The sequence below is a fragment of the Oryctolagus cuniculus genome, chromosome 8 (assembly GCF_051225735.1).
Source record: "Oryctolagus cuniculus isolate XC-2025 breed Fujian yellow rabbit chromosome 8, ASM5122573v1, whole genome shotgun sequence".
Lineage (NCBI taxonomy): Eukaryota > Metazoa > Chordata > Mammalia > Lagomorpha > Leporidae > Oryctolagus > Oryctolagus cuniculus.
In genome coordinates, this window is record NC_142874.1 from 41,079,466 (window position 1) to 41,367,823 (window position 288,358).

A 288,358-nucleotide genomic window follows, 5' to 3' on the forward strand; every position below is an offset into this window, starting at 1 on the left:
TGGTGCAAGGGCCCAAGCACTTGGGGCCATCTTCTACTGTTTTCCCAGGCCATAGCAGAGAGCTGGATCAGAAGAGGAGCAGCCAGGACTCGAACCAGGGCCCATATGGAATGCCAGTCCCGCAGGTGGAGGATTAACTACTGAGCCATAGCACCGCCCTCCTCCAGCCCCCATACAATTCCTCAGGCTATATGTATTTTAACACACACAGACAGCAGCATGAACCCTGATGAGTGGATGGGGAAGGGAGGCATCTTGGCGGGGCTTCTCACCCTGCCAGCAGCTGGGAGGAGGGACAGGCTGGCTGCACAGCCTGGCAGGCTCCAGCTGGCGCCACCACGCGCCTCCCCGAACAACACAGTGACCCCAGAAAACACATGAAATCCTCAACCGACGCAGACTTGGTGGGGCTCGATGCTGATGCACGCATGATGCTTCTAATTGCCGAGGCTTCACAGTCTGCATGACGCAGGTGCTCCGAGGAGACAGCACGGGGTGGGAGAAACCACCTCTAACCTGTGAGAGCCGGTGCCAGGGCGGGGAGCGCAGGGGCCTCCCACCCGGCCGCTGACCCCCTGCGCAGCCTCGTCTTCCTCTGCCCCCAAGGACTGCTCTTGGAAGGGACTTTGGGGTCTGAGCCCACTGCCCCCATGTTCAAGATTTGGCAATGACCAGCTGGTGGCCAGGAAAGCACTCTGGCCCACAGTTTGCTTATCTCACCATGGTGAGAAGGTGGAGAGGGGAGGAGAAAGGGAAAGAGGAGGCGGTGGGCCAAGGCCTGGCCACACCAGTCTGAGGGTGAGTGCAGGGCGGATCCCGGCAGGGACCTGCAGACCCCCAGCCCTGCTGCCAGATGGCGAAGCTGGCCCAGTGCATCCCATCCCCTGACAAGAAAACAGCTTGATGCTTAAGACATGCTGCCCTGTCACTGCTCTCAGAGGGGAGACTGTAGGTGGTTCACAGCAGTGCTGAGACAGCGAGAGCCGCGACGGGCTGGCGGGCCACCCTGTGCGGCTGGGGACCCCCAGGGTGCCTCTGTGGCCCATTAACCACACCCAGTGACTGGGGTCCACACACACACCCAGGCTCACTACACCTTACCTCTGGGCCTAGCTCCTGCCTCAGCTCAATCTAGAAACTCACCGCCATCACTTTGCCCAGGTGCTCTGGTGTCACCCGCCAGCTATGCCGGCCCCTGGCACAGCCCCGGGGTGCAGGCAGCTAGGTGTGGGCCCCTGGCTCCCAGCCTGCAGGCCTGGGGCTGACCAAGCCCTGCTTGGGACACTCACTCCCGCTGTTTTAGTGTGCACTCTCCGTACAACGTGAATTTTGTTTGCCGCAGCTGGCATTGTGAGCGGCTCAAGTGTCCAAAGGGAAAACAAACAGAACCGCTGGCATTTTTTCCTACCGTCACATTTTCCCTCTCAAGTCTTGGGGAGCACGGCGCGAGCAGCTTTTGCAGAGGTGGTGACATCCTTAAGGAAACCACCGCCCTGGGCTCGCCTGTGCACTGCCCAGGGAGCTGTTGATCCCGTGAGAGTCACACCCACCTGCTCCACGGCACCCCGCGGTTGTGGGGTCCAGGAGAAGGCCCTTCCCAACAGCAGGCCCACACCCCAGCTGCTCCGAGCAGGCCCAGGTGGGGAACGCTCCCTGCAGCCGGGACCGATGTTCTCTCCGCCCAGGTGTGGGAGGCTCAGGTGCAAAAACAATGCGGTCATTCAGCAGAGGCAGGTGGTTTCATTGCAACACAGAGCGAGAGGAGCTGAGCCAGATGGCGGCGAGAGGCTGGGCCAGCCGTGGACGGAAATGTGTTTCCAGAGGGAAGGAGCCGGCCAAGTGCTGTGCATGCTCCCAGCCTGGGAGCCGGCGGGTGCAATCCAGCACCGCCAAAGACTTGCGGCCGCACCCAGCCTGCCCATGTTGCCAGCCCCCAGGGGCTCCCTTTGCAGAGTGCCCCTCAAACCCAGCCCCTGAGGGCTCTGTCAGGGCCCTCCAGGAAGGTGCTGGCTGCTGATGGGTTGGGGCAGGCATTTTTTTTTTTTTTTTTTTTTGACAGGCAGAGTGGATAGTGAGAGAGACAGAGAGAAAGGTCTTCCTTTTGCCGTTGGTTCACCCTCCAATGGCCGCCACAGCTGGCGCGCCACGGCCGCCGCACTGCGCTGATCTGAAGGCAGGAGCCAGGTGCTTCTCCTGGTCTCCCATGGGGTGCAGGGCCCAAGCACCTGGGCCATCCTCCACTGCACTCCCAGGCCACAGCAGAGAGCTGGCCTGGAAGAGGGGCAACCGGGACAGAATCCGGCGCCCTGACCAGGACTAGAACCCGGGGTGCCGGCGCCGCAAGGCGGAGGATTAGCCTAGTGAGCCGCGGCACCGGCCAGGCAATTTTTTTTTTTAAATATTGATTTAGGGACTGTTGCTGTGGCAGTGGGTTAAGGCCCTGGGCTGAAGCATCAGCTTCCCATATGGGCACTACTTTGAGTCCTGACTGCTCCATTTCTGATCCAGCTCTTTGCTAATGGCCTGGGAAAGCAAGAGAAGATGGCCCAAGTGCTCTCTCTCTCTCTCTCTGCTTCTCCTCTCTCTGTGTAACTCTGACTTTCAAATAAATAAATAAATATAAATCTTTAAAAAAATTGATTTATTTGAAAGAGTGACAAAGAGAGAGAGGGAGAGACATAGAGAGATCTTCCATCCACAGGTTCACCCTCCAAATGACTGCCAATGGTCAGGGCTGGAATTGGTGGAAGCCAGGAACCAGAAACTCCAAACAGGACTCCCACATGGGTGCAGGGACCCAAGTAGTTACGCCATCTGCTGCTTTCCCATGTGCATTAGCAGAGAGCTTGATCGGAAGTGGAGCAGCCGGGACTTGAACCGGTGCACCTATGGGATGCTGGCACTGCAGGCAGGGGCTTAACCTTCTCTGCCACAGTTCTGGCCCCTGTATGAAGTGTAGGTGGGGAGGTTATCTGTATTCAGGTCTGTCTCCAGTTTCATTCAGTGAACCCTTGCCAGGGCCCAGGTACCATCTGCCAAGGGGTCCCCAGCATGTAGCACGGTGTGTGTGTGTGTGCATGTGCGTGGCTTGAATCAGAACAGGCCTGGAAGTGGGGAGGCAGGATGAGAAAGCAGTCCCACTGAGACGAGGCGGGGGAGTGGGGGTGGGGAGGAGGAGCAGGCGTGTCCTCGCGTGCACACGCATGTGCTCTGTGTGTGTGTGTGTGTGCGTGCTCATGGCGGTGCTGAGCAGGCATTTCTGCCACTTCTGCTGTCCTAAATGCACAGAATGGAGATCGGTGTGGGTGGAGGGGAGGAAGCCACCAGGCAGGCAGGGCGGCTGGAATAAGAGCGGCCCGCCCGGAACGCAGCAGGCCTCTCCCAGGGCTCTGGCTCGAGGCACCTGCAGCTCCTGGGCTCTGCTCACACCAGGCTGCCTGTCGGGGATTTGAGCCCCTGGCTGCCTGAGGCTCTGAAGCAGGGAGACTCTGCGTGGTTGTCCTCGAGGGCCTTGGCTGGAGGAGCCCCCAAGGAAGTGCAGCCTCTGCAGGGACAAAGGATGAAACCGCCCGTGCTGGCGTCTCTTCCTGCTGCTCTAGCGGCACCGCCCACGGGAGCAGGAATGTGGCAGACACGCAGGTAGGGCCGCTCTGCCCGGCGCTGGTGGCCGGGGGAGCACAGGCAGGGGCAGACTTGATCGGCAGCAGGTCTAGGTTTGCTGGGACTTTTGTACGATGGATGGTGGGGAGCCCCCTTGAAGATGAAGAATACGAGACTGCAAATGCAAAAAGTGGCCCCGGGCCTGGGACGGCATCTGCATCTTGGACTTCAAGGGCTTCCCAGTCAGCCAACCTCTGGTGCACCCTACACGGAAGCAGGAGGCGAGCATAAACACAGATCCTTCAAAATGCCATGGTCAAATGAAAAGAGACACTTGTTTTGGTGCAAGATGTTTGAAATCCACAAGTTTGTGGAAATGCATATTATAAAAAAAGCATGGATTTTACAAAGATTATTTTTTTACACCAAAATGAATGCATCCTTTAATTATTTGACCATGAACTTTCTGAGGTACTGTTGTTATTAGCTTCCTGTGGCTGCTGTAACCAAATCTCACACACCAGGTGGAATAAAACAATCGGAATTTTTTTTTAAAGATTTATTTATTTATTTGAAAAGCAGAGTTACAGAGAGGCAGAGAGAGAGAGAGAGAGGTCTTCTATCTGCTGGTTCACTCCCCAGATGGCGGCAATGGCCACAGCTGAGATGATTTGAAGCCAGGAGCCAGGTGTAGAGACCCAAGGACCTGGGCCATCTTCTACTCTTTTCCCAGGCAGTGAAAGACAGCTGGATCGGAAGTGGAGCTGCCGGGACTCAAACCGGCGCCCATATGGGATGCCGGCACTGCAGGTGGCAGCTTTACCTGCTATGCCACAGCGTCAGCCCCCAACAATGGGAATTGAATTGATTGACTCACAGTTCCAGAGCCCAGGAGCCTGGCATGGAGGCATCAGCAGGGCTGCGCTACCTCTGACACTCGCACAGGGCTTGCAACTCTCTCTGGTCTCTGCCTTTTGCTCTCACGGGGTGTTCTCCCTGTGTGCCTGTACCTTCACATGGCCACCTCCTTTTTCTCGTTTAAATTTCTACCCACTTATTCAAAAGGCAGAAAGAGAGAGAAGGAGAGGGGAGGGAAGGAGGGAGGGAGGGAGGGAGAAAGAGAGAGAGAGAGAGACTTCTCATCCACTGGTTCACTTCTCAAATGCCCACAATAGCTAGGGCTGGGCCAGGTGGAAGCCAGGAGCTAAGAACTCAATCCAGGACTCACAGGCAGGGCAGGGCCCTAAGCACTTGAGCCATCACCTGCTGCCCTCAGCTAGCGCCTCAGCAGGAGACTGGAACCAGGAGGGGAGGAAGGACTTAACCCAGGTTCCCCTGTATGGGGTGCAGGCTTCCCAAGGGGAGTCCTAGTGGCCGAGTCAAATGCGCACCCCCCCAGCATGGCTGTCCTCTCATGAGGACACAGTCACATTGGACTGAGGGCCCACTCTTCTCAGTGTGACTTCTCAGTAAGTAATTACGGCTGCAGTGACTCCCTTTCCCACCAAGGTCACATTTTGAGGTTGAGGACGTCAACAGGTCTTTTTTTCAGGGCGTGGTGTGGGCACAATGCAACCCACAACAGGCGGTCGGAGGGAAGGGGGCGGTTAGTGGTAGAAGCAGCGGGAGCCTCTGGAACCTTCAGATGGGAGGATCACCAGTTGCTGGCTAGATGAGCGCTGGGTGGACCTGGCTGGGGGTCTGGCGGCTCCGTCTGTGCTGTTGGTGTCTTTACTCCCGTGGGCCCGTAGCATCACATTGCTGGTCCCAAAGAGCCCTGTAGTTCCCTCAGAAAGAGCCGCCATGCTGCCCTGTGAGTGGGGAGGAGCGAGGTCCACAGAACAAACCCAGCGCTGAGACGCGGTGGTCCCCTGTGGCTGAGAGTCCCCAGGCTGGTGCAATGCAGTGGCCGGGTATGTGCCCTCAAAACAACGCAGGCATACCCAGAGCCCTAGAACCGTGAAGCACCACTCCCAGATGCCCACCAAAGGCTGCACACAGCCGGGTAAAGCTGCGGATGACTTGGGCTGCACTGTGTCACTGTTTATGGTTGCCTTCCTCCAACAGGTTTTTCCCTACGATGACGTTTTGCTCACTCTCCCAGTCAAATCGCTATTTCCCGAGCACACGGCAGCATGAAGGGCAGGAGCAGGCTCGGAGCATCTGGGTGGCAGGAAGAAGCCAGGCTGGGATGAAAAACAGACAAATCCCCCCAACATGTGCACCGTGCGTCCACTCAGGGAACCCGAGCCTGCTCGGCCAAGGTCAACCCACGGCTGGCCTGCTTGGGCTAGCATTCTAAGGAACGGAATGCTAGAGCTGCTGGGCCACTCGCCCCACGTCATGTTCCAGGGAGATGCACTCAGCGTTCAAATGCCCCCAGCACGGTCCATGTGTGCTGAGTGAGTTGGCCCTCGCCATCCAGCTGTGCCCAAGGCTGTCGTGTGCAGTGGCAGCCACAGGTGGAGGTGGTGCCCCGCTGGTGAGCCGTGCGGGGGACAGGCCACGTCTTGCTGGCCCTGTGACACGAGGGAGGAGCGGGCACACGAGTCAAGGAGAGGAAGGGGTTCTGGTTCTATCGGTTCTGTGGTTGTTTGGATTTGAGACCAGGTGGCAAAGTCAAAATGGCCGTTTGGGGCAGGTGTTTGGCCACAGGGGTGAAGACACTCCGGGGAGCTGGATTCAGAAGCTAGAGCCAGGATTCAGACCCAGCTACTATGATACGGGACATGAGCATTTACGCCACTAGGTTAAACATCCACTCCCTAAAGAAAGAGTTTTTAGTTGACTGAGCAAGCGAGTAGAGAAATAAATGATGTATCAAAATGAGAGGCATGAAAACAGGAACAGACAGAACCCAGGTCAACCAAAGCCATCCGGGAAGGCTCCCTGGGGGAGGGAGACCGGGGCCAGGCAGCCGAGACCAAGGACTGCTTTTTCTGCCAATGATCTGGGGAGAGAAAGCCTCCTGCTGCTGGAGATGCCGGGGGCTCAATCCGTGAACGCCGTCAGCCCGGAGACTCTCAGTGACGGTTTTCACAGGGGACCAAGCCAGAGCCTCACGCAAAGGCTCTGGGGGTTTGAGAGGGTGCAGGTGGAGGCCGTGCGGAGCGGGTTTGGGCAATGCTGTGCACTCATGTCCGACTCAGGCAGTGGGGCGCCCAGTGGGTGTGCTCAGGCCCTGATGGGTTTTCACCAGGCCTCTTGATTTCCCCTTTGAAACACCTACTCCCAGGGTCCCGTCTTGACTCCCTTTCAGACTCATCCAGGCCACACGGGCAGATCAAACTCTCACCGCATGCTGAGCACTCTCCCTGCAACAGTGCACGGCAAGACAGGTCTGGTCCCGGCATCCCGCAGCAAGGGAGACGCACAACACACAAGCAGATACGTCGGCTGCTGGTGTGAAAGCCACGAGGGACAGTCACCAGGGCAACCTGATGGAGGGGCGGGGAGGTGGTCAATCAGAGAAACCTATAGGTCAACGCATGTCCAAAGCCAACCAGCAAAGGACAGGGAATAAAGTATTAGAATTTTATCAATTGAAAACTGAGAAGAACTGCTACCAGCAAGAACTAACGTGGTTTCACTGGGTGAGGGGTTCTCTCACTTAAGTACAAGGATAGGCAGCCTAACAGCCCATCAGGGGCCTAGCTCTTTCTTTGTAGTATCTGCTTCTAGCTTTATAGTTGCATCATGGGTCAAGATGGCTGCTAGAGCTCTAGCCATCATATTTGTGTTCCAGGCAGGAAGAAGAGAACGGGAAAGGGGCAATGAGGGGAAAGCCCAGTTACCTGCTTCCTTTTGTGGGAACTTTCCTGGAAATTCCACCCAGTGAATTCTCACGCATATCTTGAACCAGAACTTGATCTGACAGCCACAAGATATAAGGGTGGCAGAGAGATGTAGCCTTCGGGCTGGGGCTCTGTCATGAAGTTACTGAGTAGCTAACTGGTCACCTCTGCCTGCCAGAGACCAAAGGATGCTTCTACACCTTGCATTAAGGTCAAGGGCACCTGCTCCTCTCTTCCCCGAGGAATAAGGAGGGAACCTGTTTTTTTCTTCAAAGTACTGACAGTCGGTTCAAGATACAGCGTCCTTATTCCTGTGCCGAGTGCATGTTACCTTATTTGGAGAAAGCTTCCTGCAGATGAGAGTCCCCTGGCAAATCCCAATAGGCCCTCAGTGCCATCGCAAGTGTCCTCGCGCGAGAGAAGCAACGGGATTCTTGAGAGACACAGAAAAGCAGAGGAGGCGTTGTGACCGGGGCGGCAGAGACAGGCGTGATGTATGTGGCCACCAGCCAAGAGCGCGTGGAGCCACCAGGAGCTGGGAGAGGCGCGGAGCCATGGCCCTGCCAACTCCTCCATCTCAGGCGCTGACTTCCGGGACTGGGGGAGGACAGGTCCTGTTGTTGGAGCCACCCAGGCTGTGGAACTTGTTCCATTGGCCTTAGCAGCAGAGCACAGGCGTGTCCCAGCCCAGGAATGCCAGTGGGGGCACATCCTATTCTACCAGCAGATGGAAGAGCTGGGAAACAAACCAACAAAAAAAGTTAAGAAATCAAATCTCAACAAAACCAGCAGCAAATGGAACAAAGATCAGAAATGAGACAATCATGCTGCCCTGATTTGAAGAAGTAAATCTCAAAGGAGAAAAATCTACAAACTTAGGCATATAAAAATTGCAAAATTTCTATAATAAAAATGAAGAAACAAAAGTACTTAAAAATTTATGTGACTAGGGCTGGCATAGTATTGCAATGTGTAAAGCTGCCTCCTGCAGTGCCGGCATCCCATATGGGCCCTGGTTCAAGTCCTGGCTGCTCCACTTCCGATCCAGCTCTCTGCTAATGGCCTGGGAAAAGCAGTGGAGGATGGCCCAAGACCTTGGGCCCTTGAACCCACAAGGGAGACCTGGAAGAAGCTCCTGGCTCCTGGCTCCTGCCTGTTGTGGCCATCTGGGGAGTGAACCAGGAGATGGAAGCGCTCTCTCTCTCTTGCTCTCTCTAGCTCTCTCTCTTGCTCTCACTCTCTGTAACTCTGACTTCCAAATAAAAAAAAATCTTTTTTTAAAGATAATACATGCAGGCCGGCGCCGCGGCTCACTAGGCTAATCCTCCGCCTAGCGGCGCCGGCACACCGGGTTCTAGTCCCGGTCGGGGCGCCGGATTCTGTCCCGGTTGCCCCTCTTCCAGGCCAGCTCTCTGCTGTGGCCAGGGAGTGCAGTGGAGGATGGCCCAGGTGCTTGGGCCCTGCACCCCATGGGAGACCAGGAAAAGCACCTGGCTCCTGGCTCCTGCCATCGGATCAGCGCGGTGCGCCGGCTGCAGTGCGCCGGCCGCGGCAGCCATTGGAGGGTAAACCAACAGCAAAGGAAGACCTTTCTCTCTGTCTCTCTCTCTCACTGTCCACTCTGCCTGTCAAAAAAAAAAAAAAAAAAAAAAAAAGATAATACATGCAGGCCGGTGCCGCTGCTCACTAGGCTAATCCTCCACCTTGCGGCACTGACACACCGGGTTCTAGTGCCGGTCGGGGCGCCGGATTCTGTCCCAGTTGCCCCTCTTCCAGGCCAGCTCTCCGCTGTGGCCCGGGAGTGCAGCGGAGGATGGCCCAAGTACTTGGGCCCTGCACCCCATGGGAGACCAGGACAAGTACCTGGCTCCTGCCATCGGATCAGTGCAGTGCGCCGGCCACAGCGCACCGGCCGCGGCAGCCATTGGAGGGTAAACCAACAGCAAAGGAAGACCTTTCTCTCTGTCTATCTCTCTCACTGTCCACTCTGCCTGTCAAAAAAAAAAAAAAAAATCCAAAAAGATAATATATGCAAAGGACTAAAAAACTAGAGAAAGAATTGGTTCAAATTTTTTAGAAAAACAGCTAGACCCTAACATAAAAACAGAGGAAGGACAAGTGTATGAGGGCATTTCATAAACCTCATAGAGGGAGCAGATGTTTGGCTGAGTGGTTAAGACACCCACATCCCACGTCAGAGTGCTGGGGTTCGATTCCTCACGATGCAGGCCCTGGTGGCAGCTGTGATGCCGCGGGAAGCCTGGGTTCCGTTCCTGGCTGCTAACTTCAGTCCCAGCCCTGGCTCAGGCCCCAGCTGCACTGTGCACTTGGGGGAATGAAACATAGCATGGAAGCTCTGTCTCTCTGCCTTTGAAATAAATAAAGAAATTTTCGGCAGTTCATGGAAAATGGGAGATCTTCAGAGTTCATAGGGAATAGCTACTAAGAAAAACTATGCATGGATCTCAATATTTTTTTTTTTTTTGCACCACAAGTATCTCATTTTTTAATTCCATTTTCCCATGGACTTTAGAAACAGTTCTCACACAGGGAGTTCAGTTCATGAACATCCTTACTTTGCATTGCTTCAGGCTCTCTGTTACTCTCTAGAGAAACGCCGTCTCAGATCCCGGCACAGATCCTGCAAGAGAGATGTTATACGTCCATTTTATAGGTGAGTAAGCTGAGGCCCATGGGTACAGACAAAGCTTCGGGAGATGGAATTTGAACCTAAGTTGAGAGAAGAATTATCAATGCCGGTCATCAGCCAGCCATTCCTGACCTACTGCTACTCTTCGGGAGTGTACTCCAGGCTACACATGGGGACATAAAGGTACACTTCACTGCTTCCTTCTGCTAGGAGAACCGGAAACTAAGGGGGCAGGGCCGGCGGGAGCAGGAGTGAAGAACCCAAGCAGGTGCATACCGGATTCACCCACCTGCACGCAGCACTTAACATCCCAAGGCAGCAGCAGGTCGCGGTGTCCATTTGTTCATCTGCCTGTTTTAATATTTATTTAAAAGGCAGGACAACAGAGAGAGAGAGGAGAGAGGTCTCCCATCAGCCAGTCCACTCCCCAAGTGGCCTCAGGAGCCAGAACTTGGCCAGGAGCCAAGAACTCCATCCGGGTCTCCCACATGGGTCATCTTCCACTGCCTTCCCAGGTGCATTAGCAGGAAGCTGGATAGGAAACCGAGCAGCCAGGACTCAGCTGACACTCTGACCCGGGGACAGTGACATCACAGGTGGCGGCTTAGCCCACTGCGCTGGAGCATGGGCCCCTGTACTGTCCACTTCGGACTGCAACTCTCCAATTGCAGCAGAAGCCAAAGAGATGTCCATGTCCCTCCTGTAGGAGCGCGCTCCTGGAATGCGCCTTAATCAAAGACCCCCAAAGGAGACAACAGAACCATAATACTCCTGAAAGAAGAGGAAACTGGAGGGAGGCGAGAAGCATTTTGGGGCAAGCTGGGACAAAAGCACCAGCCATGGGGACTGACCTATCAGCAGGGCCACAGATACAGTTCAGCAGGTCTGATCAGCTATTTGTGGTTGAAGCCAGGTTCCGCATGCACCCGCCCATTCCCTGCCTCTGACTCACCGGCCCAGCCCATCCTGGTCCAGCAGATGTCTTTGTGGCCAGGTTGGTTTGTGGCCCCATCGGTGCGCAGCCAAGACAGCCTGCGGGAGGGGAACATGTGGTCATGGGCCGGGGTACATAAGCATGAGGTGTGCATCAGCCACTAAAAACATGCTCAGGAAGGCTCTGTGGAAAATGTGTCCCAGATGTCCACGAGCCGAAAGATTTAATGCACGAGGCAGCACAACTCCATGGAACATCGCAGTAGCTGTTCAAAAGGTGACTTTGAAAACCACATAGCGACATGGAAAAACAGGAGATAGTGCGATAAGCAACACTAGCCAAATACAGAATCACGTGTGAACAAGCTACAGAGGGGTGTCTCTGTTTCTCACATGTTCTAGGATGTTGTATAATTTATCATGATAGAAATGGCATGTATAGGGGCCGGTGCTGTGGTGCAGTGGGTTAAAGCCCCAGCCTGAAGTGCCGGCATCCCATATGGGCGCTGGTTCAAGACCCGGCTGCTCCACTTCCGATCCAGTTCTCCGCTATGGCCTGGGAAAGTAGTAGAAGATGGCCCAAGTGCTTGAGCCCCTGGACCCACGTGGGAGACCCAGAAGAAACTCCTGGCTCCTGGTTTTGGATCAGTGCAGCTCTGGCCCTTGCAGCCATTTGGGGAGTGAACCAACCTCTCTCTCTCTGTGTCTCTACCTCTCTCTGTAACTCTGCCTTTCAAATAAATAAAAATAAATCTTTCAAAAATAGCATGCGTAGAAACAGGAAGCAATTTAAAAAATTATATTGGCATAAGTAATGGAAACCTTGATTTTTCATTCATGTAACTCTAGCGTTTCCCACCCTACCCTACTTGGGGTACGAGCCAAGCTTTGAGAAAACAAATCCATTTCAAAGTTAAGAGAACATTTCAAAACCAGTAGAGAAGTAAACGCTTCTTGAATGGCTCCAAAAAACGTAGCTCGTGGTGCTGGTGGTGATGGGTGGAGAAGCAGGCATGGCGCCCCCTCTCATGCCTCTGTGTTGGCCGCGTGGATGGCTGCCCGTGACTGCCCCCACTTCCATACACGCTCCTCCTCCAGAGAGGTGGAGACTGCTTTGACCTCCCTTCGATGCTGGCTGGCCTTGTGGCTTGTTTGGGGCCTGGGCTGTGGGCAGCTGCTGTGCAAACAAATCTGCCTGCCTTGAGAGAGAGCGAGAGCGAGAGCGAGAGCGAGAGAGAGAGAGACACCACGTGAGGAAGGGCTGCTGCAAAGAAGGGGATTCAGCTCAGCCAGTCCCCTGCTGTTCCAGTCACCCCACCCAGCTGTCTGGCATCCTGCAGCTCCAGTTGGAACCACCCCAGTGAAGACTGGAATTGAGCCGTCTACACTGAACCCGGCTCCAGCAGCAGAACCATAACAGCTCCACATGGGCTGCTGTCGTAACTACGTTTGGGGCTGTTTTGTTGGGTGGCGATCGCTAACTGCCACAACTGTGATCTTCAATGCACTGAGGGGCTTTGCATTCCCCTCCCACCAGCACAGCCAGGCCCTTTATAACACAGAAGGAATGGATTCAGCTGAGAGCAAGCAGAGGCGAGAACAGGCACGGCCAGAGCCGAGGCGCACAGGGGCACACGGTCAGTCCTTTCTGTGTGCTGATTCAGCTCATTCTCACCACGGCCCAGAGAAACCATGGACTCGTTCAAGGTCACAAACAGTGAAAAGAGTTGGGGTTGAAAGCCAGGCCATCTGCAGCTCAAACACACTACTATTTTTTGTTATGGAACACGAGAAAATTAAGGAGGCTAAATGCTGGCTCTTGAAGGCGTTAGTATAGAGAGCACCAATGATGGACAGTTATCAGGGGAGGGCCTGGGCTGGCTCTCTTGCCGGCATGAGAGAGCCCAGGCCCAGCTCCACGGGGTGCTTCTGTCTACACAGCCCCCAGGGTGCACCTGTAGCCTCCAGACTCCTGGAATGGGGCACTTCCCTGGCCTCACCCTCAAAGATGGGTGTAGAGGGAGTCAGGTAGCCCAGATCCCTCACATCCACTTCTGTACTCATGGGTTGTACCAGAGAGATGCTGAACCCTCGCAGGCCTGGACCAGCCCTGGGAGGCCGGCACGATGCAGCCCAGGAGCCCAAGTTTTTCTGACACTTCTATGACCTGTGGGCTAAGGACATTTTCTACTTTAAAAAAAAAAAAGAAAGAAAGAAAGAAATGCAATTTTAAAAAGATTGATTGATTTGAAAGGCAAGGAGAGAGAGAGAGATTGATTCCATCTGCTGATTCACTCCCCAGCATCCGATGGAAGATAAGGGCAGTAGCTAACCTTGCTTCAGATTTTAGCTAAAATTTTTTTTATTGAGAAGATCTGCATTGAGGGAGTATTCTGACTGTGCAAACATGGAAACTGAGGCACCAGGAGACCCAGAAGGCCATGGTTCTGAGTAGCTTCCTCTTCTCTTTCGGGGAGGCGGGTTTGGTGAGCCTGGACCAGACACGTAAGGGGAAATCGGAACAGGTCCCCAGGAAATGTTCCGACAAGTTCCGATCTGCTCCTCCAGCTGCTGACTGAAAAGGCGTGAGTTCTGTGGTGTGACCAGCACCCACCTCACACATGGGGGAGCTCTCTGGTCTCAGGGAAGTCCCTCCTGCCCTTTCCCGGCCAAGCCCTCACCCACGGGGCCAGTCACCATTCTGATTCCACCTCTTTTGTTGAGTTTGGCCTGGTATTGAACTTCGTATACGTGGATCACACAGGAAGCTCTCACGTGTGCCCAGCTCTGCTCGCGTGTCTACTACCAGCCAGGGTAGCTGGTTTCCTTCTTCATTGCCAAGCAGTATTCCCCACCAACAGCCATCTGGTTGATCCGTCCTCCCGTTGCTTGGGATTTGGGGTTATGCCCAGGGTGGGGTGCTGAGAGTGGAGCTCCCATAGGAGAAGCCTTCTCCACTGCTAGTCTAGGGCGCTGGCCTTCTGTCATGATGACCGTCTCGTGCACTCTCAGTGAGGCACCTGGGAGCCTCCTGTCTGGGTGACCCCTGGCTCCCCAGGTCCAGTCGCCATCCCTGGGAGCCCTGTTTGGATGTGTCACTCACTTGTCCCCAGAAAGACACTGTGATTCGTCCACACCTGCTCTGCCCTAGTCAGTCGGAACTGTGGCTTCTTCCCCTAATGCCTGAGGCCTTCCATTGGGGCTGTGGGGGTGTAGGGGTGTGGGGGGGCAGGGCTGGTGTTAACCTGAGGTTCCTGCACCCATCTCATGGGCACAGGAGCTGCCAGGCCCTGCTGCCACCCTCTCCTCCCGCTCCGGGTGTGAGCTGCTATAAATCGGACTCACAACTGGCATGAGATCAACCCTGGGCGGAGGGGTGGGGAGTAGGGGGTGGGGGGTGGAGGAGAGCTGTGCAGCTGGGTGCTTTTGGAGGTGGAGTCTGTGCCACCTAACAATGGGTGTCCCTCACCCGGTGGCCTCATCTCCTGCTCCTCCCACTTATCTCCCAGATCCACCCTGAGGGAGGAATTAGGAAGTGACACTCCCTCCCGGCTCTGTGTTTTATTTTCAGCTCCCCGGCCCCTTCGCAGAGGTCAGCCTGGCCAGGGTTCCTGTCTGGAAGCTGGGACCGTCTGCATCAAGAGAGCGCAGGTGCAGAGCGCCAGCAGCCGTGACTGAGGCCAGCCCACACTTTAGCCCACAGGATCCTAGGGATCTGTCTTCTGGGACCTGCAGCCTCCGCTGTCCCCACGGCCTCTCAGAAGGGGCCTGGCTCATGCTGTGTCATTGGATTCAAGCCAGACGGGGCCAGATCTGTTTCTCTTCACCCTGCATGGTCCAGGCTCCGTGAAGAGTGCCACTCCAGAAAACAGAATCAGGAAGTGCCTGGGCACATGCAGAGCACCTGTGTCGCACAATGCCCTGGCCAGGTTCTCAGCAGTCATCCACTCCAGCGGCACACGCATGTAGAGACGGAGGCACAGAGAAGTCAAGGACATAGATGGGGGCAGCATTGTGGCACAGCAGGTTAAATTGCCACCTGTGACTGCCAGCATCCCACGCCACTCTGCTTTCAATCCAGCTCCCTGCTAAGGCGCCTGGGAAATCAGTGGTTGATGGCCCAAGTGCTTGGGCCCCTGCACCCATGTGGGAGACTCAGATGGAGCTCCAGGCTCCTCCTGGCTTCAGCACCAGCAGATGGAAGACCCCCACACCCCATAATTGCCTTTCAAATAAATGATAGATTAGATAGATGGATGAATGGGTAGATGGATGGATGGATGGATAGATAGATAGATAGATAGATATGGGTGCTGGGACCCAATGGCGCATGTCTCACTGTCAGACTAGGCAGCCTGACCCTAGAACGGCTACTTCCTGCAGTTGGTTCCATAAACACCATCCCTGCCGGATGCCCAGTGGAACAAAAGTGTCCTAGGATCAAACGTGGCCATCGCACACGGCTTCAGTTTGTAGGAAAGGCTCTGAGCAGTTCTGAAGTCGAGAGCAGGTGCACTAACTCGCCAGGGCCGTCATCCCAAACTGCCACGAATGCTGTGGTGTCAGCAGTGAACTGTGCTGTCTCCCAGCTCTGGGGGCTGCAGTCTGAGATGGGGGCGGCGGCAGGGGCCATGGGAGCCTGGGTGTCCGGCCTCCCCTCCGGCCACTGCACATCTGAAGGCATCTTCAGAGTTCTGTGGCTCAAGTGAGCTTCCCTCCCTCTCTGCCTCCCTCGTCACAGGGCCTTGTCCCTGTGTGTGGCCCTGTGTCCACATTTCCCATTTTGATAATGACCTCAGCGCTATCGGAATAGGGCCCCGCCCTGTTCCAGCGTGACCTGATCCTAAGGTGAGTCATTGCATCTGCCCTGACCCCATTTCCAAAAAGGATCATGCTCCGAGGTGCTGGAGTGTAAGGACTTCAACATAGGAATTGGAAGGTGGGGTGGGGGTGGGGGTGGGGGTGGGGACACAGCTCAAACCCCCGCACCAGAATTGCAAACTTTGACTTCAACTTGTCGGGATGCAAAAGAACTTGGAGCAAGCCCAACACACACTCCCAGCCCAAAAGGACAGCCACACTCTGCCAACCTCCCCCAAAACTGTTCACCAGGTGTCCCTGGAGAAGCGGGTCATGGGTCTGGGACGTGGGTCAGACACCGCACACCAGGTGTGACAGGTGGAAGTCATGGGGCAGTGTGTGGGCCTGCTGAGCGCCCACTGCGCACACCCCTCACTCCACACCCTCTGGACAAGGGCCCAAGGCTTTCTAGGAGGAGAATGGCCCTGGCAAGGCCCTCCTGCTGATCCCAAGGACGGAAGTGGAGGGGACAGGAAGAGGAGACCCTTAGAACCATGTGCCCAGCTGCCCCTCAACAAATCAGTGCATTTGACGCCAGCATCTTATTAACCAGAGCCTCACTCCAGGACCCCAGTAGGATGCCTGGCCTAGGATATTATTGGCACAAAGATCGTATTGAGGAGGACTAGAAGGGCAGTGTTTCGCCCGGAGAATCAGCTGGGCTAGACAAGAAGGGGGCCGGGGGGCTCTCACATCTGGGAGATGAGGGTTGAAACGAAAGGACGTGTTGCACTTTCCCCTCCTCCCTTTCCTCCTCCTCCGCCCCCTCCCCACTTCCTCCCTTGGTCCCTAACCAGACCCTTCTCTACTCCTTGCAATACAAATGGCAAAGCACATAAGCTGCACAGGGCAACTATGAAACAGATAAGAGGAAAGTTCCCCAAGACTTCAAAGAGCCCCCCACTTTTCTGCCAGCCACCTCCTACTCCGTCCCCTGGGTAGTGGCAAAGTCTCTCCTTAACTGGATAAAAATCTGAGTTCTAAACATGCCCGGCGCGCAGTCCCTTCACAAGAATAGACTGTCACGGACCTCTATGCTTCCAATAAAGCATCCTGTCTCTGTTGAGGTCAGTCTCCGTCTCCTTTTGGCGTCTCTCCTGTCAGAGGGTACGAAAGGCCAGAACCCCGAGCTATTGCAGACCTAATAGAAATAAGAGTAAGTTTGAACTTTAACATATCCTGCACGTCTCAGAGAAGGAGAACACACTGGCAAGGGTGAACTGACAAGTCTTTCCTGGACACCTGGGAAAAGCAATTGTGGGACCAAGAAAAATGACTGCAACTTACTTCGGGGCAGGTGGCAAGCCAGCAAGGAAGTAGCCCAGGATAGAATGCAGGTGGACGCTGTCTATACAGGTGTGGAGAGTTTTAGCCGCTAGCAGACGGATGGCCCAACCACGGGGCACAAAGGTAGCTACATGAGGGACAGCTGGGCTCCACGATGTTCTGTGGGAGCTGCTCTAAAATGGCGCCAGCTGGCTGGTAGCCCAGAGCTCACAGCAAATCTGTGATGTTCACACACATGTGATGTTCCAACACACATGGATGTCTCTGCCGTTCCCTCTCCCACTCTGGAAACTTCTGTTTTCTTCTTCTTCTTCCTCTTCTTCTTCTTCTTCTTCTTCTTCTTCTTTTTTTTTACAGGCAGAGTTAGAGAGACAGACAGAGAGACAAAGGTCTTCCTTCTGTTGGTTCACCCTCAAGCCGAAGCCAGGAGCCAGGTGCCTCCCCCTGGTCTCCCATGCGGGTGCAGGGCCCAAGCACTTGGGCCATCCTCTACTGCACTCCCTGGCCACAGCAGAGAGCTGGACTGGAAGAGGGACAACCGGGACTAGAATCCGTGGTGCCGGCGCCGCAGGCAGAGGATTAGCCTAGTGAGCCGTGACGCTGGCCCATGTTTTCTTCATTAGTCTAGCAAACACAGAGTGCCTAGCAAAGGGAAGAAAGGGCCACTGGCTTAAGAGTTGGGAGTGGGACTAGCGCTTGTGGTGTAGCAGGTAAAATCACCACCTGCCCTGCTGGCATCCCATATGGGCGCTGATTCGAGTCCTGGCTGCTCCACTTTCCATCCAGCTCTCTGCTATGGCCTGGGAAAGCAGTGGAAGATGGCTCAAGTCCTTGGGCCCCTGCACCCACAAGAAAGACACAGAAGAAGCTCCTGGCTCCTGGCTTCGGATCGGCGCAGCTTTCACTGCTACAGCCATTTGGGGAGTGAACCAGTAGATGAAAGACCTCTCTTTCTCTCTCTCTCTCTCTCTGCACCTTTTAAATAAATAAATAAATCTTTAAAAAAAATAAAAGAGAGCTGGAAGTTTGGTTTCAAGTTTGGTTTTACCTGATCGTGGTGTGACTTCAGCTGTTCATTAAGGAGAAGAATCAAAGTGGAGGCTTGGGCATCAGGGGGATCCATTATGTGAAACGCCTGGCACACAGTAGATGCTCAATAAAATGAGCTCCCGTTGGAAGACGTCCTTCCCTGTGAGGACTCGGCATGGATATCAGCTGCTTGTGAGCTGCCTCGAAGTGCAGAGCCTGGCCAGACAGCGGCAGACATAGGGCAGCAGCATGGAGTCCTGTTCTCTTCCTGCCACTTCTCCCCCTGCATCGGTGCGGCCACCTCGGGAGCTGAAAGGGAGGCTGCCCCTTCTCAGGTGTCTTAGCTGCTGGGACAAAGCCCCGCCCTGGCAAGCCACGTTTAAGGCAGGACGAGGGTGCGACCACCGGAGGAGTGGTGCCTTTCCCAGTCCTGTGTGCACACACGCTCACCCCTACGCCCCCAAAGGAGCTGGGTGGGGTCCCCTAACCCTCTGCTTCCCCAGCCCTGTGTGCACACACAGCTCACTCCACAACCCCCAAAGGAGCTGGGTGGGGTCCCCTAACCCTCTGCTTCCCCAGCCCTGTGTGCACACACAGCTCACCCCCACGCCCTTAAAGGAGCTGGGTGGAGGGCCGGCGCTGTGGCTCAATAGGCTAATCCTCCACCTTGCGGCGCCGGCACACCGGGTTCTAGTCCCGGTCGGGGCGCCGGATTCTGTCCCGGTTGCCCCTCTTCCAGGCCAGCTCTCTGCTATGGCCAGGGAGTGCAGTGGAGGATGGCCCAGGTGCTTGGGCCCTGCACCCCATGGGAGACCAGGAAAAGCACCTGGCTCCTGGCTCCTGCCATCGGATCAGCGCGGTGCGCCGGCTGCAGCGGCGGCCATTGGAGGGTGAACCAACGGCAAAGGAAGACCTTTCTCTCTGTCTCTCTCTCTCACTGTCCACTCTGCCTGTCAAAAATAAAAAAAAAAAAAGGAGCTGGGTGGGGTCCCCTAACCCTCTGCTTCCCCGACGCTTCAACCTAGGAGAGTGAACTTCCTTCAGCCGAACCTGCTCCCCCCACCCCCGCCTGCTTCGCCCAGTGCCTTCCCCTGTGAAGCATTGAAAACCCCTGTCTTGGGAACCCATTCGTCCCCCGTCACCCCAAACTTCCCAGCCTTGGCGTCTCCCAGCAGCTCCCCTGCACCCACAGGGTCTCCCGGCCCTGCACACTGGGCTCACCTTTGCAGAAAGAGCTTCACATCCACGCTCATGCACCCCTGCCGTGGTGCCCGTGCCCATTCAGGGCTTGTGGAGGCAGAAGGTGGTGGCAGGCAGGCCACTGGATAGTTGGCAAACAAGGGCTCAGAGTGAGACCCCCAGCCAGTCTCAGTCTCCCCGGGGCTCTCACAGCATCTAGCTTTCCTCCCTGGAAAGCTACAACAGAGAGTGGAGGTGCACGGATGCCTTCCCCTGTCCCATCGGCCCACAGAAGCCCTGGATCTTCAACACAGCAGGGCCCAAGAAAGGCAGCCTGCAATTTATTTGTCTTAATCTAGTCTGTGCTGCAGGAGCAGACAAGGTGATTTCTACTGAGCGAGCAACCGATGAAGAGCAGAGGAGGATTTTCTATAGCTCTGGAGTCTGGGGGGCCAGGATCTAGGAGCAAGGGCTTTCTTGCTTTGTCATCCCATGGCTGAAGGCGGAAGGGCAAGACAGCCTGTGAGAGACACCGAGGGTCTGCACTCGCCCTCTCGTCAGGAACCCGCTCCTGGGATCACGGCATGCAGCTGCCATCGGGGCTTGAGTCCAGTGAGGAGGCCAGAGCCTGATGCTCTGCCCTCCCAGCCCCATGCCCTGGGCGTCGGCGTCCAGCACAGGAAGTCTGGGGCGCGTGGGAACTTCCAGATGTGGCTGGCTCTCAGGAAGCGTCTCCAGCTCCCTTGGATCTGCCACAGCTCCGGTCAGTTCACAAACCTCTCTGCCAGGAGGGACGAGGCCGGCGGCTGGCCACAGCGGTCTGGAACCGGCCCAGCCACGCCATGTTGCACAGAGAGCTTTCCTCCAGGGCAGCTTGGAAATAAACCACGCCCCGAGGCCCCCAAGAAACCCCACTGAGCCTTTAAGAGTCAGAGTGAAGGCCTCGGGGCCCCCAGCTGCATAATTTTTTGTCTCACATCAGTGCTGGGACTGCCTTCGAGACTTTTTGGAGAACCTGGCACATACTTGCATCAGTAAAGGCTTAGGCTGTAGCCAGATGATTCTGGACCCCTAGTCAACCCCTAAGCCCCTGTCTTAATCTCTGTTAGCCACACATCAAATACACATCTTTCACATTGCATTATTTCTCGGAGTGGAACAGTGGAGAAACTCCTAGTCCTTTCTAGAATTTCAAGGAAGGTTCTCCATGGGCTCCATCAGCCCCCCCCCCCGCCCTGAGGCCTCGGGCCTGGAACGGGCGTTGGCTGAGCACGGGGCACTGCACAGAGCGCTGGCCACAGCCTGCCCATTGTGCTCCTGAGGTCCCTCCGCACTGGTCGCTTGTCTGCTGTCACGCTGAGTCCCTCTGGCCGTCACAGTGCCCGTCCCAGGACTCACAGTCAGAGCGCACTGTGCCCTGCACTTGGCACCAGTTCACTTCCCTCTCATCAGAAGCCTGCAGTGGGCGTCTCCCCAGGCTGCCTCTGCCTCTCGCCCGTCACAGGGCTCAGAGCGCCGGCCCGGGCGTCCCAGCAGCAGTGATAAATGAGTCGGTCAGACCGGCTTGCTTTCTTGCAGTAAGATTATTCACGCCTCCCTGGCCTGCTGCCTGATGGAGGCTCATGAATCAGATGAGCGAGAGGGGCCCTTGGGAGTCTTCCCACCCCCCCACCCCCAAGTAAAAGCACCAAGGCCTCCGTGTCCTCTGATGCGTGTCCCACCTGCCGCGCGGAGACAGGGAAAACCTAGGCACTGATGGAGCTCCACCGTGCTACACCTGTTGGGGGCCAAAAAACCCCAGGGCCCAGGGCCCAGGGCCCCCAGCCAGGGTCCACTTTCTGAGTGACACATGAGCCTAGGGATCAGAAGTCAGGGAGGGTGGGCCGACAGGCAGCTGGGGGTTCTCTCCACTCCTCCCTCCCGCGCTGGCTTTCAAAGGCGACACTAATCATCTTGGCAAAGCAGGATTTTCCTGGTGGTGCCTGAACTCCGGTCTCCCTTCCGGTTGGCTCCCGAGAGCCTTCAGCAAACCCGATCTGCTCGCCCTGCTGGTGGCAGAGCCATGCCCACAGGGACTGACTTGGTGGAGCTGGGGATGTGACAAGGGAGCTGCGGTTGCCCTCTGCCCCAGAGCCACTTCCTGTCTGCTGCCCGCCCAGGTGCCTGGGTGCTCTCAATTGTGTCCGTGCTTCCTCCTCCGGACCTGAACTCCCGGCACCGGCCCACAGGGCACGGAGCCGCGTGGAACTCGCAGCGAATGTGCTGGTGCCGAGGCTGGGTCCTCCTCCCACTTGTGCATTCTCTCGAGCGCCCACCACTATTTGATGGAGGATTTGAACATAGCGGCTGCAACCCAGCAAAGAGATCCTGGGAGCAAAGAGTCGGAGAGCATCGTGTCTGCTTCCACGGAGAGGAGGAGCCCCAAGGTGACCAGCAGGGGAAAGAGAGGGCAGGGGCGGGGAACATCTCGCTCCAGCTCACACAGTCTCCAGAGCCGGCCCCCACCCCAGTGCCTGCTGGTTCCCAGTCACTCCTTCAAGGTATCATCCGCTCTGAGGTTGTGCTAAATCCAGAGCAGTGAGCAGTGTCTGAAACTACTTGGAAATCGACACGAGTGCCCCTGTCTGCTGCCCACACACCCACCAGCAGGGGAGCTCCTTGGGGCGTGGTGGGTTCTCTCATGCCCACCACTTCCCTACGCCTGGACATGGCTGACACATAGTAGGACCTCAACAAATAGTCGCTGATGGATTGATAGACCCGGCCAGTGCCCCTTCTAAGACTCTGACCGGCCTCCAGTGGTGCCACGAGCCGAGGGTTTATGAAGAAGCCCCAGAGACTCTCCTGGGGACGACTCCTGGAGTCTCCTCCTGAGACTCTTGATGAGTGGACCTGACTGGTCCCCAGCTGGACAAATGAGGCTTGGCACACACAGTGGTGACCTCACCCACCGCGAGGCAGGAAGGACTGAGGGATTGCTCACTGCTGGCCAGTGTGGCACCGCTGGGAGTGCCTTCTGCGTGGCCTCGCAGTGGTGCTGAGAAACCAAAGGCAGCGGCAGAACCGCGTGGGGTGCAGGGGTGCGTGGTGCACGCTGGTGCACGTGTGCAGGTGCAGAGAAGAGGGGCCTGGGGAAACCCGCGTGTTGCAGGGAGCACCACGAACTGGGGGACTGGTTTGGGGTGTGGTGGTCAGGGAGGGAGATGCTTACTTTGTCCAGTGTGGATTTTTTTTATCATGCAAGTGTTTGAAATGAAAACTACCGTGCCTAGACTTTAAAAAATAAAATCCTCTCCTCCGCTCACTGAAGAATCCAAAATAGGTATCCCATCCCCACCTGCACCGCCTTCTCACTTCCTCCTCCACCTTTCTTCCTGTTCTGCCTACACAGACCTAGCAACTCCAAACTACGGCTCAACCCGTGGCACAGTGGACAGATCCAAAGATACAGAGGGAGGCCCTGACTCCAAGTCTTTAGTCGGCCCCCTAAGGCATGAGGTCAAAGGTGTCATTGGCAAAATAGCAGCACTGGGCTCCATGCACACAAATTGCCCCCTCCAAGCCCAGACAATCCCTGGCTGTTTTACAACCTGCTGTCTCGGCTTTCACTCTTTTGGAAAGTGAACATCCGGGTCTCCACAACAGGCCCCTCCCACAGCAAACCTGCAAGGCCCTGACTGCACTAACCTGCCCGCTGCTGGAAGCTGGGGGCTCCCAGACTTTGGGTTGTGTCCGACTCCCCCTCGAGAGCTTTTCTCTCATTTCCACCCCACCGGGAGCCCTTGGGGTCTACCTCAGCCCAGGGAGGGCACCGGGTGAGAGGGTAACAGAGGAGCTGGAGAAGGAAGTGAACGCCTTAAAAAAACCAACTGAATTTATCGTGTCTGTATTTTATTATTATTTTTAAAAGGTTTATGTGTTTATCTGAAAGGTGGAGTGACAGAGACATACAGAGAACCTTCCATCCACTGGGTCACTCCCCAGATGGCCTCATCAGCCAGGCTGTGCCAGGCCAAAGCCAGGAGCTTCATCCCAGTCTCCCGCATGGGTGCAGGGGCCCAAGCGCTTGGACCCTCTTCCACGGCTTTCCCAGGCCATAGCAGGGAGCCGGGTTGGAAGGGCACTCCTATATGGGATGCCAGTGTCACAGGCAGGGGCTCACACCACTGAGCCACAATGCTGGCCCCTGCGTCTTTATTCTAGGTCATGAGCTGCCCAGGGACTCAGACACCCCTGCTACGCAAAGATCCACAGCTGGTGTCACTGTAACCAGGCTGGGCTGAACAACTCCCCAAATCCTGCTTCCATGGGCTGTTACGACCCTAGGGCCTCCTTCTGGAAGGGCCTGGGGCAGGGGGTACTGGGGGGTAGGGGTGGGCTACAAGACAGACATGCAAGTCACCAGCACCAAGACAACACCAGAAGTCAGTTTTTGGCACCGTCTCTAAGTGCCAGGAAGCCGGCCGGAGCCTGGGCTGTGTGGACAGCAGGTTTCATGGTTTCATGGCCCTGTGGCTGCTGGGAGTGGAAGGGCTGAGGGGAGGAGGGGAGCAGAGGCTGCTGCTGGCAATGGCTCTGAGGCCCGGCACACAGGACAGATTCAAACAAACTGACTTGAAGTACTGGAAACCCCCACACACTTTCCCAGAGAGTCGCCCAGCCTGCAAGTCCAGTTTGGTGCATGGGCGGAGAGAAGAGAGTCCTCTTCCACAGAGCTGGGCTGCAGAGGAAGCAGAGTGAGGAGTGAGGCATCCCCAGGATGGCACGGGCAGCCCGTCCCTGCCGCTCAAGCCCAAGCCCGCGTGTTAGGGGGTCATTCCAGGAGAGGCGAGGAGCAGGCTCCCCACCGTGCCCGGGGAGCCCCTGCAGGGGCCAGGTGTCTGTGAGAGCTGCCCCTCCCTGGGACAGTGCCCACAGCCCCACAGCCCTTCAGCCCCGCCAGCCCTGGCCTCTCTGCCCCCAGCATGGAGAGGGGCAGTCAGAGGGCTGGCTTTGGTGACTTCCCTGTGTCTAGGTGGGGCCTGACATGTCCTCCATCCCAGGCAAGGCTGACCAGCTGCCCTGTGGCCTTCTCTTCTGTCTGGACTATGCCTCGCCTGGGGGGTGTTTGTTGTATGAGCCTGGGGTCCCTTCTCTGGGGAAGACCCCTCTTGGCCTTGGAGGTACTTTCTTCCTCTCCACCAAGGGGAAACCCTAGTCCCAGCTACTTGGCAACACAGGGCTTCCCTGGACATCCAAGGCACACATTTCACACCCAGACACCCAGGGCCCACAGTTCACACCCGGACACTCAGGGCCACACAATTCACACCCGGACACCCAGGACCACACAATTCACACTTGGACACTAGGACCACAGAATTCGCACCTGGGCACTCAGGTCACCACCCCTCCCCCTGCTCCTCCTGCCTCAGTCAGAGCCTCACCCCCACCACCCCTGCCCAGGGCACAGCCTCCCACCACTGTCCGCCCCCAGACTTTGTGCTCACCCCACACCTCCAGTCTCCCGAAATACCCCACCACTGCCCAGCGTGCGTTCTGTGCTGAGTGGCTGCCCCCTCATGCAGAGTCCACAGGGTCCCTCAGACACCCCCAGTCCCCCCTCCCCCTACAGCCTCACATCTCTGCTCCCTGCCCAACCACCCAGGCCACCACCTGCCTCCTGGCCTTGACCCACACGGATGCTCCAGAAACACAGACCTCTCGCAGGCCCCTGGCCGCCCTGCGCTGGCCCCATGCAGCTTCTCTGGTCGGACAAAACTCAGACACAAGCATCACCTCCCGATGCTGCCCGGGTGAGCCCCTCTTCTCTGCCTCCCAGGTGAAGACACGCCCCTCTTTCTTCTCCACTGCGTGATGCTGCTTGATTGTCAGCTGCCAGCACACACACACACACACACACACACACACACACACTAACACTGGGCAGTGGCTTCCTGAGTGTTTCTCTAGCGCAGGTCCTAGCCTATCGCTGGCACTTGGCTGACCCTCGGTGAAGGGGACAGGAAGACAAGGAAGAGGGAGGGGCCAGGTCAGATGCTAAATGACGCCCAAAGCTTTTCTAAGACAGAAGCTCTGCCCGAGGCTCAGGGGGACAGCAAGGGGGGCCCCCGATTTCAGGCCCCACGTGGACAGGCAGGCACCCGGGAGCAAGCCCTCCTTAGATGTATGCCCTTGTCTCTTCCTCCCCTCCCTCTGGTGCTGAGGCTTCCTGCACAGCGCCCACTGCTCAAGTTCAAGTTTGCCCCCTGACTGACAGCTAGCTTCAGGGGCTATGTGCTGGCTGCGGTGTCCGCCATGCCTCGGGCACTGGGCACAGCACCACCATGCCTGTCCTCAGAGAGCCTGCAGTCTAGGAGGAGAAGCAGACGATCCGTGTAATATGATGTAAGTCAAGCCCACTTACCATGGGGCGGGCTGTCAGGAAGGGGAGGTGTGGCTCCTCACAGAGGCGCCGGTCCCCAGAGCCTGCACCAAGCGCCTCAGCCAAGCGGTGGCCCCTGCCCCGCCCCCAGCACAACGTGGCTGCACCCAGTGACACAGACTGCACAGCCGCTCTGAGGGGAGCCATCCTCAGGAAACGTTCCTGCCCGTCCTCAAGGGGCTGAGCGTGGCAGTGGTCACCGCACAGCTGTGTGCAGTGCAGGGCGTGTGAGTAACCTAGGTGTCCAGCGGCAGGGGAGTGGAACAGTGTGGCGGCCACGCGCTCACGTGCCCTATGCATCACAGCTGAGCAGCCAGATGCACATGGAGTAACACAGAGATCACAAAGGCAGGGTGAAGCCTGGAGGAAAAGATTCATAGCACGCGCCCCTTCATGTAAATCACCAGCACCTCTACACACACACACACACACACACACACACCAATCGGTGATGTATTGTTATGGGGATGTAATTATATATAGAAACATGGAGTTACGGGTAGACACACGCCCCACGTGTACACAAAGTGTAACACTCGGGGTACCTGCTGGGAGAAGAGATGAGGAGTGCAGATGAGAGCGGAATGGGTGAGATACCTTTTTTTAAAAAAAAAATTTATTTATTTGAAAGGCAGTAACGGGGGAGAGGGGATCTTTCACTCACTATCTCACAAATGCCCACAACAGCTGGGGCTGGGCCAGACCTAAGCCAAGAGCCAAGAACTCCATCCTGGTCTGTAGCAGGGGCCCCAAGTACCAGAACCAACTTCCACTACTCCCCCAGGGGCATTAGCAGGGAGCCGGATTAGAAGCAGAGCAGCTGGGACTCCAACTGTCCCCCGTACAGGATACTGGCATCACAGGCGGCCGCTTAACCTGCTGGCTTTGCCCGAGCAGATGGTGACTATGTACTAGGAAGTGGGATTGTGGCAGCTTCATTCTCTGCTCTTGGGGTCCAGCACAAAACAAGAAACTGGAAACCATCATACCTAGTGAAATAAGCCGGTCCCCAAAGGACAAATACCATACGTTCTCCCTGACCTGAGATAACCAACAGAGCCCCTAAAAGGTAATCTACAGACGTGAAATGAACACTTCGAGATGCAATGACTTTGAACAGCCTGTGTCTCGACTGATGAGGAACAGTTCTCTTTTTTTCCATACCCTTTGTTGAACTCTTGGCTTAGTATAGACTTGATCATATGTGTATAACGTTAATTGAAAATAGATCTTATTCAAAAATAAGAATGGGAATAGGAGAGTGAGGAGGAAGAAGGGTGGGAGTGAGGGTGGGAGGATGCGTATGGTGGGAAGATCATTATGTTCCTAAAGTTGTACTTATGAAATGCAAAAAAAAAAAAAAAAAAAAAAAAAGAGAGAGAGAGAGAGAGAGAAAGAAAAGAAACCTGCACAGGTCCTGACTTCATGGGGCCTCAATGATTTTATCCCATTTTTCTTTTTCAGTGACCTCATGAATTGTTCCAGCTCAACTCTTCACTTTAGGGTTAAGGAGCCCAGGCCCAGAGAGGGCATGTGAGTTGTCCTGATCACACAGCTCCTCCGTGGTGAGCAGAGGGGGTTCTAGCGGGCTCCAGCCGCCAGCTGGCACCCTTCCTGTGCCAGGTTCTGTTTCCGGAGGCTCAATCCAACACTGCCGCCGTTTGTCTAAAGGGTGTGGCTGTGTTTACCTGAGCACAGGCGCCCCCAGTCTGAAGCAATGCGCCGGGGCCCTTCCTGTGTGGAGTTCAAGGTGAAGACCTCATAGGGAGTGGGGCGGCCCGGGCACTGCTTTCTCTTTGTGGTTGAATGTATTCTCCTTCCAGGACGACTGCCCCAAAGCTCTGATGAGCTCACTGACTCACCTGGGCAGGTAGGCGCAGAACCTGGCTGGGGCTGTAACCGAGCCTGAAGCCAGGTGGGAGGGGATGATGTCACCGTGGTGCGGAGGGCAGGAAGAGTGATCGCACAGTTCCTGGTTTTCCCACAGCCTGTTCACCATCGGCCTTGGCCATGACCTGCAGAGAAGCCCTTGTCCTGCGTGGGGATGACGTCTTCCTACCAAGGGCTTTGCAGCAAACCCACAGACCCACAAGAGTTGGTCAAGTTTTCAGACAGTGATTTTCCTGGAGAGAGAGAGAGAGAGAGAGAGAGAGCGCAGTAATGCCAGGGCGCCTCTGCTAAGAGTGGCTTCCCAGGGAGCTTCTGTCTCCGCTGCACCCAAAGACACATGACTCAGGTATTTTTATTGTTAAAGGCCAGTATATACCCACTTCTCATAAGGTAGATTTTCTTTCATTCTTTTGAAAGATTTGTTTGAAAGTCAGTTACAAAGAGAGAGAGAGACACACACACACAGAGATGCAGAGAGAGAGAGAGAGAGATCTTTTAACTGTTGGTTCATGCCCAAATGACTACAATAGCTGGGGCTGGGCCAGGCTGAAGCCAGGAGCCAGGAACTTCTATCTGGATTTCATCCATGGGTGCAGGAGCACAAGCACTCCGGCCATCCTTTGCTGCTTTCTCAGACAAATTAGCAGGGAGCTGGATCTGAAGCAGAGCAGCCAGGACTTGAACCGATGCCCATATGGGATGCCGGTGTTGCAGGTGGCGGCTTAACCACTACGTCACAGCACTGGCTCCAGTGAGAATGGATTTTCAGCCCTGCACAAGCCCATATTGCCAGCACCCTGATCATGAGCCAGGCATTCCCAAACCACATAAGATTCCTCATCACGCCCACCCCCTGCGCACCACTGGGCAGCCACTGTCCTGACTCTTCCCTGCACAGACGAGTTTCGTGTCCCCAGTTTCAACAGCGGCCAGGGAAACCTATGCCTGTTGGCTTAGCTCGACATTTGGGCTCCCAACTGACTTGGGATGTGAAGCTTTGGGCAACGTCTCCCTGCCATGGCTGGGCCACGCCGCCGGGTCCATCTGTTTCCACACTGAGATGCAATCGAGTGTCTGGAAAATCTCCCAAGTTAGTGATCGAGCTGGTGACCAGCAGAATGAAAAAGGAAAAAAAAATAAAGGACGTTTTTTCCCTGGAGGTTGTGTTTGCATTCAGGTTGGATCCATGGCAAAATGCCAACCAGAGTGGAAGGAATCCTCAAGTGATGTCACCATCATCAGCCAGTTCTAGTCAAACTCTTTTCAAAGGAGTGCTGTGGCGTAGCAGGTAACGCTGCCACTTGCAGTGCTGGCATCCCATATGGTGCTGGTTCGAGTCCCAGCTGCTCCACTTCCAATCCAGCTCCCTACTAATGTGCCTGGGAAAGCAGTGGAAGTGGCCCAAGTGCATGGGCCCCTGTTACCTGCATATTAGACCCGGATGAAGCTCCTGGCTCCTGGCTTCAGATCGGCTGTTAAGACCATTTGGGGAGTGAACCAGTGGATGGAAGACTTTCCCCCCTCCCCCACTGTGGTGTTGTGGGTAAAACCACCACCTGCAGTGCTGGCATCACATATTGGCACCAGTTCGAGACCTGGCTGCTCCACTTCTGATCCAGCTCTCTGCTATGGCCTGGGAAAGCAGTAGAAGATGGCCCAAGTCCTTGGGCCCCTGCATGCACGTGGAAGAAGCTCCTGGTTCCTGGCTTCAGATCGGCGCAGCTCAGGGCATTGTGGCCAACTGGGAAGTGAACCAGCAGATGGAAGACCTCTCTCTCTCTCTCTCTCTCTCTCTCTCTTACAAATAAATAAATAAAAATCTTTTTTTTTAAAGAGTTTTACCTATTTATTTGAAAGGCAGAGTGACAGAGAGGCAGAGGCAGAGAGAGAGAAAGAGAGAAAGAAAGGTCTTCCATCCACTGGTTCATTTCCCAAATGGCCATAATGGCCAATCTGAAGCTAGGAGCCAGGAGCTTCTTCCAGGTCTCCCATGCGGGTGCAGGGGCCCAAGAACTTGGGCCATCTTTCTCTGCTTTCCCAGGCCATAGCAGAGAGCTGGATCAGAAATGGACCGGCCGGGATTCAAACTGGGACCCATACAGGATGGCAGCACTGCAGGTGGTGGCTTTACCCGCTATGCCACAGAGTCAGCCCCTCAACAATAAACCTTTTTTAAAAAAGCACACAGAGGAGCTCTCTTGATCCTGTGGTGGTCCAGTCAAGTGGGCAGGTCATTGGCCAGGTTCCCCCACCCAGGGGCAGCTGAGCAAAGGGAACATTGCACACTTACTTTTTGTCTCTAAGTCCCACAGGGAGTCACCCAGGAACCCAGGCTGGCTCCCAGCATGCCCTGCACCACCTGCCATGCAGGGTGGCATCCAACGGCTATAGCGCTTGCTGAGCCTCATGGGCCATGCTGGGATGACCTCAGATGTGGGGGCCTGGGATGAGTTCCTGGCAATTTCCTCCAGGAACCTCAGTGGTGAGAAGCCTCAGAGTGCCGCAGACCTGTGAGGTCGCTGGGACCATCCCTGCATCGGAGCTGCACGTGAGAAGTGGTGGTCTGGTTCAAGTTGCTCTTCGGACTTCTCTTTGGGAGCCAGTGATAAGAAAATAGATCTTTGGGCTTAAGTTTGCAATGCATCTGTGATGAGAGAGGGGCTCAAGCTTGTTGGACCACCCCATACCAAGCCCCCAGTTTTCTCACATGCATTCCCATCAGAGCCCAGAGCCCCACCAATCACTCCACCAGGACTAATCACCGAGCAGCCTTGCTTAACAGCACAGGTGCCATTTACTCAGCACCCTCTGTGTACCGGGATGCAGCCTCCATTTGAGTAACCACTCTGAAAGGTAGGCGCAGTTCTGCCCATTTTACAGATGAGAAACTGAGACTGCCCGAGGTAACTCAGGCCATACATAGCAGAGCTGGGATTTGAAGTGGGTCTACCTGGCTCCAAAGTCCATGCTCCCCCATCAGTCACCAGGGGGCCTCTGAAAGGCCCTGTAGGGGCAGCCACAAAGACCAGGGATGGGTGGGCTCTTTGCAGACCCTTCCAGGAGATAGGGAGAGGTTACTGGGGTAGGTTGTGAGTACCTGGGGCAGGCGTTTGATCTAGCAGTTAAGACGTCCATGTTCTACACTGGAGTGCCTGGGTTTGATACCCACCTCTGGCTCCTAACAACAGTTTCCCCTGCCAGTGTGGACCCTGGGGTGGGGGGCAGTGGTGAAGGCTCAGGTTATTGGGTTCCCACCTCTCATGTGGGAGATCTGATTGAGTTCCTGGCTCCTGGCCCAGCCTCTGTTGTAGGCCTCTGGGGAGTGAACCAGTAGTGACAGTGTTCTCTCACTCTCTTTGCCTCTCAAATAAATATAACGTCTGACGGGCTGTCGAGTGGGCCCCATGTCCCTAACACTCATCCTGAGAACTGGACTGTGAGACCCCCAAGTATTGCAGCCTGGGTGGGAACTGGGACATCACCGAGCCCCACCTTCCTGGGGGGGAATGAGGGAAGCGATGTTTGGAGAGGGAGTGGAACTCGCCCAGGTCAGCCCAGGTCCGGGCGAGGAGGGCCTGTGCAGTCCAGGTCTCTGCCTCTCCCGAGCAGCCTGCAGCCCCTGGGGCCCCTGATGTCGCTCCCCTGGTCTGTACTGCCTCCTTTGTAGCTGGGCTGGCAGGTGTGAGGTGGGTGGAGGCCACACCAGCTCAGGAGGCCACAGGGAAGCAGGTGGCCCAGGTCGAGCCTGTGGGGAGTGAGCAGGGCCCTGAGACAGAGCCGCCCGTTTCTCATGCTCCTGCTGGGCCTTGTTGAGTTTGAGAAGGAGCTTTGGGTACAGTCTGTTCCCTGGGCTGTTCCCTGAGCAGACAGAGCGCCGGCTGCTAGGGAGAGGTCACCCGCCTCCTGGTACATCTTGGGCAAATATATCCAGGAGGAAGGGAGGCCTGGGTGGGAAGGAACCCACCGAGACATTGACCTCGAGGGTGAGATCATGAACTCTGCAAGCAAATGCCTTTTATAGATCCAATAAATGGAACAACTGGCTATTATGCACTGTCAGGTGGCACCGGATCCTGCTTCGCTTACTCTGCTGGAGGAGGAAGCAGAATTAGAGGTACAGCTGCTCAAGGCCACCTGCCGGCGAGGGAAGCTGTCAAGGTGAGGGCCCAGGGCCCTGAGTCATCGGGCAGCTGTGGAGCTGGTGGCCTCCCTGCCCGACACAGGAACACAGGGTCTCTGAGGCCTTGTCCCTCCACAGGCAGAGCCCTGTGGGCCAGCCTGAGTCACCTGGCCTCGCGGTGCTGGTGCTAGGCAGTCGCCACGTCTGGCCCTGACCTAGAAGAGTAGCAGTGGCAAGCATTCAGTGTGCTCACACCCAGGGGCTCACCCCTTTCCACCACGCTGCAGCTACATGCGGCTCTGGTTCCCAGCAGAGATGCTCCGTGATTTTGCTCAGGTCACACAGCTAACAAGTGGCAGAGCTGGCGGGAGCCCAGCTTCTGAGGGCACCTGGCCAGTGTGCCTGAGAATGCGCTGGGGCCCTTGGACCCCACCAGGGTTGTGGGGGTGAGGGCATGTGTGACATGCCCTAGGGCTGTGTCTCCCTGCTCTCGGTGCCTGGGGTGTGACTTAGGGGTATCCAGGGCAGGTGCAGGGGCCTGTGGCCAGCCCAGAGCTGCCTCACAGCAAGGCTGAGGGTTACAGGAAAGCCATGAGGTTCTTGCTCCTCTTTGCTATGTACAGTATGGGCCACAGGCCTGGGCATTCCACGCTGGCTTCAGCTTTGCTCTTGCCCCTCTTCTGGCCTCTGTGTAACTTTTGCTCCCTCCACGCCTGGGGCTGCCACCTTGACCTACTTGGGCCAAGCCCAGGCAGAGGCAGAGACCTGAGAGTGAGGGAGGGGACATGAGCCTTGTGTCCTTGATTGGTGGTTTCCCTGGGGCCTAGGGATCCCCAGATCCTCCCTGCATTCATACAGTTCCGTCAGCCCACATGTGCTGAGCACCCATGTGTAGCCGGCTCTCACTAGGTCCTGGAGGCCTCCACAGATGAAGAAACAGCCTTGCCCTCATCCAACACACATGCACAATACACCCTCACTCAACACACACTCACCCTCACCCAACACAAACACACACCATCATCCAACACACACACCCAACATCCCCTCACTCAACACACACACCCAACACACCTTCACTCAACACACACACTCACCCTCACCCAATACACATATACAATACACCCCTGCCCTCATCCAACACACACACCCAACACACACACATCCCCTCACCCAACACAAACATACATCATCTAACACACACCCAATACACCCTCACCCAACACACACAACATACTCACCCAACACACACACCCAATACACCCTCACTCAACACACACACTCACCCTCACCCAACACAAACACACACCATCACCAAACACACACACACCATTATCCAACACACACACCCAACACACCCTTACACAACATACACACACTTTCACCCAACATACATATACAACATACCCTCACCCAAAACAAACACACACACCATCATTCAACACACACACCCAACACACCCTCACCCAACACACACACCATCATCCAGTACACACACTTACCATTACCCTCACCCAATACATAAGCACACACCATCACCCAACACATACACCCAACACACCCTCACACAACACACACACATCACCCAAAACACATATACACACCCTTACCAATCGTCATACACATATGCTTACCCAATACATATACCCAACATATATACACTCTCACCCAGCACACACACTCACCCTCACCCAACACACATGCACAACACACCCTCACTCAACAAACCCACACCATCACCCAACACAAACACCAAACACACATAACACAGTCACCCAACACACTCACGCACCACACCCTCATCCAACACACACACACACACACATACACCTTTACCCAACACACATATTCACACCCTGTGGTGCTCACAGCCCAGGTCACAAGTCAAACAAACAAATGTTGGACACATAGGTTGGGGTCCTTGTGGGGACCCCACACATTCTGAGAGCTCAGGGGACAGAAGGATCAAAGCTGGGGCCTGTTGGAAGTGGATGGGCGTCGAGGGCAGTGGGGGTTCTCAGGAGCCATTGGACAAGACAGGCCGGAGCATCCCATTTCAGAATCCCTGCCAAGCAGAGCTCCCTAGAATTCCAAGCTTTCCTGAACTCGCCAAGGACCCATCACAAGGGGACAAATGCCAGAGGAATACACAGGTGCTGGCCAAGGCCGCCATCGGCCCTCCAGCCAGGGGCAGCTCAGCAGGTGCGTTGAGGTGTGACGGTGCCATGAGACTTCATCTCGTGGTGTGGTGTGGTGTGGTGAGGTGAGGCTGGCCCTCCCAGAACGTGACCCCTGCAAGGGAGAAGTGGCCTCCGGGGGCCGCTTCATGAGAGCAGCTCCAGAATCTTGCAGGGGAGGGGCCGCGAAGCCTCCAGCCTGGGAGGAAGCCGCATCGCTTTGGCACGAGTTCCCCCTGTCCAGAGTCCTCTATTGGGAGCCATCGTGGTGGCCTCAGCTGTGCATCCTTGGTCCCGGCTGCCCACACCCTGGGTTGTCCGGGTCCTTCCCCTCTGTGCGCTCCAGCTGAGAGGTGGGTGACAGGGCTGAACACAGCATCCAGACGGGGACAGGCAAGCAGGGCCTCCAGCTCCAAGTTGCGCCCTGAGTGTGGCCAGAGATGGTGCCTGTGGTAGCTACGAGATCCCTGGCTCCCCCGACCCCCTCCCCCAGGGTGAATTCCCCCACTGACAAGCAGGAGTGACCTTGCATGCGGGCACAGCACGGGAGTATGGGGAGTACCTGGCTGCAAAGCCATGAACGGCCCAGGAGACAAGCTCCAGGCGGAGCGCCAGTCCTGTAGAGGAGCAGGGCCTTGGGAAAGGGCTCTGAGTGGTTAAGCACCGAGCGCAGCTGCTTGCCTCGTGACTCTTCCTGCTATTGCATTGGAGTCAGTGTTGAACCTGGGAGCGGGAGGCCCCATGGCCTCTCTGCAGTGGCCGCAGAGCCTGCCCCGCGGGCAGCCCACCTGCCTCCTCCTCCTCCTCCCCCGGGGATGAATCAGCTGATGGGAAGCTCTGGTGCCTTGGGAAAGAGGGGAGGGAGCTGAACGGAGGCACTGTTCTTCCTGCTGCGGCAACTCACGAGGAGGAACCACCACTTTCTCCAAAATATATCACAAACCCCTCTCCTGCGCATGCCCGCTCTGGCAAAACAGTCATCCTGGAAAACAGCAAGAACGGCCGGATTCTTTCACCACCTTCTCAGTCTGTTGGGGAGCCACACGGGGCGCAGAAGCAATGCCTTGGAAATTATTCTACACTGACAGCTTTGGCAGGATCCAGGCCCAGTGCTCCTTCCAAGGAGCACTTCCACACCCCATAATGCGCTGGGGTGGGCGGGGGTGGGGGTCCGCCTGCCTGTGAGAGCACGCAGGGCCCCAGGCTGCACTGAGTCAGCACCCTGGAGAGCTGCACCCCACCCACTTCCTGACCGCTGAGGTCAGCACAGACACTGGCCAGCCGGCCCAGCATGCAGTGATGGGCCAAAGCATCCGAGGACCGAGGGGAAGCCAACTCCTGAGAGCAGGGGAAAGTCCCAGGACCTAAGAGGACCAGCGGCCAGGGTTCCAGAGGGCCGCTCCAGCAGTGTGCGCGCGCAGCACGGCTCGGCACTTGGGCCCATGGCTTCGCATGGTTACAAGCTTTCTGAAGGGGGGTCGTTGCTGCGCCGGAGCCGCTGTGACCGAAGCTCGCGCGCTGCTTCACGGAGCGCTGCGGACCCCAGGAACTGCCAAGCCTCAAAGGCGCTTCTTAGAATGCAAAGCAGACCAGCATCCACGCAGCCCTCCAAACCCCACCGCGCACAGAAACGCACCTACGTGGCCCTGACACAGGCTCTGAGGGGCACAGCCCAGAATGCAGCTCCCCTACCCCACGCCTGCCCCGGGAATTCTCCACAGTCGGTTGCCTGGCCTTTCTCCAGCCCATTGGTTCTCCACAGCAGGCTGAAAGATGACCCCGTGCAAGGTTGTGGGCAGTGCCCCACGTGGGGTCCCTCTGAATAGCCTGGCTTGGCTGGGCTTGGTGGATGTTGAGGGTGGGACCCGGGATCACCAGCTCTGGGAGGCACCTGCAGCGGGTGACCCGGCTCTCACTAGGGGCCCATTTGTGTGGCACCACTGGGACGCAGGAGGCCAGGGCCCTGGCCACTCAGCTGATCTCCCCACAATCCTTGGGGGTCCAAGAGGGCCAGGGGGTGAAGCCAGACTCCATTGTGGAAAATGGACGGCAGAGGGTGTACAACGTTCCGCTGGAATAGACCAGAGGTAGCCCCCCAGGGAGGGGGCGTTGGATGTAGGAACCCTGGGGTCAGCCTCTGCCTAAAGCCAGAGGGACCCACTAACAGCGCGAAGAGGCCATCTGTTATGCAGCAGTGGACGGTGGAGCCCTGGTGTCGCCTCTACATGGTGTCAGGAAGCAAGGGAGAGGTGCCGCAGGCACCCCCCCACCCCACCTGGTGTTTCTCCTAGCAGCCCTGCTGTGTGTGAGGGGCTCTTCTAAAGGGACGTGGGTGCCCATGCAGCTACCCACAGGTGCTGTCCTCGTCCGTCTGGGCTGCTGTAACACGATACCATCAAAGGAGCAGCTGGCACACAGCAGACAGGTGTCTACTTCTCCCAGGTCTGGGTGCTGGCGAGATCAAGGCACCAGCAGGCCGGAAGTCTGGGAACTGGTTCCAACCCATGCATTTGTGGGGACAAACACTGGGGCCATGGCCGATGGGTCAGGCAGGTTTCTGCTGTGCTGCCCCGGAGAGCCACCCATGATGCCTGCAGCACAGTCGCTCCTGGAAGGTGCATTCTGAACCCCTTCAGATCTACCTGCGCACTGCGGGGACGCCACCTGCTTTCGGGTCAGGGACAGCCTCTGGGACTCAGCCCTGAAATGTTCCTCAGAAGGCCAGGAGCCATGAGTGCGGCCATCCACGGGCCACCAAGCAGGCAGGGCCGCCTGTTCAGCTGCCTTAACTCCACGGGCTGGTGGCTGGGACGTGTCCGCTGCTTGGGGCCGTGACCCCCATGGCAAGGGGAGTCCAGTTGTTCGAGCCACCCACCAAGAAGCCAAAACCCCACTGCACAGCTCTGGTCCAGAGGACAGAAAAGCCATTTTCTTCAACCGCAGGAGTGGTGCTCTTATCTTCCCTCGGGTGGCCTGGTGAGCCACGGGCGCTTTAACTGGACGGTGTCTGCAGACGACAAAGTCCCCCAGGAAGGGGGCTCCAGGTTCTGTGTTCAGCCCTGTCGCGGATTTAGTCTGAGCTACGTGTTGTTGCCCACAGCTGCTGGGCAGACCCATGCTGGCCCACTGTGATCGTGCTCCTGGCCCAAAGCATCGTAAGCCCTTACAGAGTGACCAAATGTCCAGTTGCAACGTTGCTCCTTCAAATTTCGTTTCTCTCTTTGATACTTCGTTTGGGGACCCATTTTCCCCAGAACCTCTTCCATTTTCCCAGAAACACTTTATTCATTTATTTGAGAGCTGGAAGGACAGAGAGAAAGACAGAGGGAGACAGTGCCCACCTACGGGTTCACTCCCCCAGGTGCCTGGATCGGCTGAGGCTGCATCAGACCAGAGTCGGGAGCCAGGGACGCAACCCAGGTCTCTCACATGGGTGCAGGCACTCACCCACTCGGGCTGTCACCTGCTGCCTCCCAGGGTGTATATTAGCAAGAAGCTGGAATCGGGAGTGGAACCTGGACTTGAAGCCAAGTGCTCCAGTATGGGATGTGGGTGTTCCACGTGGGGTCTTAATCATGCCAAATATACACCCCTCTTCTATCTGGGGGGCAGGGTTGGCACATGAAAAAAATTAATGAAGAATTAAGTATAAAGCTTAATTGGGGCTGGTGCTGTGGTGTAGCGGGTAAAGCCGCCACCTGTGGTGCTGGCATCCCATATGGGTGCTGGTTCAAGTCCCAGCTGTTCCACTTCTGATCCAGCTCTCTGCTATGGCCTGGGAAAGCAGTGGAGGATGGTCCAAGTGCTTGGGCTCCTGCACCCTTGTGAGAGACCTGGAAAAGGTTCCTGGCTCCTGGCTTCAGATCGGTATAGCTCCAGCAGTTGCGGCCATTTGGGGAGTGAACCAGTGGATGGAAGACCTCTTTCTCTCTACCCCCCGCTTCTCTCTCTCTCTCTCCCTGCTTCTTCCTCTCTGTAACTCTGCCTTTCAAATCAATAAATAAATCTTTTTTAAAAGGTGAATTATTCATTTTCCCAAGGCCTTTCATGCAGCTACACAGGCTCTTGAGTGAACACTTAGGACTCTGTGACCTCTTTAATTCAACAAACATGTTGAGAAGGACAGAAACACAGGTGCCTGGTGAATGCCAGAGAGTAAGGGGGTAAAATTACTCAAGCCCCCTAAGAAGAAAAAAAACACTTTGTGTTTTGGTTTGCCTATAGTCCCCCTATAGCAGGGAGGCGGCTGGTGTCCCAAGGTGCTTTGAACACAGCCCAAACCAGGCTGCCAACCTGCCGAGGCCCAGCAGCAGCCACAACAACACCGTGTACTCTCCCATCTGCTGAGGTCTGACCCGCGGACAGGCCTCAAGCTCACACCCACCTGCAGATAAAGCAGAGAGTGTCTAGGACCAGCACTGATGGAAAGCCCAAGAGACGAGGCGCATCATACACACAATCTTCATCGCCCTTCCAATAAAGCAGCGTCTCCCTCCCCCCGCTCTGCTCACGCCTCAGCCAGCCACAGAGGGCCGTGACTTCCCAGTGGTGTCCTGCCTGAGCCAACACACGGGGCACACAGAAGCTGATCTAGACTCGTGGCCCCACGGAGATGACGCCAAGCCCGGCCCTGCATGGAGTGACATGAGCGTTCCTGCACCAGTCGTCCCGTGCACCTGCCTCCCCGCCGACCTGGCACAAGACCCAGGCCTGAGTCCTCCGTAGGTGCAGGTTGTGCCCCATGGGGAGGACACCTTGCTCACAGCTCCACTTCAGCTCCCTCGCCCCTGTGTGTGCCTCCTCTCCCCATGGGGCCTCAGGCACTCACTCTCCCAGCAGGCTCACCCAGACCCATCAACAGAAGCACCTGAGATAGGACACAGCTCCCATAAACAGGAACTTTTATTAAACTACTTGTTACGTAAAAGAGCATATAAATGGACCTTTAAATACATTCAGTTCATCTTAAACACATTTATATAGAAACGTATGTACATTTCTCCATTGTAGACTTAAATTATCTTTCCAAGCTTACTACCGATAAAAGGTAATAGAATGATCACCTGCTCACACAGATGCGCACAGAGGCTGCCCGCAGGGCGCGCGACACCCTGCTTCCCAGATCTGACAGCAGCAACTCGTCTTGGGTGGGGGGGTTTTAGGGGTGCTAGGGATGGGTTTCATGAAGCTGGGCCCGGGGCAGAGCAGGTCTCACATCCTTCGAGATGGTCATCGAGGCCCTGCCCCTACGTCCTTGGGCTGGAAAGCAGAGGCTTGGGAAGGTAACCAGTCCTCCCAGCGGCCGGAAGAGAGTAGGCATTGGGACCTCAGTTCCCAGGGGCCTTCCAAGGCATCCCGACCCCATCACTATCCGCAAGCCCACAAACTCACAACAGTTTCCAGCCACTTCCCATCTACCCAAGGACCTTGACTGGCAAGCGCTTGCCCACCTGGCTAAGTATGTGGCTCCTCAGGCTTCTGCAGATGGCGAAAGCAGCTCTGGATTCCCACAAGCATCTTCGTGAGCCCTGGAAATACTCCCTCGGGACCCACTTTTGCAAAAGGTCTGAGGTCAAGTGCTCACCTTACACCTGTCTCTCCACCCCAGCTGACTGGCGGAAGCTCAGAGCTTCCAATCGATCCCGATAAAAAGGAACCATTCTTGGACTCCCCACACCTGCCTCCCAGGGGCCTACCCCCATCTGCCTTCCAGGGCCAGATCTAAAACAAGTGATCCCAGGTGGGAAGGTGTGAGACAACTTTTAAAAACCCAAAGCTTAAATTAGTCCCCCCACTTCTCAGTCTCAGAGAGGAGCAGTGGAAAGGGCGTTGGGTAGAAATAGCTTAATGCTTTCTTCCAGACGTTTCCTTAAGATATAAAGTCTTCTGAAAGCGATTTCATTCTGGGAGGCTGCTTTTAACAACTTGACTGGTTTTTCCCAAGACTTAAAAACTGCTGCACCAAAGAAGATAAGTTAACATTTCAAAGTACCCTAGAAAGAGACAGAGACAGAGACACAGAGAAAAGGAGAGAGACAGAGAGAGAGAGAGAGAGGCGTGCAAGAGAATAAGGCAGAGCAAGAGCCAGTCAGGGCTTCCTGCCTCACCAAAAAAGGACGGACTGGGATGGACTGCGTGCAGGCAAAGGGGGCAGAAAGGCTGGGAGGGAGCAGGGTTGGTTCCTCCCTGTGATCAGAGAGAACACCTGTCATAGCTGCCATCACTCTGTTTTCTGACAGATACACACATAGGGAGACACAGAATAGGACAGGAACGTGGTGCTCAGCCAAACAGCCCTGGACCCCTTTCCACGAAAACATGGCACTTCCAAATGTTGGAAAACCCAGCATCCTACCCCAGGGCGCCGGCACCTGCAGGGGAACTGGACACCCCCCACCTCCACGCCTGCACTGAAGACACAGGAGCATCTGATCAGCGCCCCCCTGAGTCTGCTACTCCCACCTGTTCACACGCAAGCCCTCCCTGAGTCACTCATAGAGGACGGCGCGGGCCGGACTTTCCCAGGACACCCAGGGGCTCCAGGAAGGTCTGGGGGTCCAGCGACGGACGGTGTGCGGGCAGGTGGGACCCTGAGGCCAGAGGACACAGGCAGGTACAAGCGTCTCCATTATTCAGGCGTTGGGTTCCCTGGGAGGCATTTCACTTTGCAAAAGTCAACTAAAACCCTTTATTTGCATAATATTAAAAAATAAGTCTTTGATATATAAAAACTGGCCAGTAAAAGAATTACGTGTAAGAATGTCATCTTACGCAGCCGTCCGTCTTCCATGGGACCTTTGTCTGGGGGGGCAGGGCTACGCACTGGCCTCCCCGCAGTCACCCGGGCGCCACCATGGCGCCATCCCGCAGGTGCCGCCTGCACAGAATAAACGCACATTGTGTCGGCCTCTTCCGGTCCTCACCCCTCCGCACTCCTCACTTCCACAGCGGGTCGAGGATTTTCCCCAGTGTGGTCCGACTGGCGTCTCTCAGCCTGAAGGAGGCCCTTTCCCCCAGCGCTCTGCCCTTGGGAAGGGTCTCCCTGCTGGCGCCGGGGGCCTCGGCACAGTCTGCACCCTTCCGGGGGCTCCGGGCGCTGCCGGCCCGCCTCAGGGTGCCGCTGTCCTTGGAGGCCTCCTCCTCGGGGGTCCCCTTCACCCTGAGCTGCCGCTGCGAGACCGCCCGAGTGAGGCCGGGGGCTCTGGACGCGGCCGGGGGATCGGTTCTCATGCACCGAGAGGAGGAGGCCACGGTGTTGCGGGCAAAGCTGGGCACGGGGGCTGGGGCGCGGGGGGCGCTGGGGGCCGGCGGGCTCCTGGGCTCGTCGTCGGCGCCCTCCGAGGTGGAGCTCGAGCGGCACACCTTATTTTCCTCGGGCTTCTGCCTGGGGAGGTTCCTGAGGGGTTTGGCGGTGGGCTTCTTCAGGGAGCCCCTGGAGGGCACCGGGGCCTCCCTCCACGGCCGGGTGCTGCTCCGCGGCGGCCTCGGCTCCTCCACGGCCACCACCGCCTCAGCGCCCGTGGAGGGCCTGCGCGGCGACGTGTCCGAGGTGCCGAGCGCCGAGCCGCGGCGAGACAGCCGCGCGTCCACGCTGCCGGGCGAGTCCCGCGGGGACGCCCGCGACGGCGGCGGCTCGGGCCGCTTCCAGCCCGCAGGGCCCCGGCTCGCCTTGGAGATGGGCACGACCTTGCGCATGCTCTCGCTCTCCGAAGCGTTCAAGGTGCGCACGGGCTTGGGCGCGGCGCCCTGGCCCCGCCGCACGCTCGCCGGCCTGCAGGTGCTGGGAGCCGCCTCTCTCGGCGGGTTTCTCTTCGGCGTGGCCACTTCCTTCCCTTTGGCAGATCTGACCCTGGGAAGGCCCCCGTTGGCGCTGGGCTCACTCTTCACGGCCACGGCAGGTGCCTCCCCCGCGGGGCTGGATGCGGGGTTCGAGGAGGAGATCTGGCTGCCAGGCGTCGTCCCAGCCCCCGAGGACTCGGAGGCGCCCTCGTCCCCTGCCTCCTCCGGCTGCATCATGCTCGGCCGGGAGTCGGTTCCCTCCGAGCAGTCGAGGGTCAGGGAGCAGTCGGTGGCATCCGAGATGTACAATATAGGCGCGGGGTCTTTATTCTCGGGGTCGCTGCTCCCCGCAGACACCAGGGCTGCACCGCTGGGCTCCTCAGGCGCAGCGCCGCCATTTTCCACGGCCGGGCTGGGCGCCCTGGGGGACCTTCTGCCCTCGGAGCTGAGGGGCTGCGGAGGGCTCCTGTCCCCTGGGGACTCCTGTCCCTCAGGGCTGGAGTCACTCGGGGTCAGCCTGGACGGCTCCTCCAGGCCCTTGTGGCCCTGGAGGCTGAACTGGGCCAGCCCGGTCACCAGCTCGTGCTCCTTGATGCCCAGGGCCAGGGGCGAGAGTGGAGGGGACCAGGCCGGGCCCAGGCACACAGGTTCACTGTTCCTTTTCCTGAGGACGCTGGCCCCGCTGCGCCGAGCCCGCGGGAAGGCCGAGGCAGGCTCCTGGTGCCCCGGGGGAGCCGGAGGCTGGCTCTGCCCGTCGGAGCAGGGGTTGGGAGCTCTCTCCTGGCTCTCTGAGGCCTCGGCTCTGGGTGCAATGTTGGAGTCGTGGCGCCTGGGCGCTCCTGGCTCCGTCCAGGCCGGCGTGGGCCGGGCCTGCCGGGGGCTGCTCCGGGGCAAGCTGTTGAACTTGTTGGATTCCTCGGAGCTGCCCGAGGAGCTCTCCAGGAAGGTCAGCAGCTCCCGATCGGCAGACAGGCCCAGGGAGTGGCGGGACCGGCGGCTGCTGGGGGGCCGGTAGGAGGGGCTGCTGGGTCTGGGGTGCAGGAAGGGGGGCAGGTCCTCCGAGCCCTTCTGAGTCAGCAGCTCCACGTCATTCTCACTGCTGCTCCGGCCGAAGCCCCCAAGGTCTCCAGCCGTCCACGACCGTCGCTTCTGTTCCAAATCTTTCAGCCGCTGCTGCTTCCGCAGCTCCTGGACCTCCCTGTCGTGATTGTCCTGCATGAGGGGTACAGAGAAGCATGAGACAGGGGACCCACCTGTGCAGCTCCAGTGTTCTCTCCCTGAGACCCTGCATGCAGAGCCCGGTCACAGCCAGTGTTCAGGAGGAGACTGTGTGCCCGCACGTGTGCCTGTGTGCAGGTGTTGGGGGGGGGGGCTCTCCCAAGGCCTGGCCCCAACCATCCGGCCACACCAATCAGCATGCATCTGATCCCTGGGCCCCACTTCCTCAGTGCAGGCGAGATGTCACCCATGCCGGCGACTCCAAATGCTCCCAACAGCCAGGGCTGGGCCAGGCAGAAGCCAGGAGCCGGGAGCTCCATCCAGGTCTCCCACACGAGTGGCAGGGGCCCAAGGACCTGGGCTGTCTTCCACTACCTTCCCAGGTGTATTAGTGGAGAGCTGGACCAGAAGCAGAACAGCTGGGACCCAAACTGCCACTCTGATGTGGGATGCCAGCAAGCTAAGTGGCCGCTTATCGCAGGACTCCACAACACCGGCCCCCCAGACTTGGTTTCCAAGCAGGGAAAAGCTGAGAGGATTCCAGGACCGTGCTGTTTAGGCAACGGCGAGAGAAAAATGCCCCAGGTGCTGTATGAGTGAGCCTACAATTGGGCCTCTGTGTGCTGCATGGATGTTATCTGGGCACACATTCAAGTGCAGCCCATTCTACCTGGAGGACCCACAGCTGCACCTGTTGTAGCAGGCAGAGCAAGGGACGCCTTTCAGCTCTGTTCTCTGCTGTGAGAGCTCTGCCCAGCGTGCCGGGCCTGTGCGCAGAGACGAGAAGGAGCAACAGTTTTGCTTTACAAACCTCAACCCTTCCACCCTGCTCCAAAGCACACAGAGCCCTCCGTGACGAAACCACAGCACGCTTCGCCTGGCCACAGGTTTCAGCAGACAGATGCCCTTCGCTGTCCACGCGGAACTGGTCCCAGGACGCCCCCTGGGATGCCACAGTAGGTCGACGAGGCCCTTTTATAAGATGGGGCACTTTTTGCATAAAAGCCGCCCTCTATCCTCACGTATACTGTAGATCACCTCTGGCTTACTTACACTGCCCAATGCAATGTAAGTACTACGTGAACAGCCGTTCCTCCATTATCATTCAGGGAATAAACAATAAAAAAAAAAAGCAGTACATGTTGAGCACAGATGTAATTCCCCCAGAAATATTTTCAGCGCACTGTCGGTTGAATCCATGGGTTTGTGGCCCGTGGGTGTGGGGGCGTGGCTGTTGTTAGTGTCCCTTAATGACGTGGCCTTCCCAGCCCCAATCTACTCCCGTTAGCAGCTTTGACTTAAATATCGATTTCCTCCAGTGGTTGGACTTTCCAAGTTTCTGTGAGGCTCCAGCCGGGGACTCTTGGCTCCTCCTGTAGCTTTGGCCTCAGCCTCCCGCAAGGTCCCCAAGTCTCCCAGGCTGTCTCCCCTCAAGGCGGTGGGGAGTGGGGGAGGGGGGCCAGGCTGGGCCGCTCAGAGCATCACACAGGTGTGGCTCATGGGCGTGGAGCCCTCACGGGGAGCCCGTTTGGCCTCCAGCACCCACCACAGCCCCCCACAGCTGAGCTCATGGCTTGGCCCAGGGAGCGTGAACGTGGCTACAGCCTGGGCCCCCCGCTTTCACAGGACAGAGAAAGGAGTGGCCAAGAATGCAAAGTGATTTGGGGCTTGAGGGGAGCGTGACCGGTCCCTCTGAGAAACACGGCTGTGGACAGATCTGCAGTTTCAACATGGGGGAACACGTGACTCACACGCATTTGGGAGCGCATCCCCACCCGGGACGAAGGCCTGGGGCTGCTGTTTGGTTCTTCACTGACAGATAAAGTTTCAGCTGCAAACATCCCACAGAGTTTTCTGGCTCCTGCCCCGAACTCGGAGGTCATGGGCTGGGCGGCCAAAGGAGGACAACCCTATCCTACGTGGATGTGAATCCCACAGCTGCTCTGGCCAAGGACACCATGGTTCCCATGGCAACATGAGTCTCCCTGGAAGGGGACAGTCTCCTCCAAGGAGGGGACGAGAACTACTGCTGTCATAAAGAACCAGATGCTGGATGCAAGCCTGGGTCAGAGAAACACAGGATGGGAGGCGGCCATGCGCCAGTCTCCCGATGACTCCCGGAGCCAAGAGCCTGGTCACGCCGCCTGGGCCACAAGTCCCTGAAACCCTGGAGATGCTGAACTGTGCTGTGGGCAGAGGATGGGGCCAGCAGCGGGGTGGAGAAAAACCCAAACAACTCGGGCAACACGGAGGTGCCCCCAGCCGTACCTGAACTGCTTTGTTGAACTTGACGCAGAAGTCTCTGAATATCTGCAAGCATTCGTCCAGTTTCATGGTTTCTTTGTCTTCGCAAAAGAAGTCTATGAGGGTGTGGGCCTCGTCCTGCAGCTCTTGTTTCCAGTGCTCCAGTTCTGTCAGCTTTTCCACGGCAAACTGCGGAACACAAGCGGGCGCAGGCGGAGGTCAGCAGCAGGCCGGGCGCTGGGCGTCCCCTCAGGGCCCAGGACGTGCCCGCTCCTATGTTCTGGCTCAGGTCCCGGGACCCGCAGGCTTCCTGTGAGGCCGATGCACCCAAGGGCAATGCCAAGGGCAAATAATGCAACCCAAGCACAACCTCGGGCAAGCGGGCAGATGCCTTTGAGAACCTGCCATGGACACAGATGTCACCTTTATGTCGCTGAGGAAACTCACGGGCCTACAGTCGATCTGATGAAGAAATCTCCCCCTGCACCTCTCCTTCCTTCTTAGAAAGCTGTCTTACACTGGCCTAGAGTCTACTATAGGGTGCCTGAAGTCACTTGCTGGATTGATGACTTGTCAGCTTAGCCCTGTTGACAGAAAGTTCACACTTAACCCCTGACTTGGGCCACAGGACTGAAGCCGGGATTCTTGGCCAAGGCAGCCAGACGCCCCAGGCAGCAGCCCCTGCTGACACCCCCTATCATGCAACTTAATGGGTTTGTGGGAGCTCTGCTTTCATGTTTTATTAGCCCCCCTCCCCCCAACAGGAGACTCTGATGGCTCCTTGTGGTTAGAAGTTACTGCCCTGCGGCCAGCACTGTGGTATAGCCGGTAAAACCGCTGCCTGCGGTGCTGACATCCCATATGGGCACTGGTTCAAGTCCTGGCTGCTCCACTTCCAATCCAGCTCTCGGCTATGGCCTGGGAAAGCAGCAGCAGATGGCCCAAGTCCTTGGGCCCCTGTACCCACATGGGAAACCCGGAAGAAGCTCTTGGCTCCTGGCTTCAGATCAGCTCAGCTCTGTCCATTGCAGCCATTTGGGGAGTGAACCAGCGGGTAGAAGACCCTTTCTCCCTCTCTCTCTAGCTCTGACTTTCAAATAAAATGTCTTTTTTTTTTTTTTAAGAAGTTACTTTCCCTACAAGCCCACTCTCTTCTCTATTTTGCCCTACTTCTTCTAGGTCGAATACATCCGTGAGCTCCTACAGAAGCTGGTACTGCCTCAACAAGGTGTGGGAATGAAGGAAGTTCTCTCTCCTGTCCTGCAGTGAGTCCACACGCCTTTCCAGATGGAGTCTTCCACCTCCGAGGGTCCCACACACCACGGCACGGGAGGGACAGGGACTCCGGGGCAGCCACAGCCCCACAGGAGACCGAGGGCTGGGGTCCACACTCAAGTCCCGTCCGGCCTTCCGGTCCCATGGGCAAGTGGTCTGTTTGAAGATGGCGTGTGCGAGGTATGCTATGCCATGAGACCACATGGCTCGGGTTTCGGAAGAGCGTCTCTGAGACAGAGGGCCCAGCCCCTGGGAGTCGCGTCCCCGGCCCCTTTCCCCCTTGAAGGCCCTTCCCTCATACCAAACACACGTGAGAGGTAGCAGGAAACCAAAAGTATTTAGGAAAGCAAATAGCAGAGAAAGCGACCCTGGGAGTCAGGGCCCCCAGGCAGCCCGCGAGCCCGCTGCGTGTCTCTTGGCGGGCAGGAGGAATTATCCAAAGAATAAATCTCCGCCTGTCACTCCTCTACGGGGGCGGGAGGGGGCATGGATGGCAGCCAAGGGCCCCTGAGCTGTGCAAAGAGGCCCCTTGACAAGAATCTCCACGGGAACCGTGCCCCACCTCCCAGGGCCCGTGGGGACAGACGGACAGATGGGCAGAGGGAAAAACGGAAACGCAGCGAAGCCACCTTAGGACCTCAGAAAACCTAACCAAGCTCGCGCGCTCTGTGACACACTCCATTCCATGCCACGTCTCCGGCTTGCCTGAGAGGGGCCCCAGGCCCACACAGGTAACTCGGCAGTTCTCACCGGAAGGGTCTGCCGAACAGGCCTCCTGCCGCCTCCCGCCCAGAGCCATGCTGCGAGGTCTGGTCGGAGTTCAGCGCTGTGCCCAGGGCCTGACCCTAGCTCATCTCACCTGCTCCACAGGCAGCTGTACCCTGAGCCTGGCTGTGTCGGCATTTAGTCTGGGGGGCCTAATCGTTACTCGGGGGAAGGCAACGTCCAGAAGTAGAATTAGGACAGGTCAGGTGGTATTTCTGCAACCCTGTGTACCGGTGGTGGGGACTTGGGCACCAAGCAAGGCCCACTGCTGTTCTGGTGGCACACGTGAGCAAAGGCCTCTGCTGGCACAAGCCTTGGGGACCTGCTGTTCCTCTCTAGCACCCAGTGCCCCCTCGCACGCCGAGCACCCCCGGCACCTGGGGTGGCTCCTGTCTCACTGAGGGCTGAAAGCACGGCCGGTGTCACTTCCTTCTTCAGTAAGGGAGAGACAAGTGTGTCAGCCTAAGTGATGAGTGAGTCACGCCGCACACAGGTCCGCTCCGCCGTGCTTGGGCGAAGCCCTTCCAGGCAGCTCCCGACAGGCCCCGGGGGCCTGATGGGCGTGGCCTCTGCAGCTGCCCTGGGAAAGCACGCTAGGCACATGCAAGTGGCGAGGACACCCCGAGCTCTAAGGCTGTCTTGATGTCTGTGGGGCTTTGTTTGGGTGTGCAGAGACAAAACCCAAGTTGCCAGGGCGAGTCCAGGGTAAGCAAGCCCGGTAAGCCACCGGCGGCCAGCCACTGAGCACAGCGCCATGGTGCAGCCTCCCAAGGAAGACCAGAGGCCCGGTCCCCAGACTCAGCCACGGCCTCTGTCAAATACGGACGGGGGACTACGCGGCTCTGCTTCCTGACCCGGCAGTGGAGGAGCCTGCAGCAGCCACGGAAGCCCCTGCCGACGGCTGGAGTCGCCTACAGACCTGAAGGAAGTCTTCCATCTGCTGGCCCAGCTCCGCGTCCCGCTGCATGTTTTCCTGGAGCGACCGCGTCCTGACGAACAGGGAGCGCAGCTCTGCCTCGGTGCTGTCCAGGGATAATCTGAAAGGAGACAGGGGCGAGCGGGCAGTGGGCACGAGGGAGCCGCGTGGCACGTCACACGGGAATGACCGTTTGGCCAGCTCTGGGAACAGAAGGGATGGCGCCTGCGGGACGCCCCCTCCCCATCCCTGTACCGAGGGCTCCCGCGTTCCCTTTTGTTGTGTTAAGAGGTGATCCCTTCCTGCAGACTGGTGCGGATTCCTAGAGGACAGGCAGTAACTTCGTTTCTGCCGGGGAGATGGTCAGAGTCCTGGGACCTGAGGGCTTTCATAACTAGTTTCTGGACGGCTGCACGCAGAAAGCACTACACACCAAGAGCCGAGGGCCGGCAGCTGAGCGCCAGGTTAGATTCTCCCAGCTCGAGCTTCCTGGGTGGGGGGCAGCGGCCAGGCTCCAGTACTCGGGGTTACCGGGCTGGCCTCCTCTCCCCACAGCCAGCCAGGGCAGGCTCCACATATTTGATGGAGAACTGAAACACAGCTCCCTCTTGAGCAAATAAATACTTGGATTCATGGCAATGCTTCTGTTACAGACATCCAGTCCAGACTGGAAAGAACAGGAATGAAGGTTTCATCACCTTGGAAAGTGGGGAGATAAACATCTAAAATCCAGGTGAGATTCATAAATTAAGATGCACTAACACTTCCACTGTGGATTCCAAAAGTCTTTCTTTGGATAGTAAAGCAGTCCACCTTCGAAGGTCCCCTGCCCCCATCTGTGATCTGTCTGTACTTTAGAAGCTTACTGTACCTCCCATGTCCAACCAACCAACCAACCTGACCAAACAGAGCGCTTCTCAGATAGTATCTAGCCAAACTTCTCAGCCAGCCCTGACCAGAAATGCCAGTTCAAAAAAAATCAGAATGGCAGTTTCTCTCTATCTCTACTAGTTATATTTCCATACTAGTTAAGAGGAAAACTGTTCCCATGTAAACTTTGTTCATTCAAAACAAAAACAGTTCCTGGCCCGTAAGCCACCCACTCTTTCGGGCGGGCACTTTGGCCATCTGTAAACATGAATTATGAATGGGTGACACCTCTGAGCTGACAGTCCCACTCTGGGAAAGATGTATAATCTGTGGGCAGATTTCGCAGTCGATCGCATCGAGATACCCATCAATGACAGGGCTGCGAGCTAGGGTTCGTTTGTTTACATCACACGGCTCATAGCTGTCATAGCTGGACAGAGCCTCTCAAATTATAAGTGTGTGGCATGAACTGAGTCAACCCCCACAAGTGTGCTGAGCCAACTCCTCGGGGCCGATGGGGGGGGGGGGGTCTCTCCCAGCTCTGCATTCAGTAATGCCACCTCGGCAGCTGACTGAAAACCGACCATGGAAGTCGGCAGGGGCTAGGAAGCAGCTGGTTGGTTACTGGACATTTGCCTCAGGGTGCATGGAGATACATATTATATGCCATCAAACCCAGAACTCAGAATAGTAGGCACACAGAGATTATAACTACATTAAAACACATATCTGTATTAGGATCAGAAGCAAATTGGAGTGATGTAATAATCAGAGCTTTATGTTTGGTGGATACTTTCTCTGTGAAGCAGAGTGACTAATTCAAAATAAATCCTTTCCCAGCACTTGGTACGGTTCCAATCCCTTTTAGTGCAATGGAAAATAAATGTACCATGTTAGCTTCTACGAGGAAGCAGTGACGGATGGCCTGCAAGTCTGACAGGCCAGAGTACTGAGCTCTAGCTCTTGGGTGTGGAGGGATTTGAAGTTCTTAATCCATATATTTTGTTAATACTAATGATATTCATTGGAGGACGCTGAAATGTTTGAAAGTCAAGATTGATTATTAAAAAAACCCAAATTCCAAAGGTGCACACACATCCACGCCTCTGCTGAGTCCATGAGTAAGTAGAGGGCCTGAGAAGCTCAACAAGACAAAACTTTTCAGAGTTCGAACCTGACTCCAAATCTGCAAGAAGGCCTGCGTTTTCCTAGGAAGGCAGAGTTGGAACACGCTGAGCCTCAGGACTTGCCTTCCAGCGCCCCAGCTTACCTAGCAGCCTCCTGAACGTGCTGCAGTTTTGCTGAAAACTGGAGAAGAACCGCATCTTTCTTTTGGGCTTCCTGGAACAAAACCAGAATTTTTTCTCACGGGATGGCTACAACTGGGAGCCAATCATTTTCTGGGGACTTAGGAACATTCAAATTGCTGCTCCTGTTTCTCAGCTTGTTGCATTCGAAGCGACTGCTGGGACACGAACCCTGACAGTAAGATTCAGCAGAAATTCCTGACCCTCAAGATCCAGTTAGCTTGCTGGGCAATTGATGGGGACGGGAAGCCCAACCTGTGTGCGGGTGACCCTGGTGGAGGGAGGTGCCAGCTCCGCAGAGCCCGCTGTTGCTGGGGGAACCCGATCCTCCTGTTGAATGCCGCCCACACCCGGGAGCCTGCCTCTGAATGGCCGAGATGCCTTCGGCTGCTAAACCAGTCTGCAAGCTGAGTGTAACCAGAAGGTGCACAAGCGTGGGGGTGTCTGGATTCTTCACCTGTTCAGAGGGTGAGAGGGAGTGGGGGGAGGGGAGCCACGACGGACTGGGGAGATGTCCCAGCACAGGCAGGGACCAGGTCACACAGAGTGACTGGACGCATGGGTCGGTAACAGCCCTGCTGTTATGCCCTGGAAGCTGACTTTCCAATCAGGCGGGGAGCTGGACACGGCCCGCTGCCTTCCGCGGACACAGCGATGCAGGTGCGTGTGGTTGAGGCGGGCTTGCTGCGCACCACACTCGCTCTGAGCCCTTCCCAACCCTGTCTCAGTCACCTGATTCTGAGGGAAGCTACCACCACCCCCTGCACTCGGTGAAAAACTGGAGGGGCTGAAGGCCTGAGCCGCTTGTCCAGGAAGTCCAGGCGACGCAGGACGCTGAGACCCTTCCCGTTCTGAAGCTCCCGCCCAGCACAAGCAGGCGGCGTGGCTTCCTGCTTGGGTGAGGGCTCGGTGCGTGTCACCAGTGTCACACGAGGGGAGCCAGCGGAGGAGAGGCAGTCAGTGTAACCAGGGGGTGACTCCGCAGAGACAGCGGCTCGGCTGCTCTGTCACCCTGCACCCAGCTGTCCTGGGCTCGCAAAGACCCCCTTGAAAAAAAGCAAGCCACAGCCTCCAGGCCTGCAAAGCACAGTTCACAGACAAGTTTTCTCTGCAGAAAACAAATCAATTCCACATCCTCTCCTCTCTGCCCTTGAGCCCCCACCACAAGCTGAGACGTACCCCCAGCCTTATTTTTCCAAAAACAAAACACCTGGCCACGCCATCATGTGGCGCACACAGTTCTGTGGGCTCCCGGTGGCTCCAGCATAAGATCCACCCCAGCCCCCCACCCCTGCCTTTGACAGCTGAGTGTGGTGACAGCGGCGCCCCCGCCCCACCTCCCCGCAGCCCCAGGCACAGCTCCACACAGGTATCCCTGGTGGTGCTCCTGCAGACAGGGCCTCCTCGGAGCTCTGCCACGCCCTTTTCCGGCTCTGTCTGATGCCACCTCACGCCTGGGAAAAACTGTCCCGTGCCCGAGGGGCTTCCTACACATTCTGTCTCTGCGCGCACCGCTTCCCACACACCTGAGCGACGAAGTGCAGGAGACTCATGCCAGGCTTGTTTGATTTTGTGTCTGCCAGTTTGAGCAAAGATGACAGTTTAAATCCCACCGCATTGCCAGCATACCCTCCCTGCAGAAGACAAAGCAAAGGGAAGAAATATTTATGGGTATGTGCAGCCATGGACCAAGCTGAAGACACAACATTTTAGTTGCTTTAGATCTTACTTACTGCGTTCATGATATTTCCGGCCTGGAGCACCAGGTGCAGTATCGAGTGCAGCTCCTCACATGACATCAGCTCTATCGAAAAGAACACACACAGGCCCTGAGAGAAGCCTTCCGCTGCCCAAGGCGCAAGAGCTACCCGAGCCAAGCTCGAGGGTTCCTGAAGTGGGCGCTGACCTTAAACTGGGGACAGAAGTTTTGTAAAGTCCATGCATAGGAGGGGTGCTCAAAAAGTTCATGGAAAATGCATATACATGGACTTCAAAATTTTTTTGTACCAAAATAAACATGGTTTCATTCTGCGAACTTTTCAAAGAACGCTTGTAACCTAACGTATTATGTGCCACTGGCAATCTGTGTCATAGTGTTTGGGAATCAAATGTATATATATACAACAGTCTATTGCCACAAAAATCATTCAATAATGAAAATTTTCAAGTGGCGAAAAATATAAAAGGCTATTGAGAGGCAGTATATTGTGCTACAACACTTTGATTTTTTTTCTCTAGGCCCATGAGTCTTTGGGAACGTGTTTATGGAATATGAAAACTAACAGCAAGCAAGTTTTGCTTAGCCAGTAAGTTACGAGGAGATAAAAAAGAAACAGACTGAGTGAATAAGGTAAATAACTTGCAAAGCACCCAGATCTCAGGGCCCAGGAGCTAAGAGGAAAAGCTACACATTTCACTTGGCTTGGCTGAAGAACTTAAAAACGACCTTACTGTAATATATTGGTCAACTAGTTCTTTATTTATTACCAAGTCCTTTGTACATCTACGCAAAGAAACAAATTTTAGAATTTTAAAAATATATTTGAAAAGCTGAGAGGAAAACAATCATTAAAATTAGGGTATATACACATAAAATGTGTCCTGTGGCATTTTCAAGTGATATCCTCCATGAAGTCAGTATTATTGAAAAAAAAACTCCACCTTACTCTTGGATCACTGCCTGCGTTTTGTTATCTAAGCAGGCCAGTTTGGGAAGGGTAACCAGATAAGAAATGTTTCCACCAGGCCCATAAATTTGCATTGCTGAATAAGAAAACATATCCCCCCACCTCTCTCTGAGCAGAAAGAGCTACACTTACAGAGTTGCTGCAATATGCTCTTGCTATGGGAAAAATGTGAAAAGGTCTCTCATCACAAGCAGAAAACTTTCTGAGCCTAGTCTCTCAATGAAGAAAAGATGGCGGGTCAGAGAGAGAAACTTCATCTCAACCCAGGGCAGAGCACGCATCAAGACACCACCTAGGAACACACAGCTCTGTGACGATAACGGGGAGTCCCAGAACCGGAAGACGACCGAGAGAAGCCAGGCTGGCTCTGAGTGTGGGGGCGGGGAAGGTGTGCTGACGCGCCGGGAGCCCACCAGAAGTGGGCAGATGCCAGACACCAACGCCCCCTCCCCATGGAGTGAGACAGTGACAGGACCCTCAGTGTCTGTCCAGGCCGGCAGGGCCCCAGCCACCAAGGAAGGCTGCAGCAGGGAGGAGAGAAACAGCTGGCCTGCAGCTGATCATGCACACACACACACACACACAACACAGACATATGCACACACAAAGAAACACACACTGTACCACAGCACACAGGCAGCACACACCTGTACCACCTATACACTCACACTCACACACACACACACACATATACAGAGAAATACACACTGTACCACAGTACACAGGCAGCACACAACTGCACCACACACACACACAGAAACACACACCACACAGGCAGCACACACCTGTACAACATACACAGACACATCACACCACACACAGAGATACTGTATATTTGTACCACACAACATAGACACAGACACAGAGACACACACAAATACACAGACACATCATACCACATATACTATACACCCATACCACACACACATACACACACAGAGACAGACACATCACATAGCACACAGACACTATCCACCCATAGTACACATATAGAGACAGAGACACACACACAGACACAGAGACCACAGAGACACATACACAGACACGTCACATCACACCACATGTGCTATACACCCATACCACACATATAGAGACACATACACACACACGCAGACACACACATATACAGACACACACACATACACAGACACTACACAACCATACCACACACACAGAGACACAGAGACCACAGACGCATCACATCACACCACATATGCTATACACCCATACCACACATACAGAGACAGACACACATAGACACAGACACACACACACACACACACACACCCATACACAGACACATCACATAGCACACAGACACTACACACCCATACCACACACACAGACACACAGAGACCACAGAGACACATCACATCACACCACTATGCTATACAGCCATACCACACATACAGAGACAGACACACACACATGAACACATACACAGACACAGACACACAGAGACACACACGCACACACAGAGACTCACACACACACACGGACACTATATGGACACAAACAGAAAGCTAACCTAGGAGAGGAACACAGAGAGCTACCACCAGCCAGGTTTACCCCAAAGCCTGAGATCAAAGAAACTTTCTTTCATGGAAGAACATAAAAATTAATACTCACTATGGGGAATAAAAGCACCAATAGATATAACTCCAGGTCATCCACAGTAATGCCTCATTTCCCTTTTAGGGTACCTCAGAAATGGGACTTTCTATTTCTGATTTCATTTGAATTTTTCACAAATAAACTGCTATCACAACAAATAACAACACATAGTAGGAAGAGCGTGCATTTGCTGACCTTTCATAGCAGCTTTTAAAATCGTTGCATCCGTGTACAGAGAAGAACAAGAAGGCAGAAACTCCTTCTTTAGCACCATGGCTTCAATCCGAAGTGAATAGCTGAAAGAGACAGAGCACACTGTACAATGGAAGGTCATTTCTTTAAAAAAAAAAAAAAACTTCCCTCTGCCAACAATAATGATCGGCGGCTTTGTCCTTACTTTGGCACCTGAATTAAGTGGTACAGGAAGGAGTCTGCCAGGGACAGCTTGGACACATCCCCACTAAATGCTTTCAACTTCTTCACCTACGAGACAAATGGAGAAGGGAGCAGAGAAAGAAAAATCAGTTGCAATTAAAATCTGAGATTTCTCATGTCATCTTAGAATTCTACTAAAATGTGACTTTCAGTATGGAATAAAAATGTAGACCTCAGGGAAGACAGGAAAGGGGATCACACTGAGGTGGCGGCATCGCATGGTGGGTCCAGCCGCCACCTGCAGCACCAGCATCCCAGGTTGGAGCGCCGGTTCAAGTCCCGGCTGCTCCACTTCCAATCCAGCTCCCTGCTAGTACACCTGGGAAAGCAGTGCAAGATGGCTTGGGTCTCTGCCACTCACATGGGAGAGTGGGATGGAGCTCCTGGCTCTTAGCTTTGGCCTGGCCCAGCCCTGGCTGTTAAGGCCCTTTGGGGAGTGAACCAGCAGATGGAAGATCTCTCTCTCTCTTTCTCTCTGTCTCTCCCTTTCTCTCAGTCTGCCTTTCAAGTAAATAAAATAAAGCTTTTTAAAAAGCCACAAAAAAAGGACATTACACCTACTACTTTTTTAGAAGAAAAAAAACTACAAATTTGAAGGAGAGAGGCTAGTGCCACTTAGGTAGCTTTAGCTATGAGGATACTTCAAAAAGCTTGTGAAAAACAGAATTACAAGATAAGCTTATTTTTGTGCAAAAATTCTTGAATCTGTCTATATGAGGAATCTAAAAGTTCATAGAAAAAGCTCCTGAGAAAAAAGTATGCATGGATTTCACATTTTTTTTGCACAAAAATAATTTTAACATTAAAAAAAAGTATGTACTGGGGCCGGCGCTGTGGCGCAGCGGGTTGACGCCCTGGCCTGAGGTGCCGGCATCCCATATGCGCGCCAGTGCTAGTCCTGGCTGCTTCTCTTCCAACCCGGCTCTCTGCTGTGGCCTGGGAAAGCAGTGGAGGATGGCCCAGGTCCTCGGGCCCCTGCGCCCGCGTGGGAGACCTGGAGGAAGCTCCTGGCTCCTGGCTTCGGATCGGCGCAGCTCCGGCTGTTGCAGCCATTTGGGGAGTGAACCATCGGACGGAAGTCCTCTCTCTCTCTCTCTCTCTCTCTCTCTGCCTCTCCTCTCTCTGTATAACTCTGACTTTCAAATAAGTAAATAAATATTTTTTAAAAATTATGTATCATAATTAGAAATTTTTTTAGATTTACTTTATTCATTTGAGAGACAGAGACATTGAACAAGCTCTCAGGCACTGGTTCGGTTCACTACCCAGATGCCTACAACAGCCAGGGCTGAGCTGGGCAAAGCCAGGAGCTGGGAACTCCACCCAGGTCTCCCCTGTGGGTGGCTGAGATCCAACTACCTGAGCCCTCACTGCTGCCTCCCAGGGTCTGCATTAGCAGGAGGCTGGAATCCCGGGCGGAGCTGGGACTCGAACCCAGGCACTCGGACATGGTGAGCCTCCCAGGCAGTGAATCAACCACGAGGTCAAACAGCCACCCCAAAAGTTACCTTTTACTTCCATTTTCCTGCGAACTTTTTAAAGATTTGGTTATTTGAAAGGCAGAGTTACAGAGAAAGAAAAGGGGAGGGGGGGATCTTCCATCCTCAAATGTTTGGTTCACTCCCCAAACGGCCAGGGCTGGTTCAGGCCGAAGTCAGGAGCCCAGAACTCCATCCTGATCTACCAAGTGGGTGGCAGGGGCCTAAGGACTAGGGCCAGCATCTGCTGCCTCCAAGGTACATTAGCAGGAGCTGGACTGGAAGTGGAGCAGCCGGGACTCGAACAAGTGCTTTGGTCGGGGAAGCTGGCGTCTCAGGCAGGGCTTCCTCTGTTGTACCATGGTGCCAGCCTCTTCCGTGCACTTTCTAAGGTGTCCTTATATTTTCCTCTGCTGCTCATTTGTGCTTTCCACAACATCTACAATGAACCTGTATTATACTCATATAAACTAAAGCACACGAATATCCCTTCCATTATAAGAAAAGGAAAACAAGAAGAGCTAGGCTACAGGTATAGAGCCACAGCTGGCAGGTGGGGGTACACGCAGAGAAAGTTCTGGAACGGGGTGGGAGGGAAACCTGGACCAAGCTGATGGCAAAACCACTTTGAAGGCCACTGTGCATCACTGTTCATCAGTCTTGTGACGAGCACTTCCTGTTAGGTGGCAGCTGAATACCCCAGTGACACAAGTCACCTGCTTGACATCTGACTGCCACTACTGAGTGCTTACTGCTTGCTGCTCTTCTTTATAAAGCTCACTCTCTTCCACCCCTACATTATTAATAATATGATTTCAAGTCCCTTGAAAAATAGGAAAAAAAATCACAGTTCAAGGACATAAAGAAAGAAGTGTTTGCCAAGAGCTACAAATTGAAATACCTATCTCTATTTGAAAATATTAGTGCCGGCTGCTCCACTTCCGATCCAGCTCTCTGTTATGGCCTGGGAAAGCAGTGAAAGATGGCCCAAGTCCTTGGGCCCCTGCACCCACGTGGGAGACCTGGAAGAAGCTCCTGGTTCCTGGCTTCTGATTGGCTCAGCTCCAGCCATTGCAGCCATTTGGGGAGTGAACCAGTAGATGAAAGACCTCTCTCTCTCTGCCTCTCCTTCTCTCTCTATGTAACTCTGATTTTCAAATAAAATAAATAATAATTCTAAAAACATAAAATATTTTAAAAAATGAAACAGCGCAATTTATATACTGGTAATAGACGTTTCTTAGGACAAAAAAAGAGTATTTTTAGGACAGAATACAGCCATGTTCAGAGTTGTGTTTCCCTTACTTTACAGCCTGTAAATGAACTGAGCACAATTGGTCTTATTAAATATGAAGGCACGGGGCACTTCCATTTTAGCTAAAACGAATCTGAGCTGAGATACTGGTTGGGGGGAGGGGTCCTGTTCCCTTCAGCAACTCCCACCGTGCAGCCGGGGCCCAGGCACGAAGCTCCCGCAGAGCTGCTGGAAGGGACGGCGTGGTGCTGGGTGCAGAGCGCAGGGACAGGTCACGCTAAGTAAACCTGGTGCCTCCTGCTATTAAACATGCACTAAGCTGTAACCAAGCAGTGATTAATCTCCCTCACTTATGTAAGAGCCTGGAAATGTTTATAGATTTCAAGAGAATGGTGATGAAAGACAGTATTTAATGTAAACACCACGGACATGGTTCTTCGTTCTCTTTCAAAACGAGAGTTCTGTTCATTAAGAGGGATTACCGGGCCTTCCCAGTGGTAGGGAAGTAAAAAGGAGAGGTGAAGGCACCCTATAATTACTACGCATCCTCATCATCACCAAAAAGCATTTATTAAACCTCATTAAGGCGTAATTTTCGTTATGCCCGGCTGTGCCAGGTTTCCATCCTATGATAGCAAGAGCACACCCTGCAGTCCCAGGGGGCAGGGCACCTTCATGCCTCGGAGGGCCTGCAGACGGCAGGACTCCCCACAAACACAGCCCCCAACGGCAGACCCCTGGCACTTTCCCTCCAGACAGGGATGCCGTAACACCAGGAGGCACCTCGCCTGCTTCCAGAGTCGCAAGACTCTCCAAGCCCTGGGCCCAAGGTCAGGCACCGGGCAAGGAGCAGGGGCTGGTGGGGCTGGGTGGGGGAGGGGTACTCCCTGGCTCCTCTCACTGCTGCCCTCCGGCACGGAGACACTTTGCTGGTCAAGAAGCCCCTCCCCGCATTTCATTTCTGGGTGTACAGTCTTCCTCGGCAAGTGTCAACCGCCCTTCAGAGGAAAGACAAAATCAGACAGAGGGTTTCGGCACAGACAAGGTAACCTTGGCTTCGGCTGGCTTGTCGGCAGAGAAGGCAGGAGTGAAAAGGGCTGCTTCCGTTCGTACTTTTCATCGCGTTAATAAGATTAGAGAATCACTCTGGTGACACTCCCCGCGATATGCGGTGACAGCAGAAGTGATGAAAAGGTGGGCGGGCCAGCTCCGCCGTGTGGGGCAGAGTTTTGACAACCTTTGCCCTTCCTGCCTCTAGGGGAGCTGGCAGAAGGGAGCAGGATCGCTCCAGGGCCGGAGGGATCAGAGTTCAAGTCCACCTAGCCATCGTGTGACACCAGGCACGCAGACAGGTTCTATCTAACCTCTGTGAGCCTCGCTTTCTTATTTGTAAAGTGAGTAACGTTTTATAACCTCGCCGTAAAAGTTAAATGAAAAAATGCACACAGACACACACACACAATTCATCACTCTGGCCTGCTGCCTCGCTAGGAGCCAGGCACTGGGGAGCGCTTTAAACACCTGACCTCATCTCGTAGCATTCATGGTGACACCAGGCAGGTGTCTGGTCCTTTCCTTATGCCACAGGCGAGACCATACGTGGGGACACGCACTCTTATGAATTTCCCAGTGTTTGGCTGTCACGTTCTAAACCCTCTTTTCCTTGGCCCTGTAGCGTCCCTGGCCTCATCCCCAGCCTCCAACCCTCCATCTGGAGCCCTGAAGATTCCAGAGCCAGCCGTGGGTCCTGGGGGTACCCAGAGACCACCAAGCAGAGCCAGCAAAGCCACCGTGTCCCTGCAGCAGGCAAGCTGTGGTGGCTGTGGCTTTTCCTGGGCCCCGGCAGCCAGCACGGATCCCCAGTGTGTCATGGAGGGACTGTCAGGGTGCTCCTGCTGGAGGAAGCTCCCAGCTGAGCCTGGAGGGTGTGGTGAGGCAGTGAAATAAACAGGAGTGACCAAGCTTGTGAGACACGCAGGCTGGGGGTGACCCTGCAGCAAGGGGCTGAGGTGGCCAAATCGCACACCAGGGCTTCATCCCCGCAGGACGCTGGGTCTGGGGCCAACAGCTGCAGGGCCCAGGGGCAGGCCCTGGGTGGGTTTCTATCACCTTGCCCTTAACATTCTTCCTGTAGGATCACATCCCACAGAGTTCTTTAACACCTGCGACATTTGACAGCTCATCTGCCTTTCTGAAAAACGCCTCTGCATTTTCCAATCAGCTCTGCGTTGTAAATGAGAGAGGACGATATTAAGAAGATCACATTCCCACCTCCTCGTGGCACGAAGCTGGCAGCTTCCACTCTTGCCTAACTTGCACTAAGTCAGAAAGTGAGAGCTTTTTCAAGGCGCCGGCCCACGCGCCAGCACGATGGCTCCTCACCGAGGAAAGCCACGTATAGACTGTGAGCGCAAATGAATCTTTTAAAAATTCAAGTTCATTAAGCCCCAACCCTCCCCACAGGGGTTCTGGAACTCCCATTCCTTACATCAAACAACGATTAAGGACTGTCCAGTAGGGAGGATCCAGAGAAGATTAGGATTGAAGGTACCTCTCCTTTAAGACTTTAAGTCCCTTCACCAACATCGACAGATGCCACTGATTAATCTAGGCTTAGGAAAATTACACACAACGTGCAAACAAAACCCCAGGTCGGCAGGGAACTTCAGCTCTGCAGAATCACCTGGACATACCTGGGGCCTGGCTCCCGGGGAACACCCTGATTTGGCATTGTGAATTTAACACTGGTCAACATCACAGGGCACAATTATCTCACTCTTGCTATTCAATGTCAGTAAAAGTCAAGTTCAGAAGTCGTGTGTCTGGAAAGCACAGTGGGATGGGATGGGACGAGGAGCCCATCATCTAGGTAAAAAGGCTGACGGACACCAAAAGCCACTCTTAAACTGAGCTCACCCCAAACTCGTCCTTTAATGAGGGGTCTTCACAAATCTCACGGGAAACGCGTATTATGAAAAAATGATGCACAGATTTTAAAAAAAAATGCCTGCACTACAACAAACATCTTTAACTCCATTTTCCATGAACTGGTTGAAGTATCATTGTACTTACAAAGTAAAAAAAAAATTAAGACTATAATAATTAATGTTCACTACTTCTCAAATTATTTTAGAAATAAACAACGTCACCATTTGGGAAGCTTTCATACAACTGTTATTCTGTTGGTTCCCTTCTGGCTTGTAGCCATTCGACAATTCAGTTAATTCAGTCTAAACAAGTTAAAGAACTTGATGGGAAGGAGCCGTATTGCTGCCCCAGCAGTTTCTTTCAATTATGCAGAAGGCATCTGTTAGAAGTTTACCAATCTCTGCAAGGTTTTAGAGCATCTTTATGCAGCAGTGGTCCTCCTCTTTTTCTTTTCTTTTCTTTTCTTTTTTTTTTTTTTTAAGTGTATGTATTAGCCGTAGCCGCTGCTCACTATGCTAATCCGGCACACCGGCTCCGGCACACCGGGTTCTAGTCCCGGTTGGGGCACCGGATTCTGTCCCGGTTGCCCCTCTTCCAGGCCAGCTCTCTGCTGTGGCCAGGGAGTGCAGTGGAGGATGGCTCAAGTGCTTGGGCCCTGCACCCCATGGGAGACCAGGAGAAGCACCTGGCTCCTGCCTTCGGATCAGTGCGGTGCGCCGGGCGCAGCACGCAGGCCACGGCAGCCATTGGAGGGTGAACCAACGGCAAAGGAAGATCTTTCTCTCTGTCTCTCTCTCTCACTGTCCACTCTGCCTGTCAAAATAAATAAATAAATAAATAAATAAATAAATAAATAAATAAATAAAATAAAGTGTATGTATTATGAGACAACCTCAGTCACCCTGGGCAAAGTTCACTCTGAGATGACGGAAAAGAAAATGAACACTCAGTGCACGCCCGTGTGCCCAGCACCAGGTCACATGCACAAGCAGGGTTTAGTCATCCTGACAAGCCCACAAGGCCAGGGCCATTGTCCTCACCTCACAGGAGTTCAGAGCCGTGCCCAGGTTTCTGCAGGTGCGACCTGCCTTTGAACCCTGCCGCCACCGCCCCGGCTCACGTCTTACTTTCACGGGGAGGGGGAACCTCCGGCTCTGGGTCTCTGGGCCTGCCCACTCCCACGCAAGCTCCCGCAGCTCGCGCGCACACGAAGCTTGAGCACCGCGCCCGACTTCTTCGACACACACGCCACGCGTCTCTTACCTCCTCTGACTCGGGCAGAAGCTTAAGGAACTCTCGCAGCGTCTCTGAGCCGTAGTGCTCGCTCTTTCCTTGATGGATGTCTTGCACGATGGACCGGGGAGACCTGGGAGAGAGACTTGGTCACGTCCCCTCCTGCGCTGTGCCAAAGACCCAAGCCCATGGAGACTGGACAATCCTCCTCCACCCTTTCCACCTGGCCTTCTTCCCCACGGATGGGCGCTTGGTGGCAACGCTCAAAACACCCCTGTCGGAGGAAATGGGGACCCTGCCCCCCGACGCCCAGCCTCGGGCATCCCAGAGAGGCTCGGAGTCACCACCGGGAGTCTTCTGGGGGGCAAGAGAGGCGACCCCCTTTGGGGTCCGGAGTCCTCACAGAGCCGCCCCCTCCTCCTCCGTGTAAATCCAGCCTCCAAGGGTCGCAGCAACCACCGGTCCCTGAAGGGGCGTCCCTGAGGAGGAACCCCTAAGTCCCTCCAGGCTGATTTCTCCCTGTGGGGGCCAAACCACTAGATGATGTTTCTATGGGGGAGAACAGTAGGAAGTGACAGACACCAGCCAGTGCACTTGGGACCAACTGGGACTCCTAGGAGAATCGGGATGTCAGCTGGCTTGTGCCTACAGACAGCATGGGGGTGACTAAGGTTTCAGGTATGCGGGAAAAATCTTACTTCTTAAATTGCTTAAGGAATATTCCAATGTTCATGCTCCGCTTTGCATCCAAGAGGGTAATCTGGGGGAAAAGAACCAGTCACATCAAGATTGTTAAAGTGTAAGTAAAAATAGAGAAGTAAGCCCCATCAGAGCACAATACTAATTTTTTTTTTATTTGATAGGTAGAATTATAGACAGTGACAGAGAGACAGAGAGAAAGGTCTTCCTTCCATTGGTTCACCCCCGAAATGGCTGCTACGGCCAGTGCTGCATCAATCCGAAGCCAGGAGCCAGGTGCTTCCTCCTGGTCTCCCATGCAGGTGCAGGGCCCAAGCACTTGGGCCATCTTCCACTGCCTTCCCGGGCCACAGCAAAGAGCTGGACTGGAAGAGAAGCAAATGGGACCAGAACCAGCACCCATATGGGATGCCAGCGCCACAGGCGGAGGATTAACCTAGTGCACCACGGTGCCAGCCCCAGTAGTATGCAATTTTTAAAAAAGTCTTATTTAGTTATTTGAAAGGCAGAGAGACAGAGAGAGAAGGAGAGAGATCTTCCATCTGCTGGTTCTCTCCTCCAATGCCTGTAACAGCCGGGACTGGGCCAGGCTGAGACCAGGAGCCAAGAGATCCATTCGTGTCTCCCCCGTGGGCAGCAGGAGCACAAGTACTTAGAAGGTCACCTGCTGCTTCCAGAAACATCAGCAGGAAGCTGGATAGGAAGTGGAGGTGGGGCTTGATCCCAGGCACTCCAAGGAGATGCGGGCCTCCCAAGTGGCGCCCTCACCTGCTGTGCCACATGCCTGCCTTGGCCTCAGTGTTATGCAATTGTAAAGATATATTTTAAAAGTCTGTTATTCTCATCTACTTGAAGGCACGCACGAGAGAGAGAGAAAGAGAGAGAAGAGGAGAGAAACGCATCTTCTGATCCATTGGTTCACTCCCCAAATGCCCCAACAGCCAGGGCTGGGGCAGGCCAAAGTCAGGAGTTCAGAATTCCCTCGGTGACTCCCACATGGGTGACAGAGGCCCAAGCACTCAAGCCATCACCTGCTGCCTCCCAGGGTGCACTGGCAGAGAGCTGGGTGGCAGTGGAGGTGTTGGAACTCTAGCCCATGCAGACGTCCCAAGAGGCAGTTCAACCTGCTATGTCACGATGCCTGCATCTAACTACTGTTTCTATCTAGTGAGTTCATTTTCGAGTCCCAAAGCCCAACTCATGCTTGAAAGCCTCAGTTTGGATACAGATGTGTTGGTATAGCACAGATCATACCAGGTTTGAACTCAGAAAGTTAAAAAAAAAAAAAAATCAGATGGGAGTCCTGACCCTGATTAACAGATGTAAGAGACAAATGCTGCTTTCAGAAACATCAGAAAATTCTCCCTTTTTCCTCAAAGCAAGATTTCTCTTTACTGAAAAAGACTATGTGTCCCATAGCCCATTTAAGGAGGAGGTGAGACGTGTCCTCCATTGTACTCAGAGCAGTGAATATATTTCACCGAGTCCAAGATGCATTTTCCCCCCTGTACCTCAACATCTCTGGAATCAGAATATGTCTCACAATAAGAACAACCTGATTGAACGAAATATGGCATAGCTCATCTAATATACCACCAAAACCCACATTTTGCCTTTGGCTGTCAAAATGAAGAATTTGGGAGGGTTTCTAAAATAATCAGACTAGATGTGAGAAGTTCTTCTTATGTGGTTGTTAGATACAGAAGCCATTCCCATCTGTGGAAGTAGACACCCAGGAAGAGTGGAGAAAGAGAATTTTGTAACTGCTGGGATTTTTTCCATTTGTTTCTTCAGCAGAGGAGGGTTAGTGAGAACAGGAGTGTTGTCCAAACATATGGGATTCACGGTGAACGAAAGACAACCAGGTTCCAGACGAATTCCTGCTCTCGGGTCGGCTGCTCAGCCAAGTGGCAGCAGCGTTGATGTCACTGGCTATAAGGTGAAAAGGCTAAAATATGATGAGCGTGTGGCTGCCCTCTTTAGCAGACTCATCTTGAAGAATTACATGACTTACTAACCTAGGTGTGCTTTTCCTGTTAACACAATCATCTGCCAGCCATAAAATGAACTTCCAAAGAAACAGGGCAGACTCTTTATCGGAGTTCCCGGGAACCGTAGCTCAAGTTCAGCATTAAAGGAGGGGAGAAAGAAAGCGGGAGAATAAAGCTCACCAAGCTTAACACCCTTGAAACAGGGGAAGCTCATACCACAGACAGGAATCTCAAATTCATTAGGGCAGAAAACTACAGTCTGGTTACACTGTGTAAATCAGAACGCCACAAGTCAGAACAAAGTTCTGTAACTTCGCTGTTTCCCTCTGTTGAGAATGGGGAAATAACTTGTTTTATATTCCCCACACTATGCTGCCACCTCCTGCTATATTTAACCTTTGACTGGAACATCCTCCCAGCTCCCACATGCTTCAAAGCCCCACCCTCGTCCTGCTCACCCCTGGGCTCTCTGGGGCTCTGCACACTTGGCTGAGATCCGCAGCTCTTGTTCCTGGAAAAGTGATTCTTATTATCCCTAGCTGACAGACAAGGAAACTGAGCCTCAGAGATGTCATCTCATCATTTCCCCAAAGCAGTACAGGAACGCGAATTGCCTGCCAGGGCCCCCTGCTCCCTTTTCACTCCAGTTCCTGTGTGTTTGAGTAGGGGTGGGAGAAGTGGCAAAGGACCGCCCAGCAGCCAGGGCTGCACAGCTGCACAGCCGGCGGTTTCACCCAGGAATGGGCGGATTGGCTTCGTCCCCCAGGTGGCCCCAGGGTTGGATCTGTGGACTGACAGCTAGAATCACATGGTCACAGGTATGACAACCTGCAGGAGAAGGAGCTCTGGCCCCCCAGGCATAGACCCCAGCCTGCAGCAAGCTGGAAGCATTTAAGAGAATCCAGGATGCTCTCAGGTAGAACCTGGGCTGGCCATGACTGAGAATCTCATGGGAGAACATGAAGCCAGCCCGTGTCAGACATCTGCCACCCTGCTAGGACTGTGCACCTGCAGACTGGCTGGGCGCATGTGGAGTTTTCTTTCTCATATGTTACAGTGCTTCATCCTTCGAGAGCAAAGAGACAGGAGTGCTGGTGACAAAGTTCTCTCAAGGGGGTTATCACTGCACGCGTAAGTGAGCTTATCTCCCTTCCCAAATGCTGGCCGTCTCCAAGCGGGGGCCATTCACAGAAGAGTCCCCGTGGGATGTGGTGCTGATCACTCACAGCGGTGGAATCTGCCCAAGGGATCCCAGGAGACTCGCTGGCTGTGCAAGCTGAGAAGTCAGATGGGACCAGTGGCTCAGAGCACAGGGATGCCCCAGCCTGACCAGTGCCTGAGCTGCACGTGCTGCCCCTCCCAGCAGCTCCAGACCACCTGCACGCTGCTCTTCTGGACTCACTGCGCCACGCAGGCAGGTCTGCCACTGAAGCCAGTGCCTGCAACAGCAGGTGCGGTGGATACACTCCAGAGCTCGCTAGCTCTCCCCTGAACCGGGCTACGGCCAGAGAGGGAGCAGAGGGAAAGGCACTGAACTCGCAGTTCAAGGATTTCCTGCTGGGATGGGAGGGGCCCTGGCTACCAGCCCCGCCATGGATGCCAGGGGGTACCGGACGCAGCAGTGCTGTGCTACTCCGGGGCTGTATGATCCCCATCTTGCTACCAACTCCAAGTAAGCTCTCCCAGCTTCTCCTGCTGTGATTCCTGCAGTTTCAGCTAGCATCTACCCACCACAAAACCTGCCTCCCATTCGCTTCAGAGGAAGGAGAGACTTTTCTTTCAGTTGTGGAAAAATACAACTGACATTTACCATTGCAGTCCTTTTTCAGTGTACACATTCACACAGCTGTGCAACCGCCACCACCATCCACTCCACAGCCCACCTCATCCTGTGAAACTGAAACCCTGGGCCCCTTCCCCACCTCTCCCCAGCCCCTGGAAGCAGCCTGCGACCTGTCTGTGACTCCAGCTACTCCAGGGACCCCATGCCACTGCAATTATATGGGACTTGTCTTTCTGAGATGGGCTTATCTCCCATGCCTCATTGTGGGGAGCAACTGGGAGCAACTTGGACTAGACTAAGTTACTGGAATTAAGACTTATTCTATGCATCTGCTCTCCCACAATATGGCGCTGGGAGAGGAGGAAACAGCTTCTACACAGCTGCCTCTCACCAACTTGACAAGCTGCAGGAGCTGCTCCTGATTGAAGGAGAACAGCATACTCGGCGTGTGGGTAGCAGAGTTGGGATTGGCAGAAGAGGACTATAAAGGAGGAGAGAGACAACATGCACGAGGAACATCTAAGGGGAACATCTAAGAGGAACACCTGTGCAGCCCCCGAGAGAGCTGGCCGGCGGTGTGCCACTCCCCTGCGGAAGTGGGGAAAGTGGCCAGGGGGAACCGCCCTTCCACGGAGGTGGAAGGGATAGTAGCCAACCCAGGAAGAACCAGCAGCAAACCCGGGGAGGGCCGAGCAGACGAAAGAACAACGCAGGGTCCTGTGTCGTTCCTCCACGAAGAGGGGGAGCGACATAATGGTGCCGTGACTCGGATATGAAGCCTAGGCAGGGCTTAGTGTCGTTCCCCCACAAAGAGGGGGAGCGACATAATGGTGCCGTGACTCGGATAGGAAACCTAGGAGGGAAGAAGCGGGAAGAAGTGGGAAAATACCAGAGAGAGAGACTAGCAAAGAGCCTAGGGAAAAGCCGGACGGAAAAGGTGCCGGAAGAAGCTATTGAAAGCCTAGGCATAGACTCAGATACGGACTGTGGGAAAGAAGTTAGGATTTAAAGTGAAAGCAAGAAGAAACTTAGACTCAGATACGGACTGCAGGTTGAAAGTGAAAGTGAAACCTAGAAGAAACTTAGACTTGGATACGGACTGTGGGGAGAAGCCAGGAGAAATGAGAGGGGAATATTGTTGGAAGAAAAGTTAGGAAACATACCGGGTAGAGAAAAATGTTAGGGAGGATGAAGCCGCGGGGATAAGAGAAACAGAAGTTTAGAAGTAAAATGAGAGAAATAAGAATGCTGGTAGATAGAAGTAAAATAGGAGAAATAGGAATGCCCGGAGGTAGAGAAATAGAGAAAAGTAAGGCCTCCCCACAGCACGGCAGTGAGAGAGCTTGGATTTGGTCTGCCTGATTAGTAAGACGATAAGTACCTGTGGGCGGCTGCAGGTCACCGAAGACAGGCACGAATTAACATCAATAAGTCTCCCCACAATACGGCAATGAGAAGGCTTGGATTCGGTTTGCCTGATAGGGCTTGTAAGCACCTGCAGGCAGTTCTAGCAGAGCAGAGCATGAGCTGCAGGGCACCGAACACAGGCACGCATCAGCGCCTAAAAACCTCCTCACAACATGGCGAAGAGAGGACCCGGATTCGGTTTGCCTGATTGGTAGGGCTTGTAAGCACCTGTGGGCAACTCTAGCAAGCAGAGCAGAGTGTGTGCCACGGGGCACTGAAGACAGGCGCATATCAATGCCAAAAAATAAAAAGAAAGGGGGATCTGTGGGGAGCAACTGGGAGCAACTCGGACTAGACTAAGTTACTGGAATTAAGACTTATTCTATGCATCTGCTCTCCCACAATATGGCGCTGGGAGAGGAGGAAACAGCTTCTACACAGCTGCCTCTCACCAACTTGACAAGCTGCAGGAGCTGCTCCTGATTGAAGGAGAACAGCATACTCGGCGTGTGGGTAGCAGAGTTGGGATTGGTGGAAGAGGACTATAAAGGAGGAGAGAGACAACATGCACGAGGAACATCTAAGGGAAACATCTAAGAGGAACACCTGTGCAGCCCCCGAGAGAGCCGGCCGGCGGTGTGCCACTCCCCTGCGGAAGTGGGGAAAGTGGCCAGGGGGAACCGCCCTTCCACAGAGGTGGAAGGGATGGTAGCCAACCCGGGAAGAACCAGCAGCAAACCCGGGGAGGGCCGAGCAGACGAAAGAACAACGCAGGGTCCTGTGTCGTTCCTCCACGAAGACGGGGAGCGACACTCATGTCCTCAAGGTAGAAGAAGAAACGTTCGTGACACTTTCATTTCCACAGGTGCACAGGGCCTCCAGACTTCCTAAGCTCACCCTTGACAGTGGCTCTTTCAATCCCACCGCAAATTCTAGAAAGCACAATTGTAGAGATCCTCCTCCATCCTCCCAGGTGGATTCAGCTTTTGGGTTCTGATCACTTGTTCTTCACTGCCTTTCTCGTTGTCGTTGGTTGTCAGCAGCAAGTTGTTCCTCTCTCAACTCACCCGGGACAGCAGGGATGGGGGCAGTGTGGAGGATCGAAACCAAGCACGTTTTTTTTTTCCCTAAATACTCTAATTCTATAGTTCTGGAATGTCTGAATGCCCCAGAGTTCTAGAACATACTGGAATGGGAACAAAAGTTGAGAAAGAATGACCAGTATCTGAATCACAGTGTAGGACGATAAAGCATGACTTCCTGTGGGTTTAGTAAAACCAACCTCTCCTCTATCCTTCCTTCCTCTCTCTCTCTCTCCTGTAACTCTTTCTCTAATTGGTATCTTAGGGACTTCCTTTATGGCCAATATAATATTGCTATAGACATCGCTGTAAATGACTTTCAGCATTTCTCAACATCTGCATTTTCTTTGTGAATGCCAATTCTGACTTTTCAGTATCCTGTGAGACTGTCCTTTCTTCCTTTGGTCCCTGCATCCAGTTCTATCCAGTTCAGTGACCTTTGATTTCCTCTGGAGGACACCAGATGGCTAAGACATATCCCTGCCCTTAAGAGCTGGTCCGATCGTAGGAGGCGTCACGAGCAGGAGGTCTGGATGGACAGGGAGCTGCAGGAGCTCTCAGGGCACGAGATCTGAAATCTGAAAGCAAACTCTGAAAAGAAGGTGAGTCTGAGCTGGCTCCTATCATTATTCTCAGTGGTGGATCACTGTTATCTCTAATTATTCTATTGCAGCTTAATTACTGTTGTCCTGGGGCTGCCACTGTGGCACAGCGGGTTAAGCCACTGCCTGCATTCCACACTGGAGCACCAGTCCAAGTCCGCACTGCTCCATTTCCAAGCCAGCTCCCTGCTAATGCACCTGAAAGCAGTAGAAGATGGCCCAAGTCCTAGGGCCCCTGTGCCCACATGGGAGCCCCAGATGGAGTTCCAGGTCCAGCCCTAGCCCTGGTGGCCATCTGGGGAGTGACCAGTAGATGGAAGATCTCTATCTCTGTCTCTCCCTCTATTACTCTTTCAAGTAAATAAATCTTTAAAAAAAACATAATTACTATTGTCCCATCACACCTATAGTCTCTAATATTTAGGTAGCAAAGATACAAGGATAGCAATATTTCATAACCTTTCCCCCCTTATTAAATGCTCTAATTAATATTCTCAATGTTATCCTAAGTTCAGCCATTCTCATACTCGAACCCTTGCCATCGTCCAGCAAATCCTTCCTTGGGAATTTAGTGGCACTTACTCGTAACAGGCTACGCTGTTTCAGGAGCACACACGCTGGTCCCTGGCAGGTGTGGGCCTCCAGGATCACAGCGTGTGCCAAGGCCATGCGTCCAGGCTCAGGGTCGGTGCCTCCACTGGTGGCACCGCGCAGGGTATTCTGCAGGCCAGCTGGGTAGGTGGGGAGGACTATTACTTTTGACCCTGGACTTCAGAGTTGGAAGATTTATTACTGATCTTTGTCAGGCTAGAACTCTGCTGAGTTAGAACTTCTTCAAAAGAAAGTCTAACGCTGGAAGAAAACAGCATGTACCACGTTCTCTTACTGAAAAAGACTGTGCCTAGTGCTTCTAGCCAAGTGGGAGACAACATGACAAAACTGCTAAGAATTCTAGATCACCTCTCTTACGCGACATCACTATCTCACATGCATTTCAATGGATCAGCTTAAACTATTCATTATATCTGAGTACGGAAAACTTAGACTATCTTATGATGTGCAGTTGAAGTGAATCAGTTTTTCTTCCTACCATGCTGTCTCTCAGATTGGGACACATAAGGGTTAAAAGTAAAGACCCTGGCGCTGGCGTTCAGCCTAGTAGTTGAGATTCCTGTGTCTGCCATTGGAGAAGCTGGGTTCAATAGCAACCTCCGGCTGCTGTCTCCAGCTTCCTGCTCAAGCAACCCTGAGAGGCAGCACTGGTCGCGCAAGTACTTGGGTTCTGCCACCCGCATGCTGACCTGGATTGAGTTCCTGACTCCTCCCAGCTTTGGCCCCTGGCCCAGGATCTCTGCAGGCGTTTGGGGAGTCAACCAGGCACATGGGAGTTGTCTGTCTGTCTCTCTGTCATTCTGTTTCTCTGCATCTCAAAAACAATATCAGGGCCAGCACTGTGACCCAGCAGGTTGAGCCACTGCTTAAGACACTGGCATCCCAGTTCTGGCTGCTCCTCTGCCCATCCAGCTCTCTGCTATGGCCTGGGAAAGCAGTGGAAGATGGCCCTAGTCCTTAGGCTCCCACCACCTAAGCAGGAGACCCACATGGAGTTCCTGGCTCCTGCCTTTGGCCTGGCTCAGCCCGGGGCCATTGTAGCCATCTGGAGAGTAAACCAGTGGATAGGAGATCTATTTCCCTCTGTCTCTCCCTCTCTCTCTGAGACACCCTGCCTTTCCAATAAAGAAAATAACCTTTAAAAAAATGTATTTAACATCAAAACATCACATTATGTCCCAGTAGTGTGAATAATTATGTGTGAATCAAAAATACAATTAAAAAATAAAATTTTGAAAATGCAAAGATCTTTGTAACACTCATGGTCACATCGGTATTATGACACTAGCCAAAAAAAAGTGGAAGCAACTCCAGTGTCCCTGAACAGATGACTGAATAAAATGTGATACAGACAAATAGGGAAATGTCACTCAACCTTAAAATCCTAACACATTTACAACTTGGGTGAGCCCTGAAGACATCATGCGAAGTGAAATAAGTCACCCACAAAAGCTCAGGCTCCTATGGTTCCCTTATGAAAGGCGCCCAGCAGAGTCAGTCTTGCAGACACAGGCAGCAGATGGTTGCTTGCCAGAGACTGGGGGGAGAGGAGCAGGGAAGTTAACGTCGATGAGTTTCAGCTCTGAGATAAAACTGCTGGCTACACAGCCATGCGCCCGTGCTTAAAGCAACTGATCTGCATGGGTTTGCGAAAAAGCCGTTAGTTTTATTTTACATGCATTTTACCAAAATTAAAAATATCTTAACTATTAAAAAATAATTCCTTAAAAAAAAAAAAAAAGACGACGACGTCACAGGGCCTGCATTGTAGCACAGTGGGCTAAGCCACTGCCTGCCACGCCGGGTCCCACAATGAAGTACGAGTCCCAGCTGCTCAGGCTGCTCCACGCTCCTGTTAAGACGCCTGGACAAGCAGCAGCAGAGGACCCACGTGCTTGGGCTGACCCACGTGGGAGACCCTGATGGAGTTTCAGGCTCCTGGCTTCAGCCTAGCCCAGCCCCAAATGTCACTGTCATCTGGGGTGTGAACCAGCAGATGGAAAATCTCTTTCTCTCTGCCTCTGCCTCTCGGTCACTCTGCCTTTCAAATAAATAAATCTTTTTTTAAAAGTTAAAGGAGAAAAAAAAAGCAAAACTAATGTTCCGGCCTGGAAATGGGTGTTTCCGTTTCTGCCATAGCCAGGGAAACACGCCACACTCAGGGCCACTTTCCTCCCTTGCGGGATGGTTCTGAAGCTTTTTTTTTTTTTTTTTTTTTTTTGACAGGCAGAGTTAGGCAGTGAGAGAGAGACAGACAGACAGAAAGGTCTTCCTTCCGTTGGTTCACCCCGCAAAGGGCCGCTATGACCGGAGCACTGCACCAATCCGGAGCCAGGTGCCTCCTCTCCTATGCGGGTGCAGGGCCCAAGCACTTGGGCCATCCTCCACTGCCTTCCCGGGCCACAACAGAGAGCTGGACTGGAAGAGGAGCAACTGGGACAGAATCCGGTGCCCCAACCGGGACTAGAATCTGGGGTGCCGGCGCCAGGAGGATTAGCCAAGTGAGCCACGGTGCCGGCCCTGAAGCTCTCTTTAAGGACAGAAAGTAGAATTTCCCTGTGGGCCCACGGGGCCACCTGCTCTGACCTGCCAGTGGCCGTTAGGGAGACAGCCCCTCCATAATAGGGCTCCCAGACACACATCTGCCTCACACGCGTCCACCTGCTCACTACTCCAGCACTCTTGCACTTCAAGACAGCTGGGGACGGTGAGAAATGGTCCACTGTTCCCGGGAGACCGCTGCCAGATGCCAGGGCAAGGGCCGAGGTGCTAAGGAGATGGCTTTCCAGGAAAGGAGGAGAAAGGATGGGCTGTGTAGGGGCCCCAAGGGCTTCTCGGTTTACATGGGAACAGTCCTAACACCTGTGTTCTGTGCGTCTCACCGTCAGCCAGCTCCTGGCTCCTTTACCAGGGGATCACGCAATCAACCTTAAGGGCCCGCAAGTGGGCCGGTGGTGAGACGGAGCGAATATGAGGAGGGAAGATGGTTCAAGAATTCCACAACCCGCTGCGCCCGATTCCTCAGCCCAGGGCCCCGCCCACTCTCTTATCTCGTCACCGCCATCTGTGACCCATTTTCTCTGCTCACTCACGACAGATTTAAAAATGAAGGATGCATGTTCTCTTCCTATCTGTCTACCTTCCCTTCCTTCCTTGACAGCGTTCCTTGCTTTTGATCTCTGATTTCCTGCTTAGGGCTCCTAGTTTCTCAACTGACTGTGCGTACTTGCAAAGGCACTTTTTGATGGGGTCTCTGTAATCCAGGTGGCTCTGGGGTTATCTTTCAGTTCCCTTCTGAGAGTTTAACAGCTTGATTTTCTCTGAGTGACACAGTTAGTGGTAAGCAGAAACATGCTTCCTACAGGCTTATCTGCAAACAGCTTTCTGCTCTGGCTCTCAAAATTTCTGCTCTACACGGCCATGACTTAGCTCAGAGATCTGAGGAAGGAAGGCTGTCTCGAGACGTTTGTCAAAAGGACAATAAGGGTAAATATATATTAGCTGGTCGTGTGATTTAACAGGAGGCTTTCCGTCCCTGACAGCTGCAGCTTGTCCCAGGATCGGAGTTCAGGAACTTGGTTTTTGTTCCAGTGGAGACCAGCAACACTGGACTACAGCAGAACTTCTGTGCCAGGGGAAGAGGCAGCAAATGTGCCAGAGACAGAGCAGTGCTGAGAGGCCAGAGGCAAGGGTGCTGCATGGAGGCATAAGCCCTGGGACTTCGGGGCAGACCCGCCTGCACACTTCTCCCTCTCTGCCTCTCAGCTCAAGCTCATCACAGGAGGCCCTGGCTCTCATCTCCAGCGCATGCTCACCTGCATTCTCTCTCTCTCTCCTTAACATGAAACAAGGGGGCCGGCACTGTGGCAGGCAGAGTAGGTTAAGCCTCTGCTTACAGCAGTGGCATTCCATAGGGCCGCCAGTTCGAGTCCCGGCTGCTCCACTTCCCATCCAGCTCTCTGCTAATGCGCCTGGGAAAGCAGTGGAAGATGGCCCAAGTGCTTGGGCCCCCTGTGCCTGTACTGGAGACCCGGAAGAAACTCCTAGCTTCAGATCGGCCCAGCTCTGGCCATTGCAACCATCTGGGGAGTGAACCAGCAGATGGACAGACCTTTCTCTCTGTCTCTCCCTCTGTCTGTGACTGTGCCTCTCAAATCAATAAACAAATCTTTAAAAGAAAGAAAAAACATGAAACAAGGCAGGACGCACAGCAGTGCACCTGCCAGGCCATGCTCACCTCCTCGCGGGCCTCCCTGAAGGATGACGTCACAGTGCCCCCTCGTCTGGGGAGGGTCGGCTTGGCCGTGTCTTCTTGCTGCCCGAAGAGCTCCTCGATGGTCTTGGTATCGATCTGGTAGTGATGCTGCTGGCTGGCCGCCAATGTCCAGATGTTGGTTTTGCCACGAACTTGCTCCTCCGGAATGGTTTTCCAAAAAAAGCTTCTCATCCGCTTTTTCTTACCCACTTGGCTATAGCCATTGATGTGAGGAGCTGGGGGTAGTCCTGGAGGGGGAGGCGGGGCAGGAGGCCCCCCAGGCAGTGGAGGCGGTGGGGGAGGCGGCGGGGAGGGAAGAAACCCTTGCCCCGAAAATGGACATGGTGGAGGAGGAGGGGGTGGAGGAGGAGGAGCTGGCGGGGGCGTCTGCTCAATCATGAATCCAGCTGCCGTGGCAGGATTCCCATTTTCTTTATCACTGGCCAAGGAGACACAATTCATAACATGCATAGTACTGTTGCCTTCTAAGGAGATAACTGCTTGACCGCGGGGAAGCACACACAAGCCATCCAACTCGGGTCACAGCTTCTCGCCGGCGCATCAGCTGCCCTAGGGAAAGGCCAGCACGCCGCCTGTCAGCTGCCGAACCTGCCGGGATACAACGGGTTTCAGATCAGTGCAGACAAAGCCTTTCACCCCAGCTCTTCTCTCCAGAGGCCAGGCTCTGTCCTCCCGGAAGTCAACCCTTGGGGGGTGGGAGTGGGGGGGGTACAACACATCCTACGGTGCATTAAAAGGTACGACCACTTCTACGACCGCGAGCCACGTCTTCCCACCCGAAACACTGCCAGAGCAGCAGAGCCCGTGTGGACGCCTCCCAGCAGTCAAGAAAGCACCCACTTCCCGAGAGCCGGCTCCAGGTTCCGCAAGCATTACTCCCTTGATGAACGAGCTCCCTGCTCACTACCTAGTTCTCTCTCTTTGGGCACTGCATGCCCGGCTCCTAGGGAATCTGCCCAAATTGCTGAAGCAGTAGGCGTCCGTGATCCTGCCTTCTTCCAGTTCGGACACATCTCCCACCGACCAGTGGGTCAGAGGCATCTTCCCCCTAGCACAGGGCAGGCAGGGCATCTGGAGATGACAAAATCACTGCCTCGCTCATTTTCCTGGAATCAGGGCCACCAAGTTCCTGCTGCACTTGGTGATGTGCCTTCCCCCCCAGCAGACAGGGAAGGGAACGGCAGTTGTGAGGATTCCGGGTTCCTGCCACTGACAAGCTCAGACGCGCTGTTCTGCTCACTGGATTCTCCCAAGGGGAATACTTTTACTGGCCTCTGTCACCCCTTCCGACGCTGTCATCCTGGATTCTAATTAAGTCATGGTTTGGAAACCATCAGAATTTCTTAGCCACCTCTTCTGTGGCAGTATTAGCAAAGAAGAGATACCCACAAGGCCCATATCACGTCTGCCACATGTCTCTCCCTTATCTACACGGCCACCGACTTATTTTGGTGACTTGTACATTTCTGGGCCTGTAATGTTTGCTTTCGGTGTTGGGATGTTGCTGACCTGACATGAAAACAGGTCGGATATGAGGGCAGGTGAGCGAGGGGGTGTGGAGGAGGGACCCTGGGGAGGGTATCGAGTGAGCACCCCTCCTTGAGGTGGGAGCGGGCAAAGGGAGCAGTGTCCTCCAGCTCTCAAGGGGCCGTTTGGAGGAGCTCCACGCTCTGGATTTCTGGGTGCAAGGATCCTTCCATGGGGTCAGGGCCCAGCCCATACACACACACAAGCCAGTCAAACCACCCTGCATTATCCAAGAGTCAGCCATCAGCCATCACCATTTCCAAACATGCTGAAGTGTTTTACACAGAGCCGCACATAAAAGGCAAGACTCCCTTACAAACAAGTGGAGATTCTAAAACAGACAGTTTCTTCTCAGAATCCAGTGTGGCTACCTCTTCGATACATAACTTGATCTGGGGGAGGTCATGTAACCTGTGTTTCAGCACCCTCACCTACGATCTGACGATATACCTGCTTAATTGGTTTGCGTAAGAACAAATGAGCTAACACACGCACAGTCCTTACCAAAATGCCAGGTACAGAGGCAGCCATCAGTGACAACAGCACACTGGGATCACAGGACCATATACTTTCCCTGTAGTCGCCCAGGAGTTACATCTGCCTGAATGTATGCATTGGCTTTATACATAAAATGCCAAGCTACTCCTGGCTGCTAGGAATATACTTTTAATATTTCTATTGTCTGCTCTCAAAGTTAGGTTTGCCCTTTTCCAATGCTCAGTGATTACGTATATTTCTATATAAGATTATCTGTAAATCATAAGAAACTTTGACTCCTGAAAATTGCCTGCATACAGGCAGAAGATGGCATTTCCAACTGTCAACTGCACACTCTTTTTTTTTTTCCAGTTAAACCACTTTCAAGGTACAATTTAGTTGCAGGAGGCACATTCACAGTGCTATGCAGCTATCACCGTGGGATAACTTTTACGTAAGTAAAATCGAAAATATTTATCCACACTGAGTTACAGTTTGCTTGAGATGGAACTGGCGTTTAGAAGTTTTCACAATTATCATTAGGGGCATAACTAGGCTGTTTTCACAGTTGGCATCCCTAGAGCAAATGACTCACTGTCAATTATAGTTTATAGTTATATTTGAACTTTTTTTTCAAGACTGCACAGGTAATTTTGGCAGTAGATTCTTACAGATTTTAAAATACTTCTGAACACCTCAAGTACAGAAGAGCTGCTAATCCCCCATTCATCTCCGACTCCAGATAGCTGACAAGTTTACAGATTATCCCTTTTAAGAACGCTGATAAGCTGAAGTCTCCAACCTAGAAAGCAGCAGCTCACTTCGTGCTGCCCAAGTGTAGGTACCACCGTGCCACTAGACCTCGTAAAGCAAACGGAGAGGTGCCAATAAAGAGAATGACCACACCCTCCGAGGCTGCGCTACCTGCTCACGCCAAAGGACAGCGGTGTGCACAGAGGCGGCGGGACCAGATAAAAGCTTGTCAAAGTTAAAAGGGGCCGGCGCCGCGGCTCACTAGGCTAATCCTCCGCCTAGCGGCGCCGGCACACCGGGTTCTAGTCCCGGTTGGGGCGCCGGATTCTGTCCCGGTTGCCCCTCTTCCAGGCCAGCTCTCTGCTGTGGCCAGGGAGTGCAGTGGAGGATGGCCCAGGTGCTTGGGCCCTGCACCCCATGGGAGACCAGGAAAAGCACCTGGCTCCTGGCTCCTGCCATCGGATCAGCGCGGTGCGCCGGCCGCAGCGCGCCGGCCGCGGCAGCCATTGGAGGGTGAACCAACGGCAAAGGAAGACCTTTCTCTCTGTCTCTCTCTCTCACTGTCCACTCTGCCTGTCAAAAAATAAAAAAAAAAAAAAAAAGTTAAAAGGGACGTGTGGCAGTCAGGCACTGACTGGCATGATTCTCGCTGCTGCCTCAGCTTGAGAAAGGATGTCCTCTTCCAAAGTGAAAGGGACCAAAGAAAAATGGACAGCATTATCCCTGCTATGCCATCTGGTTCATTTTTCCCCCAGGGTAACACACAAGGGTGTGAGCCCCCAACTGCTTCCCATGCATCAGATTGTCAGCAATGATTAGCCACGAGACAGAGGATACCCAAAGAACATTCCATGCACTACAGCGCCAGTCCACAGCCAAAGTGCGCTGGGAGAACCCAGCGGATGGCTTGCAGCAGGCAGCAGGGACCATGGAACACGCCCCAGCTCCGTGTGAGAATTGACAGGTGTCCCATCAATCTCCCCTATGGACGGGCTTGGAATCCACATCTCTGCCACGGAGGCCGACAACCACCAGAGCCCGGAGCAAACCACAGAGCTGTCACGTGCTAACCATGACCCATCAGAGGTGTGCTTGAGTGACAGCCCCTCCACGGAGGGCCTCCTAAGCCCTGAAAGTTCACGGACTTAAGTGGCAGGGGCCACATCTTTGGAGGCTGGAGACCAGCTCCTGAGCGTCTTCAAAGAAGGCCCCTGCCCCCCTCCTAGGCCCTCTGGCCTAAAGAGCCCACAGTACTTGCAACATCCCTGAAATTCCATTCTCTTGAAGACGGTGGCTCAGGAGATACACACACATACACAAAAGAAACGAGGCCGGCTTCCTCCAACTGCGTGTTTAAGGAGAAAACGCGCTCCTGAAACGCAGTTAAGGGCTCAGTGGGGTCTTGAGGCCCAGCTGGTCGCTCACCCCCTCGGCCAACAATAATTAGAAGGCACACCAAGCAAAACCGACCAGAAGGTCTTGCCCCGGGGGCTCCTGCCGTGGGTCCCATTCGAAGTCCGGACAGGGCAGGCCGGGTTTGGAGAGAGGACAGGCAGAGAGAGCAACAACCGGGAAGAACAGGGTGGAGGAAGTTCAGGCAATCTTCAAACAGGGAGTTTCTGGCTCTACCGGCAAGATCAGAAAGTCAACCAGCACAGCTGCAGGTCACCCAGCAAATCTTCGCCACGGCAAGCGAGGCTCGTTCGGAACGCACGCATTCCGTTCCTCTGCGTCCAAAAATCGAGGTGCGGACGCGCCCCGGAGCCAAAGGATGCTGCTCTCTGGGGGGAGGGCAGGGAACGCAGCCGCCCTGCCAGGACAGGCAGCGGGGCCTGCGGGCGGCCGAGCGCTGGCGGCAGTTTCCCCGCGAACAGCTGCTAGAAACCGGCCCGCCGGGGCCGAGGAAGTCGGTGCGGGGTACGGTGCAGGGCACGGCTGCTTTAGCGTCAGTCCGAGACACGCAGGCGTTCCCTAAGTCTTGGCTTTGGCGAGCGGCCCGCCGCCTCCCTCCGTCCCCAGCCCACTCACCGCCACGCCGCGGGCTCGGCCACCACCCCGGCTGCGCTCGCCGCGATCCCGGGGCGCCGGAGGACGCGCGGGCGACGAGAGGGCGGCCCCGCCGGGTGCTGATCGGTGCGCGGCGGAGAGGGACACCCACGCGCGCCGCGCCGCACTGGCTGAGCCCGCACAGCCTGCCCCGGCAGCCGACGCCCGGGGAGGACTGGACCCTCCGCCTCCCGGGAGCCCCGGGCGTCCTCCCTTCCTCCGGCAGATGCGACCCGAGCGGCAGCCACGCCGGCTCGGCCAACCCCTTCCCGGGGCTCCTCGGGTCGGGGCGGGCCGTGGAGAGGGGGGAGGGGGTCGTGGGCCCCGCCCCTCGCCCCGCGGAGCTCCCAGCTTTGGAGCCCGCATCGCCCGCCCTTGCCACGCCGGCCCTGGGTGCCCGCCCCTCTGCGGAGGTGCGGCTCACAGCTCCCAGACGGGTGCGCGCGGGGGTGGGGTGGGGGGCACCTCGGGGAGGTGTCCCTGAGCCCGAAGCCAAAGCGGGGGGAGTCTCCGGGTTCGGGGATGCGGGGTCGCGCGCAGCTACGCCCCCTCCTCGAGCGTCGGCGGCGACGCCTCCCGGGGCTCCGGTGCGGGCAGCGGGCGCGGGACTGAAAGCCTTGGCGACGCACTGCGGCTGCTTAACCAAAAAGTAGCCAGGACGAACCGGCGGGAAAAGCACACACGATACTCCGGGCGTCTGCAACGGGCGGTCGGAGTTTTAAAAGGAGGGAGTCGCTGTCCAAGAGCTGGGGATCCCGCCGTGTCCGGGGGGCGACCCGCCTTCTCCCCTCACTGCTGCCGGCGCGGGGCGCAACTACTACCCTGAACTTGGCGCGGCCGGAGCGGGAGCCGCCGGGTCCTCGGTCAGCATCGCCGGACTCGGTGCCCGCGCACCCCGCACCCACCGTCACAGGGGCTGGGGTCCCGGCCCCCCGACCGTGCGTCCTATGCGGGGCTCCTCACCGATCGGCCCGAGTAAATAGGGGACGGTGGGTCTAAAAGTGTCGTCCGAAGCTGATTCCGGCCACCCAGGTCCCGACCTCTGGACGCGGGTCCGGCCCGGCGAGTCTTACGCGGTCGCGTATGGGAGCTCGAACCTCCTCCCCCAGCCTCCCCAGCGGAGCTCCAAGATTGTCGACCACCGGCACCCCTCGGCCGCTCTTCCCCCGAGACCCATCCTGGGCCGCGCGACCCACACTCACCCTAGGTGCGGACCCCTGCAATCTCCAGCCACCGTCTCACAGCACCGCCGCCGCCTCCTCCCGGCCCACTGCAGGCCCCGCCGCCTAGGACCGCGAGGGGGCAGGGCGGCGCGGCGGGGCGGAGCCGCTGCCTCAGGTAACAATGCTGCGGCCCAGGCTGCGCCCCGCGCGCGCCGCAGAGGGCAGCACGCCCTTTCCTGCCCGGCCCCCGCTCCCCCTCCCCGGGCCTCCCTGCGCGCGCCTGCACCTGCGCGGGGGGACCTGGCACGCTGCTCCAGGCCCCCGAAGACCAGCACAGGGTGGGCGCGGGGGCCCCCGAGGGAAGTTGGGCTGCGGGGAAACGGAGACGGCCGGGCTGCGAAGCAGAGCCAGGTGTCCTCTGGGAGGGGCCGGGCTGGCTTCGGAACCGGCCGGCGTCCGCCACAAAAGAGCCGCCTCAGCGGTCCCTGCTCCCCGCGCGCGGGTGCGCGCGCGCGCGCGGACACACACACACACACCCCTCTGCACGCGCGCCCGGCCACCGTCGGGCCCGCACCTGCGTCTCCCCGGGGCCTTGGGCAGCGCTGGCGCCCGCTGTCCCCAGTTCGCCGAGTCCTGGCCAGCGGAGCTCCCCGCAGGACCGGCCAGCTTGTCAGTGGGCTGCCTGTTCTTTTGCGCACGGTTCGGTTCCGTGACCGGAACAGGAGCATTGCAGGGCTTGATGCATGGAATACACGGGCTTTTGGGGGCGGGAGGGGGCTCCTCACACTCGCAGGAGGCGACAGGGGAGGCGGGGTGACCGCAACTCTCCCCGAAACTCCTCGCGTCCCCGGGCGGCGCGGAGTCGCCTGGTCACGGGCAAACGGCTCCCGAGCACACTGGCCGGCGGGCCGCGGGCAGCAGGGGCGGAGAGACGCCCTCGCGGGGATGAAGTCATCGCCACCTTTGCCTCGCTAAGATAACCACTGCGCTTGGCGTTTCCCGCCCGTGGGCCCGAGCACTTCCGCCTCCTCCCCACCCTCGCCCCGGAGCCTCAGCCCCAGAATCCCTGACCTCCACTCGCGGGCCTGCGACGGAAAGGAGAGGAGCTGCGCGCGTCCCGAGGGCAGCAAGCACAAACCGAAAGTTGGCGTCGGGCACCAGCCCAGTTCCTTGGACACCGAGCGTGCAGTGGGTCCGACCAAGCCCGCAGGAACGCGCACGGGGTGGGAAAAAAACGCAGCGGGAGGAAGACAGCTCCACGCTCAGGACTCCACGTTACTGCGAATCCCAAAGGGATACTGAGTGCATAGGCAAGCGTCCCAAGGGAGTCGGCAATGGCATCACCCCCTGTGGCAGACTGGGACCCTGGGCCCTGCATGCTTCCATTTCTGCAGCCCTGCGCCCGCGGGCTCCGGGCCCCCGTCTACACGGAACACACACTCTGATCTCTCTGGGCGGGGTCAAGCCCGGTGACCCATCGTCCGTCGCTGGGGCTTTTGCTGTCCCCTGCAGCATCTTGGCGGGCCGGCTTTCTTTCTGCTTCTCTGCTGACCTTTCTTTTCATTTGAGGACAGCAGCAAGGGTCTTCCCTCTCCTGAGCTCCCATCCTCCCCTGGGGAATTATTGTCTTTTGGCTCCAACCCAGATCTGTCCCGGCTTTGTAGGGCCTGAAGCGCATATAATTTGCACGAGGGAGCTTCTTACGCAGAAACAGTGAAGACGTGCACAGCCCTGGGTGTGCATCCAGGAAGGGGCCGGGGAAGCGAGGGGGATGGAACGTTGCACTTCCCATAAATCTCCTGTTTTCACCTCTGTGTCAGGGGCTCTCCAGTCCATATTGTCCTGTAATAGCTCAGGTCCAAACTAGCACTCTCTCCCTACCTTTACCCAACAGCTGATTTAAAAAAAAAAAATGATTTATTTATTTGGAAGGCGGAGTTACAGAGAAAGAAGGAGAGACAGAGATCTTCCATCTGCTAGTTCAGTCCGCAAATGGTCCCAAGTCAGGCGCTTCATTCGGGTCTCCCACGAGGGTGGCAGGGGCCAAGCACTTGAACCATCTCCGGCTGCTTTCCCAGGCACGTTGGTAGGGAGCTGGATCGGAAGTGGAGCAGCTGGGACTCAAACTGGTGGCCACATGGGATACCAGTGTGGCAGGTGGTCACTCACCCTGTTACATCACAGCACCGGCCCTGTAAAATTTTTTTTTGACAGGCAGAGTTAGTGAGAGAGAGAGAAAGAGGTCTTCCTTTTTCCGTTGGTTCACCCCCCAAAATGGCCACCACGGCCGCTGCGCTGCACCGATACGAAGTCAGGAGCCAGATGCTGCTTCCTGGTCTCCCGTGCGGGTGCAGGGCCCAAGCATTTGGGCTATCCTCTACTGCCCTCCCGGGCCACAGCAGAGAGCTGGACTGGAAGAGGAGCAACCAGGCCAGAATCCAGCGCCCCAACCAGGACTAGAACCCAGGGTGCCAGCGCCACAGGCGAAGGATTAGCCAAGTAAGCCGCGGTGCCGGCCTGATTTTAAAATTTGAAGCCCCATCGAATGTGGTGCTTGACTTTTTTTTTTTTTTTTTTTTTTTTTTTTTGGTATTGTAAATATTGAGTGGTCAAAAAGCACACAGCTGGGAAAGACCATCACCCAGGCTGCACTTCCGGAAGGCAGTTTGCCCTTCACCTCCTAACACACCCTCATCTCACCTAAGGTTGGGAGGAAAGAGCTTCAGTGTCCCAAAAATGTGCCTGGAGCACCCCAAAGTCAGCCCAGACACTGGGGTTTGTGGCTCGGAGGTGGCTCGTGAGCTGTGGGTGGTGTGGCCCCCACTCACTTTCCAAGGAGGGTGTGCTAGTAGGCAGTGTGGCCAGGTAAGGCTGTGGCCAGGGGGCAGCAGCAAGCCCCAAGAACAACTCCGCTCTCCTCCAGAGAGCCCCATTTCCTTCATTTTCTTCCCTCTTGCTTCCACCTCCTCAGGCCCCAGCAGCTTTTAACTTTTGTGTTAAGAACTCTGTATCTGAATCTGTCATCAGGAACCAGACAAAGCCTTCATACCCAAAGGAAACCAATTTCAGGATCCGTTCCGCGGACTGCAGTTCTAAAACAGCCTTACTTGCTTAAGGAGTGATCTAACCCAGGACCCGACTTCACGGGCCTCTAGGGACAGACACATTGAAGACGGTCCCCTCTGGCACAGGTTTAAATCTCACCCACAACCTCTATCTCCCCATCCTCCTCTCCCTTCCTTCTCCTCTCCATTTTTCTTTTTGTGATATACACGGAGCTTGACTTAATCTTTATTCTTCTTAAAACATATCTGATGAGATCAGTTGTTCAGTGGCTAGATTATAGGCTGTGTCAGTGCCTCTTTAAATTGGAAACTGGGGAGAAACAAACTCTGCCAACTCTGTAGTTAAACAGACTTGCAGACAAATGCAGAGTCCAGCAACCCGCCTTCCAGAAACAGTCATTTCTGAGAGAACTTGCTTGATGTGGTTTCCTTCTAAGGGTGCAAAGTGTAAAATAAATAAAATCAGCAGAACTGTGACTGTCACCAGGAATGCAAGTCTGCATCAGACAGCCTATTGACAAAATGCCACTGTCATATTGCTATGATTTTCCAAACAACTTTTCAACTGGTAAATTATCTTATTTTTGCAGGCTAAGAAATTTAAATGCTTGAGTTGCTTCTAAATATAGTAAATATGACTCCACTCTGATCATCATGAGGGGGAAGCTTTTCCTTCTGGATATGCAGCAGTGATTTGTGAAAGTTTTAAATAGAAAATGCTTTTCCACCTGCTGTTAGTAAACATGGTCGCGTCAACAGCACCTCCCTTGCCAGAAGTACACCCAGGCACTCGGTCAGTATAGGGCCTGATTTGTTTGAGGGTAGGAGAGAAAAAGACGGCGGCCCTTACCCAACACAAGGAATGAGGTAATAAGACTCCTGATGACCCTTGTCCCCACCTGTCTAGATCTCCTTAGAGCCAACTGTGCATTTCCTCCTGCTCCAGGGGCGTGTGTAAGTGTGCATGCATGTCTGTGGGACAGTGTGTTCTGAAGGCTGGGCATGGAAGAGGAGACCAAGCCAATATATATCACCGAGCTTTTACCCAGGAAACATCCGGTTAGGCCTCTTTTTCGTTCACAATTAAGTGCTTAGACAACTGGCTGGTGTTCATTGCAAACGGAGGGTCTGTTGTAACATTCAAGTCTCGAGGGAAAACCACTTTAAAATATAAGGTGAAGGCGTGTGATTTCTTTTCAGTACCCCTGACCAAAGCCAGCCTGCGAATCTGAGTAGGAGGAATTCAGTTAAAAAGCATGTCAGATGTCAGTTTCTTTTGCTACTGCTTTTAGCTGTTTTCAAGTTCTTTACCCTACTAAGAAGTTAAAAGAGCAAACAGTAACTTGAAGCCGTAACACACACAATATGAGCAGTTCCCAAACAAACCCAATGAATCAACAATACTGGAGAATGTGTGTGTGTGTGTGTGTGTGTGTTTCCCTGGGGGAATTAATTTACGGAGCCTTCAAAAGGCTCATGAAAATGTGTATTACGAAACAACTTTGCATGGATTTTTTTTGGCACCAAAATAAATACACTTACCTTTTAATTCTGTTTTCCACGAACTTTTTGAAGTGCCCTCTAGTGCAAGCTGTTCTCATCCCATGCAAGGCAAGGCTTTGTAGGGCAAATAAAAACTGGGGAAAGGACATGCTGGTGACTTAGCAATTCATGAAGCACTTTTTGTTCCACTTGGAAATCGAGTGGACAAGCTGTGGACAGTCCGTTTGCACTAAGCTGCTGCTTTTAATAAGAAGGTAAACACTTTTGAGTATGGTTGCAAATCACGAACCAAGCCCATAACAGTCAGAATCCTTTTCTCCAGCAGATTTGCAGCCATGATTTAAATGGATCAGTTTTGGAGGAAGTCAAGGGGAGAAGCTCTGTGTGGGACATACTGTATTATTCAAGTTCTGTCTGGCCTTGCACATGAGGAAGATCTCTGTCAAACACACATCCTCATTAGCCCCCAGTGACATCCCTCTGTCGGTCTTACCAGGTTACAACTGAAGAGGGGCCTTTCATCCTCTCTCCTACCTGCAGGTCCCCAATGTAAACAAAAGAGGGTCCGTATTTAATCCAACTCAGAGAGGTGATACTAAATACGAGCTCACTCGTATTTTACAATGGATGCAGAGAAAAAAGTTCCCTTACACTTCTAAATCACTTTTATCCGGTGCTTCTTGCATATGATCAACTTTTGTATCTCTGATACTAAATTGTACATAACAAAAAACTGAGTACAACATGTATACAATATTCCAGCAGTGGCTCTGGACTAGGAGAGAGAAAAGAGAAAATAGCTTTGCATTTAATTTTTCTTGAAATGTTGCTGGTTTTGCAACACAATATCTGGGCTTCCTACCCACCCTTTGTGGAAGGCACAGGTAAGGGAATTCGGGAGATCTGGGTTGTGCTGTGCTGCTTCTGGGGTGACCGATGAGCAGTGCCACTGTGGGTGTCTGCTTTACAAGGCTGGGGAGGGTGGAGGGTACAGGGTGCTGAAGGTTGAGATTTTAAAAAGAAATTGAAACATGTTTTTGAGAAGCAGAGAAGAGATAGAAAGTGAAGGAGATGGAGAGTTTCCCCATTCCCCAGATTACTCTCTAAATGCCTGAAACAATGAAACCAGGAGACAGGAACCCAATCTGAGCTCTCTGTGTGGGTGGCAGGGACCCAACTGCTTGAACCATCACTGCTGCCTTCCAGGGTGCCCAGCAGCAGGAAGCTGGACGAGGCCAGGACTAGAACCTAGAGCCTAGGCACTCTGATAATGGGATGCGGCATCCCAAGCAGCATCTTAACCCCTAAGCCAAACGCCTGTCCCTGGAAAATAGAATCATCAATGCTAGATATGGGCGTGGTGCACACCCACACCCAGTGAAATTTCTCTAGGAGAAATGAAAATCCTCTCGCTGTGAAATTCTTATTTACCCAAAATTTGGGATCATGAAGGCATGCCACATTTATAATTTAAAAGAGGAGTATCCAAAAGCACTTCAAAAATGTCTCAAAAATAAAAAAGGAATTAAAAGTTTATTTTTGGTGCAAAAAAAAAGGTTTGAAATACATTTAAAAACTGTATGTGATTTCATGCTATCGAAAGGCAGAGAGAGACAGACACAGATCCTTCATCGGCTGGTTCACTCTAAAACGCCTGCAACAAGCAGGGAGGGGCTAGACCAAAGCCTGAAACTCAATCCCAGCCTCTGTCAGGGATCCAGATACCTGAACCATCACCTCCTGCCTCCCAGGCTGCACACTGGCAGAAGCTGGATTGGAAACAGAGGAGTGGGATTGGAACCAAACACTCAGATATGGGATGCAGGCATCCCAGGCAGCAACTTCACTGCTGTGTCAAGTATCTGCCTCACAGCTTTTCTTAATACACATTTTTCATAAACTTTCTCAAGAAACCCCCTCATGAGCATGGATTTCAAATTTTTTTTTGCACCAAAATAAACCTCTTCTAATTCCATTTTTTCCATGAACTTTTTGTAATAAAGGGAAGCAGAGAAAATATTTGATGTTCACACATCTCCATTCCTCCCTCCATACTCTCCACTGCAAAGTTTGAATGCATTTTTTTTTTTAGTATTTTTATTTATTTATTTGAGGGGTAGAGTTACAGACAGTGAGAGGAAGAGAGAGAGAGAGAGAGAGGTCTTCCTTCCATTGGTTCACTCCCCAAATAGCCACAATGGCCAGAGCTGTACCAATCCGAAGCCAGGAGCCCAGTGCTTCTTTCAGGTCTCCCACACAGGTGCTGGGGCCCAAGCATTTGGGCCATCTTCTACTGCTTTCCCAGGCCACGGCAGAGAGCTGGACTGGAAGAGGAGCAGCTGGGACTAGAACCGGCGCCCATGTGGGATGCAGGCACCGCAGAGGGAGGATTAACCTAGTGCACCACGGCGCTGGCCCCAGAACGCATTTTCTAAATTTACATTCTTTCCCTTCCAGGCATACCCTCCTCACTGTTTATCTCAACAGAGTCCAGTTCCAGAGGGTCACTCCCTGCAGGCTCCCTGCCGCTTGGCCTGAGCAAAGTCAGGCTCAACCCTGTCTACTGGATGGAAGAGAAGGCGGCTCCATGCAGAACTCACCAAAGACGCAGCCCTGTGATGGTGCACAGGGACTCCCTGGGCTGGAGTCTACAGAAGTCACTTGATGGTTCAAAGACTTCTGTACTGCGCAGAGGCTGGGTACAAGCATCAAGGGAGCCACGGAGATTATGCCTTTTCCCCAAATTTGTATCAGCACCCAGACTTTAACAAAAGTCACGTGTTGGGGGCCAGGGCTGCAGCTTAGTAGGTTAAGCTGCCTGCTCCAGCACCGGCATCCAATACGGGTTCAAGTCCCGGCTGTTCTACTTCCAATCCAGCTCTCTGCTATGGCCTGGGAAAGCAGTGGAAGATGGCCCATGTCCCTGGGCCCCTGCATGCACATGGGAGACCCGGAAGAAGCTCCTGGCTCCTGGATTCAGCACAGCAATTAAGACACGACTTGGGACACCTGCACACCAAGTGGGCTTGTGTCCTGGCTCTGCTCCCAATTCCAGCTTTCTACAAATGCATACCCGGGGAGGCAGCAGGGATGGCCCAAGTAGTTGGGTTCCTGCCACCTGTATGGGAGACCTGGATTGAGTTCCAGGCTTCTCTGGCTTTGGCCTGGCACAGCCCCACATGTGTGACTGGGGAGTGAACCAGTGGATGGGAGCATTCATTCTCTCTCTCTCTCTCTTTCTCTGTCTTTAAAATAAATTAATTAACAAAGGTCACATGTTACTCTACCTTTAGGCAAGGAACTCTTGAGATAATCAGTAATGACATTTTTTGCCTGTGCAAGACTTCCCTGTTACAGTAAGCCAATTTCGTCTGAAGACCAAACACCCATACTATAATAAAGGACTTTCCTACTGGAACAGTTTTCAAATTCCAGAAATCCTCGTTGGTAGATTCTAAGCCACGCTGGGGTGACACTGAAACTCTCTTGTGCTGCAGTCTTTGTTGTGTGCTCACAAGTATAATCCATACACCTGAACAGCCGGGTGTCTGGTTATTAACTTCTTTTCCTAAAATGGCAGCACTTAGGCTGACCTGCAGATCAAAACTAGGCCATCTATGAAACTGCTAAACTGGCTAACAGTTCTCCCCGGAGACCAGAAGTTTCAGGTGAACCTGCTACTCCGTGCAGATACATTCTAGTGCCTCCAGGTAAGGACTGGCTTGACTGGGGGAAGGGAAAAGTGTTACAATTCCAAGTTTGCAGAGAAAGAATCTGTGTCACGTTTATGATTAATGTGAGGTTCAGCCTGACAGCCTCCACAGGACCATCCTCATGGGCCAGGCTGCTGTGGGACAGTGGCAAAATGCACCCTTCCCCACCAACACCCAGGCCCGGGATCCAGACGTCCAAATCTGGAGTGGCAGGCTGGCTGCTGCCACGTGCAGCCACGACCAGCAAGTTCTCCGCGGTGGCACCTGCCTTCCCACGCCCTCCATTCCTTGGATGTGTATAGACTTCCTCTTCAAGATACAGAAGAGCACGCGGCCAGGGCTGCGTCCCTCACTCTGCTGTGTCTCGCTAGCGGTCACTGCCAAGGCTCTTCCGGTGGTTTTCGGTCAGTCTGCCACTTATCCCCAGCAAGCGACACCAGCGGGCCTCAGGTCATGCAGGGCTGGAGGCCCCAGCAATGACAATCATCGCTATTTGAAAACAAGGAGTAGCCTGTTCTGTGCCAGGCACAGGCTGAGCTGTGGATGATGGTCTAGGAGGGAATGGACCAGACTGAAGCTCTCTGAAGAGGATGTGAGTGCAGGTGAGAGCACTGAGCCACTGTCACATTTCTCAATGACGTGTGTACAAAGGGTGGACCTGCAACAGGCCCGTGAGGTGAAACCCTGCAGGAGACATGCCTGGTACTCGACCCAGAGCAACGGCGCCTGGGGGGTGGGGTGGGGAGGGGATGATCACAGCTCCAGTTTTGACAGTCTGGGAAGGAGACTGACGGGGATGGAGCTTTTTCATCTGAAATTTGGTCAAGAGATCAGGTAAGGGGATTGAGGATTGAAGTGTGTAGCTTGGATCCTTCATACCAGAGAGACAAGGATTCCTGATTCTAAGCAAGCATAGACTAAGTACAACCTTGGTAAGACAGCTGTCTGGTTCTGCCACTGCTCGCGCCGATCGGCTTCCACAAGCGAGGCGTACAAGATTCCAAAGAAGCGACTGTGAGGGAAAATGATTTAACAGTAATGGAAAGTCAGCAGACAAGAAATTAATCATGACTAAAGTTTTCCTTAACTAATCACATGGTCCCAATTCACTACGAGTGAATGGGAATTCACATTAAAAGGAGCTAAAAAGACCAAACAGGCAGAGTTCCTCCTAGAAGAAATCCAGGTCAGTGTTGAGGTCAGTGGCAAGGAAGTCTGGAGTGGCTTGGACTGAAGCTACTTGTGTTTGGGGGGAAAAAGCCTTGTTTTCATTGCTCTAGTTACGAGCACAAACAGTGACTGCAAAAGCTTGAAAACGCAGACACAGCACAGCGGCCTCTTGTGATGTCACTGGTGTTGTTTTGTTTAAAAGGACAAAGAGGCATGTTAGGACCAGAGCCTGCTACGAAGCTTTACACTTTACTTTCCCTTCCGCTGTGAGTTTAGGCAAGGTCTCCTGCACACACTCACACACATACACACACAGATTTTTGTCAGACTTCCAATTGTTCACTTGCAATTTCTAACTCATTTTTATGGCTTATGCGATTGGAGGGAAACGCCACCTAAGCTTCACAAAGAAAACAGAAATGAGCCTTTCTAGAGAAACGAATTTTGGGGAAAGAGAGGACTTTCGGGTTACTTTTAAAAAGACCATCTCATAGGATACTGAAATGAGGAATGAGAGGGCGGCCCTCGCGTGGCCAACTCCAGTCCAAGGAGAAATGATTAGTTCCCCTTCTAGAATCAGCTGAACCTATTCAGGATGTTAGTGGGATCAGGTGATGAAAAGTCAACACAGGTAAGCCAGCCAGTCATTCAGCAAATACTCATGACCGTTTAAACTTGCACTTTTTTTTTTTAAACTCCCTCGATAGTATCAGTGATTATATAGTAACCATCACCATGACAGAACTCAATGCTCAAAACATTGTTGCCCAGGCTTTTTGCTGCTTCTATTACTGAAATAAATGAGGATATTTTAACCCAGAGTATTTTCTTTGTTCTTATCTGAGATAGGGGTGGGTGAATAAGAAAGAGAATCTGAGAACCATGTAAACATTCATTGCTTATTTGGGGGCTACTATAAAGAGCTAAGCTATTTCATTAATTTCGGGAGTATGAACTAGAGAAAATGGCCTTCTTAAAAACTATCTTTTTGGGGGATGGCACTGTGGCACAGTAGGTTAACACCTTGGCCTGAAGTGCTGGTTTTCCATATGGGTGCCGGTTCGAGACCCAGCTGCTCCACTTCCAATCCAGCTCTCTGCTATGGCCTGGGAAAGCAGTAGAAGATGGCCCAAGTCCTCGGGCCCCTGCACCCACGTGGGAGACCCAGAGGAAGTTCCTGGCTCTTGGCTTTGGACCAGCCCAGCTCTGGCCGTTGTGGCCAATTGCGGAGTGAACCATCAGATGGAAGACCTCTCTCTCTCTCCACCTCTCCCTCTCTCTGTGTAACTCTTTCAAATAAATAAATAAATCTTTAAACAAATATCTTTTTGGATTTGAACTAAGTTATTATAAAAGATCAATGCAAAAGTGTAATCTAAGCAGCTTGAAGTTGTTGCAGTAAACGAAGCTATAAACAGCTAATTGTAAGAGATCCACAAGGAGGTAAGAATATGCTTATTTATGGAAAAAGGACAAAAAAGTGAGAAGAAACTATTCTTATTAAGCCAAAATAAAATCAGTGTTTTTACAGTTAACGTCCCTTGACTTTCAGTTATTCAGAAAGTATCAAAATGGGAATGGTCTGAGGAAAAAAAATGCACATGTAAGAACGTGTGCATTCTTGCCAAACCATTTAGAAGTGGATTGCAAGGGGCTGCTGCTGTGGCATAGTAGACTAAGCCTCCGCCTGTGGCATCGGCATCCCATATGGGTGCCAGTTCATGTCCCAGCTGCTCCTCTTCTGATCCAGCTCTGTGCTATGGCCTGGGAAAGCAGTAGAAAATGGCCCAAGTCCTTGGGTTCCTGCACCCGCATGGGAGATCCAGAAGCAGCTCCTGGTTCCTGGCTTTGGATCGGCGTAGCTCTGACCCTTGTGGCCATTTGGGGAGTGAACCAGTGGATGGAAGACCTCTCTCTCTCCCTAACTCTGCCTTTCATATAAATCTTAAAAAAAAAAAAAAATTTAACACCCCTGGAAGCATCTGTATAAATACACAATTATTCAGTTGTTCCTCAAATAATAATTGTGTATTTATACAGTTGTTCCTCAAATATCTTATGCAGCTACTTTTAACTTGTGATGTAAATTTTTTTGTAATACTAAAAACTTTTTTTCTTTTCTTTTTGAAGAGACCAAGCCCAATTATCTTGTGGAACGTCTGACTGATTCCTTGAAGTATTATTTCCCTTGTCCCTAATTCCCTTTCCTCTATACACTGGAATTTAAGACAAAAGGTTTAGTTGGATTGATGTTAAATAATTCCAGCAGGGATATCTCAGAACTGATGCAGCATAACTTCTATTTTATCTGGCAGCACCTGATTACCAGGTTTTTAGTGATGATAAATTTGGTCATGTGAATTAGATGATATACACAAATTCCTTCCTATTAATGGTGCTATTCCCCTTTCAAACTGAGTAATGTATAGGAGAATACTTTGATGGAAACTGTTTTTCTTCAATCTTTCCCCTCATTATTTTAGCATCCACTGGTTACCCCTGTGTGAATCAATTATTTTGATAGGGGCTGCAAAATGCTATTTTTTCCATTCTGCTTTTCTTCCTAAATTTTCCAAATTTCCTGTATTTATTTGAAAGGAAAGAGAGAGAGCACAAGAGAGAGAGAAAGAGAAAGGAGAGAGAATCTTCCACCTTCTGGTTCACTCCCCCAAATGGCTATGATGGTCGGAGCTGGACCAGACAGACACCAGGAGCCAGGAACTCCATCTGGGTCTCCTACATGGGTGGCAGGGGCCCAAGCACTTAGGCCATCCTCCACTGCCTTCCCAAGTACATTAGCAGGGAGCTTGGTGCAAAGCAGAGCAGCCAGGACTTGAACCAGCACTTGATATGGATGCCAGTGCTGCAGGTTAAGGATTAACCCTCTTACTACATTAAAACAAAACTTTTGATACATCCTATTATCTTAGGTAACACTCTGGCATTACTTTGTAATAGCTCTAACTGTACTGCCTTTTTTGTAACTCATTCAACTGAAATAGCATTGCAACTGAATACTTTTCTGCACTGAGTTTTGGAAAAAAAAAATGAACAGATTTTTATGCCTGAGTCGTTTGAGCTAAGAACTGTGCAAGGAGTCAGGGCTACAAGGTGAATAAAACAGCATAGTCTGTGCCGTCCTCAAGAGCTTAGCGTCTAGCCATAATAAGTACATATTCCTCAAAGGAAAGAAGTGTAATTATCTACCTGAAACTTTACATGTAGGTTTCATAAAAGAGCTTTCTAACATAGACTCAGAAGCCATTTGGAATAAAAAGTGGCACAAGCCGGCGCCGTGGCTCACTAGGCTAATCCTCCGCCTAGCGGCGCCGGCACACCGGGTTCTAGTCCCGGTCGGGGCGCCGGATTCTGTCCCAGTTGCCCCTCTTCCAGGCCAGCTCTCTGCTGTGGCCAGGGAATGCAGTGGAGGATGGCCCAAGTGCTTGGGCCCTGCACCCCATGGGAGACCAGGAAAAGCACCTGGCTCCTGGCTCCTGCCATCGGATCGGCGCGGTGCGCCGGCCGCAGCGCGCCGGCCGCGGCGGCCATTGGAGGGTGAACCAACGGCAAAGGAAGACCTTTCTCTCTGTCTCTCTCTGTCCACTCTGCCTATCAAAAAAAAAAAAAAAAAAAAAAAAAAAAAAAAAAAAAAAGTGGCACAAATACTTTCTTATTCATTATTCTAAAAACATCTTCCTTTCTAAATTTTTCATGAAAACCAAAAGGATTAATGCTGCTTTCTCTCTACTCCATAATACCTTGCATCTACTTGAAAAAAGTTTGCATAGTGAGAGCTTGCCTTTTTTCTAGTAAAACTTCTACAGCCAGTGGTCCAATATCCTGGGAAGATGTACACAGCGCCCATCTCATCCCTAGGTTATTTATAGAAACACATACACTTGTACGGAAAGCAAGGTGCTTTGGATGTGTAAGCAGAGGAAAGCTACTTTGAAGATCAGCAAAATAGGATCCTGTTCCTCTTATGGTTTCCTTACCAATAAACCACCGAGGAGCTGGCGCTGTGGCACAGTGGGTGGAGCCACTGCCTGCAACACAGGTGCCAGTTCAAGTCCTGGCTGTTCCACTTCCTATCCAGCTCCCTGCTAATGTGCCTGGGAAAGCAGCAGAGGATGGCCCAAGTGCTTGGATCCCTGCTACTCGTGTGGGAGACTTGGATGGAGTTCCTTGCCCCTGGCCCAGCTTTGGCTGTTGCGGTTGTTTGAGGAGTGAACCAGTGGATGGAAGATCTGTCTCTCCCTGTAACTCTTACAAATAAAAATAATAATAATAAATCTTTAAAAATAATCAACCACTCATGGTGAACCACAGTGGAGACAGTTCAGAGTCTTTGATAGAGCATGCTTATGGTGAAGCCTTGGCTGGGCCCACAGAAGCAAATGGGGGTTTTGTTGTCTGTGGAAAGGTTTTGGGGTCGCTGAAATTCCCAGCTCTGAGAGCATGTTGATCAATCACTGGCACAGAAACAGAGTTAGTTCTCAGACAGGGTCTGACTTCCATTCCTCATCTGATGGTCTCTTTGTTCCACATCAGGGTTAACCTCAGAACAACAAATAATTCTCTGCTTAATGTACGTGTAGTATTTAAAGTCAAACTTTATTTCACAAAAACAAAGCTGAACTTTAGTTTCCTAACCATTAGGACTACTTGGCAATTTGTTATAAGGCCTCATTTATCCCAGGAAACCTGTTTAAGCAGGAAACCTTCAAGTGGGAACAGGGCATTTATTAAAAGTCAAGAGGAAAACTGCGGCCAATCTATTTTAATAGGGCTTGCTATACTGCAGAAATAGTAAAGGACTTCAGGCTTTAGAAAAGCTTTGAACTAATGTAAAATGTAACTTAGCTTTCCATCAGAAAACAGCCTACTGCTCGCTCCTGGATAGTCTAGTCAACATAAAAATCTGTTATCCGAAAGGGGAATCAAATTTGTTGGAGTCTAAATTTGGTTAGAATTCAGTGAAGTTTCTTGACTCTCCCGAACAATTAAACAGTTGAAGAAAAGTTGCTAATGGCAGAAGATACTTAGGATTATTGCAAAATGCAGGCATTCTAAGTAGCCCTTCACAAATGGCACAAATTACAGAATGTTGCCTTGAAGCAGCCACTCAGATGATCCACTTTTATTCTGCACACCTAAGATCGTCCCCAGGGGAAATTAAAAGAGCCTGGGCACATTTTGAGGTAGATCCATTGCTCTTTAAATGAGCAGTTCCATGATTAAAATTAAAAGACTTTTATCTTTAGTTTTTTTTTTTTTTCAACATACACAATGTTACTTTCTACAACACTTTTTTGGAATCATCCAGTTTCTTTGGGAGAATATCGAGAATTAAAGAGCAATAGACAGAGGATGACATCATGGGGATGGCGTTGTGCAGCAGTGGGTTCAGCGCCACCCGACACCCACATCCCGTATCAGAGTGCCAGTTTGCGTCCCAGCTGCTCTGCTTAGGATCCAGCTTCCTGCTGATGGCCCAGTACCTGGGACCCTGCCTTCTATGTGGGAGGCCCCAGATGGGAGTTCCTGGCTTCTACTTGGCCCAGACTCGGCTGCTGTGGTTACTTGAGGAGTGAACCAGTGGGTGTGAGATATCACTGTCTCTCCATCGTTCTGTCACTCTACCTTTCAAGTAAATAAATCTTGAAAAGAAAAAAAAAACCACGAACACCTTATATACTTTGCAGTGTACCTAATACAAATCTATTTAGGGGTGGATGGATTTTTACTTTTTCAATTGAGAAGACATTAACTATATATTGTATTTAACTTTAGAAGCACTTGACACTTTTAACACAATGATTTAATTAGGCAGTTGTAATGGCAGGATTTAAAGGGGGATTCACTCACATATTTAGTTGCAAATACTTTTTTGATATTATCTTTGGAGATGTGGAGTTGGCTAAGTCAGTTCAATGCATTTTGGGGCATTGGTATTGTTTTTAAAAAGAACCTTCTGGTAAGCTTCACTGACATCATCAGCATGTTCTGAATATGCAGATTGAAGTCTGGATTCTGACTAAGTAGCTTCTGCTAGCCCAGGTCCGGTGTCCTTATTTTCCTGAATGACTTTCTATTTTATCTAATTAAAAAAAAAAAGATTTATTTATACTTGAAAGGCAGAGTGGGGGGGGGGGGCAGAGAGATCTTCCATCCACTGGTTCACTTCCCAAATGGCCGCAATGGCAAGGGCTGGGCCAGACTGAAGCCAGAAGCTTCCTCTGGTCTCCCACATGGGTACAGGGGCCCAAGGACATGGACCATCTTCCACTGCTATCCCAGGCGCATTAGCAGGGAGCTGGATTGCAAGTGGAGCTCTCAAATTGGCACCCATATGGGTTGCTGGCACTGCAGGCAGAGGCTTAACATTCTATATCACAACACTGCCCCATATAATTTCTATTTTAATGACAAAAACTTTGCCATTTCCAACCAAATTCTCCAAACTGATTGCTCAAACTATCTTCCTGTTGGTTTTTCCTTTCCACCTACAATATTTATAAAGCGATGGCCTGTTCATTGTGTGCATTTCACTCAGACTGGCTGAAAATACACTAATAAGGTACTTGTGGATACACTTAAGAGATGTAAACTGGCACACTCTAGAAAGCAAACAAGCAACATGTAAAAATCTTCAAAGTGTGTGTATGGGGATATGCAAACCAGAGCTTATAAAGTGGCCATTAAAACAACCACCTTTGGGAGAGTTAGGCAGCTTCATGCAGTACTCATTCACTTAGGAAAATACCTATTACCTTCCATTTTATGAAATTTTCTAATTTTTTTCTATAACAAATGTGTGATTTCCTTCCCTAACAAAGTAAACAAACCACTGGCTAATGTAGTAATTTACTTACTTCTTTCATGTACTCACTACTCAGAATCAATGAAGTTTATTCTGAACAAACTTCAATCCCTGGAACTATTTAGTTCCTTTGCTACAACTGTTACTGAAATGTCATATGACTGGACATGTTCAGCTTCCATAAAAGATGCAGAACGAGGGAAAAGAATGACCTACTGGATGTGTACTCTTGGAAATGTGTACCCTTGGAGGCAGACACGATGGCTTACATAGTTGGGTACCTGACACTCACTTGGGAGACCCAGGTTAAGGTGGGGACATTGGGAAGTAAACCTGTGGATGGCAGCTATCTCTGTCCCTCTGACTCCCAAATTAGAACCAACCAACCAACCAACCAACCAAATCCCACAAAACTATGAAGGGCCAGAGAGAGTACTGCAGCAAACACTTTTAATAAGAATACAAAATCCACACCAGAGGCACATTCTGGGGAATGTGAATGAACTATCACAAGTAGTAACTCTGCTGGAAGAATAAAATAAGGCTCTCTCAGAGTACAAATATACAGGAGGGAATGATTTAAAATACGTTTATGATTTACAATCACATTACATTGTATTAAGCACTCAAAACAGGCATATTAATTAAAAAGCCAGCTAAAAGGCATCTGAACATACGTAACAGAATCTTACAGTTCACAAAGTTCATGTATAACAGTAATTTTAAGTACTTCATTTCAACACAAAAGAAATGAACAGGTGAAGCGGCGTCTCTCGAAACATTAATTTATGCCTATGACAAAAACCAAAAGAATTTTACATTGAATAAGGATTGCATTACTGATAGAAGCACACAGTGACAGGTCAACCGCAGAACACGAAACTAAGGATGCCGAGCAACTAGAACGGTACTTACTGGCTTTCCACGCCCCTTTCTTCCGTGATCGCATTCTGTCCCACATCACTCTTCTATTACCCACATGGAACATCTGTCGCTCTTCCCATTCCTCAAAAGGAATCCAGCAAAACCAAACAGCAAACTCAGAAGTCGATGTCACCATAAACCTCAAATGTGGCTTAAGGAGGACAAAGAAACCCAACATTTGCACACAGTGCTCCCTTCCAAGGAAGGAACAAGCACATCAGACATTATCTGCAAGGGGCTTCTTTATGGGTTATGTACACTGGGTGAACGAGAATCACTGTATCTGAGAAGGCACATATCTGTGATTTAAGGCTTAAACGGTATTGTTACACAAAGTCAATGAAAGCTATCTAGGAATTCTGTCAACATGGAATTTACCCAAAAACTAGCTTTCTGAGAAGATTTCTACTTTAGAAATCCTCAAGAATTTCCATTCCCAAGTCCACCTGACCAAAAAAAAAAAAAAAAAAAGAAAAAAGAAAAAAAAGAAAAAGCTGTCTCAGGCAGGTTTCATGCCAAATCGAAAGGAATTACTAGTGTGACTGCCCAGTGACTCCGGGTGATGCGCACGCATAAGCCTCAGCGCCTCACGGAAACGACTGTGTGCCCCCTGCATCTCAGGAGAAGCCTACACACAAATCACCGTGGTACAGACTCACTTCCGAAAAGGTACCTGCTACACCCCCACAGGCCACTCAGTCATTCATTGGAACTGCCACCCCTCTGTGAATGCTGCAGCAACACCATAGAGTTTTCCTCTGTAAAATAGGTTTCTCTTTGACGATACATGAAAATGAATCTCTTACAGATGTTCAATATATTCGTATACAAAATAGCAGACATCGATACAAATCATGTAAACCTTCCCTTGGAAAAGTTACAGCTGGCCCTCAATTCTTGGGCCAGATCCTCGCAGTTTTATCTTGTCAGTGCAAATCTATGTTAGATGTTTTCAAACTACAGAAATAGCCATCAACCCTCATAATACAAAAGGATTTCTCAAAAGGGAAAAATTATTGTGTTCAGATTATAGAAACTGTGTTTACATTAAAACCACCCACCTTCCCCTCAAATTTAACAGTTCAATTGTTAAAGTGTGACAAAAGGGAAAAAGTAAAGCTGTTGTGCAAGAATCACTACCATGGCTGTCGCCCCTCATCACCTGCCCCCATTCCGCCTACTTCTTGTTAGGTTGGTTTAGAAACATAGCAGTACCACTTTCTCTACAGGTGTGATTTACTGTTCTTCAAGCCACGATGGGGCATCCACTCCAGGGGTTTTCAATTTGATATGGAACTGTTTAAGTGTCTGTTCAAGCTGCTTCTGATTCCCAGCAAAGTAGGCGGCAATGGCATTGTGGAAAAGGACCAGCTGATTGTGCAATACTTTAACCTGTGGACAGGGCAGAGTTACAAGACCAGCATTAACACTGTGAACAAAGAAGTGGACCAAGGTGCTTTACGGTGCTTTATCCTTTAACTGGACACTGTTATCTCCCTCTTCAAGAAAAGCTACTTTAACAAGGGCAAAGGATTTCACACGTACCAAATATATACTGCCTTGCAGGGCCACAGCCTTCGATGGCTGAAGACACTCAATATATACTCTTGGAACCATTTTCAAACCTTATTGAGAACGCTAACTAATGTATCACTAAATTCCCCCTCAAACTAAGTGTTTTCAAAATCACGTGAGATACTGATGAGGGGGAAATCATTTGTAATGACTGAATAGCACATGCTATATAACAAGTATGGTTGTCATTAAGGCAAAGCTGAACAGGTAGAAGATTTCTTTCTCTCTCCATTGCCTGCCACTTGTGAATGTCTTTCAAATACACACACACACACACACACAGAGCACACACATATACAGATTTCAACGAGCAGACACACACACACATCTCAATGGGCAGGGTGAATGTTTGACCTAGTAGTTAAGATGCCTGTGTCCTATATCAGAAGGTGGAGTTTAATACTCAGCTCTACTCCCGACTCCAGCTTCCAGCTACTGTAGACCCTGAAAGGCAGTGTTGAAGGCTCAGGTAATTGGGTCCCTGCCACCTACATGGGAAACCTGGACTGAGTTCCCAGTTCTCAGCTATGGCCTGGTACAGTCCTGGCCTTTGAATTTGGGGAGTGAACCAGCAAATGGAAGATCTGTCTCTCAAATAAATACCAACAACAACAAAAAAGAGCTATAAAAATAGGCAAAGATTTGAGCAGATATTTCATCAAGGAAAACAGATTGGAAAATAAGAACATGAAAAGATGCTCAAAATCATTAGTTATTGAGGAACTCCAAATTAAAACCACAATGAGATGCTACTTAGATCCGCTAGAACGGCTGATGTTGAAAGGACGGATCATAGCTTACTGGCAAGGTGGCTCACTAACAAAGCCTCACATTGGGCGTTCACTGCATTTAAAGTGGTTCCATGGCCCCTAGTGAAATCCATTGGAAATCAAGGCAAGAGTGCTTTTTAGTATTGAACTCTAGCTTTCACCACAAGATGATGCAATACTCATATTCACAAAAATCATTCTTCCAATAATTGAGAAAATTGATGTGAAAAGCATTTTTTTAAAAAAGATTTATTTATTTGAAAGTCAGAGTTACACAGAGAAGGAGAGAGAGAGAGAGAGCAGAGAGAGAGAGAGAGAGAGAAGTCTTCCATCCACTGGTTCACTCCCTAAATGGCCGCAATAGCCAGAGCTGTGCAGATCTGGAGCCAGGAGCCAGGAGCCTCCTCTGGGTCTCCCACACAGGTGCAGGGGCCCAAGGACTTGGGCCATCCTCTACTGCTTTCCCAGGCCATAGCAGAGAGCTGGATCAGAAGTGGAGCAGCTGGGACTTGAACCGGCACCCAGATGGGATGCTGGCACTCTAGGCGGCAGCTTTACCAACTACGCCACAGTGCTGGTCCCATGTGCAAAGCTTTTAAAAAGCACACAGTCCAGAGCAGTCCTTGGAATAGATGGAAACTTCTTGGATTCACAGCTTTGAAATTATAATGCAGAAACAAAACAGAAACAACCCCACACTTCTAAATGGAAATGAAGTATAATATTTCATTCACACTTTAAAATCAGAAGGTATTATTTTTTAACTGTTCTCACTGTCTTATATTAACAAAGATAATTCATTTTTCAATCAGCACTATTATAACTTTGTACAAGTTTAGTTTTGATAGTATGTCTTCAAAACCATGAAAACTTACATAAGAATAGTAAGCTGACTCTTAGTCAAAACACTACCAGATGAAAAATAAAGGGAACTTAAAGAAGCTAATAAACTAATTCTTAATATGAATATACTTTGTAGACAAAATGAGCTAAAAAGTTAAATATTGTTCTTTCTGCCTATTTTTGGCTAACTAATTTGCACCCTGATGTGCAACGGCACAATGTCCTCAGTGCAGTTCTGCATGAAATGCCACAGCGAATTCAGGACATTTTGGTTCTTAAATAAATCACTACCAATTAAGAGAGAATAATTATGTAGGATTAGAAAAATAGTTGCAATATAATTTAAAAAATAATCTTTGCAACCTTGGTCCAGGTAGAGCATCCGGGACTTGAACAGATGCCCATATGGGATGCTGGTGTAGCAGGCAGTGGCTTTACCCGCCACACCACAATGCCAGCCCCGGAACTTACTTCTTTATTTCGGCTGTCGGACCATGAGAACTTACAAGCATCCAGAATCAAAGACAGAGCCACAGATTTTCAGCAGACTGTACTCTGACATGGTCGGAGACACTGCCTTTGGGGAAGCACTTTCTCTATGACGGGTGACGTACTGCTCTTACATCTACCCCGTGCCGCCTGCAATGCTGACATCCCATTTCAGGGCACAGGCCAGCTGCTCTGCTTCTGATCCAGCTCCTGGAGAATGTGCCTGAGAAAACAGTGGAAGATGGCCCAAGTGTTTGGGCCCCTGCCACCGACATGGGCGACCTGGATGCCCAGCCCCAGCCCTAGCCCTTGTGGATATCTGGGGAGTGAACCAGTGGGTGAAGACTGATTGATCGATCTCTCTCTCTTCCTTTCAAATAAACAAAAATCAATCTTTAAAAGCAATGAACCAGACTCAGAAAGTTAAGTAACATGGCTAAGTTTAGATCACTGGGAGATGTACGGGCTGGATTTTGGGAAACACAAGAAATGTCTTATTCCCAGACTAGTCCCTGCTCTTCTACTTATTGTAATCTCTGTTTAGAAGGCAATAAACATATTAAAATTAATTTTCATTTTATTTGAAAGTCAGAGAAAGAGAGAAACAGAGACAAACATCCACTGGTTCACTCCCTAGCTGGGGCTGGGCAGGGCTGAAGCCAGGAGCTGGGAACTCAATCCAGGCTCCCAAGTGAGTGGCAAGGATTGGAGTACCCGGGCCATCCTCCCAGGGTGTGCATCAGAAGGAAGCTAGAATCAGAGCAGAGCCTCAACTCACACTCAGGCACTCCAATATGGGATGAGGGCAAGGGGTCTCAAGTGGCATCCTAACTGCCATACCAAACACTTGCCCTAGAAGGCAATGCATCTTTGAGAACGCTTTTAAACCAAGTTTGAAGCAAAGCCACAGGGCACCAAAAAGGATGACAGCAGACAGAAAATAAACATGAACTTCATTCCTAAGTTTGTCTCTGATCCTGAAGTTGTATTTAAATGTTTTTGGGATTAAGTTCTAATTCAAGGATTGGAGCAGATAAAGAATAAAATTTAATTATTTGTAAAACTGTGAATACAGTATTAAACTTTCATCTTTTTGCATTTATAGAGCAGAAAAAATTATTGAACTATTTTCATTCTAACTTAGGAAACAAAGCAGTTATAAATAAACTAAAACAGAAGGCAGAGATTTAAAATAGGGGCAAAAGAAGACAGAGGTAACAATTATAGGCATAAATGGAAAGTCGACAAATTTGACAAATTTCAAAACCTAACATCAGACGATTACAGTAATTTAGAAACACGCTAAATCACTGGGAGCTCAATTACAAAGAACTTTCATAAAGATCTGCCAAACAATGAGCAACCCAGATCAGATAGCAGCAGAACCACTAAAGCAACATCTGGTGAATGACCTAAACAAACCATACAATACCTTAATTGTTCAGGGGCAAAACAAACTCCAGCACCGACTACCAACGCAGAGACAAATGGGAGTTTTAAACAGAAAGCGGTAAGAGAAATTTAAGAGTGGCGACTGCCAGATGCTGCCGGATCCTGCAAATGTTCTGCCTATACAGCGAGCACCACTGGAAGATAAATACTATTTATGAAGTTACCAACTGAAAATCTGAAGGTGAGCTTTACATTGCAGACATCTAAACCATAGCAAAGTCTGTTATTATTACCAGATGAACTTTTTTGGAGATCCAATTTATTCCTTCTTTATTCAGAGGCATGGAATTCATTCTAAAAAACCAATTTCCAGTTAAAACGAGTTATCAGTCTTAACATCATATAATTTGCTAAGTTCTTCAAAGTTATTGGCTCTTCCACTGATACTGTAAAATCAAGGTTTACACTCAGTACTGGCGCAGTAGCTTGGCTTAAATACGTGAGGAAAAGAGTGGAAGAGAACTGTTCTTCAGTAAGAAGTCCTCAGCTGCCAATACTCCCCTCCAGGACTCACAAATGTGCAACTTTACACTTCCCCTGTCCACCAAGGATGGTTCGCAGTAAGCAAGAGACCAGAAAAGCAACAAGCAGGAAAGCACAGTGCACTGGCCTTGTATTAACTCCGAGGAGTCTAACTTTACTAGTCTGTGATAGCTTTAGAAATGCCTGTCACGTTAGAGCACTAGCACTAACAGTTGAGAAACACTATCAGAAATGTGGGTGTGGGCATTGGGAAGGGAGCGAGAGAAGGAAAGACAAATATGAAGTACAAGTGGGTGGAAGAATAGATTTTATTTTCCTGACTCACTGGGATAGGTTTCAACAAATCACTGACAAGGAGAAGACTCATAGAAAGAAAAGACTACGGAAGGAGAAGAAAGGCAGCTCTGGTTTTGAGAGGATAAACTCCATCAACGGTAAGTAGGTCAGGGAAACTGCAGAATGCGTTACAACTTTTACCCAGTGGTGCCCCGAGGTTCTAAGTGCAGGGCTCGGTGGTGGACCAGCGGCTAAGATGCCCACATTCTGTATCACACGCCAGTCTGAGTTCCAGCTCTGGCTCCTGATTCCAGTTTCCTGCTAATGTGTACCCTGGGAGGCAGTGGTGATGGCTCAAATAATTGGGTCCCTGCCACCAGTGGGAGACCTGGACTTTCAGCCTTGGCCTGGCCCAATCCCAGCCACTGCTCGCATTTGGGAGTACAGCAGCGTGGATGAGAGCTAGCTTTGTCTCACTAAAAAACAAAATTACATTTTTTTTAAAAAAATATTTATTTATTTATTTGAAAGGCAGTTACAGAGAGGCAGAGGAAGAGAGAGAGAAAGAGAGAAACAGAGACAGAGACAGAGAGAGACAGAGAGGTCTTCTATCCACTGGTTTACTCCCCAGATGGCTGCACCAATCTGAAGCCAGGAGCCAGGAGCTTCTTCCGGGTCTCCCACATGGGTGCAGGGGCCCAAGGACTTGGACCATCTTCCACTGCTTTCCCAGGCCATAGCAGAGAGCTGGATCGCAAGTAGAGCAGCCAGGACTCAAGCCGGTGCCCATATTGGATGCCGGCACTGCAGGTGGTGGCTTTACCTGCTAGGCCACAGTCCGGCCCCCAAAATTACATTCTTAAAGCAGGGATTTTCTCATCTTTAGCGAAAAAGTCTCCTGCATTTTTGATTTCCCTCCCCTGCATATTACCGTTGTGCTTGGGACCTTTTTCTTATTAAAATACATCTCACATGGTTCTCTGCCTTAGCCTACCTGCAGAACACTGCCTTTCTACATCGAGTACTGAGTTAGTTAACAAATACTGTTCTTTGAGCAGCCCATAACTGGAAGCAGCTCTCCATACAGATTTTGCTGTATAAATCTGTATCTGCACAAACTGAGCTAATCATACACGAGTACACAGATGATGATGGTTTGGTTCAGACGCAGTAAATAACTTGCCCAGAGTCTCACAGTCAGGGCAAAATCAAACCCAGATCTAAGCAGAGGGAGGAAGCGCCGAGGGAGATGGGGATTCGATTCGAATGCTAGAGGAAACAAAGTTGCATAAATTATTCCATTTAAGAGTAGCATCTGAACTACTACTCCAAAATTAATTTAGGTATCTCTGCTATACTGTCTCTGAGGGGTCTTTAACAAGTTCACAGAATATGTGTATTATGAAAAAACTATGCACGGATTTCAAAATCCAAGCAGAGTGCTAGACTTATCTTTTAGGTCCCTTTTTCACAAACCTCTTCAAGTGCCCTTGAATATACTGGTTTAACCCACAGTTCCTGGTTTCTAGGGTTTCACTGGAGACATCTGGCCTTGGTTAAGATGCTGCTTGGGGTGCCCGCGTGCATATCACAGTGCCTGGGTTCAAGTCCTGCCTTTAATAGTTGGGTCCCAGATACACATGAGAAACCCAGATTGAGCTCTCAGCTCTTGGCTTCGGCTTGGCCCACCCCTGGTATTGTAAGCATTTAGGGAGTGAACTAGCAGAGGGAAGATTGCCAGTATCTCTCTCTCTGCCTTTCAAATAAATCCTTAAAACTATTAGTGGGCAACAGCAACTAAAAATACTCTCACTTTCTCTCACCTTTTGGTCTTGAACCTGCCAATAAAGAAATTTTCTGACCTACCCTTGTCCGAAGTGGGTGAGAAGACCCTCCTCATTCCAGAGGGCTCCTGCCCACACCCTGCAGGGAGGAATGCCACTGACAAAGGCCAAGAAGCATGATGAAGCACACGCCCCTCACTGCCTTTCCCCACCCAGTGTGTTCGCATTAGATCATACTCCGCTCGTCCAATTACATTTCAGCTTGAATCATGCCCATGCAGTGAAATCTCCATGAAAACCCAAAACGACAGGGTTGGGAGAGCTTCCACACAGCTGAGCACGTGAGGTGTCCTGAGAGGGCTGTGAGTCCACGGAGGGCATGGCAGCTCTGGGCCCTCTGCCCCACACCTCAGCCTTCAGAAGAAATTGTAAACGTGCTGCCAAGTCCTCTGAGTCACCTGAGTAAATAATGACACCTGGTGAGAGGATTATGGGAAGCCTGGTGTCCAGCTGGCAGCTGGAAGCACAGGTGAACAACCCGGAGCTTGTGAGTGGCATCTGAAGGGGGGAGGGGGGGCAGTCCTGGGGGCTGGAGCGCTCAGCCTGCGGATCGGACACGGTCTCCAGGCAGACAGGGTCAGAGCAGAACAGAACTGGAGGATACCCACCTGGTATCCGCTGTAGAACTGCTTGCTTACTTGCTGGCACACACACCTGTGGTGCCACTGGTGATCAGTGTTGTGAGGGTGTAAAGGAGAAACAGAGTCTGAGTTTGAGTTGCTCTTCCCTTCTATATTCTCAGTACAACAGAGGAGTTAAGGAATTCAGCATTTCCTTTTATTATAGATGAGAGATACGTTATATTCAAAAGGAGTTAGGAGGGGTCAGCGTTGTAGCATAGCAAGTTAACCTGCCGCCTGCAACACAGGCATCCCCTTAGGGTACTGGTTTGAGACCCAGGTGCCCCGCTTCTGATCCTGCTTCCTGCAAATGTGCCTGAGAAAGCAGCAGATGTCCAAATGTGTGGGCCCCTGCACCCACTGGGAGACATGGAGATAAGCTCTGGGTTCCTGGTTTAGGCCTGGCATAGCCCCAGACATTGCAGAAATTTGGGGACTAAACCATTGGATGGACAATCTCTGTTTCTCCCTCTCTCTCTGTAATTCTGCATTCCAAATAAACAAACAGTAAATTAAAAAAAAAAAAATAGGAGTTGGGAGATGGCCATTAAGCTATGAGAGGAGTCTGACAATCACGGGTTTGAGAGCCCTGGGTGCACTTTCATGAAACCACACAGAAGTCCATAGGTACCACAGACCCAGAGTTATAAAAAGTCCCAGGAATGACGTAGGTAGGAAGCTACAGGGAGTAGAAAGATAAACTCCACCAGTGGTTTCCTTCTTTTACCCACCCTACAATTCTCCTGCATCTCTTTACCCCGTCCCTGATCTAAACTTCAGAATTAGGCCCTGGCCCTTTGGGCGCTCACAATATCTCTATGAATCCTAGAACAACAACACCAAAAATGTATGTAGATAGTATTAAGGGAGGCATAGACTGTTAAATTCCACATTTAGATACTCAGAAACAGAAAGCTCAGGCGTCCAGAACGGATGGTGCTCTCTGCTAAGTGGCAAAATGGCACCGAGAGTGGAGAGTGAAGTCACCCGAGGATCAGGAGACCCTGTGCTCGCTGGGCTGTGGACCATGGGCAGTGGGGCTGCAGACACAAACCCATTCACTCCTCTTCATACTCACGAAATAGTCTCTCTTCACTAACTATCGCAACACATTCCATCTTGGGAAAGAACTTTAAAAAAATTAACACGTTCTCTCATATAACTCACAATATTCTAACACTCTGTACTTAACTATTTGAAAACTTAATGGAAAAGCTTTATCAAAATTTGTCATGAAAAAACCATTACTTTTCTTAATATCTGTAAGTAGTAATACTTTACGGGAAGAGAAAATTCAACAAAATTTTACAAATTATTTAAACATTAATCGAAATTTTTCCCACCTACATACATGTTATCCATTTTTGTGGACCTGTTCAAGTCAAACTGCCACTTAGCCTATGATACTCCGAGCTCACATTAACATTTTTTTCTTTGTCAAATTCTATATTTCTTCTTTTTCATGCTTCCCATAGAATTTTACATATACTATGTTTTATTAAATGTTCTCCATTAGACTGTAAGTTGCCCATCAGCAGGGAATTGTTATATTCACACAGTATTACTTTAGGTTAGGAATAAGAAGTCTAAAACAAGTACCTTAAAAACATTATAAACAAGTTAAAGAGTATCTTTTTGAAAATTTAAAGAAAGAAATAAGCATGGAAAATTAGAATATTATTAAGTGAAAGCATAAAGAAAACCCCTTGCTATTCCGTCGAACAAAGCAAAGCACAGATGAGTCATGGAAGGAATATACGGGCCGACACAGGAGTGCTGAGTCACCACTGAGAAAATGTTGAGGAAAGGTCAAAAGGAACACTGCCAAGTCAAACTCTTAGCCATTGTCAGTATCTCAGATTTTACACAGAAACACTAATTAAAAGTTTTATTTTTCAGCAAATCAATGAGGCAGTAATCACTAACAACGAAAAACAAAACAAAAAAACACTGTAGTTAATACCACAGCTTTAAGCACCAGTACCACAACTCCAAAACCAGCGTAGCTTATTGGTGATCTGTTCAACTCTCACTCTGACAACTTAGAAACTTACCTGTAGCACAAAGCCTGGCAAACCCCCTTAGCTGACGCAGTAAGAGAACAGGACTTTGAGGAGTACACAGGCAACAATCATTTTATAGAACAGGTATGTCACGGAAAGGATGTGTAAGAAATACATTTTTCTGAATGAATCTTTTTTCACCTAAAGTGAAAGGATAACCAATCCCCTCTCCTCTAAAGTATACAACAAAAAGCCCAACTCCAACTCTACCCTCTACAAGTTACTTGCTTCTGACCAAAAATGGTCAGAAACATACAAGTACCCAATGATTGCCCCCCCCCCAAAAAGTGAAATCTATGAAAACAGGAACTTAACAGGAATTCATGATTATAAAGCTTTTCAATCTTGTATACAAAATACCTTTCCTTCAAAGAATTCACTATTCTGGAAATCTGAGCACAACCAACAAAGACTAGAAACTATATGAACTGGTGACTCTCACACCTACTCACTTCTGATGACTGCAAACCACCCTGATTGATGCTGGATACTTACAGCTTGGCTGAAGCTAATCCAGAAGTCAACCTGCAACTCAGATTTTTTGGTCGCATTGTTTATATACAGTTAATTTCTGCATAGTTTGTAAAGAGAGAAAGGAGGCAATGCAAACCACAAGCACACCTTGCTTCTTCCACGTGGATTTAGAAAGTTTGAAAGAGATCTGGAGACAAACCACTAATAGCAGCAAACATGGCACCATATGTGAAAACGGTTTCTTATATAAATGAAGGTACATTATGACCCTATTTCTATCTTTTAAGAATGATGCAGGAACTCATGTCCTAGCTAGTTGGTTGTTTTTCTTTCCTCTCCAACACGGCACTGATCATTGGGCTTTAAGGCAAAGATGAAAATGATAGGCTCTTTGTTTGGAAAACAGATAGCTGTTTTGATCCTAAAAAAGATTAAGTATACTACTACTTTAAAGGGAAATATTTTCTAGCTATACTTATTTTCCTTCCTTTTAAAAAGCCTTATATTAATAGATTAGCAGCCTGGAAAAGAGACTTATCATTCTCAAGTTAAAATATAGTCATCCACTATACACAGTTCCAGGCACTACACAAAGTTTTTAGAGGAGGTGTTTACATTGACCTGCATACCCTTCTAACTTTTTGCTTCCACTTTCTATGCAAATAAACACTGCAGACAACAGAAGTATTTCTGAGAGGCCAGGCTCTGCCTCCGGAGAGCAGTGAGAGGTGATCAGGACTCACTCTTCTCTCCCCCCTTGCGGATTCTCACTGCTTCCATCTCATTCACTCATCTGTGATGCTCCCCTAATTCTGGGAAGAAGGTGGAAATTTGCTGAATGACTGTGCACCACGGCTAGGCATCAGGAGGGCTGTAAAAGAAGCCATGGAACTGAATCTCACAAAGTCTACACAATGCACCAGGAATACCTATGCTCTTTCTTGTTACTGAAGTAGCCTGTGATAGGGGCCTAGGCTGTGGCTCAACAGGTAAAGCTGCTGCCTGCAGTGCCAGCATCCCATATTGGCACTGGTGAGTACTGGCTGCTCCACCTCAGATCCAGCTCTCTGCTATGGCCTGGGAAAGCAGTAGAAGATGGCCTTAGTCCTTGGGCCCCTAGACCCACATGGGAGACCCAGGGGAGGCTTCTGGCTCCTGGCTTGGATAGGCCCAGCACCAGCTATTGTAGCCATTTGGGGAGTGAGCCAGCAGATGGAAGACTCTCTGACTCATACTCTGCCTTTCAAATAAATAAAGTAGCCTGTGTTTTGTAAACAAACTGCTTTAAATCACAAAAGAGCTCAAGTTACATGATTTAAAGACCTCAAGAAAGAGAAACACTGATGAAAAGAGAAACATTAGAAGAGTCTAATTAACTATGTTTTTACTACTGTGCAACTTAATGTTGTTTAATAAACAAAAAGAATATCAGAGATTAATAAGGACTGTTTAGGTTAAACAACTATATCATGGGTGGAGAGACAGAAAATTTAGATTATTAATAGATCTTTACCCTAAAGTTTTCCTTAAGGGCCAATGACAAACACAGATATGTGCACTATCACTCAGTATTAATGTAGGCACATACAGGAAATACATGTATTTTATATAACTATTCTTCTTCGTTTTGCCAAGGGAAGGAAGGTTAGACTAAATACACGCTACAGACATCTTAATATTTTTCTCAAAATTAAAAAAAATTATTTAATTAACTGAAAGTCAGAGTTACAGTGAGAGGAGGGGAGACAGAGAGAGACAATCTTTCATCTGTTGGTTTACTCCCCAAATGGCCGCAACAGCCAAGGCTGGTCAGGAGCTTCTTCAAGGTCTCCCATGTGGGTGGACAGGGCACAAACACTTGGGACATCTTCCGCTGCTTTTCCCAGAGCATTAGGAGGGAGCTGGATCGGAAGTGGAACAGCCAGGACATAAACCTGTGCCCACACAGGATGCTGGCGTCACAGGCGGCGGCTTTATCTGCTACACCGCAACACTTGCCCCAACACCTTAATTTTTAAAAAACAACATGTGAGTCAACACATGCTTGTTTTTATTTTCAAATTCTTTAAAGTCAGTGACTAGCTGAACCAAGATAATAATATACTGTGGGATTTACAATATATGTAGGAGTACAATTCATGCCAAGCACAGCATAGAAGCCAGGAAGGGATAAACGGAAGTACACTACTATAAAGTTCTTTAATTTGTCTTCAAATACTTTTTAATTACTATGTTTCCTTTTAAAACAGCTTAGAAACTTATTTAAAATTATTTTGTGGGGGGGAGAGAGAGAGTGTGATGGAGAGAGCGGGGGCGGGGAAGGAGAAGGAGAAAGAGGGAAGAAGAGGGAAAGGAAGAGAGAGAGAGACACTGAAAGAGAGAGAGATCTTCCATCCACTAGTTCACTCTCTGCATGACTCCAATAGCCAGAGACCAAGAACCTTGGCTAAACGCAGGAGCCAGGAACCCAACCAGGTCTCCCACATTGGTGGCAGGGATCCAACTAACTTGAGCCATCATCATCTGCTATCTCCCAAGGTGTGCATTAGCAGGAAAAGTCAAGTTGGAACTGGGTATCAAACCCAGGTGCTCTGATATGGGCCACCGGTGTCTTAACTGCTAGGCCAGATATCTATCCTTAAAACATGTTTGATAAACAATAACTTACATATTTATGGATTACAGTAATATTTCAATACATATATTCAATGTATACTGATCAAACCAGAGCAATCAAAATTTCCCTATCTTCATCATTACTTTAGACATCTTAATTTCTAAAATACAGCTCAGAACCTAATTCCGCCCACCAAAAAAAACAAGTCCTGAAAAGGATTAGAAATACTGAACACTAAACCTAAACACTAAAGTTACAAGATTGGCTCTTATTTCTATATTCCAGGACCACTCATTCTTACGTTATGCACCATTCTATGCTATTTTTTCGGGCTATTTTCGGCTATTTGTAAGGTATTTTCGGGCTATTTGTAAGGTAGATGGACAGAGAGGCAGATAGAGAGCTCCCATCTGCTGGACCACTACCCAAATGACCATGACAGCAGAGGTTGAAGCTAAGAAACAGAAAGGCAATTCAGGTCTCCACATGGTGAAAGGGACCCAATTTCTTGGGCTGTCACCACTGCCTCCCAGGGTCTGCATTAGCAGGAGCTGGAGTCAAGAGCCAGAGACATCATACCAAGGCAGTCCAACATGGGACATGGGTTTCTTAACAGCGACGCTAAACATCCACGCCTGGCCTCTCATTGTAGAAGAGAACTGTTATACGGGAAGACACTCTAAAAGCTATGATTTGAGAACAAAGAACAAGAAAAAAAAAGTCTATACACTGCAGCAGTCTTTAGGACATACAGCATACTCACTGGTGTTTCAATTTAAAGATATTTAATAAGCAACATTTTAGAAATAGGAAGAGTTTACTCTATTTTGTTCAAATTCAAGTGCTGAGGTGGGTTCTGTGGCACAGTGGGTTAAGGCCCCACTTGAAACACCCACATTCTGTATCAGAGTGCCTGGGATTAAGTCCTCTTTCTGCTTCTCATTCAGTTCCAGGCACAAGATGGTCCAAGTACTTTGGATCCTCCCACCCACATGGAAGACCTGGAAGGAGTTCCTGGCTCTTGTCTACTCTTGGCTGTCGAAGGCATTTCACTAGAGAACCAGCAGACGGAAGTGGTTGTGCAAACGTTTTCTCTCTCTCTGCCTGTCAAATAAATAAATCTCAAACAAATAATACAAAGTGCTAAGTAGATTACCTGACATCCGTGCATAAAGAGATATGAAGGTACAAATTCAACTGTAGTTTAACAAAAATAACAAAAACTCCAGATTTGAGTTATTTCAACTGCCAAGAAAGCAAACAGGGATGACACACAGCTGCTAGGCCTAAAGGCTTGCTTTTCCTCCAGCTTCAAAGGTGTTCCAAATAAAAGCGGGAGGGGGAAATCGCTCAATAACAGTATCAGAGTTCTCTCGTGAATCTTAGTCTGCATTCAAATTTTAGTTATTGCTTAAATAACAGTTGGACAATGCTCTTTATAGTTTTGAAGAGTTAAAAGAAAAAAAGGTCAAAAGACGAAAGTTTCTTCTTAAGTTTTATTTTAGACATAGAGACCCCTCCTCTTTCCACCAAGTGACCACACAGCTAGAGGGAGCCAAACCTGAGCCAGAAAGCAGGCGCTCACCAGACATGAAGTTTGCCAGCGCCCTGGTCTTGGACTTCGCAGTTCTCAGAACTCTGAGAAAGAAATTTCTGTTGTTCATCAGCTCACCAAGTTTATGGAACTTTCTTATAATAGTTCAAGCAGACTAAAACATAATCTAAGAATATACAATCCTCAAGAGAAGCAATTTTTTATTTTTATAATGAAAGAGATGTGACAATCATATTATTCTTAAAATGATAACTTCCAAGCTTTTATCTCTACAGCCCTGACCTTGTTTATCCAAACTCCCCACACATATCACCAATTTCCTGCCAACTGTTTCCACTTGAATATTTTGTCAGCTAAACACTGGATCAAATAGAATCTCATCCCTCACCCTTTACAAATCAAACCAGCTGCCTATTCTAATTTTCCAATCCCTGTCTTTAAAAATCAGCAAATTCTTTCCCTTCTACTGCTACTACAATGATGCTAGCTCAGACTGTTAATCACTTATTTCACTATAAAGGTTCTTCAATTGTCTGTGCATTTCCACTTCCCTTTTTCCTTTAAACTATGGTAACTGAAGAATCCTTCTAAATCACAATTTTTTTCCATCACTCCCAACTTCAAAAATTCTTCACTGCCTACAACATAAAGTTGGCAGTGAGACTCAACTGACTGTCACTTAGAATTTACAGCGACGACCTGACAGGCTATGAAGGGGACTCCTTCCCTCCCTCCCGACTCTGTGTGCATTCCTCATGAGGCCACAATCCAATGTCTTTACATCATCAAGGCTTGGCACAATATGGCTTCCAATTACCTTTGACCTTCTCTCCATTTAAGGCACGAGAACCTTTTTTGTTTTTTACAGATTTATTTATTTTACTTGAAAGGTGGAGTTATAGAGAGGGTGAGGCAGATGCAGAGAGAGAGAGAGAGAGAGAGAGAGAGAGAGAGAGATCTTCCATCCACTGGTTCACTCCCCAAATGGTCACAATTGCTGGAGCTGGGCCAGTCCAAAGCCAGGAGCTTCCTGCCAGTCTCCCACATGGGTTCAGAGGCTCAAGAACTTGGGTCTTCCCCTGCTTTCCCAGGCCAAGCAGAGAGCTGGATCAGAAGTGGAGCAGCCGGGACTCACGGAGCCCATATAGGATGCCAGCCCTGCAGGTACTAGGCCACAGTGCTGGCCCCAAGGCATGAGATTCTTATGTCCCACCATGTTGGTGAATTTCTCTGCCAATGTGTATATTCCTCTTTTAGCACCGCACTGTGAGTGACAGGGCAGCATGTCAAAAATATTTATAAATGTGATTCTCTGTATTCAGGTAATTGATACTAAAATGCTGTGCTGGCTCTTGTAATGTTTTCTGGTGAGTAATTTTCACTCATAGGAACTTTAAAAACAAGTGAGTGATAATGCTGGACGTGGTAGGTATCAAAGAAATACACTCGCTTAGGTTTCATGATTGCCATAAGCGTTTCTAAAGAAATATTAAGGAAAACATGCAGAAATCCAGAGAGTGATTTAATAAAGCCCTTTGCTATTATGGAGGAGAATAATAAACATGACTGTTTCCTCAGAGAAGAAAATAGTAATTTTAAGAGGACCACTGGGAAGACAGTATGGCTGAAGGTTTGTCACGCCTTCAGATGATGTGAAAAGCACAGGAAGAGGGACTACTAACGTGCAGCGGAGAGACCTATCTTCACCCATTCCCGCACCATGCTCACTGCCGGCTCTCCAATTTCCAGAACCACAATCCCCACACAAAACTGAGTCCATGTGTAACGGAAGATATGTCAACCATGGGAACCTGTCCTCTACTTAAACCTAACCCAAAACTCAGGTGTCTGCTATGAGTCCATGTGTAACGGAAGGTATGTCAACCATGGGAATCTGTCCTCTACTTAAACCTAACCCAAAACTCAGGTGTCTGCTACATGAACCGATCTCCCAGTGAAGCTGACGGCAGGCCCACTGCAGCCCTCACTGTTTGAGCCCTTGATGTGTTCACACCACAGGAAACCATGTGGAAAATGCACTACTTGGCTTATTCCTTCTAAATTTGTGCTAACTGCGGCTCTAAGCTGGACCCTTGAGTCATTCCTCACTTACATCAGTTACTGGGAAGAACGCTATAGTGCTCTTCCTGAAATACGCAGCTAGTAATCACAAAGATATCAAAATATTCAGAAGAATCTGTAATTGTCTGAATTTTTAAAGCATTTGCCATTAACATTAGTAGATCAATAGTTGAACATTGAGTATTTTTTCACACCAATTGTTATATAGAAAAGACCGGGATGGTAGACAGGATGACTTTATGACAGAAAGGAAAATACAGTTTGTGTTCTGCTGCAAACTCAAACACTGATCAAAAGATGAACTGCTTCTTGTGATGTCATGAAAGAGGTATGAGACACAAAAAGCACTTTCTATTTCTCTCTCTTTAGGGTAACTAAGTCCACAGAAAGATCTCAGAAAGTAAAGAATATATTTACCTTATTTTCTTCTAGAAATTTCAATTTGACAGAAACATCATTACGCATTTTATCATATTTTTCCTTATGTACTTGGAACAGATGCTGGGACTGCTCAATCTTTGGCAGAGTGTTTGCATCACGTGGTCCAAGATTCAGTTCTTCCAAATCAGTACGATACGCATCGTATTCAATCCTGGAAAGAAGAAAACAAGTGAAGCATACTACAAAAAAAACAGAGTGAAATCCGTTCAGGAGATGGGCTGGAAATACATCACATTTAGTCTCATATTAAATACAATAATACATAATATTCCTAATCATGTTCTAAATAGTATGTCTTTGGAATCCTATCTTTAAAAACAAAAAGCTATGAATGTAAGAATGAGGGGGAAAATTACTTCTTAATAACTACTAATCCATGACACTGCAATATACATGGGGCCCTTAGAAAGATCATAGAAAACGTGTATTACGGATTTCAAAAAATTTTGTTCATTTTTTTCAAACTTTTTGAAGTATCCCTATATATTTTTTGGCTTTCTTTCACAATCCCTGGCTCATAATTCCCTCCCCAAAGCAGTCCACAGAAATTACAATTTCTTTTCCTGAAGGCAGGGAACAGAAATCTAAACTCCTCCCACTTTTTGGTCTTGGAGCTGCTCATAAAAAAATTCCTAACCTACCCTTGTCCAGAGGGACAGAAGACCCTCCTCATTCCAGAGGTCTCCTGCCTCCCACCTTGAAGGGAGGAAGACAGCGCAGAGGCCAGGGAGAACATACGCACTTCGATGGGTTTCCCCACCCAGTCCCAGCATTAGATCCTACTCCTTTTGTCTAATTACATTTCAATACAGTTGAGCATGCTTCTATCACGCCTATACAAAGCCTCCTTAAAGCCCCAAAGACAGGGTTGGGAGAGCTTCCAGATAGCTGGACGTGTGAGGGTTCCTGGGGGCAGTGTACCCACTGAGGGCATGGAAGTTCTGGGTTCTTTGCATCTCTTCATCTGTATCCTTCGTAATAACTGTTGCAATAAATCAGTAAATATGCTTTCCCGAGTCCTGTGAGCCATCTGAGCAAATGATCAAATGTGAGGAGGGGAAATGTGAAGCCTGACTTCCAGCACAGGTTAAACAAAGTAGGGCTGTGACTGGCATCTGCAGTGTGGGAGGCAGTGTTGGGGACTGAGCCTCCAACCTGTGATCTGAAACAGTCTCCAGGAGGCAGCGTCAGAGCGGAACAGAGTTGGAGGATGCCCAGCTGCGGAACTGCCTGCTTGCTTTCTGCACTGTGGGGAAGCTCCCCATCCCCAATACACACACACACACACACACACACACACACACACCTGGTGTCATCAGTGATCAGTACTGTGCACGTATGGTAGGAGAAACTGAGTCTTCATTGGTTTTTCCTTGATAGCGACACACTTACAAAGTGCAGCAATAACTGACAAGCAAAACTTCCAAAAGTTAAAAACCAGCTGAAAAAGTTGGATGCCAAAACATAACAGATATGGAAACAAGACCCTGTAGAGATCAGTGCCCCCAGGGACTTGGTTAATATTGATGAATCAAAGCAGGTGAGGACGGCACACCTTTGAATGGCATAATGAAACTAACAGGGAGGAGGAAGTCACACTGGGGTCAGCAGGCCTCAAAGTACGGTCCAGGTCAGCAATGTACAACAGACACATAATGTGAGCCAATCAGGTAAGGAAGACATTTCTAGGATCTACCAGAAAATAATTAAAATTATTTTTACCTTTTCAAAAACAATATTCTACTCAATACATCTAAAATATTGCATGTTACCCTTTTTTTTTTCTAAATATGGAAGGGTGGGTACTAAGTCTTTTGAAATTCATTGTGTATTTTACACTTGCACCATATCTTAGGCAAGACACATTTCAAGTGCCCAGCAGACACAAGTGGGTGTTGTATATGCCAGCATGCCTCTGGATGGACTGTGACAATATTAGGATTGATCACGTCTATGACAGAGCACTTACCACCCTGTGATCCCTGTGATGTTTCACCCCCCTCTAACTGAAATAGCTGCCCCACCACTATCACTCCATCACCCCACAGCACCCTCCAGAACTTCTATCAGAGAATAAGATCGGTGCAAGTACAATACTAATGTGCTTATTGAACAGTAACTTAACCAGTAGCCTCAACAGTAATCAGTCAAGAACGAGCATAGTGATCTCTAAATTCGTCAAAATCAGAATCACAAAACCAATGCCCTAAAACAAAGGTTCTCTATTCAGCTTCCTATAGCATTATTCCTATCTCCTGTTCTGGGGATTAAGAATACTTTTTCAATAAACTAAACTATATTGTATATAGGACTTAAGATACATCAGTCTCTCAATACTGAGCCTTTATTTTTAAGAATTATTTATTTGAAAGGAAAAGTTAGAAAGAGAGGGAAAGACAGAGAGAGAGAGAGAGATCATCCATCTGCTAATTCACTCCCCAGATGGCCTCAATGGCCGGGGCTGAGCCATCTTCCATTGCTTTCCCAGGTGCATTAGCAGGGGGCTGGATTGAAAGTGGAGCAGCAGGGACTTGAACTGGCACTCATATGGGGTGCCAGCAGGTAGCACCATTACCCACTACACCGCAACACTGGCCTCAATTTATTAATCATTATTATTGAATTTAACAAATTTGATCTTTGGAGGCCAAAAGAGGATCACTCATTCATTCATTCATTTATTGACACGTGGATTCCTTTCTCAACTGTCAAGTAATCGAGCGCTATGCTGGAAAACAGAGCTATAAAGATGGACAGATAAGTTTATCCTCAAGGAGCAGCAGTTGAGAGGAAGGCAGGCTTGTAAATGATTACAATGAAATGAGATAATGGAAACTACACAAGGAACAGAAGGTGTAATGGAAATCGAAAGGAGGAATTACCTAGTTAGGTTTCTGAAAAGGCATCGCAGAATAGAACGAACACCATAATCACACACTGAAGCACAGAGCAGATTAGGGTGGGGAAACGGGTAGCACATTCCATGAAGAGAACAGCACAGGCAATGAATGGAACAGATGTGTAAGATGCTGCGGCGCATTTGAGAGTTAATTTGCTAGGTCAGAACCTGAAGTTAGAACACAAACATGGGAGGAATGACAGACAGGTAGACAGGACAAAGATACAAAAGGGTTGAGGTTTAATCCAGTAGGACAGGTGGAGGACAGCTCCTGAAGACATCTGATCTGAAATGAGAGTGACATGATTCTATTTGCTCAGGACAGAAAGATGACTGGTAGCAGTGAAGGAATGGAGGAGGGCTAGGAGTAGATTAAGACACCAGAGCAAAGAACTCGATTAGAAGACTGTGAACATACAAGAAATAGGCCACAGTATCAGGACACAGGCAATGAAGCTGAGAAGCAGATACGGAAGATTAGGAGGCAATGACAACTTGGTAATAAAGCAGTTAAGTCCAGGGGATCCACACAAAGCTGAATGGCCCCTGCCCTCCACTGCCTACAATGCCTTGAGCTACTTATTTTACCCCTTTGTGCTCCAATTTTTCTACTATAAATGGAAGGAATAACCTCCACAAAAACTTTAAATAGCATGAGAGGACATCAAAAGGTCTGTGCGAAAATGGAACTTAAAGTTTCTTTTGGTACTAAAAATAATCTCAAAATCTATGCATAGTTTTCCAGTACATATTTCCCACAAACTTTCAAAGACTTTTTGTATAAAGCATCTAGGACACTAGTAAGAACCAACACCTTCAGAATGCTTATTCTTGTAAAATTAGAAGAGGAGTGGCTGAAAGCAAACCTGCTAAAACTTATAAGAAAGGAAAGAAAAAAGTAAAACTAATATTAGTAGTAATATGTGATGATTTAATGTGAGGACAAACACCCTTCAACAGCCCTGGAGCACATTTCTGAAGAAAAACGATTAATTTAAACATAATCCAAGTTACAGTGCTGACCTTACATTTCTTAATTTCTGCATTCAGAGTTTGTAGATGGCATCAAAATGAAACTTTCCCTTAGCGCTTCTCTAACACTGCTCATTATCCCCACGAAGAGAGCACACTACGTTGTCAACACGCAACTCTCCACTTCGAGACTGTCCATCTGTGCTGAATCTGTATCAGCAAAGCTAGTGACGGTTACTTCATGGTTTATGTAAAACTTCTAGAGACCAGGTGTCCACATCTGAAAGTCTGGACAACAATGGACTCCCTTGTTGGCACTGCGGTGGAGAAGTGTTGAATGGGCTGTTGTAAGATTTTCTATACACGAAGCACCAGAGGGCTAGGAAATGCTTGTATACAATGCATAATAGGGAGCATTAAAAGGCTACCCCGGCATTTGCCTAAATTACCACTTTTTGTGCTGATCAAATAGACGACCTTTGCCCCCAAAGGCACTAAATTCTGGTTTTGACAGAGAAGAAAATTCAGCTACTGAGAAACTTTTCTTCTTGGATTCTTTATGAACATTATTCCTCAGTGGGCAATGTTTCAAAGAGTTACAACCAGCTACACTTAAGAACAGAAAAGCCAACTCTTAAGGTTAATGAATAAAATTATATATCATAATTTAAATAAAAAGGGATAAATTATAAACTCTAGGGTGGGATCACTGTTGTTGATTTTTAAAGTACACACGAAGGTTGTCTAAAGATTTAATAAACCAGCTACCAAGTACATAACTTGTTTTAAAATTTTGTTCAAAAGTTTACAACAAACCTATATATTGTATAAATTCAGATCTTATATAACATGAAAGATATAAACATTATTTTTCAAAAATTAGATGTAAATATTTTTATTAGTTCAAGCTTAAGGACTATTGATCAAACAAAAGACAGGGAGCTGATGGGGTTCTCATCTTGGTTTTGAAAAATGACAAGCAAACCAGTAGGTTCATAGAGTCTTACTTTTTTCTTCTGAAATTAAATAGGATGTTTTATATAGGAATACTGTCTATCTGATAAATCGGCTTTAACATGCCTTAACACTTTCAAAAGCTTGCCAGAAATAAAGGCTGAAGACAAAGATACTAAATGCCGACTAGCTAAAATATATTTCAGGGGGCCATTGCTGTGGCTTAGTGGGTAAAGCCACCACCTGCAGTGTCGGCATCCCATGTGGGTGTCGGTTCAAGTCTCAGATGCTCCACTTCCAATCCAGCTCTCTGCTATGGCCTGGGAAAGCAGCAGAAGATGGCCCAAGTCCTTGGGTCCCTGCAGCTACCTGGGAGACCTGGATGAAGCTCCTAGATCCTGGCTTCAGATCGGCACAGCTCTGGCCATTGTGGCCTTTGGGGAGTGAACCAATGGATGGAAGATTCATTCTCTCTCTCTGCCTCTCTTTCTCTCTGTGTAACTCTTTCAAATAAATAAATAAATCTTTTTTTTTTTTTTTTGACAGGCAGAGTTAGAGAGAGGTCTTCCTTTTCCATTGGTTCACCCCCCAAATGGCTGCTACGGCCGGTGTACTGTGCTGATCCGAAGCCAGAAGCCAGACACTTCCCCTTGGTCTCCCATGCGGGTGCAGGGCCCAAGCACTTGGGCCATCCTCCACTGCTCTCCTGGGCCACAGCAGAGAGCTGGACTGGAAGAGGAGCAACTGGGACTAGAACCCGGAGCCCATATGGAATGCCAGCACCACAGGCGGAGGATTAACCAAGTGAGCCACAGCGCCGGCCCCAAAGGTAAAATTTTAATAGGCTTGAAGCCCAATTACAATCTGGATAAATGGAAGATCAGGGCATTGGTATCCACAATAAACAAAACCCTGGATGTGGAAATGAGCTAAAGGACGGGTCTGGCTGTGTGCAGGCAGTGTGACCACTTCCCCAGGGAAGCAGTGCTAACGCCTGATGACTTGTCAGCTTTGGCCAGATCACACAGGATCATCTGGTGTCCACCTGGGATGAAACAGGGTCCTGTCCTCATCTAAGGGAGCTGGAGCTGGGAGATGCTCCATTTCCTCTATGGACAGCCTTTAGGCCCAGGATCGATGCTCAACTGGAAACTCTAAATGAAACACGCGCTCCAGGGGCATTTTGGAGATTCCGACGGCAGCTGTGGCAGCACCGAGTCCCAGAGGCATCCAGCATCAGAGCTGTTCCAAGGCGTTGGGCGGCTTTGGTTCTTGCCTGTTTCCAGAATCTTCTTCCCTTTCTGTTAGTTTGATGGCTATCCCATAACCTCCCAGGACATTCTTTTTCTGCCTACAATGGACAGAGCTGGTGTCTGTTAATCTTAACTGAACTAATCTGTAAAAGACAATATGGTGAAAATTGATACCCACCTGGCACTTTCATACTGTTTCACAGTCATTAACGTATCTTCAATTGTTTTATTCACCAAAGTGTTCACACTGGCAATGAAAAAATTAATGGCCCCAAGAAGAGTCTCTCCATTTTTGGCCAGTAGCTTCTGGGTATCTGCATTATAGCCAAATTCTTCCTAAAACAAAAAAGTTACCTTAACTTATCTCGTAATAAATCAGTATGCGTGACTTTAAAAAGAAAATCCCAAACATATCACTAATGGAAAAAGATCTGATTTATACATTTGCTAAAGAAGCTTTACTTTTTTCTCCTTGCTCTTTAAACATATAGAAATCTAAACCACAGCAGCTATAGAATTATCAAAGACTTTTAGTAAACGAAAATTGTCATCAGCTAAGATGCATAGCTAAAATCTAAATAATTTTTAAAAGTTAAACTGCTTTGTACTCTAAAGAATATTTTCATTTCTACATTTTGTTTCTATAATACTATAAGCACAGCTGTTAAAAAGAAAAATATAGCAGATTATTAATCAGAGAAACTATAACTTTCACAACCAAATTAGGTAACAATTGGTTGAAACTTCCAGACATAATATAGCCTCCAATTTTTTGTGTTTTGACTGAATCCTCTCAAAGTATAAATATTAATCTATATTGCTTTGTACATTTAATGACCAACTGACTCTCCAGCTCAAGTCTAAGGAGCTGAGGAGGGATCACTCAACAGCAGATCCAGCTCATTCTCTCGGAATTAGCTACACCTTGGCTCAGCAAACAGGACACAGAACTCTGAGATTCAGCCAGGAACGAACCTAGTCAGCAGTGAAAGCTTCCATTCAAGTTCTAGTGATTAAGGGAATAATTAGACACACATCTGCACAAATTTTAAAAACCAGCACATTTTAAGATGTATCAATTTTAGAATTCTAGTTGTTATAAAATACCTTTTAATCGGAGCTGAAAAAAATAATGGAATGTAAAATTAACCAGACTCTTAAAAGATGGAAATTTAATGCTAGTGATAAAGCTATAAATTTCAAGGTGACAAACTATTCAGTAATTCAGAAATACCAAACTGTTCAGTAAATAACAGAAAAGTAAAACTATCTATTATGCTAAAAGTATTTTCCATTTAAGAGAGGTCCATGTATCTCTATTCTAAAGTCAATTTTCAAAATTTTATAGACTCTGGTTGCAAATACAAGCATATACGGGAAACCATAAAAAAAAATCCACATGACATAGCACAGCGTGCAAAGCCACCGCTTGTGACACCAGCATCCCAGCTGCTCCACTTCCGATCCAGCTCTCTGCTGTGGCCTGGGAAAGCAGTGGAAGATGGCCCAAGTCCTTGGGCCCCTGCACCCACATGGGAGACCCAAAGAAACTCCTGACTCCTGGCTTTGGCCTGGTCCAGCCCTAGCTGTTGCAGCCATCTGGAGTGAACCAGTGGATGGAAGATCTATCTCTTCCTCTCTCTATATAACTGCCATTCAAATAAATAAAATAAATCTTAAAAAAAAAAATCATCAACACTTTTTTTTTTTTTGACAGGCAGAGTGGACAGTGAGAGAGAGAGAGACAGAGAGAAAGGTCTTCCTTTTTGCCGTTGGCTCACCCTCCAATGGCCGCCGCGGCCGGCGCACCACGCTGATCTGAAGCCAGGAGACAGGTGCTTCTCCTGGTCTTTCATGGGGTGCAGGGCCCAAGCACTTGGGCCATCCTCCACTGCACTCCCTGGCCACAGCAGAGGGCTGGCCTGGAAGAGGGGCAACAGGGACAGAATCCGGTGCCCCGACCGGGACTAGAACCCGGTGTGCCAGCGCCACTAGGTGGAGGATTAGCCTATTGAGCCGCGGTGTTGGCCTCATCAACACATTTTTTAAAAAGCAGTTGACAATGTTTGGTACCATATTTCTACAAGCTAAATTACATACTGAAGTCTAGTAACATTACTGGCAATAGAATAGTACAAGAGAAAATATTTCTATAACTTGTAGGAAAAGTTAACATCACATATTAGAATTAACACATTTTTCCACTGATACTCATGAAGCAATAAAAGACAAAGAAAAATCATTCTGAAAGATGAAAAATATAAAACCTAAAAAAAATAAATCCAGTAGTTGATAAGAAAGAAACCTTTCCACTTACTATGTAACAAATAAGTATCACTGTACCATCCTCCTATAATACCGTGTTCATTCTAGAAGTTCTCAATATCTACAACTCCATACTAGATTTGAAAATGTCAAAAATCCTAATTTAAGATACATGCAGCCTGGAAGTTACTGGCTGCTTTTATAAAAACAGGCAGCTACAACTAGAGTACAGTGAGATGAAAGTAGAAAGGGTGCACCGTGATACAGTGGGTGAACCTGCCGCAGCCAGCAATGTGGACATCCCGTGTGGGTGCTGGTTCGCATCCTGCCTGCTCCACTTCCAATCCAGCTCCCTGCTAATGTGCCTGGAAAAGCAGAAGCAGATGGCCCAAGTGCTTGGGCTCCTATCACCCAATGGGAGACCAGGATGAAGCTCCTGGCTCCTGGCTCAGCCCTGGCTCTTGCAGCCACTTGGGGAGTGAACCAGCAGATGGAAGATCTCTCTCTCTCTCTCTCCCCCTCTAACTCTTTCAAATAAACAAATAAATCTCACCAACAAGAAAAATGGTACTGAGAAAACTGGATATCAAAATGCAGAAGAATGAATTTTTAAATAGCCTACCTTTCAACATATTAAAAAAATCAACTCAAAATGGATCAAAGACCTAAATAAAGGTAAGACATCAATCTATGAAACAGCCAGAGGAAAATATAAGCGAAACACTTCAAGACATTGGCATATACAACTACTTTTGGCTAAGATACCCAAAGCACAGGCAATAAGAGCAGAAAAAGACCAATGGTATTACCAAAATATGAAACTTCTGCATAGCAAAGGAAACAATCAATAAAAAGATGATTTATAGAATGGGAGAAAAGACTATATTTGTAAACTAGTAAATATTTGGAATATATAAGGAACCCAAACAGTTCAGCAGCAAAAAGTGGGCAAATGACCTGAACAGACATTTCTCAAAAAAGATTAACAGAGGCCTGTAGCACTGTCATCCCATACAGGTGCCGGCTCATGTCCTCATGTCCCGGCTGCTCCACTTCGATCCAGCGCTTTGCTAATGGTCTGGGAAAAGCAGCAGCAGATGACTCAAGTGTTTGTTTCCCCGCCACCAACATGGGAGACCTTGAAGAATCTTCTGGCTCCTGGCTCCTGGCTCCAGTCTGGCCCAGCCCTGGCCATTATGGCCATCTGAGGAGTGAACCAGTGGATGGAAAATCTCTGTCTCTCTCCCTTTTTAACTTTGTTCTTTCAGATAAGTACATTTAAGAAATAAAAAAACAAAAATGGTGCCAGCGCTGTGGCATAGCAGGTTAAGCCACTGCCTGCAGTGCCTGCATCTCATATGGGCACCAGTTTGAGTCCCAGCTGCTCCACTTCCGATCCAGCTCTCTGCTATGGCCTGGGAAAGCAGTGGAAGATGGCCTAACTCCTTGGGCCCCTGCATTTGCATAGGTGACCTGGAAGAAGCTCCTGGCTCCTGGCTTCAGATCAGTGCAGCTCTGGCCTTTGCAGCCATCTGGGGAGTGAACCAGCAGATAGAAGACCTCTCTCTCTCTCTCTCTGCCTCTCTATAATTCTGCCTTTCAAATAAATAAATAAATCTTAAAAAAATAAATAGCTAACAGGTGTATGAAAAATGGTCAATATCACTGATCACCCAGGAAATGCAAATCAAAGCTATGATGAGACAGCATCTCACTCCAGTCAGAATGGCTATAACCAAAAAGAAGCATAACAAAACAAAATGAAAATCCAATGCTGGGGTAGGCAGTGTAGCACAGTGGTTAGGCTACTGCTTGAGATGCCTGCATCCCTTACTGGCATCCTGATTGGAACACCAAGTTCCTCCTTCAGCTTCTTCTTAATGCATCCTGGGAAGCAGCAGATGACAGCTCAAGTGCCTGGGCCCCTGCCACCCACATAGGAGACCCAGATGGAGTTATGGGCTCCAAGCTGTGGCCTGGCCCAGCCTTGGCTGTTGCAGGCATTTGGGAAGTGAATCAACAGACGGAGCATTTCTGTTGTTGTCACTTGTCTTTCAAGTAAGTGAAAATAAACAAACATTTGTTAAAAAAAGCTGATGGGGATGCAGAGAAAGTGGAACTCTTATATACTGACGATAGGAATGTGAATTAGTACAATCAATAGGAAACACAGTATGAAGGGTCCTCACAAAACTAAAACTACCATATGGTCCATTATCTACGACGGGGTATATATCCAAAGGAAATTAAATCAATGTATCACAGATGCCTGAACTCCTATGCTTATGGCAACAGTTTTCTCAACAGCCAAGATACGGAATCAACTGAGGTGTCCGCAGACAAATGGATAAAGAAAACTAGTACAAATACACAACAGAACACGATTCAGCCATAAAAAAAAAAAAAAAGAATGAAATCCTGTCTTTGGAGCAACATGGATGGAAATGAAAGGCATCATGGTAAGTAAAATAAGCCAGCCACAGAAAGACAAACACCACATGTTCTCACTCATATTTGGAATCTAAAAAAGTTGATTTCATAGAAGTGGAGAGTAGAACAGTGGTCACTAGAAGCTAGGAACAGTGCGGGTGTGGGGGTGGGGGGAGAAGTCAGCTAATGCAGCCCAAAATACAGTCAAAAGGATGGGCTCTCATGTACTTTGACACAGCAGAGTAGCCTACAGTTCACAACAGTTTAGTATGCATTTTTATAAAGAGCTAGAAGAGACAAGTTTGAAAGTTCCCAACAGAAAAAATCATAAACATTTCAAGAGATGGAAATGCTAATTACTCTGGATTGATCATGGTACAATGTATACATATAACAAATTCCCACTATATCCCATAAATATATATAATTGTTTATTAAAATACATTTTAAAATGTGGTTGCTTTATACCAAGAGGTAGCAGAGGTTTAAAATATTTAAATTTTTTCTTTAGCAGTTCCTACATCATTTTCAATATTTACTCGATAGAAATTATCATTTCTCACTAAATTTATGTACTAGGAACAAATGGGAGGGCCTGACTGGATTTAATAAAAAATATCTAATTAGGCCGGCGCCGCGGCTCACTAGGCTAATCCTCCACCTTGCGGCGCCGGCACACTGGGTTCTAGTCCCGGTCGGGGCACCGGATTCTGTCCCAGTTGCCCCTCTTCCAGGCCAGCTCTCTGCTGTGGCCAGGGAGTGCAGTGGAGGATGGCCCAAGTCCTTGGGCCCTGCACCCCATGGGAGACCAGGATAAGCACCTGGCTCCTGCCATCGGATCGGCGCGGTGTGCTGGTTGCAGTGCGCCGCCCGCGGCGGCCATTGGAGGGTGAACCAGCGGCAAAAGGAAGACCTTTCTCTCTCTGTCTCTCTCTCTCACTGTCCACTCCTGCCTGTCAAAAAAATAATAATAATAAAAATAAAAAAAATCTAATTAACAACAAATGGCTTATTTTAAACCATATAGACTAGCTGAAAATTAGAATCACAAGTTCTAATTGGTAACTGACAGTAATATGGATTGAGTGAACTTCCATGAACTTGATGTAGACATTACCCTCTAGATTGAGAAAATAAAATATAACTGAGATGACATGGCACATGAGAACCAGAAGGCAGAAGGCATGTGACAAAAAGACAGAAGTCCAGTTTGGGAAGGTTCACATCTAATTCAAATCTCAATTCTGCACTGGAATTGTATCTTTCAGGAATAACTCAAATTTTTGTGTGTTCCTTACAGTTTAGTGGGAAGTCTGAATAATCTATATGAAATTTCTGACAAGTGACAGGCATTACTTAAAAGATCATTTCTTAACCCTTTCAGGAGATTTGACTTTCTTACTGCTAAACATTGGTTGTTTTTTTTTTTTTTTCCTGTAAAATGAAGGACTTGGACCACTTTTTAAATTCTTCCTTAACTCCCAGTGCCTCAATCCCAACCATCATCGTTTATTCACTGCATTAAGTGTCAAGCCCTGTGTTCAGAGTTTTCCAAGGCTTTCAATTAATACAGCACAAGGGAGAAGGTAATAGACCCCAGTTCTTCATCACTGCACTCTACAAATCGTACCTCAAAACCAGTCAGAAATTTCAGAAAAGTAAATCCACTGAACATTGGGGGAGAGAGACAAGAGATGCAAGACTATCAGCCATGAAAGAAGGAAGAGGTCAAGTTAGTGTATAGATTCACATTGCAGAAGCTAATTAAATGAAAGGATGACCTAACTAGAGCAAGATGTCTTGAGTTGGGAGTTCCACTGTTACAACTTACTAGTTATGTGACTTTGGGGTAGGTTTTTCTCCTTTTCCTTTCTTCTCCATATATTTTTTTTAAGATTTATTCATTCAAAAGGTAGCTGGAGTTAGAAAGGGAGAAGGACGGAGAGGGAGGGAGGGAGAGAGAGAGAGAGAGAGAGAGGGAAAAGGAGGGGGGGTGTTAGATAGATGGATAGATGGATAGACAGACAGACAGATATCTTCCATCCACCAATTCACTCCCAAATGGCCACAATGGCCAGGACTCAAACCACCATTCACATGGGATGCCAGCACTGCAGGTAGTGGTTTAGCCTGCTGTACCACAACTCAGCCCAGGGGTTAGGTTTCTTAACACTCAATAGACTAGGAAAAACAGCCACCACATTTACCATTTGGGTTTACCAGACTCTTGTATTCCTGAATAGTTTTATAATTTATGGAAAAAAGAAATGAAAAATAATTTGAAGTAGATTCAGTAAGCATTTAAACACAGCACACTCAGATTTCATTCCAAAGTCTTGTTTGTGAAGGTGTATGTACTCAAAACAGGGAATGTGATTTGAATGCTCCACTGTCATCTAAGAACCTAGAACATGGCAAAGGATTTGAATAGGACTTTCTCCAAAGAAGTTATACAAATGGCCATTTATCACATGAATGGCCATTTATCACATGAAAAGACACCCAACATTGTCAGGCATCAGGGAAGTTTCATGTAAACCACAATGATACACTACTCTTATCCATTAGGATGGCTGTTAGCAGAAGCAGATGTCAGGCTGGTAGCCGACAATGTGGAAGAACTGGAACCCTTTCGATGCTGCTGAGGATGTAAATGGGCCAGCCCTCCTCCTTAACAGAGAATCACTATCGGACTTAGAATACACTCAAGACAAATAAAAACATATATCTAAACAAAACGTGTACATGAATGTCAACAGTATTATTCATAATGATCAAAAAGTAGAAACAAAATTCTATCAACTGACAAATGGAAAACAAAATGTGCTATAGCCACACAATGGAACATTCTTCTGCCATAAAAAGAAATGAAGTTCTAACAATAATAGGACACGGATGAATCCTGAAAACACTAGGCTAAGTGAAAGAAGGCAGACACAAAAGGCCACATACTGTGTAATTCCAAATGTCCATATGCAAATCCATATAGATATAAAACAGACTAGTGGTTTCCAGCAGCTGCAGGGAGAGGAGCATGGGTGTGGAGTTTCTTTTAAGGGTGATGAAAATGTTCTGGAATTAGATAGTGGTGGTTGACAGACAACTCTGTGAATACACTAAACAGTAAAAGAGAAAAATCTCCTAAAGGGAGATCTTTTATGAATGCCTATTATCTGAATCATAAACTTTACAAGGTTGAACCTTACGATATGTGAATTATATCTTAATAAAATTGTTACTTAAAAAAAAAAAAAAACCTGGAAGACGTGTGCAGGATTATAATGCCTCTGCCACGATCACTATCCGTGGACTTACAGAATGCCTATCTGCCAGCACAGCAACTCCTCACGGCACTGCTTCCAATCCAGAAACCCACTTCAAAGCGAATGAACTGCCAGCAACAGGCCCAGGCTCAAGGAAGTCACTGGTTGGGCCATGTCCCCATCGTCCTGAAGCAGCTGTCCTGATGCAACAGTGGAAGGGCCTCTTCTGTGATGCTACCATGTCCCACTGCCAGGGCTCATGGGTTCAGGAATCAAGGAAAGGAAACGGGAGTGGAATTGCTTACTATTACCTCTAGCGAGCCTCTGCCAGAATTCCTGCTTCCTGTCCCTATGACCCTGTTCTCTGCTAGTCCAGAGATTTCACTGCCAAAGGGAGGAATGCTTCTATCAAGAGACGGGACTATGATTCCACTGAACTGGAGGATGAGGCTGCCACTCCATACTGTGGGCTCCTTGTGCCTCTCAATCAACAGGCAATGAAGAGAGTGACTTTGCTGGTTGGCATGACTGAGCTGATGACCAAGGAGAAACTATACTGCTATTCTACAACAGAGCTTAAAAAAGAGTATATCAGAAATACAGAAGATTCCTTGGAGTGTCTCTCAGTATAATCATGCTGTGAGGAGTGTCAATGGAAAACTAACAATCCATTTCAGGCAGGACTACTTTATAAAGCCCAGACCCTTCAAGAATGCTCTGGTTACTCCGACAAGGAAAGAACCATGACAGGCTGAGATACTTGCTAAGGGCAAATGGAGTATGGAATAGGTGGAAGAGTGTAGCTATAATACCAGCTACGACCATTTGCAGAAATGGGGACTGTAATTCCTATCAGTATTTTCCCCTTTATTTGGTTATGAGTGCATGTGTGTGTGTGTGTAAAGCAGTTATCTTTGTTTTCTTTCTGTTTATCCCCTTATTATGTAATATAAATATATTAATATTTATACCATAGTATTTAAATATTATTAGCTTCCTTATGATTTTATTTATTTATCCAAAAAGGCAAAGAAAAAGAGCTCCATCAGCTGCTGGTTCATTCCCCCAGATATCTCCAATGTCCAAGGCTGGACCAGGGTCAAAACTGGGAGCTGGAACGGTACCCCGTTCTCCCATGTGGATTGCAGAAACCCAGTCATCTGAGTCATGACTGCTGCCTCCCAAGGTCTGAATTACTGGGAGCATGGAGTCTGTTCAGTTAGAAACTGACACGGGAATCAGGTGGCTACACACCCACTCAGAAGCGTTGTTAACTTTTTACATCATAATATTTAAGTTATAGGATACCAAGGCAAAAAAATGAACATCATCCAGAGACTTTACATGTTTTTCTGGGGAACGAGTTTTTCTTTGTATGCAGGCTAGCTATAGCATTTTAGGTGAAAATATTACTTGTTGTTGTCTTTCTTTAGAAATTAAGTATGGGGGCCGGCGCTGTAGCGCAGCAGGTTAATGCCCTGGCCTGAAGCACTGGCATCCCATATGGGCGCTGGTTCTTGTGGAGAGCAACTGGGAGCAACTCAGACTAGACTAAGTTACTGGAATTAAGACTTATTCTATGCATCTGCTCTCCCACAATATGGCGCTGGGAGAGGAGGAAACAGCTTCTACACAGCTGCCTCCAGTTCAACCAATAAACTGTAGGACCTGCTCCTGATTGGAGGAGAGCAGTGTACTCGGCGTGTGGGTAGCAGAGTTGGGATTGGTGGAAGAGGACTATAAAGGAGGAGAGAGACAACATGCACCAGGAACATCTAAGGGGAACACCTGAGCAGCCCCCGAGAGAGCCGGCCGGCGGTGTGCCGCTCCCCCGCGGAAGTGGGGAAGGTGGCAGGGGGAACCGCCCCTTCCACGGAGGTGGAAGGGACGGTAGCCAACCTGGGAAGAACCAGCAACAAACCCGGGGAAGGCCGAGCAGACAAAAGAACAGCACAGGGTCCTGTGTCGTTCCTCCACGAAGAGGGGGAGCGACAAGTTCTAGTCTCAGCTGCTCCTCTTCCGATCCAGCTTTCTGCTATGGCCTGGGAAAGCACTAGAAGATGGCCCAAGTCCTCGGGCCCCTGCACCCACGTAGGAGACCCAGAAGAAGCTCCTGGCTTTGGATCAGCGCAGCTCCGGCCATTGCGGGCATCTGGGGAGTGAACCAGCGGATGGAAGACCTCTCTCTCTGTCTCTACCTCTCTAACTCTGTCTTTCAAATAAATGAAATAAATCTTTAAAAAAAAACCTAACAAATTTAAATGAAAAAAAAAAAAAAAGAAATTAAGTACGGTCTGGAGCCAGTATTGTATCATAGCAGGTAGAACCGCCCTTGCAATGTCAGCAACCCAAAAGGGCACTGATTTTTGTCCCAGATGCTCCACTTCCAATCCAGTTCCCTGCTAATGGCCTGGGAAAGCAGTAGAAGACGGCCCAAGTGCTTGGGCCCCTGCACCTGCGAAGGAGACTGGGAAGAAGCTCCTGGCTCCTGGCTCCTGTCAGCCCAGCTCTGGCCGTTGTGGCCACATAGGGAATGAACCAGCAGATGGAAGACTCTCTCTCTCTCTCTGGCTCTCTGTAACTTTGCTTTTCAAATAAATAAATAAATAAACCTTTTTTAAAAAATCATAAAAGTTTCCTGAATATAAAATCTCTTTTTTAGCAAAATGAAATGGTCCAGGTTCTTGCAGAAAACTTTTACACAATGGACTCATTCATACTGAATGACTAAATACACAGAAACACTTGTGATAGCTAATTTTATAGGTCAATATGGCAGGGGCACAGTACCCAGTCAGATATCATTCTGGATGTTCCCATGAAGGTGTTTTTTGGATGAGATGAATTTTAATCAGTGGACTTGTCTTCTTCTGGCCTTGTCTTCTCTTTGCCATACAGGCAGTAAATGAAAAAATTCTAAGTTCTCAATTATGTTTCATGAACATTTTTTTAAAAAAAGTTTACCAGCAGTGTTTTCGCTGGTCTTCCTTTTGGCAACGCAAACAAAAACTATTTCACTTTACTCATTCTTCTAGACAATTCCAGTATTCTCTTGTTTTCTTATTATCGTAGCCATTTTTAGCATGGTTAGAAATAACCAATGAGTAATGATGAAATAATTCCTAAGGTGATGAAATAGCAAAATATCCTGACATAGTAAAATATGATCATTAAGATTCCATCTGGTATCTCTGAGTTATAAAAAGATCCAATGGACCCATATTGCAGTTGTAAGACAAAAGTTTTATTCTCATTTTAAAAAGTAAATTTTTTCATTAGAAGACTTCACAAAATATCACTCCTTACAAAGAGTTAGCAATGCTCAAATCATAACAAAAATTAAAACTGGAAACAACAGGCTTAAATTCTTAAGAATAATCTTTCAGAGTTCTATAAAAGAAGGATTTACATAGTTAGTAAAGGTAATAAAAATATAATTCATTTATAATAGTCTGGCACATAATGAGCCTCCAATCTAATGTTAACTGTGATTATTAACAGGACTAATGGGTATAACATCACTGATAACAATGCTGTAACACACCCATATCCTGAGTACTCTTTCCATATCACAGGGATTTTTCCCTGGGCCATAAATCCTCTGAAAATTACACTTAACATGATAGCAAGAGATAATTAAAAGACATAGACAAGCCTGGGTACAAATTCATGTTCGGGTACAAATTCATGTTCTAGCATTTATTTTGTGATCTTTTAAAAATTATCTAACCTCTCTCCTGGTCCTACTTTTCTCATCTATAAAATCAGGATAATATTTCTTGTGGTATTGTATAGATAAATCACATGGTATACTGAATATAAAGCACACAGCACATTTGAATTGTGTGCAATTATGACATTTAGCTTCTCAATATTAGATTAGTTGTTTTTGTCTAACGGCCCAGATAGAACTGAAATCTTACTAGGATATGTATCAACACCCAGAGCTAAGGACAAAGTGATTTAGTTCTCTAAATTATCTAATTCTTCTAGTTAGAAGTCTGTAGGCAAGTAATTATCTATACATCTTGGCTCCAGAAAAAAAAAAAAAAAACCATAAAAGGGGTCAGTTAAGATAGCCAAAGAAATTCTTAAGAATGCTCTGTGGAGCCGGCGTTGTGGCACAGCAGGTGAAGCGACAGCCCATGAAGCCAGCATCCTATTTGAGTGTTGGCTCATGTACCAGTTGCTCCACTTCTGATCCAGCCCCCTACTAATGCCCTGTGAAAAGCAGCAAAAAATGGCTGCCACCCACGTGGGAGACCTGGATGAAGCTCCTGGCTCTCAGCTTTGGCCTGGTAGCCATCTGAGGAGTGAACCAGCAGACGGAAGAAATTGTCTCTCCCTCTAACTCTTTCAAAATAAATAAGTCTTTAAAAACAAAAAACAAAAGCAAAGAATGCTTTGCTAAAGAGTTACAGCGATATATGCCAAACTTTAAGTCTGAAATTCATAATTTAAATTAATTCAGTTAAAGTAGATCACAAATCCAGTTAAGCAAGTTACAATTTATTCAACACATTTGGAGACTAGAAGAGACTTCCAGTAGGTACCTAGTTTACTTTTTCCCTATACCAAACAATCATCCATGGCTATTTTTAGATTCAGGCAGGGCCAATACTGTCCTTTTTCCTTCTCTCCAACCAAGTTCTCTTCTCCTGAAGCCAGCCTCAGCTGACATTTTTTCTATATTACAATTGGATCACTATGTTGAAGAGAAGTCAGTTGAGCCTTACTGTCTCAAAATTCTAATTTTATTGAGAGTTCAGTAAATCATAAATACAACAAGTATCTTAGAATACTTCTGTGACTATTTCCCCTGCCCCTAACAGTTATTTAGGATCATCTTACATGAAGTTCTAGCGACTTCAAACTCAGGTCAGCGAATGCATCTCCCAGTTGCCTTTGGGTATGTACCATCTGGAAAAGCTGGGTTGACAATGTCTGAGCCAGTCTTAAAATATTTTCATATTTTTTCTTGTTATCTCTTAATATATCAATCTGAGCTTCAAGTTCAAGGTCCACAGTTCTTGAGCCACGGCCTAGCTTCTCAGAGATAATTTGTCGAGTGCACTAAAAGTAGAAAGATACACTTTGTTTAAGAATGAAAAAAGAACAAAAGAAAAATACATAGCAACCTAAAATACAAATGGTAGAGCACACGGCATACATAATTTCCTAGCTTCATACAAACTGAAAAATCTTAGCATCGTTAAGAGTTCATCAGGACTTAGAAAGTAAGTTCACCAACATGTCTAACAACTATTAACAGAGGAAATTTTAAGACTTATACACTGCCAGGTGGACTCTCTCAAATAATCACACCTAAGCTTAATGTATTTTGGACAGATTATTTAAAACAACAGATATTTGACAACAGCTTAATAATAATATCAAATTTCTACTCTGTTGTAGTTCTAAGTGCTTTTTTCTTCTATCTTCCTTCCAAAAGGCTTGTGTGTCTGACAGAGGAATAAGGGTAAAAAGAAAGGAAAGAGGAGGAGGAAAGAGAAGTGAGTAGGGGAAAGAAATTAGAGATTTCTGAGTTTTCCATTTACTTTTTCCCACATACCAACGTGTGAGTATTAAATTGTTGTTATTCTCTTCCATCCTAGAAATAATGATGTAGTAACTTACAAAAAATTATAAGCAACTTCATTACTCAATAATAAATTTAAGGGCAACTGTATAGGGTACAAACACACTGCTCATCATTAAAAGCTATCAGAAGTATCCTAAAAAGGTAGTAATTACTGCAATTTTTAAAACTTGCTGGGACTGGCAATGTGGTGCAGCAGGTTAAAGCCCTGGCCTGAAGTGCCAGCAACCCATATGGGCGCCAGTTCTAGTCCCGGCTGCTCTACTTCTGATCCAGCTCTCTACTATGGCCTGGGAAAGCAGTAGACGGCTCAAGTCCTTGGGACCCTACACCTACATGGGAGACCCGGAAGAAGCTCTTGGCTCCTGGCTTTGGATCAGCACAGCTCTGGCTGTTGCAGCCGTCTGGGAAGTGAACCAGCGGATAGAAGACCTTTCTTTCTGTCTCTACCTCTCTCTGTAACTCTGTTTTTTAAATAAATAAAATAAATCTTAAAAAAAAAAAAAAAAAAAAAACCAAACAACTTGCTCTAATATCTTTCAAAGCTTTGGTTACAGAATTAACTTGTAAAAATTAATGCATGAAATAAATTTCCTCTTCTTTCCTTTACTCTCACAAACTGTTTATGGAAGGAAACTATTAGCCTGACAGGTATTCCAGAGTATGTAAAACACATAATCAGTTTTAGAGTAAACATGAGATTATATTATGCTGGATGCCGTAGCTTGAATCCTGAACCCTTCTTTTCTAGGAAAAAAATCTCTCGAGATGTTGCCTTGCCAATATCCATAAACCTGCTGTTCATGTTTTTCTGTTTAAAACAAACAAATTTCCTGACTCAGTTCTAGTGTCATCAACTAAAGATCTTTATGAACCTTTTTAAAAATTTTTAATTTTATGTATTTATTTTTTAACCAAAACAGACATTCTTAACTCTATAGAAAATGGCAGGACAGGTAAGAGGTCTAAACCACATAAGAGGGATAAATTATTACTCTGGAAAACAGAAACATTCCTGGGAGATGAAAATCACAGAAGAAAAGTTTAATTGGAAACACTGAGATTTTAATTAGAAAAATGTCAGCAAGAAATAATGTCTGAAATGGTAGGAAGGTAAAGGAAAGGTCACTTGTTCCCACACTTTTCTTCCACGTTAGGATTTTCCTGTTGGAATATCACCACAGATGTTTACTATATTCACAAGCCAATGTCATGTGGTACCTTCCACAACAACCTCATAATAGTTTGCTCAAAGTCAAGAAACCAAATGCCCTGAAAACATTGTAAACAGAGCAAAATGAAAGAAATGCGTACTGCTGTCTGAGTGGCCATTTTCCCCTCACAGAAACAGTGGTTTAGATAGGCAGCAGAAGGTGCTGGTGCTGTAGAGGGAACAGCTGTGTCCAGCTGTTCCACTTCCAATCCAGCATCCCTGCTGATGCGTCTGAGAGCAGCAGAGGATAGCCCAAGTGGTTGGGCCCCTGCACCCGCATGAGAGACCTGGAGAAAGCTCCTGGCTCCTGGCTTTGGCCTGGCCCAGCCCCTACTGTTGCAGTCATCTGGGGAGTGAACCAGTGGATGCAAGACCTCTCTCTCTCTCTCTCTAAATCTGCCTTTTAAAAAACAAGTAGGCAGTAGGATCAAAGGTTTAATGAGGAAATGTTTTTGCTTCTAAAAGCTAAGACAGTGGGAATAAGGTAATATTAATTGTGAAGCAAATTATGATACACCTGGACTCTTGAAACAAGTTTTGAAACCACACTTAAACAAAGGAGCTTGAATGGTAACACAGGTAATATTATATATTCTATAGAGAAGATAAATAATTTGAAAGTGAGAGAACTACAGATTGTCTACCCCAGCTTTGTAAAGAACTTCTGGTAGTGAGAAGATACAGAGTTGCTAGCCATCCGTCCACTTAGAGTTCCAGAGGAATTTTCTAACAAGAACCCTGAAGAATAGATTTTTACTGGATTTCTGAAATATACTGAAGTTAAAATATTAAACTAAAGGTTGGTATGTATTACAAAGTAAACTTACAACAGAAGAGAATCTAAGTTCTCTTCCCTTCCTCAAAGTTCTTGAAAATGGAGATCACTTATAAGCTAGGAGTCCTCGTTAGCTTTCACACAAATCAAGAAGACTGTTCTGATGATAACAAGACAAATGAAGCTACAGGGCAGAAGGAAGCTAAAGTGAATTACTGACCCAGGTAGGTCTGTTTGGAGGAAGGTGGATGAAATAAAGTGACAGTGCTCCAAATACAGTAAGTCATCACCAAACTGGCTCAAGAACTGACACAACAGTCCTCGTGTACTCTGAGTACTTAAACAGCAATGCGAGCCACACAGTAATGCCAGAAAAGGAATAAAGACATTCAAGCACCTGCAAAAGGAAAAATTCACTGCAACAACTGACAAACAGAAAAAAGGGCTATTAAGGTGAAATATGGAGAAGAAAGGAGCATAAAAGGAAAATGGACAGGGGAAATAAGTCAACCAATAAATGAATAAAGTAATAGAACAAGAAAAAAATAAAAGAACTGGCTTAAAGACAACGAAGGTTAATTTGATAAGAGAGTAAATGCTAACAGCAAATTCTTAAACATTTTTAAATAGCATATAATGTTTGGGAAAGATGTCAAACATCTATGAATTGTGAAATCAAGATTATTCTAAGAAAAGAAAAAGGGAAACAGATTTTGAAAAAACTCTATTACAGACTAATGAAAACACAAAAACAGACCAAGAGAAAAGAATGACTGAATAAATAAAGCAGAGTTTAGTACAATTTTGGATTTAACATTTGTGAATAAATCAGATAGATTATATTTAAAATGATGGGTTCAAGGCCTAAATTTCCTATTATATATTTAGTTTTAATCACCAAATTGGTCTTTGGGCCAAAATTAAGAACCAATAAATGAAGTACTCAATACTCTGAGGAAAAGCCTTAAAGTATTTTCCACAGAATAGAAACAGAAGAAATTAAATATAGAAAGAAAGAAGGATCAAAGTCATAGCCAGAATCAAGTTACTCAAGAGTAATACAGATAGGGGCCAGCATTGTGAGGGAGCAGATAAAGCCACTGCCTACGATGCCAGTAACCCAGATAGGCTCCAGTTTCGAGTCCCAGTTGCTCCACTTCCAATCCAGCTTCCTGCTAATGTGCCTGGGAAAGTAGCAGAAGATGACCCAAGTGCTTGAGCCCTGGCACACACATGGGAGACCTGAAAGCAGCTTCTGGCTCTTGGCTTCAGACTGGTCCAGATCCTGCTGCTGTGGCCATTTAAGGAGTGAACCTGCAGTTGGAATATCTCTTTCTCTCTGTCTCTCCCTCTCCCTCTGTAAGTCTGCCTTTCAAATAAACAAATAAAAAAGCTTAAAAAAAAAAAAAGAGTAATATAGATAACAAGACTTGTCCTAAATCAACCAAATCAGAGTAAGTATTGAAGCATTAGGCAAATGCTAATCAATGCCCAACAGTAGCTACAATTTGGGCTGAAAAATTAAAAAAGCAAGAGCACAAAAAAGCTACATAGACCCACTAAGGCCATTGCATACTGTGCTTCTTTTGGTTGAAAGTCAGCCTAGACACACTGGGCTAAAAGATCCATGAAATCATGTTAAGTCAGGACTTTTCCTCTTTTGACTTAGACTGAAATATCCAAATTAAGCTCTGATAAAAAAATTCACTTAAAGTGTTCATTTTTAGGAAAATGATGCCTCCTTTACATAATATACCATGTGTATAAAATTTTTTAAAATGATTATTTTATTTTTTTTAACAGGCAGAGTAGACAGTGAGAGAGAGAGAGAGAGAGAAAGGTCTTCCTTTTCCGTTGGTTCACCCCCCCATGGCCACTGGCCGGCGTGCTGCAGCCGGCATGCCAATCCAAAGCCAGGAGCCAGGTGCTTCCTCCTGGTCTCCCATGCGGGTGCAGGGTCCAAGCACTTCGGCCATCCTCCACTGCACTCCCGGGCCACATTGAGAGCTGGACTGGAAGAGGAGCAACCGGGACAGAACCGGCACCCCAACTGGGACTAGAACCTGGGGTGCCGGCGCCGCAGGCGGAGGATTAGCCTAGTGAGCCGCGGTGCCGGCCAAATGATCATTTTTATTAACAAGAACATGACAAAAGGCTGAATGTGGTATGTTAGATAAATATAGAATCTGTATGACTCAACAGATTATTGTCGAGGTAAGACATGGAAGAAAAGGAACAAACAGTAACATACATACTGAAACAAACAGATAAAAGAACAAGAAAAACACCATCTAAATGACATAAGAGGAAGTCTCAAATGAACAAAAACTTAAAGAACTAGGTTTGTAATTACTAGAAGTTGGTTCAGATGTAAGGCCTTTTTTTTTTTTTAAGTTCAAAATGTGTGGACCTAGAATACTAATATTGAGAGGCAAATTTCATGAGTAAACGAACAAAGGAATGGCTGAATAAATAAATGTAATAGATAAATGAATGAAGTTCAGGTTCAGTACAAGAGACAAACAAGTGAAATGAAGGGAAATCCCAAACTGCAGGCAAAACAGTCTCCTGAACAAAGCCATGGCCATGTGCGAAACCACAGATTGTTTAGGAAATCCTGGGGTGATTTTGTATGGCTCACTGGGTCCACAGATAGGAGAGAGTAGCGGGAGCTACAGCTGGAAAGGCAGCCAGGGGTCCGATGCATGGCATTCTAAAGACAGCGTGAAGGATTTGAGGCAACAGTGAATCAGGTCAGGCAGAGCAGAACATGTACTCTACGAGAATCTGAGAAGCTCTCACAGTACTCTGTGAGAGGAATAACACGAACTATGGCTGTGAAAGCTGAGACGGAGAAAAGGAGAGCACGGGAAACAATATTAAGGAAGTAGAATTCACAGGATTTATGACTGACTGAGTATGTCAGCAAGAAGACGGTGAACTGCTAGGAGTACAAAGGCAAAACAACGCATGGAGTGGGAGAGTCCACATCCTTGAGAACAGAAGGGGCGATGAGTTCATACTTTTAAAGACTACCATCGGCCACTTCTCAGATTCCACACTGACATTAGCTAAGTCTCTTTCACAGAGAGACATTTGCCATCCTAAGAAAAAATGAGTACATAAAAGATTTATGTATGTATGTAATTTGAAAGGCAGAGTGATAGAAATACAGAGAAGAGAGTTCTTCCATCCATGGCTTTACTCCCCAGATGCCTACAATGGTTGGGGCTGGGCCAGGCTAAAACCAGGAGCTCGGGTCTCCCCCGTGGGCAGCATGGACTCAAGTACCCGACCCATCACCTGCTGTTCCCAGACACATTAGCAGACAGCAGGACTGGAAGCAGAGCAGCTGGGACTAGAATCAGCACTCTGATATGGGCCGCAGGCTCCCAAGAGGCTACTTAAAATCAGCTGGGCCACAATACCTGCCCCAGAAAATCCATACCTTTGTACAGATTTTCAGATTGTATTTTTAAAGTATTAACCAAAAAATAAATTCTATATTAATTGCTCTAGGAAAGACCCATGAGAATCCTGTTCTATATATAAAAAAAAAAAAAAAAACAAAACAGGCAATTTTTAATTTACCAAACACTAGACCCATAGCCAGTCCACAAATACAGAGTTGTGGTTAATGCTCTAACCTGAACTGCTAGGACTCGGATGCACTTAACAACTCCACGAACTCTACTGCCTCGACCCTGTTCAGATTCAAAGATGCCAAGTGAATGTGGAGCTTCTGCTGTTTATAATACATCAAATACAGTAAGGATTAAATATTTTGATTATTTGTTTTACAGAGAGCATTAGAAAATAACCACCAGTTACTCTGAAGCAATGCAAATAACAATGTTAATGAACTCTTATGAACTTCTGAATCCCAAATAATTTGCAATTTGGTGTCATTAAAGTAAGATGAGAGAATTTCCTATTTAAAGAGAATATATTTTTCTTGGCCTTCAGCTGCTATAAGTATCAAAAACACACAGTTGGGAATCCCTCAGTCAAAACCCAAAATCCACAACATTTTGAGTGCCAACATGATGTTCAAAAATTATTGGAGTTTGGAACATTTGGGATTTTGGATGTTTAGATTAGGGATGATGCTCAATTGTTAAAGTCTATGCAAGTACTCCAAAATCTGCAAAGTTCTGAAAGCTGAGACATTCTGGCCCCAAGCAGAATACAGTATACAGATACAGCTGCCCTGTGGCTAAATGTATTCCCAGGCAGTACACTATCTGCCAGCTAATAAGCATTTCTGTAGCTTCTTCATACGTCCGTACTGACTCTTTTGTTTTTTAAAGATTTATTTGAAAGTCAGTGTTACACAGAGAGAGAAGGAGAGGCAGAGAGAGAGAGTCTTCCCTCTGCTGGTTCACTCTCCAACTGTCTGCGACAGCCAGAGCTGCACCGATCTAAAGCCAGGAGCCAGGAGCTTCTTCCAGGTCTCCCACATGGGTGCAGGGGCCCAAGGACTTGGGACATCTTCCACTGCTTTCCCAGGCCATAGCAGAGAGCCGGATCAGAAGTGGGGCAGCCAGAACTCAAACCGGTGCCCAAATGGGATACCGGCACTGCAGGCGGCTGCTTTACCAGCTACGCCACAGCGCTGGCCCCTAACTCTTTAAATTATATGTAAAGATCAATAAATATTTTCTAAATGTATTTACATTATCCTCTACCATATATTCACAGAATTATCCTCTACCATATATTCACAGAAATGCAGTGTAATAACATAGAAAAGATAGGTTAGGGCATTTAAAATTTACAAACCTTGTAAGTGTTTAGACTCCACTTTCGAACAAGTTCTAACTTTTCCATGGCAGGATTTTTAATTTCATCTGCTAGAATAACTGGTCCACTTTTTGTCTGTGTTCTCTGACCACCTGCATGATCATAAGATAAAAACACAAACCAGATAAATAGGAAAAGAAAACACTGAAGCTGTTCAAACTATTTAGGTATTTAAAAAATGAAACAGGTTCCCACAAAGTGAAAAACTAGAAATTCCTAGAATCACTGTGGCTAAGTTCCTGATCACTTCAAAAAATTTTTGTCCATTCAACACAAAATGGCATGTGGTTTGTCTTTTTTAAAAAAATTTCCACTGCAATCAGTCTCCTGTTCTTTTTCTTTAAAAAGAAAAATATTTCTTTGAAAGGCTGAGAGATAATTAAAGACAGAGACAGGCAGAGAGAGATCTTCCCTCTGGTGGCTCACCCCCCAAATGCTTGCTGGGCCAGGCTGAGGCTAGACCCCAGAACTCAATCCTGGTCTCCTATGCAGGTGGCAGGGACGCAAGTTCTTGAGCCATACTTACACTGCCTCACAGGGTGTGCATTAGCAGGAAGCTTCCTGTTAATATGCACCCTGGGAGGCAGTGTGTGATGGATTAAATAACTGGGTACTTGCCATGCACATGGGAGACCTGGACTGAGTTCCAAGCTCCCAGCTCCAGCACTGCCCCAGCCTGTGCCAGTGGACATTTGGGAAGTAAACCAGTAGATAGGAGCTCTGTCTGTCAGTCTCTGCCTCTCTAGTAAATAAACAAATAGAAGTTTAGAAAGAAAATAATGAAGAGGGGAATACTATATATGAAAAAAAAAATTTCAAACCCCAACACCCCCACCAGAATGAAAGGCTGGTTTGAAACAAGACCTACATTGTACTGAACTTCTTTACTCCAGAGACAAGAAAAAAGTTAAAAAAGAAGGGAAAAAAAGGACATAATTAACAAAGGCAGTATAAAGCTCTCATGATGTACTGTTCCAACAATTAAGAATTTATGACATAAACCAACTCTACTACTACATGGTTTATGATGCTAATAATTTGGGATGGAAATCTTCTAATAATTTGAAAAACACAACTGACGTAAGGAAAAGTGAAAAAGTTGTAAAAATGATTTTAAAAAACTGGAGTCAGGAAAACTCCCTTCCCTCACTTACTCCTGTAGCCAGAGCACCCATTGCCACAGCTTCACTGCAGTCTATGATCAAATCAAATGCATTTAAGAATTTCAAAAATTCTCAGACACAAAATATAAATGCTAACATTTCACATAAAAAGAAATGTGGAGTTTATTTTCCCCCATTTTTATAGCCCAGCAAAAATGAAGTGCAGAGTAAATTCAACGCAAAGACATTGATGGTTTTTCCCCCAAGTATTTTTCACTGAGAATAACTCGTAAATTACATGGTATTTTGTTGCAATTTGCAAACTATAAGTTGAGGCTGAAAATAAGACGACACAACTTTTTCCAGTTGACCCATTTGCAATAATAAACAACTCAACTGCTGAAGGTTCCTTTTTTGTTTAACTGCAAACAGAGGGCAGAGCTGCAAAGCTGGAAGTTTAAGGAAAAGTAAATGAAGTTACATTTCCCAGAGAAAAGAAGGGATGATTTAAAACAAATCAAAGTTTACAAGGTTTTCACCGTAAGATGGATTTCAGGTTTGAGATAGGGCCTCATTATTCCAAAAGGCCAGAAAGACAGGCTATGGCTAGAAAGATTATTTCCCTCATTGTTCAAAAAGAAAAGCAGCAGCAGCCACCAAAAAAGCCAGAACAACACACACCTAAGAATACAAAGCAAGTGATTATGAAACTGAGTTAGTTAGCTTCAGCAGTAGCAGGAAGGGCTTTATCCAATCAGTGCAGTGAATACCTGCAGGAACAATTAGATCACTTCCTTGTTGAGCCAGTCGACTAGCTGCCACCCTGCTAGGAGACATAACAGACGGCAGTGGTGGTGCTGGGGAACCTGAAAAGGGGCAAACATGCAACTGTGAAAATCCTTTTCCTCCGCCATACAGATTTACTGACACTTCCTTTAAGATATTCAAACACTAGGACAAAATCCCTGGAATGAATATTTTTGTTTTCTCACAGGAAGTGACTAACAAATGGATGCTAGCAGGCTGAGTTTTTGTATAAACTTTTCATCAAACTATCAAAACCAAGCAAAACACATTAACTATAAAAAAAAATCTGGCAAGATCACTTCCAAACAAAACTTTGCCTGGACTCTTATTTCCAAAATCAATGACTAGAATATGGTTAAAAGCCCCATGGTTGAATAATTTAAAGCTTAAGTAAACATTTCATAACCTGCAACTCTTTCGTATGAAGGAAAAAAAAATTCAAAAATCCAAAGTGATGTAAGGGATATTAAAGTATGTTTTAATCTCTGTTATAGAAATCTGAATGAATTCTAGCCTTCACAGGAATTCTTGCCAAAAGTTTCAAATCACAAATCAAATGTCACACAGCATAGATCACTGCTAATCATAGCCTGTGCCCGGCCATCAACCAAGTCATGGGGAGGGAGCATGTTAGAAATGCAAACTCCTCAGGCCCCCGCCCAGACCTACTGACCCAGAACCTGCATTTTCACAAGATCCCCAGGTGATCTGCATGTATTTGGAAGTCTGAGAAGTGCTGATCACAAGAATCACTCCTGGAGGTTTTAAAACACACTTGGGGAGCTCCTCAAGATCTACTGCTCCTCAGGAGAACAGGCTTCTACGCTTTTCTTAGATGATTCTCAAACACAACCAAGCTTAAGAACCCGAGCAAAGAAGACAATTTTTGAATGAAACACAACTGAGTTCCTGGGTCTGAAATTCTGGCTTTATCTACCACATAGTGTCAGAAATATTTTGGCAAATCACTTAACATTCCTGAGCTTTATTTATCTGCAGAGTAAGAACCACCACCCAACCTTGTCTCTACTGCCCAGGAGTAAATCAAAGAAAAGAGAGTAATCGCTGAGAAGTTGAAAAGATTCCGGAGAGTCCTTTCACATTGAGCTGAGGATGCTCTGATGTCTGCAATGTACTTTTACTTCAATTACTTTCTTTCCCCAGTTCTCTAGAAAACATGTATCAAATTCATAACTAAATTGTCTAATGGGAAAGAATCAAACCTACGCTCTTATAATTAATAATAACTGGCCATATTTTAGTTACTACATTTTGGTGTAGAATCAGTCACCTTAATTTGGATTGGATCTCACATAACCTTCAAACATCTGATAGACTAAACTTTCACATTACACTGTAAGAAACACGAGGCTCGGCAAGGCTAAGCAATTCCTTATTAGAGATTCAGATGTTCTGAATCCACACAACGATATGTTATTAAACTCAACACAGAAAATACTAATCCGTAAGTTACTCACTGAATTGAGAGGTATTTTAAGTGGTATCTAGTCCACCATTTAAGGAACAACTGTATCTCTATTATCCAAGGCACCCAGGTTTCTACAAGGAAATGTTAAATAAATGAAGTCCACCATAGTTCAACATCTCCATAACCCTAGAAACAGCGCTCTATTGCTCTAGTTATTACAATCTATTAATCTTGTTTAGGAACTTCCACCACAGCACAACATGAGAGGTGTCTAATCTATAACACAAATGGTACATAACTTCCCAAACTAAAATGGCAAATGATCTGGTGCTGAGGCTAACTAGGCCTGTAGCTTTTTTATTTTAACCTCCAAAAGTAATGATCACTTCTCTATTTCTTCAATATTATAATCCTTTAAACTACTAATTTAGTTGTTACATTCACCAATACCCAATAAAAAATAACTCTTAAAAAGCCAAGATCTTAGGCCGGCACCGCGGCTCACTAGGCTAATCCTCCGCCTAGCGGCGCCGGCACACCGGGTTCGAGTCCCGGTCGGGGCGCCGGATTCTGTCCCGGTTGCCCCTCTTCCAGGCCAGCCCTCTGCTGTGGCTAGGGAGTGCAGTGGAGGATGGCCCAGGTGCTTGGGCCCTGCACCCCATGGGAGACCAGGAAAAGCACCTGGCTCCTGGCTCCTGCCATCGGATCAGCGCGGTGCGCCGGCCGCAGCGCGCCGGCCGCGGCGGCCATTGGAGGGTGAACCAACGGCAAAGGAAGACCTTTCTCTCTGTCTCTCTCTCTCACTGTCCACTCTGCCTGTCAAAAAAAAAAAAAAAAAAAAAAAAAAAAAAGCCAAGATCTTGCTAATTGACTAAATCTGGAGAATCAGCTCTGTTTCATGTCAATGACAGAAATTTAGGAGTATGAATGTGTGTTCAATGACCAAAGCTCCCATTAAAACAAAACCCAGGTGCCAAGCATACTTCACTCTTCTGACCTTGATTTATTCAATTTCCACTACCATAGCTTTATTTAAAAAATAAGAATGAACAGTGAAAAAATTATGTCATTAGATAGCCCATTTCACAGTATAAGAAATCCTACTGGATTAGCCTGTTTCCAGGATTTGTATATTGAAGAACACATTTCAAAATTTAAATTGTTCTTGAATACAGCATTTGCCAATACTACAATAAAAAATATAGAACACTATTATCTGCAAGACGGCTAAGAATTGCACAGGCACAGGGATCATTTTTCATTCTGTTAAATTAAAATGTAGTATTAAAATATACTCAGCCGAACATTACATATTTTAATAAGACCTCTATCAAGAAAATTATCTATTTTTCCACACCCAAATATTTACATGGTTTTACATTCTTTTGCTCATGTAAAAATGAAAAGTTACTACAGGAGTGGGCATTTGGCCTAGTGGTGAATATTCTTGTTTGTTTTCTCTCAGCTCAGCTCTGAAATCAGCTTCCTGCTAATGGGGATCCTAGAAGGCAGCAAGTGATGGCTCCAGTGATTGGGTTTCTGCCACCCACATACAAAACCTGGATTATGTTCCCAGTTCCCAGCTCTGGCCTGGTGCAGTCCAGTCAGCCATTGTGGGTATCTGGGCAATAAACCAGTGGATGAGTGCTCACTCACTCTCTCCTGTGGCTGCCCTCAAATTAAAAAAAAAAAAAAAATTAAGTTATTACAGGAAAGAGTGTTTTTAAAAAGTCATATTTTCCCCTTTTATTAAAAACAGACATGAGTATATATATGGGATGTGTATAGAAAACAGTTATGCATAGGTCTAACTGCATATTTTTATTGTTTTACTTATTTTATTTGAAAGGCAGAGAGAGACAGACACAGAAACTATCAGAGAGACAGAGCTCTCCCATCTACTTGTCCAGTCCCCCAAATACCTACAAGGTTGGCTACGGGAGGTGAAGGCAGGAGCTGGAATCCAAAATGGGTCTTCCATGTGAGTGGCAGAACTGACTCCCAGAGTATGCATTAGCAGGATGCTAGAATGGGGAGCGGAGCTGGGGCTCAAACCCAGGCCCTCCTATACGGGAAGTGGACATCCCAAGAAGGGTCTTAAAAGCTGTGCCAAATGGCTGCCCTACAACTGCCTATTCTAAGAGAGCTCTGCTCTGTGGCCTGGGAACCTGCACTTTGGGAGGACTCCCTTCACGCCCACAATGATTAAGAGTGGCTCACTGTGACTAAACTGTTTATACAAACAATGTGGTTTGGGCTGAGCACCTGCTTTCTTCTGGAAGTCTAGACTTGATGAGAGCTAGACAGAGGATGCCTATATGAAAGCGCCCAGTAAACACCCCAGGCCTGGCATCTTGCAAGGAGCTTTCCTGGTTAGCAACATCTTACTTAAGTTATCACAACTTGTTGCTGGGAAGAATGAAGCAGTTCCTGACCGACTCTAGCAGGAGGAGATTCTTGGTAGATTAGGCTCAGTTTTCCCCCAAGTTTGCCTCCTGAACTGTTGCCTTTGTTGACTGTGCAGGGCATTCATCATGTAGTAAACAGCAGCCCTGAGTCCTCCTGTCAGCGCTGCTGGCAAATCAGGAAATCCGAGCATGGTCTTGGAGCCCTGCTATTCAGCATAATCAAAGGACACCTCCTATTTGCTTTGAGATCTCTGTTTATACAAAGTCAATTTAGAGTTATAAATTCTGTGGTTCCAAGATAGAATAATCTAAATGCTATAGTGTTGACACAATTTTCAAGTTTTTACTTTAGTATTTTAAAATCACTTCCTAAATAACAACCAGTGAAATTATGACCATTGGCCTATCATTGTTAGGCATAACCTTCTAAGAATCTTTACTTGGTGTCGGAATTGCTTAATTCTTCCCAGTTAAGAGTTGTGACAACACTAAGTGAAACGTCGCTAGCCAGGGATGCTCCCCAAGACTCGAGGCCCGGGCTCTCTACTGGGGACAGCTCATCTAGCCATCGTTGTCCATCCAGCACACAGCAAGACTCCAGACTTCCAGAAGGAAAGCAGGTAATCAGCATCAACCAGTGTCTCATCACACAACTAAAGGGCTCAACTCCTGCGCTTCATTAATGAAAGTAGCACTTGGTGAACTTCTCCCATCCTCCATCCCGCCACCTTTACAAATATACGGGCTCTTACCTTGACACGCTCCTGCTTCAATAACCCCCTCTTTGGTACTGTCAAAGCCATGAGATGTAATTTGGGTTTCTGAGAGACCAAGTCCAGATGGTAATGAACGCTTCAAATCCTTAGCAACATTTGAATAAAAGAAAAAATCTTTGTGAAAAAAATCCCACATCACATTAACAGTTCAGAATAACTGCTTCCTTTTAAGCACATCTTCAGCTAGGTTTCTCTCTACCACTTAGTATTTCCTTACACTGTCATGGCATTCACAATGATGCATGCTCAGCACTTCAGCAAACACAGCAAGATTTGCTGTTGGGTACGGAGTGCACATCAAATACAACACACTGGAAGGAACAAGCAGCAGGCAGATACAAAAATTCAATTAAAACTGCTTAATCTACTGAAGCATTAGGAAACTTATTTTTAAGGATCAGAGTTCAGATCACTAAAATGCCACTTCTAATATTTAAAAGTAGCCTGTGACATATCAACACGATGAGCTTGGCTAAAGGTCAGTACAAACAAATCCTTCATTTCAGGGGTTATTTTCCTTCAATTTCAAGGTGAGCTTCGTCACCTGGGCATTTCTGACTTCAATCAGGGCCAGGGAAATGAAATCTTTTGCTCTGGCTTAAACTACTATTAGTCAGCCTTAACTGCAAATTAGTATGTAATGAAACTCCAGCTATAATAAACATAATATTCCATATTTGATTCTTACAGTGTGAAAATAGGAAGCCAAGAAGCACAATGTTCTTTAAAAGGCACAATGTTAAGTATATTCTAAAAAATCCTGTCCAGAACTTGTAAATTAAATCTCAGGGCTTGGCAATGATCAGGCAGACAGGCCAAGCGACTCCATCTGCCATCACCAATAATCCAAGCTGAGGCTACAGATTGGTGGCTCTACATGATGCAACCATACTAATAACAGCCTTAAAACTGGCCTGGTCACATGACTACAGCTTATTATGAAAAGTAAGCTGAAATGAAGTAAGGCATTAAGTCTAAAAATATAATCACTGTTCTATTTACCTGTGTTGAACTTTCACAGGAGTGTTAGGGCTATGACAACTTCTAATATAGCCAATGATGAAGCTAAATCTTTGCACTGATCACAGTTCAAGATACCAGATTTCAGAGTATAAAGATATAAAACTCATAGCATGTTTTTAACTAATCCATCATACCTCTTTCAACATAATGGTATGGTAAGAAGTTTTCAGTAGAGACATGGGTTATTTCTCCAGAAGGGAGTTATATAAGGGTGCTTCAAAAAGTTTGTGGGGAAAAAAAGGAATTTAAAGCAAAGTTCATTTTGGTACAGAAGTTTTTTGAAATCATATACTGAAGGAGTCTTCAAAAAGTTCAGGGAAAATGTGTATTATGAAAAAATTGTGCACCAAAATAAACCCATCTTTTAATTCCATTTTCCACAAATTTTTGAAGTGTTCTTGTACTGTTTTACCTAAGACAGACAGACCTTAATCAGCAGTTGAAGACAATACATCAACAGGAAGGTATGCATTGACTTATAATGCATTTAAGAATTCAGAAGAGGGAATGCTCAGTGTGCAAGGGATCCTGACTTACATCAATGATACAGAATGTTAGAGAAAAAGAATGGGGACAAGGAAGGATGTATTCTCAACCTAACAGAAAAATCCGAGGGAGGACTGGGTAAGAAGCCATGGGCAGGCATTACTGTGTTACACAGCACCCGGCCCACAATTATGCTCTCCTAACAAGACAGCTAATGGTCCGTGGTGAGAGTTGGGGTAACTGAATTAGAAGGTGAGATAATAAAGTAGAAAACTTAGCCTCCATTTAGAAAGTTACAGTTTTGAATAGCAAATTTGCTTGATTTGTTATTAATGGTAGTTGAAAGTAAAACATTTATTGACTTTAGTGTGTAAACTATGCACATTCTGGTAGGTTCAAGGTAATCTTGACTACCTACTCTTTGGCTGCATTTCAATACCCTTTCTGGACTAGGAGATACACAGTAGAGTTTCAGAAAGCAAACAAGATTGTTTAGGACTTTGAATAGCAATGAAAACATTGGAGAACTGGCTCTAATTCCAAATACACCATTATTTAAAATAATAATTTGTGATGACTTAATGAGGTCATGTGTTGTAATGGATGCAGCATGGGCTCTAGAGTCAGGACAGATAAACCCGAGTTTGAATCCTGGCTCCGTCACTTCATTGCTACATGATCCCATGCAAGTTCCCTGATTTGTTGAGTTTCTTTACTATAATATGGGGGAGGTTAAGGGGTAATAATTCTTACCTCACAGACAATATACAAAACGTATACAGTATAACTTTTGGCACTTCCAGTATTAACTTCCTTCTCCTTTATCCCAACTTGTAAACATAACTCTTCACTGGAGATTAAAAGTTGGAGCAATGTAAGATTGGTTTCTTAATACTGAGCATTACATGGTATATAAGAATGTGTTTTCATATCACTTAGGATGATTTTTATTTTTTGAGTGTCAAAGACAAGAGAATACACCAAAGTCTTTACCACCCTAGATATACGAGATCTTCAAGCATTCTCACCCTTAGTGATTCACTTACAATGTCATCTTAATGAAGTTAGGGCATGCCTCTATCTGAAAACAATCATGTAATTAACATGATAGCCAATGACTTTAGCAATAAACAGAGGTTACAAGTTTGAGAGGTCTGAGCTTAAAGTGTATACACAGTGTATTAAATAATCACATTTTTGACAGAAGCTGTATGAAAAAAGATATAAAAAAAGTAGGAAAGACATACTTTAAAGGGAAAGTGGTAAGCTTCATATAAAAAGGAATATATAAACAATAAAGAAAAAAGGAGAGGAACAAGGCCAGCTGGACAATCATGAACTTCATTACAAATGTATCTGTTTAGAGATGTTTTCATAAATAAAGAAGTGCAGTTCAACAGAAATTAAGAGTTAGATCTGTCTTTCAGTCACTGAAACACTTCTGAAAATCTTCAAAGCCACAAGCTGAGGTACTGGACCACCACTCTACATTCAGCACTCAGGATTTTAAGGAATTCTAGACCCTGAGACATGTGATTGCACAACTACTATAGATTAAATCCAACTCAAACTCCTTCTTCCAAAGAGATACACTAACAAGTTTTTTGTATAGAAAAACAAAAATACTGGTCTTATGTCTCAAAGAGATTTTTTTTAAGACATTACATTCCCTATTAAAAGTCCTTTATCCTGTGATGTGGGTATGAGGAATTACCCAATTTTCATAATCAGAATCTATGAACAGTTCTTATTGGCTTTTAACAACAAATGACGAATTAGTGATGCATTTAAAGATATGTCTTGGAAATTTTTAAAAAATATTATTTATGTATTCACTTATTTATTTGAAAGGCAGGGAAAGGAAGGGAGGAAGAGAGATCTTCCATCTGTTGGTTAACCCCTCTAAATGGCCACAAAAGTGGCGGCTGGTCCAGGCCAAATCCAGGAGCCTGGAAAGCTCACCAAGGTCTCTCACAAATGGCAGGGGCCTAAGCACTTGGACCATCATCTACTGCCTTCTCAGACACTTAGCATGGAGCTGGATCAAAAGCAGAGCAGCAGGGACTTGAACCAGCAAATCCATATGGGATGCCAGGATCCCAAGCTATCACTTAACCCACTACACCATAATATTGGCCCCAAAACTTCCTTCTTAAATACCGTACTTCATCATACAGAGTGTAGTTATGATTTTAAAATCCAGGGCTTCCTAACATTTTGAGCTTTCCACTCTGCAGAATCAGACTTACAGACACAGTCTTTCAAAACTGGTACGTGTCTAACAGGGGTTTTTCTTGCGGATCACTAATGCTGCCTAGGCATCTACTCGATTTCCACGGGGGACTTTGAATGAATAACCATTAAGGTCTTAGAGTTAAGGTTACCAAAGACCTCATCGATGTCATATCCAGTCATCAATGGTCAAATTCTCATCATTTTTGACTTATCAAACTGCATTTGATTCCACTGCTTTTCCTAGGTCATTAGCAGTGAGCTGGACTGGAAGTGGAGCAGCCAGGACTCAAACTGGTGCCCATACAGGACGCCAGCACTGCAGGAGGCAGCTTTACCCTCTAGGCCACAGCATCAGCCTCCCTTATTACATTTCAATCTTAGGCTTCCTGAAAGAGAAAGACACTTATCTTGATTTTCCTTTTATGTCACCTGATGTGTTTACAGCCTTCTTTGCTGATTCTACCACAGCTACCATCCTCCCACTCCTGGAGTGCTCAGGATTCAGTCAGAGCATTTCTTGTTTTTTCCTCCTGTCATATTCAGTCTTCTGGCTTTAAACATTACCTACATATTAGGAACTCCCAAATGCATGTGTCTTACCCAGGCCTCTCTATTTAACTCCAATATATCTAATCACACACATGGAGATCAAATAGGCATTTCAATCTTGACATGTCCAAAACTGGCTGATTTCAAGAAATCTCCCAAACAGACAAAACAACAGCTATAGGCCGGCGCTGCGGCTCACTAGGCTAATCCTCCGCCTTGCGGCGCCAGCACACCAGGTTCTAGTCCCGGTCGGGGCGCCAGATTCTGTCCCAGTTGCCCCTCTTCCAGGCCAGCTCTCTGCTGTGGCCAGGGAGTGCAGTGGAGGATGGCCCAAGTCCTTGGGCCCTGCACCCACATGGGAGACCAGGAGAAACACCTGGCTCCTGCCATCGGATCAGTGCGGTGTGCCGGCCACAGCGCGCCGGCTGCGACGGCCATTGGAGGATGAACCAACGGCAAAGGAAGACCTTTCTCTGTCTCTCTCTCACACTGTCCACTCTGCCTGTCAAAAAAACAAAAAACAAAAACAGCTATAGCTCTTGCCCTTTTCAATTCATACCATTTAACTGCTCACGCCAAAAATCTTGTGAGTTATCTCTAGTTCTTCTTTTTCTCTCATATAGCCAAACCATCAACAGATCCTACCAGATTTACTCTCAAAATACATCCAGGATGAAATTAAATTTCTCTAGTCCACTGCTACCACCCTGGTCTAGACGAGACTCACATTGCACTAGGGTTTTTCCAAAGGTTTCCCAACTGACCTTCCTGTTTTCTATCCTTGACACACATTCCAAAACCCATATATCAACCCAAATTATCCCCTACTCAAATATCAGTCACCCTCTATTCAAAACTTTCTAACAGCCCCAAATATTACTTGCAGTAAACCCAAACTATTACCTGTTTTCAAAGGATTACACAATTTGACTTCATCTCCCACTGGCCTCAGACTGCTGACTCTGCTTCAGCCATACTGTTGGTTCTAAAACATTAAACCTACCTGTTCTAGGGCCTCTGCACTTGGTGTTTCTCCTTCCTGAAATGCTCCTCCACCAGAAATTCCCAGGGCTTGCTACTTTACTGGGTAAAACTTTCTCCTGACAACCTGAAACAGCATCCCCCAACAGCCTTAACCCTAATTACTCTTCTCATAGCAGTTTTCATGAGTGACACATCTATGTGTATCCCCGTTTCATTTGGCTCCTTTTACTAATTACAGGTTTCATGAGAACAGTTATTGCCTATTTTGTTTATTGCTATATGCCCAGCATGTGAAATAGTACCTGAGATATAGCAGGCATTCAATAAATATTTGTTGAATGAATGACCAAATTTATTGAATGAACTAAAGGATTTAAGACTCAACACCACATAGATTAAGAAGATGCAACTGGCTCATTTTAAAATGTAATTTAATGAGTATCTGCTACTCTTACCAAATGTTAAGATTTTCTGGGAAATAGAAAAAGTATAGTCATTGCCATTTCACTAGAGAGTTGAGATACATATTAACATAACAGCTGAACGTGATGTTCCAAGTCAGTAAGTATCAGAGGAATTTTAGAATGGTCTAAGCTCCTAATAACCGAACAGAAGAGGAGACATCGCTGCTGAAGCTGTGGAACATAAAGGATTTATTTATTCACTTACTGAACCAGCATCCAGTGAGCACCAACTTCATGACAGTTACTGCTCTGGCACTGCAGATCCAGCAGTGAAGGAAATGCAGCCCTGCCCATGCAGACTCACATTCTAAGGGGAGGAGGCAGTGAGGGAGGAGACCGATGGTTAACAACGTGTCTCAGGTGCTGTAAACAAGTAATAAACAAGTAAAACGGGTTTCCAGTGTTTTTCTAAAGGGCAGAATAAGAGGGATAAAAAAAAGTGACAGGCAAAGGTTGCTACTTTTTATATTTTATTTATTTGAAAAAGAAAAAGAAGGGAGGGAGGGTAAGGGACGGGGACACACACATGAGAGGGGGGAGTAGGAGACATCAATCTTCCATCTGCTTGTTTACTCCTCAAATGCCTACAGCAACTAGGGGTGAGGCAGGTTGAAACCAGGTGTCCAGAACTCAATTTTAGTCTCCCACATGGGTGGCAAGTACCAAAGTACTTACGGGATCACCTGATGCCTCCTAGGGTGTGCATAAGCAGAATGCTGGAATCAGGAAAAGGAGCCAGACTAGAACCCAGGCACTCTAATAGGAGATGTGGGTGTCCCAGGCAGTATATTAACTACTTTAACAAGTGCCTGCCCCAAAAGTTGCTACTTTAGATATGGAAGCAGGTAAAAGGTGAGCAGAGTCCTGAACAAAGGAGAGTGACCTGTGTCACTGGGGAACCTGTGTTACTTCAATACTGTGGTAACTGAAATTAAGCTACCCTGGCACTATTCAAGGCAAGAACTATATGCATGTATATTATCTCACTGACACTTTACAGTAAGACTCCAGGTGCTACTATCACTCCCATTTTAGAGATGAGAAAACTAGGACATGGAAATGTGCCACTTCACTACGAGCAATATAGTTCGGGCTAAGTTTCAAGAAACAAATTAATCATAATGTAGAGTAAACGTAAATAGTTATAAGCAATTGACTAAAGATTCAGAACTCATTTTAGCTGATGTGCTTTAAAAAGATCTATTTAAAGAACAACTATGTAAAATCATTATTTTAGAACTTGCTTAAACACTCTAACATAAGTAAGCTCTTAACTTGTAATTTCTTTCTTGTACAAAACAGATGAACAGATTTTATTCCATTTCACTCATTCAGAACATCAGTTTAAACCCTCTTAGCTCAGGACAACATTCTCGTCAACCATATACTGTTTCTGAAGAGCCCTTAGAATCACAAAGAGAACCTTCTTTATACTCAATTTTTAGTTACTTTGTATTTTAAAAAAATATATTATTTGAGGCCGGCACTGTAGCACAGTAGGTTAATCCTCCACCTGCAGCACCAACATTCCATATGGGCACTGGTTCAAGACCTGGCTGCTCCACTTCCGATCCAGCTCTCTACTATGGCCTGGGAAAGCAGTGGAAGATGGCCCAAGTGCTCAGGCCCCTGCATCCACATGGGGAGACCCAGAAGAAGCTCCTGGCTCCTGGCTTCGGATCAGCTTAGCTCCAGCCATTGCAGCCATCTGGGTAGTGAACCAGTGGACGGAAGACTTTGTCTCTCTCTTTCACTGTCTGTAACTCTACCTCTCAAGTAAATAAATAAAATCCTTTTTTTTTTTGACAGGCAGAGCGGATAGTGAGAGAGACAGAGAGAAAGGTCTTCCTTTGCCGTTGGTTCACCCTCCAATGGCCGTCGCAGCCGGCGCGCTGCGGCCGGCACACCACACTGATCTGATGGCAGGAGCCAGGTACTTATCCTGGTCTCCCATGGGGTGCAGGGCCCAAGGACTTGGGCCATCCTCCACTGCACTCCCTGGCCACAGCAGAGAGCTGGCCTGGAAGAGGGGCAACCGGGACAGAATCCGGCGCCCCGACCGGGACTAGAACCCGGTGTGCTGGCGCCACAAGGCGGAGGATTAGCCTAGTGAGCCACGGCGCCAGCCAAAATCTTTTTTTTTTTTTTTTTTTTTTTTAACTTACTTAAAAAATATCTTATTTGACAGGTAGGGAGACAGAGTACACTCACATGTGCTGGTTCATTACCCAAATAATTGTACCAGCCAGGAAAGTTAGGAGCTGGGAAACCAATCAGGTCTCCGTTGTAGATGGCAGGAACTCATCTACTTTTGACATTATTTGCTTTCTCCCAGGATGTGCACTAGCAGGAAGCTGGAATTGGAAGCAGAGCCAGGACTCAAACTCAGGCACTCTGATATGATATGAGGATGTCCCAATCTAATGTCTCAAATGCTAGGTCCAATTTTAAACTTTCCAAGTTTGATTATTAAGATCAACTATTTTTAGAATGGCTCCCTTGGACGTTGCCTTGCTTAAGTCTTGACAGCTTTTCAGAGCTTATGTTTCAGTGAAGATAACAGCTCTCAAGAAAAAGTGTCAAAGGCATTTCTCAAAATAGGAAGAATAAAAAGCCAACTTTAAGTAATATGTGGGTCTGAGATAGCTGGGTTTTCTTTTCCTTGAAACTATCTGCAAGAACATTGCTCACTGGAATCATTTTCCTGCAACAGAATACTACGTAAATTCCTGGAAAAAAGATCATAGTAGAGCAATTTGGGGAAGGAGAGCTAATGGGTTAAAAAGTAGATATGACAAATAGCTGACTGAGTACCTAAATTTTTAAGCAGTTATGGAAACATCTTCCACTGTGTCACGTGCAGCCTCTAAAACAGACAATGTTAGTGGTAAGGATACTACATCTCACTCAAAACCCTGCAGCAGCTGGCCAAGGGTCCTTTACTGGCTAGAAAGTCTTCCAAAACAAGAAACTAAACGAAACAAAGTACCTCTGTCCTTTAGCTAACACAGTGGCAAAATCTGAAAAGCACTAAGCCCTTCCTATTCTTAAACTGCTACTAACAGGAGCTTAACTCAAAGGATAACAAATGGGTCCACTCCAATTCTGAAGAGGACCATCATTTTGAAAGAGCTCTGGCAGTTATGTGTGACACAAAATGGCAGGGGCTGTGTGGGAGGAATGGATAACTTGTGGATAACACTCAGGATTTTATGAGCTTGTTGAATGTTCTTTTGCAAAATACTCATTCTCTAAGTAATAGAACACATAGGGCTTCATAGTTCACAAAAAAATATAAAATGCACCTTTACATAATCTTCAGATTTTTTAAAGTGTCTCAGATTAAGATTGTACTTAGTCTTGTAACTTTTTATATACTTGCTATTGCATTTACTTCTATAGTTTCCAGAATGAATTTCAGAGACAATGAGTCCAACCAGAGCCAACAACTCAAAACCACTAATTTCCATTTTTATGTCAATGACATTACCCTAAAACTTTAAGATTTTGCAAGGCAGAGCTTAAAAATTATACAACAAAAGGGAATAAATCTGAAGTCAAATTCTATTTGAGCTATTAGGATGATAATAGAGTATTTAATAGTTTTAAAAATATATTTCCAAATAATTATGCTAAAACAAAATATAATGCTTTTGGAAAAGCTCCAAATAAGTTTTATGCATATGTTCAGTCTCTTTCAAATGATACAAATATTTGTAGAAACAGCTTTCACAAAGCTGTGAAAGAACGCTCATTTTGAATGCAAATAACTTGCCTCCATTTTGCATAATTTAATAGAGATTAGAGTAAGAATGACACTAAAACTGCAAATTTTAGAGCTTATAATTTAGCATGGTAATATACTTGTGAACTAAAGCTAGTACAAAATCAACACAAAAAGAACAGAAAATGTTCAGCAGCAAGTTTGTTTTAAAATAAACATCTTTAAAAATAAGATGTACAATACTGGGATATGTAAGCAGAACTAGAGATTTATTAATGCATCTTCTTTTACTTAGAATTAGGAGGAGAAATCTTGGATAAAGAAATGATTCTCAAAGCATATTCTGTAATAACCAAAAATCTGTAAGGATTCTCCAAGTTTTTTTTTTTTTGACAGGCAGAGTAGACAGTAAGAGAGAGAGAGAGAGAGAAAGGTCTTCCTTTGCCATTGGTTCACCCTCCAATGGCCGTCGCGGCCGGTGCGCTGCGGCCAGCGCACCGCACTGATCCGAGGGCAGGAGCCAGGTGCTTATCCTGGTCTCCCATGGGGTGCAGGGCCCAAGCACTTGGGCCATCTCCACTGCACTCCCTGGCCACAGCAGAGAGCTGGCCTGGAAGAGGGGCAACCGGGACAGAATCCGGCGCCCCGACCAGGACTAGAACCCGGTGTGCCGACACTGCAAGGCGGAGGATTAGCCTAGTGAGCCGCGGCGCTGGCCCTCCAAGTTTTCTGTAATTACTAGGAACGCTCTTTTGCCTGAGTTTTTTAATTCTACGTTCTCCTTGTCTTCTGTCTACCCACAAAAAGACTAGCTGCCCGAAGAAAAGCTGTTACTAGAGCAGGCCTCTTTATCCCAGCTCCACTGCACGGACACAACATCACCTCTGACTTCTCACGGTGACTGCCTGCTTCTCTACAGTTAGCCCTGAAGCAGAGAGGACTACTCAACACCTGCAGCTAGGAGGTCGGGTTGGCATCGTCTCAGCTTCCCACTCGTGGATCCCAAACTTCACTTTCAGTCACAATCACCTGAGGACCCTATCAGAAATGCACTCTTTGTAGCTGCCACTTTTGATTAGGACTAAGCCAGAGTCAGAAATTCAAAAAGCACATCAGGTGATTCTGATGCAAGTGGTCCTGGGTCTCCTCTGAGGACCTGTTCCTTAAAGAACTGCTTTGCTGCCCTTCTACAACAGAACTGCACACGCCAGGGCCAATCCCACCTTCCTGGGTGCCACTCTACCTTCTTCCCACCTCAATGCTGTCATCTACCTTCCTTCCACTCAACCTCAAGTATTTGAGCGCTGTGACATAGTTAGGCCTTCTGCGCCGTTCCAAGTCTTACTATCACCATGAATGTTTCAAGCCCTTTCCATGCCACTAGGTGCGTTTTCAGGGCATCATGATAGGTCAGCTTGAAGTTTGTTCCCACCTGATATATAAGCTGTCTAAACTGAAAGTTTTCACAGATTGTCAAAGACACAGCCCACCTATGGCAATGGTAGGTACTATGTTGCTGTATCTTTTAATACAGATGGTGAAATATTTAAAATGAAGTCAAATTTATTGCATGGGTCTGACTACCCATGTTGATACAGAATGATGAGATATAATAAGGCTGTATGATTTTCTTTCTGTCAGTACACTTGTATGTAGGAATACCAAAGTTGGTCACTTGAAGACAGCTGGGAAATTGTAGCTGGATAAAAACTCTTAAGTTCAAGCATAGTTTTTTTCACAATATGCATTTTTTCACAATTTTCTGAAGGCTCCTTATACACATAAATTTTAAATCTGACTTATTTTTAATTTTTATCATACACACATACAATCTCAATCTCTCTATATATCTATCATTCATTCATTCATTGAATGCTTAGCAAGAGCTTACCGTACCAGTATCTCTTGGTCTCACCTACCCCTCTACTCCCTTAGCCTAGATTCTAAGTAGTATAGAAGTATTTAGGAATGAAATCATACCAACTTATATAAAAGAAATGCTGATTTCATTCGAAGATCATCACTGGGGAAACATTTGTCTATATCTATATGTAAAATAATTCCTTCTAGAGATCAAAAAACTTACTACTGATAGCTTCTGTTTATAAATAAGGGCACATAGAACAGATAATTAGGAGAGATAAGACTCCATACTCATTATAAATTATACTCAGTCACTGTGGAATCCCAGTCCACAATGTAATGTACATGCATGAAACAAACACAAAGTTTTAATTTTTGATAGCAGTAATACAAGTATGTTCTATAGCTGAAAAACAAGTATTAAATGAATCCAGATTTGCATCACTTAAACAATCCTTGAAAAACATTTGGCATGCCCCTAAAAGGGCCCAAGCATATGCTTGGTAAAATCGGCTTCATTAAATCAATATTGCCACTCATTGAGCTACTAAGTTTTTTAAAATGTGAAAAATGTGGTCACGTTATATTGTATTGCTATTTCGTATCGAGGCAAACTGTCATCACCTACTACTCAAACTTTTGAGTAGGATGGCTGAAATAAAAATGACACCAAATTTTAAGCCCTTAACTGCCATCCATTCTGTCTTTGAGCAACTAGTGTGAACCGTCAACCCCGCTGCAAGTACACACTATCTGTCCTAACATCAGTTCCAATTCCTGGGGAAATGTAGACAAACAATAATAAATCAGTGAATGAACAGATGATAAATAAATAAAAAGCAGATAAAGAAGCTGTACTGGATTGATGGAGGTGGAGTAGAGGATACAGGTATGTCCAAAACAGTGTTCTGACAGTTTCTTGTATGTATTCTGTTTTTCTCTCAATCTCCAGAGTGATACAGTGTGTTATTCCAGACTGGGAGTGAGAAAACTACTCAGTTCAACAGAAGCATTACAAATTAACAACACTAACAACAAAGACCACATACACCTATGCCGGAGAAATTAAGGATACAAGATGTAGCAAATCTAAGAATACAGTATCTCTTCGTTAGTACTGCAGATAAGAGTTCCTGGCTCTAACATGAGTGAATATTCATTAATTCAAATATTCATTATTCAAACAGTTATTTCTGTGTATCTATTACCTGCCAGGCATTATTGCCAGACTCTGGAAATAAGCTAATGAGTGAGAAAGTTCTTGCTCTCACTGTGCTTACAGTCAAATCACATAAGCTTTCGATACAGCTATTTAATACTGAGTAATTCCATCACAACCTTAAGGGACCTCTTCCTCCACTGTGAAATAAAGACCCAGAGTCTCCTGAAGATCTGCTACTGGATATTATCTTGTGATTTAACTCAGAACTTAGAGACTAAGGGTTATGAACCAGGGACCCAAGAACCACTGGTAGGGTTTGGGGGTTCTCTGCTAAAATTTAATGTAAAAATGGGTAGCTTGTGTACACATTTTTCTACAGTAAGGATTCATAGGAAGACACACTCTACAGATTTTTTCTTGAGCCTTTGATAAAAATCTGACAACTTTTAACTTAATTCACAAGAAGTCTCAACCATGCAGAACTAACATTTGCTTCCTCTCTAACTTATGGAATGAGTTACAAATTTCTAATCTGATTATTTGACCAGAACTATCATAGTATTCATTTAAAATAATGTGTAAGTTGATAACTCAGAGTAATTTGAATTCTTCAGAGAGCAAACTTTACTAAACAGGATTTTTTTTACAAGCAGAAATATTTTGCCATAGAAAACTGAGATAATACCAAGGTAATTATCGCATCCTCTCCACATCTAGCATTACCTCAGTTTTAATAAAACCAATAACAAATCTAGACACATTTTAGCATATGAGACAGTGACTAACGCTGCCAGGAAGATTTCTAAGATGAATGACTCCATTATAATGTCTACACAAATGTGAATGTTGAGTATGAGTGCAACCAGGGCCTCTCAAACAGACTAAGAAAGGAAATCAAATGAAAACGATCCGCAACCAGAAACAAAAACAAGAACAAAAAACTTTAGTTTCATTGCCTGTACCACAGTGACACCAGCTGGCCAGCTAAGTTATGACAATTTAATAAACTACCACCTTGATTTTATGTTGAGTACATGTTTAAGTGTATTAAGTAAGTATCCATTAAGTAAAAACCATTTGTTAAGATTTTAAACAACAGACAAACAACAGACAGATACAAAAAGGAAGATGCATACAAGTAAAATACCTCAGAAAACTGTTCATGACCTAGCTTTACCTGTAAGATCTCTTCACTTCACAAGTCTGTAAAACACAATCTAACACTAAACAATACATTCAACACTCATTTTCTCTAACAAAATAGAAAAAAAAGATTTGTGGCTACAGGAAACTTTGCATTTATTTCTCAGAAGTTTACGTGAATGTATGCCTAATGTGTCTTGACTATAATGATTTCCAAACAGTCAAGAGATGTTTTTGATATATCATTTTCACGGATTAATGGGGAAAGGGAGTCCATACCTAAGTTTTCTTTAATAAAAACATATTAAACATGCAAGAGAATCTCATGATGATCTTATTATTCCTAATAAGAGCAGATATGAAAAGAAACAGATGATGTTGAATTCCTCTGGGGAGGTGAAGTGGACTATGGAGTCCACAGAGGGCTGCCTGCCCCTGATAAGACGCACACACACCTGACATGGTGAGGCCTCCACAACCACCTTCTCTCTTTCCCAACAGAAAGTGAAACCACACTGCAGGGGAATCTGCAGGTAAGCTTTCAAAGCAGCCAATTACTGGCTCTGACTGATAAGCAAAGAACTTACTCTGATGTTAAGATTTCATTCACTTTACACTAAAAAAATTTCTAAAGTTAAAAATCTGCAAGAATGAAAAAAACAACTCTCCAGTGACAAAGGCAAAGATTCTTAACTGGAGTCATGAATGGTTTAAGGTACAGGACAACTCTGGAGGAATTACCACCAGGTAACAAGACTGGAGCTGATGTTTGCTCCAGTCTCATCACCTTAGATAGTGTGGTATTGTTTCAAGGACAGACTTGAAGATCAGGAAACAAATCAAAGGGTCCACAAATAGTCCCACACATACAAAATCACTGATTAATAGCAAAACCCTTAGTGGAGAGAACACAGTCTTTTTGTCTCCCTCAGCTTTATTGAAATATACCTGACAAGTATAATTGTATGTAATTGTAAGGTGAGCAACATTTTAATTTCTGCATATACTAAAGTAATTATCATAACCAAGCTACTTACATATTCATCTACTCATACAGCTACTATTTTGTATGTGATGAAAATATTTAAGACATCGTTAACAAATTTCAACTATAAAGGTTAGTACAGTTACCATGCTACACATTAGGTCTCTAAAACTTATTCATCTTACAGTTAACTAACAGCAAGTTTGTAACCTCTGACCAACATACTCCCACACCCTACCCCCAATCACCCTTCTACTCTGCTCCTATGAGAATAGGATTTTCTTTCTTTCTTGGATTCCACATATAAGTGAGATCATGCAGTATCTGTGCCTGGCTTATTTCACTGAGCATAATATCCTCCAGGACCATCCATGCTGTCACAAATAGCAGGGCTTCTTTTTTTCCTTTTTTTTTTTTTTTTTTTAGACTGAATCAAATTTCAATATGTGTCTGTATAATAACATTCTCTCTGTACCTTCATCCATCACCAGAAATTTAGGTTTCCCTATCATGGCTATTGGGAATAGTGCTGCAATAAACGTGTGGGGTCCACATACTCTTTGAGATAGTTGCTTTATCTCCTTTGAATACAAGTGGGATTGCTAGATCTTATGGTAGTTCCATTTTTTAAATAAATCTTTTTTTTTTTTTTTTTTTTTTGAGGAACGTCTGTAACGTTTTCCAAGATAGCTGCTCACATTCCCATCCATGGTGTACAAGGGTTCCCTTTTCTCCACATCCTCCCCAATACAACTATCCTAACAAGCAGAAGGTAGTGTTTCATCGTAATTCTGATTGCATTTCCCTGAAAATTAGTGATGCTCAACAACCTTGCATATACCTTTTGGTCACTTAAGTTTCTTCTATGGAAAAATGTCTACTTAGGCCCTTTGTTCATTTTTAGAAATTTATTTACTTGTTTTTAATTTTTTTGAGAAGCAAAGAGTTCCCACCTGCTAGTTCACTCCCCAGATACCTACAGTGGCCGTGGCTGGGCTGAAGCGAGGAGCCAGGAACACAACCCTGGTCTTCCATTCGGGTAAAGGGAACTAATTTCCTGAGTCCCAGCCTGCTGCCTTCCAGGGTGTGCATTAACGGGAAGTGGTGATCAGGCGTGGAGCTAGGGCACAAACCTAGATACTCTGTAATGGGATGCGGGCATCCCAACCTGTGTGTTAACAGCCAGATCAAATACTGCCCACACTTGGTCATGCTTTAATTTGTTAACTAGTTTTTCTGCTTTTGAACTGTTTGAGTTCCTTAAGTTTTTTGGATATGAATCCCTTACTGGAAACACGGTAAGCTAATGTTTTCTCCCATTACACAGAAGGCCAACTCACTCTGTACAGAAACTTTCTAGTTTGATTAGTCCCACTTCTCTAATATGGTTTTTGTTGCCTATGCTTTAGATGTGATTTGCCCCCACCCCCCCCAAAAAAAATCACTGTCCAGAGCACTATCACAGAGTTTTCTCCCTATGCTATCTTCTTGAGAAACTGGATTAGTACTCAAAGGGAATGGAATAATTCCTGTGAGAGCAGGCTGTTATCATGCGCCTGGCCCTGCTTCCTCCTCTCTTCTACAGGCACCCACTAGCCACTGCCAGGTACATTCCAGCCATGTGACTCCATCCATCATAAAGGGACACAGCATGAGGCCCACAACAGATGCAGCCACTCATTCTTAAACTTCCCAGCCTCCAGAACTGTGAGTCAAATGAACCTCTCTCTGTATAAACTACCTGGTGGCCAGCGCCGCGGCTCACTTGGCTAATCCTCCACCTGCGGCGCCGACACACGGGGTTCTAGTCCGGGTTGGGGCCCGGATTCTGTCCCGGTTGCTCCTCTTCCAGTCCAGCTCTCTGCTGTGGCCCGGGAAGGCAGTGGAGGATGGCCCAGGTCCTTGGGCCCTGTACCCACGTGGGAGACTAGGAGGAAGAACCTGGCTCCTGGCTTCAGATTGGCGCAGTGTGCCGGCCGCGGCAGCCATTGGAGGGTGAACCAACGGCAACAGGAAGACCTTTCTCTCTGTCTCTCTGTCTCTCTCTGCCTGTCAAAAAAAAAAAAAAAAAAAAAAAAAAAAACCTACCTGGTGTCAGGTATCCTATAACTGCATCAGAAGAAAGCCTAAGACATGAAAAAGTCATTGTAATCCACAAACTGTACTTTGGAAAATTATATTTACTAAATAAAAGTTTAAAAAAAAAGACTAAGACATGAACCTCAAGTTTGAAGATGTGTTAGTTCTTTTCAAAAAGACTGCTGAGGCAAAAATAAATAAAATTTTCTAATATCAATTAAACAGATTCAGAGCTAGAGCTATGACACAGCAGGTAGAGCTGTCGCCTACAGTGCCAGCATCCCATATGGGCACCAGTTTGAGACCCGGCTCCTCCACTAACGATCCAGCTCTCTGCTCTGGCCTGGGAAAGCAGTAGAAGATGGCCCAAGTCCTTGGACCCCTGCACCCGTGTGGGAGACCTGGAAGAAGCTCCTGGCTCCTGGCTTCAGATTGGCACAGCTCTGGCCACTGCAGCCAACTGGGGTTGAACCAGCAGATGGAAGACCTCTCTCTCTCTCTCTGCCTCTCCTTTCTCTGTGTAACTCTGACTTTCAAATAAATCAATAAATCTTTTAAAAAAATTAAATGGATTCATCTAAAACAGTAGTTCTGTCAGTGATGACTTTCTCCTCACCCTAGTGGACACTTGGCAGTTTCTAGAGACATCGCTGGTTATCACAACTGGAAGGTACTACTGGTGTCTAGTAGAAAAACGACATCCCACAATGCACAGGTCAATCCCCTACAACAAAGAATTCCTGGCCCAAAATGTCAACAGTGGCACAATGGAGAAATCTTGATCTAAATCATCACTTTCTGTTGAAGTATTTTATTTATAAACATACAAAGCAAGGGCTGGCGCCGTGGCGCAGTAGGTTAATCCTCCACCTGCGGCACCAGCATCCCATATGGGCACCAGTTCTAGTCCCAGATGCTCCTCTTCCAATCCAGCTCTCTGGTACGGCCTGGGAAAGCAGTAGAAGACGGCCCAAGTCCTCAGGCCCCTGTATCCATGTGGGAGACCAGGAAGAAGCTCCTGGCTCCTGCCTTTGGCTCGCTGCAGCTCCAGCCACTGTGGCCATTTGGGAAGTGAACCAGCAGATGGAGGACCTTTCTCTCTGTCTCTCCCTCTCACTGTCTGAAACTCTCTTAAATAAAATAAATATTTAAAAAAATATACAAAGCAGAGAATCCTACTTAAACTATAAAATAATTCAAGTACCCTTCAACTACTACTTCTTCAAGCATATCAAAACTGTATTAATATTTAAAACCATATTTGAGATTTTTTAAAAAATCTTATTTTTAAATTTTTTACTTATATAAGGTGAACAAACTGCATATATTTCATATACAGAGATTTAAAAGTATAATGATACTTCTCATTCTACCCCCCTTCCTTCTTGCCCAAACTCCCACTCTCTCCCTCCTCTTGCATTCTCATTTTTTTCTTTGAAATTTTACAATGACATGCTTTCATTTTATTTTATAATCACAAGCTTAACCTTCCACTAAATAAAGAGTTCAACAAGTAGTAAGGAGAAAAATCACTGATCCTCAAGAGTACAGACAAGGATTATAAACAGTAATCAAATCTCAAAACATCAATTTTGCTCATATAAAGTACTCTGGTACATTAGTTACCACAAATTAAGGAAAATATGTGGTATTTATCATTTTGGGACTGGATTATTGCACTAAGCATAATGGTTTCCAGTGGCATCCATTTTCTTGCAAAGATAGGATTTCTTTGTTTTTTTTTTATGGCCGAGTAGTATTCCATAGTGTATTTATAGCACATTTTCTTTATCTAGTCATCAGTTGATGGACATCTGAGTTTTTTATGGCCGAGTAGTATTCCATAGTGTATTTATAGCACATTTTCTTTATCTAGTCATCAGTTGATGGACATCTGAGTTGATTCCATATCTTGGCTATTGTGAATGAAGCTATAATAAACATTGGGGTACAGATAACTCTTTCATATGCTGATTTCATTTCCTTTGGGTAAACTTCCAGGAGTGGGATGGTTGGGTCACACGGTGGTAGGTCTATGTTCAGATTTCTGAGGAATCTCCATACTGTCTTCCATATGGTTGTACTAGTTTACATTCCTACCAACAGTGGATTAGGAAACCTTTTTCCTCACAGCCTTGCCAGCATTTATTATTTTCTGATTTTTGGATGATAGCCATTCTAACTGGGGTGAGGTATTGAACCTCACTGTGGTTTTTATCTGCATTTCCCTGATGGCTAGTGATTCTGAGCACTTTTTTATGTGTCTGTTGGCCATTTGAATTTCATTCTTTGAAAAATGCCTGTTCATCTGTAATTAACACACAATTATTCTTAGGTGTTTAAATTTTAACTGAAAAGTGATCCCTGTTAGGAATTTGGAAAACATTATGCTGAGTGAAATAAGCCAGCCCCAAAGGGACAAATACCATATGTTCTCCCTGATCGGTGACAACTAACTGAGCACCAAAAAGCAAACCTGTTAAAGTGAAATGGACACTATGAGAAACGGTGACTTGATCAGCCCTTGCCCTGACTGTTGATGAACAACTTAATACATTATCCCTCTTAGTATTTTTTTTGTTTGTTCTACTTAATACTTTTGGTTGAATATTGCAATCAATACACAGTTATTCTCAAGTGTTGAAACTTAACTGAAAAGTGATCGCTGTTAAATATAAGAGTGGGAATAAGAGAGGGAAGAGATGTGCAATTCGGGACATGCTCAAGCTGACTTACCTCAAACAGCAGAGTTAGAAACATACCTGGGGATTCCAATTCAATCCCATCAAGGTGGCATGTACCAATGCCATCTCACTAGTCCCATTGATCAATTTCTGTTCACAATTGATCATGATGATAGGACTAAGAGCCAAAGGGAGCACACAAACAAGACTAGTGTCTGCAAATACCAGCTGATACAATAAAAAAGGGAGAAAACGATCCAACATGGGAAGCGAGATACACAGCAGACCCATAGAATGGCAGATGTCCTAAACAGCAGTCTGGCCTCAGAATCAGCCCTTAAGGCACGCAGATCTGGCTGAAAAGCCCATGAGAGTATTACAGACATGGAAAGCCAAAATACTCTGGGAAAAAAACAAACAAACAAACAAACAAAACTAAATGAAAGATCTCCGCGAGTGAGATCCCAGTGAAAAGAACAGGTCATCAAAGAAGGAGGTACCTTTCTCTGAAGGGAGGAGAGAACTTCCACTTTGACTACGACCTTGTCTAAATATGATCAGAGTCAGTAAACTCAAAAGGCTTCCAAAGCCTTGGCAACTCATGACAAGAGCCTAGGGTGATTACTGATGCCATAAACAAGAGTGTCAATTTGTTAAGTCAACAACAGAAGTCACTGTGCACTTACTCCTCATGTAGGATCTCTGTCCTTAATGTGTTGTACAGTGTGATTTAATGCTATAACTAGTACTCAAACAGTATTTTTCACTTTGTGTTTCTATGTGGGTGCAAACTGTTGAAATCTTTACTTAATGTATGCTAAACTGATCTAAATATATGCTAAACTGAGAGAACTGAAAATGAATCTTGATGTGAATGGAAGCGGGGAGGAAGAGGGAAAGGGGAGGGTTGTGGGTGGGAGGGAAGTTATGGGGGGGAGGGGAAGCTATTGTAATCCATAAGCTGTACTTTGGAAATTTATATTCATTAAATAAAAGTTAAAAAAAAAAAAGAAAAATGCCTGTTCATGTCCTTTGCCAATTTCTTAATCGGATTGTTTGCTTTGTTGTTGAGTAAAAATGTACTCTTGTATCAAATGTCATAAAAGGGGATGTTTAACGTAAATAGCTCCAGAAATAACTATCACTACCATTTCTTATTAACATAATACTTATTTATTATTAGTGTCCTCATGAAAGATTTTCATTGTAGAAGTAAAAACTAAAAGATACGAAACAAATACTTGTTCAAGGTTACACTGCTAGAAATGGCAGAGCAGATTATCTCCAAGTCCTTGGTGTTTCTATTAAAACGCTAGTATTTGCAGACACTAGTCTTGTTTGTGTGCTCCCTTTGGCTCTTAGTCCTATCATGATCAATTGTGAACAGAAATTGATCACTGGGACTAGTGAGATGGCATTGGTACATGCCACCTTGATGGGATTGAATTGGAATGTGTTTTAATAGAAACACCAAGGATTTGGAGATAATCTGCTCTGCCATTTCTAGCAGTGTAACCTTGAACAAGTATTTGTTTCGTATCTTTTAGTTTTTACTTCTACAATGAAAATCTTTCATGAGGACACTAATAATAAATAAGTACTATGTTAATAAGAAATGGTAGTGATAGTTATTTCTGGAGCTGTTTACATTAAATTTGAACTAAGAAATAGACCACGTTTCATTTCCCACTGAATCAAGTGATATGTTAGAAAGGTAACAGCAAAATTAGGAGCAGCTATTTAGGAATTATGTATTAATGACAGGAAGAAAAGAGATTAGACAGTACCAATTTTTAAAAGGTAATTTATAGTTAAAATTTTTTGTATCACAAATACATTAAGGAGTTTTACAAAGCCAAGTGCCAAGACAGTCAGACATACTCTCATTTTGGTCAATTACTGAGAATAATACCGACAATTACTGCCTAGGAGTTTACTCTGGACAAATCATAAACATGCCTGACCTAGTCATCCCCATGTGACATTAGATTCTTGGAGGACCAATCCAAGAAAATTCCTTTACATTAAATTTTGTTCATTACTCTCATCTCAATAATCCAAGGCTTATCATAGCTTATCACGATTCTTTGTATTAAGAGAAAGAGAAATGTTCTTACCCTATTAAAGCCATGTTCATGAGAGTCATCAACTTCTCCATTACTAGTCACCGGAATTTCTGCTGCTGAACTTTTGGGAGATTCTTGAGCCATAGTAGACTCCTAGGTGGAAAAAAAAGGAGGAAAAAAAGTGTTACATCAATACAAAATCATAAAAGGCACTTTTACAAGACATCATTAATTTTTTAAATAATTTTAACCTACCTAATAATTACATAGCAAACATGATAAAAATACGATAAGAAAAAATGCACATAGGGGCTAGCATGGTCATGTAGCATGCTAGGCCTTTGCCTATGATGCCAGCATCCATATGGGCACCGGTTCTAGTCCTGGCTGCTCCTCTTCTGATCCAGCTCTCTGCTATAGCCTGGGATAGCAGTGGAAGACGGCCTAAGTGCTTTCCCAGGCCATAGCAGAGAGCTGGATCAGAAGTGGAGCAGGGGCCGGCTCCGTGGCACAGTAGGTTAATCCTCCGCCTGCAGCACTGGCATCCCATATGGGTGCTGGTTCTAGTCCCAGCTGCCCCCTTCCAAGTCAGCTCTCTGCTATGGCCTGGGAAAGCACTAGAAGATGGCCCAAGTCCTTGGGCCCCTGCACCCGCACGGGAGACTGGGAAGAAGCACCTGGCTCCTGGCTTTGGATCGGCGCAGCTCCAGCCATTGCGCCTATCTGGGGAATGAACCAACAGAAGGAAGACCTTTCTCTCTGTCTCTCCCTCTCACTGTCTGTAACTCTAACTCTCAAATAAAATAAATAAAATCTTTAACAAACAAACAAACAGTATAAATAACCCAAACAATTTATTCAACTTATCTCAGAGAACCAGTGCCCGTCTTCCCTTCTCCCTCTTGTTTTGCACCATTGGGTGAAAGCAGCAAAGATGGTCCAAGTACCTGGGCCCCCGCCACCCATGTGAAAGACCTGGATAAAGCTCCTGGCTTCAGCTTGGTCCAAACAAGGTCACTGTAGCCATCAGGGGAGAGAACCAGATGGAAGATATCTTTCTCTCTCTCTCTGCCTTTCAAATAAATAAATAAATCATTAAAGAAAAAGTGTTATCAGGGCTAATACTGTGGCACAGTGGGTTAAGCTGCAATCTGCAGTGCCTACATCCCATATGGGCAATGGTTTGAGTCCCAGCTGCTCCACTTCCAATCTAGCTCCCTGGTAATGTACCTGGGAACGCAGCAGAAGACAGACAAGTCGTTGGGCCCCGGTACCCAAAAGGAAACCCCGAAGAAGCTCCTGGCTCCTGGCTCCAGTGTGGGCCCAGCCCTGGCCGCTGTGGCCAACTGGGGAATGAATCAGCAGATAGAAGATCTCTTTCCCTCTCTTTCTCTGTAATTCTTTCAAATAAGTAAATAAATATTTAAAAGGAAAAAAAAAAAAAAGAGAAAGTGTTATATATATGCATTCATAACCTAAATTTTTTAAAATAATTTGTTTATTTATTTGAAAGAGTTACAGAGATGAGGTTGGGTATCTTCCACCCACTGGTTCATTCCCCTAAGCGGCTGCCAACAGCCAGGGCTGTGCCAGGCTCCCAAATGGGTGGCTTCTTCCAGGTCTCCACATGGTTAGCAGGAGCCCAAGCAGCACCGGGGTAATCTTCTGTTGCTTTTCCCAGGCCATTAGCAGTGAGTTGGATTGGAAGTGTAAAAGCTAGGACTCAAACTAGTGCCCATATGGGATGCTGAATCACAGGCGGCAGCTTTACCTGCTGTGCCACAATGCCAGCCTTTCACACCCTGAAGTTTAACAAAGGTTCCCACTAGAATACAGACCTTGCTAAAAATATTTGTTCAGGAACAGAATGACTACCAATGTATGTTCATTCTAATGCTCACATCTGAATCTAGGTGTTCCTCCATTACTTGTACTACACAGAATCCTAAAACCAGACTGAACTAAAAAAGTGTATTTCACTTACAGACCTGAATCTACTGCCAAGAACATATTTAAAAAGTTCTTCAGAGGCTGGCGCTGCAGTGCAGCAGGTTAAAGCCCCAGCCTGCAGCGCCGGCATCCCATGCGGGCGCTGGTTTGAGTCTTGGCTGCTCCACTTCCTGCTAATGTGCCTGGGAAAGCAGCGGAGGATGGGCCAACTCCTTGGGCCCCTGTACCCACGTGGGAGACCCAGAAGAAGCTCCCAGCTCCTAGCTTCACATTGGTTCAGCTCCGGTCATTGCAGCCATCTGGGGAGTAAACCAGTGGACAGAAGACCTCTCTCTCTGTCTCTACCTCTCTAACTCTTTCAAATAAATAGAATAAATCTTTTTTTTTTAATTTCTTCAATTTTTCTCTGGAAGTATTCTTTATTATTTATTAATTTTCATCTACTTGAAAGAGTGAAATGACAGAGAGAAATATCTTCCATCCACTGGTTCACTCCTCAAACGTCTGCAACAGCCTGCGCTGGGCCGAGTCAAAGCCCAGAGCCCAGCACTCTAGTGGGACCCCAAGTGGTGGCAAGGTCCATAGCACTTGAGCCATCACTGCTGCCTTCCAAGTACTCATCAGCAGGAAGCTGGAATGGAAGCAATGTAGCTGGCACTCAAACATGCATTCCAGTAAAGGAAGCCAGCATTCTAAGCAGGAGTTTAACCCCTGTGCCACAACAGCCACCTAGGAAGAAAACTGTTCAATTTTTCTAAGATTTAAATATTTATTTGAACGGCAGAGTTACAGAGACAGAGAGACACAGAGAGATCGAAAGTAGAGCATGGGGCCGGAGCTGTGGTGTAGTGGGTGAGGTCACCGCCTAGAGTGCCAGCATCCCATATGGGCGCTGGTTCAAGTCTTGGCTGCTCCACTTCCGATCCAGCTCTCTGCTGTGGCCTGGGAAAGCAGCAGAGGATGGCCCAAGATCTCGGGCCCCTGCACCCACATGGGAGACCCAGAGGAAGCTCCTGGTTCCTGGCTTCAGATCAGCACAGCTCCAGCCGTTGCGGTCATCTGGGGAGTGACCCAGTAGATAGAAGACCTCTCTATCTCTCTGCCTCTCCTTCCCTCTCTGTGTAACTCTTTCAAGTAAATAAATAAATCTTAAAACAACTTGTTCAACTTTTATATAAAAGATCAGCAATTCTCAAATTTCTTGGCCTCAGGACGTCTTTACATTCTTTTTTTTTTTTTTTAAGATTTTTATTTATTTATTTGCAAGTCAGAGTTACACAGAGAGAGAAGAGGCAGAGAAAGACAGAGGTCTTCTATCTGATGGTTCACTCCCCAGTTGGCAAGGGCCAGAGCTGCGCCGATCTGAAGCCAAGAGCCACAAGTCTCCTCTGGGTCTCCCACATGGGTGCAGGGGCCTAAGGACTTGGGCCATCTTCCACTGCTTTCCCAGGCCACAGCAGAGAGCTGGATAGGAAGTGAAGCAGCCAGGTCCTGAAATGGCGCCCATATGGGATGCCGGCGCTTCAGGCCAGGGCGTTAACCCACTGTGCCACAGCACCAGCCCCTTCTTTACATTCTGTAAAAAAAAAAAATCATTAAAGACCCCAGAGAACTATTGTTTATGCAGGTTATATCTACCAATATTTCTATATTTGAAACTAATGCTGAAAATTTTGAAAACATTAACCCATTTTAAAGTAATAATAATTTTTTTTTTTTTTGACAGGCAGAGTGGACAGTGAGACAGAGAGAGACAGAGAGAAAGGTCTTCCTTTGCCGTTGGTTCACCCTCCATTGGCCGCCGCGGCCGGCGTGCTACGGCCGGCGCACCACGCTGAACCGAAGGCAGCAGCCAGGTACTTATCCTAATAATTTTAAAACTGCCACATATTAATATAAAAGCTTTTTATGAAAATAGCAGGATCTCACATCTACTTCTGCGATCAATCTGTTACAATGTCATTTTGATAAAAGTATTTGAAAAAAAAACCTGGCTTCTATAGCTACTTTTTTTTTTTTCAGGTTAATTTGGATATTCTTATTTGATACATACAAAAAAAAGTAGTACTTTATTAAAAACTTAACTACAATGTTGAATGTAAACCATATGCGTGAATTTTTCATATTCTATTCTATTAAAATCCATCAGTCTTCATTGCATTCAGAATGATTCTTCTCTGTGTGCATAATTCAGACACATCAGGTAGTGGGCATTTGGAAAATACTGCTTCAATGGCCTATGCTGCTCTTTCATTTCTTTTTTCGTTTGGTGGTTTGGTTTTTGTAATTTAAATTCTAAAAAAAAAAATATATATTGAAAAAGCCCTATTTGTTATGTCTGATTTCATCAAAAAAGTATTGAAGCATTTGGAAACCATACAGAAATTTTTCCAAAATTCTAAGTTCTGCTTGAAATCTTGAATTTATTCACTAGCAACTAATACTGTCAGTTATTTTACTTAAAGTAACAGGTTTTCCAAAATATGTCTCCCAAACACTCAAGTCTGAGTATAACCACAGTTTGCCTGTCATTTTCCACATTAAAAAAATCGTATTTCATTAAAAGGGGCTGGAGGGCGGGCAGGAGCCTTCAGCTACAGCTTGGCTTACAAGTCAATCCCACACATGCTTTTCCTCAAGACAACCACAGAACTTCAGGCATGCAGGAGTGCTTTATGCATACTTCCCCCTTTGTCACTCAGAACATTCAAGACTTAAAACGTTCAGTGCTTCATCAAAGACATTAAGTGAAACACATCTTTCTTTATTGCCCGTTTGTAATGGTGAAAGAGTATGACTACCAGTACCTACTGCAGGGCCCAAGCACTTGGGCCATCCTCCACTGCACTCCCGGGCCACAGCAGAGAGCTGGCCTGGAAGAGGGGCAACCGGGACAGAATCCGGCGCCCCGACCGGGACTAGAACCCGGTGTGCCGGTGCCACAAGGTGGGGGATTAGCCTAGTGAGCCGCAGCGCCGGCCTATCCACTAGTTCTTGTGCATCATCAGGGCAAGCGATACAACAATGAAAAATGCAATTAGTCCCTCAGCATTACTGAAAACAGCTTTGACCTTGCAGACTCCCAGAAAGGTTCCTGGAGACCAGCATTTTGACTAACCCTGGTACACACAAATTTAGCCAAATTTAGGGAAAGCTTGGGTAAGTATAAGGCACTGTACTAGATTCCAGAGAATACAAGAACAAGGCAGTTTCAGCTGTGGGTGAACTGTACCACTGATTAAGACTGAGGGACTGTTCGGACTCTTCAGTAAATACCCAGAACAGCAAGTATCTTCCTCTTTCTCTAGGACCCTCTGGAACCAAACTCAGCAAAACAGTTCCAGAATGCAGAAGTCCTAAGGTCTTTCCAGGCCAGATTTCTATTTCTGGGTGGTTCTAGAAATATGATTTCCATAAATCCTAACGTATACTACACTTCTACTCCTTATATAAACCTCTTTATCATGATGAATTTTACACATAATAATTATTCTAATACAAAAAATAAGCAAACTATTTCTCCATATTTGTAACCCCAGAGCAACAGTATATGCTCAGAGTACCAGCTAAGACAGGAGATGCGGGGGGTCAGCACTGTGGTATCGCTGGCTGAGCCTCCACCTGTGATGCCAGTATCACACATGGGTGCCAGTTCATGCGCCTGCTACTCCTCTTCCAAACCAGTTCCCTGCTGATGGCCTGGGAAAACTGCAGAGGATGGCCCAAGTGCTTGGGCCCCTGCACCCACATGGGAGACCCGGAAGAAGCTTGTGGCTCCTGGCTTCTGGCCCAGCTCTGGCCGTTGTGGCAATCTGGGGAGTACACCAGTGGATAGGAGATGTTTCTTTCTGTCTCTCCCTCTCTCTGTAACTCTGCCTCTCAAATAAATAAAATAAAATCTTAAAAAGAAAAAGAAAGAAAAGGAAGGGAGGGAGGGAGGGAGGAAGATCTGGATCTGGGCCAGCGCTGTGGCATAGTGGGTTAAGGTGCCACCCGCAGCACCAAATGCCATATGGGCAATGGTTCAAGTCCTGGCTGCTCCACTTCCGATCCAGCTCCCTGCTAATGAGCCTGGGAAAGCAGCAGAGAATGGCCCAAGTTCCTGGGCCCCTGCACCCACATGGGAGACCTGGAAGAAGTCCCTGGCTTCAGCCTGGCCCAGCCCTGGTGGTTGTGGCCATCTGGGGAGTGAACCAGCAGACGGAAGATTTCTCTGTCTCTCCCTCTCTAACTCTGCCTTTCAAATAAATAGAATAAAACTTAAAACAAAGGAAAAGCGGCTGGCCCCACGGCTCACTAGGCTAATCCCCCACCTTGCGGCGCCGGCACACAGGGTTCTAGTCCCGGTCGGGGCGCCGGATTCTGTCCCGGTTGCCCCTCTTCCAGGCCAGCTCTCTGCTGTGGCCAGGGAGTGCAGTGGAGGATGGCCCAAGTGCTTGGGCCCTGCACCCCATGGGAGACCAGGAGAAGTACCTGGCTCCTGCCATCGGATCGGCGCGGTGCGCTGGTTGCAGCGCGCCGGCTGTGGCAGCCATTGGAGGGTGAACCAACGGCAAAGGAAGACCTTTCTCTCTGTCTCTCTCTCTCACTGTCCACTCTGTCAAAAAAATTTTAAAAAAAATAAAAAAAAGGAAAAGAAAACAAAGGGAGATGTGAGTGAATAAATGAATAATTTCTCTCCTACTATAGTAAGGTCCTTGAAAACAGAAACAGTCAAGCAGGTCTGCATCTTGAGGTTAGCACAGCGTTTGGCAAGCAAGTTCTCAGTGCTGACTGGATACAAGCTACACCAAAATTGTGATTCATAACTAGGGAGCTGCTGAAATAGTCACTGTACATTTCTGTTCCCCACCCACTGTCTTCCTTGCCCCTTTCCTGGAGTGTATGATACATTTGTTACTTCTTAAGGGTACCACTGCAGTTAAACAAACAGGGAAAATGCTTGAAATAACCCTAAAATATGGATTACTGGGTATGTCAAAATCAGTATGCTTAAATTACTCTGAGACAGTTACAGCAAAAGACTACAATGTTATACTAAAATCCTAGCCACTTGCAAAATCCTTTTAATACTGCATTTCTCAGAAATTTGAGTTACTCTTGTACATTAATTTCTTATAAAAATATTGATTTGAAAAATGCCACACAGCTATCTCAGAGTTCACAGACTTGAAGTTAGTGAGGAAACTGGTACAGGCATTTTCTATTGTCTCATGAAAGCTTTGAAAGTTAAAAAAAAAAAAAAAATTCAGGGACAAGATTCTAAAAGCCCAAGAGAAAATAAAAACTGCTTTGGAATGCATTGTCAGAGTCTCCAAAACAGAGGCTTGCGTGCAGAAAATTTACTGCAGAGTTGTCCAGCGGAGTGAAGGAAGCAGGACTGGACACAGCTGCAATGCGGTTTCTGCGTGACAGACTCTGGCCAATCCCACAGCCGGCTCTTCAGCATTTCCTACACTAAGGGAAGGGGCGCAGGCCTTTCATCCCCAAACATCTGTACCCTTGATCATTTGACACAGGATGTCTGCTGGGTAGGGGTGCAAAAATCACAGACAAGGCAGCTCTCTCTGGCTTAGGCAATTCCTGGGGCTCCTGGGGAGACTCGGTTGTGAGCCCTCTGCAAGCAACACTCCAGGCAGCTGACGGAACGAGGGCCACTCAGCACAGCGGCCACCCTATCCTCCATGCTTGCATCTTCAAGCAGTACCTACCTAAAAAGAATCGACAACATCTTGTTTGAAGGACATCTGGCTACTTTATGCATACCTTCACAGAAGTGCACTGATTGCCACTAAGAGAAGCTGCCATTCACACAGCCTCCAATGCACAGACAGCCACTGATGCAACCAAAGAACCACCCCGGACAGAAGGCTGCGAGAGGGCCAGGTTAGAGAAGTACCACCAAATGGAAGAGGAATGCCCTAAACTAATCAGTCAGCAGAGCTACTCTGTGAACACAAGAGTGTAAGTCAAGAGAATTAAGTTGAACACTAGCTTAAAAATCCATAAACTCTAATTGACAATTACCAAAAGAATTTTTGCATCTACTACCAGACTTCAGAAGACTTATTGGAAAGCTACAGTGATCAAGACAATGAGGTACTGGCAAAATAACAGATCAATGGAAGAGAACAGGGAGCCCAGAAATAGAACCGCATAAACGCAGTCAACTGATCTCTGACAATGGGCAAAGGCAACACAATGGAGAACAGTCTTCTCTTCCATGGTGCCAGAACAAGTGGACACCCACATGTAAAATGTGAATGTGAATCCAGACACAGATCTTTTTTTATTATTATTATTATTATTATTTTAAGATTTAGCGAGGGGAGGGGTGGTAGTGGTGGTGGTGGTGTCTTCTATCCACTGGTGCACTCCCTAAATGGCCACAAGGGCTGGATCTGTGCCAGTGCAAAGGCAGGAGCCAGAAGCTTCTTCCAGGTCTCCCTCGTGGGTGCAGGGGTCCAAAGACTTGAGCCATCTTCTATTGCTTTCCCAGGCCACAGCAGAGAGCTGGATCAAAAGTCGAACAGCCAGGACTCAAATCACTGCAGACAGCAGCTTAATCCACTATGCCACAGCACTGGCCCTCAGACACAGATCTCACACCCTTTCCAAAATTAACTCAAATGCATCATAGGCCTAAGTGTGAAATGCAAATAAAATTCCTAGAATACAGGAGAAAACCTGGACACCCATAGCTATGGTGATAACTTTTAGATACCCCACCAAGGGCACAAACCATGAAAAATAACTGATAAGCTGGACTTCACTAAAATTAAAAAGTGTGGCCAGCACTGTGGTGTAATGCGTAAAGCCTCTGCCCACCACCTCAGCATCTCATATGGGTGCTGGTTTGCGTCCCAGCTGCTCCACTTCTGTTTTTTTTTTTTTTTTTTTTTTTTTTTTTGACAGGCAGAGTGGACAGTGAGAGAGAGAGACAGAGAGAAAGGTCTTCCTTTGCCGTTGGTTCACCCTCCAATGGCCGCCGCGGCCGGCGCGCTGCGGCCGGCGCACCGCGCTGATCCGATGGCAGGAGCCAGGAGCCAGGTGCTTTTCCTGGTCTCCCATGGGGTGCAGGGCCCAAGCACCTGGGCCATCCTCCACTGCACTCCCTGGCCACCCAGCTGCTCCACTTCTGATTCAGCTTACTGCTAATCCACCTGGGAAAGCAGTGGAAGATGACCCAAGTGCTTGGGCCCCTGCACCCACATGGGAGACCCAAAAGAAGCCACTGGCTTTGGTCTGGCTCAGCTCTGGCGGTTGAGGCCATGTTGGAAGTGAACCAGTGGATGGAACATCTCTCTCTCTCCCTGTTTCTTCCATTCTCTGTAACTCTGACTTTCAAATAAATAAATAAATCTTTTTAAAAAAATAAAAATTTCTGCTCTATAAAAGATCATTTCAAAAGAATGAGAAGCCAGACTGGGAGAAAATATTTTAAAGAACACATTTGATAAAGGATTGACATCTAAAACATACAAAGAACTCTTAATACTCAACAATAAGAAAACAAATCACTCAATTAAGAGATAGGCAAAAGATCCAAATAGACATTTCGTCAGATGACTGATAACGGTAAGTAAACAGGAAAAGATGTTCAACATCATTTATCATTAGAGAACTGAAAACTAACAAGGGGGCAGGCTGTTGAAGCAATTGCTTTGGATGATTGCATCCCCCACTGAAGTGCCTGGTTCAAGTCCCAGCTCTTCTACTTCCAATCCAGCTTCCTGCTAACATGCACTTGGGTCCCTGCCACCCACAGGAGAGACCCAAATGGAGTTTCTGGCTCCTGGCTTTGGTCTGATCCAGCCCTGGCTGTTGCGAGCATGTGGACAATAAACTAACAGTTGGGAGTTCCCTTTCTCTCTCTGCCATTCAAACAAGATCAAACAAATGAAAATCAATGAGACCCCACTCCACACCTTATTACAATGGACAAAGTCCAGAACACTGACACCAAATGCTGGAGAAGATGCAGAGCAAGAGGAACTTACATTCATTGCTAATGGGAATGTAAAATGGTACAGTGACTTCTGGAAGACAGTTTGGCCATTTCTTACAAGATTAAACATATACTTAACTCACTATAAAGAACTGTGCTCCTTGGAATTTACCCAAATGAACTGAAAAGTCACCCACACAAAAATGTGCACAAAGATGTTTATAGCAGCCTTATTTTTAATTGTCAAAACTTGGAAACAATCAGGATGTCTTTCAGCAAGTGAATGGATAAATTGTGGTGCACCCATACATGGAATTACTCAGCACTAAAAATAAATGAGCCATCAAACTATAAAAAAGTAGAGAAAATTTAAATACATATTACTAACTCAAATAAGCCAATCTGAAAACTCTACATACAGGGTGATTCCAACTATAGAATATTCTAGAAAGGGCAAAACTGGAGACAGTGAAAAGATGTTTGCCAAAGGTCAGGGGGAGGGTGGGATGGACAGGCTGAGGAAGAGATTTTTAGGGCCGAGAAAAAGCTTTGTATACCACTACCATGGTTGACACCTGTCATCATACATTTGCCAAAGCCACAGAACGTACAAAACTAATGTCAAGTATGGACTCTGAGCAATAATGACATGTTGATACAGATTCATCGATTTTAACAAATGCACCACTCTGGTGAGGAAGTTCACCGTGACAAAGGCTATGCATATGTGGCAACAAGAGAAAAGTGGAAACTGGGTACTTTCCCCACAATTCTGCTATGAAACTAAGAGTGCTCTAGAAAATAAAAGTTTATTAAGTAATAATTCCATGTAGATCTGCTGCTTCTAAACTAAAACCATATGAAAGATTTTAATTCTTCAATCATTTTTATTGTTGCGGTAAAAAACACATAGCACAACATCTCAACCACTTCTGTGTGCACAATTCAGTAGTATTAAGTATATTCACACTGCTGGATGACTACCAAGCTCAAGAACTTATCTATCCTGCAAAAATGAAATGCTATATCCATTAAACAACATTTCCTTATTCTCCCCTCCCCCAGCACCTGTCAACCACTATTCTACCTCCTGTTTCCAGGAATTTGACTAGACATTTCATGTAAGTAAGAATTATACAGGCCGGCGCCGTGGCTCACTAGGCTAATCCTCCGCCTAGCGGCGCCGGCACACCGGGTTCTAGTCCCGGTCGGGGCTCCGGATTCTGTCCCGGTTGCCCCTCTTCCAGGCCAGCCCTCTGCTGTGGCCAGGGAGTGCAGTGGAGGATGGCCCAGGTGCTTGGGCCCTGCACCCCATGGGAGACCAGGAAAAGCACCTGGCTCCTGGCTCCTGCCATCGGATCAGCGCGGTGCGCCGGCCGCAGCGCGCCGGCCGCGGCGGCCATTGGAGGGTGAACCAACGGCAAAAAGGAAGACCTTTCTCTCTGTCTCTCTCTCTCTCACTGTCCACTCTGCCTGTCAAAAAAATAAAAAAAAAAATAAAAAAATAAAAAAATAAAAAAATAAAAATAAAAAAAAAAAAAAAAAGAATTATACAGTACTTGTCTTTCTGTGACTGGCTTATTTCATGTCTTCAAGGTTCACCCATGTAGAAGATGTTGGAATTTCCTTTCTAGGGCGGAATAATATTTCATTATAAAACAGTACTCAAGAAGTTCATGGAAAACAATTAGAAGATGAACTTGATATAAAAATTTTTTTAAATCCAGACACACAGTGATCTTCAAAGAGTTCAGAAAAAGATTATGAAAAAACTAAGCCTGGATTTCAAAATCTTTTTATACCAAAATAAACCTGTACTTCAATTCCATTTGCTTAAGAACTTTTTGAAGTACTCTTGCATGTATGTAACACACACACACACATGCACACACTTCAGTGTATCCATTTCTCAAGAACACTTCAATGGCTAACACTTCCTGAATACTGTCAATAATGCTGCTATAAATACAAATGTGCAGATACCTGTACAAGAGCCTGCTTTCAATTCTTCTGGATATATATCCAGAAGTGGAATTCTACATCATACTATAATTATTTTAATTTTATTTTCCGTACTGGATATACCATTTGATATTCCTACAAGCAGTACATAAATGTTCCAATTTCTTCACATCCTCACCAACACTTGCTATTTTGCAGGTGTGTAAGTTCAGTGTGTGTGTGTGTGTGTGTGTGTGTGTTATAATAGTCATCAAAAGGGTGAAAGCTGCTATTTTCTGTGGAGTTTTTCTTTTAAGTTTATTTATGCTAACAGGAGAGAGAGAGAGAGTTCTGCCTACTGCCCACAACATCTGGAGCTGGGCCAGGTCAAAACCAAGAGCCAGGAACTCCATCTGGTCTCCCACATAGAGTGGCAGAGACCCAAGTACTTGAGCTATCACCTGCTGCCTCCCAGGTTGCACATTAGCATGAAGCTGGATTGGAAGCAAAACTCAGGCATTCCAATATTGAAAGTGGGCATTCCAAGTGACAGCTTAACCAACTGCAACCCAAAGCCCACCCTGTCACTGTGGTTTTGATTTGCATTACCCTAATGGTTAGCGATGTTGAACATCTTTTCATATGCTTGTCAACCATGGGTCCACCATTTTCAGAGATTTTTCAAAATGTTTTCTGGTTGCTGAGTTATATGAGTACTTTAAAGATCCTTGATATTAACTTCTTACCAGATATATGATTCTCAATTATTTTCTCCCTTTCTACAGATTCCTTTTCTACTTTACTGTGTCTTCTGATGCACAGAAATTTTTTTAATTTTGATGTGATCCAATCTTTTTTTTTTTTTTTTTTTTTTAAGATTTACGTATTTGAAAGGCACAGTTACAGAGAGGGAGGCAAAGGGAGAGGAAGAGAGAGGCAGAGAGAGAGCTTCCATCCACTGATTCACTCTCTAAAGGATCACAATGGCTGGAGCTGGGCAGATCTGAAGCCAGAGCTTGGAACTACTTCTGGGTCTTGTGTGCTTCTTGGGTGCAGGGATCCAAGCACTTGGGCCATCTTCCACGGCTTTCCCAGGCACATTAACAGTGAGCTGAATTGGAAGTGCAGCAGCCAGGACTTGAACTGGTACCCATATGGGATGCCAGCGCCACAGGCACTGGCTTTACCTGCTACATCACAGCAACGGCCCCGTCCAATCTATTTTACTTTTATTGCCTGTGCTTTTCGTATCACATCCAGGAAGTTCTTACCAAATCCAATGTCATGAAGCTTTCTTTTCATGTTTTCTTCTTTATGTATATGTATATATACATATTTATTTTTTTAATATTTATTTATTCATTTATTTGAAAGGCAAAGTTAAAGAGTAGCAGAGGCAGAGAGAGAGAGAGAGGTCATCCATCTGCTGGTTCACTGCCCAAATGGCCACAAGGGCCGGAGCTGCGCTGATCTGAAGCCAGGAGCCAGGAGCTCCATCCAGGTCTCCCACGTGGGTGCAGCGGCCCAAGCACTTGGGCCATCCTCCACTACTTTCTCAGCCATAGCAGAGATCTGAATCAGAAGGGGAGCAAGCAGGACTCAAACGGGCACCCATATGGGATGTTGGTACTGCAGGTGGTGGCTTTACCCATTAAGCCACAGCGCTAGCCCCCATATTTTCTTCTAAAAAGCATATAGTTTCAGATTTAGGTTTGTACTCCATTTTAACTTGCTTTTTGATATATGATGTGAGAGGTCCAACTTCCTTCTTTTACACATGGACATCCACTTTACCCAACACCACTTGTCCTTATTCCATTGAAGAGTCCTGACACGTTCAGTTTTTTTAAAGATTCCTATTTTCCTCATAGTCACTGCATCCTGATGCTATATCCAGATTACTTATGGCTACTGGAGTTATGTTTCTGTTCCTTGCAAGTAACAGCTATACAGACATTAGCAACTCACCTCTAAGTCAGGAAGACTAAGGTATAGCTATCCAAACAATCATTGCCCTTTCAAACAGCAAGATGATGTTCTTACTTTCTTACTCCTAAAACAAGCTAGTAATTCAATATAGTTACCATATTCATGTTATTGTCTAGGTAATTACTCATAAAATAGAAACAAAAATCAGTTCTTAGCCTTCATAGAACTTAAAAAATTACATTGGCAGTTTAAAAACAAAATGATGAAACAGTGGTGAGCAGTAGGAGGTACAAAATATCAGAGGTGACATTTATGCTGCATCTTCTAGGATAACAAAACACAGTAAAGGAGAGAGCCTGAAAAGAAGGAAAAACTGGAACAGAATGGAAAAAAGAAAAAAAAGAGTGTGACAAATTCTGAAAACTCTAAGTAAAGCAACTTGGTTAGAATGGTGATTAATCGTTCATACATTCATCAGTTCAACTAATTTACAGTTCTATAATGTACTAGGCACAATTTTAGAAGCACAGAGTAGAGAAGATGAACAAAAAAGAAAAAAAATGCCTTCTTCTCATACCACTCACATTCTACTTAGGAAGACAGAAACACATGCCATATAGTCATAAGCATTCATTGGGAGGCTGGGGTTGTGGTGCATCAAGTTAAGCCACTGCTTCTATACCAGCATCCCATATCAGAGTGTCAGTTTGAGTCTTGCCTACTCCACTTCTGACCCAGCTTCTTGTTAATGTGCCTGGACAGCAAAAGATGGCCCAAGTGCTGGGACCCCGTCACCCATGTGGGAGACCAGAAAGGAGTTGCTGGTTCCTGCCGTGGGCCTAGCCCAGACTGAGCTGGGCCATTTGGTGAGTGAACCACTGGATGGAAGATAGGTAGAAAGACAGACAGATTGATATCATTATGCCTTTCATATAAACAAATCTATTTTAAAAAATAAAATCAGGGATTGGATTAAGATGGTGCAGTAGGGAGGGAGCTTGTTGCTTGAATCTGAGAGAAGACCGTTTTAAAAAATGGGAAAAGTGCAGTCTCAGAGAACAGTTAGGGAGAAAACAGCAGAGGAAACTCTAAGTAAACTGGAGGAACACAGTGGACCTACGTGGAGGTAAAGACACATACAACTTAGGACCCCACAGCAGAGAACCTCCGCACCAGCGTTGGAGAGCGAGCTGCCACCAGACTGTAGCACCCAAGCGCCTGACAAAGAAAACTGCAGGAAGAGCCTAGAGGGATCTGGCTTGGAGGCCCATGGGGGGAGAGGTACCTGCCAAACTAGAGGAGAAAAAAAAACAAAGGGAGGGGGTCATGTTTTCTCTCTCCCCGATCATCCTGCAAAGGTGCCCTGTAACAAGATGACAGAGAGCAGGTGCCATTTTGGACATACGGAACAACTGCACCAGCTTGTGTTAAGCATACAGCAACCAGCCAGCCAGGCAGAGACTCCAGAGTCTGATGGGGAGAACACACTGTGGGCTGGGTGCTTGTGACTCTGGGAGGCTTGTGTGCAGCGACTGTGAAAACACTGAGGCTGCATGGGAGGACTGAGGGTGTGGCTGGGACACTGGGCAGCCACTGTGGGGGACTCCACATGATCAGGGCTCCCTGCTTACCTGGTGAGAGACATTACTGGGGAATCTGAGCGTATGCTGAGGACTGCACAAATCCTTTGTGTGGTCCTTGTAGCAGAGCGGACGAATAATACACACACAGGGGCTAACGCCCAGGACTGGTCTCCTTTGAGGAAAGAAGCTCAGCTGAGTCTATGCCAAAGACAAGAAGAAATCCCACTTCTGATTAAAAAAAAAGATTTACCATGCCAAACCTGGGAGTGTCACCTCAGACACGCCCTTCAACCAGGAGCAGTGAACAGAGCTCCTTGGCAACTGCCACCACATGCCTTTAGGTATTCCCTGAAAGCAGACACCACACTAACTCAATCAGACACAGTCCAAAGACAAAAGCCACCACAGCCAAAAATCAAAGAAACCAGCAAGTAGCGCCACAAATGGAGAATAACAAACACACCAATCTAAGAAACAAAACATAAGAACACAACACCACAATACTAGATTGCAAAGATTATAAGACTGATTGCCAGAAATGGCATTCAAATAATTAATCATAGGATTACTTAGAAATAATCAGAAGCAAATGCACGAATTAATGAAATCCATACATGACATAAAAGGAAATTTCTCCCATGAAACTGAGATCTTAAAGTGAAATCAAAATGGACTCCTGGAAATGAATAATTCAATAGAGCAAATAAAAACTACAGTGGAGAGCCTTAACAACAGAACTGATGAAGCAGAAGAAGGAATGAATATCCAACTTAGAAGACAAAGCACAGGAAATTACACAGTCAAACCAAACACAAGAAGAAATTAGAAAACTAAAAACAAAGTTGTGACTCTAAAGGATACTATCAAATGACCCAACATACGGGTTCTAGGAGTTCCTGAAGGCATGGAAAGGGAGAAGGAATTAGAAGGCCTTTTCAGTGAAATAACAGAAAATTTCCCCAATTTGGAAAAAGAAAGGGGCATCCAAGTACAGGAAGCACAGAGAACTCCTAATAGACATGACCAGAAAAGACTTCACCACAACACAGTGTAATCAAACTCTCCCCACAGTAAAATATAAAGAAAAGATTCTAAAATGTGCATGAGAGAAACGCCAGATTACTTTCAGAGGATCTCCAATTAGACTCACAGTGGACTTCTCATCAGAAACTCTGCAGGCTAGGAGACAAAGGCAATATATAGTCCAAGTCTTAAGAGAAAAACCCTGTCAACCCAGAATACTAAACCCTGCAAAGCTCTCATTTATGAATGAAGGTGAAATAAAGACCATCCATGACAGATACTGAAAGAATTTGTCACCACCCATCCAGCCCTGCAGAAGATGCTTAAGGATTTGCTGCCCACAGAAACACAGAAACACGGTCATCACTACAGAAGAAGGTAAAGGAAAGAAATCTCCCAGTAAAAGTACAAAAGAAACCCAAAGAAAAAAAATGGGTTTATGGAAAAATAGCAGGGCAAAGTAGTTACTTATGAATAGTCACCTTGAATGTAAATGGCCTTAACTCTCCAGTTAAAAGACACAGACTGGCTGATGGATTAAAAAACAAAACCCATCTATTTGCTGCCTGTAAGAAACACATCTTAGGAACAAAGATACAAGTAGAGTGAAAGTGAAAGGACAGAAAAAGATATCCATGCTAACAGAAACCAAAAAAGAGCTGGTGTAGCCATCCTAATATCAGACAAAATAGACTTTAACACAAAAAACTGTTAAAAGAGACAAAGAAGGATACCATGTAATGATTAAGGGATCAATCAACAAGAAGATGTGACTAACATAAACATATGTACCTAATTACAGGATATCTGGCTATTTAAAAGAGACATTAAAAGACCTAAAGGGAGACATGGACTCAAGGACAATATAATGGGAGATTTAAATACCCTACTTTCAGCAATGGACACATCAACCAGACAGAAAATCAGCAAGGAAACAGCAGAGTTAATCTATACTATAGGATTAGGCTAGTGAGCCTGCGGCACTGGCACCAATCTCTTCTTTCTAATATCAAGTAGTTTTCCCTCCAAACTTCGAGATTACTTCTGTGATCTTATTATTAATTTATTTTGAAGCACAAGTTGAACATTATTTCCTGTTTAATGCAAGACTTTTCATTTCAAAAGCAATTTTTACCCCTTCAATTTCATTCGCCAGTTCTTCAATTTTATCCTCGATTTGGTTTTCTTGCATGACTGGTTCTGGAGTTTTTTTCTTGATTTGCATCAACCATTAATTTATATTCCATGAGTTTTGTTTGTTATGCTCACAGCCTGAGCAGCAGGGTCACCTGGTCCTCGCTGTGCACCATGAGGCCACCAGCGACCTGCCACAGCCCACCAGTACTGCCTTTCCCTCCTGAGTAGCTGGGCTCAGTGGCTGCTTGCTCCTCCTGCTGCAGTTCACTGCCAGGGGCCACCAACGAACAGCACTCAGGACCTTCAGAAGCCACTTTCCCACCAGAAAACTTGAAGAACTATTTAAGGAGGCTTTTTTTTTTCTACAATCCATGCAAGAAATAATGAAGATTGGGATTAAGGTTGTAGAAATGGAAAAGGATGGATTCAAGAGGTACTGAGGTAAAGGTAGAGGAGATCTACCGAATGACTGGACATGGACAATGGGAGAGAAGACTAGAATGACCTACTACCCCTGTCCCCAATCCCTGGCTGGGGCAACTCACCAAGGAGGTAAAAACAAGGGCTGGCAATGCAAGGCAGCAGGCCCCGCAGAGCACAGGTTCAAGTCCCAGCTGTTCTAGAAGCAATCCAGCTCCCTGCTAACGCAGAGAAAGCAGTGGATGACAGTCTAAGTGCTTGGGCCCCTGCCACCCACGTGGGAGACCCAGATGGAACTCCAGGCTCCTGGCTGGCCTGGCCCAGCCCCAGCCTCAGCCATTACAGGCCATTTGGGGAGTGAATCAGCAGATGGAAGATCACTCTTGCTGTCCCTCTTTCCCCAAATCAATTAATCAGTCAATCAGAAGAAAACAACAGGAAGCTTACTTGGCTTGGACAGGTCAAAGAATGAGTCTAAGTTTGAGAATATTTATAAGTTATCCAAGTCTATCAGTACTTTTATTTTTTTTTAATTTGCCAGGTAGAGTTATAGACAGAGAGAGAGACAGAGAGAAAGGTCTTCATTCCATTGGCTCACCCCCCAAATGGCCGCTACGGCCAGCGCTGCACTGATCCGAAGTCGGGAGCCAGGTGCTTCCTCCTGGTCTCCCACGGGTGTGCAGGAGCCCAAGCACTTGGGCCATCCTCCACTGCCTTCCCAGGCCACAGCAGAGAGCTGGACTGGAAGAGGAGCAACCAGGACTAGAACCCGGCACCCCAATGGGATGCCAGTGCTGCAGGCAGAGGATTAAGCAAGTGAGCCATGGCATCAGCCCCATCAGTACTTTTGGAATTTCAAAATGCAGGGATAGGGCTCCAGGCTGAGGAACCCAATGTGGGAATTATCACTGCAGGCTTGTGTTTGACGCACACTGGTAACAGTGGCAAGAGGACCACTCAACAGAAGCACCCTATGGAACATTAAAGGAAGATGATACAGGGGAAAAAAAAATCAGGAAACACAGGAGTAAATGGGTCCATTATGCAGACAAAGCAGAGAAAATTATAGCAGAACTATATTTGTGACTTCATACAGAAAACAGAGGTTCTAAAAATGAGAAATACAATGATAAATCAATACCACTTTATGGCATAAAGTACAGGTTGAGCATCACTGACCTGAAATTATGAAATCAAAATCTCCAAAATCTGAAACTTTAATACTAACATGATGCCACAAGTGGAAAATTCCACACCTGACCTCATGAGATGGGTCACAGCACCCACCCTCACACATGTATTATTCATACACTTTTATAATTTGTTTTAAATAATGGCTGTGCTTAAAAGTTAGCTTACAATATACTTGAAAATTTAGGAATCTATTCACTACAAGCCAGTTCCAGCCACCACTGAATTATGTACAAGTTAAAAAAAAAAAAGTATTAGGCACACACTCACATAGTTCAATCTTTTAAAACATTCTTTAACGATCCAATATATGGATATCGCATTCAAGTTTATGATGTTACTTGTCTGGAAATAAATTAAAAGCATCACCATGAGGTGAATCTACATACCAACAGGAGATAAGACTTATTGTTATGTTCATGAATAAAAAGCTGAATACATTTTATTTATTCTTTATTTCTTAAAACAACAAGAAAACCAGGCTTCTTTTTTTGTTCCATTATTTCCAAGTACATTCTGAATCCACAATCATATTTAAAGAGAAGATGAAAACAGAGCAAATACTTTACATGACTGCAATACTACTTAACAGAAGGGGCCAACACTGTGACACATGGGCTAAGCTTATGTCTGCAGTGCCAGCATCCCATGTGGGTACTGGTTCACATCCTGGCTGTTTCTCTTCTGATCCAGCTCTCTGCTGTGGCCTGGGAAAGCAGTGGAAGATGGCCCACGTGCTTGGGCCCCTGTACCCATGTGGGAGACCCAGAGGAAGCTCCTGGCTGCTGGCTTTGGATCAGCACAGCTCTGGCCGTTGCAGCCAATTGGGGAGTAACCAGCGGATGGAAGACCTCTCTCTTTGTCTGTACCTCTCTCTATAACTCTGTCATTTAAATAAATAAATAAATCTTTTTTTAAAAAAAAAGTACATTTTTCATAGTAGGTGATTTTTCTGATTCTTATGTAGGAGAATGCACTTTAAAAGCAGAATTGCCTATAACACAAAGAGAAATGCAATACCAAAAATAGGAGCATGGGGGAGGCATTTGGTGCCTGGGACATGTACATCCCCTATCAGCAGGCCTAGTTTTGAGTCCTAGCTCCTTCACTTCTGCTCAGCTTCCTGCTAATGCACACCCTGGGAGGCAGCAGATAGTGATTCAAGTACTTGAGCTCCTGCCACCCATGTGAGAGCTAGATTGAGTTCCAGCTTCCTGCCTTTGGCCTGATCCAGCCCCAACTATTGAGGCCATTTGGGGAGTGAACCAGTGGATCAAAGATGGATAGTGTCTTCTCCCTCTCTCTCAAACCATATGAAAAAAATATATGTGAGTATGGAACTGACCTAAAGAGGCAGTAGATTATACAACTAAAAAGTGAAAGCTGGGAACCAGCTTCCTGAATCCTTTCAATGGGTATAAGTTTGGGATGAATTAACATGGCAATACCTAGATAAAGACTGTATAGTCACTGCTTCATTCCCAAAGGGTACAGCAAGACCTCTTGAGAGGCAATGGAATGATTCCATGCATCTTAGAACTACATAGGGAGCTTTTCAACACTCCACAGAGACCATGATTTAATTATAGGCCCCAGTAAGTCTTTTAAAAATACTTTTAAAAGCTCACAATATGATTCTAATATGCAGCCAAGTGAGAATCACTGTTATAAGTGTGGCCTGCGGTGCCGCGGCTCAATAGGCTAATCCTCCGCCTTGCGGCGCCGGCACCCGGGTTCTAGTCCCGGTCAGGGTGCCAGATTCTGTCCCGGTTGCCCCTCTTCCAGGCCAGCTCTCTGCTGTGGCCCGGGTGTGCAGTGGAGGATGGCCCAAGTGCTTGGGCCCTGCACCCCATGGGAGACCAGGAGAAGCACCTGGCTCCTGCCTTTGGATCAGCGCGGTGAGCCGGCCGCGGCGGCCATTGGAGGGTGAACCAACGGCAAAAGGAAGACCTTTCTGTCTCTCTCTCTCACTGTCCACTCTGCCTGTCAAAAAAAAAAAAAAAAAAAAAAAAAAAAGATGTTGCCATGTCCTCCACCAATGGCAGTACCAGATACAACATGATATAAAGTGCTATGGGCAAAGATAAATTGGCATCATTAAAAAAAAAAAAAAAAAGCATGGCCTGGGCAAAAGAGGAAGATTAACATGTAAAGATTACCAACACAAATAGCACCTGGTGTACTTTCAACCCCAACCTTTGCTACTCTTTAAAATAAACAGTAAACATTACTATTGGGAAGGATCTACACAATCATTTGGTCCAACCTGTCATACAGATTAAAACCACAAGATACTATTATACACCCATTAGAATGTCCAAAATTAGAAAGACTGCCAAAACAAAGTGTTATCGGCCGGCGCCACGGCTCAAAAGGCTAATCCTCTGCCTGTGGTGCCGGCACCCCAGGTTCTAGTCCCGGTTGGGGCACCAGATTCTGTCCTGGTTGCTCCTCTTCCAGTCCAGCTCTCTGCTGTGGCCTGGGAGTGCAGTGGAAGATGGCCCAAGTCCTTGGGCCCTGCACCTCCATGAGAGACCAGGAGAAGCACCTGGCTCCTGGCTTCGGATCAGCATGGTTCGCCGACCGCAGCGCGCTGCCCGCAGCGGCCATTGTGGGGTGAATTAACGGAAAAGGAAGATCTTTCTCTCTGTCTGTCTCTCTCACTGTCCACTCTGCCTGTCAAAAAAATAAAATAAAAACAAAACAAACAAACAAAAAAAAAAGTGTTATCAAGTATACTAAACTAGACTCATACAATACTGGTGCAAATAAGACTACAGAAGTGCAAAGGACAGATAGAAGAATATTCCCCACAGCTTTAATCACAACAGTCAAAACCTGGAAACAACCTAAATTTCCATCCACTGCACTGTGATACAGTCACACAATAAAGCAATGAGAGAGCTGCTGTTAAAAAAAAAAAAAAAAAAAAAAAACTGGGAAAAATCCCACAGATATAATATGGTCAGCAAATAAAGCCAGAACCAAAGAGTATATACTGTATGATTCAACTGAAAATGAAAACCAATAAGCTAAGACTACAACAGGTAGAATATTGGTTATCTTAGCGGAGGGGAAGTACTGAGCCATGACCTTGAGGTAGAAAACATTTCTTACATAAACACAAAAAAACAAAAACAATAAAAGAAGACACTGATAACCTAGACTTCCTCAAAACTGAAAACTCCTTTTCAAAAGACGCCTAGAAAAATGAAAAGTCACAGAGTGGGAAAAAATAGTTGCTACACATATATGAAAATGATTAATAGTCAAAATATATAAAAAATAACTCCTGTAACTCTATATAAGAAAACCTAAATTTAAAAAGGAACTGTAAGAAATATCACAAAAGAAAATGCATAAATGGCAAAGAACATGAAAGATGCTCAACATCATTAGTTGTCAGGAAACACAAGTAAAAAGTATAATAAAACACAACTACATATCTACTACAAGGGCTCAAATTAAAGACTGACAGGGTGGGAATTTGGTACAATGGTTATGATGTCTTCTGAGATGCTCACATCCATATTGATATATGTTGGTTTGAGTCCTGGCTCTGCTGATTCCAGCTTCCTGCTAATGTGCACCCTGGGAGGCAGCAGGTCCCTGACTTCCAACATGGGAGACATGGAATGACTTCTCAGCTCCTAACCTCAGCCAGCACAGCCCCAGTTGCTGGGAGTAATCCAGCAAATGGGAGATCTCTCTCTCTCTCTCCACCCTTCAAATAAATAAGTAAAATAAACAAATAAAAAGACTACAATACCAAGTGTTAGTGCAGAGCAACTGGAACTTGTACACATTGCTAGAGGGAATATAAAAAGGCACTCACTTTGGAGAACTATTGGGCAATTTCCTGTAAAAGTAAATATAATGGGGCCAGTCCTGTGGCATAGCAGGTGCAGCCACCACCTGAAGCCCCTTATGGGCGTCAGTTCAAGTCCCAGCTGCTCCACTTCCCATTCAGCTCTCTGCTGTGGCCTGGGAAAGCAGTAAAGGATGGCCCAAGTCCTTGGACCCCTGCACACACATGGGAGATCCAGAAGAAACTCTTGGCGCCTGGCTTTGGATCAGCCCAGCTCTGGCCGTTGTGGCCACTTGGGGAGTGAACCAGCAGATGGAAGCCCTCTCTCTCTGCCTCTCTGTAACTCTGATTTTTCAAGTAAATAAATAAATTTAAAAAAAAAAAGTAAATATAACTTGCTTAGCCATTCTATACCTAAGCATTCACCAAAGAGAAATTAAAATATCCAACTTGTGTACATGTATTCAAGGTAGCTTTATTCTCTTAAGAGTCTAAAATTAGAAAGAAAAAAAAAAGTTTATCAGCAGGTTAATGAATAAATTGTGGTTCAATGGATTATTCCACAGGAATAAAAAGGAATGAACTGCTGATGCATGCAACAACTCTTGGTTAATCTCAAAACATTATGTTGAGACAAAATAGCAAGACACAAAAGAATGCATACTATATGATTTCATTTACATGGACTTATAGAACATACAACACTAATTTGTCATGTCACATCAGTGGTTGCCTGGGAGTAGAGTGGTGGGAGAATATGACTACAAGGGGACACAAGAAACTTTAGGGTGATACAAGAAGTCTGTATCTTAATGGTAACTACAGTTTCCCAAGTTTATACATTCATCAAAAGTCATTGGATTATATATTTTAAATGGACATATTTTTCTCACATTAAATTTTACTTCAGTGAACCACTGACTTATTATATTTAATGGCAGAGGACCTATCTTTTCTGCAAGCCCAAAATCCAATAACACAGCAACCGCACCAGTCTGATGACAGATGTGTGTGACCCTGATCATAGCGTCCACACCTACAAAGAGGAAGGGACTGACGCTCTTCAACCCAGCAGCAAAAGAAGTTGTCATTTTCCAAAATACATCTTGACCACAAAAGAATAAATTACTCCAGTATTCTCACTATAAAAATGACTGCATGGTATTTAAGTATGACCTACAAATACACCTGGTGTCTGTTTGTTACAGAATCTGAAAATCCCAAGTACTGCCTCTAAGAAAATACCAAAGTATGGTACAGCACGAAATACAAACATGAAGAAAAAAATCTCTGTGCTTCATCTAGCATCTTTGAAAACAGAAACAGAGGCGTAACTGGTTTGCCAAGTCAGACTTTAGCTAAGTATTATGTATATCTCATCTTTTTTGGCTGCCTATGCTCAGTCCCTTCCAATGTCAGGGAAAGCTTCCACATGAGCCTTAGGGAGAGGCAGAGTCTGCATGTCTTATACAAAAGTTCAAAGTCACAAATAAGCAGGCACATCTGGAACCTGAATGCTCAAGTTCAATTCATGGATCCTCCAGATACTAGCTGTGAACCTTAGGCAAGTTCCAAAAGCTCTCTGTCCTTGTAAAATGACAGTAGTACCTACTCATAGCACTGTCTTAACATAAAATAAAATACAAGTATATACAAAGTACTCAGAAAAGTGCCTAGCCTGTAAGTTCTGTACGAGTGACATTAACATTAGTGTTTGTTCCCAAATTCTAGGGTACTGCCCCATGACCTCAGTTCTGCCAAACCAAAGACACTAGCCCTAAACTTATAATCAAAAACCAATGTCAACCAGGAAGTTGGATGTGCAGGAATCCGCTCCAGGACTGCAACAACCACAGCAAGATCACACTGCGTGGTGAGCAGAGCACCAGCGGCAGCAGCCACTCCTCAGAGCTATTTGGCAATGCATCCTGCTCATGTGGTGCTAAGCAATGGCTGGCCCACTGCTGAGCCATGATTTGGATCAATATTCCCAGGTGTGTGGCCTGGATTCTGGTTTTCTAACCCTCTTGACAACTCTCTACCCTACCCCACATTCTCTTAGTAAACTGCTTTTCCAAGTTAATGATCTAAAACTGCAATATAAAAAGACCCTGACATCAGACTTACAACCAAGAAGTGGATAAACCGAAAAAGGTCTTCTAATACCTTTACAAATGTTTTTGAATATCAAGTGATAACTATAAAATGGTCTAGCAATTTTCGGAAGGTCAGAATGCTATGAAACTTGTTTGACAGCTTCATAGTTCCCTACTCTAATACTCACAGTGATCACTAAAAAGCTGACCTTCATGGAGCAGTTCCTATATGCTAGGCATGGTACTAAAGCATGTTACATGAATTATTTTATTTAACCCTCACTACTGGCCCGTGAGGTGGTTAAGTACTAAAGCCCAGAACAGTTGAAGAATTTAAATAATTAATGCATGCTCTTGCAAATGAAGTCCTAAAAGAACAGTAAAAGCTGATATTTAATAAAGACTTCCCATGTATCATGCACCAGTCTATATGTTTTTTTTTTTAAAGATTTATTTATTTATTTGAATGGCAGAGCGAGAGAGAGAAAGAGACAGATATTTTCCATATGCTGGTTCACTCCCTAAATGGCCAGAGCTGGGCAGATCTGATGCCAGGAGCTTCATCTGAGTCTTCATGGGTACAGGGGCTGAAGTACTTGGGCCAACTTCCACTGCTTTCCTAAGCACATTAGCAGAGAACTGGATTGGAAGTGGAATAGCCAGAATTCAAACCAGTGCCCATCTGGGATGCCAGTGCCACAGGCTACACCACAGTGCTGGCCCATCTGTGTTTTTCATGTTAACTGATATAATTCTACTTTCTTTGTGTGCACTATCTTATTTAACTTCACAATTTTCTGACCTATATACATTATTCCAGTTATACAAGTAAGACAACAGAAAAAATAGAAAATTCATTTAATAACACACAGTCAGCAAGTGACACACTAACATTCAAACCTAGCAGTGTGGTTTAAATTTTTAACCTCTACATTGCATTCCTTCTCCAAAGGTGACTTAAACATATCAATAGGCCCTACCAACCAACACATGTTTGAGTACATATAATTCAGACATTTATATCAAACCCACTGCTTTCTTAAGAGAAACTGTTATTTCTAGTCCCTTTCATGAGGTATGCTAAGAACAGCACCCATCTTAATTTACTGTTACCCTTCACATCCAACAACTTAATACTGAGGCATCAGCCTCCAGTTGTAACATTAGTGCTGTGTTCTGCCAGAGCCCTAGAGACAGCTGTAGCCAGGACCCTCCTACTACTAGCAGTCGGCCGGTGCAGTATCAAACTAGCACACTGGGAATCAGAAGTTCCGGGATACTGAGTTTGTTGAAGAACGACATCAAGTGCTATAATATACGCACTTATAGTTATTGATCCCAACAGCTCAGTGGTTTGAGGCTGAGGGCAGATTTGACCAGAGAACTTTTCAGCAATGTTCAACAGTGTCAAAAGTTGAGAAACTGTAATAGCCTGATGCTACAGGCCCCAAGGGTCTTAACATTTACTCACTTTACAATCATAAACATAGCGCATTTCAACAGTACTAGGTGAGACTAGCTCCACCATACCTGCCTTGGGTGGGACAAATACTTTGCACTGCAGCAGACTTTACCAGCACAATTGCAGTAACGTGACTCATGGAGCTTCTCACAGTTGACCTCTACCTATTTCTCCTGCTGTTTCTCATAACCACACTCCACACTGTCTCCCTACTCTCTTCAAACTCAGCAGAAGATCCAGTAAGTACATCTTCATCCTTAGGATACACAGTAACTCTCCTTCCTGTCAATTCAGTTACTCTCTGCAAACCTTTCTGTGACTGCCCAAGACCCAAGGCTAAAAAAATTCTTCAGGGCAGGCACTGTGGCGCAGCGGGTTAAAGCTCTGGCCTGAAGCACCGGCATACCAAATGGGAGCCGCTTCTAGTCCTGGCTGCTCCTCTTCCCATCCAGCTCTCTACTATGGCCTGGGATAGCAGAAGATGGCCCAAGTCCTTGAGTCCCTGCACCCACATATGAGACCTGGAAGAAGCTCCTGGCTCTTGGCTTTGGATCAGCACAGCTCCAGCTGTTGTGGCCATCTGGGGAGTGAACCAGCAGATTGGAAGACCTCTCTCTGTCTCTACCTCTCTACATAACTCTTTCAAATAGATAAAATAAATCTTTAAAAAAAAATTCTTCAATTTTTTTTTTCTGGGGCCAGCACTGTGGTACAGTTGGTTAAGGTGCCCCCTGCAATGCTAGCATATGGGCACCAGTTTGAGTCCCAGTTACTCCACTTCCCATATAGCTTCCTGCTAATGCACTTGAGAAAGCAACAAAAGATGGCCCAAATGATTGGACCCAAATTATGTGGGAGACCTGGATGAAGCTCCTGACTCCTAGCTTTAGCTTGGGCCAGCCTCGAATGTTGTAGCCTTTCAAACAAATAAATAAATCTGTTTTAAAAATGGCTTTTTTAAAGATTTATTTTTATTTATTTGAAACACACAGTTATAGAGTGGGAGAAGGGAGACAGAGAGAGAGAGCTCTTCCACCTGCTGGTTCACTCCTCAGATGGCCACAATAGCCAGGTCCAGGCCAGACCAAAGACTATGTGGGTGCAGGAGCACCTGGGCCATCTTCCACTCCTTCCCAGGTACATCAGCAGGAAGCTGGATTGGAAGTGGAGCACCCAGGACCCGAACCAGCACCCACATCCCATGTGGCAGCTTCACCAGCTATGCCACCATAGCAGCCCCTGGCACTTTTTAATCCTGAATACATATCTTGACATTAACATAACCAAAGACTTTACATTCTGCAGTTCAGCAATTTTAGGTGAAAATCATATGCAGGGGCTGATGTGGTGTGGCAGATAAAGCCACCACCAGCAACACCAGCATCCTATATGGGCACTCATGTCCTAGCTGCTCCACTTTCAATCCAGCTCCTTGTTAATGGCCTGGGAAAGAAGCAGAAGTTTCTTAAGTGGACGGAAGATCCTTTCTCTCTCTCTCTCTTTCTCTCTGCAACTCTGACTTACAAAATAATCTTAGAAGCCGGCGCCACGGCTCACTAGGCTAATCCTCCACCTTGTGGCGCCAGCACACCGGGTTCTAGTCCTGGTCGGGGAGACGGATTCTGTCCCGGTTGCCCCTCTTCCAGGCCAGCTCTCTGCTGTGGCCAGGGAGTGCAGTGGAGGATGGCCCAAGTACTTGGGCCCTGCACCCCATGGGAGACCAGGAGAAGCACCCGGCTCCTGCCATCGGATCAGCGCGGTGCGCCGGCCACAGTGCACCAGCCGTGGCGGCCATTGGAGGGTGAACTAACGGCAAAGGAAGACCTTTCTCTCTGTCTCTCTCTCTCACTGTCCACTCTGCCTGTCAAAAAATTAAAAAAAATAAAAAATAAAATAATCTTATAAAAAAAAAACCCTAAGGAAAATAGAAAGGCATCATTAACAAACGCTCATACAGAGATGTTGCTGTGGATTCGTTCTGAGAGGAGGAGCGTGGTGGGGGCAAGAGGCGCGAAGTCACCACATAGATCCAGGGAGTCGGGTGAAAGTGGGCCAGAGGCAAGCAGCTCGCAGACCCATTTATTTCATTGCTACAGCAGCTTATATAGCCAAGGCAGCCAATCCGGTCAAGGGGCAGTCTATGCCCTAACCAATCACACCCTGTTGCCAGGCAGTTTACGAAGTCATCCAATCACACCCTGTTGCCAGGCAGGCTCCGTTGTCATGTGGTTTCCAAAACCATCCAATCACAGCCTGTTGCCAGGCAGGCTCCACTGTAGTGTGGTTTCCAAAACCATCCAATCAAAGCCTGTTGCCAGGCAGTTTCTGTTGCCACTGGCCATCTTGGCATGGCCTTCTCATTCCACCACATTTTCCCCTTTTTGTTTATTTTTGAGCAACGGGAGGCATGATTCTTGGCCATACCATTGTTGATCCCGTTTCCATGTGGTCTCCGTACGCAGCTGTGCCTGTCTTAGGCTGTCCCCCAGGGGATCTTACCCGTCATTGACTAACCGGCCCTCAAACGAGAGACCACAGGAGTGCTTGCTCAGATAGGGGTAGGAATGAGGAACAATGGTAATTGGGAATGGCGTGATTGCACACAGGCTGTGGGCCATTTGAGTGGCTGACCAGAGCTAGTGGGGTATAAAGCAGTAGTGGATGTGGCTATGGGCAGTTTCTCAGAGTAGGATGATAGGGCAGGTGCATCCGCTAACAAGGCAGACTCTCAGTCTTGTTCAGCTGGTTCTGGTTGGCTGTCAGTTGCAGACTTGATGTTTCTGGCTGGTACCCAAATGGGCTGTCCCGCATTCTCTGGAAAGACAGAAGCATATCCTCAGCCCTTGGTTAGCAGAAGCCTTTCTAAGGGCGTTGGAATCCAAGGCCTGAATTCTGCATCCACTTTGAGATTAACGACAAACATATGAGTAGGATGGGGTCTAGCATCCTGGGGTGCCTGGGGACTGCCACAAATGTGGAGATCCTCATTGGGTGCAGATGGGATGACCTCGCATGGGTTATTGCCTTGAGGTCATCTAAGTTCATCCCATGAGTATTTGGGGGGTGGGCTGACTAGGCATTGCTGTGGTGTCTGCTACACTGTCATTTTCACTGTCGGAGCTCTCTCTCCCTAAGTCATCAACTGTTGCCTGTGAGGCAGAGGCCTGGAGTGTCAGGCTCTTATCTCTCACAGATTCATTATGTTTGGTAATCTGCACGGGATTCTGAGAGGGGGGTATCTTTCCTATGTTTGAGCGCTTAAGAGCGGCATGCCACGCCAACTCTAGCCAAAGGAAAGACACATACAGCACTGCTGCCATAACAAAGCAAATTCCTAGCACCTCAGTGGCTGATGGCATTATGCAGGGGATTCCCTACATTAGACGAACAGACAGTGGTGTATCAGATCATACGTATGTCCTGTGATTCGTTAGGTCAAGGCCGTATGCCCACACGGTATCTCCGGAGTGTCACCTATCTCGAGTGAGGGAAGATGACTTGGTTCCGAATTGTAAAAATCTTGGGGCCAGCACTGTGGTGCAGCAGGTAAAACCGCTGCCTGCAATGCTAGCATTCCATAAGGAAGCTCCACTGCTCCACTTCAATCTAGCTCCCTGCTAGTGTGCCTTGGAAAGCAGCAAAGGACTGCCCAAATGCTTGAGCCCCTGCACCCACATGGGAGACTTGGAGGAACCTCTTGGCTCCTGGATTCAGCCCTGGCCTTTGTGCCCATTTGGGGAGTGAACCAGCGGATGGAAGATCTCTCTCTGTTTCTCTCTCTCCCTCTAACTTTGCCTTTCAAACTCTTAAAAAATGCAAAAGAAAAACATACCAGGAATAAATTTCTTATATTACATTGCATTATTAGTGGCAAAACTTAGTTTCTAAGAAGCTTAGAAACAACAAAGCAAACTTTCTATATAAGATATAAAACAACTTGATCTTAGCTTTAGAGTTTCACAATAATATAAGGGACTGAATCTTCTAAGATACACATTGTGCTTTGATCCAGTTTATCACTAAGCAAGCCCAAATGAAGTGGCATATTATTAAGCTTAAAGTTTTTATGGTTGTTTCCTAAATCTACCACAAAAGTCTTCTGAAAATGCAATGAGAAGTACTGTGAAGTATTTCCAAATCTCAGGTCATTGACTGCTTATATTCAAGTATTTTGTTCTGCTATCAAGTAGTTATAGTTCTTTCCAACTAAAAGAATTCTTAATTTCAGTCAATTCTATACAAAGGACAGTGAAAACAGCAAACAGAGTGAAAGAAGAGAAGCCACAAATATCCAACTCTAATTGTTCTAGTTATGGCTTCAGACAATGAAAGTTGCAGTGCTTAGTGGACTAATTATGCATTTCAACAGAGACCATATTTTGTTCCATTACCAAAAAGCACAAATGCCTTCTGTGTCAGAAGAAATTATTCAGATTTTTGTTGGCCTACAAAAAGAAAGTAATTCTATTAAACTCATAAATCAGTCTTTGACACCTTCTTCTGTATTGGGCCTTCTTTTTAAAATGGTTAATCTTTTAATACAAGGTGTTAATTCAACATGGTTCCAAGGTATTAGGTGAAAAGGGGTCACACAAAGTTGCAGAAGAACTAATTAAGGTATCAACACACATGGATTTAAGGTCAAGCTCCGCTCCTATTTACACTTCATAGAAATCACTTCACTTCTGTGACTCCTTTTTCTCACTTAGGAGATTTTTTCCCTCACCTACATAGTATACAGCTATTGTGAGAATCAAATGTGAACTACTTTATAATATGAAAATATCACATTAAGACATTATGATAGCATATTGATTTCAGCTCAAAACCAAAAGGACAAGTACTAGAGTAGTCCTAAAAAAAAAAAAAAAAAAAAAAAAAAAAAAAAAACTGGCATAAAGGGAGCATTCCTAATCTAAAAATCTGAAATCCAACAGTTTCTAAGCAACAATATGATACTGTAAGTGGAAAGTTTCATACCTGACCTGACCTGACAGGTTGCAGTCAAAACACAGGCACAGTAAAAAATACTGAATGAAATATACTGAATGAAATTATCTTCAGGTTATATATATAAAATGTATGTGAAGCATAAATGAATTCTGTGTCTAGACGTGGTTCCTATCCCGATATCGTATTATGTGTACATGCAATACAAATATTCTAAAACCCAAAACAATCAGAAATCTGAAGCATTTCAGGTCCCAAGCATCTCAGATGAGGAGCACTCAACCTGTGTTTCCCAACACAGCTATTCTCCGTAACCGTCACTACGGACACCCTAACTACACATTTCTAAAACAGACCAGGGGGGCCGGCGCTGTGGCATAGTGGGTAAAGCCGCCTGCAGTGTCAGCATCCCATATGGGTGCTGGTTTGAGACCCCGCTGCTCCACTTCTGATCCAGCTCTCTGCTATGGCCTGGGAAAGCAGCAGAAAATTGCCAAGTCCCTGGGCCCCTGCACCTGTGTGGGAGACCTGGAAGAAGCTTCAGATCAGCCCTGCTCTGCCTGTTGCAGCCATTTGGGGAGTGAACCAAAAGATGGAAAATCTCTCTCTCTCTGTAACTTTACCTTTCAAATAAATAAATAAACCCTTGAAATCTTAAAAAAAAAAAAGACCATGACCAACAGAGTTCAAATATGATTATTATTATGTTATGATTTATAGTCTTGGTTATTTCCCATTCATTCTACCTTAGCAATTTCATAGGAAGGTAACTCTTGAATCTATTATAAATGAATGAAGAAAGCAAAATCTAGATAATTACTGAAACCAAATGACCAGTATATGAGCACCATTTACTATTTCAATTTTTTGGTTTTTTTTTTTTTTCTTGGAGTATGTTGCAAACTTGTTTTAATCCATTGATGTCAATCCTGAGCTTGTCTTGTATTTTCATCTACCTGTTACCTACATAGTGCCTTTCAAATCTGCCCACCTTTCTGATCTTTTGCCTGTCACTCTCCTTTCTATGCCAAGCCAATCTTAACTGCTAGCTGCTCCAGAACTGCATTCCCGCCACTCTTCCCTCCCTCTCCCGCAGTTCCAGCCACAGAACCCTCCACCAGTCCTCTAACTTCCCAATCCTATGTTTGCTCGAGGGGTTACCTCTGAAAGGTTCTTACTCCCAGGTTTACACTCAGATTTCTCCTCAAACATCCTCTGCCCAGCAGACCCGTCCTTGAGCATCCTTATTAATTAGCACTCTTCATCACTCCTCCTACCATGTTTTAGAACAGTAAACACTACAGTTTGTTATACAGCAACCTGGGCATATCTTTACTATGCCTGCCACCTCCTCACCGTCAACACTGTAAAAGTCAATCGTTCAACTTGGCAGTCAAAATCCTTCCATGGGGGCCGGCGCCGTGGCTCACTTGGTTAATCCTCTGCCTGCAGTGCCGGCATCCAATATGGGTACTGGGTTCTAGTCCTCATTCCTCCTCTTCCAGTCCAGCTCTCTGCTGTGGCCCGGGAGGGCAGTGGAGGATGGCCCAAGTGTTTGGGCCCCTGCACCTGCATGGGAGACCAGGAGGCTCTTGGCTTCGATCAGCACAGTGCTGGCCATAGCAGCCATTTGGGGAGTGAAGGAAGACCTTTCTCTATGTCTCTCTCTCTGTCTATAACTCTACCTATCAAATAAAAAAAAAAAAATCCTTCCATGACCTGAACTATCTTTTTCCCACCACTATGCTTCTTCAGATACTCTACTAAATTGAACTTTACTATATATATATATATATTATATATATATATTATATACATATAATTTCTTTAGGCCTTTGGTCTAAAGGGACCATCATCACTCACATGCTCAAATGCATATACCTCCACTGGTATTCCTGGCTGGCGCTCCTCAGAACTGCCACAATTCATAAACTGTACCATCCATTATTATTCTGCATTTTATTTGAAACTTTCCTCTATTAGGCTACTATTTCTTCTTGTGAGCAAATCTGATCCATAAAACCAGAGGTACAAGTTAACAGAGCAATAAATGGGGGTTTTTTTAGTTAATTTTTTTCTTTATTTATTTGAAAGGCAAAGACAGGCAGAGACTGAGACAGACTGACAGAGGTTTTCCACCCACTGTTCACTTTCCAAATGTCTCCGACAGACAGGCCTGAGGCAGGCCAAAGCCAGGAACTCCAGCTAGGTCTCTCACACAGGTGGCAGGGATCAAATCCTTGCGCTATCTATCACCTGCTGCCTCTTAGAAGGAAGCCGGAATTGGAAGAGGAGCCAGGACTCCTGATCATTTGCCTTTTTTTTTTTTTTTTCTTTCAATTGTTATAGTACTCCCTGTGGATGCTGCACATTTGGGTATAGCTAAAAAGGGGGAATACCCAATATGGAGTTTAATGCTAATTTATAGACAAATCTGAACAATCCATTACTTAGCAGTGGCTTCCTTCAGATCACTGTCATATAAGCTTCACACTCTGTTGAGCAGGAAATTTCCAGTTTGGCACCTATGACATTGACACAGACAAAACAACTGGCAATCCCAGCATTCGCTGTGCTATCAATCTTTCATGAGCTCACATGCATCAAACTTCCCCTGATCATCTCTCAATAGTGTAGATTCAGAGATCTGATCACAGAAAATCAAATCCATGAACTAAGAAAATTACAGGGTACATAATTCTCTAGTTTCTCAGGACTACATATAGCTACAAAACCACTTTACCAAATAAACAGCCAAATTATTTTAAATCATAAAGAATGCTGAATCCTCTGCAATTAATACATATTTGCCAAACAGAAATCATCTTTGACTTTTAGGCTAAAAGAAAATTATCTAGCTCTAAATCCTACGTAAAGCTTGCCACACAGATTCATGGTATCTTGGCTTAATTAAAGAACTATTGTGCATGGCATTGTCCCATATACAGAAGTGGCAAACTGGTACAAAAACATTAACCGGAGTCAGAAGACCCAGTTGTCTTCCAGCCTTACCAATTCTAAGTTGGTAACTACCTTTCTTGAAAGTCAAATCTGTTCAACAGAAAAAGAAAAGAAAAAAGTTTTTCTACTTGTCTAGTTATACTGAATTACTCTAAGGATCAAGATGGGACAATATGAAAGTGTTAAGTTCAGGCTCTAAAAGCACTTTAATCTAATCAGGGAGAAGACTATACACAAGTAAAAAAAAAATTACAAGAAACTATGGTAGTCACTACACCGCAAAGAACACATCTTTATTCTTGAAATACACCGGAGGGAACAAATTTACAATTTATGAGTAGAATCAATATCACAATAAGAAAATAATACAACATGACCACATGGATTTATCCCAGGAGCACAGGATCAAGAGAATCAATTAGGATACCTATAAATATATATTATATTCATAAATCTAAGAGAAAACATGATTTTCTTCACACACACTGAGTGGAAATGTACTTGGCAAAATTCAATATTCATTCAAAATTCAACACTCAGGGAAATAGGGATTAAGAGGTACTTTCTGAATATAAAATAGATATATATTTTAATCCTATAACCATTTTCTATTTTATATAAAGAAATAGCAAAGGGATTTCCACTGGTATCAGGAGTAAGGCAAAGATACCCACAATTTCCACTACTACTCAACATTGTACTAGAGGTATTAACTGATCTAATGTTAAGAAAAATCAATTGAAAGAATAATAGGGGCTGGCATTGTGGCGTAGCAGGTAAAGCCGCCACCTGCAGGGGGGCTTCCCATATAGGTGCCAATTCAAGTCTCAGCTGCTCCACTTCTGATCCAGCTCTCTGTTTTGGCCTGGGAAAGCTACAGAAGATGGCTCAAATCCTTGGGCCCCTGTACCCATGTGGGAGACCTGGAAGAAGCTCCTGGCTCCTGGCTTCAGATAGCACAGCTCTGGCCATTGTGGCCCTCTGGGGAATGAACCAGCAGGTGGAAGATCGATCTCTCTCTCTCTCTCTCTCTCTCTGCCTCTGCCTCTCTGTAACTTTGCCTTTCAAATAAGTAAATAAATTAAAAAAAAAAAAAAAAAGTAAAACTATTCTGTATTTGTAGATAATATGATAGTATGCTTGAATAAAGTCCCAGGGAATCAATGGGAAACTAACTCAAAAATAAAAGAATTCTGTAAAGTCAGAAGATACAAAATCAACATGTAAAAATCAATAGTCTTCATATACAAAAGTAATAATCGGTACAAAATGGCAAAGAAAATCCCATTTACAATAACAGTGAAGATTAAATATTTAGGAATAAACTAAGTAGTGCGTAAAACCCATATGCAAAAAAATTTAAACACAAGACACTAAAGAAGACTTGAGCAAAAGAAAAAGACAACCCTGATTCTTGGACAGGATGACAACATCCAATGACATAAAAAAACAAGGCAGCATCTCAGTACTCATAAAATACTCAGAACATCCTACATATCTGTAGAGAAATGACTGAATAACTATAGTACATCTACCTATGCAACCGTGGAGAACACAGAAAACGTCTCTGTATCTGCGACAGAGAATTCCGGGGCTAACGGCATTCATGCCTTCACCGCAGCTTTGCTTCTTGCGGTTTCAGTTACCTATGATCAAGAGCAGTTTTAAAATATCAAATAAAAATCTCCAGAAATAATTCCTGGCTTTCATCTGACAATTGTGGTGAATTCCCACGCCCTGTCAGAGTCCTTGCCGGGGCACAAACATCCCTTTGTCCAGTGCATCCATGCCTCCCACATTACATTCAGCCACTTGGCAAATGTCTCAGTGATCAGACTGTCCCAGTATCACAGCATCACACATTCAAGTAACCCTAATTTTATTTAATAATGGCCCCAAAGCACAAGAGTAGTGGTGCTGCCAATTCAAGTATGACAAAGAGAGGCCATAAAGTGCTTCATGAGGGGCCATCTTTGTGGTACAGTGGGTTGGGCCACTGCCTACAACGCTGGCATCCATATGAGCTCCAGTTTCAATCCTGCCTGCTCCACTTCCAATCCAGCTCTCTGCTGATGCACCTGGGAAAGCAGAAGAGTGCTTGGACCCTCCCACCTATGTGGGAGGCCCAGATGGAGTTCCAGGCTCTTGGTTTCAACAAAGTCCAGTTCCAGTCATTGTAGTCATTTGAAGAGTGAATCAGCTGATACAAGATCTCTTTCTCTCTCTGTCTCTTCCCTTCTCCCTCTCTTTCCCTCTAATACTGCCTTTCAAATAATCTTTTTAAAAAAAAAAAGTGCATTTAAGTGAAAAGGTAAAAATACAAGATATTTTGAGAGAAAGACCACAATCACATAACTTTTATCACACTACAGTATAATTGTTCTATTATTAGTTATTATTCTTTTACTGTGCTTTATTTATAAAGCACGCTTTATCACAAATATGTACATGCACAGGGGAAAATAACAGCATATGTCGGGTTCTGCATTATGAGAGGTTTCAGGTTATCTATTGGAGGTCTTGGAACATATTCTCTCAGGGGAGTCTACTACACTGTTAATTGAAAAAAAGCCAACTGAATAAAGAAAAAGAAAAACCTATGGTATACTACACTTATGTAAGAATAAAAGGGGATATTAAAAAAAAAAGTTTCTGCTCATTGGACAAGAAGAAATACAACAAGGATAAGCCACAAACAAGGGAGACAGATTACCCACAGGAGCAGATGAGAAAAGGGTGGAAAGCAGTGGGAAATGGAACAAGGCAGGGACAAGAAGGGGGTATACACACACACACACACTTTGTAATAATCCTGACTCTTAGAAGCATAGGAATTTTCATGTATCCTTCAAAAATAAAAATTTCATTAAAATCAAACAACTAAAGCTATCCAGGATATGGTGGTAACTCAAAATAGTATAGGGACAGCACCAAATGAATCTAATCTCTATCATTATAAATTAACAACCCAGGAAAAGGTAGGAGAAGAGAGAAGAATGTAGATACCGAGACCTGGATTTCTCATTGTTACAGAAAAAACTTATAAATAAAGAGAAATGTTCAAATGAACCCTATGGCATTGAACTGGAATTAAAATACAACTCATGGTTTTTAATATATGTATAAGCATGCATGAGTTGACTTTCCTAATCCTGTCCACTGTGACCTAGAAGCAATGACATTCCAGTAACAAGAAGTACCGGATCTTGGTCTCTAAATACCATTCTCCAATAAAGAACCAAGGCTCTTTTAATAAGGCTAGGGCAGGAAAATATACAAGACAAGGCTGGAACATCTCCTAATATAGAAAATAAGAAAATTTAAAACACAAGTTTTGTAGAAAGAACCCAGGAATCAACCAGGAGACCCTAATGGTCCACACTAGAAAAAAAAAGCATCATCAACTGAAGACTGGATAAAGAAATTATGGGATATGTACTCTATGGAATACTACAATGGTTAAAAAAAAAAAAAAAAAAACATGAAATCCAGGGGCCAGCGCCGTGTCTCACTTGGTTAATCCTCCACCTGCATCGCCGGCATCTCATATGGGCGCCGGGTTCTAGTCCTGGTTGTTCCTCTTCCAGTTCAGCTCTCTGCTGTGGCCTGGGAGGACAGTGGAGGATGGCCCTAGTCCTTGGGCTCCTGCACCCGCATAGGAAACCAGGAAGAAGCACCTGGCTCCTAGCTTCGGATCAGCACAGCACCAGTCGTAGCAGCCATTTGGGAAGTGAACCAACAGAAGACCTTTCTCTCTCTCTTTCTCTCTCTCTCTCTCACTGTCTATAAATCTACCTGTCAAAATAAAAAAAAAAAAATGAAATCCAGTCATTTGCAACAAAATGGATGAAGCTGGAAAACATCATACTTAGTGAAATAAGCCAGTCCCAAAAGGACAAATACTATATGCTCTCCCTAATCTGTGATAACTAACAGAGCATCTAAAAGGAAATCCATAGAAGTGAAATTGACACTTTGAGAAGCAATGACTTGAACAGCCCTTGTCCTGACTGTTGAGAAACAGTTCTATTTTTTTTTTTCTTAATGGAGAATGGGAATGGGAGAGAGAGGAGGAGGTGGTGTGGAAGTCAGAGCAGGATGGCGGGTATGATGGGTAGAATCACTATATTCCTAAAGTTGTACTTATGAAATTTGTACTCATTAAATAAACGGTTTCTTTGGGGAAAAAAATCATAGAATAAATATATATAGAATGGAAAGAAGAAACTGAATCACCATCAGAGACAAACATCACTAATGGTACATGCAAGATGCATTTGATTGATAGATGCTAAAATTACAGGGCCAAAGTATGAGGAGAAACAGGATTTGCCGTCCCCAAATATCTCCCACAAGATACTTATCAGATGGGGCCGGTACTGTGGCATAGAGGGTAAAGCTGCCACCTGCAGTGCCGGCATCCCATGTGGGTGCCGGTTCCGGTTCTAGTCCCGGCTGCTCCATTTCTGATCCAGCTCTCTGCTATGGCCTGGGAAAGCAGTAGAAGATGGCCCTGCACCTGCATGGAAGACCCAGAAGAAGCTCCTGGCTCCTGGCTTCAGATTGACGCAGCTCCGCCATTGCAGCCAATTAGGGAGTGAATCCGCAGATGGAAGACCTCTTTCTCTCTGCCTCTCCTCTCTCTGTGTAACTCTGACTTTCAAATAAATAAATAAATATTTTAAAAAAAAAATACCTATCAGCTAAAAAGGGAAAAGGTGCAACTTCACAGTGGAAAAACATTAAACCCAATTTAACCAAGTCACAAGTAATTAGACATACTGATATGATGAACTGCTTAATACTCAAATAATGAATCGAGATGGACATAACAATATTTTTCTGGTATTCTTGCCAAAAATGCCAAAGCTTGCTCCAATCACAAGAAAATATCAAACAGTAACTAGGAGACATTCTAAAATGTAACTGATTAGTATCCTTCCAAAGTCATGAAAGACAAGCAAAGTATCAGGAACTTATAGACTGGTAGACTACAGAGAAATACCTAAATTCAATGTGGGTTTCTGGATGGGATTCTGGAACAGAAAAAGGACAGGAGTTGAAAATTTGCTTTAATTCTAAGCAGGTTTGTAGATTAATTAACATTACAGCAATGTTAATTTCCTACTTTGATAATTGTGGTTACATATAACGTTAGCACTAAGGAAAATATGCGTGTACTATTTTTTAACTATTATGAAGGTCTAAATTTGATCAAAATGAACGTTTTCAATAACTAAGAAATACTGAGCAATGGTAGAGGAATTACCCTTAGATGGAAGGAAGAAATCGCTTCCACTGTGCCAGAATGGAAGGAGGAAGGAACCTCAAGAGACAGTGAAGAGTGAGACGAAAAATGAGAGGAGGTTAAAGCAGTTCTTGCTGTCCTCTACTTGGGAAACAGGAGCTAGCATCAGCTCTCCTACGTTAAACAGTAGCTCCAATTAGGAAAGTATACCACCATCATCCAGCTCTAGAGAAGACCAAATAACCCAAGACAGACAGGAAGACACCGAATTGGACTTCAGAAAATGACAGACAGGTACTCGATCTGTGGTATTCATATTGTTAAGCACTCTGATTAACTTCACATTTTTAAAAAAGATATGCTCGCTCATAATTGATATTTACCTTCATGGGAGTGATATTTAAAAAGCTGACTTCTAATCTGTGCAATTCAAGATACACATTTTCTGACCTTTATACAAATTCAGTTATCTCTAAAAGTTTTCTTTAAAAACAGGATGATGAATTACTGCTACAAACTCCCATGAATGTTTAGGCCTTGCAGCTCTGTTAAACTGGAATCCAAAAATGTCTTAAGTCATCACTGGGGTTTTACATCTATGAACCAGTCAAAGGCATGCATTAACTAATGAGTGTAAAGACCAAAGGCTTACAAAGTGAATTACTAATTGGAATTTGTAAAAATACATAATTAATATCCCCTGATGTTATGATTCACCTAACTGTTCAGGGCTGTTTTGATTTTATTATATAAACAAACTTCTGATTTCTACAAAACCAAATAGAATACACTTATCCAAAAGGAAACCATGGAAGAACTTTTATCAGATTTTACCAGGTAAGAATTCTAGGCCGGCGCCACGGCTCACTAGGCTAATCCTCCACCTAGTGGTGCCAGCACACCGGGTTCTGGTCCCAATCGGGGCGCCGGATTCTTTCCCGGTTGCCCCTCTTCCAGGCCAGCTCTCTGCCATGGCCCGGGAGTGCAGTGGAGGATGGCCCAAGTGCTTGGGACCTAAACCCACATGGGAGACCAGGAGAAGCACCTGGCTCCTGGCTTCGGATCAGCACGATGCGCCAGCCACAGCGCACCGGCCGTGGCAGCCATTGGAGGGTGAACCAAGGGCAAAAGGAAGACCTTTCTCTCTCTCTCTCTCACTGTCCACTCTGCCTGTCAAAAAAAAAAAAGAAAGAAAAGAAAAACACTGTTTTGGCAGCCTGCATCCCACATTAAAGTCCTTGGGCGGGGGCTAGCACCACAGCTCACTAGGCTAATCCTCTGCCTGTGGCACCGGCACCCAGGTTCTAGTCCCAGTCGGGGTGCCGGATTCTGTCCCGGTTGCTCCTCTTCCAGTCCAGCTCTCTGCTGTGGTCCGGGAGGGCATTGGAGGATGGCCCAAGTGCTTGGGCCCTGCACCTGCATGGAAGACCAGGAGAAAGCACTTGGCTCCTGGCTTCGAATCGGTGCAGTGCGCCAGCCATAGCGGCCATTTGGAGGGTGAACCAATGGAAGGAAGACCTTTCTCTCTCTCTCTCACTGTCTATCTAACTCTGCCTGTCAAAAAAAAAGTCCTTGGGCGGGCCAGCACTGTGGCATAGCGGGTAAAGCCACCGCCTCCAGTGCCGGCATCCCATATGGGCACCAGTTCGAGTCCCAGCTGTTCAACTTCCGATCCAGTTCTCTACTATGGCCTGGGAAAACAGAAGATGGCCCAAGTCCTTGAGTCTCTGCACCCCCATGGAAGATCCGGAAGAGGCCCCTGGCTCCTGGCTTCAGATCAGCGCAGCTCTGCCCAATGTGGCCAATAGGGGAGTGAACCAGCGAATGGAAGACCTCTCTCTCTGTCTCTTTCTCTCTGCCTCTCTTCTATGTGTGTAACTCTGACTTTTAAATAAATAAATAAATCTTTTTTAAAAAGTCCTTGAGCTCAAGGTTCAGCTCTACTTCCAATTCCACCTTCCTGCTAATGTACACCTTGGGAGAGAGCAGGTGGTGGCTCAAGTACTTGGGTTACTGCCACCCACGTGGGAGATCCATTTGGGGTTCTAGACTCATGGCTTCATCCTGGCCAGCCTCGGCTGTTATACACATTTGGGGAGTGAACCATCTGTTGATGGAGAATCTCCCTTGCACAACTTTCTGTGTGTGTGTATGTGTGTGTATCTTTCTCTTCGTAGCTCTGCCTTTCAAATCAAAATAAATAAAACTATTTTTTCAAGATTTACTTTATTTATTTGAAAGGCCTAGCAACAGAGAGGGAAGACAGAGATATCTTCCATCTACTAGTTCACTCCCCAAACGGCCAAATCAGCCAGGGCTGGGCTCAGCTGAAGCCAGGATCCCAGAACTCCATCTGGGTGTCCCCACGTGGCTGGCCAGGGGCCAAGACCTTGGGCCATTTTCCTCCCTTCCCAAGCACACTGGCAAGGAGCTATTTGAGAAGTGGAGCAGCTGGGACTCAAATTAGCACTCCAATATGGAATGCAAGCATCGCATGCAGCAGCTTTATCCACTGCCCTACACCACCAGTCCCTAAATAAAACTTTACATACAGTAATTCCCAATTACTTGGAGTAATGAGAAACAATGTAAGAGTCAACCTAACTGATATTCAACTATGCCCATCTGCACCACCATAACTGATATTTAACCAAGTAACAAAATCAGCTGCTTGCAGGAATCTTTTTATTTTCACTATTCATATTGTGTAACAGAGAAACTAATGAGAAGTACAAAGGACTAAAGGCAGCAAGCAGGGATGAAAGGGAAAGTTATACAGAATGCGATACCAGGGGAGGTTGGAGAACTCTTCATTGTTAAGGAGTTTCACTTTTATGCCAGAAGCAATGAGAGGGCACATTAGGAGACAAAGCAGGACAATGACAATCAGATGTGTTTTTAAACAAATTCGTGAGTCTTTGGGATGGGTAACAGATTAGAGAGGAGCCAAAAGAGAAGAGAGCAGACAAGAATGGAAGAAGCTGTGGAATTGTCTGGCAAGATGATGTTAACACACTTAAGCAGTGGTCGGTAGTCATGGAAACAGGAAAAAACAGATTTAAGAGACATTTAGAAACTAAGATTAACAAAAGTTGTTGACCTACTTCATGTGTGAGGAAGAATGCGGGAAGGCTCACACATTTTCTGGACTTTATAATGCAAAGATAATGGCATACTTCACTGAAAAAAAGGACAGTAAGTGATGTTTTAGGATTTTGGTGGAGAAGGAGGGAGAAATCAGTTTCATTCTAGACACACTACATTTGAGCTATCTTTAAGGTATTTAAGAGAAGGTGTCGACTAGACAGCAAGATACAGATCTACAGCTCAAAGGAGATAGAAAACCCTCAAGCCCCTGGAAAAGCTGACATTTTTATCCTAGACAAGCAGCTAACTATAATCCCCAAATAGCCAAGAAAAACGTTAAGACTTTGACCATCTGGATTTAGTTAGAACAGAAAGCTTAGAGAAAACGTGGCAATAACATTTCATCAACTAAAATTTTTAAAAACTTGCTAGGCACCAAAGAAAACATTTTTATAATCTTAGTTCTACGGTATAGGCAAGTTTTAGCAGGACTGGACAATGCTGTTGGTCATGCTCTAAATCTGTACTGCCCAATGAAGTAGCCACTATCCTCTGTGGTTACTAAAACGTACTGGTGCAAACTTTTTTTTATTTTAACTTAAGCCGTCACATGCAGTTAGTAGCTACAGTATCAGGCAGCAAGCTTACAACTTCCTCATGTATTTCAACTGTTCCCAACAACTACTTTTCAACTATTTTTCAAATTAACTGGGAAACAGTGTAAGAGATGGAAAATTGAGAAAACAGAAATTTTTCATTCCATCTGCTTATTGATTTTTATTTCAAGAATATATAATATAGTACTTTAAAATGTTTAAAAGTACTATGTAGTACAGAAAAATGGGGAAACACACACACAAAAAAATCATCTAAAAGCCTATCTTTAAGAAAGAGTCTACAATTAACATTTACCACATATAAAGAGGAGCTATATTTTTAACCCTTTTGTTATGAGTACCTTGTAGCAACAATGGCCCATATTACTCTGAGTTATGCCACCTTTCTCTTTGACACCCACCCTCTCCCCCACCAAGGCCTCAAAAATCCTCTCAGAGGGCCATTCTCTCTAGAACTACCTGAGGAGCTGCCACTGGGGCACAGCAGGTTAGAAGCCCTGGCCTGAAGCGCCAGCATCCCATATGGGCAACCCATTCGAGTTCCGGCTGCTTCTCTTTGCATCCAGCTCTCTGCTGTGGCCTGGGAAAGCAGTGGAGGATGGCCCAAGTGCTTGGGCCCCTGCACCCACATGGGAGACCCAGAAGAAGCTCCTGGTTCCTGGCTTTGGATTGGCGCAGTTCCAGCCATTGTGGCCATCTGGGGAGTGAATCAGTGGATGGAAGACCTCTCTGTCTCTACCTCTCTCTGTAACTCTTTCAAATAAATAAAATAAATCTTAAAAAAAAAAAAAAAAGAAAACAGAACCCTACCTGAAAACTACCTAACTCCCGTTGCCTACCTCCCTCACCAGTGCCACCAGCAGCATCCCCTGAGGAACCCACACGAGACCCCAATCTCTATGCCCAATTATTTAGGCCATACAGTAAAAGGACCACAAGCTTCAGAGTCGGACAACTTCGATTCCGAAGCCTATGCTTCTCCTTTGACTAGCTGGCTGAACTCAGACTATCAATTTCTGACTTTCACACATATTTCTCCATTTGTTAATTAAAAAAAATACATCTAGTAACATATATAGTAGCTCCAAAGCAATGCCCAGCCACAGCGTCACTCAATACTAACTATTATGGGGTTTCACATGCCTTGCACTGCCCTAGAGACTAAAGGAAGGACTATGAAGTCAAGCAGATGGGGTCCTGGCTACCCTAGAGGGGACAGGCCCCTGGCTTAATCTCTCCAACCCAAGCTTTGAGTTCCTGACCCACCCCTTGTTAAGTGTTTGACCTTATACAAAGCACCTGACCTAAATTTCAATTTTTTCTTTTCCAACATGATAACATGATCTGCTCTACCTATCTGACAGGGCTGTCAAATAAAATGAAAACATATGTGAAAGCGCCTTGTCAATTATTACATACTAAACAAACAGAAGGTATTAAACCCTCCTTAGGCCAAAGCTTTCCAATCATGGCGCCAAGAATGATTTCCAGATGTACTGAAATACTGACCCACCCCTGCATCCCCTACCGGAAGCTGCAGAGGTTCCAGCTATAGTCTGCCACACAAACCTCACTATCTGTGTGTGACATAACGTAGGAGGAGTGTAGAAGCCTTGCTCTCCAACACTGTGTCATGTCAACAGATCGGAGTTGGCCAGCTGACTCCCTTCACTGGATGACTTGGGCCTCACCACCAACTCTCTGCTCTTACGATCCTGCTCCAAAGGGAGTATGTCACTGTTTCCCCAAAAATCAAAGAGGATCAGGCCTGAACACCAAGGACAGCTAGTCCAATGCCATCACAGATATACCAAAACAAAACAAAAGCTTTTATCTTAGGTGACAATATGGCAAAGATACTGCCATATTTTCACAGAAGATTTGAGCAACTACTAGTTTTACAACTACCTTCAAAACCCAAAATGCTCTAAAAACTCTTTTTGGTGACAAATCTTTGTCATTCAAAAGAGGATCTAATTTTTACCAACTACCCAAAGTTACTCAGATTCTAGCCACTGAGGTGAAGTGACAAGGCAAGCAACAACTTTTGGCTTCTGTAGGTCTCACCCTGAATTGACAGTAGTACCAGAAGTGAATTTCCAAGCAGACTGTCTACTCTGAAAAGCCCTTTTTATTTAAATAAGTATGTTTATTAAAGGGAACAACAGTACTTCATACAGAGACCTTGCATTGTTTTTTCAGGAATCTACTGCTAATGGAGCTATGCAACACTTGCCTTATGTCCATCCTAAGACAAAGGTCTAGAAGAAACAGTGGAGAGGGGAATGAGAGATGGAGGGACAAACAGGAAAGGAGAAAGAAAACATACACTTTTGGGGGCCGGCGCTCTGGCATGTCGGGTAAAGCCGCCACTTGCAGTGCCAGCATCCCATAGTGGGACAGTTCAAGTCCAGGCTGGTCCTCTTCAAATCCAGCTCTCTGCTGTGGCCTGGGAAAGCAGTACAAGATGCCTTAAGTCCTTGGGCCCCCATGTTCGTGTGGGAGACCCGGAAAAAGCTCCTGGCTCCTGGCTCCTGGCTCCGGATAGGCCCAGCTCTGGCCGTTGTGGCCATGTGGGATGTAAACCAGCAGATGGAAGTGCTCTCTCTCAAATAAATACGTTCAAAAATATTTTTAAAATGTACTTTTTTTGGTAAAGAATAGTTTAAAAATCTGCAAGAGCTATTCTGTGGCTTCCTTGACTGTCTAAAACCAGCAGAAACCAAGGGTAACAAGATTAGTTTCAGATCCTCAGGTTATAAAGACTTTTCCATACATTCCAGAAGTAACGCTGGCAGGCATCTGACATTCAGACTTCCCTCGTCTCGTAAGTCATCACCCTCCACGTTATGTGGGACAACTCATTTTCCCGTCTGTACAAATAGTGTTAGTTTTTCATCCACAGCCATGTCATTTTAAGTCCCCTGCTGAATTTACTCCTTCTAGACATTTGTCATTCAGAAATTTATTTATGCTCCCAGGCTCTAACAGTATCAAGTTATTACTTATAACCTTCATTTTCAGATTTTCCACTCCTCCTGTGTCATAACTGCTACACATACCACACAGACTTACATCCACACTGGTGAGAAAATTCTATTGACTATCATCCCATGGTCCTCCTTGTCCAAATTGGATTCTTTTTGTCATACTTTTTTAGTGTAACATTAAACCAGGTGTTTATCCATTGAAGTTTAAGTAAAGGAAAAGACCTTTTCTTAGTGTCTGATAGAAAAGCAGATGAGATATCCCCAACTCAGGCCAAAAAGGAATGTAATGGAAATGTGGTAAAGGCCATTTACGGTAGTAGTCTGTAATCAAACAACCCACATTCAAATCCTAGCTCCCTGGTGTAACTCTGAGAGATCCCTTCTGCTTCAGGTAGCCGTTCAGTTTCAGTTTCTTCAGCTAGGAGAATTACAGCCACCTTACAAGGCTGCTGGGAGGATCAGGTGGGATAACCATGTAAAGCATTTAGCATAATGCCTGGTACACAGCAAAGCAAACAAATCACTTGTTATTGTGTGTAGACATAATCTATCTTCTGAATTTGTCATCACCTTAGAAGGAAGCTAACTGAGCATAACCCATTCTTTACAAAGTTACGTTTTCCTCTCTTCCAAGTGAAGGTGATAGACAAATGGAAAATTATTTTGTGAACAGAAGAAATTAAGTGACTTTAAAAACACTGGAATAGGTTGTATAGGTTCCTTCGGGTTCTAACATTCTCAGTAACAAGCATCAAGTACCTTTAGAATTTCCATCTTCAATCAACAAACACTTCACAACCAAATCAGTAAATGCAAACAGGCACTCTAACACTTACATTAAGGCCGGGAGGGATACTAACTCAACCACAGGAGAAAAATAATCATTAAAATACCTCATGTAGGAAAAGGGACGTCAGGATGGGTAGGAACACAACAAACGCTTATGGCTCACACCCCTGCAACACCTTGTTTGCCCTTCGTGGCAAAGCCAAAACTCAAGGCAGATGCCCAGAGTTAAAGGCAGGAAAATGAAGGCAAAGTCCACCCAGGACCCAAACATTTTACTGTGAACTATGCCTAGGAGGCTGATGATACTCAACATGTATTCAATAATGATAAACACATCCATCTATAAATCCAGAGTTTTGGCTACAACCAGCCATCCCTAAAAAGAAACCTCAAAACCACAAATCAAGAACTGAATAAGCAGGCAGTCCCACTTCCTTCTCTAAGTCTAGGGAGGAATTTAGAAACACTGAAGCTCTGCAGCAGTCGAGATTTCAGATTGCAGTATCAGCTGCGATCCTTGCTTTCTGTTCTCCAGGGCCCCAGAACAAGCCACTTCAGTGGGAAAACGGACAGTTTCATGAAAAACCGTTTCCACTAACTTAACGAGACCCTAGGCAGAAGTTTCTAATCTGGCTGGAGGCTGCAGATCTCTTTTTGCGAATCTGATATGAAGAACTGCCATTCTCCCCCAAAGTGCAGGAAAACAGAACCCTGCACAGAATTTCCAAGGTGGAGGTGAGGAAGACCCTGCAAGTCCCGGAAGCTTAGACCACAGACCCCGAGTCATGAGTCAGGATGAAGGCAAACCATAATCCAAGGAACACCAATCTGTCAATCTGAGACAGGCCCATACAACATGAGAAATACCTTCTTTTCTCGGATAATGAGATGCAGACTTGGTGACTGAGAGGACCTGGATCCCACAGAGCAAAGAGAGCACCACCCCCACAGGACAGTGAAACTGCACTAAAACACAGTCAGCTGCTGTGGCTCTGAGAGATCAGCAAGGAGACGGCCAACTCGTGCAGCCTTAAGGGAAGCCTGACGTAACCATTTCTGGGGCGCATTTCTCCGACAGCGAAGTTAGTTAACTGGCCAGCAGGAACATGCCTATAGAGGTGAAAGCGCGAAAGCTTAGGCTTACGAAAAGTGTGGAAATCTTCCATTTCTCCTCTTACCAAACAAGAACCGAGCTGGAGAAGGTCCGTACCTTCATCTGGGAGAAAACAAAGACGGGACGAGGGGGACCAGAGAAATCCCAAGGAGGCGGCTAAAGGATCTGCAGGAAGTGTCGAAAGTTCAAAACTTTTTGAGATCAAAGGACTCAAAACGAAGATAAGAGAAAAAAAAAAAAGGAAGCAATAATAAAAAGAAAAAGAAAAAAACGCCTGGCGTCTAAGAACTATTGAAAAAAAAAAAAAAAACACTTTCCTTTTCCGAGACACGTAACCAGTGGTAACTTGGCAAGGGGGAACAAGCCAGAAGAGGACAGCACAACTCACTTCCCACACTCCTTGGACGTCGGCACAAGCACGGCCGGCTTGGGACACTCCACGGACAAGGCTCCTCCCCGCTGCACTGCCCCGGGACCCCCTCCGAGGGGTATCACTCTCTCCCTTCTCACTGCGGGAGAGGAGGGGGGGGAAGGAAAAAAAAAAAAGTTGGCCACCAAACTCGAAGATTGTCCCCTCGGCTACTTGGTCAAGAAGGCTTGGAGCCTGCGACCCCCTTACCCACCCAATGCATGCAAAGCCCGGAGGGTGCAGCCCTCCAAGGGCCGGCCCTGCCCCTTCGCTCCACTGCTTCGGGGGCACGCTCCGAGAGGGGCAGGAGAGGAAAGTCGGGCAGCCACGGCGCGCGCTCGGCGACAGAAGTGCCCCATCCGAGCGCGCAGCGGCGGAGGCAACGCGCCCGCCCCGCCAAGCACCGCGACCCGTCCATCCCTCGCCCGCCTCTGCCCCGGCCGGGCCCGCTCCGCCCCCACCTGTCTGCGGGGAAGCCGGCGGCTCTCCAGCCGAGGATCACCCCCGCCGCTGCTCTCCGGGAATCGCCTCGACGCTGGCGAGGAGCGAGCGGAAACGCCAACCCGGACCTTTTCCGACTTCCCCTTCCCCCACGACACACCTCGGATCCTCGGGGGCGGGGAGCGACTGCAGCTGTCACAGCCTCACACGGACCAACCGCCGAGGACGCTCTCGCCAAGCGACCTCCCAAGCCGGCCTCCAAGCACCGGGACCCAGAGCGGCGAAGCCGGAAGTGAGGGGACCGGAAGTAGCGTTGTCCTGGGCCCAGGCCGGCCTCTCTCTCCCTAAATCCGGCCCGGCGAAGCCACGTCTCGATGGTGCCAGCGCGCCTCCTCCCCTCTGGCCCCCCCCCGCCCCTCTCCTGGAGGCTGGCCCCGCCCCTCCCGCTGCGGCCCTAGCAACCACATCCGGGGCTCCGCGGGTGCCGGTTGCCCGGGTGACTCTCTGGCTGACTTGTGGAGGAGCTTATGCGTGGGTCCGGAGGCCGCGGCCGGAGTTGGGAGCTGGCGGAAGGGCTCGCCAGCATGGTCTGAGGGGGCGGAGGTCTCCAGGAGCCCTCAGCACCGCGTCTTTCTCACACTTCCCGGCCTCACGCGTTAGGCGTCCCCCACTTCAGCAAGACAGACGGTGAGCCGGTGCCGGGAGGGTGTGGAGGCGGCGGGAGCTCACCGCCATGCAGCCACAGACGAGCCAGAGCTGCTTCCTCGGCCACGGAGAAGCTTATTCCAGCCCCGCGGGGTGGGCTGAGGTGGTGGAGAGAATGTGGGCATTAGGGCGCGGACGGGGTGCGAGCGCCTGGCGCGCCCACTCCCTTGGGAGTGACCCCCACGCCCGCCGGCTCTTAGCTCTTGCTCGGTCTCGGATCGCTTTCGGTTCGTCTCGCTCGCCGACAGTGGGTCCCTAACACTTCTCCTGCCCGTCCCTTTCTTGTATAGGTGACCGGGCTCCACTTTGTTTGCTCGCCCTGTTGCATCTTAAATAGATCGCTGAGCTCTCTGCAGTAACTACTGAACAGTTCCCTCTCTCCGAGCCCTTCCCCTGCTTGCGCTGCAGGGAGGGAACCCTGGCTCGGGGCTCCTTTCCCTGCAGGGCAGACAGTCGGTCCACCCTCCGGACTCCTGGGCTGCTTTTCCTTGGACAGCCTCCGCTGCTCATTTTGACCCCCGCTTTGCTTGCAGAAACGCGAAAGCGACTGTGCACATGGTGAGACTTAGCCTTTGATCTGGATCTCTCCCTTGTCACCTTAGCTGACTACAGTGCCCAAAGGCAGAATTCTGCCTCGGCCGGTTCCCAGGAAGTTTCAGCCTAATAAAATATCCCTGCACGGCTCTCTTCCGCAGGTTCAGGGATAGTGAATACCTAAGACACCACAAATGTTGGAAACATAGCAATATCGTCTCAGATCTCCAGATACCTCTTCCGAAAACAGCACTGAAATCCCAAATCATAAGTCTGAGTGTAAAGCACCCTTTCTTATCTCACAAGGCTCTGTCTTTAACAGCAGAAAAAAGAAGTGAGTGCGCACACACACACACGCCACGCACTCAAACTGTAACTTCCATCGCAGAGCTTACCGTGGATTTCCCTGGTCAAAACCACTCTGTTGGTTTGGAGCCCGCCCGTTAGACTTCTCAGTGATAAACAGAGAATCCCGACCTAGAATGGTCACTGCTCGTACTGAGTAGGAGCTACAGAAGTTGTAGCTGAGAACACGTGTTAGTCCGCAGGCTGCAAAGGGATGGCTTGCAAGAGGAGACGGTGAGCTTGCGTGGTGTGGATAACTAGGACATCTGGCTGTTGCCTATGGCTGCCTGCCCACCACCTCTTGGTTTGGGGATATTAGGCTCCTAAAGTTAGTCAAGTGTGTCTTTATATTAGAACGATGCCCACCGGTTATAGTGATTGGCCTTCCCAAGGATCCTTTCCTTGACAGCTACTGCTGATTTCGGTGAGAGAGTCTGAGGACCCTGGAGCTAACTTCTGCTCTGTGAAGATGCCATTAGTTGTGTTGGGTACCCCTCAGTCCAGTGAGTGTGGCACTGAGTATGGTTAATCCTCATCCACAGTATTTCACTGCGCAAGGCCATACACGGGATTAATCGTTCCGTGATTTCTACTGCCCTGAGGGAAGTCAGCACGCTTGTCTCTGAGAAAACATAGGAAGCTGCTTCAGCTGGTGGTAGAAAAAGTGGAATTCTTCCTTCATTTTAAGGAACAGCAGCCAGTGATCTTTGGATTGAGGGGGAAAATTTGATGCTAACTGAAAGATCTTATTTAAAAAAAAAAAAGATGTATTGATTTACTTATTTGAAAGGCAGAGTTACAGAGAGGCAGAGAGAGAGGTCTTCCTTGCGCTGGTTCACTCCCAAAATGGCCACAAATGCTGGAGCTGAGCCGGTCTGAAGCCAGGACCCTGGAGCTTTTTCTGGGTCTCCCACACGGGTGCAGGGGCCCAAGGACTTGGGCCATCTTCTGCTGCTTTCCCAGGCCTTAGCAGAGAGCTGGATTGGAAGTGGAGCAGCCGGGACTAGAACCGGGGCCCATGTAGGATGCCAGCACCCACCACCACAGAACCGCGCCAAAATATCTTATTTTAAACCTGGCCCTGCTTAGGTGGTGGCTGTTTTTCCCGTCCTTTCTTCTTTGCTGTAACTCCCCTCCCCACAAGCCTGGGACATTCTGCCCGCTCACTCTGTTAGAAAGAACAGAAGATTGCTGCTTTTCTCTCAGTTGGCATTTGAAGAGATAAGAAAATTACACTTAGATATGGAGGTCACCTGCTCATTTACCATTACACTATCATTGGCTCTTCTGCTTTTGAAAAGTTGGGTACTCCTTATTCGCAGGGCTAGTGGGGAATTCTAGTAGTCTGTCAGTGACCAAGAAGGGAAGGAGGCAACCAGTTAAAGGGTATTGTTTTTTAATTCCTCTCTGAATCAATTAATTGTGTGTGTAGCCAACTATCTCTGGTTTAGATGTTGAAGACTGTTGCTTGTCAATGTTATTTTCTGGAGGATAGAAGAAAATTCTATCTTCAGATCTTTTCTCTGAAAATTCTGGTGATATCTCAAAAATCGTATCACTGTTTGCTTCTCTTTTCATGGAGAGAGATCTAGCATGCTGATCACACATTGTAATCGCTCTGGAAACAAGTCCTGTATTGCAATAGGAGGATGCTAAATAATGGAACATTGTAAGAAGCCCCCAACTAGTGCACTAAGCGATGACGTACAGTGGAGTTACTAGAACTGCGTAGCATCTGTCAAAAGCTGTACGGTGGGCACATGCACATTTCATTCAGTTACACACAGACGCCACCTGTACACCTGAAGAATACAGTGAGGGGAGGGCTCTCAGGATCACTAGTTTCTAAGGACAGGAGACAGGGTTGGCTTTTGATGCTCGGAATGCCCAGACCCCATCCCAGAGTGCCGGGAGTTTCTGTCATCAGCCTGTCAACCCTGGCTGCTGCCTCTGGGGAGTAAACCAACAGAGGAGAGATTTTATGCTCTCTCTTTCTCACGCTGAGTAGATACATCATGTTAAATAAACAAAAGTAGAGGAGTTCCCCTAAGCGTTTATTCTGATAACTGAGGGAAGCTTCCTCTATGATCCTGTCACTCTTGCACTATTGCCACTTGTGGCACACTGACTGGCTGAAGTCTGTTTCCTCATCCGGGCCCTATGAGCTTAGCGAGGCTTGCCCCAGTCTTGCTTTCCAGTGCACCTGTTTTGCATAGTGGCGGGAGCGTGCTCATTTAGGAAACTCACAGATGTGGATATCAGTGTAGGTATGGGCGTAAAGCTTTAGTGAGGTAGAACTGGTTAACGGGCTTCAGCTGTGATTTCCCTCTCTGTTTTATTCCGCACTTTTAGCAGCAGCGCTGTTTCCTGCCCTAGCCCTGTGGTTGAGCTCAGTGTTAGTTCTCCTACGACCCCATTGGTTACGCTCCCTATGAGAACTCATTTTTCTCACCTCCTTAGTCCTGCATGCCTTCCTTTGAGCCCCTATTTAAGTCTGCCTTCAGTTACTGCCTCTGCATGTCTGGTTCCCATGATAAGTCAGATCCTTTTTAGGAGACTGAACTTTGGACTGGTTTTATTCTCTCGCAGCACCAGGAAACTGAATAACGTGGCTTGGATTATAAAAATTTATTATCCACTACACACCTGGCCCGTTCCAGAATCCAGCAACGGCTGCTGCTTAGGGTCATGGAACAGGCAGGGTGAAGTGGATGTAGTGTCTGTCTGGAAAACAGTGAGCACTCGAGTGCTTGAAGTTTGGAAAGTGGTTGATTCTGTCAGAGAGTAAGCGCTTGGCAAGAGGCGAGTAACTTACTACCCTCTAGAAACTCTGAAGGGAAGAACGCCAGCGTTAGGTTTCGTAATATTGGTTTAAAGTTGGCTGTTAGAGTTACACATTTTTTAACTATGAAAGGAAAAAAACTGAACTTATTCATAATTAAGTTACCTAGCGGGAGCACTTGGCATTTTGATTGATGTCTTTTTTCTTCATGTATTTAACAAGAACAGGTTGTCATTGAGAACTTGCTGCTTGTGACACCAAGCTCTGTAGGAGCGAGTAGCTGTGAACCGCTAACCTCATAGAGTTTTCAGTAGATACTGTATTTGTTGGCATATTGTTTTATATTTTCTCTGCTTCCCTTAATATATCATGGAATTTTCCTCATGTCATGAATGAGTCTCTAGTATGTTTAATTGTGTTTCAGCCTATAGGTATTCCTTAATGTATTTCACTAACCCTTGTCATTGTACATTTAGGCTATTTCCACTTTTGAATGTAATTATGTAACAACAACGTGAAGAATATTCTGGTGTGATAGGTAGGTTCCAAGATGCCCTCACCCTTGTGTAATTCCCTCCCATTAACAAGATCACGCCCACATTGTGTTATGTTACATGCAAAGCAGTCTGATGATGGAATTAAGGCTGCTAATCAGTGGATTTGAATTAATCAGAAGGAAGAAATCTGAGTGGGCCTAACCTACTCACTCAAGCCCTTTAGGAGCAAGCGGTTTTCTCCGGCTGGTGTCTGTGCGGGAGGTCAGAGATTCAAAGTGTGAGAGATTCTGCGGGAGAATGTTCACTGCTGTTGAAGTGAAGAGCACCTCCTAAGGGAGCTGAGAGTGGCCCTTGGCAAACAGCCAACACCAAAACCCAGAGCCCTCGACCCCACCACAGCGAGGAGCTGAATTCTGCCACCAACCTGAATGAGCTTGACAAAAATTCTCCCCACAGCCTCCAGATGGGAGCCTGGCCTCTGCCTGACATCTTGACTCAACCTAAGCAGGTGACCCAGTTGAACCCAGCTGGACTACTGACCAACAGAACCATGTAGAGTGTTGTCTTAAGCCACTAAGTGTATGATAATTTGTTGTGTAGCAACAAGGAATGAATAGATTTGTACAAAATTATTTTTACATCCATGATCTTTTGGGATAAAATCCTAGATATAGAATTCCTAGGTAAAAAGCTATTCACATTTTTAAGATTTTTGTGTTGTGTTGCTAATTTGCCCTCAATAGGCTTTGTAACCAATTTAAATGTCTCCTAGAAACCTATGTTACTGTACCCTGACAAACACAAGATATTCTAGTTCTGATAGACAAGAACAAAAAATAAAAAGGTATCTCCTGTTTAAAAGATTTATGTTGCACTTACTGGTAGTAGGGTTGATGCGTTTGTTTGGTGTTCATTGGGCATCTTTATCAGTGAATTAGACATTCCCATTCTTTGGTTAGCTTAACTGTTGATAAAGAGCAAATATTCCCTAAAATGTAATACAGCATTTATCTACTATAATGTTTGCAAGGGGGAGAATCATTAATGAGCTTAATTGGGAGGATGAGTACTTCTGAGATGTATAACTTTTGCCATTATTCCCTGCAAAAAAAATAAATAAATAAGTATCCCAAATGTCATTCTGTGCAAGACTGGAGAAATGTCAGCATCATGGATGAGACAGCATTATTACCTTATTGTTTCCTAGGGGAAAAATCTGGCTTATCTGGTTTGGCATTAGAAATGTAATTGTTTTAAGAATAAAGTTTTGTTGTATCCTGCTGTGGAAAATTGTATCTTTGACAGCTGTTTACTCAGGGGAAAATTTATCTTCATAAATAAAGATACATCACTATTTTCAGTTTGATCAAGATAATCATCTCTGATTATGATTGTTATATTTCTTTTACTAAAATAGGGTCAGAAGAATTTCAAGCAACTTTTTCTTAAAGCTTTGCTATTTGAAATAGCATTTACTTCTGACAAATGAAATAAGGTAGACAGAAAAAAAGTATGAATGGAGAAGCTAGGAGATTGACTTTTCTCCTAGAGAGTAGTTTTGGTTGATTTGTCTTTTTTTGAAAAAATAGTTCTCACTACCTCAGTTTTTGAAGATTGGTATTTTCCTAATAATAAAATATTTTTTAATTTTTTAGAAAATTTTAAAATAATTGCAGATTAACAGGAAGTAGCAAGGAAATGTACAGGAAGATCCCATATATAAGCACAATTTTTGGTTTTTTAGTTGAATGGATAAATCTTATTTACTTAGAAAAGTAAACCTCCTCTAATGGTTGAATATTTGTGTTCACAGAATTCAGAATGGCCTGTCCTTCCATGGAGGACTGATGTTGCGGGGTTTTTTGCTTTTGTTTTTTAAGTTTTGGATAGACACTAGAAATGTTGAGCCGGCCTGGTTCAGGGAGCACAGACTTTGTAACTGTGGAGGAGGCCCCATCCATGTGACTCAAGGATACGGCTATGTAGCGGTAGCAAGAAGAGTGTGCACTTGACATTTAGACACCTGGACTCCAGGCTGGCTCAGCCACATTATCACTGGGTAAGCATTCAAACTCACTTTTACCTTCCTCCTTAGTTACTTGCAGTATGGATAGTAAAGCAATTGGGAAACTAAAGCTCTGGGTAACAGTAATTTTTTTCAAACTCCTTTCATGGTTGTAATCCCTATGATAAAAATTACTCTTTTGAGTTGAACAACAAGGGCAGACGAATTCTGACAAGGAGTTTTGTCAAAAATGTTTGTGCTTGAAGATGCCTGGGGACCTGGGAACACAACACAAAGAATGAATGGTGCCCATGCTTTCACCTGGTAGATTAACACCGCTCATCAGATTAGCTTGTCGTCAGCTAGGCAGCAGGAGGCGCAAGCAAAACTGACTGACTTGGAGGGGAGCCGGGCTGGAGCGCTGGGACTGCTCTCAGTACTGTTTGCTTTCAGTATGTATTCGCAGTGAGATCCTTGCTTCCATTGGCAAGTGGGGTTTCCTAAAATTCCTGAATTGTAGATTAGATTCACATAGTGAAAAAAACAAGAGAGAGAAGATAATGAGATCATCACCATACGTTTGTTGCACACTCTCTTAAGATGCTAAATGCCTTGCCGACTTCTTTCCACTCCTTTAATGCACAGTAAGGCTTCGAGGCAGGCCCTTGTAGTTACCCCCCTTTATAGAAAAGAGAATTTCAATGGTTAAGTAGATGACCTAGAGTCACCTAAGTACTAAGTGGAGAGTCACTTCCCAGTCCATACCTGTCTGGCTCCACAGTCAGTTATTTACATAGGAAGTAGAGGTTAAGACCCAGGGTCACTCTACTTCCCTTCTTAGTCTAGCTTTTTCTGCATTATTTCTCTCATAATTTGCCTATTCTGTGCGTTTCCTCAAGTATTTTTCATCTGTGTACATTCAGCTAACATGTCAAGTTAATACAAAAGTTGTTGGGTTTTTAAACTTCTGGGTAGAATGGGTTTTCACTTTTTTAAAAATGGAATTCTCAGTCACTCAATGTTTTAGTGAAGCGTCTTCCACCAGACTCCCGTGAAGCAGACTGTCTCCACGCGCTATTAAAAGTTGGACCTTGTGACTACTGTCTGGCTGTGTCTTTCGTTTAGGGAAGTCAGAGGGTGCAGTCTGTGTCCTCGTGGAAAAAATAGCCACCAAGAGATCTATCCAGCGTCATTTTTAGTTCTTTAATTTTGGTAAGGCCACATTTTCAAAACAGATTAAATTTATCTATTTAAGAAGTATATATTACAGAGGATTCAAAGGCCAGGGGAGAATTCAAATGCGCAGAGCAGAGCTAGAGAGCTTTGTACAGAGAGGCCCTTTGGAGGTAAGCCTTTCTCCTAGAAGCTTTGGTTACTGTGTCTTCAAAAACATGGCCCATTCTTTCTGTTATTATTGAAAGCATAATTATTGCTGTAAGGACAAATAATTCTTCATATTCGCTTGACAGTTCTAAAATTATGTGTTTTTTTTTTTTTACATTTTCAAGAGACAAGATACACTGCATGTTCTAGAAGTTCTAGAAGTTCTACCCATCTCTTTTCTACCCTGAAGAGAGTTGGAAATGAATGAGTAACATTTTGCATGAAAATTTCTGAACGATGTTTCCTCTTATCTCTGGGGCCTCCTGTGGAGAATTAATAGAAGCTTGAATGTGTGCATGGATAAAATGGATCATCTTAAAGGATTGAAGTTCCAAAAATATACCAGCAGGACTGGACAGGTTTGACATAATGAGATTTCTATTTTAACTCGACTCCTGGAACTCTGAATAAACTATAAACTGAGCTGCACAAGGTCCTGGGGAGGAAAGTTCTCTTCTCATATATTCTGCTTGTATTTAACATCTTTCTTCTTGAGAGCCTTTGGAAAAGTATATTTATTCATAAGTTTACTGAGGGAAAAAGCTATTAGATAGATACCAACTTTTAATAAATGTAGTGAGCTAGGAAGCCACAACCTGTATCATCCTGGAAAACGAATTTAATTAAAGAAACAGACATCAGAAAGTAAGAGATCTCTCCTAAGCAGCAGTGGAGATGGCAGAAGCTCCTGCAGACACCCCAACCCTTCCTGTAACAGTGAAGAAAAAGAAAAGTCTGTCCATCGAGGAAAAGATTGACATCATAAATGCAGTGGAAAGTGGCAAGAAAAAAGCAGAGATTGCAGCTGAGTATGGAATAAAGAAAAATTCACTGTCTTCTATCATGAAGAATAAAGACAAAGTTCTAGAAGCCTTTGAATCTCTGAGATTTGATCCAAAGAGAAAAAGACTGAGGACTGCTTTTTACACTGATCTGGAAGAGGCGTTAATGAGATGGTATCGCATCGCGCAGTGTCTGAATGTACCAGTTAATGGTCCAATGTTGCGTCTAAAAGCTAATGATTTTGCCCAGAAACTGGGCCATAATGATTTTAAGTGCAGTAATGGTTGGCTGGATCGCTTTAAATCCAGGTATGGTTTGGTATTCAGAGCTCAACCTGCAGAAGCTACAGGTGTACCAGTAGACCCTTCGACTGTCTGGCAACAAAATGTACTTCCTTATTATTTAAACGATTATCAACCTAAAAATGTTTTTAATATAAAAGAGACTGGGCTGCTTTATCGAATGTTACCTACAAATACCTTTGCATTTAAAGGAGAAACATGCTCTGTTGGAAAGTTATACAAAGACAGAGTAACTCTGGTGATTGGCACAAACATGGACGGCTCAGAGAAGCTTCCTTTGCTTGTCATTGGAAAAAACAAAAATCCACATTGTTTCAGAGGTATAAAGTCGCTGCCTGTGCATTATGAGGCTAACAGAATGGCATGGATGACCTCCGATATATTTGAGCAGTGGATGCAGAAACTTGACGAGAAATTTCAAGCGCAGCAACGCAGAGTGGTGATTTTTGTGGAATCTTTACCGGCACATCCAGAGGTAAAGAATCTCAAGTCCATTGAGTTAGCCTTCTTCCCGTCATGTTTATCTCCCAGATTTATAGCTATGAAACAGGGTGTTATTAAAAGCCTTAAGATCAAATATCGGCATTGCCTTATCAAGAAATTTTTAAGTTCCGTTGAAGGCAGCAAAGAGTTCATGTTTTCGCTCCTAGATGCAGTTGATACACTGCACCTCTGTTGGAGGGCTGTAACCACAGAGACTATTGTTCAAAGCTTTGAAGAGGCAGGATTCAAATGTCCAAAGGAAGAAAGTGAGGCGCCAACTGCAGAGGGAGAGGCTCCTCTTGACTTTGTTGCTCAGGCGCTGGGCACTGAGGCAGACTTCCCTGAAGGTTTGTCTGTAGAGGAGTATGCTGCCTTGGACGAAGATCTGGAGACGTGCGAAGTGGCACCAAATGACGATTCCGTATGTCCCAAAGAGAGTAAGTCTGATGAACCTGGATGCTGTACCTCTGATGAAGAGGAGGAGGAAGCATCTCTGGGAACGGAACTTCCTGCACCATCACAAAATGAGGCCTTAACTGCTTTAGATACTCTTAAAAAATTTCTTAGAAGTCAAGACATGAATGATGGGCTTCACAATTCTTTAGCAGACCTTGAAAATTTTCTTAACTCTTTATCACCTAAATAGTGTACAACTTCTAAAGAGTAATGGCTTGCCTTGTCCTGCTGTATTTTACTATATAAAGTATGTAAAGGATAAACACAAACATAAAAAAAAAGAACTAATGATTTTTGGTTTAATTTCAAGTCTGTAGTCTAAATACCAAAACTCCCTAGTAAATTATAAATAACTTAAAAATCCAAAAGTCTATTTAGCAAGGCTTGAGGGATGTAGAAAATATATTTCAGAGGCCTTGAACTTGACACTTGTGTGTCCTACGTAAACAGAATCCTGCGGCTATCTGATTTGAACACATTGAATTGATGACTGTGATTTTCTTTGTGTTTTTTTTAAAGTTCAGATTGTGATTTAGGATATTTTAATTTATCTACTTGGTGTAAGAAATGAAGTGTCTATCAATAGATATTTATTTTTATAAAGACGTGCTATATATATCTAAAATAGACTTAAGTGTCAGATATTAAAGTAGTCTTAAATTATGTTTCTTATAACTGACTAACCTTCCTAATAAGGAAACTTGAGAAGCTACTAGAAATAAAATCTGGCCTAACTATACACCTACTGATTAAAAATATATGTCTTACCACTTTCAAGATAGTGTATATAAGGCCAAATGAAAGGCTAAGACTCTGAGAATTATTTGTCATCTGTAACCAGAAGCTATGATTCTTTCCTAAATATTTATATGTGTATGTGTGTGTTTAAATAGAAAAATATTTTATTGAAACATTTATTAAACTTTATGATATTTGTATTTTAATGATATTCTTAAAAACTAAATGTGAAGATATGTGTGCAGTTACTAAAAAAAAAAAAAAAGCGGTGCTTTTTTTCTAATCATACAGCCCAAGCTTTTAATCTATAATATTTAACTATTTCTTGATTTTACTGCATTTTCTTTTCAGGAAAAACTAACCATCCTTCCAGCACATTTTGATCTGTTTAACGTTTTTTTAAAAAGTTAATTGGTAACATTTTGAATTAAAATTATGTTTGAGGAAGTTTTGTGTACAAAATTTTTAAGATATGAAATTATTTATCTCTGCCTATAAAAGTCTTTAAGCAGTAGAAAATTCTAAAAATATGTCAGACTTCCATTTTTAAATTTTAAATAGTATGCTTATTTCACTTACTACAGCAAACTTAGGGTCCTATTTGAAAAGTATTTGTAAAAGTGTAAAACACACAGATTATTTTATGATGAATACTTATATGACAGTACTAATGCATTTGAAGGAAATGTCTAAAAAGTAAATTAAAAAAATTAGATAAAAAGGGATAACACTTTAAAAAAAAGGAAGGAAATGTATATAGAAAGCATTTTTCTTTTCCACTGTTGATTTACTCTGCTTTTGAGATTTTTAACAATAAGCCTTTTAAGAGGTTTATTATTAAAAAGAACTTTTGTCAAAGTAAAATTGGATTATTTAAATTTGAAGCATTTTATTAGTGATGTAAAATTTTCATTTGGAAGAATCATGGACATAAAGAGTTCCACTTGTAACTATAGTACCTGTCGCTCCCCCTCTTCGTGGAGGAACGACACAGGACCCTGCGCTGTTCTTTTGTCTGCTCGGCCCTCCCCGGGTTTGTTGCTGGTTCTTCCCGGGTTGGCTACTATCCCTTCCACCTCCGTGGAAGGGCAGTTCCCCCTGCCACTTTCCCCACTTCCGCAGGGGAGCGGCACACCGCCGGCCGGCTCTCTCTGGGGCTGCACAGGTGTTCCTTCAGATAGATGTTCCCCTTAGATGTTCCTGGTGCATGTTGTCTCTCTCCTTTATAGTCCTCTTCCACCAATCCCAACTCGGCTGCCCACACGCCGAGTACGCTGCTCTCCTCCAATCAGGAGCAGGATCAGCTCCTGGAGGTCATCACTCAAGTTGGCAAGAGGCAGCTGCGTAGAAGCTGTTTTCTCCTCTCCCAGCGCCATATTGTGGGAGAGCAGATGCATAGAATAAGTCTTAATTCCAGTAACTTAGTCTAGTCCGGGTTGCTCCCCACAGTACCTGGCATATATTGAGTCCTCAGTATTTTTTCTTTCTCCACTTGATGCTATTTTGCTATCTATTTTATTTTATTTTTTTTTAATTTTTTTTACAGACAGAGTTAGACAGTGAGAGAGAGAGACAGAGAGAAAGGTCTTCCTTCCGTTGGTTCACCCCCCAAAATGGCCACCACTGCCAGTGCACCGCGCTGATCCAAAGCCAGGAGCCAGGTGCTTCTCCTGGTCTCCCATGGGGGTGCAGGGCCCAAGCACTTGGGCCATCCTCCACTGCACTCCCGGGCCACAGCAGAGAGCTGGACTGGAAGGGGAGCAACCAGGGCAGAATCCGGCGCCCCAACTGGGACTAGAACCCGGTATGCTGGCGCCGCCAGTGGAGGATTAGCCTAGTGAGCTGCAGCACCGGCCATCTATTTTATTTAATAATTCTAGATATTCTATGACAAGTAAATATTATCTTCATTTTCACAAATGAGGAAACTGAAACCTGGAAAGATGAAATGATTTGGTAAAATCTCATTGTCCAAACTAAAATTCAGTATTACTTCATCACCTAACTAAACATCCTCGAATTATAATTCCACTGTAATTATAATACCACTGTGCTTCTCATCTACACTCTATAAATGACAAGTCTATTTTTTTTTTTTGCCTTTGAGTTTTGGGGACTGAAGTGAAACGTATTTCAGAGAAGATGAAGGGTGCATGCTGATAGCGCCACTTACAAGCTCTCTTCTAAAGACACTGTTACTGATGAAACGCTGGAATACCTTCTGAGCTCATCATTCTATGCCACCCAGTTACGGGTGTCCCAGTGTAGCTTTATTGAAAATATTTTTAAGAATTAGTATTTCCAAAGTGATGAAAGCATCTACTCTTTTTCCCTAAATAACATAGCCCATTTTTTATTAAAACATATGTATTAGGTAGGGTCTTGTGGTGCAGCTAGTTGAGCCACCACTAAGTATGTTTGCATCCTGTATTGGCATGCGACATCCAACTTCCTGCTGATGCTCACCCTGGGAGGCAGCAGATGATGGCTCAAGGAGTTGAGACCCTGTCCCTCATGTAGGAGACCCAGCTGAAGTCCTGACTCAGCCTCTGCAGATCTCCCTCCCTCCCCCTCTCTCCCTTTCTCTCATCATAATCTTTGAAAAACAGACAAAGCTACTATAAGTAATTGGAAAAAGAACCTGTAGATTTAAATTAAAGATTAAGGTGTTAATGTTATGCATTCTTCTGTGCAGTGTATAAGGCATCTGAACAATTTTTGAAACACTTTTCAGGATTTAGCTTTTCCAAGGACATAGACCCTCAGTGCTCTCTACAGCGTTCCTCCCTTATCTTCTATACAAAGTTAGAATTTAAATGTCACTTGTCTTTTCAAAAAAAAAACCAACTTGATTTGCAATTTGTTTTTAACTAAATGGGAAATATTTTCACTGTTCTTGCCTTATAAATTCCTACTGTTCCAACAGTGTTTTTGCTTCTTTCATCAAAAACAAATCATGTGTTGAATTGGGGACATTGCTTCACTGCCAGTAGCTACAGAACTTAACTTAAAAAAAGGTTTGCTTCAGGATAAAGTAGGCCTGTAGGTTTCACGTTGCCTGCCTGACTCCTCACTTTAGATTTGAAATCAAACCTCGACTGCCTTTCACTGTACACAAGGCATATTATCCAGAAGGAGGAGGAAGGGAGGGAGAGAAGTGGAGGAGGGCCTCCCCTGGCAGACACCACGGATGCCGCCTTCATCGGCTGGTCTAGTTCTGTAGGGACTGGCAGAAAGAGGTGTGGGCCTTAGCAGGGTCAGCACCACAGACCCTGCGGGCAGGTTCGGAGCCCAGGGATGAAGGGGTCTCTGGGGTGAAAGTCATCCAGGAAGCTGCACCAGTTGCTGTGTGAAGATTCTGCCATCAAAGGATAGAAAGGCCTCGGGCAGGGAAGGGAGAGGGGTCCGTTTGGTGCACATGAGAGGTTCTCCGAGAGAGTTTCATTTACTGGAATAAACCAAATCTAGCCCCAGTTTTGTACTTCCTTGTGGGAGACATCGATTTCCCTGATCCTCCATTGATCAAGTGAGACTGATAGTGCTTCATGAGAATTTAACTTGAAGATGAAAATTTTGCATGCAAACATATTCAACTATAACGTATTCCACAACTAAAAGAAATGACTGGGAAGGTGTTTCCATGAAGCTACTGTCAGCAAAAGCTCAGTCCTTGTCTCCAGTGCTTTATCAAATAGGACGAGTTTGAGGGTAATGAAAAGAGAAAGTGTACTATGGATGCATGAGGACCTAGCAGACTTTTTGAGTCTCAAGAACTACCACCCCTCTTAGTGAAGATGGTCTGGGGTTTTTATTAAAGCCGCAGAGAAGGGGGCTGGTTCCAACAGGAAATGCAGGAGGAATGACAAGTGTTCAGGGTAGCCGTGATAAGGCCTGGAACTGGGCAGCCAGGCACCAAATTAGCCACAGGATTGCTGCTCAGCCCTTGAGAAGGCCTGCTGGTGGAGAGGCTAACCCTATCTCGCTGGGTTGCTCTGCTCTGCCTGCCTGGAAGACATGGAGATAAGGACTGAAGCGAGCTGAGGGCGTGGCCAATACGGACAGCCAAGGATGTAGTCTTGAAGCATGCTGTAACCCAGTGCTTGGTAAAACATCAACTGGCTAGAGTCGGTGATGGTAAAGCTACACATTGGACGTGGCAAGAAGCAACTCCTGCAACTTTTCTATCACTGGCACCTGGTTACACTCCTGCCAGGTATGCCCAGATGGTCACTGAAGGTCAATGACAATTTTCCTGTTGGCATTCTATGCAGTAAGATAGGGAAGCCAAAATTTCTAGAAATTCATCTATTCAGCTCAAAAACATTGTTCTCATTTTGCATAGGGAACAAGGCAACTGAGAAACCTTTATTTTTCCTGAAGTGATCTTTGTGCAAAGCAATAGAATAAAATAAGCACTTCTCACAAAGTAGCCCTTTCTGTTGCCACATCAGCTGACGCACTTGGCCTGTCTCCTGGGACTGTCATTACCTTGTGAAGCCTAGGGGAACCCAAAGTCCGGTGCACACTAAGAAACACATACACAGCTCTATTAGCCTGCACAGGCTGCCATAACGAAATGCCAAAGATTAAGTGGTTTAAAGCACAGAAATTCATTTTCTCACTGTTCTGGAAGCCGGAAGTCCAAGATCAGGGTGCCAGCGTGGTCGGTTTCTTTGGCGGCAGGCAGACTGTCACCTTCTTTTCTGTGTGCTCACGCCATACTTGTGTGAACATGGAGAAAGAGCAAGCTCTCTGAAGTCTCTCACAAAGGCACTACTCCCATCATGAGAATCCCATAATTACCTCTCCATTCACAAAGAGCACACTGAGGGGTGAAGATTTCAACATATGAATGGTGGGGTGGGGAGGGTGCAAGCCTTCAGTCCACTGCAGTTACCTAGTATAAATAAAGATAGTCATGTATTAATCAGTTGTTTCTACTTGCTAAAAGCTGAAAGGGCATGCATTTTCAGAATTTGTCAGATGTCGCTATTAGCAATCGCATGCAGCTACAAAGACTTGAAACACACAATCACATGTGGCCACAAAGACTTGAAACATACACTTTGAAGAAATGGGAAGACTCAATATTGGAAAATGTCAGTTTCCTCCAAGTTAATCTCAATGCACTTTCATTGACAACTTTGCAAAATAACTCTGATTTTCATCTGGAAGAATAAATGTATATCAGTATCTAAGAAAATCTTGAAAAATAAAAATGAGGGAAGAATTACCTAACATTATGGTGTGGGCAAGAGAATAAATAGATCAAATAATTATGATATTTAGAAAAAAAGAATTTATGGTAAAAATAGCTTTAACTCAGTGATAGAAAAAATGGATTATTCAGTAACTGGTATTGGGACAACCTGCTAACAGAATAGAATTTTTTTTTAGAGATTTCTTTATTTTTAAAGAGTGACAGAGAGATAAAGCTTCTATCTGCTGATTCACTGCCCAAAATGGTTGCAATGGCCAGCACTGGGCCAGGCCAAAGCCAGTAGCCAGAAGCTTGATCCAGATCTCCCATGTTGGTGGTAGTGGCCCAAGCACTTGGACGTCTTCCACTGCTTTCTCCAGGCCATTAGCAGGGAGCTGGATGGGAAGTGGAGCAACCGGGACTCAAACCAGTGCGCATAGGGGATACTGGCATCGCATGAAGCAGCTTAACCAGCTACACCAAAATGACAGCCCTAGAATTTTTTTAAAAGTCATACTCCAAAATGAATCCTAAAGGGATTAAACTCTTAAAATAAAAGAAGAAAGGAAGGAAATAAATGAGCAAAAAAACTTATAGATACTAGAGAAGAAAATAAAGGTGAAGATTTTCAATAACCTTGTAATAAAGGAGATTTTTTTTTAAAGTATGACAAGAAGAGGAGTTAAGTAAAAAATTGTTAGTGGAAACATGAAAATATTTTCAACATCACTAGAAATCAAAGAAATGCAAGCAACACAATGAATAGGATATCTTTTTTTGCTTCTCACATTACAAGAACAATAATACCAAATATAGACAGGAACATAACGGCTGGCTACAGTGTTGTTGCAAAGATGCACTGTTTATAAGTTGGGACACTCTCGTGTTATAATTATAGCTGACATGTATTAAATGCTGACTAATTGCCATTGTCCTGAGTGTTTTGCAAGTTGCCTCATTTAATCTTCAGAATAACCCCGACTCCTATCATCTCTATTTTACTGCTGAGAAAATGTAAGTGTAGCTACTACAGCTCAGAGATGCCAGAGTAGGATTCAAACCCAGAAATCCGACTTAATGTGCATACATGATATAAATGCATTCAAATAAAAGTGTTAAGATTTTTTGTTAACAATGCATGCAGTCCCTTTGCCCTGTACCTAAAATCCTGGGAGTATATGTGTTTCAGAATTTCTCAGATTTGAAAAGCATGATGTATAATATATGCACAGTGTGTGAGTTTTACCCTCCCATGGGGCATTAGAACAACATCCCACAATCCAACAATAATTTTCCAGTGTACATGAAAATAAATGTTTACATGAAGTCAGACGTGTAAAGGTAATACATACCTTGTTGCATAGGTTTTATTGCCAAATAAGTTCACATCGGGATTTCTCACCCAGTGAATTACAAAAAGCATTTTTCAGAGCTTTCTGTATTTCAGAACAACAGATTTAAAAATTACTGTTTTATAACACTATAAATAAAAGGCAAAATATTGAAAACCGTTTAGCAAAAGAACTTTCTTTAGCAAAAGAACTGATTAAGTATGCTTGTTTATATTCAATGAAACATCTAGGCTCAAACTTCCAACTTTTGTTCTTGGGTGTATGTGCTGAATTACTGGTCTCAGCTGAAGTGAGTCTTTTCTCAATTTGACTTGCAAATTCTATTGAAATCTCCTCTTCCTGTGATATTTTTCCTTGTTGAACATCTTATCAGCACAAGGTTAGAATTTTCCTTGCCAAGTAAAAGAGGAACTACTCATAATATTGAGTTGATGAAAAACTAGATTTGCTGGTTTAACATACTATGAATTACATGTTCTTCTTTATGCCTTAGCCAAAGTCTGAAAGAGTCAACTTTCCTGATCAGACAACGCCTGATCAGCCAACATCCCAGGGGAAAAAATCCGAAGCATAAGGTTCCCACTTGGCTCCCCTTTGACTTATTTTTTTTTCCCCTAGTTCTCAAAACTCTACAAGAGCATGGATTTTTTAAAAGGTGGGACGGTTAGATGGGCCCTCTGTGTCTCTCCAAGATTGTCTATCTATTAAATACGTAGCAGGTTGTTGGTGTGATTAAATATTTGCTCATGCAAAGTTACAGTCTTGTTTCTGGTATTAGAAATAGACCAGGCTTTTGTTGTGTTGTGCTGTGATTTCCCCTAACTTCCTCTTTGTAAGCCACAAAATCCTCTTGTTAAAGCAAGGTCATGGCTGGCACCACACCCTATTTTCTATATTGCAAAATAGGTAACTGGGCCAAATGACGAGAGCCATTTTCCTGTCACTGCCTGCTCAGATGAGGCGCTGTTCCCCAAAGAAGATCCAGAGGTGCATCTGCCAGCCCTCAAAGTGCTTTACTGAGAGCTATTTGTCCCACACCGCGTGCTAGCCAGTTTGCTGTTTTGTTCTACCAGGCCTTTCCATTTAGAGCAAGTCCTGCACTTGCACCCACAGGTAGTGCGGGAGAGTCTAAATCAACAGTGTCTGAATCACCAGGAAGAAACTGAAGCTGAAACCAAAGGATACTTAGTTATATTTCAGTGGCAAGATTAGTTATTCTAATCAACTTCTACTGATTGGGACTGGGGGATTGGGAGCAAGTATAGTTTTTTGTTTATTTTATTATTTTTTTAGTTATTTATTTATTTGAAAGGCAAAGCAGCAGAGAGAAAGAGAAGGAGAGAGATATCTTCCATCCACTGGTTCACTCCCCAAATGGCCACAACAACCAGGGCTGGGCCAGACAGAATGCAGGAGCTCAAAATTCCATCCGGGTCTCCCACATGGGTGGCAGGGGCCCAAGCACTTGGGCCATCTTCTGCTGCCTTCCTAGGTATGTTAGCAGGGAGCTGCATCAGAAGTGGAACAGTGAGGACTCGAACCTGCAGTCTGTAAGTGGCGCCTTAATCCAGTGTTCTACACACCAGCCGTGTATTTTTTCATTCCTGAACTGTGTGGCATGTGCAATATACATTGGCTACAAAGCTAATAACCTTTTAAAATATCTGCTTGCACTTAGACTGAGAAATTTCAACTTTGACTTATTTTCTTCTGCAGTTGATCATTGTCCCCTCAGATGGAGTGATTCTATTAGACAGTCCATACTAAATCCTTTGGAAGTTCAGACGGATCTTACCGAATTCACTTAGGTACTCCAGGGCTTTTCACAAATAAAACTGACTCAAACCTAATGACTCTAAAGTTTATTGTGAGGGAAAAAAGCCTAATTATCCAGCAAGGGCCCATGATGTTCATTATGCTAGGCACTGAGGATTTAATGGTGACGATAAAAAGAAATATATCTGCTCTTATGTAATTTGCAGGCCAGTGGGGGAAGCATGTCTTCCGCCATAATGACACCATCAAATATAACGCTGCCACTGTAATAAATGCTCTGAAGGAGCGGGACCTGCTTCTGTACAGCTGCCTGATACGAGTATGAGGATCTGACCTGGTTGCAAGACTGGGGAGGATTTGCTGAAATGACAGGAGCTAGGAGCTGCGACCTGCATGATAAACAGGAGATATCTAGGCAAGGCCTAATGCTGGGAAGAGGACCCATCCTGGCTCGGCTTGGGCAAGAGAGGGCCTGAACTAGTTAAAGAACTAAAAGAGAGCGTGGGGAGGAAGAGAGAGATGAGGTGGGTCTGGCCCTGGAGGGACTGCCTGTAGTTATGGCTTACACACAGGAGCTACTTCTGTAAATGTGTAGGAACAAATGTAGGAAGAGAGGGAGAAGACATCCCATCTTTGTCTTGCAAGTCTACACCATAAGCAGAACTGTGGGACTCTGAACATAGGAAAATGTTAGAGAGACTAGGGTTTGGGGAAAGTAGAGTGAAAATCCAACATTAAAAGACTCCTTCCAGGGGTGGGGAGAGAGAAAGGTGTGAGAGCAGAGAGACCAATGGGGATGGCCCAATAATGACGAATTGTAGCCAGAGCCTCTTGAAGATCAGAGAGCTATGGGGGCTGAGCTGCCTCCGAGGGGAGCCTGTGTGGTCCACTGCTGGGGCCTGGGGCTGCCATCAGTGGTTCTGCCCCCTCATGGCTTCCCCAAAGAGGGCTGCAGGTACTTTGCTTGGTGATCATCTTGCGGAAATGACTTATTCCACCCTTAGCTTTCAAAACCGGGCTCCCCGTGTGTGGAGCATAACTTTTAACCACCTTAAGAAGGGCTGTGGGGCCCTGGAGACCTCAGGGGAGAGTGGAAGTGAGGAAAGGAGATGCTCCCATAGCTAAACTTGAAGCAGAACTCGAGCTGAACCTGCTGAAGATCCTGGTAACTGCCCACACCAAACACACACCCCCTAGTGGCGACACCAATTTACGCTGATCACAAACTATAATTTGCACATGGAGCAAATACATAATCATACATCTTTATAAAAATAGATTTTAATAATATCCAATTAATAGTCTTGAGTCCCTTCTTCATAAAATGTATGAATATAGCATGTGATAAGGAAACACAAGCTGAATAATAACTTGGTTTTTCATGGACAGATGCTGGACAAATGCTCTAACTAAATGGCCTAACCAGAAATTATCCTAATTAATGGAAAAAACATCGTCCAGGCTATTGGGAATAATGTAATAATAATCTACCTGAAAACTGTATTTTAAGGTTCAAGCCCCAAAAAGATTTTAAAACACTGAGTAAGAAAAAAATGAGATGAGGCAAAACAAATTTTTATTTATTTGGAGAATAAGTGATTCTCTAGTAAATGACTTCTCGTTCTTTTTTTAAACAAATTCTGAACTAGTACACTAATAAGCTGTGTTGCTCTGTGAGACAGGCGGGGGCCAAAGAAGGAAGAGTAAAGTCTTCATACATATTATAGGACATGTGGTGCACAAAGAATAAAGTCTTTACTTTTTTATTTTGCATAATTTCTTTGGTATTTTAATCATATTCCATAGCCATTTTAGTGTAAAAGATAAAAATACATTTATTTATTTATTTGTTTGAGAGGCAGAGTTACATACATACATACATACAGAGAGAGAGAGAGAGAGAGAGAGAGAGGTTTTCCATCCACTGGTTCACTTCCCAAATGGCCGCAATGGCCAGAGCTGCGCCAATTCGAAGCCAGGAGCCAGGAGCTTCCTCCTGGTCTCCCATGTAGGTGCAGGGCCCAAGGACTTGGGCCATCTTCCACTGCTTTCCCAGACCACAGCAGAGAGAGAGCTGGATCGGAAGTGGAGCAGCCAGGACTCAAACCAACACTCACATGGGATGCTTGCGTCCCAGGTGGTACCTCCCCTGCCTTGCCACAACGCTGGTCCCGAAGCTAGATTTCTTACAAAACGGACTTCATTTCACATCATGTCGCCGGTTAGAAGATCATTCTTCTAATTCTTGTTGACTGTGAGAACTTTCTCCACAAGCCCAGGCAACTTTCAATAGTGCCTGTGATAGACACAAACTGCTGAGCACTTGGAAAACTTCTTGGCATCTGGGAAAGGCATCGTTCCTAATTAACTGCCCAGAGAATGTTTCACTGTGCCGGGATCACTTAAGTGCTGCTGGCGGTGTTTGTGGGACCTGAGGGACTCGCCGCTATGTTTTTAATCAGGCAAACTAACAAGCTAACACTTTTCAATGACTTAGCAGCACCGCGTAGAGCAGGACGCCAGATGTTCAAAATTCTGCAGAGCAATTCCCAAACTCCTTGTCAACCTCAGAAGGCCCGAGGGATCCTTGGATAAGTTTAACCTGTGAATACTACTTGGTTTTGTTTTTTCTTTTTAACTTTGAGGCTGTTAAGGTTTGAGGGTTTCGTTTTGTTGCACTGGAAATTTTTAAAAAGTCATTAAAACTTGAGATATAAGAAGGTACTTCAAAAAGTTTGTGGAAAAGTGGATTTAAAAATATTTTGGTGCAAAAAAATTTCAAATCTATGGGTAGTTTTTTCATAATGTGCATTTTTTTTTAAAAAAAGATTTTATTTATTTATTTGAAAGGTAGAGTTACAGACAGTGAGAGGGAGAGAAAGAGAGAAAGGTCTTCCTTCTGCTTGTTCATACCCCAAATGGCTGCAGTGTTTTGAGCTGAGCTGATCCGAAGCCAGGAGCCACTTCTGTGCCTTCCACGTGGGTGCAGGGGCCCAAGCACCTGGGCCATCTTCTACAGCTTTTTTTCCCCAGGCCATAGCAGAAAGCTGGATCGGAAGAGGAGCAGCTGGGACTAGAACCGGTGCCCTTATGGGATGCCGGTGCCGCAGGTGGAGGATTAACCTACTGCACTATAGCCCCTGGCCCCTTATGAACTTTTGAAAGATCCCCTTTTATGCATGGATTTTGATTGCTTTTTTGTGCACCAAAATAAGCTTATCTTTTAATTCCACTTCCCAAAAACTTTTTGAAGTACCCTCATATTTGCAATCAAAGCGAGTTTTTATTTTTATTTTTTGAACATTTGAGGACAGTTTTACAACATCAAGGGTTAATTGAACAAGAGCATTTATTTATAAAATTATATGGAAGTATTTTCATGTCTCTTATCAGAGAAGCTGGTGGGAAGAATACTTTTTTTTTTTATTTGACAGAGTTAGTGAGAGAGAGACAGAGAGAAAGGTCTTTCTTCCGTTGGTTCACCCCCCAAATGGCCACTAAGGCTGAAGCTACACCAATCTGAAGCCAGGAGCCAGGTGCTTCTTCCTGGTCTCCCATGCAGGTGCAGGGGCCCAAGCACTTGGGCCATCCTCCACTGCCTTCCTGTGCCACAGCAGAGAGCCGGACTGGAAGAGGAACAACCGGGACTAGAACCCAGTGCCCACATGGGATTCCAGCACCGCAGGTGGAGGATTGACCAAATGAGCCTTGGCGCCGGCCCGGGAAGCATATTTTTAAAATTTCTTTTGATTAACAGCCATTTTTGACAATTCAAATAAAGCTTTGAATTTTCTCCAGAAAAGAGAGAGAGATAAAAGTTACTTAAAATTCCAGAAGGCTTCATGTTTTCACCATTATCAAGCCTTCATTGTTAAAACCTATATAAAATGTTTAAAAAGAAAAAAAGACGGGCTGGCGCAGTGGCCTACTGGGTAAAGCAGCTGCCTGCAGGGTCGGCATCCCATGTGGACGCCAGTTCAAGTCCTGGCTGCTCCACTTCTAATCCAGCTCTCTGCTATGGCCTGGGAAAGCAGAAAATGGTTTAAGTCCTTAGGCCCCTGCACCTGTGTGGGAGACCCGGAAGTGGTTCCTGACTTCGGATCGACTCCAATCCGGCCATTGTGGCTAATTGCGGAATGTGGGTGGAAGACTTCCCTCTTTCTATCTCTCTGTGTGTCTTTCCATCCCTGTCTATGTAACTCTGAGGACTTTCAAATAAGTAAATAAATAAATCTTTAAGAAAAAAGATTAAGTCGCTAAAGAGATTGTGCTAACACATCTTCCCTCTCTTTTGAACACTTCAGTGTCACCAAGCAAGCACTCAATACTTACAGAAAAAAAATACGAGAATTATTTCTAAACTCACATTGGAAAGAAGCAGTTGTCTTCTTTTGCACATTATTTTTAATTTTCTCCTTTGATCATTATTTTTAATAGCCTGCTGGTGTATTTTTTACAAGGAATAACTCCCCTTGCCAAATGCAATTAATAAATAGAACTAGCTCAGGCCCTGTGTTCTGCAGAAGCCGGAGAGAGAGTGGAATTAGTTCCAGGCCGAACGTCCAGAGAGGCCTGCTCATTGCGACACTGTCGTCTGGTGCGGCGTCAGAAATATGGCATTTAGAAATGGAAGAAAGGTCGCAAGCCAACCTCCCTGGAGTGACGCGTTTTCTGTTTTCAGAGCGAAAACAACAATGATCCAATCACATGCTCATCATTAGTCAAGCTATTTCAGAGCTAGGAAGACTGTCACTAAAGTGTAAAACATTGTTTCTAGAACCTTCTCTGACAATGCACTATGGGGAGGGAGCCGGGGAGGTAAAGGCCGGGTCAGTAGCTTGGATTTTACCGTCCAGTTGGGAAAACAGAATAAGCACCTGGGTGACGACAGCCATCGTTATTTGCTAAGTTTCCAATGGAGGAGCGCAAACGCACCGAGTAGAAATAGGGACTGGGCCGCCCTGCTCGGGACGGCTCGGTGCAGAGTGCCCGGCCCGGCCGCGTGAGTGCGGGGAAGCGAGTCAGGTAAGGGCGCTTGGGCAGAAGACCCGAGGCGGTCAGGAACAAGGCACTTTGGGGAAAACATTCTAGAAGTTTCTGATATTCTATGTCTGTGTCGTTCATAACGAGAACCGTTATCACATCTCCAAATGTCGATTTTTAAAAGATAGGTCCATGCATTCGCCCAGGGCTTGCCTGTGTTGTAGAGAAATCTGCAAAATGCCACGCTTAACCCCCTCGAAGCGCCCGTGATAAATGACCCTTCCCGTCCTAGGAATCTCACAAAGAAACTTTTAAAGGGATTAAAATAATTCCTGCCATGGATATGAAAGGAAACGGTAGGCCTGAGATCATGCTTTTTAAAAATATCTGGGGTGGGGTTGGATGAAAGGATTAAGAAGGAAATACCAGAGTCTGAGGGAGCTCTGAGGTCGAGAAAATTATTCTGGGAGCAAGGAGTTTATAGTAAGCGTTTTCAAGAGGAGCTGGAATGTACAGGGCTCGTATTGCCTTCTTGTTCTCACCCGCAGCACCAAGGGCTTAAATGCAGCAAGCCGCCGTCTGCGGGGAGGAGTTGGAAGAAACAGCAGAGCGCCCCTCCACTCAACGATTTCCTTCATTTTCCAGCACATAAACCAACTTAAATCTGAGTATAAAAGTTGTCCTAAGTAGGATCCCCCAAACCAATTCCTACCCCCCAGCCCCAAATCCAAGCCAGTACAACTTAAGGCTCCAGTTAAGCCAGGTTTATGCTGCCAACAAGGTCTCACAGAGGTGGAAAAACCACAGATGTTCCAGGGAGCCAGGGCTCACTCAGTTCATTTTCTCGTTATCGCGCACATTTCTGTTTCTGCTCTTAATGGAATAGTTGTTCTAGCTACTTACATGTGGTGCTTATAACATGCCTGGCATTGGGCTGTTTTATGTTTGTGCGTTCATAGACCATCCTAGCAGAATAACCCTGCGAGGCACGTATTAGCTTGATTTTACAAGCGAGGAAACTAGTGAATAGCCAAGACAGAACTAGTAAATAGCGTATCTGTAACACCATTCCTGGCATCTTACCCCTACACCCTACCCCGTCCTGGGAAGTCCTTTCTGTGCCTCTCTGCCCATCCAGTTTGCTGAAGGCCCAGCTTAAATCCTATGTTCTCTAGTCAAGGTCCTGCCTGCACTGCTCTCTCCCCTCTCAGAACTATTTTTCCCCCTAAGATGTATTTATTTATTTGAAAGGCAGAGTTACAGAGAGAGAGAGGGACAGAGAGAGATCTTCCATCTCCTGGTTTACTCCCCAAATGGCCACAATGGTCAGAGCTGGACCATTTGGAAGCCAGTAGCCAGGAGTTTCTTCCAGGTCTCCCAGGTGGGTACAGGGGTCCAAGCACCAGTGCCCATTTGGGATGCTGGCTCTGCAGTAGAGGCTTTATCCACTGTGCTACATTGTTGACCCATCTCAGAACTCTTAAAGCATTTACTTATTGAATTCAGAAGAACATCATGTCAGTAAAACATGGAATAGTGGGGATTTCATAGCCTAATCAGCATTAAGACATATTGATTGAGTGCTCATTTTAAAGGAATTGTCCCAAGAACTATGTGTGGATTAACCAACTTAATTCTAAAACAAAGCTATGCAGTCAGCACTATTACATTTTTATAAACGTGCAAACTGAGGCAGAGAAAGACGAAATAACTTTGCTAAGGGCACAGGGTAGGAAGCTTTCTCAAGTGGGTGAAGACTAGGGTTTGAATATTATAGGAGTTACTAGGCGTAAAGCCTGTAGAACAGCATTTGATCCATAGAGTATTTTTTTTTAATTATTTATTTGACAGATAGAGTTAGTGTGAGAGAGAGAGAGAGAGACAGAGAGAGAGAAGTCTTCCTTCCATTGGTTCACTCCCCAAATGGCTGCTACAGCCGGAACTACGCTGATCGGAAGCCAGGAGCCAGGTGCTTCCTCCTGGTTTCCCATGCGGGTACAGGGACCCAAGCACTTGGGCCATCCTCCACTGCCTTCCCTGGCCACAGCAGAGAGCTGGACTGGAAGAGGGGCAACCAGGACTAGAACTCAGTGCCCATATGGGATGCTGGCACCGCAGGCAGAGGATTAACCAAGTGAGCCACAGTGCCGGCCCTGGTCCATAGAGTATTTACACGTTGGCTCTTATCACTGCCTTCCCAGACTCCCTCTCCAAACATTCTTTCTCCATCCTGTGGATTCACCTGCCCACGAAGAAAATGAAACATCCTCAATGAGCCAGATGCTGGGTTTGGCAGTTCTGTTGTTGTCATTTCATTTGTCCATTCAATAAATATTTATTGAACACCCAGCATGTACTGGGTACCATTCAAGGTATTGAGGATATATCAGTAAAACAAAATGCATTTTCACAGCAATCCTGGAAAAGGGGTTCATGAGCTCCATTTTTACAAATGGCAAAACTGAGGTTCACCCCATCTCTTACCTTGTACAAAAACCCCTTCAAAATGGATTAAAGCCCTAAATGTGGGATCTGAAACTATTAGAAGAAAACTGGGAAAACACTGCAGGACATTGGAATTGGCAAGGATTTTCTAAATCAGACCCTAAAAAACAGAAAGCAAAAGCAAAAATAAATAAATGAGATTTCATCAGACTAAAGAGCTTTTGCACAGGAAAGGAGACAACCAACAGAGTGAAGAGACTGCCTGTAGAATAGGAGAAAATATTTACAATCTACACACCTGACAAGGGGTTAATATGCAGAATGCGTAAGGAACTCAAACAGCACAATAGCAAAGCAACCACAAGCAGTCCAATTTAAAAATGAGCTTAAGATCTATACAGACATTTCTCCAAGGAAGGCATTTAATGGTCAACAGACATATGAAAAAATGCTCACCATCACTAATCATCAGGGAAAAGCAAATCAAAACCACAGTGAGATGTCTCCTCACTCAGTAAGACTGGCTATTATCAAGTAGACAAAAGAGGGCAAGTGTTGTCAAGGATGTGGAGAAAAGGGAACCCTGGCACACTATTTGTGGGAGCGTAAATTAGTACAGCCATTGTGGAAAACAGTACTAAGATGCCTCAGAAAGTTAAAAATAGAACTATATAATCCAGCAGTCCCACTCTTGGGTATTTTGAAGGAAAATAAAATCCATCTGAGAAGAGACATCTGCCCCCCAATGTTTTTTTTCCCCCAAAGAAGCCTTTTATTTGATGAGTACAAATTTCTAAGTACAACTTTAGGAATATAGCAATTCTTTACATAATACCCGCCCTCCCATCCCGATCCCACCCTACTTCTTCCTCCCTCTTATTCCCAGTCCCATTCTCCATTAAAAAACAAACAAACAACAACAACAACAACAAAATATTTCTCAACAGTCAAGACAAGGGCTGTTCAAGTTATTGCTTCGCTGGGGCTGGTGCTGTGGCATAGCGGGTAAAACCGCAGCCTATAGTGCTGGCATCCCATTTGGTCACCGGTTCAAGACCCGGATGCTCCACTTCCATTCCAGCTCTCTGCTGTGGCATGAAAAGCAGCAGAAGATGGCTGAAGTCCTTGAGCCCCTGCACCCACATGGGAGAAGCTCCTGGTTCCTGGCTTCAGATCAGCACAGCTCCAGCGTTCGTGGCCAACTGGGGAGTGAACCAGTGGATGAAAGACCCCCCCCCCCCGCTTCTCCTTCTCTCTCTCTGTAACTCTGACTTTCAAGCAAAGTAAATAAATGTTTTTTTTTTTTTAAAAAGTTACTGCTTCTCAAAGTGTCAATTTCATGTTTACAGATTTCCTTTTAGGTACTCTATTAGTTATCACAGATCAGGGAGAGCATATGGTATTTGTCCCTTTGGGACTGGCTTATTTCAGTAAGTATGATGTTTTCCAGATTCATCCATTGTGTTGCAAATTATTGGATTTACTTTTTTTTTATTGCTATGTAGTATTCCATAGAGTGCTTATCCCATAATTTCTTTATTCAGTCTTCAGTTGAGAGGCATTTCGCTATTGTGAATTGAGCTGCAATAAACATGAGGGTGCAGAAAACTCTTTTATTTGCTGATTTCATTTCCCTTGGGTAAATTCCCAGGAGTGAGATGGCTGGATCATATGGGAGGTCTATATTAAGATTTCTGAGGTATCTCCAAACTGATTTCCATAGTGGTGTTACCAGTTTACATTCCCACCAACAGTGGATTAGGGGACCTTTTCCCCCACATCCTCGCCAGCATTTGTTGATTTCTGTATGAAAGCCATTCTAAGTGGGTTGAGGAGAAACCTCATTGTGGTTTTTATCTGCATTTCCCTGATGGCTAGTGATTCTGAGCATTTTTTCATGTGTCTGTTTGCTGTTTGGATTTCAACTTTTGAAAAGTGTCTGTTTAAACCCTGGGCCCATTTCTTCACTGGGTTGTTTGTTTTGTTGTGGAGTTTCGCGATCTCTTTGTATATTCTGGTTATTAATCCTTTATCAGTTGCATAGTTTGCAAATAACTTCTCCCAGTCTGTCAGTTGTCTCTTCACTTTCCTGAGTGTACAGAAGCTTCTCAATTTGATGTAATCCCATTTGTCGATTTTGGCTTTGATTGCCTGTGCCTCTGTCTTTTCCAAGATTTCTTTGTCTGTGCCAATGTCTTGCAGGGTTTCCCCAATGTTCTCTAGTAATTTGATGGTATCAGGTCATAGATTTAGGTCTTTAATCCACTAGGAATGGATTTTTGTGTAAGATGTAAGGTGGGGTCCTGCTTCATACTCCTGCATGTGGAAATCCAGTTTTCCCAGCACCGTTTGTTGAAGAGACTGTTCTTGCTCCAGGGATTGGTTTTAGCTCTTTGGTTGAATATAAGTTGGTTGTGGATGATTGGATTGATTTCTGGTGTTGCTATTCTGTTCCATAGGTCTATCCATCTGTTTTTGTACCAGTACCAGGCTGTTTTGATTATAACTGCCTTACATGTCTTGAAACCTGGTATTGTGGTGCCTCTGGCTTTGTTTTTGTTGTATAAGATTGCTTTAGCTATTTGAGGTCTCCTGTGTTTCCATATGAATTTCAGCATCATTTTTTCTAGATGTGAGAAGAATGTCTTTGGTAGGTTGATTGGTATCGCAGTGAATGTGCAAATTGCTTTTGGAAGAATGGACATTTTGATGAAATTGATTCTTTTAATCCATGAACATAGAAGATTTTTCCTTTTTTTGTATCTTCTATTTCTTTCTTTAATGGTTTGTAATTCTTATCATAGTGATATTTCCTTGGTTAAGTTTATTCCAAGGTATTTGATTTTTTTGTACCTATTGTGAATGGGATTGATCTTACAAGTTCTTTTTCAGTGTTGGCATTATCTGTGTATAAAAAGGCTGTTGATTTTTTGTGTATTGATTTTATATCTGCTACTTTACCAAATTCTTTTATGAGTTCCAATAGTCTCTTGGTGTTTTTTGGATACCCTTATATAAAATCATGTCATCTTCAAATAGGGATAGTTTGACTTCTTCCTTCCTAATTTGAATCCCGTTGATTTCTTTTTCTTGTTTAATGGCTCTGGCTTAAACTTCCAGTACTATATTGAATAGCAATGGTGTTTTTTAGTTTTCTCAGTTTTCTTAGTGTTTCTTGTAGGCATCAAATAGATGGGTTTTGTTTTTTAATCCATCAGCCAGTCTGTGTCTTTTAACTGGAGAGTTAAAGCCATTTACATTCAAGGTGACTATTCATAAGTAACAACTTTGCCTTGCCATTATTCCATAAATATTCCTATATTTTTCTTTGTACTTTTACTGGGAGATTTCTTTCCTTTACCTTCTTCTGTAGTGATGACCGTGTTTCTGTGTGCAGCATGTCCTTAAGCATCTTCTGCAGGGCTGGATGGGTGGTGACAAATTCTTTCAGTTTCTGTTTGTCATGGATGGTCTTTATTTCACCTTCATTCATAAATGAGAGCTTTGCAGGGTATAGTATTGGGGGTTGACAGTTTTTTTTTTCTCTTAAGATGTGGACAATATATTGCCTTTGTCTCCTAGCCTGTAGGGTTTCTGATGAGAAGTCCACTGTGAATCTAATTGGAGATCCTCTGAAAGTAATCTGGCATTTCTCTCATGCACATTTTAGAATCTTTTCTTTATGTTTTACTGTGGAAAGTTTGACTACAATGTGTTGTGGTGAAGGTCTTTTCTGGTCATGCCTATTAGGAGTTCTCTGTACTTCCTGTACTTGGATGTCCTTTTCTTTCTCCAAATTGGGAAGATTTTCCATTATTATTTCACTAAAAAGGCCTTCTAATTCCTTCTCTCTTTGCACACCTTCAGAAACTCCTGTTTGGTGTCACCTTGCTCTCCAACACTGGTGCGGAGGTTCTCGGCTGCTGGGATCTAAGTTGTGCATGTCTTTACCCTCCACATAGGTCCACTGTGTTCTTCCAATTTACACAGTTTCCTCTGCTCTTTTCTCTGTTACTGTTCCCTGAGACTGTACTCTTTCCACTTTTTAAAAACTGTCTTCTCCTAGACTCCAGCAGCAAGCTGCTCCCTACTCCTCCATCTTAATGCAATCTACCCTCCAATGTTTATAGCAGCATTATCACAATAGCCAGGAAATGAGAACAACCTAAGTGTCCATGTACTGATAAATTGATCAAGAAAATGTGGTACATATCCACAATGGAAAACTACTCGGCCACAGAAAGAGGGAAATCTTGTCATTTGGAGCAGTGTGGACATAACTGGAGGCCATTATGTTAAGTAAAATAAGTCCTTTTCACATGGTCTTCCTCATCTAAGGAATCTACAAAATACATGATCTCAAGGAAGTTAAAAATATGGTGATTACCAGAGGCTGGGGAAGGAAGTGGTGAGGAAGGATGGGGAAAGGTTGATTGACAGGTGCTAGGTTGTGGCTAGATAGAAGATCTGAGGTTTTATTGCATAGTTGGGTAACTTCAGGTAATGTAAGTGTAGTATATATTTGTCTATATTAAAAAAGCCTATTCCGGCGCCGTGGCTCAATAGGCTAGTCCTCTGCCTGTGGCGCCAGCACACCGGGTTCTAGTCCCGGGCAGGGTACCGCATTCTGTCCCGGTTGCTCCTCTTCCAGTCCAGCTCTCCGCTGTGGCCCTGGAAGGTAGTGGAGGATGGCCCAAGTACTTGGGCCTTACACTCACATGGGAGATCAGGAGAAGCACCTGGCTCCTGGCTTCGGATCAGCGCGGTGCGCTGGCCTCAGTGGCCATTGGAGGGTAAACCAATGGTAAAGGAAGACCTTTCTCCTTTCTCTCTCTCTCTCACTGTCCACTCTGCCTATCAAAAAAAAAAAAAAAAAAAAAAAAACACCTAGAAGATTAAAAAAAAACTGGAATGCAGAATTTTGTATGTTTTCACTATAAAAATGTCAAATATTTGAAAAGATACATTTATTTACACTGATTGTAATGTAATGTAATTGTATAATGGATACATTATACAATGTATCCATGTACCAAAGCATCACTTACTATAACATAAATAGGTATGATTTTTATGTCTGTCTTTTTTTTTTTTTTCATTAAGAATTAAATCCAAAAGATAAAGGTTAGTATCCAGAAGAAGCAAAAGCAGCTGAGGTTCACATGGCTGGCCGGTTGACAGACTGAGATTTAAATAGATGTCTGCCAGACTTAAAAGTTCCAGGTCAGCGGTGCTGCCTGTCATGCTGGCATCCATATAGTGCCAGTAAGTCCCAGTGCTCCACTTCTGATCTAGCTCCCTGCTAATGCACCTGGGAGAGCACTGGAAGATAACAGCAGTGTTTGGGCCCCTACCACCAACATGGAAGACCCAGCTGCTGTTGTAACCATTTTGGGAGTAACCCAGCAGATGGAAAACCTCTCTCTCTCTCTCTCTCTCTCTCTCTCTCTCTCACACACACACACACACTTTCAAATAAACAAATCTTAAAAACAAAAGAAGAAGAAGACGTTCCAGGTCTTTCCCCCAGGGAGATCAGTGCTTATGTCTATGGTTCTCCCAATACGCTGTAGTCTCCCCTGTGAGACGAGACATACAGTGTTTGGAAATTAGGAAGTTGTTATTTGGGTTACAACTTCCCAATTACATCACCATCACTTCAGACAGGATTTACAGGAATATGAGTGCTGTGTCACAGTGAGGCTGCCCTCCCTGCCCTGCCCACAGGGAAAGTGGAGCTGCTCCCGTAGCAGTGTGGGTGGATGGGGTGGAACAAGGGCAGGGTGGGAACGAATGGACCAATGGCTCTGCCTTCTTCTAGGGACTCCAAGTTGACTCCCCATAAAAACCCCACAAACACTGCTGTTCCAAAAGACACAGGCAAAACCGTTGTGGTCAAGTGAAAACTCAATGTATTAGCATTGGAAAGTCAGAAGTTTATTAATGCTTTTGATTATTTCATACCCATGTGTCACCGACCTCATGCCAGACACTGTTCGAAGCACTTTGCAAACACTAGCCCTTCAAATCTCAATTTCGGCTGCAGTTTGCCATTTGCAAGCTACATGATCAGTGCCAAATCTGTTCACTTCTCTGAGCCTCCATTTCCTTAGTCATTATCTCTTTGTTTTTTTTTTTTTTTAAGATTTATTTATTTATTTGAAAGTCAGAGTTACATAGAGAGAAGGAGAAGCAGAGAGAGAGAGAGAGAGAGAGAGAGGTCTTCCATCCGCTTGTTCACTCCCCTATTGGCCGCAATGGCCAGAACCACGCTGATCTGAAGCCAGGAGCCAGGAGCTTCTTCCGGGTCTCCCACATGGGTGCAGGGGCCCAAGAACTTGGGCCATTTTCCACTGCTTTCCCAGGCCATAGAAGAGAGTTGGATCAGAAGTGCAGCAGTTGGGACTTGAACTGGTGCCCATATGGGATGTTGGCACTGCAGGCGGCAGCTTTACCCACCTTATGCCACAGCAATGGCCATTATCTTTTATGAGATTAATAAAATCCCTCACAGGGATGGCGTTGAGGTGTAGTAGGCTACACTCCTGCCTAGGAACCAATTCAGTTCCGGGATGCTTCTCTTCCAATCCAGCTCTCTGCTATGGCCTGGGAAAGCAGTGGAACATGGCCAAGTGCTTGGGCCCTTGCACTCACATGGGAGTCTGGATCAGCCCAGCTCCAGCCATTGCAGCCATCTGGGGAGTGAACCAGCAGATGGAAGACCTTTCTCTCTGTCTCTTCCTCTCTGTCTGTAACTCGTAACTCTACCTCTCAAATAAATAAATAAAAATATTTAAAATAAAATCCCTCACAAGTTGCCAGAATCAAATGAAATGAATGACATGCCAGTGCTTTAGGAAGTATAGCAAAGGTAGTGTCATTTTAGTAATCATTCTGCAAAAGAGACGCCTCTCCTGTGGCAGCTGCTGAACCGCAATGACTGGAGCCAACGTGGACAAACCCGAGCTGCAGGGACTGGGCTGGAGAACCAGACACCACGTGTCAAGTTTCAGAAGGCATGGAGTAGGAGGCTGTGCATATAGTTTACACTGGTGTGTGTGTGTGTGTATGTGTGCGCGTGCATGTGTGTGTGTGCGCGAGTGTGTGCATGGTCACTGCAGTAACTTGGCGAATGTTTCGTCCATGGGAGAGATTCGATGTTGATTGTTTCCTGGTATAAATTCTACTTGCCCTTCACGTCTCAGCTCAGATTCCATGTCCCCCAGAACCCCTTCCTGTTCTCAAGCCCCTGTGAGGGGTTTCTTCTGTGTGCTCCCACGGCACTCGCCCCCACCTCTCCCCTTTCCTAACAGTGTTCTTGTCTAGTGCCTGCATCAGATCATGAGCTCTGAGAGGAACTGGCCCACATCTGTATTTCTCACCCTTGCATCCCCAGCACTTAACAGATAAAGCACTGGCACCTAATAGTAGTAAAGAGCCGGTTGAGAAGATGATTCTGGATCTAGACTGAAGCGGTGGGAAGAACTTACAATCTGAGCAGGGTTTTAGAGGATTTCCATCAAGTTGCTAAGCTAGAACAATTTACCTTCTTCTTACCACAAAACCTTGCTCCAGGAGAGTGAACATGTGTTCCTCAGGTGACCTGGAGACCATCTCAATGTGCAAGATGCCTCTTGTCCACTGGTCCACGGAGGACCTTCCTGTAACCGATTTGCCTTGATGGTGAGTGTCTCCAATGAGGCCAAGGTCAACTTTGGGATTTAAGTTCCGGTGGGACAGAGGGTGCCTTTTACGAATCCAGCCTCTAAAGTGTAGGTGAGCTTGGAAAGGACCGGAAGGGAAGCCGAGCAGTGTCGCTTTATTGAACTCGTTTGGGGCACACAAATGCCCTCATCAGTTTTAGAAGGGTCAGTGTGTATCCTGCTCGCGGAAAAATTTCATACATTGCAAGGAGATGAAATGGCATTGAGACTGAAATGAAATGTCATCCACGGTGAAATGAAATGTCTGGGAAGGGGAAAAGCAGACAGACAAGGAAGATAGAGTTGCCAGTCAGAGGCAGACAGCCGTTTAGCATAAGTTAATTTACCAGCCGGCTCAGTGCAACGGATGCTTAGAGTGTGCTTGCCCCGCGATGTATTAGATTCTGACATGAGGGTAGGGGGGAAGGGGTAAAAAGGGCCATTTCCAAGGACACAATATATTTTATATACCAATTGCAGGCACACAAGGAAGACCAAGAAAAACTGACAAGTGCTTTTCATCATTTTCCGACTCCTGCCACCCTTGCATCTGTGCCCGCTCCTTCTCTGGAAGGCAGCAGTTTTGATGAATCAAGTTAAATGAGGACTCTTCAGGGAGGTGGAGAAGCGATTTGACTTGGAGTCAGCCGGAGATATGCAGATGCCTGCCCTCACAGTACCCGGTTAACGAGAGTCAACTAGAAAACAAGTCAGCCACCTTACAAGTGTATCTCTTAGAATGTGAGCTTATGCCAGTTTATCTTGGTAAGGACGGTCTGTGGTTATGATTTAAACAACATTTAAAATGTGAACATGGGGAGAGGCATTTAGTCTAGCAGTTACACCACCAGTTGGGACACCCACAATCCATATTGGAATACTTGGGTTCCAGTCCCAGCTCCACTGCTGATTCTAACTTCCTGCTAAAGTGACAGTTCAGGTAGATAGGTGCCTGCCACCACCCTGGGATACCTGGACTGAGTTCCTAACTCCCACCTTCAGGCTGGCGTTTGTGGGCATTTGGGGAGTGAACCAGTGGGTGGGAGTTCTCTCTCTCCTCCCTCCTTCCCTCTCTCCCTGTCCCTATCACACCTGTCAAATTAATAAAAAAAAAAATGCAAAGATCTATGAACCTGAAATATAAAACATCTATGAACCTGAAATATAAAGACTACAAGACAACTGGAGAGAGTGCCTTTTTTGTTTTTTTTGACAGGCAGAGTTAGACAGTGAGAGAGAGAGAGAGAGACAGAGAGAAAGGTCTTCCTTCCATTGGTTCACTCCCCAAATGGCCGCTATGGCCAGTGCGCTGCGCCAATCCGAAGCCAGGAGCCAGGAGCCAGGTGCTTCCTCCTGGTCTCCCATGGGGTGCAGGGCCCAAGCACTTGGGCCATCCTCCACTGCCTTCCTGAGCCACAGCAGAGAGCTGGACTGGAAGAGGAGCAACCGGGACAGAAGCAGCACCCCAGCCGGGACTAGAACCCAGGGCGCCGGCGCCGCAGGCAGAGGATTAGCCTAGTGAGCCACTGCGCCTTTCTAATAGGAACCAGTTGATAACATAATTCCTGTGACATGTGCGAAACATTTGCCTCTTTGACTTAAGTACCTGGGGAGGGAACCTGAGAAGCCATTGCATAGAGGAAAACATGAAGGAGGTAAGGAAGGCAAGACACGCTCAGACTGGGAGCCGTTCCAGTGTGGCACCTTGGACACGGTAGGCACCCCATTGCTTCACAGGACAGAGGTGAGCGTTCCCATCAGAAGGAAGACTGAAGTCTTTTGACATTTGAAAGCAATTGTGCTGCCATCCAACGACCCTGCCCCTCTGGCACTCTTGTTACGTGGCGGTCAACAAGAATAAAGGCCTAAAGAAGAGAAGCAGCAGCCTTCTGAGCAGGACGACTCTGCAAGCCTGGGTTTGGCTTCTACCAGCGGTGTCATGTTTTTGGCCCTGGCTGCAGTGTTTCGGCCTGCCTGATCTCGATGCGTCTGCTGGAAAGTCAAGTGGCTGGGAGAGGTGAGTGCTACAGTGGGAATAGCTCACCGACTGACAGCTGCCTCGGGAAAAAATAGAAGGAGGCGACACTTGATTTTAAGTGTCTGTTCCTTTGGAATCTCAGATTTAAATATAAAATGGAATCTTATTATACAGGCACTTGAGGAGTTTATTGGGTAAGAGAAATCCATGGTATGCCTTCTCTTGACTGCAAATTCTGTTACATTAAAGCAAAACACTAGACTCATATTTTAACAGCTATGTTATTTAAGTTTGACTTTAAAAAATTATTATTTATTTGAAAGGCAGAGGGGGGAGAGAGGGAGTGTGAGAGAGAAGAGAGAGATCTCCCACTCACTAGTTCCAAATACTGGCAACAGTTGGGGTTAGGCCAAGCCAAAGCCAGGAGCCAGGAACTCCATCTGGGTCTCCCACATGGGTAACAGGAACTCAACAACTTGAACCTACACCTGTTGCCTCCTAGGGTGCACATTGGTAGGAAGTTGGAATTGGGAGTGGAGCCAGGACTTTAACCCAGGTACTCTGTTGTGAGATGTGGGTGTCCCAAGCAGCAACTTGATGGCTATGCCAAAACTTTGACAATCAAAAAGTAAAAAAAGCATAGTATAAGGCAGAACAGCTGGGGGTTGCCATCATTGTGTAATGGGTTAAGCCGCTATCCCATATGGGCGCGGGTTCTATTCCCAGCTGCTCCTCTTCCGATGGCCTGGGAAAGCAGTGGGAGATGGCCCAAGTGCTTGGGCCCCTACACCCACATGGGAGACCCAGAAGAAGCTTCTGACTCTGGCTTCACATCGGCCCAGCTCCAGCTGTCGCGGCCATTTGGGGAGTGAACCAGCAGGTGGAAGACCTCTCTTTCTCTCTGCCTCTCCTCTGTCTGTGTAACTCAGACTTTCAAATAAATAAAAAAAAGAAAAGAAGAAAGAAAGAAAGAAAGAAAGAAAGAAAGAAAGAAAGAAAGAAGGAAGGAAGGAAGGAAGGAAGGGAAAGAAAGAAAGAAAGAAAAAGAAAGAAAGAAAGAAAAAGAAAGAAAGAAAGAAAGAAAGAAATAAAGAAAGAAAGAAAGAAAGAAAAAGAAAGAAAGAAAGAAACAGTGGATAGGAGCGCACACTCTCTCTCTCGATCTCTGCCTCACAAATAAGTAAATGAAGGACAGTAGCTAATCCAACAACAGACGGATGAAATATAATATATACATAATTTGGGGTTTTAGAAAAATTACTATATGAAATTCTATCTTGACAGTATTTTATCACATAGAATTGTTAGCTGGATATACATTTACCAGCTTGTGGTTGTATGTTCAATGGTACATCACAAGGTGGAATATACATGATCAAGGTAGTCTCATAGTTTTCCTTTATCATTCATTCAGTTTGGTTTCTCATGGAAAGTAATACTCTTGAGGCTGGCACTGTGGATCAGTAGGTTAAAGCTATGGCCTGAAGCGCCAGCATTCCATATGGATGCTGGTTTGAGTCTCGGCTGCTTTACTTCCAATCCAGCTCCCAGCTAATGTACCTGAGAAGGCAGTGGAGGATGGCCCGAGTGCTTGGGCCCCTGCACGCACGTGCTCCTGGATCCTGGCTTTGTCTGGCCCTGGTCATTGGGGCCATTTGGGGAGTGAACCAGCAGATGGAAGATCTCTCTCTCTCTCTCTCTCTCTGTAACTCAGTCTCTCAAATAAATAAACAAATCTTTAAAAGAAAGTAGCATTCTTAATAGCATTTCCTTTAATTTAGAAAATTCTTTTTTCCCCAAGATTTATTTGTTTGAGAGGCAGAGTTACAGAGAGAGAGAGAGAAAGAGAGAGAGGGAGAGGGAGAGGCAGAGAGAGTTCTTCCATCCTCTGGTTCACTTCCCAAATGGTCACAATGGGCAGGGCTGGGCCAGGCTGAAGCCAGGAGCTTCATCCAGTTTGCCCGCATGGGTGCAGGGGTCCAAGAGCTTGGGCCATCCTCTGATGTTTTCCCAGACAATTAGCAGGGAGCTGGAGCAGAGTGGAGCAGATGGGACTCGAACTGGTGCCCATATGGGATGCCAGCTCCTCTGGCGGAAGCTTACCCTACTACGCACAGCGCCGGCCCCCTAATTTGGAAAATTCTGTGTGTAAACTGAAGTGAGCTCACTGACAGCTCTTGCTGCTCTAATTCCTTACACACATACACACACACCCTGAAAAATGTGCAGGTGGAGCATGGTTCCCTAAAAGAAGCCAGAGAGAGAGACAGAGAGAGAGAGAGAGAGAGAGAGAAGGGGGGAGGGGGAGGAGGAGGAGATAGAATAGAAAGAGGGGAGGGGAGGGGAAGGGAGAGGAGGGGAGGGGAGGGGAGGGAAGAATCTCCCATCTGCTGGTCCACTCCCCAAATGCCCACAACAGCCTGGGCTGGGTGAGGTTGAAGCCAGGAACCAGGAACTCAATCTGGGTCTCCCACGTGGGTGGCAGTCTCCCCCCGCCCCGAGGGTACACATTAACAGGAAGATGAACTCAATTCCAGGCACTCTGATATGGGATGCTACACCAAATACCTGCCCCTCAGTGACTCTTCTTAGCTGAGCCTGGGCAGTTGGAGGCTCTGTGGATTTATGTCAGAGCCCTCAGGGTTTATGGGAAAAGGGGCCTTGGCCAGGGGAAAACTTCCCTTTAGAGCAGTGCTGTGGGGTTGTCCAGCTTTTGGGCACAGCTGCCCTACAGCATATATGAAGGTTCTTCTAAAAAGTTCATGGAAAATGTGTATTACTAGAAAACTATGCATGGCTCTCAGATTTTTCACATCAAAAATAAAGTTACCATTTTAATTCCATTTTCCATGAACTTCTTGAAGTACCCATGCAGATAAAGGTCAAGTTTGCTCTTGATCATTAGATGTTGGATATAGTTGCAAGTTAATTGCAGAGTAAATAACCTTCTGTCTTCTAAATGCATAATCTACTTTTTGCAAAAAAATGTTTATTTTATTTATTTGAAAGGTGGAGTGACAGAGAAAGAAAGAGGGAGAAACAGAAAGAAAGAGATCTTCCATTTGTTGGTTCACTCCCCAAATGGCCACAATGGTTGGGGCTAAGCCAGTCTGAAGCCAGGAACCTGGAACTTTACCGGATCTCCCATGCGGGTGGCAGGAGTCCAAGCACTTGAGCCACCTTCTGCTGCTTTTCCAGGTGCACTAGCAGGGAGCTGGACTGGAAGTGGAGCAGCCGGGACTCTAACTGGCACTCCACAATAGGGGATGCCAGTGTCATAGGCGGCAGCTTAACCTCCAGTGCCATAATGCCAGCCCCAATCTCCCTTTTGTGTCCATTTTCTGCAAAGGACCACACCTTGTATTCAGTGGAATATGGTACCCCCAAATTCAGGTCTACCCGGAACCTCAGAATGTGACCTTGTTTGGAAACGGAGTCTCTGCAGACGTAAGTGATTCAGGGTCCCAACATGAGATCATCCTAGGTTTAGGATGGGTTGGTCCTAAACTCAATGACTAGTGTCCTTATGGAAGAAGACACAAAGAAGCCCACGTGGAAGCAGGCCCAGTGAGGCCAGGCAGAGCTTGGAGTGATGCTGCCACGAGCCAGAGAACACCTGCAGGACCTGGAAGAAAGAGGTGAGGGAGGGCTCCTGACTTCGGCCTGGTCCAGCCTTAGCTGTTGTGGCTATTTGGGGAGTGAACCAATAGATAGAAGACCTCTCTCTCTCTCTTTCTGTCTACCCCCATCTCTCTTTCTCTGTAACTCTGCCTTTCAGATAAATGAATCTTACAGAAAGAAAGAAAAGAAAAAAGAAAATGAAAGCTCTGAGGGTAACTAAAAATAAAAGTAGGCCCTACTTTTGTTTGCTAGATATTTTATTTCCAGATGCTGATGGCTTCCAAAACCAGACAAAGGCAATGATTATTCTTCATCCCTTATATGCCTTCTAAAAAATTCTTCTTGACTTTCTCAGTCATCACACACCCGACACCTTCTTTTCTGGACACCCCCCCTCCCCACCACCATGGCTCCTTATGTGACCTTGGGTAAATCACATAACATCTGAGCCTCATTTTCTTTTGTTTAAACAGAAACAGACAAGTGAGACTCAAGAAAGATAAGGTATATGAAATGCCTTTAAAAGGGAGAAGCATTGCGTGAGCACCTGGGAGCAAGGCATTTTCATGGTTTATTAATGACATAGGCACAGACTTCCCCTTAGGACGTGAAGGTAAACCAGAAGGCTGGAGGGACCTACTGTCATTCCCACTTGGAAAAGGTGAGGGAGGTGCTAGCCCCCTGTCTTCACTGGTGGTGGGGTAAGAACAGGGATTTATTAGCCACAAGGAATGTGTATGCAGGTGGAGACTTTTACAAATCGAAATGCCCTGCTCAGCCAGGCTGGGGTCTCTTCCCTGGAGGCCCACGGATTTGATAGGTAAAAAGGACACGGGAATTGGCACTCGGAGTCAGCCTGGAACTTTCCAGAATATATCCCAGGTATTAGCAAGCTGCCATACCCTCTTTCCTTGCACACATTTATTTGTAGCCTTTGTCAGCTTACTGACTTCCGTGCCTTCCATAGCTTCATCGGCACTCCAGTTTGGTCTGGGGGCGGTTCATTGAGGTGAGAGACACAGACTCAGAAGTCCGAAATCATGGGGTGCTGTCTTGGCTTTGCCACCTCTCAGCTGCGTCACCTCAGGTCGCTGGTTGATTGTCATGCGTCCTGTAAAATGGAGGTCACAGTGGGTCTGACCCTTAGGGATGATTTCAGGCCAATGCTCGAAGCCAGCAGCTAAAGTGAGGTCTCTTCTAGACCTAGTACACGGAGATGTGTCTGTCCTGTTAGTTCAGTGTGCTCTATGTGTCAGCCACCTAATCCCTCCTCCTCCCCCTCCTCTTCCTCTTCCTCCTCCTCCGTCTCCTCTCCCTCTCCTTCACTCCATCCTCCTGGGGAAAGAACGTCTCCCTCCTTGTTTATTCGACTTGCCACTCTCTGAACTCTCTCCAGCTCCATTACATCTTCCTGGAAGGGAAGTGACCTGGAATTGTTCAAGTGCAACCCTCCCCGGAGGCAGGTAGCTGGGTTGAATGATTGATGAAGGTAGCTTCTGGCGGTCGCAGTCTAGGCAATGACTCAGGTTAAGGGAATCTGCCTCATCCGTTAGCAGAGACCTCTTTATAACACTAGAGGTCACTCTCCAAGCGATATTTCAGCAGCCTAAGCTTTTTCTCCAGCAATAACATTGAGAAAGAGCCCTTCAGAGCCTGGTGAGTGGAAAGATATTATACGGGTAGTTTGAGGGCAACAGCTGGGATTTCATCAAGCTCTTAAATTGAAATTCACTTCTAATCTCTTCTTGTTTCTCACCCCCAGAAAACAATTCCGTTTTCCCTGAAGTGCTGAGACCTCTACCAGGGGAGACCCAGGGGCTGAAGAATCTGCCGTGGCTTGGACAGCAGACTTCTAAATCAGTCTCCATGTCCCGGCCCCCCGGCCTGCACCTCCAACTCAAAGCAGGTCCCTTCTCCCCTCTGCCTTCCCATCCAACTCCCTCTCTGGTGCTAGGATTCAACCTGCAACTTCAAGGCCTACATTTATTCAACAAGTCCTGTGGATGTTATTTCCTAATTTTGTTTTTTCTTTTTCCCAACATACCATCCATAAAATTGGAACAACCATAGGACTCAGTTCCTGGAGCCCAGGGGATCAAACAAGGCCACCATTAGGCTCTGACTCAGGAGAAGGCCAGGCCTCTCTGCCGGATTCCTTGCCTTACCTGGCAACCGTCAAGGAGGGATCCGCAGTGCCTCCCCAGATTCTGCCAGGACCCCAGACCATCTGTGTCTGCCCGTGACCGTCAGCACTGAGCCCGTCCTGTCCCTTATTCACTCTCAATTCCATTCCCAGAAGAAAGCCGGGGCTCCCAGCTCATCTCTCACCCCTGGGAATTTAATCCAAATATGGCCCTGCCCACCCCTTTTCAGATTCACCGGCCACCTTCCCCATTTCTTACCCTCTGCAGCATGGATGGAGCCATCAGCAAGAGCCCCCCTTTCCTCCACCCTCCCTCTGATTGCCTCCCTGCCCCTGTGTGACACGTGGCTCCATCCCCAGGGCAGTGCTCTGTGGGGGTGGCTGGCTTCTCTGCCACAGGGCCTGCAAGTGGGCTGGGGCTCCTGCTGTTACTCACTGCTGCTTCTGCTTCCACCACAGACACCCTGCTCTCCTGTCTCATCATCACACTGTGTCGTTTATTTGAGAGGCGGAGAGAGAGAAAGAAAGCTCTGCCCACAGTGGCTGGTGCTGGGCTAGGCTAAAGCTGGGAGCTGGGAAACTCAATCCATGCCTACCACATGGGTGACAGGAACGCAGTTACCGGAGCCATCACCACTGCCTTCTGAGATGTGCTTTAGCAGGAAGCTCCACTTCAGAACTGAGCCAGGACTCCAACCCACCCCAATACGGTATGTGGATGTCTTTTCATTTTTAAGATTTATTTATTTATTTGAAAGACATAGTTACAGAGAGACAGAGAGAGAAAGACAGAGAGAGAGAGAAAGAGGGAGAGAGATTTTCCATCTGCTGGTTCACTCCCCGGGGTGCAGGGGCCCGAGGACTTGGGCCATCTTCTACTGCTTTCCCAGGCCACAGAAGAGAGCTGGATTGGAAGAGGAGCAGCCGGGACTTGAATCAGAGCCCATATGGGATGCTGGCACTGCAGGTGGTGGCTTTACCCACTGCGCCATAGCGCCGGTTCCATGGATGTCTTAACCATTAGGCCAAATACCCACCCTTTCAGTTAATTCTCAAATCACTTTTTGGTTGTCTTAACACCCATCTCCCTTCCCTCCCATCTCACCCATCTTGAGTCAGCTGTTCCAATTCACACAGAGGATCTCTCAACACCCTGGCCTCTCCTCTCAGGGTCTCGTGCTCCACCCATCTGAGCCACCTGTCCCCCTGCTGTTGAGGATGCACCACACACTTGCTGTGACAATGGAAATGTTTTGTAGCTGTTCTGTCCAACAAGATAGACTCAGTGGCATGTCCCAATAGGGCCACGTGCATTTGAAGTGTGACTAGCAAGGGTGAGGAGCTGAATTTTACATTTTGTGTAACGTATAGTTTAAATGGACAGCATCTACCTGTGTCTGGATTCCCTGTACCCCCTTCCTGTTGTCGATGATGAGCTCAGCTACTTGCTGTGGTCCACTCACCCTAGTGCCTTAGCAGCCATTGCTGCCCACTACTAAAAACATTCTTTCTGGGTTTTCCCCTCTCTACAAAGTAATTCCCATTAACCTATAACATGCTGCTATTTCTCCCATCTTAAAAGACAAAAACCCTCTTTTGGGCCTGGCTTTGTGGCATAGTGGGTAAAGCTGCCACCTGCGATGCTGGCATCCCATATGGGTGCTGATTTGTGTCCTGGCTGCTCCACTTCTCATCCCCCTCTGCTAATGCACCTGGGAAAGCCACAGAAGATGACCCAAGGGTTTGGGCCTCCGCACCCATGTGGGAGACCAGGAAGAAGCTCCTGGCTTCTGGCTTCAGATCAGGCCTAAATTGAACTCCTGAAATCCTCTTCCCCACAAAGATAACTTGCTCCTTTTCTAGTCTTCCTTATCTCAGTTTCGGGCAATTCCATTTTTCCATCTGCAGTCAAAATCCTTAGACTTTCTTTCTCTTTCTGTTTCTCTGTCTCATTGTGTCTGATCCATAAGCAAATTTTATTTTCTATTTTTAAAAGATTTATTTATTTGAAGGGCAGTGTTACAGTGAGAGAGAGATAGATAGAGAGAGGTCTTCCATCCACTAGTTTACTCCCCAAATGGCTGCAACGGCCAGGACTGGGCCAGGCCAAAGCCAAGAGCCAAAAGCTTCCTTCAGGTCTCCCACGTGAATGCCGGGGCCCAAGCACTTAGGCCATCTTCCACTGTTTCCCAGGCATGTTAGCAGGGAGCTAGGTTGGAAGTGGAGCAGCCAAGGACTTGAACCAAAGCTCATAGGGATGACGGCATCACAGGTGGTGGCATAATGTGGGACCACGATGACAGCCCCATAGACAAACTTTATTGACTATATCTTCAAATTATAATCAGAAACTGATCATTTCTCTCCCTCTTCATTATAACTTTCTTGTTCTAAGCCACCACCATTTCTGTCCTGGACTATAGCGATAGTGATTTGTCTTTGTCCTTTTCCACCTAATCTACTCCCAAAAGTCATCCAGGGGCAGGCATTTGGTGAAGCCATTGAGACACCAAATCAGATGCCTGAGTTCCATGCTGGCATGCCTGGCTTTGGGTGCAGGCTCTGCTTCGGTTTCCAGCTTCCTACTAACGTGTACCCCGGGAGGCAACAGTGATGGCTTATGCGGTTGGGTCTGCCACCCATGGGAGAGACCCAGATGGAGTTCCCGATCTCAGCTTCCGCCTGGCCCAGCTTGGCCTTCGCAGGCATTTGGGGGAGTGGGAGCTCTGTCTGACCCATCTGTCCCTCTTTCCCTCTCTCTGCTTTTCCAGTAAATACACATTTTAAATCGCATTGTGTCACTGTTGTGTTCAGTAACTTTCCTGAGTTACTGTAACTCTTCTGAGGTCAAAGCCAAAGTCCTGGCTATGACCTTCCAGGGCCGACAAGATGGGGACTCCATCTTTTGTCTTTCCTCCACCTTCTCCTCCCGGTGCTCACCCAAGAGCAGCTGCACTTGCTGTCCCACTGCTGCTCCTGCCTCTTGGCCTTTGTGCGCCGTTCTGTGTGGCTCACTCTTCCCAAGCATCCTCTGCCCACTTCCTGCTCTCCTTCACGTCTGCTCGGATGTCACCTTTTCTGAGGCTTTGCCTGGCTCTGCTTCCTAAAAATCCCGCAGCCATCCCAACTCTATTTCCAGTCTCTGCATTGGTATTTCTCCTTAGAGAAATGCTTATAAATACTTAGCATGGTGAAGCACATCCCTGGTTTTTTTTGTTTTTGTTTTTGTTTTTGTTTTTGTTTTTGTTTTTTTTTTGTTTTGTTTTGTTTTGTTTTTTTTTGTCATCTTTGCTGTCTCCTTATGCAGTAGATCATACATTCCATGAGCATAAGGATTTTTGTTGGTTTTATTAACTGCTGTATCCGATTGAACGCATCAGTGTCTGGAATACTCAGTTGAATGGATTAATGAAATAAAATACTCATTGGATATGGCTAGAAGAGTGCCCAGATGTAGTCAGAGTTTCATTGGCCTCAGCTGATATTTTTTGTTGTTATGATAATCGTCGTCTTCCTCGTCACTACTGAATGTCTGCCCCTCCTCCCTTCCTTCCAGAAGCTTCCTCACTGTGGGTTCTTGGAATTCTGGCCTGGACCATCTCATTTGTCTCCAAAGTTGTCTTCCGACTCCTTCAGGCCCCCTCCTGCTTCCTGAGTTGTCTTTCGTAAAACCAAAGGAGATTCTGTCGTGTCCCTGTCAGGGAACCTTTCTGGGACTCCTCTCCCATGGCAGGCAGACAAGCGTTGCACCACGCGGCCCCTGCTCGCCTCCCAGGCTCCTCCTCCCCAGTCTATCACCCAGCATCCCAGGGCCTTGCCCAAGCACTGGCCCTGCCTCAGCCGTTCTCTGGCAAGGACTCCCCCACCCTCCCCCCACCCCCCACTTCCTCGTGTATCCCTGCTCACCCACCTCAGGCAAACACGCCCTCGCTGCTGAAGGCACCACCGACTCCTTTGCAACGTCTCTGTCTCTTACATGGGGGTGCTTCAAAAAGTGTGTGGAAAACGGAATTAAAAGATTAGGGCCAGCACTGCGGCCCAGCAAGTTACATACACATGCCTGTGACGTATTCCAGCATGGGGTTCCAGCCTCAGCTGCACGGCTTCCAATCCAGCTCCCTCCCACTGTGCCCACGTACTTGGATCCCTGTCACCCACATGGGAGACCCCGGTGGAGTGCTAGGCTCCTGGCTTTTGCCTGGCCCTGCCCTGGCCCTTATGGTCTTCTGGGGAGTGAACAAGTGGATGGAAGATTCTCTCTCTGTCTCTCTTTCTCTCCCTCCCTCCCTCGCCCTCTCTTGCTGTAATGCTGCCTTTCAAATAAAATAAATCCTTTAAAAAGAGAGATTAGTTTAGGGGTGGTTGTTTGCCTGGTGGTTAAGACACTTGCAATCCTTATCAGATGGTGTGGTGTACCTGGGTCCAGGTGTTTTTTTTTTTTTTAAAGATGTATTTATTTATTTTATTTGAAATTCAGAGTTACACAGAGGAGAGGCAGAGAGAGAGAGAGAGAGAGGTCTACCATCCACTGGTTCACTCCCCAGATGGCCACAACGGCTGGAGCTGCACCAATCGGAAGCCGGGAGCCAAGAGCTTCTTCCAGGTCTCCCACGTGGGTGCAGGGGCCCAAGGGCTTGGGCCATCTTCTCCTGCTTTCCCAGGTCATAGCAGAGAGCTGGATAGGAAGTGGAGCAGCCAGGTCTTGAACCAGTGCCCATATGGGATGCCGGCACTGCAGGCCAGGGTGTTAACCCGCTGCTCCACAGTACTGGCCCCTCGGTCCAGGTCTTAGCTCTGCTTCTGATCCCAGCCTCCTGCTAATGTGCACCCTGCGAAGCCACGGTGAGGGCCCAAGTACCTGCCTGGGTCCCAGCCACTCACATGAGAGACCTGGGTGGAGTTTCCACCCGCTGGCTTTAGCATGCCCAGCTCCAGCCTTGATGGCATTTGAGGGGTAAACCAGTGGAGAGGAACTCTGTCGCTCTGTCTTTCCCTCTCATATAAATTAATAAATTAAAATTTGAGAAAAAAAAGAGAGATGAGTCTATTTTGGTGCAAGAAACATTGCAATCTATGCACAGTTTTTTTTATAATATGCAGATTCCACTAGTTTTTGGGGGACCCCTTATATACATAGCTTTCAAAGTATTTGCATCAATAACCTGCTCTTTAATTCCATTTTCCCATGAGCTTTTTGAAGACCCATGGGGGCTGCATCAGACCAATTCCATGTCTACCAGACTCCTTCTGAATCCGATCCTCGCCTCTTCTTGTCTGCTCCCCACCTCCAACCCGTGTAAACCCTTTCTTCAAGGCCTAGCATTTCCTGACCTGAGATGGCCCCTCTGAGCTGCCCCGACCACACTTCTCCACTCCAGGTTGTTCACTGCTCTGTAGGACCCATGCTCCTTGGACTGGAGCGTGGTGTAGACCATTACTCCCCGAGGGCAGGAACATGTTGGGAGTTACTCACTGTGTATACCCAGCCTCTGGCACACAGTAGGTGCTTCACTTAGGGACCGGATGCTGGAAAGTTTCCGTATCCCCCTGGGGGAACACGGGGTCCACTGGGGTTGGGTGTTGCAGTCACATGGGTGGAAGTATGTTTTCCTGTGACACCCATGTCCCTGGAAGGTTTGAGGGGTAAAAGTTAAAGAACTTAAGTGAGTATGTGTCCTAAATTATACTGGATATCAAAACAAACATATTACAGATGGGAATATGAGATTCTCAACACTTTAAACAGGACATTGCGAAAGACATGGAGAGTGTGTGGAAGGTCCCTGGGCTGCTCTCAGAGGCGGCTGCACCATAGTACATACTTGCTAACCTAGGCGCTACCCGTGACCTTAGCCTGCTTCTTAGTCTGGGGACTGCCCTGGGTGTGAGTCCCAGTGGCAGGCGGGGCCCTGCTTGTCCCCACATGCTTTGCTGCAGTTTCTGTCCCCCAGCTGCCTGGCTTCCTGCCTCTGTCAGTGCTCTGAGCTCCCTTGCAGCCTTCCCATGAAATTATGCCTTGATTCAGTTACAGGGTCTCTTATTGCAGTTACGGGCTCTCTTGCTTTCGCCTGAGAACAGTATCTGACACACCCCCAGCACACACATGCACACACACACACATACACACACACACATCTGTCCTTTCGTAAAACACTAACCTTCAGTGAGAATTTACTACAGGGCAAGCATTATGTTAAGACGCTACATGCATTTGTCTATTTAATTCTTATGGCAACCAATGCAAAATGCAGTCTTATCAGCATTCTGCCGTTGAAGAAACAAACACAAAAGACTTCACTGCTTTGCTCAAGGTCACATACTGCTTAAGAATAGCGATGGGGGTTGGCACTGTGGCGCAGTGAGTTAAAGCACCAGCCTGCAGCGCTGGCATCCCATATGGGTGCCGGTTCGAGTCCCGGCTGCTCCTCCTCCCATCCGGCTCTCTGCTATGGCCTGGGAAAGCAGTGGAAGATGGTGCAAATCCTTGGGCCTCTGCACCTGCATGGGAGACCTGGAAGAAGCTCCTGGCTCCTGGCTTCAGATCAGCTCAGCTCTGGCCATTGTGGTCAACTGGGGAGTGGATGGAAGATCTCTCTCTCTCTCTCTCTGGCTCTACCTATCTCTGTAACTCTTTCAAATAAATAGAATAAATCTTTAAAAAAAAGTAGCGATGGGGAACTGATTCCAGGGCACCTCCTACTCATCACAATATGTTGCCTTCCCCTTCTGAACTGAACTCTGCCTTCAAACCTCCTGCTCTCCAAGAGCTTAATTCTCACTTCCTCCAGGAAGCCTCCCCGTCTATCCTGATGCACAGCGAAGAGTCTCCCTTCTCAGCTCCCACAGCACTCATTGTTGATGCCAAGTAACTCAACGCTTCTAAGTCTACTGTGCTGTTATCTCAATGTCAAGATACTACTACGTACTGTGCTATAATCTAGTAGCTTCATACAGATGCATCTTTCTCAATTCATTTCTGCACTCCCCACCCTCCGGACAACCTGATACTTTTATTGCCTGTCACTTGGCAACAAAGAGATAGGTTAGACTGGGTGTTTCATACAATCCTCCGTTTCTGTCCCTGGTGTGATAGAACTTAATAGAGGCTGAGGGCTCTTGCCTTAGGGATTCCTCTACTCCATCGCTGAAGTTTTGCTATTGTTAGGTAATGGAAAGTTCAGGGGCTTAAGGTCCACCCTGCACAGGCTCAACCCGGCTCTCCTGTTTCTATGAGCCAAAGGACCTGAGTTCCTAGACTGTTTCTGTTTTTGCATTTGTGCAAATGGAGAAAATACCTAAAACACACAGTTTTGGTGAGCATTAGGGGGATTCATAAATAAAGCCTAAAGTAGCAATAAGATTTTATGTTCTTCCCTCGTCCAAGGTGGCTTTCAAGGGATGTCTGTTTTTGTTTTGTTTTGTTTTGTTTTGTTTGTTTGTTTTTTAAAGATTTATTTATTTGAAAAGGCAGAGTGACAGGGAGATACAGACAGAAATGCACACACATACACACACACACAGAGGCTCCCATCCATTGGTTCACTTCCCCAATACCCACAGTGGCCAAGGGCTAGGCCGAGGCCAAGGTCAAGAACCAGGAACTCAACCCAGGTCTCCCACATGGGTGGCAGGAACCCAATTACATGAGTCATCCCCACTGTCTCCCAGGCTCTGCACAGCAGGAAGCTGAGTCAGGCGCTGAGGGAGTGCTTAAACCCGGGAGCTGCCATATGGGACGCTGGAGTCTTAACCAGTAGGCCAACACCCAGCCCGTCCTTTTCTTTTTAGCAGAATCAGGAAAGCAGAGTTTCTCAACCTTGATATCATTGACACATTGGGCCAGGTGACTCCATGTTGTGGGCTGTCATGCACACAGTGGGGCGTTTAGCACATGCCTGGGCGTGGCCTTCACCTACCAGTCACCTCCAATCTCCTGCCCAGTCATGGCAGTCCGATGTCTCGAGACATCGCCACATGTCCTCCTGGGGACAAAGTCACCCTGCATAAGAACCCCTGAGACCAGAGAAATGAAGGCATTCTGTAAGACGCACACAGCCTGTACAAGTAGCACGCTATTTGACAGTTTCTTTTTATTTAGTTGACAGGCAGAGTTAGACAGTGAGAGAGAGAGAGACAGAAAGGTCTTCTTTCCGTTGGTTCACTCCCCAAATGGCCGCTACTGCTGGCTCTGCGCCGATCCGAAGCCAGGAGCCAGGCACCTCTTCCTGGTCTCCCATGCGGGTACAGAGGCCCAAGCACTTGGGCCATCCTCCACTGCCTTCCCGGGCCACAGCAGAGAGCTGGACTGGAACAGGAGCAACCAGGACTGGAACCTGGCACCCATATGGGTTGCCGGCACTGAAGGAGGAGGATTAACCAAGTGAGCCACAGCACCGGCCCCTTGTCAGTTTCTATGAAAATTGTTTATAACCGAAAACGGCCATTTACAGTTTAAGAAGTTATTCAAAACCTTGGGAATCAGGTCGGCCAAACAGTTGATAAGGGAGCTATGAGGAAGAAGTCTTTTTCTCTTCTTTGTCTCCACTGCTCCTGGCTTCAACCTGGCCCAGACCTGGCTGTTTTGGCCATTTGTGGAGTAAAGTTGTGAATGGGAGATTGATCTCTCTCTTTCTCTCCCTCCTCTCTCTTCCTCTTGGTTGCTATGCCTTTCAAATGAATACATTTTTTATAAAATTTGAAAAGATACCAGCTGCAAGTAGAGTATTTGATGTCACTTCTTCTAGTCCATGTTCGACTGGCTTATATAACCAACTTACTGTTTCTTTGATTGTGAGAGACACTACAGAAACTTTTAAGCTGTTTGCTTCAGTTTTTATTTGTCTGCCAATAGGGTGTTTAACCTATTTCTTTATCAACCAACTAGGCTGGTATTTGTTTCTGGAACTAAATCATCTGCATTAAATATATATATATAATGTTTAATTTGAGAGGCAGAGAGAGAAAGAGAGACCATTTCTGGCCGGCTCAATAGGCTAATCTTCCGCCTGTGGCGCCGGCACCCCGGGGTTCTAGTCCCAGTTGGGGCTCCAGATTCTGTCCCGGTTGCTCCTCTTCCAGTCCAGCTCTCTGCTGTGGCCCAGGAGTGCAGTGGAGGATGGCCCAAGTGCTTGGGCCCTGCAACCCACTTGCAAGACTAGGAGGAAGCACCTGGCTCCTGGCTTGGGAACAGCAAGGTGCGCCGGCCTCAGCGGCCATTGGAGGGTGAACCAACGGTAAAAGGAAGACCTTTCTCTCTGTCTCTCTCTCTCACTGTCTAACTCTGCCTGTCCAAAAAAAAAAAAAAAAAAAAAAAAAAAAAAAAAAAGAGAGAGAGAGAGAGAGAGAGAGAGTTTCCACGGGCTAGTTTACTCCTCAGTTTCCAGCAACAGCTAGGGCTGGGCCAGGGCCAAAGCCAAAGCCAGGAGCTGGAAACTCAATCCAGGTCTCCTACACAGGTGACTAGAACCCAGATACTTCCATATCACCTGCTGCCTCCAAGAATCTGCACTGGTGGGAAGCTAGAGCCAGGAGCTGAACCCAAGGCTTAACTGCTGGGCCAAACACCCACACCCTCTCCTCCTTTTCTGATGCATCCATAGACCTGGCTCCTCTAACTTCTCTCCAAGGCCAAGGGCCAAATGTGCTAAGAATTTTCACCTGTGTCAAGGCCAAGGGAACGGGTGGACCCTTCCCTAGAAAGAGTTACCAGAAACCCTGGAGTATTTGGCATCACTTTTACGTTGTTGTCTTGGCTTTGGGGACTAATAAAGAAAAACCCTTTAGATTTCGAAGCTTCCAGTGCCTTGGCTGCTTCCCAAGTTTGTTCTCTGGCACACAAAATCACGTCTGGTTCACAAATCCTGCTTTTGGGGCAGGTCATGCTCCTGTGTTTTAATACCTGGCAATCTCCAGGTGTGTTAGGTGGAATAGATGAGCACATTCCACAAGGCACCGCAGCCACCGCACAGGTTTGCCAACACGGCACACGGAGAGCTGCTGAGACACCTGCTGTCTTCCAGGCATGCTCCACAGGCACGCCGAGCCCTGTGGACTCTATTCCATCCTCCTCTTTAAGGGCTGGGATTATCGTTGCGTTTGATCTCCCACCCAGTTGTTTACTTTCTCTTCTTTTCCTGGCACCAGAATGGACCCTGTCTGCTGGAAATTATGAAAAAATAAAACATGGCTCCAGATCCCACTGCCTTCTGCCAGAAAAACAACCCTCTCACCGCATCAGTGTAAATTCTGCTTCCCACCGGCCCTGCAGCTGTGTATTTCCAGACTGAACACTAATAATAATAAAACCAGCGGGTGGGTGATGCCTAAACCTTAGGAGATGGATTCCACCCGGCTGTGAAGCCCACCGGGGAGCCTGGCGAGGGGGCCCAGTGGCGCCTTAACCCTCGATGCTTGAAGCTTCGCATTCCTGCATCTGCTGAGACAGGGCAGGAGCAGTCACCCCACACGCCAGGCAGGCGCTCGGGGTGGGGGTGGAGCGTATTCCCCGTTTATGTCAGGCGATTTAAAAAGCAGAAAAGCTTCCCTCTTTGATCCTCAGCTTCTTCCCAACCCCAGACATCTCTTCCGCAGATCTCTGCCATTCTGGTGACAACATCTCCTCCTCTTTGGTTTCTGTGAACCGTTCCATCCCACCACCCACCACCCCCCCCACCCCCCACCCCACCCCCCCGCCCCGCCCAGCAGCAGCAGGAAGAGTTCCTCTCTTTTCCTCTGGGTGGCGCTGTGCAAGAGAAGCTGGGGAGAGAGGGCCCTGGAGATGTTTCTTTAGATTTTTTATTTTGGGGGCTCCAGAGCTGTGGCTGAGCCGGTAAAGCCGCTGCCTGAAGTGGCCGGCATCCCCTATGGGCTCTGGTTCATGTCCCAACTGCTCCTCTTCCCATCCAGCTCTCTGCTATGGCCTGGGAAAGCAGTAGAAGATGGCCCAAGGGCTTGGGCCCCTGCACCCACGTGGGAGACCCAGAAGAAACCCCTGGCTCCCAGTTTCTGATCATGTCCCTAGCTTGGCCCGTTTTGGCTATTTGGGGAGTGAACCAGTAGATGGAAAACCTCTCTGCCTCCTTGTAACTCTGCCTTTAAAAGAATAAATCAATCTTTAAAAACATTTTATTTTTTCATTTTATTTGAAAGGCAGAGAGAAAAAGAGACAGACAGAGACAGATCTTCCATCTGCTGGTTCAGTCCCCTAATGCTGGCTTCATCCAGGGCAGGGCCAGCGCCAAGCCAGGAGCCTGGAATTCTATCTGGGTCTCCTGCATGGGTGACAGGAACACAAGTACTTGGGCCGTCACTCACTGCTTCCCTGGGTGGGCATTAGCAGGAAGCTGGATCAGAAGTGCGGGATGTGGTTCCCTGTCATGCAGCACCCTGCCCTCCCATTTCCAGCTCAGTTCTTTCTTGGTGAGGTCTTCTGTGAGTGCCCTATATAAGAAAGCAACCCGGGACCTCCCATCTGGCTTTATTTCTCGAGACAGCGTTTGTCACCTCCCAACACACCTGTGGTCTGAGTGCACGTCCTCCCCCTGAAATTCCTATGTTGAATCCTAACTCTAAGTGTTGTTGTCAAGAAGTGAGGCCTCTTGTTATCAAGAGGCCTGAGGGAGTGCATTCTCCTCTTCTACCACATGGGGGCGCAGTGAGAAGTTGGCCATCTGAAACCTGAAGAGGGCCCTCACCAGAATCCTATCATGCGGGCACCCTCACCGGAACTGTGAGACGTAAATCTCTATTGCTATCATACCACCCTGTCTACAGTATTCTGCTATAGCAACCCATACCAACTAAGACACATACTAAGGAGCCGGCACTATGGCATAGCAGATAAAGCCACTGCCTGCAATGCCGGCATCCCACATGGGTGCTGGTATGAGTCCCGGCTGCTTCACTTCTGATCCAGCTCTCTGCTGTGGCCTGGGAAAGCAGTGGAAGATGGCCCAACTCCTTGGCCCTTGCACCCATGTGGGAAACCTGGAAGAAGTTCCTGGCTCCTGGCTTTGGATCGGCGCAGCTCTGGCAGTTGTGGCCAGTTGGGGAGTGAACCAGTGGACGGAAGACCTCTCTCTCCCTCTCTCTCTCTCTGCCTCTCCTCTCTCTGTGTAACTCTTTCAAATAAACAACTAAATCTTTTTTTTAAAAAAAGACACATACTAAATTTTATTAGTATATTTGATTTATGGGAATGTAAATTCCATGGCAGAGAAGAATTTCTCTTTTCTCCTCTGCTATATCCCTCGCATATGGTCCTCATATCTCAATAGGAACTTGTTTAATAAATTAAGTGAAATTTCTGAGCAGTGTGTATGTTTTTTTAAATAAGTTTAATTGCCTAAGCATTTTAAACACACAAGGGGAATTCGATTCTTTTAAATATATATATTTAATTTATTTATGTGAAAGGCAGAGAAGACAGACGGAGACAGACAGAGAGGGGTCTTCCAGCTGCTGGTTCACTCTCCAAATGCACACAACAGTTGGGAATGGGGTCAGGTCACAACGAGGAGCCAGGAACCCAGTCTGGGTCTCCCACACAGGTGTCAGGGAACCGAGTGCTTGAGGCAGCCTCCCAGGGTGCACATTAGGAAGAAGCTGGACCAGAAGCGGAACTGGGACTCAAATCCAGTCATTCTGTGTGGGATGCTGTTGTCCCAGACAGTGGCTTCACTGCTGTGCCAACCATCCACCCTGAGAATTTGCTTTTAAAGTAAAAACAATGTTTTCCTTAAATATTCAAAGTAGGAAGATCATTGTCAGAGATATTTTAGAAGAATTCCTGCATTGGGAAGTTTAAAATGGAGGATTCTCTTTTTTTAAAGATTTATTTATTTTTGGGCCGGCGCCGCGGCTCACTAGGCTAATCCTCTGCCTAGCGGCTCCGGCACACCGGGTTCTAGTCCCGGTCGGGGCGCCGGCTTCTGTCCCGGTTGCCCCTCTTCCACGCCAGCTCTCTGCTGTGGCCACGGAGTGCAGTGGAGGATGGCCCAGGTGCTTGGGCCCTGCACCCCGTGGGAGACCAGGAAAAGCACCTGGCTCCTGGCTCCTGCCATCGGATCAGTGCGGTGCGCCGGCCGCAGTGCGCCGGCCGCAGCGGCCATTGGAGGGTGAACCAACGGCAAAAGGAAGACCTTTCTCTCTGTCTCTCTCTCTCACTGTCCACTCTGCCTGTCAAAAAAAAAAAAGATTTATTTATTTTTATGTAAAAGAGTTACACAGAGGCCGGCACCACGGCTCACTAGGCTAATCCTCCACCTTGCGGCGCCGGCACACCAGGTTCTAGTCCCGGTCGGGGCGCCGGATTCTGTCCTGGTTGCCCCTCTTCCAGGCCAGCTCTCTGCTGTGGCCAGGGAGTGCAGTGGAGGATGGCCCAAGTGCTTGGGCCCTGCACCCCATGGGAGACCAGGAGAAGCACCTGGCTCCTGCCATTGGATCAGCGCAGTGCGCCGGCCACAGCGCGCTGGCCGCGGTGGCCATTGGAGGGTGAACCAACGGCAAAGGAAGACCTTTCTCTCTGTCTCTCTCTCTCACTGTCCACTCTGCCTGTCAAAAGAAAAAAAAAAAAGAGTTACACAGAGAGAGATAGAGAGAGAGGTCTTCCATCTGCTGGTTCACTCCCCAATTGGCTGCAATGGCCGGAGCTGTGCCGATCCAAAACCAGGAGCCAGGAGCTTCCTCTGGGTCTTCTCCCATGGGTGCAGGGCCCCAAGCACTTGGGCCATCTTCTACTGCTTTCCCAGGCCATAGCAGAGAGCTGGATCAGAAGAAGAGCAGCCGAGATTTGACCGGGCGCACACATGGGATGCTGACTCCTGTATGGGATGCCGGCACTGCAGGTGGCGGCTTTACCTGCTACACCACAGCGCTGGCCCCCCAAAATGGAGGATTCTATTCATGCTTTAATGTGTGTTTTTCTTTTTGAAAAAAAAATTATTTAATTGATAGGCAGAGTTAGAGAGAGAGAAGAGACACAGAGAGAGAAATCTTCCATCCATTGATTTCCTCCCTAAATGGCCACAACAGCCAGGACTGGGCCAAGTTAAAGCCAGGAGCCCAGAGCTTCATCTGGATCTCCCACATGGGTGCAGGGGCCCAAACACTTGGGCCATCTTCCACTGCTTTCCCAGGCCATAGCAGGGAGCCAGATCAGAAGTGGAGCAGCCAGGGTTCAAACCAGCACCCATATGGGATGCTGGCATTGCATGCAGTGGCTTAACCCTCTACGCCACAATGCTAGCCCCTCAAATGAATAAATTGCTAAAAATATTTTTAAAAGACAAAGTATAGCGATGTCATAGGCTCTTACTCACAGGTGGCTCTGACTGCAGGAATGTCCACTTGCTGCCTGGGCATCTGTGATGACTCTTCACCCCCGACCTGGCCACGTGTCTTTGTAATGCGCACTAGGCCTGCGGCATGTGGCTACCATGCCCTGGTTCTCTCTTTGGGACTTTGGAGCAGAAAGAATCTGCTCAATACCCCAAGGCTTCCAGTCCCCAGCATAGGCCCAGCGGGGCTGGGAAAACAACCCCACAGAACCAGGGGCGCCCAGTGTGGCCGTGTTCCACAGAGGTGAGGTTCAGCAGACATAGACAGAGGCAAACCTGTATCTCAGAGAGGGGAGCTGGGCGTCCTGGAAGCGATTTCTTTTCTTTTCTTTTCTTTCCTTTTCTTTTCTTTTCTTTTTTTTTTTTTTTTTTTTTTTTTTTTTTTTTTTTTTGACAGGCAGAGTGGACAGTGAGAGGGAGAGACAGAGAGAAAGGTCTTCCTTTTTCCGTTGGTTCACCCCCCAAATGGCTGCTACAGCCGGCACACTGCGCTGATCTGAAGCCAGGAGCCAGGTGCTTCTCCTGGTCTCCCATGGGGTGCAGGGCCCAAGCACTTGGGCCATCCTCCACTGCACTCCCTGGCCACAGCAGAGAGCTGAACTGGAAGAGGGGCAACCGGGACAGAATCCAGCGCCCCGACCGGGACTAGAACCCGGAGTGCCGGCGCCGCAGGTGGAGGATTAGCCTTGTGAGTTGCATCGCCCGCCCCTGGAAGCGATTTCTGCATGAGCTGAGCTCCAGGTGTCTGTGCCTCCTCAACATCTTCTTCGGAGAAGCCTGGAGAAAGAAGGAAAGTGGCCCAATACCCACAGGCGGGGAAGCCCCAGCGCCCATCTGGTGTAGCAGAGATACCGCCTAACTCAAGGGGAGGCCTGGGGCAGGAGCGGCAGCCACAGATTCCCTGTCCCCAGGACACCCACAAACCCGCACAGCTTCCCGTCTTCCCACAAGGGGAGGCTTAGGGCTTCAGATATGTTTTTTAAAGATTGATTTTGACAGGCAGAGTTACAGAGAGAGAGAGAGAGAGAGAGAGAGAGAGAGAGATCTTCCACCTGCTGGTTCACTCCCTAAATGGCTGCAATGGCCAGGCTGGGCCAGACCAAAGCCAGGAGCCAGGAGCTTCATCTGGATCTCCCATATGCATGGTGGGGGCCCAAGCATTTGGGCCATCTTCCCCTGCTTTCCCCAGGGGAATTAGCAAGGATCTGGGTTGGAAGAGGAGCAGCTAGGACACAAACCGGTGCCCATATGGGATGCCAGTGTCACAGGTGGTGGCTTTACCCACTATGCCACAGCGCCAGCCCCAGAGTTTAAGATACATTTTTAAGGGCAGGGCAGTAGATACTGAGCTGGGCCACCCATCGAGTTCTGATCTTCTGTGGTTTTCCTCACTTGAGCAGAAAGTTCTTAAATGACAGTGGAAAGAATTCAAAGAAAATGAGTGAATATTTTCCTGCTCTTGAGGTATGGAAAACCTTTTTAAGCATGTCATTAAAAATGGAATGTAAAAAAATGGGGGGGGGGGGTTTGTAGTGCAGTAGGTTAAGCCGCTGCTTGGGACATCTACATTCCATATCTGAGCAGTGGCTCAAGTCCCAGCTGCTCCACTTCTGATCCAGCTTCCTGCTGATGTGCCTGGGAAGGCAGTGGTGATGGTTCAAGTACTTGGGTCCCTGCCACCCATGTGGGAGACTTGGATGGAGCTCCTGGCTCCTGGCTTTGGCCTGGCCCAGCCGTTGTTTGTTGCAGCCCTTTTGAGATTGAAGCAGTGGGTAGGAGAGATCTCTCTGTCTGTCCCTCTCTCTCCGTCATTCGACCTTTCAAAAAACAGAATGTAAGGGGTGGGTGTTAGTCTTAGCTTTACAACACCTGCCTACCGCATCAGAGTGGCCGGGTTTGACTCCCAGCTCTGGCTTGGTTCCAGCTCCCTGCTGGTGTGGATTCTGGGAGGCAGTAGTGATGGTTCAAATACTTGGGCCCCTGCCACCCCTGGGGGAGACTTGGCTTCAGCCCCTAGTTCCTGTGTCATCTGGGAAATGCACCAGCAGATGACAGCTTCTCTCTCTCTCTCTCTCTCTCTCTCTTTGTCATTGCCTCTCAAATCCATAAATATAAAATAAAAAAATAAAAATAGAATATGAGAGAAAGGTCGGTGAATCTGATAAAAGATGAAAAATGTGTATTTTTAAAAAACCACTACAAGTAATATTAAAAGGCAAATGACAACCTTGAATCACATTTCCAACTTGCACAGCAGACAAAGGATTCCAATCTTAATATAAAGAACTCTTATAAACAAAAGGTAACATCTTAACAGAAAATGTATAAGCAAATGAATTATTTACAAAAGAGAAAGAAAAATAGCCAATGATTTTAAGAAAAAGTCTTTAAAGTTAGTAAACAAGAACATGTACAACCACTCTTATCAAATGAATTGCAAAGAAAAAAATAGCAGGCATTGATGAGTTCATAAAAATGGAGTTCACCCATATATGCAGCATAGAATTTTATGCTTCTGCAATCTGGCTAGTTGTATCAAAAGCCTTACAAGTTTTCTCTGTGGCCAAGGAAGAATCGTAAGGAAATCTCAAAGATGTGAACCCAGGTGTGTATTCAGGAATGCTCAGCTCAGCCTTGCTTATGACAGCGAGCAGCCCCTGGATCAGAACGATGCCTGTGTCAGCCCAGTCGTCACTACTACAACCAAGCACCCGAGGTAACTAACTTCAAAAAGAGAGACAGTTTATTTAGCTCAGTTCTGGGGTTCAAGTCCAAGATCAGGCAGCCCCTGTGGACTTGGTGTCTGGTTAGCAGAGTGGAGCAGGTGCAGGGGGAGGAGCACCTGGGCAGCCAGGATGCAGGGAGAGAGGTTGGGCTGTCATTAAGGACCTCCCACGAGGCCTGCCTCCTACCCTTCCACCTTCTTGTACCAGGAGCCAACTCACAGCATTTCCAGCACAGGGAGGAGTCTTGGGGAATTCTATTGCAGTATGGGTTGGTGGTCAGAGACTGGACGCTGGGACTGCCCAGCTGCAAAGCCTGGCTCTTAGCTTATCAGCTGTGTGGCTTGCCTGGGCTTCAGGTGCCTCACTTGTAAACTGGGGATAGTCTTACTGCACCTGCCCCCTGAAGTTACTGCGAGAAATAAGTTACCCTACATAAAGTGTCTGGAAATTCAAGTGTTGGCTCTTCCTATTATTCTTTTGGCGGATACAACACAACCATTGAATGTGCTGTGTGAAACCGCTAAAAATGTGGGGACGTGGGTCTGATCCATTAAATGGAATAAAAAGTAGACAACAAAAAGAGTGTTTATAATCTTGGTAACAATTTTGTAATGCATAATATATGAAGACACTACAAAAATATTCATGCCAGGTGGGCATCGGGTGTAGCTGTTAAGACACCATGTGGGATGCCAGAACCTTCTATGAGAGTGCCCGGGTTCCAGTCCCAGCTCTGCTCCTGATCCTCCTGTGCACACCCTGGAAGGCAGTAAGAGGTGGCTCAAGTGGCTGGGTCCCTGCTATCCGTGTGGGAGACCTGGATATTGTGGGAATCTGGGGAGTGTGTTAGTCAGCTTCTTGCTACTTTAACCAAAACACCCAAGAGGAGCTACTGGGAAAGGAAGAGGTTCATTTCAGCTTGTGATTTGGAGGTTCACAGTAGAAAGTCGGATGGCCTCATAGTGTAGCATCTGGTGCAGGCCGGCAATGGCAGGCGGACGAGGGATGAGAGGGAAGCGAGGCCAAGCTCAACCTAAATACCCAACCCGCTCCCCAGAGCCACTTCCACAGGCCAGCCTTGGAGAGCTGCAGACCTTCTAGTCATCCTGAGAGCACCCCCCACCCTAGTGCATCCACCATCAGCGTTAACCCACCAGCTTTCCACGTAAGCCTGGGGGTTCAAATATCTGCATGAGTTTGGGCAGCCAAGCCCTGCCCTACCCATAGCAGGATGGACCTGCAGAGGGAAGATCTCTGTCTCTCTGTCTTTGAAACAAGTAGAATAGATTTTTTAAAAGTTGTGGCAGGGGCTGACACTATAGCATAGAAAGTTAAGCCTTTGCCTGCAGTGCCAGTATCCCATATGGGTGCTGGTTCAAGTCCTGGCTGCTCCATTTCCGATCCAGCTCCCTGCTAATGCACCTGGGAAAGCAGTAGAAGATGGCCCAAGTGCTTGGGCCCTTGAACCCACATGGGAGACCTGGAAGAAGCTCCTGGCTCCTGGCTTTGGCCTGGTCCAGCCATGGCCATAGTGGCTATTTGGGGAGTGAACCAGTGAATGGAAGATCAATCTCTCTCTTCTTCTCTTTTGCTCTCTCTGTATCTCTGCCTTTTGAATACATTTAAAAAAAAATTAAAAAAGACAAAATAGAAAAAAGAAAAAATGTTTGTGGCCAATAAAATTAAAGCACAAGGTTTTTTTGGTGCTAAAATTTTCTTTTTAAAAAGATTTATTTATTTACTTATTTGAGAGGCAGAGTTACAGACAGAGAGAAGGAGAGACAGAGAGAGAAGTGTTCCATCTGCTGGTTCACTCCCCAAGTGGCCACAAGGGCTGGAGCTGCACCAATCCGAAGCCAGGAGCCAGGAGCTTCTTCCGGGTCTCCCACATGGGTGCAGGGGCTGAAGGACTTGGGCCATCTTCCACTGCTTTTCCAGGCCATTAGCAGGGAGCTGGAGCAGAAATGGAGCAGACAGGGCTTGAAACAGCACCCATATTGAATGCCAGCACCACAGGTAGAGGCTTAACCTGCCACAGTACTGGAGCCAGTGCTAAACATTTGAAATCTATGCTTCCCGTAGGCAAGGAAAAAAAAAGACTGTCAACAGACCAAATGTTAACAGTGTATGTTTCTGAGTGGTCGAGTCTGGGAGGATTTCTGTTTCTCCTTAATCCTATTCAATATTTTATAAATTTCTGCCATAACAGTGTTTTTGCTTTTAATCAGAACATTTTGGCACGCGGATCTATTTCTCACTGGGGATGACTCAGATGTCGGCCTGCTGCGCCCGCCCCTGTCTGCCAGCGAGTGAGCGAGTGAGCGAGTGAGCGAGGCAGGGCTTTCTCCTGCTCCTTTACTGAAGTCGTTCGATTCGTTCTCCCTGTTAGTTGATATCCCCACCTCTGCCTTTTCCCAGCCCAAGGCTGAGCTCTGCTTTGCCCTGGAGAAGCAGATGAGGCTGGTCGGGGCGGGGGGGGGGGGGGGGGGGACTCTGGGTTTTGCCAGGAAGTGGATGCTGGGCAGGCACTCCAAGGTAGACCCTCCTCCCCACCCCGCACCCCAGCTGCTGGGTCTCTAACTGCTAAGCAGTGCAGGGTTGTGAAGCCCAGGATGGGCTCCTGCTGGAGCCGGGCCTGGCCTTCGAGAAGGTTTTAACCATGTCCCTGATACCGTGATGAACAGCACGCGGTATCCGGCAGCTAAGCGTTCATCTGCATCTCTCGCTCTGTCAATCTGGGGTCGGTCTTCCCAGTGCACTGTAGGGGCGACCCAGGACAGCGCGGGAGGCTGAGATGCTGATTGGTTAAAGGCAGCCCCAGCGCGGAGGCTGAGACTAAGCCAGGTTTTCCCCCTTCTCCTGGGCTGAAAGCAAGAGAGCCAGCTGAGGCGTGTCCAGGCATCTGAGTCACCGATGGGCTATTTCAGTTGTTCCTGCAGCCTTCTCGCTGCTTTTGTTTTTGTCTCTTGTCTGGCGTGCTGAAGGCACTTTACAAAGTCTGTTGACCAAACAGCTTAATGAATGATTAAGAGGATGATTGGCGGGAGGCGGGGTGGGGGCGGTGCTTGGCCTGTCGGTGAAAACACCTGCATCCCCAATGGGAGGGCCTGGGTGCCGGCATCCCATATAGGTGCCAGTTCGAGTGCTGGCTGCTCCACTTCTGATCCAGCTCTCTGCTGTGGCCTGGGAAAGCAAAAATGGCCCAAGTCCTTGGGCCCCTGCACCCTCGTGGGAGACCTGGAGGAAGCTCCTGGCTCCTGGCCTTGAATTGGTGCAGTTCTGGCCATTATGGCCATTTGGGGAGTGAACCAGAGGACGGAAGACTTCTCTTCGTCTGTCTTTCTCTCTCTCTTCCTCTCTATAACTCTGCCTTTCAAATAAATAAAATAAATCTTAAACAGAAAAAAAAAAAAGGAAAGGAGGAGGTCAAGGTGAACCTGCCTGGATTCTTTCATCTTTCCCCTCCTTTGGACTTGGCAGAGGGAAGGGGTGCGCCCCACACCCCCTGACCTCCACCACAATCTCCCCTGCTCTCAACACTGATGCTGGAGCTACCGGGGACTAAGCTAAACTGGAGAGAACCTAATGCTGGCTCTTTTGGGGGCAGATAAGGGGGGGATTTTGTAGCTGTGGGTCAAAAAGATATTTCCCAGGGCCAGAGTTGTGGTGCAGCTGGTTAAGCCTCCACCCGTGACCCTGGAATCCTATGTACCAATCCAGTCCCTAGTCCCAGCTGCCCCTCTTCTAATCCAGCTCCCTGCTAAAGCATTTGGGGAGGCTGCGGCAGATGGCCCAGCACTTGGGCCCCTGCACCCACGTGGGAGACTCACGTGGCATTTCAGCCTGGCTCAGCCTGGCTCAGCCCCAGCCGTTGCAGCCATTTGGAGGAGTGAACCAGCAGGTGAAAGAGCTCGCTCTCTGTCTGTCTCTCTTGCTCTTTTTCTCTCCTCCTCTCTCTGTAACTATCTTTCAAATAAATAAATCTTAAGGAAAAAAAGTATTTCCCACGTAAAATCTCTTTGGAGAAAGACAAGTGGCAAAATTCCTGAAACAGATCCCCAGTGCTGGGTGTCAATGTAAAGAAAGGTGGGGTTCGGGCCGGCGCTGTGGCGCAGTGGGTTAACGCCCTGGTCTGCAGTGCCAGCATCCCATATGGGCACCGGTTCTGGTCCCAGCTGGTCCACTTCCGATCCAGCTCTCTGCTGTGGCCTGGGAAAGCAGTAGAAGACAGCTTAAGTCCTTGGGCCCCTGAACCTGTGTGGGAAACCTGGAAGAAGCTCCTGGCTCCTGGCTTCGGATCGGCGCAGCTCCACTGTTGCGGCCATCTGGGGAATGAACCAGTGGATGGAAGACTTCTCTCTCTGTCTCTACATCTTTCTGTAACTCTGCCTTTCAAATAAAGAATATAAATCTTTTAAAAAAAGAAACTGATTTGAAAACTTTTTCAGAAAAAATGTGGGGTTCAGTAACAATCTGGGTGGACAAGTGGGCATCCCTGTAGGAGCCATCTCATTGGCCATCAGGGGATTCTGGTGTTTAGGACTAAGGGCCAAGAGATTCTTTACAAAGCAGAACACAGAAATAAGTCGCTAAGAGACTGGGGTTTAGAGCAGCGCCTCACAGTTGGGGACATCGAGCACAAGGCAGGCACCGCATGGGGCCAGGGTGGCTCTGGGAGGCCCCGGGTCCACCGCAGCACAGCCCGTTGGAGGCTTTATCCATGCCCCAAGGGCTGCGACCCCAAGTGAGAGCCAAGTGGCTGGTGCATGGGGAACAGGTGGGCAGCCAAGCAGTTGTTTACATTCTAGCGATAATTAGTATCTCCTCCATGCTTGCACAATCCCAATCAAAGGGTCCATCTTCCTCTGGACACCAACGTGCCTCAAGCTCTTAAGCAAAAATCTTAAATTGTTCTCACCTGGAACTACCAGCATTCATTTTTCCTTTCACCACCAAAAGTAAAAAAAAAAAAAAAAATCTGCACTCAGTCCTCCTCTTCTTCCTCACTACCTCCCCCTTTCCTCATCTCGTGGAACATGACTTTCTCTGAAGCTCCTTTCTGAAAAGAATATGTATTGATTTATGTATGAGACGCAGAGAGAAAGGGTGACAGAGCTACCTGTCATCCACTGATTCACTCCCCAAATGCCCACAATGGCTGGGGCCAGGCCACGCCGAAGCCAGGTCTCCCATGCAGGTGGCAGGGACGCAAGCACTGCAGCCATCGCAGTTTCTGCCAAAGATCACCAAGCCTTCAAGTTCCTGAATTAATCACCTTGTCTTGTCCTTGTTGATTTTGCTGGTGCCACTTGGTGGCGCTGCTGAGCACGGCGATCCCCTTTGAAAGTGTTCCCTCTTTGACCTCAGGGGCGTTTCTGTATTTCAATGTTCACCTCCCGGGGCCTTTCTTTCTCCATTACTTTCTCGGCTTCCTCTCCCGGGTGCAGTACAGTAGCTGCACGTGCTCACTACAGTGCCCGGCGCACGGCAGGCAGGTGTAAACGTGTGCCTATGAGCAGAGGCGCGCCCCCACCCGCGGAGGCACGCCCTGCACCCGTGGACCTCTCAGCCACCCGGAGGGTTTTCCCTTTGCTAGAGAACATCTGTGGGAGGCATGGGATTGCACGGGGCACCTGCACCGCGCCCAGCAAACCAAACACGTGTCACTGGACTTCGGTTGCAGAAGGCGGTGGGACCAGTTAACTACACAGGAGCCAACTGACTGGTTGACTAAGCTGTAACCAGTTAGGTTCTTTTCTGCACCTCACTTCCGTTTCTCTCCAAGTTCTGTCTGATCACATCGCTGGCTGGAGATCTCAGCTTCTGCTCTGGTTTTGAGAGTTACCCGGTTCCTGTGTCGTTTTGGGTTTGTTTTGCTCAAATAAACCCTACCTGAGGAAACCGCCTTTGGGAATGTTCCCTTTGACCACCTCCCCCAGCAGGGTCCCCACCACACCCTGCGGACACTTCTGTTGCCCCGGGAGCCGGGGTCAGTGCTCCCAGGAGTCAGAGCGCTCCAGGGAGCAGCACCGCGTGGAGTACCAGAAACACTCTGCTCTGTTTGAGAGGACGTGAAGGAACTCACTGTGGGGCCCTGAATTGTCTGTTTCCAGGAGCCCTTGGCTTTCAAAGCTGCAGATGACTGTTTCTAAGTGTCCCCGGAACACTTTCCCCGCAGTGTCTCAGTTTAACCGAGACCCGACTTGCTGGGGGAGGGGGGCCGTCCTTTCTCCTGCCAGACTCAGAGGTACAGCTCGGTCACTGCCTTCCCTCCATCGTCACCCAAGTACAGCCTCCCAGTCCGGGCATCTGCCTTCCCCACCCCCTCACCCAAGCTGTCTTTCCTATTCCTGGATCCCCAAGCTGCCTGGGGCTCTCCTGCCTAGACAGACACAGCGGCTTCCGGGCTGTTCTCACTTCCTGACTCACCTGCTCTCATCCATCCGAGCACAAGGAGGCCACATCCACCTGAAAGCAGCCCCGGGGTGCTGTCACTTCTGTACCCCCACTTGGCTACCAAACGTAGAGCCAGTCACCAACTCCAGGCGGACCTCTGCCGCATTCCTCCACACAAGACGACCGTGCAGCTCCTCCCCCAGCACCCAGTGGGTATCCCCACCTTTGCGCCTCTGCTCCCGTTGTTCCTTCTGCTTGGAATAGCCTGTCTCCGATTTCCACCCCAACAGTCTCCTAGCTGTCTTTCAGACAGGCGCCGCCTGCTCCAGGCCGCCTTCCTGGATACCACAGTTGGCAGCACCCCTTCTCTGCTTACCTAGAACATTTAATTAGTGAGTGCAGAGAGCTCAGCTTGTGCCTCGTCCTCCCTCAAAGGAAGAGACTGTACCCAGAACGCGTTGCACACGGCAGGAGAGAAGCGTTCACTTGCATGGGTGAACAACTCGATCTAAACTTTGCACCCAGGGGTCTGTGCTTTCCTTAGCTACTATTACCAGCCTGTATATCCGCTAGGTAGGTGTGCTGATGGTTGCCCCCTATGAAAATGAGATCCCATTAGGGTCAGACTCTGAGTAAACAGTGACAGAGGTTAAAGAGTGATCCAAATAAATGCAGACTTCCTGGGGGCTGATGACAGATAAGGTGGGGCATTGTAGGTGAGCAGGGGACCAGGGGAGTCCTCTTTGCAAAGTTTTCCTGGGGATCCAGGTCTTAAAGTCCAACCCATCTCAGATTCACGTTCATGATGTAGGCCCCCAACAGGGTCACACTGGAAGAGATAGAGACAAATGTCACCCTTGGTGACATAATGAGGACCCCCTTCCCCTTCTCTCTTTTATTTATTTTATTTTATTTTATTTTTTGACAGGCAGAGTGGATAGTGAGAGAGAGAGACAGAGAGAAAGGTCTTCCTTTTGCCGTTGGTTCACCCTCCAATGGCCGCCACCGCCGGTGCACCGCGCTGATCCGAAGCCAGGAGCCAGGTGCTTCTCCTGGTCTCCCATGGGGTGCAGGGCCCAAGCACTTGGGCCATCCTCCACTGCACTCCCGGGCCACAGCAGAGAGCTGGCCTGGAAGAGGGGCAACCGGGAAAGAATCCGGCGCCCCGACTGGGACTAGAACTGGTGTGCCGGCGCCACTAGGTGGAGGATTAGCCTATTGAGCCGTGGCACCGGCCTCTCTCTTTTTTTTTTAAAGATTATTTTATCTATTTATTTGAAAGGCAAAGGCTGAGTTACAGAGAGGCAATGAGAGAGGGAGAGAGAGGTCTTCCATCTGCTGGTTTGCTCCCCAGATAGCTACAACCACTGGAGCTGTGCCAATCCAAAGCCAAGAGCCAGGAGTTTCCTCTGGGTCACCCACGCAGGTGCAGGGGCCCAAGCACTTTGGCCATCTTCCACTGCTTTTCCAGGCCACAGCAGAGAGCTGGATGGGAAGTGGAACAGCCGGGACTCGAACTGGCACCATATGGGATGCCGGCACTGCAGGCAGCAGCTTTACCTGCTATGCCACAGTGCTGCCCAACCCCCCTTCTTATAAGGGCCCTTGCTTCCCCTCCCTTTTATCTAGACAATCCCATGTCCCATTTCTGCAGTCTTAGTTTCAGAATTCAGTGATTCCCAGGAACCAAAGTATTGGGCAGGAAGCGAGAGAAGAGAGTTCTCGACAGCAGCCAGCTCCGATGCCAGCGGAGCCTCCAGGGCGCCTGGGGTCCTGGGAGGGAGGCCCTGGCTGGTCACGGCTGCGTGGCGTGCATCTCTGCAGAGAGGAAGATGTGCAATAGCCTGCCCTTAGTGGAGGCTTATGGGTACTGATTAAATACTTGTTGAAAAAATGATTAAATGATTTAGGCACCTAGGACTGGCCCCTGGCAAGAGTGTGGTCTGAGGACCAGTAGCATGGGACTCCCTGGGAGTTTGCCAGAGGCATACAGTCTCATGGCCACCCCAGTCTACTGCGTCAGAAGCTGCGTCTTGCGTGGTCCTCTGGTAACTGTGCCCACATCACAGTTCAAGAAGCCCTGGCACAGACATCCTAAATTGGGCTCTTAGAAACAGATTCCGGCTGGCGCTGTGGCTCACTAGGCTAATCCTCCACCTGCAGTGCCGGCACACCGGGTTCTAGTCCCGGTCGGGGCGCCAGATTCTGCCCTGGTTGCCCCTCTTCCAGTCCAGCTCTCTGCTGTGGCCAGGGAGTGCAGTGGAGGATGGCCCAGGTGCTTGGGCCCTGTACCCCATGGGAGACCAGGAGAAGTACCTGGCTCCTGGCTTCGGATCGGCACAGCACCAGCTGTAGTGGCCATTTGGGGGGTGAACCAATGGAAGGAAGACCTTTCTCTCTCCCACTGTCTAACTCTGCCTGTCAAAAAAAAAAGAAACAGATTTCAGGAGGTGGTGTCACGACAGCGGTCAGCAGCCTGCCCCCTGCAGGAACCTGCCTTGTGCTCAGAACAGGGACCTCGAGCAGACAGAAGGGCTGCTGCTACATCACCCCTTTCCTCCCCTCTCCTCCTGGCTCTAACTAAGGGGCAGTTGTGCTCTGAGAGGCTGGTGGGGAGGGGCAGGAAGTGGAGAGTCCAGGTGCAGATGCGGTGGGATGGCAGCCACCCCTCTTCCGTGGCAGGCTGTATGCTTTCAGACTCTGAGCTGGACCTTGCTCATCAGAGAAACGAGGGGCACCTGGGACCTACCCACTCCCGGCCATGCCTGGCTCTCTCTTTTCTAAGCCAAAATCAGATGTTTTTTTTTGGTTGAAGAGTAAAGCATTGCTCACAAGGACAATGGTTCAGGGGCACTCTTTTGGGGACAGAGAGGTTTAGAAGGTCCTGGGACCTTCTTTATTCATATTTACTTGAAAGTGGGGAGGGGATACAGAGACAGAGAAAGGTCTTCCATTCAATGGTTCACTCCCCAATTGCCCACAGCGTCTGAGACTGGGCCATCCCAAAGCCAAGAATGTTGAAGCCAATTGGGTCACACACATGGGTGGCAGGACCCAAGTACTTGAACCAGGGTATGCATTAGCAGAGGTTGGATCAGGGGCCAGGGCTAGGACTCAAAGCCAGGCGTGGGTTGCAGGTGTATTTTTTTTTAAGATTTATTTTATTTATCTGAAAGTCAGAGTTACACAGAGAGATAAGGAGAGACAGAGAGAGAGAGAGAGAGAGAGAGGTCTTCCATCTGCTGGTTCACTCCCCAATTGGCTGCAATGGCTGGAGCTGCACTCATCTGAAGCCACGGACCAGGAGCTTCTTCCGGGTCTCCCACACAGGTGCAGGAGCCCAAGGACTTGGGCCATCTTCTACTGCTTTCCCAGGCCACAGCAGAGAGCTGGATGGGAAGTGGAGTAGCCAGGACTTGAACTGGCACCCATATGGGATGCCGGCACTGCAGGCAGTGGCTTTATGGGCTACACCACAGTGCCAGCCCCCGCAGCAGTCTTACTGGGTGTCTCAACCACTAGGTGGTGCCCACCCCGCCATGTGGTTTTAAGTTGCCTTCCTCTAATGGCTAATGGGGTCGAACATCTCGGGTGCTTGCTTGCCATCCTCTTATCTTCTTGGGGGAGGTGCTCGCTCTTGCTTTATTTTTAGTAGCTGGGGTGGAGGTGCTTTGCACAGCAAGGCGTTTTCTCTTGTACCTGCCTGTGCAAGCTGCTTTCGAAAAAAAAAAAACACCTCAAGTCAAACAGTGCACACTGCGAAATTAATTGGGAGGGGAAGAGCAGATAACAGAGACCAGTGTGATGTAACCGAAAGAAGGGCATTCAGTCACCACGCCGAGGAGCAGCGGGAGTGTGTTCTCACATGAGTCTGCAAGACCCAGCAGAGAGGAGCTTTGGTTACGGGGGAGCAAGGGAATGCGACGTTCAGCGGGAAGCAGGTGACAGGCTTGAAGACAACTCTGAGGCCTTGCTTCCTTGGGCCTGTCCGGAGGTGAGAAGGAGGCAGAGTGATCACGCACAGCGGTTGGGAGCCATAAATACCAAAT

The 288,358-nt window shown here is 46.9% G+C and overlaps 3 protein-coding genes, 2 long non-coding RNA genes and 1 pseudogene across 48 annotated transcripts; 1 reads left to right on the forward strand and 5 right to left on the reverse strand.

Annotated features, from left to right (window-relative positions):
• Window positions 1–4,158: 4,158 nt before the first annotated feature.
• On the reverse strand, window positions 4,159–18,063 carry LOC149124990 (uncharacterized). 3 transcript variants are annotated; one of them, XR_016211865.1, is made up of 5 exons: window positions 17,125–18,063; window positions 10,997–11,076; window positions 10,334–10,395; window positions 9,971–10,035; window positions 4,190–8,130 (listed from the first exon to the last, which is right to left on the reverse strand). It is a non-coding gene; the product is annotated as an uncharacterized LOC149124990 (long non-coding RNA). The 3 variants fall into 3 exon arrangements; XR_016211864.1 differs by lacking the exon at window positions 10,334–10,395; XR_016211866.1 differs by lacking the exons at window positions 9,971–10,035; window positions 10,334–10,395 and having other exon boundaries at window positions 4,159–8,130.
• Window positions 18,064–23,206: 5,143 nt separating this feature from the next.
• Window positions 23,207–27,877, reverse strand: LOC149124991 (uncharacterized). Its single transcript, XR_016211867.1, has 2 exons — window positions 27,619–27,877; window positions 23,207–24,052 (listed from the first exon to the last, which is right to left on the reverse strand). It is a non-coding gene; the product is annotated as an uncharacterized LOC149124991 (long non-coding RNA).
• A 10,950-nt stretch (window positions 27,878–38,827) lies between these two features.
• FHDC1 (FH2 domain containing 1) lies at window positions 38,828–82,557 on the reverse strand. 2 transcript variants are annotated; one of them, XM_089302331.1, is made up of 12 exons: window positions 81,437–82,557; window positions 74,361–74,987; window positions 62,646–62,707; window positions 61,978–62,080; window positions 55,016–55,101; window positions 54,814–54,914; window positions 52,051–52,121; window positions 51,844–51,951; window positions 50,281–50,351; window positions 48,144–48,261; window positions 45,209–45,373; window positions 38,828–42,934 (listed from the first exon to the last, which is right to left on the reverse strand). In XM_089302331.1, exons 2-12 carry the CDS (start codon window positions 74,847–74,849, stop codon window positions 40,880–40,882), a joined length of 3,429 nt encoding a protein of 1,142 aa, XP_089158457.1. In that variant the 5' UTR covers window positions 74,850–74,987; window positions 81,437–82,557; the 3' UTR covers window positions 38,828–40,879. The 2 variants fall into 2 exon arrangements, with proteins under 2 accessions (XP_089158457.1, XP_008265532.2); XM_008267310.5 differs by lacking the exon at window positions 81,437–82,557 and adding an exon at window positions 80,405–80,543.
• A 14,515-nt stretch (window positions 82,558–97,072) lies between these two features.
• On the reverse strand, window positions 97,073–220,404 carry ARFIP1 (ARF interacting protein 1). Of its 38 annotated transcripts, none has more exons than XM_070047386.2 (11): window positions 218,658–219,030; window positions 218,176–218,296; window positions 184,943–185,092; window positions 169,595–169,696; window positions 148,073–148,181; window positions 143,447–143,542; window positions 141,553–141,665; window positions 134,035–134,256; window positions 121,404–121,561; window positions 115,124–115,298; window positions 97,073–98,955 (listed from the first exon to the last, which is right to left on the reverse strand). In XM_070047386.2, exons 4-11 carry the CDS (start codon window positions 169,685–169,687, stop codon window positions 98,800–98,802), a joined length of 1,122 nt encoding a protein of 373 aa, XP_069903487.1. In that variant the 5' UTR covers window positions 169,688–169,696; window positions 184,943–185,092; window positions 218,176–218,296; window positions 218,658–219,030; the 3' UTR covers window positions 97,073–98,799. The 38 variants fall into 38 exon arrangements, with proteins under 38 accessions (XP_069903487.1, XP_089158463.1, XP_089158458.1 ...); XM_089302337.1 differs by lacking the exon at window positions 184,943–185,092 and adding an exon at window positions 144,962–145,043 and having other exon boundaries at window positions 218,798–218,937; XM_089302332.1 differs by lacking the exon at window positions 184,943–185,092 and adding an exon at window positions 215,224–215,343 and having other exon boundaries at window positions 218,798–218,937.
• LOC149124992 (centromere protein H pseudogene) lies at window positions 186,884–187,348 on the reverse strand (annotated as a pseudogene).
• TIGD4 (tigger transposable element derived 4) lies at window positions 219,091–230,514 on the forward strand. Of its 4 annotated transcripts, XM_051819978.3 has the most exons (4): window positions 219,091–219,324; window positions 223,480–223,541; window positions 225,314–225,559; window positions 227,014–230,514. In XM_051819978.3, exon 4 carries the CDS (start codon window positions 227,564–227,566, stop codon window positions 229,100–229,102), a length of 1,539 nt encoding a protein of 512 aa, XP_051675938.2. In that variant the 5' UTR covers window positions 219,091–219,324; window positions 223,480–223,541; window positions 225,314–225,559; window positions 227,014–227,563; the 3' UTR covers window positions 229,103–230,514. The 4 variants fall into 4 exon arrangements, with proteins under 4 accessions (XP_051675938.2, XP_008265541.2, XP_008265544.2 ...); XM_008267319.5 differs by lacking the exon at window positions 223,480–223,541 and having other exon boundaries at window positions 219,128–219,324; XM_008267322.5 differs by lacking the exon at window positions 223,480–223,541 and having other exon boundaries at window positions 219,155–219,324; window positions 225,381–225,559.
• The last annotated feature ends 57,844 nt before the right edge of the window (window positions 230,515–288,358 follow it).

What these genes read in the sequence shown, in the direction of transcription:
- TIGD4 (XM_051819978.3), top strand. Translation starts at nt 227,564, where the DNA reads ATGGCAGAAGCTCCTGCAGACACCCCAACCCTTCCTGTAACAGTGAAG.
- ARFIP1 (XM_070047390.2), bottom strand. Translation starts at nt 169,687, where the DNA reads ATGGCTCAAGAATCTCCCAAAAGTTCAGCAGCAGAAATTCCGGTGACT. An exon ending in TGATCTAATTGTTCCTGCAG is followed by an intron (nt 141,666 to 143,446) that starts GTATTCACTGCA and finishes ATGATCATGCAG; the next exon opens with GTGGTCAGAGAACACAGACA. An exon ending in GGAGTCTAAACACTTACAAG is followed by an intron (nt 134,257 to 141,552) that starts GTTTGTAAATTT and finishes TTCTACTTTTAG; the next exon opens with TGCACTCGACAAATTATCTC.
- FHDC1 (XM_089302331.1), bottom strand. Translation starts at nt 74,849, where the DNA reads ATGCATGTTATGAATTGTGTCTCCTTGGCCAGTGATAAAGAAAATGGG. An exon ending in TTCCTTAAGCAATTTAAGAA is followed by an intron (nt 62,081 to 62,645) that starts GTAAGATTTTTC and finishes TCTCTCTCCCAG; the next exon opens with GTCTCCCCGGTCCATCGTGC. An exon ending in TTTAAAAGCTGCTATGAAAG is followed by an intron (nt 52,122 to 54,813) that starts GTCAGCAAATGC and finishes TCTTTTCGATAG; the next exon opens with AGCTGATGTCATGTGAGGAG.